This window comes from Sander vitreus, chromosome 5 (genome assembly GCF_031162955.1).
Source record: "Sander vitreus isolate 19-12246 chromosome 5, sanVit1, whole genome shotgun sequence".
NCBI lineage: Eukaryota > Metazoa > Chordata > Actinopteri > Perciformes > Percidae > Sander > Sander vitreus.
This window is the reverse complement of record NC_135859.1, coordinates 10579491-10867848: the sequence shown is the minus strand read 5'-3', so window position 1 is coordinate 10867848 and position 288358 is coordinate 10579491. Positions and strand designations below refer to the sequence as shown.

At 41.7% G+C, this 288358-nt stretch overlaps 1 protein-coding gene and 1 long non-coding RNA gene across 2 annotated transcripts; both read right to left on the bottom strand.

Moving 5' to 3' along the window:
* Window positions 1–38824: 38824 nt before the first annotated feature.
* LOC144517589 (uncharacterized) lies at window positions 38825–46014 on the bottom strand. Its single transcript, XR_013501948.1, has 3 exons — window positions 44549–46014; window positions 43523–44450; window positions 38825–38951 (listed from the first exon to the last, which is right to left on the bottom strand). It is a non-coding gene; the product is annotated as an uncharacterized LOC144517589 (long non-coding RNA).
* Window positions 46015–93198: 47184 nt separating this feature from the next.
* On the bottom strand, window positions 93199–279378 carry zmat4a (zinc finger, matrin-type 4a). The gene is made up of 6 exons (XM_078249623.1): window positions 279277–279378; window positions 219254–219343; window positions 168663–168819; window positions 145998–146219; window positions 107426–107522; window positions 93199–93295 (listed from the first exon to the last, which is right to left on the bottom strand). The coding sequence occupies exons 1-6, from the start codon at window positions 279376–279378 to the stop codon at window positions 93199–93201; spliced, it is 765 nt and encodes a 254-aa protein (XP_078105749.1).
* Between the last annotated feature and the right edge of the window lie 8980 nt (window positions 279379–288358).

The window sequence follows — 288358 nt, the reverse complement described above, 5'->3', positions numbered from 1 at the left end:
GCTCCAGACAACACAGCCCTCAGGTTCATAGGGACACACAAACCTCTCCACCACGATAAGGTGATGGTTCCCGGAGAAGGAATTGTTAATTTGTTGTAACAAAACTTAAATAAACCATGTTAAAAAAAAAAAAAAAGCCCACAGATGACAACTTCTGACACTCTAAAGTGAATGGCTTTAAAAATGTATTAACATTTGGCTTTTTATCACCAAACCATATGCCAAAAAGTAGAACATTTTCTTTGTGCACAGGGTAAGGAAGCTCATTTACAATCCCATATAATGGCCAAATACCATAGAGTGATGATTTGAATACTGGCACTCCATCACAGTTGAGTGTTAAGGAGTATCCATGTGTACAATGAAGCGGGCCTCCAATTTTGTACAGATTATGGTACATTTTACCACTTCCAATATCTTTATAAATTTCAGAATTGCATGTGCCATCTCTTGACTTGAGACAATGTGCAATATCTTCCCTTTGAAGAAGATGTTCAAACTGTGTTTGGATTGGTTTGTATATAAAGAAGTTTCCATTCTTCAGCGAGCTGTTTTTATCCCATGTTGTGTGGCATACAACACATTGTCCTTCACTATCCTGGTCACTGATGTAGTACTCACAGTTTGGACAATATATGTGACATTGTAGATGACCTTTTACTGACTTAAGTTCTTTTAAGAACAGATGCTTTGAGGTTAACTGTGTGTTTTCTGGACAGTGAATATTGATAAAATCTAGGAGATCAGAGAGAGCCATGCCTGTGAGTCTGTGTCTCAAAACAAATGAAAGTATAAGTAAAAAACTCTGAGCTTGGGTTAGTCGTGAACCAGTGTAAAGTGGCTCTTCGTTTTCCAGAGGAAACTATTCATGACTGACTTCTCCAAGATGTGATTCCTCATTTACTGACTCATCAAAGCTATCTTCAAATAAAAGGGAACATTCTTCTTCACTTCCATAATGGATCCAAGACTGTCATCCAAGTCATCAGGAATACAGTTACTGGTATTTGGTTAAGCTTGGCTGCAATTAGGTTCATCATTGACGTGAGGTTCATCCTCAAACAAGAGTGGGGAAGTAGGACATTCTGGGAATAGAATCTCCACAGTCAGCATGCAGGCTCTATATATGGAGGAAAGAAAAAACAAAAAAGCACCTTTCTAGTCTGCCCGACTACTCAAAGCGCTTTACAACTCAAGTCAGCATTCACCCATTGGTGGCAGATACCACCTGCTCCTCAGGAGTGTTAACCATTCACACACTGATAGGACAGTCATCGGGAGCTCAGGGGTTCAGTGTCTTGCTCAATGGCACTTCAACATATGAACCTCAGGAGCAGGGGATTGAACCACCAATCCTCCGAACAGTGGACTGTCACTCTACCTCCTAAGCCACAGCCGCCCGGAACATTACATTCATATACATAAACAGAGCAGATGCCATGTTGGCCGCTGCTTTCCATTTGAGAGATGCCTCAATGTCACCGCCATATCAAGGCCTGCCATGCCTCTGAATGCATACATACCCCATGTATGACACAGGCGCTAGACAGGGGTAATCAAAGCCCACCCATGGACTTTATAAGCTTGGGCCTCTGCAATATGGCGGCAACACTGACATACAGCCCCAGTGCATGGTCAATGTGATGTCTAGTCTTTTTTATGTCTATGTGGACAATCAGTGAGGGAGCAGACAGGTGAACCAAAATAACTAATCAGTGAGGATTAATGGGAAGTGAGGTAAAGCAAGGGAACTAGGTGAGGAGAGAACGTGTAAAACTAAGAATAAAAAGACAATCAAAATCTTTAGAACCAATGCAGTACATACTGTCGGTAAAATGCCTCGCCGTCAGGTGAAAAGACGCTGCTGGCAACTGCAAATGTATCTGAGGAAGAATTATTGGACTAATTGCACACCTCTACTGTACCTGCACTGTACAGATTGTGAAGCCCCTTGAAACAAATGTAATTTGTGATTTGTGGGCTATATAAATAAAATTTGATTTGATTTTACTACTTCCTGAAATTACAGCTTTATTTCCTGTCATAACTATTGGATGAACTGATCCAATGAACCAGGCACACCTGCTTAATCAGTTCATACAATAGTGTAGGAGAGGAAATAAAGAAGTTATTTCAGGATGTAATGGAGTTGTGCAAGTCTGGAAAAAAATAAAATAATCACCTGCCTCATTACTATTTGTATAACTAAAGGGCACATTAAGGCTACATGTGTTTTCCTCCAGAATATCACTTTGAAAGCATAGCTAAAGAGTAGCCTGTATCATCATTATACTGTCTAATGAGCCATGTGTGCAAACAAGAATTATATACTGTACATCCATGAAGGTCAGTGTCAGTCCTATCACTTGTTCCTGTTCCGATGTGTTTCATTTAATTCAGTCAATTGATTTGTAGCTTCTTGGACAAGTTCAGCTTTAAATAGGTTAATATTAGAAAACTGGAGATGTGGTAGTCAGGCACATATTGGCTACTTTTTTTCTTAGAAATCCCACCAAAGATGTTGATGACCCTGATGCTGAGAGTGACGGCCCAGGTGAAACGTCACTTTGCACACCTTGCAGACCTTCACAAGTAAGTATTTATTAATTGGTAAATTTCGAACAAACATTAAAACTTAAAGCATTTTTGGCATTCTATTGCTTGTGTGGCAATTATCTTTGTTTTTGCCCTTCTTTGCATTCTATTGCTTGTGGTGATTTTCCTTGGTTATTTCTTTGCTTATGCTCTTATGTATTTATTTATTTGTTTACATAACGTGAAAATCGGAATTGATGGAACTGTCACTGTCTCGTCACATTGTTGGGAGACTGCAAAAGTTTGTACCACCCCCAATGGGATGGCACGGGTGCTACTGATGGGGCTCTTCAGTGTGGATGTCCTCTTCAAGTCCAACCTGAAAGGAGGGGTCAGCAAGCTGGATCTCTCTGCTGATTGTCGGCAGGCTCTCCACCCGAGGAAACTTCAAGCTTTACAAGGTAAATAGTTTTCAGAGCTGGTGCTTTCCAGTTTTGATTGCATCTCTGCCAGGCGGGGGGAGGGGGTCGTGATTTTCGCGAACCAGAGGGGCAGCAGGAGTGAGGAGGGGGAGAGTAATCATTGTTGTTCTGTTCCACAGATGCTGTTGTAAACCAGTTTCCGACGGCCGAGGAAGCTGATGTCAGAAAATCCATCAACAGTAGAATCTGCGAGCTAAGACACCAGGTGAAGCGCAAAAACGTATAAGATAAGTCGTTTTAATCAGTGAAGAACCAAGATGGACTCCTAACCAGGATAACGTAGTTCTTTTGGCAATTTATTTCTTTGCTTTTCCATGGTTCCCAAAGGTTTGTATATTATTTATTTATTCATTATTTGTGCATTTTGTTTATAGATATTTTATTTATATTTTATAACAGCACTGCTGAAAGTTTGAAATAGACATTGGTCATTGAAATTGCTTTAATTTATAATTTATATTTTGTATATTTTCTGTTCAGTGGCACTTTTTAAAAACGTTGCACTATTAATAAATGTAGAGTCAATCACATTTCCTTTGTCTGACCATATGCAAGGCCTCTTGTGGTTTTAATAGGCCTGTGTAGCTCTCTACCTCAAATTGGGTTTAGTATCTGTGCCTGATTAAAAGAAAATAAATGTGCTATTGATAGATTACACATTAGTCTGTGTTAATATGTGGTATAAAGGTTTGCACATATATTGCAGGTTGCATACTTATTAAGTATTCATATATTTTAGATGTTACATGTACATATACTATATTTATCACCATATATACATTGTATGTGCATGTTCTCATATATGTACACATATTGTGCATACATTTTACAATATATATGTACATTTATTTCACATATATTTCCATATAATTGTATATATATATATTTAAAATATATTCCACAATATATTGAACACATATCTGTACATATATTTCATGTATATGTTTCCATATAATTTTACATATATTTAAAATATATTCTACCATATATTAAACATACATGTGACACTATATCTTTACATATATTACCAATACATTTTCCCATATACATCGGAATACATTATGGTGGATATTTATAAATATAAAATTGCATATATTTTGGGTTATATAAAAACATATATTATATATTCATGTTCAATATATTGCAATATATTGAAAGCGGCAATCATTTGTATATTTTGCAATATATTACATGAATATATAATATATGTATCATCAATATATTATTCAATGTATTTCCAATATATAATATATTGGAAAATATATTGGAAAAATAATATATTACAATATATTTCAAGTAATATATTGGTAAATAGATTTTACTTTCGTAAGGGCACACATAATGCTCCCAGCTATATCACCTGCAAGGCTGATCTGTATTTACTGGTGAGATCAGCAACTACCCAGTAGACAGAACGCAGTTTGTGCATTTTCCTCGAGATCTTATATTATCTCTACCAGAACAACCTTCTTGATCCCCACCAGTCTGGCTTCAAAGCTGGCCACTCAACTGAAACTGCCCTCCTTGCTGTCACTGAGCAGCTTAACATAGCTAGAGCAGCCTCTCTCTCCTCTGTCATCATCCTTCTGGACCTTTCTGCTGCCGCAATGAACCTCCAGATCCTCATTTCGACACTTCAGGATCTAGGTGTTTTAGGCTGTGCACTCTCTTTACTCACATCTTACCTGGCAGACCGCACCTACCGGGTAACTTGGAGAGGATCTGTGTCAGAACCTTGCCCACTGACAACTGTGGCCCCTCAGGGTTCAGTCCTGGACCCCCTCCTTTTTTCTCTGTACACCAACTCTCTCGGGTCTGTCATTAATTCGCATGGCTTTTCCTACCACAGCTACGCAGACGACACCCAACGAATTCTCTCCTTTCCCCAGTCTGAAATGCAGGTATCAGGACATATCTCAGCCTGTCTGACTGACATTTCTTAATGGATGTCCACACACCACCTGAAACTCAGCCTTGACAAAACCAAGCTCCTTTTCCTTCCAGGGAAAGGCTCTCTCACCCAGGACCTTACTACAAAAATTGACTTGTGACAACATTGTGGTAGTCCCCACCCATACTGCTAGGAACCTGGGTGTGATGCTCGACGACCAACTCCCTTACTTACACCCAACATTGCTGCAACTACCCAATCTGTAGATACTGTACATGCTGCACATGCATCTACAGATCATCACAAGGATATGTCCCTTTCTAACACAGAACTCCTGCAATGTTTTACAAAAATAAACTGTTGTTATAAATTACAGTAGGTACACTGTAAAATTACAGTAAAGAGCAGGTAAATGTACAGTGTAGGTGACAGTCTCCTTATCGCTCCACACATAATAATGCTGTCTCCTCAGCAGAGCGAAAATCTTCAGTGGATGTTAAGTCACATGCTTCATATATACATCATGATTTGTCCCATAAGTCTGTTTTGCTTTTACACCAACTTTTCCACCTTAGCCAGGAGTAAAAGCTTCTTATTTTTTTAAATATAATATACGTTTTTTTATTTTAAAGTTTCGACTCAGTATTTTTCCTCAACCTGTTCAATGGAAGCACACTTATTGACATGATTATATGTGATGTGAGACCTTTATTACACAAATCTTAAATGTTTCATGGATTACAGAGATTTTGACATGTAGAGGTTTTGTTTTATTTTCTTTGGTCACTTACAATATTTTGAGTGACTGTTGGTCCTTGAAAGTTGTTAGAACATTAATGCAGATGAAAAGCAGGTTAGTGCCAGTGAGAAAACAGGCCTTCTTTTTCATTCCCATTCTATTTTTGCAGTTTCATTTTTAGCTGACAACAGTCCCATGAATTCTTGATGAGAAGTCTAGGTTTCCAGGGACCATTTCTCAAAGGAGACAACTAAATGACCAAATTTATCTATCGCCAGGATATGACCAATCACATCCAACACAGCCAATATTCTCGCTGCATGTGAATATCTTTTGTGGAAAGATGGTGCTTGTGAATCAGATGTGAAAATTCAGCCAAGAGTTAGATCTTTTTTAGTGACTTCTTTGCTTAATCTCTCTTTCCCCCTCTCTGAATTTTATACACATTCACACACACAGATGCCACCCCATTTTATCCTTGATTTAGAAGTGACAGTTCCATTTATCAAATGGAGAGTGTCAAGTGCTGGACATTTTTCACCCACTTCCATGTGCTTTTATTAGCAGAATAAAGTGATGTGTCTCCATGGAACCTTATTTTAAAGGCTTTCTAATTGAACAAGTAGAGTCACCTCATTTCATACCATAAACTGTGACAGTGCAAAACAGATTTTTTACACATAAAACTTGTGTAGCAAAGGAAAATCACATGTGGGTATTTTCCTACCTTAAACTCATTAATAAATATACAAATTATTACATTTTCAGCCTATTTTTTCCTTTAAAATATCCTTAATTTGAAATGTTTTTCATAAAAGCTTATCTTTCATGCCAGGAGGACTTTAAGTAGGTGTCACATGTTTTTTTCAGTGGCTATGTTGCGTGGGAACAGCTCTTCAGATATTCCCTTAATGTTAGTTATTTCATCAGGCCATCAATCACCAGCTTTTAGACGCAAATAGCCAGCTACAAACACAGGAGCACATAATTGTGTCATCAGTCAAGGCTGCTGTCAATGCTGTGATGTAATATTTAACCAGAAAACACCTGGCTGCTTTTTACTTGGTTACTGAGAAGCTTGAGTAAAGTAGATACAGTAGGGGTTAAGTCACACCTTAAGCAGTGCCTTCATCAGATTGGCCAGACTGCTGAGAAAGGGTGTCATCCACCCTTTCTCAGCAGTCTGGCCAATCTGATGATTTAAATTATTGAAGATTCTAGTTTTCTTCCTTCCTATTTCTTGTTTGCAAATCATTGAATTTTTTTTAAATCATCATCATCATCATCATCATTAAATCATTATTAAATCAGATTCTTTTATTTATTTTTCATGGGCCTAGTTTTGCCAGCTGCCATTTTTTATATCTGGGTCGAGTGAATAAAAGAATTGCTGTGGCTATTGACTGTAACTTGGCTATTGAAAAATGTCAGGTTTGTGCAGGACGCTTCTGCAGTTTTTTAACTCCACCTTCTAGTACCAGCTCAGCTTGATTGAGACCTCGGCCGATGTGGTACCGAAAAAAAAACATGTACCAAGTACTATCCACAACTTCTGTCAATGGAAAACCAAAAAAAGTGTTAGTCAAGTTGAGTCGAGCCATACCATACAGTGGATAAGCTGCATAATTTAAACACAAGAGATGGCAAGCCTTTGATGATTAAACACATATTACAACAGCTTTTTAAAGATGATCATTGATCAATTGTCCAGTCACGGCACAGGTACAGTAGTACTGGTAACACATTTTGTTGGTCTAGGAGATTTCATAACCACACAGCCTTTATGCTGTATCACCTAGTAACAGGTCACCCTGAATGCCATGGTTGCCAACAACAAGAAAAGGATGCCGGCCGACCCAGTGAGCGGCTTAAAGGTAAGACCTGCCTTCTTGAAGCTTAGTAACTAATCAAACATGACAAATGACAACCTGTGACTGTGACATTTAGTGCAATTACTACACATTATGAATCTCTCCTGTCTGTTTTCAATTGCCAGTCAAAAACTGCTTTCATGCAGATGCCAGTGTCATGAAAAACACCATTTCCAAACTTAAAGGGGTGATAGAATGCAAAACCGTTTTTACCTTGTCATAGTTAAATAACGACAGTTTGGTGGGTAAATAGGACATACATACCTCAAAATTCCATTGACACCTCTTTCCTCTGCAAATCTCAAAATTTGAAACTGCCTCTGAAAACAGGCAAATCTCAACGAACCACCGAGTTGACGTCAAATCGGTGGCTCCTCCTTATTTGGCTCTAGTCTCTATCTTTGTCATGCCCTGGAATTTACATACACAACTGATCTGAGACCTGCTGTTGTTGTGAATGTAGCTAGGTCGCAGATCTCAGACACTAGCTAGCTAGTTTAGGTGCTTGCTGCTGTACTTTTACGGGAATTACAAAGAAGAAAGTTTGGAATATTATCCAGGATGTTGACAATGAACCACGGCGGTAAATGCAGTGTTCCAGGCTGTAAAGAGAATAGTGTCACTTTTCATATTCTTCCCAAGGAACCAAACACTCAACGGGCATGGCTGATGTTTGTCTATAAGAAGATCTCTGTGGAGTTTGACACTCAATTATTTGTTTGCTCGAACCATTTCACCGAAGACAGTTTTCAAAACCTTGGACAATTTAAAGCGGGATTTGCTAAGCTGCTGTTGCTGAAAAAAAGGGGCTATTCATCACAACCGCAAGCTGTAAGTATAATTTTGTCGCTAGTTATTAGCAATGCTAACATACAAGGCTGTAGTACTCGAGTCCTGGTCTTGGACTCGCTGGTATTTGGACTTGGACTTGTCTCTGCCACTGGTCTTGCCAAATATGGCTTTTGGTCTCGACCGAGTCCAGGTGTCTTTATGTTCATAATATTGGAGGAAAAGTGAAACACAGCTTGGACGGGACAGCTGGCTAACGCTAACCTCACGTGAGCTAACGTTAGCCTAGCCTTTCAGGTAAATATTACGACTGCCTTCGGAGTTTCCTATGTCTGCGTCCACGTTGTCAACATAAGACCTGTGGCGTTAGTGCTCCTTTTGTACCATAATTTTATTGAATTGAATGTTAAGCTTCGCTCCTACGACATGGGCTATAGGTAGCCTGTACGTATGCTAGCGGACATTAGCTAACGTTGCTAAGTAAGCCAGCAATTTCGGCAGTAGAGTTTCGGTGAGCTAACCTCGACAGTATTGTCGTCCACAATCAACCTCTGCTGCTAAAAGCAGTCAATCTGCATTGTTATTTGAAAAGGAAACACACATATCGTGCCTTTTCCCGGAGATCCTGGCCATTATTTTAAGGCATAAACCAACCATAGCGGTCCACTCTGTGGTCACTTATTTTTTACCCCAGCAAGATGGCTAACTGAAGCTGTAGAATCACGATAGTTTTGTTGCTAAGCTGTAACATTACCCACCCAACAACAGGTGGCGCTAATCTGTATTGTCGCCCAAAAATGAAAACCGGCAGCTGATTGGACGAACATGTCACCTGGTTCTGGCTGCTGCTTCCGGATTTTTGATTTTTCAACCGGCCATTAATGGCGACTCATTCAGAATACGATCTCATATTGTACTAAAATAGTTCACCGAAACGTATTTCTGAAAACATTTTAAGTGAGAAATAGGCCATGCAGTTGCTGAATCTGTCTTCATTTCAGATCGACAGGTCGACAGGTCAGTTTAAAAGATTTTCGTCAGATTTTGAGAGGCTTAGTCACGGATCACACATTCCGCTTGCCATTTCTGGGTGAGTCCCGACTGCCCTGTCTCCGACTGAGCATGTCACGTCGGCCAAAATGAAGGCCGACAGCTCCTCCAACGGATGACGGCACGGAACACACCGAACAGACTCGAGTCACTGACCTCGCCAGACTGTCCAACGGCCGATTATCGGCCCGGTGTGTAACTGCCTTTAGGCTGCTCTAACTGTAAGGCACTTGCAACAACGCTGGTTAGAGTACAGCTTTGGCACAGCTTACAGGTTTAGCAACTGCCTTTGCTGTGAGTTAACTGGAGTATTTTTGCTTGGTGTGGCAAAAGTTACTAATACAATTGTGTTACAAAATTTCTGTTATTTGTTTTAGGTTGTAGGAAGTGCCATGCACTTCAGTGAGAATGCTGAGCGCCCACAACGGAAGACAGCCAAGGGGAAACTAATGTACAGACTTCTGTTCCCAAAGGCCAAAAAGGGAGGTTACACCGTTAAACAAGTGAAGACAGAGCCAACAATTTGTAAGTTTAAAACATTTTTTTTTAATTACAAACAACAAATAAAAATGTGCAACGTATAGGCACTAAAAATAACTTTTCACACACTACAAACAACAAATCCAAATGTACAACGGTATAGGTGCTATAAATAACTTTTCACACACAACAGGCTATGTCTTAGACCTGATGGATTCCTGTGCCCCACACAAGAGGGGATCACGACATGGATACTTCTTCCAAGAAAACCCCAGCACCAGCTCACAAAAGTCCTGTCTGCATTGCCTGCAAAGAGAACAGGGTGGAGTGGAAAACCACATTTTTTATTTTTTAGATTTCAGAGTACATGACTGAATGATTGTGTGGAAACAAAATTTGACTTGATCAAACTGTGTGTTTTTGTAATATGCTGAACTAAAAATGAATGTGTATTGTTATAAACATTTTATTTATATACTTTAACTGCTAACACTTTTCACCTTTCCATCCCTCTGATACTCAACCGGCCATGGTCAACTCTGTAAATAGTCATTGCATTTTGCAAAGAATATATATTGAGGCACACCGGATGAAGGCCAGGATGGTCAATCATACAGGTTATCTCCTCAGGAACCTAGGTCATTCTTGTAAAAACAAACATAATGGCCCTGCTGTTATTTCATAATTTTGAATGAGCAGAAAGCATAAAGTAGCTTGAGTAAATGTATCTCCAGTTTTAGTTACCTGAGGTATTTCCCGGGAACATATATTTTCTTGCATGTGTGCACAGTTTCCACAAGTACACCTGCCAAGGGAAGATGGATGTAGTTGTAATATCACATATTACTACATGGTAAGAAGGTAATAATCTCATAATCAGATGACCTAATCAGCAGGATAGTAGTTACAAGATAACATTAGACCTACTGATACAGACGAGAGTATTAGTACTTTAGTTACAGACGTAGCATTCAAACTGAACAGAAATAGTAGGCTCCTGCCCAGCTAAATGGACGTCCTGTTGTAAGATCACATATTACTACTACATGGCAAAGAATGTAGATAACTCATAATCAGATAACCTATTCAGCAGGAGAGTATACGGTAACAATATTATAATACTGACTAATACAAGAGTTTACTTTCGTTGCGAGCAGCACTATGAACTGCCCACTACAAACTGGCCACTAACTTTTCAGCCAACTGGACGTCTTGACAGAAATTGCACCTGCAGGTGGATCACTGACTTCCTGTCTGAAACACGTCTCCGACTCACAGACCATCAGCACCGGATCCCTTCAGGGCTATGTTTGTTCCCCCTGCTGGTGACAGCTGCACCTCCAGTCACCAGTCTGTCAAGCTTCTGAAGTTTGCGGACGACACCTCCCTCATCGGACTCATCTCTGATGGTGACGAGTCTGCCTACAGGTGGGAGGCTGACCACCTGGTGACCTGGTGCAACGCTCTAAAGACAGTGGAGATGGTTGTGGACTTCAGGAAGAACCCACATTTTTTAAACAATGCAATTACCTGCTTCAGCCACCAGGGGGGCAGTGCTATACTCATGGGTCAGACCCATCTGGTAGCGAAGGAGGGCAGAGACTAAGAGCTACATGAAAAAATATGCACCAAACAATCCACTTTGAAATGTTGCTTTTTTCATGAATACAAAAGTTGGGTGACCCCCCCCCCTCCTAGACTAAAAAATGTTGGGTGACCCTCCCCTCAACAAAGAATAAAAAGACATGACCCTCCCCTATTTTCCTCCGGTGGTCCATTCCATAAACTGTCCCATAAGGAACAGCGTGAAATACCCTATATAACCATTCTATCACCCCTTTAAAGCTACATTGTGTAAGCCTTGTGTTCTCCCATCAAGTGGTGAAATTGTATATGACAACCAACTGAATATTAGTTTCTAGCCCTCCCTCCCATTCCGAGCGTGTTCTAACTCCTACAGTGGCCGTATTATTCCAAGAAGTACGACTTCGTCCGTGAGTGTTCCTTCCAGTGTAATAATAGGTTTACGTTATTTTGGTACCATTTCATTGCTAACATCAGCTATCAGGTTCCCAAACATATGCAAGTGTAACAACCAGACGTAATACCTCGATAGTCTCCCTATGCTGTAATGGAGGAATAATTAACACTCAATGTGGACCAGCATCTCAGAAGATCTAGATCGGTCAGGAGAAATGGGTATCGGCAGCAAGAGTGAGACAAGACACAACTCAATAGGTAGGTTTGAAGAGGTAAGGAAATAAAACTTTAATTCTCTCTATTCTCTCATTCAACCAGTTTTCTTGTGTATTTTTTTCCTTAGAACGGTATTCTTCTCAAAACATCACAGGTGCAACACCACATTATATGCAGAATTACCATAAAACACCCTTTCATTTAATAATTCTTTGGTTTTGTTTCCATTAAATCTATTTAAGATCCACTTATCAAGTGAGTACTTAGTTTGTTCACATATCCCTATTTAGATGGGGCAAGCACAATGTAATTGTCCTACCACTTTTCTTCCCTCTTTCTATTTCAGTGTCTCCTTGCTTGCAGGCTCATGGGGTTGGCTCGCCACTCCAGGACCAGACTTTTCTCTACAACAGAGCAAGTGGGCCTGAAGACTCCAATGTCTCGTAGAATTCCACACCACCGCTGAGGACACCCAGGAATGAAGTAAGGATGTAGAAGAGAGCAGACAAAAGGGGAGAAGAAGGCGAAGAAGATGATGACGACGACGACCTGGCCAAGAATTTTCTTTTGGCAACTAGCAGCAGGATTGTAATCACTACAGGTCATTGTTTAATCTGATTTGATCTATTCTCTGCTCCGTGTCTCAAGCGCTACTTCGGCTGGAACAAAAAAAAAACATTTCCTCTTCCTGCTCACTCGGACTCATCTGCTGAATGGGGGAGGAGTTAACTAGGAGGAATTGTTTGAACCCTTTGTAAAATATTGATTATGTCAGTATGGTTGACAAGGAAATATTAATCTAATCACTTATATATTTTAAAATAAGATACTCCCACCACATTAACTTTTCCATAATTTAGTTCTAGTTTAGATCTATTTTACAAGGTTCTGTAACCGGGGTTACACAAGCTAATATTAGCAAAGTATTAGTGCTATCGTTATTCTGTATATTGTACGAGATTAATAGTGTAAGGCAATGTTTACAGCGTAGGAGAGAAGCAACAGAGGTTTGTGTTTTTAATATATTTCTCTGAGCAGTATAAACAATGTCAATCAAACGGAAATTAGCTTTAGTATCTCCATCGTTTACACGCAGCTGTTCTAGCTGTAGCTAGTCTGTGTTACAACTGCACATGACGTGAGCTGCCAGGGGTATTTTTTTATTACATTACATGTCATTTAGCTGACGCTTTTATCCAAAGCGACTTACAATTGCTATATATGTCAGAGGTTGCATGCCTCTGGAGCAACTAGGAGTTAAGTGTCTTGCTCAGGGACACATTGGTTGATGTAACGCAGTGGGATTCGAACCCAGGTCTCCCACACCAAAGGCATTTGTGTCATATCTACTGCGCCATATCACGACACATATGATTACGTTTATGTTACAAGGTAGACGTACATAACTAACGTAGCCGTAACTACACACACTGTAACCTACACAGTTTCCGTAGCGTGAGGAATTCACAACACTAACGAGTAACGATGCAGCACATAAAAAATGTATCGGAGTAAAAGTATTAAACTCATCGAAAATATGTACTCAAGTAAAAGTGGAAGTAGGAGAAAAAAATAATACTCCAGTAGAGTACAGATACAGCCTTTTAGTACTTAAGTGCAGTAGTGAAGTAGTTCTATTTCGTTACTATACATCTCTGAGTATTAGTATCAAGTATTCGTGCAGATTGGCCCATTTCAGAATGATTTAGATTTATTGTCCCAGAGGGAGATTTGTTTTTACAGCCAGTACAACACAGAAACATACAGATATAGACATAAAATCATACAATACATACAATATTCATGAATAAAGTCATGCCCCTTCCAGTATCCCAGCTCACATGGGTTGGGGAAGTGTGGGGCAACAGTCAGTGCTCTGAGTTTGCGTATGACATGGAGTCTTTGCTGGGATCGTTTATGGAGGGGTTAAAGTGGGCCGAACGGCTTTCCAGCACCTTCAATTAATAAGTAAACTAATCTAATTGGCAGCTTCATACATCAGTGATCCCTGTTCGTTTAAAATAACGCAAAAATCCATTCCAGTGTTTCCCCTATTAATTCTCCTGCACTGCTCTCTGATGCTCCAAAACAGATGTTAAAGGCAACAGAAGCATCACTGCATGTCATGCTAGTTAACCCTAACGTTACACTTGGCAGCGGGTAACGTTAGCCTACCGTTAGCTAGTAACTGGCTTAAACACAGTCAAAAGGCTGACAGCTAATCGGTGTAGTGTGACTGTATTTCACTGTAGAGGATTCCAACACCGGGACATACAACAGTCTGCCGCTAGAGCTATGAGCTAAAAGACACAAACTAGCACTTGGTCACTGCTGTTGTTGGAAAAACAACACAGACCAAACTGGTAAACCTCGTTGTGCATTCAAAATTATAGTAAAATACCATTTTCTCATCTGTTTTTGTCTTTAACAGTAATTTACTGGTGAAAGAAGTTATTGTTAAAAGTTATTGTTTTTACATTTTTTTATTAACTTTCTTTATTGGGAGCAATTTCACAGGAAACAGCATTACAGTTCCATGTAACAGAGAGGGCTTCCATTCTTTAATTTTTTCCCTTGATCTTTTTATCTCTCCCACAATCCCACCCCACCCGAGAGAGAACAATTCTCAAGGTAAATCCAAAATTGACATGTGAACAGTATAATATACATAAAACAAAACAGATAAATAAATAAATAAATAAATACAATAAAATAAAAAGGGGGAGCTCATTCATCACTGTCAGGCAGAGATGCTAAGAAATTCTATATAATTCAAGAGAGGTCTCCAAGTTATTTCAAATGAATTTAAGGAGCCATTGAGGGAAAATCTGAGCTTTTCAAGTCTAGCAGACAGTAACACCTCTTTCACCCAACTGCTATGAGATGGAGGTTGAGGGTGTTTCCAGTTGAGGAGTATGAGACGCCTGGCCAACAGGGTAGCAAAGGCAAGAACGGTCTGCATGACTTTGGAAGCAAAAGGCTGCAAAGGGGCACCAAACAAAGCCAAGAGAGGTTCAGGAGAGATAGCAGTGTTATATGCTGTGCTAAGAGTTTTGAAGATTTCCGACCAGAATGTGGCGAGCCTGGGACAGAACCAGAACATATGGGAATGGTCGGCTGGGGAATGCGTGCACCTATTACAAGAATCAGATACATTGGGGTAACTCCGAGACAGCCTCAAATTAGTATAATGAACTTTGTGTACCACTTTACACTGTAAGAGGCTGTGTCTCGCACAGATTGAAGAGGAATGAACTAGCCGCAAGACTTGTTTCCAATAATCATCAGGTAGAGTGGTTCCAAGTTCGCTCCCAAGTCCGAAAAGTCAAATCAGTGCAAGAGGGCAGGAATAGGTGATTGTTTACAATGGGGGAGAGGTCTGAGAATCTATGGAGGCCTAGGCTTTTCCTAATTTTAATCCAGATTTTAACAGAGTGAGCCACCACTGGGTTAGAAGTAAAGTTGGAGGCAGACAAAGGGAATTGGGAGCAAACCAGGGAATGACGAGAGTATAGAGGATCCACATTCACTTCATCTGCTGAGTTGTTAATCCAGTATAGAAGTTTATGAACATTACAGGACCAGTAATAGTGTAAGTAATTGGGCAATGCTAAGCCACCAAGAACTCTTGGGAGCTGTAGCACTGATTTTCTGATGCGCAGATATTTATTGCCCCAGAGGAAGGAGCTTATTAATTGATCAAGCAATCTAAAAAAGGACTTTTTAATAAGGACGGGGATATGTGAAAAAAGGTATAGAAACTTGGGTAAAACAACCATTTTTACTAAATTAACACAACCTACTAGGGATAGTGGGAGACCAGACCATCTGTCGAAGTCTAATTTACACTTCTCAAGGAGAGGAGAGAAAAAAAAGTTGATTAATTGAAATTGTAACATACACCCCCAAATATTTAAATCCATCTGTAGCATATTTGAAATGGAGAAAAAGACAGGGGTATATTTTTGGCCAGAAAATTGATGGGAAGAAGTTCGCTCTTGTGGAGGTTAAGTTTATAGCCTGAATAAGATGGAAATTTGTCAAAGATACTTAGAACCATGGGGAGAGAGGCAGCTGGATTAGACATGTATAAAAGGAGGTCGTCAGCATATAGCGATAATTTATTAACTTTCCCAGCTCTGATAATTCCCTCAAACCCACCCTCCTGACGCAGCCAGATGGCTAGAGGTTCAATAGCTATGGCAAACAAGAGGGGGGAAAGAGGGCAGCCCTGTCTGGGTCCACGATGAAGGGGAAATGGGGCAGATTGGAGTCCATTTGTGTGGACTGAGGCGACTGGGCTGGCATAAAGCAATTTAATCCAAGATATGAATTCTGGATTGAAACCAAATTTCTGCAGAACAAAAAAAAGGAAGCTACACTCCAGGGTGGGAGGCAGACGACCCTCAGCAAAGGATTCATTATACATTCTCTGTAGGGCTGGAGCAATAGTGTCAGAAAATAGCTTAAAAAACTCAACAGTGAACTCATCAGGGCCTGGACTTTTACCATTCTGAAGTGACATAACCGCCTCCTGTACTTCCTTGATAGAGATTGGGTTTCCCAGTTCCCTACACAAATCAATGTTTATTTTAGGGAAGACAATCTTATCTAGAGGGTTATCACCATCCCAAACATCTGAAGGACATTGTGAAGAGTAGAGGTTTGAGTAGAAAGAACAAAATATCTTATTAATCTCAACAGGATCTGAGGTAACTACACCTGGATTTGATTTTAGGGATTGATCTGGATAGTTTGGCTGCACGCGCCTGATGTGCTATTAACCTTCCCGCTTTATCCCCAGACTCAAAGAAACGTTGTTTAGCAAGGAATAACTGCTCCTGTGTTTTACTAGTGGAGAACAAGTCACAAGTCATTCTAGATATCTCCTTGGTGAATGCCTCTGACTCCTCCCTTTCTGCCTTCTTTAAGACATATGATATAATTTGCCCACGCATAAACGCCTTAAAAGTTTTCCATAGAGTGCGTCTAGAGATCTCTGGAGAATCATTAGTGTCAAAGAACAGGGAGATATGCAAATGAAGGAATTCTTTAAACGAAGCTTGGCCTAGCAAAGAGGAGTTAAGTCTCCACTGTCTGGAGGGGGGAACACGGCTAGGAAAGCCAATCTCAATAGATACGGGGGCGTGGTCTGAAATAACGATGCTATGGTACTCACATGAGTGAACATCTGATAAAAAATAATTATCCAAGAGAAAAAAATCAATCCAAGAGAATGAATGATGGACGTGCGAAAAAAAGGAAAAAACTTTGCCTGAATGGGATTTAGCTATCCATGGGTCAAATAAACCTAAACTGATCTTATATGTGTCAAGGACTTTGGATGACTTGGATAGCACCTGAGGATTAGAGGAAGACCTATCTAGGGAGGGGTCTTGAACTAAATTAAAGTCACCACCAATAATTAAGTAGTGGTCATCAACTTTAGGGAGGGAAGAGAAAAAGCATGAAATGAATTTATCATCATCCCATGTAGGTGCATAAAAACAGGCCATAACCACAGGCATGCCACATAGTCTACCAGAAATAATTACAAATCGACCATTAGGGTCTTCAGTGGAGTTCGATAACTCAAATGGAACACTCGTATGTATGAGAATAGCCGCACCCCTTGCCCTTACTGGGAATTTAGAATGAAATACATCCCCTATCCAGGGTCGCTTGATACGGTTAACCTCTGAGGAGCAGAGGTGAGTTTCCTGTAGAAAGAAAATATCACCCCTGAGTTGCTTTAAATGAGTCATTACCTTGTTACGTTTAATGGGCTGGTTGGCACCCTTCAGGTTCCAGGAGATAAAGCGAAGATTCTTACCCTGAGTCGTCATGTCATAAAGAAACAAGGAGCAATAACTCTCCCAGGCCTGACGTAACTCCTGAGCCAAGGAAAAAGGGGAAAAAACAAAACACATAACAAAAACAACATACGCACATAAAAAGGGACCTCAAGGCATCCCTCCACATCCCTCCCACCCCCCATTCCCTTATACAAACCAAACATATCCACATCTTCAATCCCAACAGGATAACACTTTCTGCTTCCATAAACTTCTCTTATTCAAGAGGTCATCCGGGTGAACAATTTGCAAAATATACATCACATATTTTAAAGAACATCATATGAATACAGAAAAGCAACATTAGTCTTAACATTTAACTAAGGTAACAGGCCATCAGTAAGTTTGCCTCAATATATACCTCAAGTAAAAAAAGCCATCCCACTTAATAAACCCAACTGCAGGACAGCGCATAGTACAGATAAATAAAAGCAAACAACAAAAGGTAGTGAGGTTGGAAAGAACAAATAAATAAATGATTAATTAAAGTGCCTAATAAGGCAACGCCTGATATAAGATAGATATGAGTGCATCAGAGGCACATCAGCCAAACCGAGGTCTCACTGAAACCAACTTAACAAGTTTACCATCATACTCAGGACAAAGAAAAGATTGTAATAAAATCACATATGGTACCCACATTGTACAATTGGAAGTAAACAAAGTCCCCACTGTGACAAAGCGAAATATAACAAGTCTATGCACATCCTGGGGCATGATAAGAGTAAACACAGCCATGCGCCTACCCGTTTCCATGGTCACCATGATGCCCGCCAAAGACGTCCGCAAAACAGTAATTCTTCGAGGCAGCATACAATGGCAGGAGCAAACGACCTCATCCAAACCGGCTGACTCTATGGAACCTGTTTTCAAGATCGTCAAGGCGGTATTGAAGAGACTTGTTCTGAGCTTGCAGTATCTTCACTGTTTTTTCGGTGATTGTTATGCGCTCGAAGTTATCCCCCGCCAGGGATTCTGCAGCGGCGAGGCAGCCAGTAAAGTGACTCACCTTCTCGCGGAGCGCGTCCACAGAAGTCTGCAGTGGCCCAACAGACTCCCGAATTAACGCAGACATGTCCTTCAGAAGCGATGCTCGTTGCTTCTCCAGTTCGGAAACCAACTGGTTCGTTGATAAAATGTCCGGCGAGTCTTTGACGGGGCCAGGTGAGCTCGCGGCCGCCATTTTAGCAAGTTCGGTGTGTTACTCGCTCTCAATTTACAACCACTCATTTTGCGACTTAGTTGGAGCTATAACTGTTATCCGTCACTTCCCCAAATCAATTGTGATGTTTACAGGGATATATTAGCAGTTCAACCGGGAGCCCTCTAACAAGCGACTATCTCCTACATCGTCACCACTGGAAGTCCTTGTTTTTACATTTTTAATAAATCATTTAATCATTGGTGATTGGTGAAGGTGCTGGTCATTTGTGTAAAAAGTGTCAAGGAAGCGACTAAGGACACAGCCCTGAGGGGCTACGGGGTTGTCGATGGTGTCAGTGAGTTCTTGAAGAAAGATTAGATTAATTTTTTTCTTCAGTTTTTATCTTCTTTACATATCATATCTTAAATACCTGGAGTTTTTATAATTTTTTATTGCTCAAGATGCAACATGCTGCATGGTTGTCACGTGTCTGGTAATCCCTTTTGGCCTGAAAACAGAGTACATAGCACTCATCTCTATATATCCATATCTCACCATAGGTGAGATGGGCAGCCCTCTGTCTTGCCCATGGAGAATGAGCGAGTTCGAGACGTGCCAAGATGGGACAGACTTGTGCCTAATGAGTGTAGTCAATGAATCTTTGATTAAGTCAGTATGTCAAAAGTCTTCCCCTGACAGTGTGGCTTGGAGTCTCCCTGATGTGCACTTGCACGCAGATAAGCTGCATGTAGTCATAACACAGCCTACCTCACGCATGCACACACACACACACACACACACACACACACACAACCATCAAGCAAGAAGTTTTAAAAAAAATGTGCATACATTACTCAGTATCCTAAAGGTGCTGCTGGCAATCGCATGCTATTGTACATGCAACATACAGCCCAGCACAATGTAGTCAAACTTGTTGAACATGCTCCTATTGCAAAAGAAATAACCAAAAGCAAATGGATTGTGATCTACATGCCTTTGTCTGCAGTTATGAGAAAATGTGACAGTAATCTATCCAATGACCACTTGATGGATCTCCTAATAACAGTTTTCATAACGAGACACAGCAGTAAGAAATCATCCTCAGCTTAAGTTTAAATTCCTCCTTTTGGTGGTGCTCTGCTATTACAATTATCTTGAAGGATTCAATAATGTGTTCAAGCTCTCTGGGGGTTTGAGATTAAATGTAATTGGGAGGCAGTCCATCCTGCTGCCCTTTAGGCGCATCAATTATGAATTGGCAACAACAACATTTGTTGCTGAATTAACAAGAGCCTGTTGGTGACTGGTGTCTAGGGTGCTTGAAATCTGCTTTTCACGCAATGACATACAATCCCAGACATTGGATAGGTAAATCCAGGAAGGGTATGTTGAACACATTTTATTTTTTGAACAAAGATGAAATTACTGTTTCCAGGAGGACAACACTTTGTTGGATTGTACCAGACAGGGCACGAATGGAAAGGTTTGGTATATTTCTCTGTATTGTTGAGATTAACACATCATGATTAAGTCTGACAGAGTTCCTTGTTCTGTTGTGTGGTGTGACCAGTGTTGGGGAAGTAAAAAGTAGTGTTTGCTTGTTACTTGTTACTTCTTAAAAAAGTTTAGTTTAGTCTTCTGCTGAAACAAAGTTTCAGCAGAAGACCCTTTCAGATGTGCTTTGATGCTATGTGAAACTGTTTTCTCTGCATTTGCAAATGTAAATAAATACTCAAAGACCAAACTTTGGTTTAATTCTCTAGTAAGTCTCTATTAGTTTCATTCTTGTGTTTTTTATCACACTCCTGCTGCTAACGAGAAAAACTTCCACTACAATCTGTCGTCGAGAACTCCGTGGGTCACTGATGACTGGCTATCCAGGGATCAAAAATCGCCTGCCTCATACCTCTAACCTTAAAAAGGTATTTCAGAGAGAAGAAGGGTCAGGACCGCGGAGAACTCTTGACTGTTTCCACTCCAATCTAAACGAACAGGAAGAACTTTCAAGCAGCACGGGTAAGATCAAAATTGCTTAATTGCAATTGGATTGTGAATTCAAGATTTTGAACACACATTCTAAACAAGCAACAATTGCTAAACAAATTAAGTAATGAATAATTTGCGAAATCATTATTGAAGAGGATAAATGAAACAAATACTGACATTTGGAAATTGAGTAATTTGGTACCTTTTTGTTTCTTTTGATTTTGTTTTTGGGGTTCTAGTTAAAACAAATAAAAGAATTGAATTTATGATTACTCTGGTGACATTCTTTTGCAGACATATCTCTGATTATTTCTCTGATGCAGGCATGACAATAGATTACAGAAGAGACAGACGGGCTGGTCAAAAAGTTAGTCGAAGTAACTAATTTAGGCAGAAGGCCTAAAAAGAAAAAAAAAGAAGTTCTTGACTATTTAGAGACAGACTGCAGAAGAAATAAAATAGTTTAAGAACACGTTCTTGACTATTTAGAGATTTTTGTCTACAGAGCTGTACCGGTTTTTGCAAGGTTTGCCGAAGAAAAGAACTAAGCTTTGTGGTGATGACCACATCGAAAAAGAAAAGTATACTAAAGGAAAAGCTTCTGTAACTATGGGGAACGAAACCTCAAAGCCATGCAAAGCATCTGGACCCATAGTTGCTGAGATAATTGGAAAATATGGACCGGATTGCACGAGATATCTGTCATATTGGTCAAAAAGCTTTGGCTTTCCACAAAATGGATCACTGAGTCCAGGAAAGTTAATAATGTTAAAACAAGATTTAGAAGAAGTAGAACGGAAATTAATGGGAAAATCAATGATTAAGACAGATGATTAAGGTCACTAGAGAAAAACAGAAAATGCCTTAGAATATGGATGAAGGAAGCAAACACTAGGGAGAGAAACCTGATGCAAGAACAGTTAACTCTGTTGAACATTCATGACACTGATTTATTTTTCTTTAAAGTAAAAATACTGATGCAATCTCCTCTTTGAGTTTTAGTGCCGTGGAATTCCACCTCGACAGCCTTCCGCCACAACCATACCACCCGCCGCCGAGAGAGAGAGGAAAGGATACAAGAATGCTGGACAATTGTCTGCCTCAGGACCTCCACAACAAGGACAACAGGAGGACGAAGAGGGGGATAACACATGCCCCATGTTCGAAGTACCCATGACAGGAGAAGCTGTAGGGGTTGCATACTGACCCTGGACAGACACTGACATAAGAACTGCCACCAGCCATTTGCCTACCTACAAAGACTCAGGCGCACGCCTCACTGAGCTCCTCATTAAGGTTGTTAATGAACGGACAGCTGAAACAGCTAAGAGGAAAAGACAAAGGAAAAATGATGAGGCCTAGCTGAGACTGCTGAAAACCATGACAGAGATGGCGGGCAGGGGCAGAGGCACAGGTGGTTTCAGAGGTCATGGGGGAAGCAGAATCAGAGGCAGAGGAAGAGGAAAAGGACAATACCGTAAGAACACTCCGGCAGCTGATAAAAAAAGACACGTTTCAACTGCAGAGAGAAGGATCATTGGTCGTACAACTGTCATCATCCCAGGAGGGATTTGACCGCCAGGGAACACAACGACCCCCAGTAGTATGCAGTCTGAGAGGTGGCGGGGGATGGAAATGGTGGAAGTGCTGAGAGGATGGAAACCACGTTCACAACGACTAAGGACGGTAACACAGACACACACGTACATACACATGCTTGCAACGAAGACATGCTTTTTTGCACGCTACAAACACTCCCTTACACGGATCACTTTGCACGCAGATCATATTAGACGCAATACAGCACATTGAACAGAAATAACTTTTGGAAAAAAAATGCCAACTTATTCAATGTATTTATCTGATGTGTATACAAATTGCCTACCATGGTGTTAATTATACAAGGGGAGGAGATTGAATTTTTTGTTGATTCAGGGGCAACAATTTGGGTTTTACTAAGATCTTTGTTTTTCAAATCAGAAGCTCTCTGGTAAACTAGTTTTTTTTTTCTTACAGAAATGATTAGTGGAATGGTTATCCCAGAAAAGTTCACCGCTCTTATGATTTGTGTATATTCAGATCCTTAGGATCCTGAACTACATAAGAAAGGAAAATGTTCATTGTTTTTTTTCTTCCCCCTGTGTGTGCTGTACATTTTTTTGGGCAGAGATTTGAAATGTCTATTTAAAATTGAAGTCATTCTTTCACCCACTGGTCTTAAGGATGTTTATTCTTTCGCCCACTGGCTTTAAGGTTGTGCGGCTTGATAAAAATCACAAATTAATGGGACATGTACCATGTCAGTCTGTTAATCTCCTGACTACGGTAAAACAAATTGTGACACCTGTAGCTGAGCTTAAGGAGTCACAAATATTACAAGCATTTTCTTTTGTCACCCTTGACCCTGACGAAGATTCTGTTGAAAAGTTCTTTTGAACAAGTCAAAGGATGAGCTTGAGTTTTCTTTTGTCTACTGGCATATACACACATGTGCAGTGGCTGTTACCTTGACTGATAAACAAAATAAGTTTTTCAGAATTCCTAACTCAAAAGCTCACATTCATGTTTCTTTGTCTCCAACAGAAGAGGAGACAGACTCAGGACACTTTGTGACTACTTGTAAAAATTGACTGGACTGACACTGCTGATAAATAGTGTTTATTTCCTAAACATAGAATAGAAATCATAAAAAACCCGTACAACAGCGTGTGCCTTGTATTCGCAGTGTTTACATATTGAGTGAACCTGTGCATACAACAGACACATATTTGCACGGTAGAAATACATTTTATCTACTGATGTTTCACCACTTTTTGTCTCAGGTACAGCGTCATCTCTGGGTGTGCTGTGTGATGTGGATTGATTAAAAATTGTCAACCTGTAATCATCAAGCTGCGTTTGGACTACAGGCCCCAGAAACATCAGTGCACGCTAAAACAGGAAGCAATCGACAGAATCCGACCGGGTCTTAACTCCTTATTGACGGATGGAGTTATTGTTCCATGTTTAGATTCTCCTGTTTCGTACGTACACCTATTTTCTCAGTAAAGATAAATAAGGAGAATCATCTTATTATAAATGTTGAAGTTTTGTTTTTGGTCAGGACCTTCAAGCAGTAAATGCAGTGGTTCATGCTCGAGCACCCAGTGTTTTCCCAAACCAAAAACAACATTCCAGGCAATGTGAAATGTTTTATTTCTCTGTTGTTTTGTCTAGCGTTTTTTTTTTTCAGTGTTCCCGGAAGAAAAGACAGCAAAATATTGTTTTATACCTTGACACACCTTTGTCAGGGGTACATTTAGTTTTTAATTGATGATGCCATAGATCAGAAAAAGAATAACAGTGTGTTTACATGTACCCTGGAGAAATCCTTCTTTCTTTGAGAGAGGACAGCAAGAGGAGGAGCTTCCCAGAGAGAACACATACACACACACACTCAGAAATAATACACAAACTAAAACAAAACATGAGTTGTGCATGTGGAATTTTGGTTCAAAGAAATGATTTTGATATACATTTTTGTTGAATATTATATGATGTGATATGTTTTCCATAACAGGTAAACAAATTGGATAAATTGATGTCAAATTAGAAGTACTTAGGTTTGCTCTATTGGGCTAACAAATTTCATTCATAACGATTCTTAGAACTACCAGATAGTAATTAGTATTACCTTGGGTTGCAAACTAAAGATACAAATAGAGTAAACAATATTTTGTTTAATTTGTCTTAGTTTAATGGTTATATTAAATAAATACAGGTTGAGATGAGATTTGATCCTAAAAGCAGTTCATTTAATGTCGTACTCTAATGAGTTTTTAAGTTGCTATATCACAAATTGTCTAAACTAAATTACTTGATGTTGACGTTGAAAACACTTTACTTTGGTGATTTTTCTCTAAAGAAATTATTTATTGAACTTTGGTTGCTGATAAACAGGTATTGCTGTATAACATAGGATAGTGTTAATGGCTACAATATTAAACAGATTATTTATATATGCTGTTATTGAGTCATGAGCTTTGTCATGTCTCAAATCAAAGGGATATAGTAGCAATAATAAATAAGGGGTTTAATAAATAATAGGGAAATAGTAGCAAAAATAAATAGGATCATCTAATTTTTTTAGGTTGATTTTTCTAAAGAAGTTTGAAACATTTGTTGTGGAATCATTGTAGCTATAGTCTAAAAAAGACCTTGAATAACCAAAGTGCTAGAATAAGTTACATTTCAATGGCTTCACTCTGTTAGTAACAATTGTTCATAAAGAATCTGCTCAGGTGAAAAAGCATATAAAACAAAATTGACAAAATTGATAGTTCAACCATATCATAGGATCATCTACCCACTGATTGACACGGTAGTATAAGGGGATGTAATAATAATTGTTTTTGATTTTGACCTGCTCTAAAGATTTTTTTTTTTACATAGGTAGGGAGAGGCCCACCAAAGACACCTATAATGTGACCTACAATACTGGTATCGTACTGCTAATAATCTCTGCAGAAGCAGGAGTGTCACTGCACATTCCTGGAGAGCACACACACACGCTGCTCAGGCACTCACAGCACATTGTTTTGTCTACTGAAGAGCATCTGACATTCCTTTGAGACTCAGAGCAGAGTGCTGTGACACACACAGACACAGGAACAGAGTGCTTTGAAACACATACACACACATGGAGCAGCTGGACAGAAAAAGACTGAAATGAGTATCATCCGAGAAGATTTGGGGGGTTCCACATTTGTAGTGTGTTTATTCTTCATTACTGCATTTATGCTTTTTATTGCATTTATGGTCTTTGCATTTGTGATGTTAGAAAAGTATGATAAACCATTGACTGATGTAACCACTTCTCCCAAACATCTTCTCCTGATGACACTGATACATACAAGCACATTAGGAACACTAGTGAAGAACATGGGGGGAAAACGAGGAGTGACGTGTTCACTACTTTCCATGTCGAGAAGAAAATGGCGTTCGGAGTACAATAAGTACCACAGAGCAAATGTTACTGTAATGGTTAACTCTATGTCCACTTTTATGGTTTCAACAGGCATTAGGCTGTTTGGCATACAAATGCTACTAAATTGGGGCTAATTAGGGTTTTGTACCTTATGAGGTTCCTCATGATCACACAAACTTAACTGATTATTGATAAAGAAAGTCATTTCCACTCTTTAGGAAAGTAAATTCTTTCTCAACAGCAATATTGTTAATATTGAACAATGCTCAGTACACAGACCAAGGCTATTTTGTTGTGTGTATTAGGACATTAGGGAGAGTTCCCAGTGGACCTTTTTACCTTGAAGTAATTTCACCTTCCACACCTGACAACACACCACATTTGACTCAGACCTTTGAAAGTTTATCTAATTGATGGAATTCTTTTTCTGATGGAAACGATGCATTCTCTACTAATGTATGGCTTGGCCTAGTTAAGAAATTCACGCGTGATGTAGGTTATAATGACTCTTGTTATGTTTGTTCACTATTTCCTCACTCACAGAAACAAGCTACTACAGACAAGGAGTAGTAGGACAATTTCATCACAGCCTTATGAAAAATTTGACACATGCCTTATGCATTGAAAGACCTCGCCGTATGGGTTAACTGTACTTGGGGGTAACCATGGGTTGTCAACGGTAAATGTCAATTAATGGTAACTATGATTCAGTATCAAGCACCACAGAACACTGAGTCCTCTGACTTGTTTCGTCTTTCTGGGTATGATGACAATGCTTTGGACACTGCCTCTGATAATGTGTGAAACTGATTAATTCTGTTTTATTCTTTTACTTAGACGTGATGCTTGCTATTATTGAAAAAGGGTTTTGATTGTACCTTCTTCAAGAACATTTAAGCAATAGACATGTATTATCCATAAGTTTGAATCTTAAAGGTAAAAGTTGGTTTATGTGATTATTTCAGTAATAAGTTTGAATCTTACAGGTAAAAGTTGGTTCATGTGATTATTTCAGTAATAAGTTTGAATCTTAAAGGTAAAAGTTGGTTTATGTGATTATTTCAGTAATAAGTTTAAATCTTAAAGGTAAAAGTTGGATTATGTGATTATTTCAGTAATATGTTTGAATCTTAAAAGTAAAATTTATTTTGTGTGATTATTTTATAATCAAAGGGTGAAATGTAATGATGTAATGTAATGTATTTTAACAATAGTTTAATATCCCACAATATTCTCTTATATATTCTACAAGATTTTCTTATATACTTTAATTTTGTGTAGACTCTAGGACTCCAAGGAGAAGCAACTGGCATCGTAAACCTTGAGCTTAGTTGAAGCTATTCTTTGTTTAAAGACCTCAGTCTCTCTATTTTAGCAGATAAGGGTGAAGAGGGTCATACCATTTTGAACTGTGTCTCCTTCTGTCTTCTGGGATAAACAAGTGTTTCGGCTAAAGTTGGGAACAGGAGCAGAGGGGAAGGTTGTAAAAGGATTTTACTGTTTATGGTGTTTTTTCAACTGTTGGCCTGCTAAAGATATCATGAGAGGGGTGGCTTTAATTGAGTTTCTACTTAAAGATGTGCTGAACTTTGTTTCAGCAGAAGACCCTTTCAGATGTGCTTTGATGCTATGTGAAACAGTTTTCTCTGCATTTGCAAATGTAAATAAATACTCAGAGACCAAACTTTGGTTTAATTCTCTATATTAGTTTCATTCTTGTGTTTTTGATCCACACTCCTGCTGCTAACGAGAAAAACTTCCACTACACTGTCAAATCGGTCCCTGGGAAAAGTAACGTTGCGCCGAATTGAAAAATTTTCAGTAGTAGCGCGTTACACTACTTTTTACCCGAAAAAGTAGTTACGTTACTCCCAACACTGGGTGTGACCCTTAACACACCCTTGTTTTTAGCCATGCTAGCTCAGGATAGGAATCGAGATCTGGTTCCAGTTGAGAACTAGTTCTAAATTGTCCGATACACAGAATCCTGGCCCTGCCCACATAGGGCCCAAAGGGGTAAGCTTCTCCTCGGAACGCGTAGCTCCTGTGGCGCCATTTTGATGCTAACAAGCCATCACCTCCCGTTAGCATTCCATTGACTGACATTCATTTTGGGCCACTTTGACAGCGAATAACTTTGCATCTGAAGCGTTTAAAGACTCTATTTGTCCATTGTTTATTTCTAAAGAAACACGACAATGTATAAAAGGCTCCATTACCTTGTACCTCATGTTATGGCTCCGTAGCAGACGTTTTTGTAAAAATAGGCAAACGATTGTGTCATAACCGCCCAACTTACTGTCGAACAGTAGAGAAATTACCGTATAGTACAGGAGAAGCTCGCAGGCAGTTTCGACTCACATTAGCTGTTTAAGTTTAATTACTAATGTTAACTAGCATTTTAGTTAGCAATAATGCTTGTGCCCATGTTATCTCCTTACATATACCTACGCTCTCCGTCTCTGCAAGATTCAGAATGATTGAGATTTCTCTTGGCACAGCTACCAGAAGACTTACAACTTTCAGACAGGTTGCTCATGTTACATTTACGTCGTCTCTCTCAGTTGGAGGCTGCGCAGTAACACTCACCCATCACCGGAAAAGTGCTTCTAATATCCTTCACTGGTCTCCGTCCAGAGCAACAGGATCTGTTGGTCCATTTTATATATGTCAATGGTGGGGCCCAAAGGCTCTTTGCGAATTCCATGAACGTCCCATACACAGAAAAATAAGAAAGAAAGAAAAAATACAGGCAGAGGGCATATATAAAGAGGTTGACGCACCCCCACTTCCTCCCACTGTACAAAAGTTAAACCAAAATATCCCGGATATTGCAATTTTGGAGCCAGAATCTGCGCAGTAGTGATCGGGCGGTAGAGCCATGGTATGAACACCCACTTGACTAATCGTGAGTCAATCATAGCTGTCAATCATGATGTTTCACCCCGTTTTCATAGCATCAAATAACAAAAAAACAACAACAATGAACACTTCAACAAACCTCAGTGTGATAAGAACTAAATAAAATGGCTGAAACCATCTTTGGGAAAAATGTATTTGACATGTACTTTTACTTTTTAGTTTGGCCCATGTCCCATGTGGAGGGGGCGGGATTTATGACCTTTATTGCAGCCAGCCACCAGGCTTCACTTATACAGGTTATTATGAATCAACCTGATACAGACACCACCAGACACTTCTAGTGGGTCATAAGTAAGGATTATCAGTATTATTATCTTTAGGATGAATTTAAATAACTTTGGTGATCCTTTAACTTTACATCATCAGGTCAAAATCGAAAGTAGTTGTTTATGATTAAATACCTGCAAAATAAATGACATTCTTGTCAACATCAGTTGTACTGTTTAGTGCTAATTTGCTAATGTTAGCATGCTAACATGCTAAACTAAGATGGTGTACATGGTAAACATTATGCCTGCTAAACATCAGCATGTTGACATTGCCATTGTGAGCATGTTAGCATGCTGACTTTGGCATTTACTCAAAACGTGTGGCATAAGTTGAGCCTCACAGAGCCGCTAGCATGACTGCAGTATAGGAAATTGCAATACATTTCAACCTGGCATATTTCCCATAAATCTGGCCATTGTGATTCTGTTGGTCAAGCTAACTTTGCACTCGCCACCTCCATCTTAGAGATGGTTGGAAACGAGGTCAGCTTTCCAAATAAAGATGATTTCTACATGTATTATTTTTGTCTCTGAGTCTGACTGAAAGTAAACAGAGAGTGGCCCCCTAGAATGGCTATTATGGCTAACTGCATAGGGATCTGGACAGCTCATTTTAATGATCAATCAAGACGTAATATTCTAGCCCCTTATAAGAGCTTTTCAAGAAAAAGTACTGTATGGGTATACGCTGTATGTGTGTGTCCCTGAGGGGCTCAGGAGGTCAGGGTGCCGTGCATGGTGCTACTAGCCCTCACTTGTGTGGGAGTTGTTATGGCACGCTATGCAGCCACCGGAATACTGCTCTGACAGGCAACCCTGCCTCACGCACGTACACACACAACCCACCTGCAACGCTAAGCCATCCTGACAGGTCCAGACCCCCAGGACAGCATCTACTGTAGGGGATGCATGTAGGAGGAGTAAAAACAAAAGTGTGCTGTTGCCATGTATTTTTTCTATTTCTTTTATGTCTATAATTAAAATTGCACAATTAGGTATTCAGACTAATGCATGAGGCTGATTTGCCTTTGATTACAAAAGTGAAAATCAGACAATCAGTGTTTTTTCATCTTTAATATGAAGCATGCAATGCAGATCAGTTGACTGACAGGTAATTGTACTTGTTGTCTGTGGAAAGCCCTTATGAACCCTCATCCAACTACAACATTATGATTAAGTTAATCAGAATGTCTTTATTAATGTGATTATCCTACTGTATTTTAATCCAGAGCTTTAATGTCCCACTGGTCTGCTGTTTCTAAGGAAACACTGAACAATTTCATCTTGTGAAATTTATTAGCAAGATAATTGTGTGAGTCAAAGATACTGAATTTCAGAATATAATACAGCTTTAAAATAAAATGTATATGAGCTATTAAAATCAATGAGAACATCATTTTTATATATTATATATTTATATTTTATATGTACAAGATTTACTTGCAGTGACAAGTGAAGGCACCAGTGAAGTCAGGTAGAAGGCTGGTCAGATGTACCTTGAAGTACCGTGATTTACCTTCCCTGGTAAATTGAGCCAAAATATGCCTGATACCGGCGCCAATTTTGGAGCCAGAGTCTGCGCAGTAGTGATCGGGCGGTGGAGGTGCAGTATAGAAGTCCCGGCCCTACGCTAAACTAATCGCGAATCAATCACAATTGCTGCCAATCATGACGTTTCATGTTTTATAACTAACTACCAAAATTATTATTAGAACAGTGAACACTTGAACAGACATCAGCGTGATAAGGACTAACTAAAATGACTGAAACCATCTTTGGGAAAAATGTATTTGACATGTACTTTGACCTTTTAGTTTGGTCCTTGTCCCATTAACTAACATGGAGGAAGTGGGATTTATGACCTATACTGCAGCCAGCCACCTGCGGGCGATTGCGATGTTTTGGCTTCACTTATACCAGGGGTGTCAAACTCATTTTAGTTCATGGGCCACATACCCCTAATTTGATCTCAAGTGGGCCAGACCAGTAAACCACCCCAGAAAGATCAGAAACTTTATCTGCCACAGAGTTTCTTGTCAGCTTGATTTTGGCAAACGCAAGTTGCTTCTGCTACGACAGCGTTCTAAGGCCATTGTAGGAAAATTATGTTACGGACCCGGAAGAGCGTGTTAATATTCTGAGAAAAAACTCAGAATTTTAAGGAAAAAGAACTTGGATATCCTCTGAGATAAAGTGGTGAATATGGAATCGGAATTAATTACTTCCCTGCAATTATGATATTCAGTGGGCCTGATTGGACCCTTTGGCGGGCCAGTTATGGCCCACGGGCCGTATGTTGGACACCCCTGACTTATACAACCTCTGCAGTGAACCAGCATGAGCAAAACCAGGGCCCTGAAACTGATGCAGTTAAATGGAATTTATTAATTACACCTGTGCTTTTCCTACTGTGAGTCAAAAGTCTGCTGTGAAAAGGCCATCACTGGCAGCGCCAAATGGTAGAATTCAGTAACTATTTAGAGTTTTGCACTTTTATTCTCACATATCAAAGGCACTAAATGGAAAACAAATATGTCAGTAAGATACCCAGTTTGTGATTCAGGCTGACAATAAATTATAAAAAAATATTTAAATATGTGTCTTCATATTTGTGTGTGTATACTGTTGGTGAGGTGTGGAGAGCCATGCAGCAAACGCTTGCATTCCCTGAACATCATATGTAAAATTGGCTCTGGTAATGAGAGCAAAGCTCGCAGTCGGCTTCAGGGAAGTTTAAGGAGGCTGCGTTTCAGCCTCAGGAAATTATGAGGCAAAAAATATTTTATTAATGTGCCATTAAAAATTGATTCATGCTCATTACTTTCTGTGATAACTTTCACCCACTTTGTATGCAGACAGAGAATTTCATTTCGTCCTAGAAGAGGCATTAGTGGTTTGATGCAATAAGCTCTAAATATTCTTTATGCAGAGATGGCTGAATTAAGGCCAGCGTTAAGAATATACCAATCAGTACAGAGCTATAAAGACTCAATTATCATGATACTACTGTGTAAATTTGGAGTTAAGTGAGATGATTGAAACATTCCTTGGCTTGCATTTGTTTTATAAAGATCTGAAACGCTGATGCATGTGTGCATAAAATTACATGTAACGTAAGTAAAGTGAATGATGATCTCATACATGGGTTCAAACCTATGGAGGAATGAAAATGCAACAAATCAAGCAAAGAAATAAAGTGACATTTATTTTATGTTTATGTATGCATTAATTGTCCATCCATCCATCCATCTTCGTCCGCTTATCCGGGGTCGGGTTGCGGGGGTAGCAGCTCCAGCAGGGGACCCCAAACTTCCCTTTCCCGAGCCACATTAACCAGCTCCGACTGGGGGATCCCGAGGCGTTCCCAGGCCAGGTTGGAGATATTATCCCTCCACCTAGTCCTGGGTCTTCCCCGGGGCCTCCTCCCAGCAAGACGTGCCTGGAACACCTCCCTAGGGAGGCACCCAGGGGGCATCCTTACCAGATGCCCGAACCACCTCAACTGGCTCCTTTCGACGCGAAGGAGCAGCGGCTCTACTCCGAGCTCCTCATGGATAACTGAGCTTCTCACCCTATCTCTAAGGGAGACGCCAGCTACCCTCCTGAGGAAACCCATTTCAGCCGCTTGTACCCTGGATCTTGTTCTTTCGGTCATGACCCAGCCTTCATGACCATAGGTGAGGGTAGGAACAAAAACTGACCGGTAGATTGAGAGCTTTGCCTTCTGGCTCAGCTCTCTTTTCGTCACAAAACTTTGCGATAAATTGAATGTAATACCGCACCCGCTGTGCCGATTCTCCGACCAATCTCCCGCTCCATTGTCCCCTCACTCGCGAACAAGACCCCAAGGTACTTGAACTCCTTCACTTGGGGTAAGGACTCATTCCCTACCTGGAGAAGGCACTCCATCGGTTTCCTGCTGAGAACCATGGCCTCCGATTTAGAGGTGCTGATCCTCATCCCAGCCGCTTCACACTCGGCTGCGAACCGATCCAGTGAGTGCTGAAGGTCACAGGCCGATGATGCCATCAGGACCACATCATCTGCAAAAAGCAGCGATGAGATCCCCAGCCCACCGAACTGCAACCCCTCTCCACCCCGACTATGCCTCGATATCCTGTCCATAAATACTACAAACAGGATTGGTGACAAAGCGCAGCCCTGGCGGAGGCCAACTCTCACCTGAAACGAGTCCGACTTACTGCCGAGAACCCGGACACAGCTCTCGCTTTGATCGTACAGAGATTGGATGGCCCTGAGAAGGGACCCCCTCACCCCGTACTCCCGCAGCACCTCCCACAGTATCTCCCGGGGCACCCGGTCATACGCCTTCTCCAGATCCACAAAACACATGTAGACCGGTTGGGCATACTCCCAGGGTCCCTCCAGGATCCTTGCGAGAGTAAAGATCTGGTCCGTTGTTCCACGACCAGGACGGAATCCGCATTGTTCCTCTTCAACCTGAGGTTCGACTATCGACCGAACCCTCCTTTCCAGCACCTTGGAGTAGACTTTACCGGGAAGGCTGAGAAGTGTGATACCCCTGTAATTGGCACACACCCTCTGGTCCCCCTTTTTAAAAAGGGGAACCACCACCCCGGTCTTCCACTCCTTAGGCACCGTCCCAGACTTCCACACAATGTTGAAGAGGCGTGTCAACCAAGACAACAGCTCCACACCCAGAGCCTTAAGCATTTCTGGACGGATCTCATCAATTCCTGGGGCTTTGCCACTGTGGAGTTGTTTAACTACCTCAGCAACCTCCACCAGGGAAATTGACGACAATCCCCCATCATCCTCCAGCTCTGCCTCTACCATAGAGGGCGTATTAGTCAGATTTAGGAGTTCCTCAAAGTGCTCCTTCCACCGCCCTATTACCTCCTCAGTTGAGGTCAACAGCGTCCCATCCTTACTGTACACAGCTTGGATGGTTCCCTGCTTCCCCCTCCTGAGGTGGCGAACGGTTTGCATTAATTGTGTCATGATTGAATGGGATATTTTTTTCTGAAATAAAGAAGCACATCAATGCCTAAGTTAAAAACAATCAACTCATGCACCTTCAGCCGACTAACCCTCAGGAAACGATTTTAATGTGAAAGGGTCTGGATCTGTAATATGTAACAAGCAGTCCAGCTGTCCAGCATTGGACAGTTGATAGTTTTTCACTTTGACATGGACAACCCATTTCCATCTCAAAAAAGAAAAAGCTTGCACCTCCTCATGAAAAAAAGGGATTCTGTCTTCGCCGCCAGAGGAGTTTTGCCTTCGCCACCGGCCGCCAGAGGGCTTTCGCCGTCCTGCTCAGCCTCCAGAGGGGCAGCATCTCTATTCACATTCCGATTAGTTTCGGTATTGCAGATCTAAGTCACAATGGACAACACACAGGTAAACTAGGGTTGGTGATCGCGCGTTTTCTTCCCCCGCCATAGTCGTTCCAAGACATGTAGCCTCGAAATGCAAATGTCCTGCTCTCCATGTCTCTGAAATAGGCTGACATACTATTTATACACTCATAGTGACTGACACTAGACTCACGCTCTGGCCATGGTTACATTCGGTAGCCTGGTGCGCGGTCTCCTCGTGACAGCCTACCTACCATGTAGCAACATTCACTTCTAACATTTAACTTAACATAACTACCAAGATAACATGACGTGTATTTGTATGTGATATCCATTGGTAATGTAGCCTATGAATTTCTATGTACGATCATCTAAGATGCACGAGAAATAAAGGCTTCCGTTATTGGTTGATAACTCAAACTTGCCAAGAACCTAGACACCCATTTGATTACATTAGACTCATGCAGTACCCACTCACGTTTAATGCTACATAATAGATTGTATCAGGGGCTTCTCAATAAGGCTCATTAATGTTGGTCCTTATGCATAAAGTAGCCTAGCCTAGGTGAAGTGTGTGTGTGCTGGGCTTGCATTAGTCTTAAAGTGCATATAAGAACTTAAATGTTGATTGACAATCAAGGCACAAAGTATCTTGGTCATATTCAGACCAGTCCCCTGTCAGTTTGTGAACTTGATTCCAGCCCCTTTTGCCACAGAGACCCAGACAGCCCATCAGTGAAGGCAATGCAGTGACTTAATTAGCTGTCAATCTGGCTACCATGAATACTGTAGTCAAGGCAAGGAGTGGTCTTTAGGTCATAAGGGTCAACTAGCAGACACATCGGTGCTTACTCCCCACCCCTTTTGAACACAAAACGATCACAGTAAAACACATGACATAACTTCTAACAGAAAAGACCTATGGAAAGAGTAGCCTAACACTAAACTGTATGTATGTAAATATATTGTATCCCTGAAATACTCTGAACAACTGCAACTTCCACTTATGTGAAAACAAAGAAATGAAAGGCCTTTTAGGTATATGCGATTGCTATTATCAATTTGGTATCATAATGTGGTGTGGAGACTGGATTGACATTTCAGCAATCAGCAATGTTGTAGCCAATTTCAGAGGGTTAAAAGTTCACAAACTCCAAACCCCTGTCCAAAGGTAATGAACTTCAGGCCAACCTCTTTTTGCCAACCTAACCTACAGCCAATCAGGCAGGTAGAGGTCTTGAGGTCATGAGGTCAACTAGCAGACACACACACTGATGCCATAAACCCCACCCATTTTGGACACAAAAAAAAATCACGGTAGAACACATTTGTCAGTAGCAAGATGTCATCTCGGAAGAGAAGCAATATTTGGGAGCATTTCGAAGAAGCAGGATATCACAAGGCAAAGTGTACAATATGCAAAAGTATATTGTCAGGTCATGGAGGTTCAACCTAACTATAGAAGACATCTGCAGACCAAACATCTACCTGCTTTGCTTCAGCAAAGACAGGAGGACCAGCCTGCAGGCGATGCTGCCCCTGCTCTAGCTGCTAAGGACTGCTGCTCTCGGCTCCTACCTCTGGCCCAGACATAGGCCTACAGAATGCACCAGCTCGACATGAGACTCGCCGACCCCAGCAGCAGTCCTTTGGGGTGTATGCCCGTCGGGCAATGAGGCCAAACAGACAGAAATATTGGATGAGGAGCTATTGAAAATGATTGTCCTTGATTTTCAACCATTTTCTGTAGTTGAGGACAAAGGCTTCCGAGGCTTTGCTAAGGCTCTTGATCCATCTTACACTCTGCCAAACAGAAAGGCCCTATCCGGGACACATATGCCACAGCTGTTCCATAAGATAAGGAGTGAGGACAAAATCGGACAAAAAGCGGACAAAATCTCTAATGTGTCAGCTGTGTGTCTGACAACAGACTGTTGGACCTCAAGGAACACTACAAGTGCCATGGCCGTCACCTGCCAGTACATAGATGAAGGCTTCAAACTCAATTCCACATTGCTAGACTGTTTCCATATGTCGGAAAGACACACAGCTGACAATCTGGCATCAGAGCTGACAAGGATTGCTGCAGAATGGCACATAACAGGGAAGGTGGTGGCCTGCGTGTCAGATAACGCCAGCAACATTAGAGCGACCATCAATGTAGCTGGCTGGAAGTATGTGCCCTGCTTTGCCCATAGAATCAACTTGATAGTGAAACAAGCCTTGAAGCCAATTCAAGAAGTAGTTACCAAAGTGAAAGCAATTGAGGAATATGTGCATCAGAGAGGCTACGAGCCACGCAAGTACAAATGAGCCTTGAACCACTGAAGTTGAAGCAAGATGTCGCTACTAGGTGGAATTCCACTTTTTACATGCAACGAGTAATTGACAGAAAGGATGCCATCATCACAACACTGGCATTGGTGAACACCAGCCTCACAACCCTCACATTTGCTGAGTGGGACATTGTGAAAGATGCCTGCAACATCCTCAAGCCATTTAAGGAGGTGACTGTTGAAATCAGCGTTGAAAGGTGAGTAAAAAAAAAAGTTTTAACTATAACTGACACACTTGACTCATTTTATGACATCTTGTTAGGTAACTACATAGTAATTGTTAGTAAATTTACTGTTTGAAATAATATTTATTTGTTAGCTTATTTATTAAGTAGTATTTATTTTTACACTAAAGTCACCTTTGCAGTGTAGCTTGAATTTTAGTTTAAGTCACAAAAAAAAACTAAAGTCACAAAGCATTATTTAATAATAATGATTACAGTTATAACAGGTTATCAGACCAAGGCAGGAAAGGAAAAAAATGTAGCTGCATCAAAGGTCATTTTAATGGCGAGGGGTCTACACAGAGTAGTGCAGCGTATTCATGGAGGCCTATCCACTCCAGGTCCAGCTGTGGACATGGTGAATGTGCTGTTGTCAGGAATGAACACCAGGTTTCACAGGATAGAGCATTTTACCCTGCTGGCCAAGGCTACACTGCTTGATCCCCGGTTCAAGCAACGGGCCTTCCACGACCCAATGGCTGCCGATGAAGCCTCCAAAAGTGTGGTTGGGGTGATGAGAGGGATGTCCAGCGGGCAGGTGGATATTCCACAAGAAGAGGGTGCCAGCGCAGAAGACCCTCCTTCTAGCCAGGCATTATTTTGGGAGGACTTTGACAGCAGAGTGGCTGTGGCAGTCACTGCTAAAAACCTCCACAACAGATGCCTTAATGGAAATGAGGGGCTATTTGGCAGAGCCACTCATCTCCAGGAGTGAGGATTCGCTGGCTTGGTGGAAGACCAGGCAAATGGTGTATGAGGGTCTTATTTAGTTGTGAAGGCCAGACTCTCCATCGTGGCCACTTCTGTGCCATTTGAGAGAGCTTTCTCAAAAACAGGACAAATGGTCACAGAACAGAGGAACAGGCTTAATCCTGGGAAGGTCAGGCAACATGTGATTTTAAATGCAAACCTACCCTAAAAATGCTAAATGTTCCTTTGTATTTAGTTTTAGTGTTTGAATAATTGTATACATATATCATATAATCAACACCATTTACAACAACTTGACCACCTCCCCTGCTTCTTCAACCACCACACCTGCCTCCCCCCTCCATCTCAGTCACTCTCATTTCTCTCTGCTGTCCCCTGTGGAGCTTTCACATTTCACCACATGTATGAACAGCTCCAGCTGCAGCCTTGATCCCATCCCATCAGCTTTCATTAAGACCTGTCTACCATCCATCGCCCCGCTCATCACTACAATCATCAATTCCTCTCAGTTCCGGATCAGTCCCCACAACATTCAAGCTTGCATCAGTCACCCCCATCCTCAAGAAACCTGGTCTAAACCGGGACACCATGTCCAACTACCGACCCATATCCAACCTCCCCTTCCTATCAAAAATCCTGGAACGTGTTGTTGCTGCCCAAATTAAAACCCACCTCTCCTCCAATAACCTATTTGAACCATTTCAATCTGGATTCCGCTCACAACACAGCACTGAAACAGCCCTCCTCAAAGTCACCAATGACCTCCTCCTCTCCTCTGACTCTGGCCACCTCACCATTTGTATCATGCTTGACCTCACTGCAGCCTTCGACACCATCAACCACTCCATCCTCCTGTCCCGACTGGAAACCTACTGCAAAATCAGTGGCACCGCACTCTCCTGGATCCGTTCCTATCTCACCAACAGACAACAGTTCATACACAGCAACAACTGCATGTCATGATTCACTAGAACAGGAACCCAAAAGCAGACAAGGACAAGGTAAGTAGAATGAAAAAAGGTGAGTCTTTATTTGGCTTTGTACGTGCAAGCAGGTGAGTCCAGCTGGTGGAAGTGGGTCGGCTGACGGGTAAATACAGATCCAATAATGATGGTGAAGCAGACAGCCAGGCAGAGGTGGAGAGAACTTCCCAGGTCACAAACCTGCAGACAGAGGAACAGGCAGATTAGCAACGGGACAACGTCACAAAACAGCAGAACAAACTTCTCAAACTTACTAACTGATACTCTAGCAAATACTGGTGAGGCTAACGATCCGGCAGGGAATGGATGTCAGTTCACGGCTTAAATGGTGGAGAGGTGATGATCAGGACCAGGTGTGCAGATTGCAGATGAGACACAGGTGTGAGTGGTTGCAGATTCTCCCGCCTTGCTTCGTGAGCCAGGCAACCAGACAGGGTGCGTTCAGGAACTCCCAGAAAACACAGACTCACAGGCGAAAAACAGGAACTGAGGCAGAAAATGAACTCAGGAGGCGGGATTCATGACAGAACCCCCCCTCCGACGGACGCCACCAGGCGGACAACCTGGAGCTCAAGGATGGAGGCGGCAGAAGTCATGAAGCAGGTCATTGTCAAGAATCTGACGCCAAGGAATCCAGCACCTCTCCTCAGGACCATAGCCCTCCCAGTTCACCAGGTACTGGAATCCCCGACCACGCCTTCTGGAGTCCATAATGTGGCGCACAGTGTAGACAGGGCCACCTCCAATCATCCAAGGAGGAGGAGGATGAGGAGGAGGGGGTAACAAGGGACTGAGGAGAACAGGTTTAATGCAGGAGACATGGAAAGCAGGATGGACTTTGAGAGTCTTAGGAAGTTTCAGGCAGACCACAGCAGGATTGATGCTCTTATCCACCATGAAGGGACCAATGAACTTGGGAGACAGTTTCTTAGACTCCATCTGTAGAGGAAGGTCTTGGGTTGCCAACCAGACCTTATCCCCAACAGCACAAGTGGACGCCGGAACACGGCGACTGTTGGCTTGGAGCTGATACCGGTCAGAAACTCTCAGAAGGGCTTCCCTGGCACGATGCCAGGTCCGGTGGCAACGACGAATGTGAGCTTGAACAGAGGGAACTGAGAGATCCTTTTCCTGGGATGGGAACAGGGGAGGCTGGTAGCCATACAGGCACTAAAAGGGGGGCATCCCAGTGGCGGATGTCGGAAGTGTGTTATGGGCGTACTCGACCCATGGCAGCTGAGAGGACCAGGAGGTGGGATTGGAAGAGACAAGGCAGCAAAGCGTGGACTCCATCTTCTGGTTGGCCCTCTCAGCTTGACCATTAGATTGGGAGTAGAATCCAGACGTGAGGCTGCCCGTGGAATGGGTAGGGGGTGAAGGCCAGAGCTGGGTCGATTGGAACCCTTATTCTGCGCACAGACAGGACAGGCAGCAACAAAACTCAGGGTCTCCTCTCCCATGGCAGGCCACCAAAACCGTCTGCGAAGTAACGCCATGGTCCGAGCCACGCCTGGGTGGCAGGCCATCTTGTTGGCATGTGCCCACTGGAGCACAGCAGAACGGGCTGACTCAGGCACAAACAAACGACTGGACGGGCCGTTCCCGGGACCAGGCTGCATCCGAAGGGCTGTCATCACCTCCTCCTCAATCTTCCAAGTAACAGCTCCCACAATGAGTTCCCGGGGAAGAATGGTCTCAGATCTGGTCCCGTTATCCTCCGTCTTAGAAAACATCCGGGACAGAGCGTCCGCCTTGCCATTCTTCGAGCCTGGTCGGAAGGTGAGAGAAAAATTAAAACGTCCAAAAAACAACGCCCACCTGGCTTGACAGGAGTTGAGACGCCTGGCAGATTGCACGTATGCAAGATTCTTGTGGTCCGTCCAAACAACAAACGGGTGAACAGCCCCCTCCAGCCAGTGGCGCCACTCCTCCAAGGCGAGCTTGACCGGGAGCAGCTCCCGGTTCCCCACATCATAGTTCCTTTCAGCTGGAGAAAGACGACGAGAGTAGAAAGCACAGGGGTGAAGCTTATTATCAGCGGAACTTCGCTGGGACAAAATGGCTCCAACCCCAACATCCGAAGCATCTACTTCCACAACAAACTGACAAGAGGTATCAGGCTGAGGGAGCGTTAGTGAAACGGTTCTTAAGGTCCATGAAAGCCTCGTCCACCTCAGAAGTCCAGCAAAACGGTCTAGTGCTTGAAGTCAGGGCAGTTAACGGAGCGGCCACCCGACTGTAGTCACAGATGAACCGCCGGTAGAAGTTGGCAAATCCCAGAAATCTCTGGAGCTGTAACCGAGTACCTGGCTGAGGCCAATCAATAACCGTCCTAACCTTCTCTTGATCCATCTTCACTTGATGTGAGATGATGTAACCGAGGAAGGAAGTGGTATGGGCGTGAAAGTCACACTTCTCGGCCTTAACAAAAAGGCGGTTCTCCAGTAATCGTTGTAGGACCTGTTTGACATGCTGGATATGGCTGGAAAGGTCCTTAGAAAAAACGAGAATATCATCCAGGTAAACAAACACAAAACGACTGATCATATCTCTCAGGACATCGTTAACCATACTCTGGAATACAGCAGGGGCATTGGTGAGTCCAAACGGCATGACCAGATACTCAAAATGGCCCATGGGTCTATTGAATCCCGTCAGCCATTCGTCCCCCTCTCTGATCCGGACGAGATGATATGCATTGTGTAATTCGAGCTTAGTGAACACAATAGAGCCCTGCAGGGAGTCAAAAGCAGAGTTCATCAAAGGCAGAGGATACTTGTTCTTGATGGCGATATCATTTAATCCACAGTAATCAATACATGGCCGAAGGGACCCATCTTTCTTACCAACGAAGAAGAACCCTGCTCCCAGGGGTGACGAGGAGGGACTAATGAGGCCAGCAGCAAGAGAATCCTTTATGTAGGACTCCATAGCCTCGCGTTCCGGTCGAGAGATGCTGTAGAGGCGTCCCTTAGGGTAAGTAGCTCCAGGGATCAGGTTTATGACACAGTCATATGGTCTGTGAGGGGGAAAAGAAAGAGCTTTCTGCTTGCTGAAGACCTCACCCAGACCGTGATAGACTTCAGGAACCTGTAACAAGTCAGGGGGGGCATGGTTGGATACCTGACTTGACACAGAATGGGAACAGGCAGACTTAAGGCAATTAGCATGGCAATCAATACTCCAACTGGTTATCCTTCCTGTCACCCAAACGAACGTGGGGTTGTGTTCTCTCAACCAAGGATAACCCAGAACCAGTGGAGCGTGAGGAGAGGGCAGAATAAAAAAGGACATGACTTCCGAGTAATTACCAGACAACAGCATCTTCACAGGTTCAGTTCTCATTGTTATTCGTGCAAGAAGTCTGCCATTAAGAGTGCTAGCTTCAATGGCCTCCGGTAGTTGTTCCTTGGAGAGCCCCAGCTGTTCCATCAGGTCAGCATCCATAAAACTGTCATCCGCCCCTGAATCGACCAAAGCATTTATCTCAACAGACAGGTTAGTGTTTGAGGGTGACAGGAAAACAGAGTCTGACTGGATTTTTGGGGGACTGAGGTTGGCTCGCTAAGAAGCCTCCCACACTTAGCGAGCCTGGCAGTTTAACGAGCGCTGTGGACATGAGATGTAATAGCCCATTTTAGGGCTGAAACGATTCCTCGAATAAATTGAATAATTCGATTACAAAAAATACTCAATGCAAAATGATTTGCCTCGAAGCTTCGTTAAATCAATGTTACCAACGTTGTATTGCTGACAGACGGTGTTTCCACACGGATCATTATTATTGTCGCACACAGACGATGCCAAGTCTGCGGGCGGCACATGCCAGAGCGTAAATAGTGAGGGGCTAGGAGAAGAGACAGGCTGGAGAAAACAGAAAGTGTCCAAAGTTTAGAATCAGTTCAAACGTAGTTAAATCGAGAACTCTGTACATTGTGTCTACTGAAATACCAAACTAGCTTACCCTAATAATAGCACGATGTCAATGCTTCAGCATCTCAACAGAAAACATTTCTCATCCATTCCACGATGAAGAGGACCCGACTAAAGTAAATCACGGAGTTGTATGGACGATGAAACTACACCAAACACACCAACTACCAAAAGCAAAGACAAGAAAATACGTAGCAGTGACCACAATTTGATCTAAAGAGCCGACTTGTTGACTATCCCTTCGGAGAAACAGCTGATTGTTGTACCATTTTCTCTCACTCTCTCTCTTCACGGAAAAACAGCTGATCAACGATCTACTCGCATAAGTGTAACAGAGCTCAATCTATTTTAATTTATATATCATATATAAATTAAAATAGATTGAGTATAATTAATATTTACATATACATATAGGCCTATATACAGATCAGTTTCAGGATGGAACTTGTAGTTCTGAAAGTTAAGCACAACTTAAGGTCATGTTTATGTATGTTTAATGTATGCCTTAGTGTGAGGTTGATGTCATTTCAGAAAATGTTTTCTTTAAAAATTTTACAATGTAATATGGCACTTAAATGCACTTCATATGTTTAGTTTTTTGAGAGATGATATTGTAAACAATGTAGGCAACAAAAATGTAGCTTTTTCCGAAAAAGATACACTATTGTTTATTATTGCTCTTCAATAACACAAAAGTATTTCTTATCCGATTACTCGATTAATTGATGGAATAATCAGCAGAATACTTGATTACTAAAATAATCGATAGCTGCAGCCCTAGCCCATTTTACTGCAGTAAAGACAGCTGTTGGACTCACGTCTACGCTGGCGCTCCTCAACAGACAACCCGTGACGTCCCACCTGCATGGGTTCAGGATCAGATGACTGACTCTCCTTGAATCTCATGGGGTGTCGAACGGCCGGTAAAATCCAGTCTGTTCCCGGACCTGGATGGCAACAGGACCGGTGAATGGTAGGAAGATCCTCCTTGTTTCTCCCTCCTTCTCTCCCGGCATCGGTTATCCACCCGAATGGACAACGCCACCAGTTAGTCAAGGTCTTTAGGCTCTGGATAAGAAATTAGTTAATCCTTGAGTTGTTCAGTTAATCCCTGATGGAAAGCAGCCTGTAATGACTCCTAATTCCACCCACTTTCCACTGCCAATGTCCTGAATTCAATAACAAACTCTGCTACGCTGCGGGCTCCCTGGCGGAGTGAAAACTGTCTTTTAGATGCGTCCTTACCTTGGACGGGGTGGTCAAAAAGCTTCCTCATCTCAGCCATGAATCTCACAAAACGAAACAGCTCCAGGAATAGCAGGCATGGGGAGAGAAACAGGTGGTGGTTTATCTGCAGGAACACCGAGCTGAGCCTGCATTCCCGTCAGACAGGCAGATAAGTTACTCACAGATGACGCCATCTCCTTAAGCGCCGTGCTGTGCTACCCCAACATATTTTCCTGTTGGGTAATGGCATGGCGAACAGAGTCCAGGTCCGCTGGGTTCATCTTGGCTGGATCGTTTTGTCACGATTCACTAGGACAGGAACCCAAAAGCAGACAAGGACAAGGTAAGTAGAATGAAAAAAAAGGTGAGTCTTTATTTGGCTTTGTACGTGCAAGCAGGTAAGTCCAGCTGGTGAGGCAGTAGGTGGAAGTGGGTCGGCTGACGGGTAAATGCAGATCCAATAATGATGGTGAAGCAGACAGCTAGGCAGAGGTGAAGAGAATTTCCCAGGTCACAAAACTGCAGACAGAGGAACAGGCAGATTAGCAACGGAACAACGTCACAAAACAGCAGAACAAACTTCTCAAACTTACTAACTGATACTCTAGCAAACATACTGGTGAGGCTAACGATCCGGCAGGGAATGGATGTCAGTTCACGGCTTAAATGGTGGAGAGGTGATGATCAGGACCAGGTGTGCAGATTGCAGATGAGACACAGGTATGAGTGGTTGCAGATTCTCCCGCCTTGCTTCGTCGCCAGGCAACCAGACAGGGTGCGTTCAGGAACTCCCAGAAAACACAGACTCACAGGGGAAAAACAGGAACTGAGGCAGAAAATGAACTCAGGAGGCGGGATTCATGACACTGCACCTCTTCCATTGCTCCTCTGTCACAAGGCATCCCCCAAGGTTCGGTGCTTGGTCCTCTCCTTCTCATCCTTTTCATCCTGCCACTCGGAAATATCATACGCAAACATGGTCTTCACTTCTACTGCTACGCCGATGATGTCCAGATCTACATCTCTACCAAATCCATCACCACAACTATATCCTCCACCCTGACGAACTGCCTCACCGATATTCAAACCTGGATGCATACCAACCTTCTCCAACTCAACTACAATAAATCCGACTTGATGCTCAACGCAAACCTCCTCTCCCCACCACTCAGGACCACGCACCGTACCTGGGGTGAGCTTTCACCATTGCAGCCCCCTCCCTCTGGAACTCCCTACCCATACACATCCGTGACTGTACTGACCTGAACACATTCAAAACACTAATCAAAACACACCTCTTCAGATTAGCTTTCCACATACAATAGTCTTACATTTCTCACCTGATAGCTACTGGTTTTATTGTTTTTAACTGCTTTTAATATGCTTATTTTCAGCCCAGTCTCATGGCAGTTCGTGAAATGGTCACGTTATTTAATCTATTGATACGTGTTCACGGGGACGTTTTTCTCGTTTTTTTCGTGGTGGCCAGCACGAAAATGTGAAGTAATGTATTTCAATGGGAAGCATATTTCGTGGTCACAGCACGAAAATGGTAGGGAGTAGTATAAAAAGCCGAAAATCCGCGTAGGGAGGTTGGTTGGGGTGGTGGATGGGTCAAACAACACAGGACTTTCACCAGGGCGAGTGGGGATCGCATCCCGCGTGTGGCGTTTTGTTTCCTGTAGTCTTCCTAATCCCAACCGTCCCGTTATTGTCGCGCGTCCCCAGCGGCCGTCTCCCGGCATGTGAGGCGTCCTTTCCCTGTAGTGTTTTTCCTAAACCCAACCTCTGCCATCCCGTTATTGTTGCGCGTCCCCAGCGGCCGTCCCCCGCAGCCATCTCCCGGCGTGTGAGGCATCCTTTCCCCGTAGTGTTTTTCCTAAACCTAACCTCCGCCATCCCGTTATTGTCGCGCGTCCCCAGCGGCCGTCTCCCGGCGTGTGAGGCGTCCTTTCCCCGTAGTCGCGTCCTCACCACTACACCACAGCTCTCTTTGGATCTTTGTTTTACTGAGTGAGTCTGTAATGACACAACATGTGACAGGGACTGCATCAGTTCCACACACCCTCTTCTCAGACTACTGTCTCTCAGTTTCCAAAACAGACTGAGCATAACAAAACATTTACACAGTCTAAAGATAACAAAACATTTACACAGTTTAGTAAAACGAAATGATCATATAGTGGTTATTTTCTTTGACAATCATACCTGTAATGACACAACATGTGACAGGGACTGCATCAGTTCCACACACCCTCTTCTCAGACTACTGTAAGGGATACATAAAATAATAAAGTAAAACAAATGCAAAATAAAGTAAACATGCCCTGCCTCCTGTGTAATAGATCACAGGTAAACACAGAGACCTCATATGTGCACACACACTAGAACAGTACAAATACACATCACATTCATTTTATACAAATCCCACAGGGAAACTACATTTCCCATAATGCCGCACGTCGTGAGGCGCGACTCTGCACACAGCGGCAAAGCAGCAGCACTTCAAAAGGAACACAGTGCAATATAAACTTTCGCAATAACTTTGAAACACATTACAACACAGACTCCAGCCCTACACACCACATCTGTCCCTCATCACTCCTCCAGAACATAGTCATGGCATAGTGCATCAACATTGGAATTACATTTATAAGCGGAATACTCTGTCAACATACCAGTCTCTCTCAGTTTCCAAAACAGACTGAGAGAGAGACGCTCATGCGCATGTACCACAATACACAGGTGATTCACTGATCACAATTATCAACATATCTACACGGAAATAAATGTACATGAAACATTACTGCTTTCTTTTGGGCTGAAACAATTCAACAACAGTAACAAGGCTAATCTAACACAATCACTGCATTTTAAATGACATTATAAGAAGGTAGTAAAATCCATACCCCCCACCCCCGTCATTGTCGACAAATGGAACATCCTGTTTCCCCTTTTGAGACAGTACCACTTAAGAAAATAAAGTTAGCTGGAATATACACAAAATACACTATTACAACTGTATATTACTGAGTTAGTGTTGCGATGAATGTTCTGCTCAGACAGAAATCATTCATTTACAATGAAAGAATAAGTTACAGATGCATCGTTGCATTTCCAGTGCTGCATACGGTAACTTAGCCTACTTTGTATGTCTCATGAGCTAAACTGGGTATCACTGTCACTGTGTCACGAGCCAAAGCATTAGGAGTTTGTTGTAGCAACCAACGTAATAATAACTTAGATTAATATAGCACATTTCATGAAACACACAGACGCTTTACACAAGTAAAGTTACAGGGGGACAAGGGCAAAGAAAATAGTAAGCCAACACAAACACGGAGTAAAAGGAATAAAACGTCCATGCTAAATGGAAGGGGGACGTAATTAAGTAGGATACTGACGTACAACCACATTGCGCATTGTTATTTTATGAATGAAATAGACAAATTACATACCTGAGGGCCAATTCGGGGTGGGATTTGAATCATTTACAATCCCGTAATTGTCTCCATCTGTTAAAGCCCCAGTATCAGCCATAACTACAGCAGATAGTTTAGACTTCTAAAATAACATTAAAATACAATTAGGCCTGTATAAAGACATTTCCTGCTTCCTTTTACCTGGTTCAAAAGGCTGGATATGCTAACACAGGCTATCCGGTGTTACAAATAAATCTTTGACCCGTCAGAATGTGTTACTGTAGTGCCGTCTACCTGCCGCAAATCATTCTGTGATTGCGCGGGAAAAATTGAACCCGGGCAGAGGCTTTACTAAAAACTATATAAAAATGGCGTTCTTTTCACTGTTAGTCTCGTTTGCTGTCACAGGTCATTTAAGACCATTGTATGAAAAATCACATTAAAAAGTTACATATAGTCACATTAAGGATTTCCCAAAGAGCAGCACACTCAGCTGCGGTTTGTGATCCCACAGACTCTCCTTTCACTTTTGCCCTGCAGCTGGGAGGCGAGGCATGGGAACTTCTTTATACTTCGTACTGAGAATCTGCAGTGTTTATTCCTGGACAAACTGCACTATACAACTCTTCTACGATCACCGAAACCTCCGTGCACTACAGAAGCCCTGAGAGGCAAGGTGAACTTTTGTTTGTTTTTGCGGGCAATGTTGGCCAAGACCAAAAGTTAATCTCCTACGTACATGGTGTAAATTGACTGGATAGTCTCGCTGTTTCACTTCCTGCCCAGCTCTCCAAACGGAGCGGAGAGCCGCTTCATGCACGCTTCTGGGACACGCCGTATCAAACATTGACTTGAATGGCTGCAATTGCTTGCGGGGCACCCAACACAGCATGGTGGAAATTAGGGGTTAGACATCTGTGCAGAATGAAGCACTTAGATCACGATACAAAGAGTATTGAAAGCCAAATGTGACATAAACAACATGTTTTACCTTCTCAGGTAACTATAAAAGTCCACTGTCAAACATAATGGAAGTGCATAGGCGCTGGCAGGGTTCTATTTCTTAGTAGCGCCCGCCCACAAGGTCCAGATTCCTACTCAGCAAACGAGTAAGCGAGCAAGATAAATGCTTTTTTGGACTAACATTACTGATACAACACCCATTTCAAATACCAACCATCAGGCAGGGTTTACACAATTATCATTGCAGTGCTTATAAAGTAGGATAGCTCAACTTTGCAGGAGAGTCATGCAGAAGGCCAAATACACCACACACAGCCAGGACCAGGACACACACACACCGGATCACTTAATAAAAATTAACATTCTGATTAATAGCAGATGGGTTGTGGGTAAGTGAAATGATACATCATTAACCTCTGGGGTCAGCACCATTAGGATACATTTATCATGTATTTAAATTAATAGCTTTAAAAGTTTTTAATCATATAAGCATGAAAATAATACTGACAGAAACCTTATCATTTCCACTTTCAAATGAGTCCACTGCGAAATAATGTGATTTTTAAATTACGCGAATTAGATAAAAGACAAAACTTTTCACATTACTCAGTCACAGCAGGTAACATTCCACAGGCACAGTGCAAACCCAACCCCCGTATTTGCATCTCTCAAACTATGCATTTTGGAAGATGTACAGCCTTCTGAACGGGAATGTCTGAGCTCCACACACGCACAGACCGTAGTCAGCGAACAAGGCCGCAGTGAAGTGAAGATGATAACTAACGGTACAGCCTAGTAAGTGAATTAAACCTTTGTGAGTAACAAGCCAATACTTTATCAATACACTTGTTCAACAGGCATCAACATGTTGAAAAGCAATATTTAAATCTGCTCTGTCTGCATGCAATCTCATCCACTGCTGCAGTTTAATACAAGCACAGCAGAATACTCTGCAAATTGTTACCAACAAGCTAAAAAGAAAGCTGTCTATAGCAGTCTCACTGTTTATCTTAGTTTGCCATCTTGAAATTTGGCAAATTTTTGTAATCTCAGCTGCTGGCGGAGACAAACCCACCCCTCTGGTAAATCCACATGGCTAATTATAATGCACGTCAATGACGTGATAGTGAGTAGTGAGGTGTCTATTCTTCATTCTTTCTAAACTTCACTCAGTATTTTGACATCAGGAATAGGGTTTATTTTATTGACAATAGCTCAGAAAAATGTCCACAGCCTATGTGACTATCGTTCGCTGTTGTTTCAGAACCATGAACAGCGCTGTGTGTGTGTGTGTGTGTGTGTGTGTGTGTGTGTGTGTGTGTGTAGGGTTCAGTAGTGTCTCTGTGTTGGTGGGGCATTGTCCATAGCACTGAAACGGAGCCTGATAATGGGGACACAGCACTGGAGAATGTAATTAATATTTTCCTCATTAAAGTTGGTGATCGTCGGGAACGTGATAATGATTGTGACAGCCTTTAATGCATCCACCTATAATGCGCTCTTTCTGATCCCACCCAGTAAGTCAAGTCCCGAGGGAGAACACTTGGCTTACTGTACCACTTTATTACCATAACACCTGAAAGTGGGGGACATCAAGACAAGAGAGTTCCTCCTCTTTTCTCTGCTGAGCAGAACCAGCTTAGTTGTTCCCATTTAGCGAGAAGCTGTGCATAATTTGCACCAGAAACAGCAGCGTAACTTCATTGATTATTTCAGAATGTAAAAGTTAAGTTATTTTTCCTCTGTCAAGTTTACTGTATAATTACAGTTTTGATACTTAAATGTCCCACGATATTAGCTGCAGTGACATTACAATTATACAATTACTGAAAGCTGCCTCTCTAATCATAAGTCTGTCATAGGCCTGAATTAATACAATATATAATTTAAAAATCAAGGTAGCTCAAGGGACTGGTAGAGGGGGAGTAAAATGTCCATGCGGGTGCAGCTAGGTCTCTAGATTGGACAAAATAATGAATTCCTGGTTGCACAAATAGTAATGGCTTGATGCTTGATGGATAGACTGCAGTATAGTTCTAAGGCACACCAGAGTGTTGACATTTGCATGTTAAAAATAACCATTCCCAGTGCCTGCAAGCGATTATCCAAACTATCAAAACAGGCCAAACGAGGTCGGAACACGCAATCTCATCATATTTTTTATCATACGTTACGTTCACACTGCACGACTTCTCTCTCTCAAAACAGAGTAATTACGCCTAAAAGTTTATCTCGTACGGAAAAAGATAGCATCTCGTAAGTAGGAAATACTTTTTTTTTTGCCCAAAAACACACTTTCTCACCTTGCCTTTCCAGGCTTCTGTGCTGCCTTGCTGCTTGTTGCATGAATGCTGTTGGCAGGTGAGCATGACACTGATGTGAAATGGAGTTTCCTACTTTTATTCAAGAGCATGTCTCAATGAGAGCATGTCTCAATGATTTCATGTTCAGATTTTGTAATTCTTAACCTCAAAACCCTGCCCTCACACTGCTCACACAGCCACTGTTCACGTTTAAATTTGCTCTTCTTCTGCTCAAACTGTAGGCTTGGCCTCAAGATATATGTTTGCTCGGACAGATTTTCTGCTCTCAGGTTCAGTACCTGCGTGAAGCTGGCCCCCCTTAAAAAACAGAGGCACTTACTGGGGCTTAGGATGGATCATGGGGGTCATGGAGAACGTTAACCCAGGCTTGGAGCCACTTACTGGGGCCTCGAGGTGAGGCTGAGTACCCTGGAGGTCAATGCCCAGCCATAGAGGCTCAAACTGGGGCTTGGAAGGGAGTATGGGGGTCATGGAGCATGTTAACCCGGACTTAGAGCCACTTACTGGGGCTTGAAGGTGCGGCTGAGGGCCCTGGAGGTCAATGCCCATATGACAGGGAACTCAGGGTTGCCCAGCGTCCCTGCTGCCATGGCAGTTCATTTTCCAAATGTCAGTAGTGTATTGAGTATTGAGAGCCATTGCATGAAAAAAGATCCATCGCAGTTGTTTGGTTGGCAAATATTAGACTGGAACAGAGTTGTGCCTATTCTAACCTAATGGTGAGCTTTGAGACAACAGCTGATCAAAACCTGGTATTCCTGGCTGCATTTTGGGCTATCTAGCACTGTTTTCCGTTCAAACGCGACAAAACTGCCATTTGTCACACTTTTGACAGGCCAAATGCGGGTGCCATATATCCCCTGACAAATGTCAGAATGTTTCCCATCTCTTTCTCCCAAATGTCAGAATGTTTCCCATGACTCCATCGCAAATGTCAGAATGTTTCCCATCAGTCCCTCGCAAATGTCAGAAAGTTTCCCATCCGACAATGACATTTGGGTGACTTTCTGACGCGAATTTAAGTGGCCGAAATGTCATAAGGAGTCCCTGGTGTCAGTCTGGCAAATATCAGTATGTTTCCCGCACGTCCCGAGGCTTTTGCCCCCTGGTGGCCGCAAATCATAAACTGACAATTGGGAAACATTTTTGAAAACTTAAAAAAATCGCAGAGCGCCCCCCCGGGGTCCCAGCGTAGCACAAATGTTTCTTTTAACGGCACAAATCAGCACAAACGTAGCACAAACGATTGAGACCATTTTGGGGAGATTTGGACATAATGGGGGGCTGAGTGACGTCACTGGCCAGAAAATGTAAAGTTTAATTACTTAAAACCCTTAACAGCACAAACGATAATTGTTTACGGCACAAACAGGCACAAACGTAGCACAAACGAATAGTAGTGTTTTTAAGAATTTTTGGATGACATGGGGGGCCAGCTTCACGCAGTTAGCTTCAGTCCTCCTTACACTCAGACTAATATTCTGCTCTCGGATATCTCCTGCTCTCTTGGATTTCTTTTGGGTTTTAACACTATAAAAATTCCCTTGCGGGCGGTTACTCCGGCAACACCGGGTTCATCCACTCCTGCCCTCCAACGCTTTATTATATGTACTTATATGTCAACGATGTGTACCAAATTGTCGACGCGCTTTCACCTGCACCCACGGGATAAAGGTTTCAAGTTGTGTCAAATTATATCCACAATTACAAGCGTGAGTAACATTAATTAAGCATATCCTATAGCGCTAGCAGATGGCCTAGCTTGATGTCCGTAAAGTTATTGTTTTTCTTTATAGAATTCAACGTGTGTGTGTGTGTGTGTGTGTGTGTGTGTGTGTGTGTGTGTGTGTGTGTGTGTGTGCCATGAGTAGGTGTAATAAGCATGAAGATAGTTAGCAAAATGTGTTCTGGTTTTAACTAGGTTAAAAATACCAGACATTGTCATAAAATGCATACATTAAAAACAATGTGTATTGTATTTTACTTTAGCATTTTAAATATTTTATATAACCCAACCTAAGATTAGCATTTTAAATATTTTATATAACCCAACCTAAGATAAGCTAAATAATGTTTCAGCACATTTATCTAACTGAAGATGCTATCTGTATGGAATATAATTAGCCTGCACATTTTCCCTTGGATTGTAAACTCAGTGCTTTAGTAAAGCTCCTTAAAGTTCCTATGACATGCTGCTTTTTGGATGCTTTTATATAGACCTCAGTGGTCCCCTAATACTGTATTGGTAATTCAGCCTTGGTGCAGAATTACAGCCAATAGAGCCAGTCGCACAATGAGCTTTCCTTAGGATGTGCCATGTCTGTGTCTGTAGCTTTAAATGCTATTGAGGAGGAGACAGGCGGGGCAAGATGGAGGGTGGGGTGTGGCCTTAACCAACTGCCATGCTTTGCTCGTTTGCAAGCCATGATGTCGCTCTCTTTCTCATGGGCGGGCCAAATTCTCCAGGTGGGAAAAGCAGAGAAAGGGGAGGTAACCTTTCCCCTTATGGCGACATAAAGGGAAGATTCCAGATTGGCCCATCTGAGCTTTCATTTTCTCAAAGGCAGAGCAGGATACCCAGGGCTTGGTTTACACCTATCGCCATTTCTAGCCACTGCGGAACCATAGGCAGGCTAGGGGAACTCATATTAATGTTAAAAAAACCCTCATAAAGTCACATTTTCATGCCACATGACCTTTCAATCTCTCCCTAATTCTCTCAGCTCTACAAAAGAGCAATTGCCCATATTTTCTACACACACTAGGAATACATAGGGGACTTGCACCAGATTGGTTGGATTCTGTCCCAGATCAAGGCATTCTTCTCTAACCTCTTTTCTTACATTTGTTCTCTCCCATGGTTTTAACAGGCTGGGAGTGTTTACAAGTGAGGGTTTAAGAGCTGGGGAAATTAATAAAGATCCCCTACTCACCTTAGCACCAGTCCTCAAAATAACCCCCCCCCCCCTTCTTTTGTAGGCAGGGATATAACTGCACCAACCCTCACAAATGTCGCTGACTCAGACGTTTTCCAGCCTGTAGGCTGCAACTCCTCTTCCTCAATCTTATCATGCTCAGGTAGAACATTAGAGATGATCTGTTTCCATCTCTGGAACCCAGATCAAAAAGATACCTACACATCAGGTATAATTTGGGCAGTCAGGAGGCTACAGTGTGAAATTAGGATTAAGTGTATTTACACAACAAAGTTTGGTCCTCTTAAAGGGGGTTTATTCCAAAAAGCTAAAAGGTGTCCGAAAATGAATTAGTAAAAATATACTGTCCTAGACTTACCCTTGCAGACTTATGATTTGTTCACATTTAGAAACAAATTAATCTGAGGTCAGTACAGATACCTCTCAGATAATAACACTCTGGCTTCTTTCCCTACACGCCTCCTAAAGTCGAATCGACCATTTTCACAACAGACATTTTTACTTCTAAAACAAAGGGTTAACTGATCACTAATTGGCGCACTGCAATAATTGTAGGATCAGAATTGGAAGTGGTTAATGTTAATAGTTCCACCTGTGAAATGTCTGCGGAGAAAAAAGGTATATGTAGCTGTTTATGTGAGAAAGATAAAGGAATAAGAAGAAGATGGAAAGTGTTTAGACAGGGAAGAAAAAAGACTCTAATAATAATAATACAGTATGAAGAACCACTACACTAAGCCGTGCACATTTCAGCTATCAGACACCACAACTCTGGTATACTGAGAAATACAGAGAGCTTTTCTCTGGCAGTGATAGGCTTATCAGTGTAGTTGTTTGGCAAGGGCTTGAATGTAACGAAGTTCTGCACTCTAACTTATCAACACTGATCTTATACATGGCATCTCTGGAATCCAATTGATGGAAATCTATTGTAGCGAATGGTGAACTTTAATCCCTGTTAATTTCTCTGGTTGTATTTTGGATTTTTAAGGTATTTAATTAAGTGGCTAATCCAGGCATTCCCATGGTTATTTATCTATACATGGTTTATGAATAGCTTTTCACAATATAAAATGATATATGCTGTGATAAAAGATCCCACATCTTGTGCACATACTGGATCTACTCCAAGCATGCAAAACTTGATGACATTTCACCTACTGCATAGTCTATATCTACGACCTTCAATTTTTTGCTGTTTTGGATTGGATTGCTCAGTTGCCGCTGGAAATTCAGCCGGATGTCCTTTAATTTACGCTTTCTTTGTGTTGGAATTTTAAACTCTGGTGGATTTATGAGGACTATGGTTAACTGCTCCTTAGATCTCTGCAGGTTAAATCCAGACAGCTAGCTAAACTATCTGTCCAATCTGAGTTTTCTGTTGCACGGCTAAAACAACTTTTGAACGTACACATGTTCCACTAAAACAAGTTCCTTCCCGAGGCTATTTTTCAGCGAGACATTTGTGATTGGTTTAAAGCCATGCCAATAAACCAGAGCACGTTCTTCTCCCATCCCAAAATGATGTGTGGACTAGCAAGACCCTCCTTTGCAGCGCTGTGGAGGAAGGTCTGGCAATGTAAGACTCCCTACTGTATAAGTGGCATGATGATTGATCATAATACATTAGTTATGAGTCTGACTTACTTACATTTGTCACGCAGTGCATCATTGTACAAAGCCATAACATTCCTGGAGAGGGTTTATATACAGGTATTTTACATACATCGTGGCCATCATCAGCCAATCAGAATGATTGTTGATGCAGACCTGGATCCATATACAGTACAGAAAACTACAAAGTAGAGCATTATGTGAAGTCAAACTGTCTCTGTTACAATCAGGTTAGTCTGGATGTCCCTCACCTTGCAAAACTCTGTTTGTTTTGGGAAACAACAACAGAATTGGAGCTAGCAAGCTACACCCTGAAAATGGCAAGTTATGAAGAACATTTGGATCGTGCAACAAGGCAGGCTTGCTTGGTTCTTTCAGGGAATGATTGTAAAGATTTACAAAGAATATGTTTAAGGCACCATCTAACTGGGACGTTTTAGGACCGATGGCGATACACTGGTGAAAGCAAATTATTATTTAAACATCTATCCAGCTAATTTAAATAGCTCACATTACTGTATTGTGTGAACAGTTAACTTCATTTAGTATTTAGTATGTGGTGTTTTCTTTTGTGGCGTGCAAATGTTCCACCAAAACAAGTTCCTTCCTGAGTCCATTTTGCAGAGCCACTGTCTTTGCGTTCGGAGCTTAGCCCCGCCCAAGACGATAGTGATAGGTTTAAAGAAATGCTAACAACCCAGAGCATTTTTTTTTCCTATCCTGGAATGTATGTGTGGAAGGGCCAGACATTGCTCCACAGCGCTGTGGAGCTAGGTCTGGCAATGCGAGACTGCAATCAGGCACACTATTATTAGTCCTTTTTTAAAATATAATATAATATATATATATGCCAAAATGCCTGAACCGAAATATATATATATATATATATATATATATATATATATATATATATATATATATATATATAAATACAATTGAACAAGGTGCTCCTTTTTTAAAAATATAATATAATGCCTTATAATATATATATATATATATATATATATATATATATATATATATATATATATATATATATATATATTTCGGTTCAGGCATTTTGGCATATATATATATATATTATATTTTAAAAAAGGAGCACCTTGTTCAATTGTATTTGTCTGTTCTGTATGTTCAAAAATATAAAACAACAAAAAGTTGATCTAAAAAAAATTTTTTTTTACAAAACGGCGAAAACAACGAGGCTAGCGAAGCTGAGGCTGTTTTTTCTCAGACAAAGGCAGCTACAGTCTGGTGTTAGAAGCCTCTACAGTGAAATACAGTCACACTTTACACCGTTTAGCTGTCAGCATTTTAACCGTGTTTACTCCAGCTGCTAGCTAACGGTAGGCTAACGTTACCTGCTGCTAAGTGTAGCATTGACTAGCGTCCCTTGCGGTGATGTTTCAGTTCCCTCTAACGTTCGTTTTCGGAGCATCAGAGAGAAGCGCAGGCATTTAAGTGGCACCTAAATAAGGCACCGAAATCCGCGTTGCTATTCGGTCCGGTAGATAACGTTCGTTAAGGCACCAGTGCCGTATTAGCACCGGGTCTTGGACCCCATTCAAAATGGCGATTTTCACCGAAAAGCGACAACAAGCCCAAACAAGTGTGTGCAGCGTGCCTGTTGTTTTGTTTCCGGTCTAGCTAGATCCGGTGTGGTGTCAACGTTACTAGTTGTTGCAACAGCATGTGAAAAAAATACAAAGTTTGCTAGGCCAAAAAGAATGTTAATCTCGCGATAAAAAAATTGACGCCGTTAAAATGAGTTTGCGTTAACGCGTTTAACTGACAGCACTACTTACTATACAGACACACATATAGCTATCACTGTAATTATTGTAAACGACAAGAAATAAAAGCAATATGATACAAAGCAGAGTAGGTGTAGTTGCAAATGTCTTTTATTCTTTTCTCAGACACTATAGAGCACAAGGGGACTAGAGGGTGTATAAGAGGTGGACTTCCTGTGATGAAGGAAAAACGACTGATCCAAAGCAACCTAGCACAGAAATATTATTACTCAGGCTGACCAAAGCATTTCAGTGTTTTTTTTTGACTTGCAATTAAAAAAATCATACGTGCACTTCTTAATTGCAATATTAAAAAAACATTTCTATAAATTATTGTTAATGTCCTCGGTGGTGGCGTCTCTCGCATAGGCTGGCATCTCTGACATCAGCCAGCAACAGTTTGTTTTCAGTCCATGATGTGATTGTGATGATTTATTTTTCTCTTTCTCTACAGTACAAATGTCCAGCTCTGTGTTCAAGAGATTCCAGCTGTAATAGACTTCGAGGTTTCTGCAAAATAAAGTGCTTGAACAACATGAGTGAAAGCTAAATTTTGATCACAACACACAGTTCTGCAGTTGACACAGCACTGAAAATAACAGTAGAAGAAATCACTTATACTGTAAACAGACAGCAATTACAAAGTAATCTGATCCACAACAGTAATGTATTATTCATTTATAATTTTCCTCATAGTTCTCATTTATACAACACTGGCTTTAAAGTCAACATCTTTAAATTCTTAACATGACAAGTAAGAAACCGAATGCTACATAAGCTTAAAATAAGATATATATATACATATATAGATAAAGCTGAATTACCCTTTAAAACACTCCACAATATCAATATTCTTTTTGTGAAACCATAACAGTTATGGTTTCAGTCCATTTTACCTTATCTACCAACACATTCTACAAGACTCTGTAGTGGAATGGACTCAGTACATGTCAATGTTTGAATTTCAACAGCAGTGTTCAATTTCACTAACGCGACCACTTACACCTCCCTGAGATGAAGACCATGCTGAAATGAAAGCATCTTAACCAGAGGAAATATTTCTAAGCCTAGAATGCTGACCACATACAGTAGGCTGAATGCTGCATCACACAGCAAAAGAAAAAGAAAAAAATTGTGGAAGACATCATGTCTTCTCATATCTGTTTAAATTGGGAGGAATCCATTTTTTAGTTTTGGTTTATCTAAACTGAAAAAGTATCATTTTCTTTTAGAATTAGGCATAATTTGTGTTTGGTAACAATTTCCCCAACAAAGTAATTTCTGAGATCTGGGAGCACGGTGCAATCGCTACAACAAAACAATACGTCGTAGGTTGTAAACAAGCCAGCAGTTTAAAAATTATCTAAACCAGTTTACTTGGAGATATACAATCAGAGGTAAGCACTGCTCGTGTTTCTTGCCTTGCCATATCTCAGCAATAACCTGGTGGGTGCAATGTTATTATTACTGATAAGAATGTTGGCTAAATCTACAGAAACAAATGTGATACTGTGATTTTTGCTCTATACAACGGAATTATCAGAATTATCCTTTAAAAGCTTTAAAAATTATCGTCTGTTCCTTATTTTGACCAGAGTCATAGACAGAAGTCAAGCCCATAGAAGATAATACCATTACAACATATATTAAGAGTCTGACCGGTGTCATTATTGCCATTAACCCCTTTAAGACACAAAGGGGCTTTAGCTCCACTGCAAGCATGTATGCAATAAAAGCGTTAGAGTTGAGTTGCACTGTGTACCATACAGAATCTGAGGGCAAAGAGAATGATTGAGTTATAGATAAAGCCCACAATGCTAAATAATGTATATATTTTCCTTTGATTTCAAATAAATATGCTCTGTTTCATTCAAGTAAAAGCAAACAAAAAGAGTTAAAAACAACCCTTATATTCTCATATTTAGCATCCGGTGCATTGTTAGAAAGATCCACTTTAATGCTCTCAGACTGACAGTGGATAAAAACACAGCTGCAGTGGAATGTCAATGATGGAGAAACTGTTTAAACTGTACTGTATACCGACAGGTGAGAGAGTTGATGCAGTGCTAGTGTTACAAAAGAAATCTCTTTATTTTCCTCCTCGCCAGGGTGGCTGCGAGAGAGAGAGAGAGAGAGAGAGAGAGAGAGAGAGAGAGAGAGAGAGGCTGAGAGATTGAAATGATGTGGAAGAGAGCAGAAGCAGGGCAGAGGCAGAAAAAGCAGGGCAAGCTGACCACAGCTTGTCTGACATCAATCCAATAGTTGTTTTTTTTAATCTTCGGCCCACACTCACTGGACAAATATTTGATTCTTCAGACTGTTGAAGAAAGACAGACAGAGAGAGGAAAGGGTTAGGTTTGTCAGTGATACACAGCAAGTCTCATATTTACAGTTAAATAATGCAATAAGTAAATTATTTCTATAAAAATGTCATGTCTTATTAGCTTTATTCACAAATAATATGACATACTGTAGATTTGTACTATTTTGCCCTAAATAACTGTGGTGGTGGTTGTGGTCACCTTTCATCATTCCTCTCGATAATAATATTGTAACTGTAAGTTAGTTGATGAGATCTGGGAATGTAGTGACACTCACTTAACATGAACAGCCAGATGATCCAAAACTTCCATCTGGCTTTGACCTACCAATAATCTGGCTGAACTTTTGTCTTTACAGTTTACAACCTGTTTGATCGTCACACTGCTTGTTTCTTACTCTGTTGGATTTGAATCATAACAGATAAAAGTAAGTACGTCAGCCGTAGCCTACGTAAGTGGCCCAATGTTTATACTTGTGTGTTGGTGTGTGCGTCGAGCCGGCATGTTTGTGTGTGGGCAGCGGGTGATAGAGAGAGGGAGAAAGTGAGAGAGTGATGGCGATTAGCTTCGGAGCAAGTAGTGACTCTAGAGGCATAGTGAGAGAAACTAAGTGTCTCCCCTGTTCTTTCTGACCATGGTGGGAAATCTGTAGCAGGAAAAGTTAACCCTTTCCTTGATTTCATGTTGTTTATGGAGAAGGAGAACCAGGAAATGAGTAGGGGGGAAATGCAACGCTACCAAGCCACGGCCGAGCAACGTGTGACATGTAGTTAAATTTTTCGAGAGGTGCACATCAGGCTACGCCGTAGAGTCCGGCGTAGGTTTTTGTCTCCACGTACCTTTGTACGTAGCAACGGCGTAGATTTTACGCAGAAGTATAAATTAAGCTTAATTGTAATAAACCAGAGTTGTGTGTGATTTAAATTACATTTTGTCTAGCAAATTATTCCTCAAACCATTCAGTTTGTCTACTTTAGTAATACTTATGTTAATAATTGTAGTGGTGTACACAGATTCTTTTAGGGACAGGGGAGGAAATCAAAAAGAGACTCTTCATTTGCAAACACCATCATGGTAATGCCATGCAGACATTTGAAATGCACCACAAACTGAAGTTTAAAGCATTTGACCATAATAATTTCAGAGACTGCCCTCCCAAGAAAACTGGCACTATCAGTTGTTTTAGCAAATGCCCAAAAAGACGTATGTATGTTGTAAAGGTCATAGTGACAAAGCTCTTTACTGGCCTTAGTAATTATGAATCTTGTCTGTACAGAGCAAAAGAGTTAGAAGTGGGACGTTGTTATAGAGCCAAACAGTTGGGTAGGTCTATCCACCTAGACCTCCCTGAACATATTTGAACCCAAATCACAATCTTCCCCTAGCCCTCACCAAGTATTTGTCAAGTATTTTTTGCCTAAATCTAACCTAATCTTAAAAATAGTAGTGTCAGATCACATTATCTTTGAAACAGTGATTTGTAATGGTTCTGGAAGGGTGTCAGATGAGAAAATGCTTTTTGTAACACATAATCAAAAATATAGAACACTGATCAATTTTTGAGCCACAAGCAGCAACGCAGGTCAAAGTAACTGAGCCTTGCATGGTACATCTGCATGCCTTCTTTTTATTTCAAACTGAGATCAATGATTGATGTTTTCACATTTGGTATGCAAGGAATTTTAGCCAGTGTCTGCATGCAGGGGTTAGTCTCTCTCTGGTGTACCCCTAAATTTACACTCACAGGACACTTGCAGAACATTTGGGCTGACCTTTAAGGTATAGAGCTGTTCTGCAGTCCGGACAAACTGCTCCAGGTGCATGGCTGCATAAATCAGCAAACTGTACTGTTCCATCGAAACTAAAATTAAATTACCCCAAAGGGAAAAAAAAGTTGCCCATTAGTTTCAAGGCTCAATTATAACATAAAAACAAAATGACTCTTAGCGGTAATTAGTTTGGGCAGTATTACTCAGAGCAATTCTCAAAGAAATGATACCTGGAGCTATTGTGATGGATTGAATAATAATATTTACTATTATACGTATTAGCAATATGCTAGCAATAAAGAGTACTGCAGCAGGTTTTATCTGCTAGTCAAATCCCCTTTTCCTTTTTTCCTGTGTGCTTTATGAGGGTTTTGTTCCACATGTTCAACAAAGCTCTTCTCTTTTCCTCTGATGCCCGGTGTCAAAAGGTTCCCATCTAATCCCCGTTGTTGTGTGATTGAATAGGTGAGTAGAAGCCTTTCATGTATCGGTCCAGCAGCCTGGACCAACAGATGGCCTCATCTTCTCAGTTAATCATGGCACAATCAATGTCCTCATCTCTCCTCGGCTAGCAGAACTGATATACTCACAGACTCGATCACTCAACCCACTAAGGACTGTGTCAAGACAAGACAATGGCTGTCTATCTCATAGACAGTAAAAACAGTATCACCAGTGCTCCCTTGGTTTAATAGCACAGATGGAAATAAATCATGAAGAAACCGGCAGTGTGCCCCAGTGGGGATACACAGTGACAATGTAACCGGCGGCGGATACATGACAGATTGGCAGTTAGCATTGTTTTTGTTGCTTTATTTTTACTGCACATAATCAATGCAGTTTCCTCTGTCAGTGCAGGGCAGAATTGTATGTTGTTTTCAGGTGAACAGCAGAAGAATCAGTCTCCTCTGTAAAAGGGGCATCCTGCTGTGTGTATCCTGTGAGGCCAATGCAACTACAACACAACAAGCTGTCATGCTTATTTTGCTGGAAAGCATAATGTGGCAGAACGCACCAGTGCAGCAGAATATTCAATCAGACATAAACCGACAAAATGCTTTGATTTACTGTACTGAAATTTATTTAGCTACTAGATCTAGTTCTAACCCTAAACTTTAAGAACGACACCAAGCATTTGGAAGATTGCCACAAAAATGTAGGTATTAAGAACAAAAGATGTACAAATCATTCATATGGCTCCAGTATCATCGAGCAGGAGGCATAAAAAGCATAATAAATGGCAATCCAATTTTATTGACTTTATTCTGCACAACTTCCTGCTTTAAATGCATATGTATCCCAGAGATTTAAAGCTGGATGGGAGCTTTGCAATCCTTTTTATATCTTTATGTTTTCTATAAGAAGATTTATTAGCTTTTACACCACTGACACGTACATTTCTGAAAAATAAAGCTATGGGAGCTGTTTTACCACAGAGGAAACCATTTTTTTCTTTTTTGGCATCACTTCCATTGAATGAAAATCTCACACATTGTCAAAGTACTGTATCAGATTAAAAAAAAGAACATGTACTATGTGTTGTAATGTCAGTTCAATGACAATATGCTGATGCACTGAAGAGCAAAGTGGGCTCCTGACAAAGCTGTCAGGTTACACAGCTTTCTACAGTGTTTCCATCAGCCTTTTCTCTATCTCCATTATAGCTGACAGGTACCCCAGGCACATGGATGCCCCTCCAACCCCTTCAAAGTTTTTGAATGAACTTTAAGTCCTGAGCCCTAAAGTAGTTTTCCCTTGTTGAAGTGAGGAGCATTTTCTGGCTGGATTCAGATTTAGCTGATGTTGCTATGTATGGAATTTTAAATATTTAATTTCTTAACTGTGTAGACAAACATACAAGGTGTGCGTAAATGGCCATGAAGATGTAGGCTACAGGTAAGTTGTAAGTTTGTACTTCCAGGATTCTGTCTGAAAGCTCATTCAGGTCTGTGCTTGGAAGCTTAAAGCTGCACTAATCAATATTTTATATTGCAATGGGTTGAATAGCTGTGTAATATGAAAGGAGTTGCTAAGTGATGCAACCACAGAGAACTGTCTGAATAACAGAGAAATTTCCCTTAGCTCCAGCTTTTTAGCATCTGCTCATTATTTTGGTTTAACAGCCAAACTGTTAGTTTTGATTCTTTATCAATCTTGTTCCCAGCAGGCAGCTGGTTTCATAAAAAAGCTCTGCTAATGATGATGATGGGGGAGCATTTAGCAGCCAACCAGCCAGATATTTTTCTTATGAGCTGGTAGAGACCAAAAAGAGCTAAAAGAAGAGTGAATATTGAACTTAGTACTTCGGTAGTCCGGATCAATGTAAATACATTTTCACGATAAAGCCTGACATCCTGCGGATGATGTCAGTCTTTCCCATTTGCTCTCTCTGTGTGTTGCCATTGTTAAAATCCCTTGGGAAACAACAACAAACTTCGATCTAGCAAGCTACACACTAAAAAATGGCAAGTTTTGAAGAAAATTTGGATCGTGCAATAAGGCATGTCTGCTTGGTTCTTTCGGTGAATGATTGTAAAGATCTATCAATATGTTTAGGGCATTTACTATCTACTTGGGAACGATTGGCAGGATTGCTGTGGACGAAGTACACACAGCAATACACTGGTAGGAGCAAATTACATTTAACCATGTATCCAGCTAATTGAAATAGCTCACGTTACTGTTTTGTGTGAGCAGTTAACTTCATTTCACATTTTTTGTGACGTTTGTTTTTGCAGGGTGCAAATGTTCCACCAAATCAAGTTCCTTACGGAGGCTATTCTGCAGAGCAATTGTCACTGTGTCCTGAAAGCCCCGCAGCTCAAGACAATTGTGATTGGTTTAAAGTAATGCAAACATGCCAGAACGTTTTTTCTTTCTATCCTAAAATGTATCTGTGGAGTAGCCAGACCTTACTTCACAGCACTGTAGAGATACTGTAGGTCTGGCAATGCAAGACTAGGTGGACAAAAACACGACTCCAAATGAATGCTAATGTTGCTCTGTGTCTGCTGGATGTGTAAATACGGAACTGTTTGCTAAACCTTTTGCCATATCAACTTTACAAGGTGATATGTCAATATTCAGCAAACAAAGAAATACTAGCATAACTTAATTTACCTACATACTTTATATCCTTGTCTAATCTTAACCCATCAACATACTTTCCTCTAATATTCATTATTATATTCATATACACAAGGTTTATTGACCATGAATTCCAAAAATAAGTGTAAAACATAGTTTAGAAGTTGGTGGTAGTTGTGGTGGTAGTGAAAAAATGTGTCAAACGTGGAAAAAAGCGACAAAAACATTTTTAAAGTGTTATAAAAGGGACAAAAACATTGAAAAAAGTGTTAATTTTCTATTTTGACCCGAGAGGACATGGTCGGCGGGAAGACAACGCAAGGGTTAATCCCTTCTCTCACTCACATCTCCTTGCTATTTATCTACAGCACTCTGTCTATCAGACACTGCTTTACAAAGAACTGTGTACACAATGTATCCACAAAGTAAACCTGTCAAATGTCTTCCAGCACACACACCCATGCATAATTATTACCTTCGCTAGGGATAAAATAAGCTTAAAAACATTATTTACAGGCATATATTTACATGCATAAGATCAATGAATTATGTATAAACCTAATTTCTAAAGGACACAATAATGGAAGATTCAATAGGTATTCTTATGACACCATTTATTACATATAACCATACAAGTAATCTTTCTCTCTCCACTTTCATTATAATGGAAATGCAGAGTGGGCTGGTGTGATATTAACATGGACAGGTATTGGAGAACATCTCACAAGACAAACGGAAAGAACCTTCAGACCTCAGGGGGAGAAAAAGCCTTAAATAGGGAAGAAATAGAGATTACTAAAAATACCAGTAATGGATTGCTTCCGTTTTATATGCTGCTTTAATTTGAGGTGCTCTTCACTTCTGGTGTCATTCATATCTATAAATGTACACTCAATCCTACGCTTTGCATTGCAGTAAATCCTGTCGTAGTGCATTCAGGATTAGATGGAATCCCCTCTTTTCATAATTCCCCAGATGAAACATACAGCACAATGATCTATTCAAAGAGTGTATTTTCCCCTTTAAGGTATCATTACATTACAACAATTCTTCTTAAATAAAACCACATTTAATGTGATATGATGAAGCTGGTAATACCAATTTAAAGGCCCTGAACACACACACACACACACACACACACACACACACACAGGTGTTTTCATTAACCTGGTTGATTGGACCTCTTCCCAGGACTGTGTGGGTGTGTAAAGACTGATTGATTGATATCTTCCTGAGTCTCTCATTAGCTATGTTGCACCTGTTAGGGCAGGACAAATGACACCTTTATAATTGTTATTAGTAGATGGAATTTGTAACATAATAAATTCCCATCTAAGCTCCGGCCCACCTACAACCTGAGCAGAGTCTAATCAGCCAGAATAAATTAAATCACCTGTGAGGGTGTTCAGAGGCTTTAAAATATAATGTTCTTGAGTGTGAAGGTCTCAGGAGCAGAGTTCAATTTGTCCAATTTAGCACCTCATTACACCAGTGAGCAATCTCAAAGCCTACAGCTGGATTACATGCCGCCTTTGAGAGCTGTGCATACATTCTTTTTGTTTGTGTCTACATAGCCTGTAGTAAGTGTGGCTGCCTGGTCAGAGGTTTGATCTCTCAGCAGTCAGTGTATTTGTCCCTATTCACCTCTAGTGGGCTTACTGTCAGCTGGTCGGAATAGCAGATATGTAGACGGAGGCTCAACAAGTCACCTGCAAGCACACTAACGTTATGTGGTCGAGGGAGGTAGAGAGTGACTGAAGAGAGGGAGCGCTAAGCGGCATTTAAACAAAGCAGTGAATCAGAGAAATAAAACGTTTTCGCCGATTTATCACTCGAAATGCAACTGAAGCAAGCATCTCACTATCGTCCACATTTATATTTAGCAGTGGCGAACCGTGGTCCTGGACCCTGGGCCTTTAATAGGACCAGGGGACCACACATGGCAAAAAAACAATCAAACAAAGCAATAACAATAATAGCCAGAGCCCTATGTCACATTGAAGTTTAGCATATTAAAGGTTTATTAAAAGTGTCTTTACCCTGTTGGGTACTCGTATGTGTACAGATCTAATTATTGGCAAATTATCAAAGATGTTTTATCACTATTAATAAAGTTATGAATGTGGTTATTAATAACTTTATCAAATCGACAAACAATCAAAACGGGGCACCGCCCTGGAACTTCAGGGGCCAATAACCGAAATGTGAAATAGTCTCATTAGGTGGTATTCCTTTAAAATACAGATCTTAATTAATTTGATTAATCTATCTGGTATTTTCTAAAGGAACAAAAGGAAGGGTGAATTCGAACACTACCTGTGTTCAACCAGCAATTATTACAATAAGTACACAAATAATCACAGACAACTGCTAATTAAAGTATAGTAGAATTTATTAACTTCAAAATTATCAATGGCCAATCAATAATCCTTTGATCAATTAAAACCAATATATGTTTCTTTTAAGTACAACAAAACAAAGCAAACGACAGACATGTAGTAATCATGTCTCTGTGTCTGGGTGTGTGAGTGAGTGTGTGTGTGTGTGTGTGTGTGTGAGTGTGTGTGTAAGGAGGAGAGAGCGAGGAGGAGGGGGGGTTAACGAAACCTGGGGGTTGCTTGGTCACGCCCAGATTAGCCGTTAGCTCATTGAAGCTAGGCTATCTGTTAGCTGCACATAAGCTACATCCATGATTTAGCCTCAAAAGGGCAGAAGTGGGCTGCGTTGCAATGCCACGTGACTAAGCTAGTCAGTTAGCTCCGTTAGCTCTCAGACTAACGTGTGGTTGACAAAAAGGCACACACTAAACTACTTCGACTCCTACAAACTATGTGAGAGAGGAAGAGAGAGAGAGAGAGAGAGAGAAAGGAGGGAAAACACGATTGATAGAAATAAAACACTTAAAACCTTGATCTCTGTGGTGGTGAAAATAATCGCTCTCTCCGTTTACTCAAGATTTTAACTAACTCGACGTTACAGCAGAATCTGAGGTTTTGTTTAACGAGAGAGAGAGTTATTTTCCCCGCTCCTTTCAGTAATTAACTTCCCACGGCGGGGAGTAACAGCTACAGTTCACAGTTTCAACACGACTTCAACAATATCTGGATCAGAGATACATTCACAGCCAAACAGATTAATAAATCAAACGCGCACCAGTAGCGCTTATTATTCAGATCACATTAATGTCATAACATGATTGCAGCATTAGCAGTTATTACATTAATAAACACATACATTTCTCTGCCCAGAAAACCTCAAGCCTCCTTACTGTTGTGTTATTGTTCATTAGTCCATAGATTCATCCAAGGTAAAACAGAACGGGTCCGTGTCTGCTTGTCAGCGGATCACGGAGGAAACTTGTCTCTCTTCACGGGCAGTGAAAGACAAGCTAGAGTCGACTTTGATGAAGGAAAAAGCGGCGTCTGTGTGGTCCGATTCCCTTGTAGAGAAGCGGTGTTCTCTTCTGCAGTTTTTCAGGATCCAAAAGTCCACTTTTCTGGAAAAGTGGAAGTTTTAGCACAAGCGCTTGGCGTGCTGACCTGTTACAACATTCAGTTGTGGTGGAAAGACAATGATTTTGGTGTGTCAGCAGTTTTTATAGTTTAAGGCCCCATGCTGTGTTTATGGTCCCAGGAGCCAATGGGAGATCAGAGTTCTCGGACCTGTGGCCATTTTGGGCAGTAACACTTACGTGTGACCTGCAGGACCCTCCCTGACTCTCTTCTCCTCCTGGGAGTTTGGTGACAAGGGCTGTGGACTTTACATGTAGGCCGAAATCCTCATGCCACTTACAATAAGTGCATTCAACCATTAAGATGCCACCCAAAAATTGAAAGAATCATGCAAAATTCATCAAATAAGCAAAATGTAACAAATGTTTCTCTCTCTACAAGTACACAATATCACAAATATGTGATACGAGTAACTATACAAGCAATATCGTTTAGCTGTTCAGAACCATGGACTGCGCTCTTGTGTGCTGGAGCCCAGGGTTGTGTGTGTGTGTGGGTGGGTGTGACACCGTAACGTTACTCATGTCGACTTGTCTTATTAACCATGACCGCTACAAATGGTGTCTTCTTCCCTCTGCATCCCTTAACACATTGGCAGTGGCACTGTTCGGGTCAATCTGGATTTTGTGGCATCTGTTGGAACCTAACAGTTTTGAAGGTACTATCCTGTGAGACAAAAGAAACAGGCCACAGGCCTGAAGCCTCCTCTGAGACAAGGGAGCAGCCTGTAGGGAATTCACCAGCCTGGAACGGCACACTCCTAACAAAAGAATTCTTCAAAATGGAGAATGTACCTTCTAACACGAGGAGAAACGTGGCAGACTGGTGGGAGGACTAAGAACTGCAACACCGTAGCTTCACACCTTTAGGAAGGCTGAGGCTTCCCATTGGCTGTGGGTCCTTGAACGCACAACTAGGGTCCCGGCGCTCACCGTCCCGTGCTCTTCAATGATAATACGTTGCCGCAAGAAGACACTCGTCAACGTTGTTTGAGAATCAACTAGTATCATTCGCGGGTCGAGTGAGCTGAGTGTATCTTTCGTGATTCAAAAGGATCCGATTGAGACACTAATTCCAGTATCTCACCAAATCTGCAGAGAGGGTGAATCACCCTGTTTTTCCGAGGAAAAGGAGGACATCGCGCCACGCTGCCCTCCCGAGTCGACTCTGAACTGCTCCAGATCCATTGCCCGGACAGAGTTTTGTTTCGATAAGCTCTGGCCAGAGTTTAACCCGTTTTCTGTTGATCGCGGAGAACTGCCGGACAATCTAATCACTTGACACACACACTTGACAGTAAGAGGCTTTTAGTAGTTCTGGGCAGATTTAGGATTTGGTATTGTTGCTATTTGTGTTGTCATTAATGTGATCGGGACCGCTGCATCCCAAATGAGTGCTGTGAAGAATATAACTGATCCAGATATTTGCTGAAAGTTGTTGGTGAATTAACTGCTACCTCCTGCCGAGGAGGAATAATTACTGTAAAAGCGAAGTCATAATCCTGCCTTTCGTCACTCAACTATGGTGATATGATATAAAATACATTATATCATAGACCTTCTCCGGGAACCATCACCTTATCGTGGTGGAGAGGTTTGTGTGTCCCTATGAACCTGAGGGCTGTGTTGTCTGGAGCTTTGTGCTCCTGGTAGGGTCTCCCAAGGCAAAGTGGTCTCAGGTGAGGGGCCAGACAAAGAATGGTTCAAAAATCCTATGAAACATCGAGGAAGGGATGAAGTGACCCTGCCCGGAGGAAGCCCGGGGCCCCTGTCTGGAGCCAGGCCCAGATGGAGGGCTCGTCAGCGAGCGTCTGGTGGCCGAGTTTGCCACGGAGCCCGGTCGGGCACAGCCCGAAAAAGCTACGTGGCGGACATCCCTCCATTCCATGGGCCCACCACCTGTGGGAGGAACCGCTGGGGTCGGGTGCGCTGCCACATGGGTGGCAGTGAAGGTCAGGGGCCTCGACGGACCAGACCCGGGCAGCAGAGGCTGGCTCTGGGGACGTGGAATGTCACCTCTCTGTGGGGGAAGGAGCCGGAACTTGTGCGGGAGGTGGAGCGCTACCGGTTAGATCTGGTGGGGCTTACCTCTACGCACAGTCTTCGTTCTGGAACCATACTCCTGGATAGGGGTTGGACTCTTTTCTTCTCCGGAGTTGCCCAGGGTGTGAGGCGCCGGGCGGGTGTGGGGATACTCACAAGCCCCCGGCTGAGTGCCGCTACGTTGGAGTTTAACCCGGTGGACGAGAGGGTCGCCTCCCTACGCCTGCGGGTTGTGGGGGCGAAAACTCTGACTGTTGTTTGTGCATATGCACCAAACAAGAGTTCAGAGTATTCGGCCTTCTTGGAGGCCTTGAGTGGAGTCCTGCATGGGGCTCCAGTCGGGGACTCCATAGTTCTGCTGGGGGATTTCAACGCGCACGTGGGTAATGATGGAGACACATGGAGAGGCGTGATTGGGAGGAACGGCCTCCCTGATCTAAACCAGAGTGGTTGTTTGTTGTTGGACTTCTGTGCTAGTCATGGATTGTCTATAACGAACACCATGTTCGAACATAGGGATGCTCATAAGTGTACTTGGTACCAGAGCACCCTAGGCCAAAGGTCAATGATCGATTTTATAATCGTTTCATCTGATCTGAGGCCATATGTTTTGGACACTCGGGTGAAGAGAGGGGCGGAGCTGTCAACCGATCACCATCTGGTGGTGAGTTGGGTCAGGGCGTGGGGGAAGACTCTGGACAGACCTGGTAAGCCCAAACGGGTAGTGCGGGTAAATTGGGAACGTCTGGAGGAGGCCCCTGTCCGACAGACTTTCAACTCACACCTCCGGCGGAGCTTTTCGTGCATCCCTGTGGAGGCTGGGGGCATTGAACCCGAGTGGACAATGTTCAAAGTTTCCATTGCTGAAGCTGCGGTGAGGAGCTGTGATCTTAGGGTCTTGGGTGCCTCAAGGGGCGGTAACCCAAGAACACCGTGGTGGACACCGGTGGTCAGGGAAGCCGTCCGACTGAAGGAGGAGTCTTTCCGGGATATGTTATCCCAGACGACTCCGGAGGCAGTTGCAAGGTACCGAAGGGCCCGAAGGGCTGCAGCCTCTGCCGTGAAAGAGGCAAAGCAGCATGTGTGGGAGAAGTTCGGAGAAGACATGGAGAAGGACTTTCGGTCGGCACCAAGGTACTTCTGGAAAACCGTTCGCCACCTCAGGAGGGGGAAGCGGGGAACCATCCAAGCTGTGTACAGTAAGGATGGGATGCTGTTGACCTCAACTGAGGAGGTAATAGGGCGGTGGAAGGAGCACTTTGAGGAACTCCTAAATCCGACTAATACGCCCTCTATGGTAGAGGCAGAGCTGGAGGATGAGGGGGGATTGGCATCAATTTCCCTGGTGGAGGTTGCTGAGGTAGTTAAACAACTCCACAGTGGCAAAGCCCCAGGAATTGACGAGAACCGTCCAGAAATGCTTAAAGCTCTGGGTGTGGAGGGGTTGTCTTGGTTGACACGCCTCTTCAACATTGCGTGGAAGTCTGGGATGGTGCCTAAAGAGTGGCAGACCGGGGTGGTGGTTCCCCTTTTTAAAAAGGGGGACCAGAGGGTGTGTGCCAATTACAGGGGTATCACACTTCTCAGCCTCCCCGGTAAAGTCTACTCCAAGGTGCTGGAAAGGAGGGTTCGGTCGATAGTCGAATCTCAGGTTGAAGAGGAACAATGCGGATTCCGTCCTGGTCGTGGAACAACGGACCAGATCTTTACTCTCGCAAGGATTCTGGAGGGAGCCTGGGAGTATGCCCAACTGGTCTACATGTGTTTTGTGGATCTGGAGAAGGCGTATGACCGGGTGCCCCGGGAGATACTGTGGGAGGTGCTGCGGGAGTACGGGGTGAGGGGGTCCCTTCTCAGGGCCATCCACCCTCTGTACGACCAAAGCGAGACTGTGTCCGGGTTCTCGGCAGTAAGTCGGACTCGTTTCAGGTGAGAGTTGGCCTCCGCCAGGGCTGCGCTTTGTCACCAATCCTGTTTGTAGTATTTATGGACAGGATATCGAGGCGTAGTCGGGGTGGAGAGGGGTTGCAGTTCGGTGGGCTGGGGATCTCATCGCTGCTTTTTGCAGATGATGTGGTCCTGATGGCATCATCGGCCTGTGACCTTCAGCACTCACTGGATCGGTTCGCAGCCGAGTGTGAAGCGGCTGGGATGAGGATCAGCACCTCTAAATCGGAGGCCATGGTTCTCAGCAGGAAACCGATGGAGTGCCTTCTCCAGGTAGGGAATGAGTCCTTACCCCAAGTGAAGGAGTTCAAGTACCTTGGGGTCTTGTTCGCGAGTGAGGGGACAATGGAGCGGGAGATTGGTCGGAGAATCGGCACAGCAGGTGCGGTATTACATTCAATTTATCGCACCATTGTGACGAAAAGAGAGCTGAGCCAGAAGGCAAAGCTCTCAATCTACCGGTCAGTTTTTGTTCCTACCCTCACCTATGGTCATGAAGGCTGGGTCATGACCGAAAGAACAAGATCCAGGGTACAAGCGGCCGAAATGGGTTTCCTCAGGAGGGTAGCTGGCGTCTCCCTTAGAGATAGGGTGAGAAGCTCAGTTATCCGTGAGGAGCTCGGAGTAGAGCCGCTGCTCCTTTGCGTCGAAAGGAGCCAGTTGAGGTGGTTCGGGCATCTGGTAAGGATGCCCCCTGGGCGCCTTCCTAGGGAGGTGTTCCAGGCACGTCCAGCTGGGAGGAGGCCTCGGGGTAGACCCAGGACTAGGTGGAGGGATTATATCTCTAACCTGGCCTGGGAACACCTCGGGATCCCCCAGTCGGAGCTGGTTAATGTGGCCCGGGAAAGGGAAGTTTGGGGTCCCCTGCTGGAGCTGCTACCCCCGCGACCCGACCCCAGATAAGCGGATGAAGATGGATGGATGGATGGATGGATGGATGGATATCATAGACCTGGTAGTGACGGAGTGTTGGACCTCTTGTTACCGCAGAGTCAGCTGTTTGCTCACAGAAAGGAGCGGGAAATAACACTCTCTTGTTAAAACAAACCCTCCGATTCTGCTGTAACTTCAAGTTAGGTTAGAATCTTGAGCAAACAAGGAGAGTGATTATTTCCACCGCCACAGAGGTCAATCAAGATTTTCAAGTGTTTTTCTTTCAATCGTGTTTTCCCTCCCTTTTTTTGTCTCTCCCCTTTCTAACCTACATACACACGCAGACGCACACACAGTTACACACACACACCCGCTGGCCTCGCCGCTGCCCGAGTCACGCGAGAGATAACAGAGTTTCAACCGCCATTTCGGCCCCATATAGTGCTCTGGGGTGTGTCCCCCTTTTGTCCATAACACGTGTAGAAAAATCACAGTGTTCTCAACCATTTCAACATGGGAGTAGCCATCTTGGGCCTTTGTACTAGAAGGACGAAGAGCCTCCAAACACGTAGTCTCCCGACCGCCATTTTGAAATATCGCGTGGTTAGACCGACCACTTGAACCCGCTACTCCTCCCCTTCTCCCTCCTCCCATCATGCATACACACACACACACACACACCAGCTTGCTGCTGCTTTGCTTGCTAGAACTGTAACAAAAAAAGATCGTTTGATGATTGAAGAATTATTGATCGACCATCAGTATTTTTGAAGTTAAATAAATTCTGTTATACTTTAAATAGACGTTGTGATTATTTGTGTATTATATTGTAGTAACAGCTGGATTATATGGGTCAGTGCTTGATCTTTCACCCTTCTTGTGTCCCCTTTAAAGCTACAAAGATAAATTTAAATTAAATTGATCTGTATTTAAAAGGAAACACCACCAATGAGACTATTTCACAACTCAATTACTGGCCCCTGATTCCAGGGTGGTGCCCCATATTGATTGTCAATTTGGTAAAGTTATTAATACATATATTCATAACTTTTTTAATATTGATAAAACATCTTTGATAATTTGCCAATAATTGAATCTGTACCCTACCTATTCCCAACATATCTCGGCTCACTATCATACTCTGGCAAGTAATCCAACAACTCCAAATAATTCCATTTGTTCGCCGATTCTCTGCTCTCGCTCATGGCCTCTTAACGGCAGTTCTTGCTTCTCCAAAACAACACAGTTTTGATAAGCTGCAATCCCAGCAGTAATGTTACAGCTTGTAGGTGCGGGGGCTGCCCGTTATTAGCCGTGGATAGGGACTGTAACGTTAGCTGCTAGCATTAAACTGCCTCTTGTAGCTCTTGTTAGTTTGCAGTAATCCTGGCAAAGTGGGTGATTGTTGGCCTTTCTGGATGATTTCAAGTTTTTCCGTAAAAAGGCGATCTTGTAAATGAAGTTAATCCAGCCACACAGTCTTCTTCGCTAACTGCCGCTATTTACTGCTCTAACTGTTAATCAATACTGGTTTGTTATAATTCCTTCAACCTAGTGGAAGGTATTCGCGAATGCCCGGAAGATGTGGGGAAATCATCCCTCCCACAACACATCAAAATATGATTGGCTAAGACACCTGTCACTAACAAATACATGCCCCTATTCACTTGAATTACACAGGCATTCGGTCTAGCTACTGAAGGCCCTGCCTCGCCAGGATGGGTCACTGATTCACCCAGATACCAACAGAAGAAAAATTGTAATTGGTCCATTTCCCCGACCGTTACATTGAACCACTGTTTGCCAAAAATAAGTGAATCCAAGTTAACAATAATCTAGACAGTATTACTATTATTTCAGCAAATAAAAACAGAAAAATAAATACAGTACAAAATGATTGAATTTTTTTTCTTTAGGCCTTAACTGAATACCTTGAAGGTTGAAGACACACGCACACACATGTTGTTAATGACTGTTACTTGCTTAACTTTAGCTACGTTTACTTGAGGTAAAGCAAAGGGGATATTTTAGTTGGCAGTTAAAATATAATAGCAATATTGACCTGTTTGCAGCCTCTTCATCTACTTCAAAGTGGGATATAACCAAACTTGTTGCAAAAAATGTTGCTTGCATCAACAAAGAAAAATGCAGGAAAAAGGAAGGGTTACAACCTAGTGTATCTTTCTTGTGAGGAGCAGCTGGCTGTTGCATCAGCAATGTGTGTTACTTTTCTAACGTAGTGTGGGAGTTCTGCTATAAAGAAAAGTAAAGAGTAAAAAATCCACGACCACAGAGGTTAGTTACGAGTCAAGAAATAAGTTGATACCACGAGCAGGTGTAATTCACCCCTTATTAACAGCAGTTAGAAAGATGTAGGGACTAATGTTAGAAGAACCAGAGGCAACTTGTACGTGGCGAACACCTGTCTGTGACTACTACATTCCTTTACATTTATGTTGACAGTGACATGTACGTTCTTTATTTTGATGTACTGTGATGTTCAGTTTTATGTGTGATTTTATGCTGCATTCACTTGAGTGGAAATGCCCTTCAACATGATGACTTCCGTAGAAAAGTCAAGATTGAAGGTTTCCAGAGACTTTGGGGACATCCCATGGCCCTTATGTGATAGCTCCTCGACTCCTTGGTCCTCAGCTGAACCACAAGTTGTACTGTCCCTCCTCAGTGAAGGCCGTCTTTTTTTATTAGTAGTGGCTTTCTCTTCTGTATTACTTGAATTCTTCACTGGTGAAAGTTACTAGTTTGATAACTAGTTACAACAGTTAAACATTTCAAACATACGTTCAGAAGTCAGGCCATGATATGTTGACTGACAGAAGGATATGCCAATCCTAAGCCTCTTTAAAACAGTGTGTGGAACAACAGCATTCTGGTGAAGTATTGAGTACTACAATCTGTCAGCTCCTATTAGAAAGCAAACTAAGATGCTTAGTTAAATCCCATATATTTACTGCAGGATGGATACCCTTTTATCATGGTTGTGTTCACTATTTTTCACTTCCAGGCACAACCTTATGAGTACCTTTGGTGTCAACAAAATGCTGAGTGACAGTGGCAGTGTTTAATAAAACGATTATCATTTCTTAAGCTACTGTTGCTCAGAGAGAGAGGGAGAGGAATATCCCGTTAACTGTAACAGTAGTAACAGTAATGTTCCGCCATAGCAAGTTAAATGTTCATGTTAACAGATTAACTCAAAGAAAACCTTAACCTGAATAGGACTTATTGCAAGGTAATTATTTGCATGTAAAAACAACTAATGCCAATGGTGGGTCAGTAGACCAAACATTTAATGCTGTTGCACATGTGTGTGGTGACTCTTCACATGTTCATCAGCAATCACCTCCGGATTACAGAGGAAGTTATTTAATAAATTCCTCTCCAGCACAGCATGGCGTCTGACACTTACAACTTACTACTGATGAGCACTTTGAATAGATTAATCAGTCAAGTGAGAGCATTGAGAAATACATTTTATGGCTTTCTTGGTGCAAATGGCAAGTAAAGATTTACTTGCTCTACTCAGAAACCAGAGTTTTGAGTATCTGAAATCCTTGCTGTTGGTTGCCTTCCTCTCCATCAAAATGTCAGTGCTCAAATGTGCATCCTCCCCAAACTGACAGCAGGACAGGCTTTTAAATACGCTTGGGGATGATACATAGCCTCAAACCCAGCCTTAAAATCCTACTTTTCTACACTCCCCACACACACACACAAGGTGCGTTTCACTATCTTTGTGGGGACCCGTCATTGACATAATGCATTCCCTAGCCACTTACCCTAACCTTAACCATCACAACTAAATGCCTAACCTTAACCCTTACCCTAACCCTAACCCTAACCTTATTCTAACCCTGATCCTAAAACCAAGTCTTAACCCTCAAACAGCCCTTTAAAGTTGTGGTCCAGCATTTTGGCCCCACAAAGCTGTCCGGACCCCAGAAGTATACTGTATTCCCGGTTTTTGGACCCCACGAATATAGTTAAACAAGAACACGCGCACACACACACACACACACACACACACACACACACACACACACACACACACACACAGAGATTTAAAGTCAAGAGTTACATTTTTCAAAGCTACTGTATATCAAAGCTCCCAGCTTCCTCTTAAGCCAAAGAAGGGTCTCATAAGTAATTCACAGTGTGGCCAGTGTTGGTAACACAACTGCACAACCTCCAGTTGCACAGAGAAACTACACCACCTAGCTGCATCAACTCTTCGAACGTGGCTACTCTGCAACTTATGTATTCAAGTGGCGTGTGACAAATTGTGTCAGCACATTACTCTAGTGAAGCATTTTTCATGCATAATTCATCCTCGAGCCTACATTCCACATGGACATTTTCAAATCCCTTTGAAGTTAATTCCCTCTTCGTGATAAACATTCTTGCTCGCTTCGGCTATGTTGCATCTTATGATTGTCTGTGTCGTCTGTATGGAGGGAGTCACCTGTCCAAAACAATTTTACTGTACACTACTGGAGTGCTGGAGAGATTTACATTTAATAATCCACCATGAAAAAAAACAACAGAAAAAAAGCCTCCTGAGTTTAACCAGTTTAACCCCCACAAAAATGTTATCATAATGATAAATGTAAAATATGAACTGTTATAAAAGATGATAAGTGGTTGGCTTTCTCCATTCAATGTAATTGGCAAGCAAAGAAAAAAAATGTTTACACAACCCCCCACCTCTGTGTGAGACTTGGTTGCACCCAATCCTTCAAGCACACAGCACGGCTGACTAATCAGAGGAGTTCTTTTCAGGGCCCGTGAAATAAAGTCGGAAAAATACATATTTATATTTATAATATTTGACCAACCCACAATGCTGCAATACTTTTTTTACAGAATAGTATGGAAGTACATACAGTTAAATAATAGTATGACTATGAAATGGCTGAAGATAAATATCAATTTTACTAATACTGGAACGATTCAAAAGCGCTTTTGCACACATCTTTTCTGGGGCAGGTGCGTCGGAAAAGGCAAAGGTTAAGCACACTGTCCATTACGCATGCAAATACTTTATTTCACAACGTTTCGGTCACACAGACCTTCCTCAGGTGAATTTACACTTCACATTGAATTGTGCGCTAAAGTAGTTTGGTTGACTACTGTGAACCAATCAGAATCTGCTCACAGGTGACGTCATTCGTTCACAAAAACTTTCCATCACACAGAGTAATGTCAGCTCTCTTTTAACACAGTCAGAATATTGACAACCATTCTACATTAACATATATTAGAAATCTGACTTGAAATACACAATCTGATCAGTTCAAATACATAATTACATGATGAAGACAAAATAAGATAAGTACACGAAAATAAATAATAAAAAATAAACAAAGGAAAACATTTATTACAACATGATATTTAGGTTGAACTCATCAGTCAGGCCTTTGGGAGACAGTGTTTCTAATGTGAAAATCCAGTATGCTTCACGTCTTTTGAATAACAAATCATGGTTACCACCTCTCTGTGGCAACTTCACATGTTCAATACCACAAAAACGTAGAGATGAGATATGTTTAAAATCATGCAGTGTACCGCTACTGTGCGCTCAAGTAGTTTGGAAGTGAGTACTGGAGAAGTAAGAGAATCCCAGGAGGCCTAAGAATCCAAAAGGTGCCTACCATTGGCAAAACTGATGAGACTTTCATTAGGCGATGGGGGGAGATCCTCAACAAATGCTCCCTGTACCTAATGCAATTAATCGTTGAACAGACAACTACTGACGCACAGCAGTTAAAGACTGAAATTGAATCACTGGAAAACCACCTGAAGAAGATGATAGGGCCCGACTTTTTTACCATGGAACATGCCATAAAAGACACCGTCTCCAAATACAAAGACGAGCTACAGACCATCAAACTGAAGAAATACAAAAGGGATACAGAGGATTACTCTAAGAATTAAATCTACAATTCGGAGAAGAAAGAACAGCAACCACCACCACAATCAGCGAGTGCGCCATCATGCATGAGGCCACCCAGGTCGAGAGGATGTCGATCCACAACAGGGCTATTACACCAATGCAGACAACAGCCCGGTGGAGGATACTCATCCCAAGAGAGTGACTTCACATTCAACAGCGATTCCAGTGGCACAGCTCAGTCCGTGCCTTTTTTAGGGGAGCGGACATTGGGCATGGATGTGTTCACACTTATAAAACGAGCAGGACTTTGGGGTCAACTTTAGGTTGCCCAGGTCCCTAATGTAAAAGTCCCCTTACTGCCTTATATTCCATTATATTTTTATACTTTGAATTGTCACTTGCATTTCCTTCACATAAATAAAGGTATTTCCAACATAAATTGGTGCATTAAAAAAATTATCAGAATGCAGAAAACAGAAAGTGTTTCATGCTGAAAATGTCCTACCCCCCGCTTTCATATGTTCCCTCAAAAAGGCACATTCTGAGCCAGGAAAATAAAGTATGTATGTATGTATATATACATATATATATATATATATATATATATATATATATATATATATACACATATATATACATATATATATACATACTACAGCTGTGGGTGGAGATCTCAACCCCCCCAATGTTGAACCCAAAGTTACGCTCTTGCACACATACACACACATGCACGCACGCATGTACACACACACACAAATAGGGACTTTAACTTCTTTAACTTGTGAGGGAGTCAAATGGGCCCGGTAGTGCTTTTCTGAAGGGTCAATGCTCAATCCAAGGGGGACAATAAGCAACACTGTAGCAAGCTGTGAGTGCTACAAAACAATATTCCTGTAAATGGTATCTTCAGTATTTTTCAACATGGACCCTATTTTCCTATTTTTTGTGTCTAAGTGACTGATGGGAACAACAATTGTTTTTAATTGGTTCAGTATTAAGCAAGGCTGCTGCAATTGGCAGTGGCCAAACAAGCTGCTATCTACCTTCAATTTACGTTCACTAAAGTGCAGACATGCTCAGATAACATCGTGTCTGACAACATAATTGTAAGAATCCCTAGAGAGATCGACATTTTTGGTAAAGAGTAAGATTCTTTTTGTTTAACATGAAACAGCCCCAAAATCGCTATCGCCAAACCTGCCAGATTCCATTTTAATAAACAGTAATTTTATCATCGTAAAACACACTTCAGTCAAATTCGACAAAAACAAAATAAAACTATCAAGAGCCGTTGTGGTTCGTCTTTCCACTGTTCCAACAATCACCACTCTGTTTGGGTTGAAATAAACTGTTAATCCACCCATTTACATGTGAAAATATGCTGGCTCTATACACGCTAAAAGTATTGATTATTTAAATAGACTCTGGTAAGTTTGGCAATGGCAGTTTTGGGGCTGTTTTTGGTTAAACAAAAAGGAACTTACTCTTTAACAAAAAGGTTGACCTCTATGGATCCTTTTTATAATGTTGTCAGACACTTAGAATAATAATATGAGCATGTCTTTGGCAAAAACAGCACTTTTAGTGGACAGAAATTGACTATGCTCATTTGCCTTATAGGATTACATTGAAGCCTGGTTTGCGGCTGCCGGTTACAGCTTTCTTGCTCAATACAGGACAAATTTTAAAGACTTTTGTTTACATTAGTCACTTAGACACCAATGCATTGTAAAATAGGGTCCAGGTTGAAAAATACTGAAATGACCCTTTAAAATTATATTATAATTCATACTAGACATATTACATCAGACATATATCTAGTTTTGTTTTTGATTAAACTAAAGAAATGAGAGTTGTTAGGAAATTACAAATTGTATGGATGAAAAATGGTATGTATAATAATTAGGGCTGTCAATCATTTAAAATATTTAATCTAATTAATTACATACTCTGTGATTAATTAATTGAAATTAATCGCATACATAATTAACGGTGCCTGAACCTTTTTAAGAATGTAAAAAAAGAAAAGAAAAAAAAGGGTACTAAACAACAGTTGGTGACATTAAAGAACGGCTTGTTTATTGCTAAGGCCATATGGTCAAAATTAAATGATTTAATAATAATGTATAACAATAACTTATTTCACTAGTAAATTGCTGTTGAACGACAAAAACAACCACCAGATGGGAAAAGGACAATTACAATAACTTCAAATGCACCACGAGGCTGTAGTTTACCAGTCTGTTGTTTTTCCGACGGCAGCTGCAGATCAGTGTTAAATCCTCTACAGTAAAACACAGTCAAACTTTACACCGTTTACCGTTATCCAGCTACTAGCTAGTGGTAGGCTAACGTTAGCTGCTGTTGAGTATAGTGTTAACTAGCGTCATGTGCAGCGGTGTTTGGTTTGCCTGTATTGTCTGTTTCAGAGCATCAGAGAGAAGCACAGACATGTCAGTGGCACCAGATTTCGGTAGCCAGGGTTGGCAGGAAGAAGATTTTTATAAGTAAATGTTCCAATTAATGATCCAGGCAGCACATTATCGTCTCCCTCCGCCTCCCATTTTACAGTCCAATGGTGGCTAGAACGGCTCCGGGTCAAACGTCAATATGGAATGGATTAATCTGCGTTATTTTTTTAAACTTTTAACTTTAAAATCAACGCGTTATTTTGACAGCCCTAATAATAATAATAATAATTCCAATATATGATTTCCATGGCCGAGGAAAGTTCAATTAATACGTGAACATGAACTGCTACACTCTAGTAAATTTCATACTTGTAATGTCATCAAGTATAAAGTCTGGAGTGGCTCCATAAACAATACAGCTGGGACTGACAAAATGAGCTTTATTTTCTTGTTTAGCTCTGTTCTGAACCAGAAAATGTTCCCATTTACTCAAAACATTCCCCTGGGTGTTCTCAGTGTCATCTATACCAACCATCTTTCCTAGTTCATTGTGTATGGTGCAGTTCCACACTTTATACCTGATGACATCACACATTTGAGTTTAAGCGCTCTAGTTTTTGGGAGAGAATTGTTGGTGTTACTAATATTTCTGGACTGTCTTTGACCATTAGTATAATATAAGATGTTTAAATTTTGAAAATGGGTAGTTATCTGTTAAATGTACTGTAATGTTTATATTTATTATACTTAGTGAAGTTGCTATGAGTTGTCTACTTATGGTTATAATGACAAACTGCTGGTAAGTCCTGGCTAATATCAGATATCCACGACGTTGTACTTCCGGGATTGCTCTCGTTCTGCCAGAAATTCCGCCCGATGTCACTCTTCGGAAATCCGTTTTTAGATGTCTGTTACCTTCCGCTTTGTTTGTGTTGTAATTTTAAACTCCGGTTGATTTATGAGGAATATGGTTAACTGCTCCTCAGATCCCTGCAGGGTAAATCCAGACAGCTAGCTAGACTATCTGTCCAATCTGAGTTTTCTGTTGCACGACTAAAACAACTTTGAACGTACACGTTCCACCAAAACAAGTTCCTTCCAGAGGCTATTTTGCAGCGGAAATGTGGCTCCACTCGGCACTTAGCACTGCCCAAGACGATTGTGAGTGGTTTAAATAAATTCCGAATTGCTGTGTGGACTAGCCAGACCCTGCTCCCCAGCACTGTGGAGGAGGGTCTGGCATTGCGAGACTAACTATCAGATAATCATGTAAGGTGATCCTGATGACAGCTCTCAGTCTCTTGGCGGTTGGTCACAATGACACAGCTTGTCGGGAATCTGAATGGACGAAAGACGATTTTAATCAACTTTTCAACCTTCATCAAAATCAGTTTTCATCCTTTTCATTCTGCCACTCGGAAATATCATACGCAAACATGGTCTTCACTTCCATGCCGATGATGTCCAGATCTACATCTCTACCAAATCCATCACCACAGCTATACCCTCTACCCTGACCAACTGCCTCACCGATATTCAAACCTGGATGCAAACCAACTTCCTCCAACTCAACTACAATAAATCCGACTTGATACTCATCGGCCCGAAATCCCTCACAAAGAACACCTGTAACTTTGGTCTCACTGTCAACAACTCCACCCTGTCTCCATCCCCACACATCTGTAACCTGGGAGTCATCCTCGACAGCAACCTCACTTTTGAAAACCACATCAACCAGAACTGCCTTCTTTCACCTCAAAAACATTGCCCGTCTCTGCCCATCACTCATCTTCTCTTGCCAAAACTTTGATTCACGCCTTCATCACTTCCAGAATTGACTACTGCAACAGCATCCTCTATGGTTCACCTGCAAAAGCCTTAAATAAACTCCAATACATCCCAAACTCTGCTGCCCGTCTCCTCACCCACACCCGTGATCACATCACAACTGTCCTTCAGAACCTCCACTGGCTCCCTGTTTCCCAACGCATCCAGTTTAAAGTCTTCCTCCTCACCCACAAAGCCCTCCATACCCAGGCTCCTTCTTACCTCACAGACCTGCTCCACCGCCACAAACCCTCTTCTGGGAAACCATTAATGTCTATACAACCCATTCAGTAGTTAAGATATTTCAGTGTGGACCAAAGTGGTGGACTGACCGACCGACATTGCCACCCAAAGAGCCGCAGGGCTAGCTTACCTCAAAATGAGAACAGCACTGATCTTGTCTGATTGTATGGTGGATTTTGGCACAGGGAGGTTGTAATGACAGGACCCTTTGGGCCCTATCTTGCACCCAGCGCTATTGACTTTGTACACCAGCGCAAGTATCATTCCTATTTTGCACCCGACAGACAGCGGACTTTTCTCTCCACAGACTCACGTTGGTAAATTAGGGAATGAACTTGCGCTCCCGGGGGCGGTTCAGCAAAAAGAGGAGGCGTGTTCTGGCGCAAACGTTCTCTAATGCTATTTTGCAGTTTCAGAAAACAATTCCGCCACAGACCAGGAAAAACCTAGTCTAAAGTCAGTGACGCATTATTCTGATGCTATTTTAAGGGCGCATGCTTGGTAGTGTGCACACCACGCATACACTTTGCTTCTCTCATCTCACGGACCCAGCAGTTCCCATTTTAGCAAACCAAACATAAATACAAGGAAAAATATGACCTTGCTTTACACAACATTTCCATGAATCATGGATGTGTTGATGACATAAAAGATGGAAATATTAGAGGACTTAAGGAGATGTGATATTGAACTGCATGTGCCGATGCCACTTAACCCAAATGCCCCAGCAGCAGCCGAGAGGAGAGACAGAAGAGCTGCATCGTCTATAGTGAGGTAATCTCGGTCTAATGTTGGACTACATTGCAAAAATATCATCATGCATTCATAACCTCGTGATTCAGTGAGAGTGAGCCCAAAACATCGGAAAGTATGTTTTTGTGACATTTCTTTATTTACATTTTGTCAAAAAGAAAAATCAATAGCAAACGTCTGTCTCCTTGGCGTGCGCCCATGGATGTATTAAGAGCGTGCGCCTAGCATATCCGCCATTATAATAGCAATCCGCCACAAGCGCGCCTGCTTTTAAAGGGAATTTGAGATAACACTCTGATTGGTTTATTGCACGTTACACCCAAACCACACCTATGAGTAATGTAGCTACTTCAGACCAACCCATTTTAGATTTGCGTCATTTATCCCGCCAGTATAATAGCAACAGCGCCCGAGATCCACCCTCAAAGCTACTTGCGTTTGGCCTTTGATACTTGTGTTTCAGAACATTAAAATAGGGCCCAAAATGTTTTAAGGCATTGTTTATCACGATGCATGCTTTGGCTCAAACCCTGTGCATCTGTATGCTATACATAAAAACTCGCCTTTTTCAACAGCGAGAATGATTTCTAATAATAAAACACAGAACAAAGTGAATACGTAATTACAGTCCATTGAATGAATAAAATGGGGATTAAATGATCAAGGGTTGGCATATCATCTAGCCTCAGTAGAGGGAGAACATCAGAAGAAGAAAGAGGAAGAAAGAGAAAAAGAAAGGTGAATTGACAGCCACTTGCCCCACTTGGAGGTTGACAATTGCCTGCCAACTGGGTCCCTGAGTAATTTCTCTGTGGGAATATGGGCTTGCTGAATAATAAGATAAGCATGAAAATCTCTCTGTGGTGTTGCTTCCTTTGTCCTTTGTCCCAACCTGTGATGATTGTCATGCCTGGGAGCTGCTCACTTCACACATATAAAGTGGCTTGTAAAAATACCTAGACTGAAAAGCTAATGGGTGCAAGGTTTTACAAATGGCCCGGCTATTCGCAGAGCTCCGACTGTGCATTCTTGTAAATCAGAGCCATTACATGGATGATAAGTGCTGGAAAAATATAGGCAGTGAAAATTTCCCCTGCTGTAGCCCACACAATGCACTGTACATGCTCAATATTTAGCCCTCCAGCGCCCTCAAAACCACAGGTGCTCCAAGTCATTTCCCACAGCTTCCCACAGACGGATCATTTCAAAAACACAATTTCTCCAGGCTTCTTTTGTTCTTCTTTTTGTTGTTCTTTATTGGATGAAGTTGTTAGCAGAAGATCACCATTCAGTAACAGCATAGTGTCATTGTTCTAGTCACCTACTTGCAGTTGTCTGCATCAGGCAGTTTGGCATGCCACTGGGAGGCAAGTATTAAAGCAAATAAGAAAAGAACTTCAATATAATTTTCATACCCAAAAGTCCTGTACAAAGTACAAAGTACAAACATGTTTACCAACCCTGCCACCCTGTGATGCTTTATATTAAACTAGTGCAGTGCCTGTTTGGAGTGCGTCTGTTTTTTTGGGATAGGCTAATTGCTTGGTTCCCAGTATAATTATTTTTCTACAAACAAACATGTGACACAACATGCAGTCATAAAATACTTGGCTCCCAGCATTGCTGCTTTCAGCGTTGTCGGGTGGCGTACCTGTTTGAAGCGTTCTCGACAATAACTCATCCGATGATAAATTTGCCTCTCATTTACCCACTCATATACATGTTTGCGGAGCTGCCAAGCAAGGCACTGGCCCACTACATGACGCGGCCTTAGGCTCACTGCTGCACTTCAGTCAGAAGTGACGGAGAGAGGTGTTGCGACCGCAGGAGAGAAAGACCTCGCTCCCTCTCACGCATGCACGCACGCACGCACGCACACACAAAGCAAAATAAGCAGTGTAGGACTTCCCATGTTGTGATTTGTCATTCCCTGTAGGTAGCAAGTGTCCATACCTGACCAGAATTTTATGTGCACAAAAAGGTCTTCATTTGTGGGAATAAGACATTCTGTCATACCACTTCATGATTTAACCAGCTCCTGGCACAATCCTTGCAGAGACAAACATTACTGAGGCTGTCTTTCAATTCATAATGTAAATATTACATTATAAATATTAGATTGTAATGAATTATCACTGACAACAAGAGTTGTGAGAGAGAGGCATTTTAACACATTCTAGATGACAAATTGCCTTTGTACAGTGTGACAGATGGAGAGGGAGCTTCTTATTGTTTGACTTGTGATATGTCGTGAGGCGGAAAATAAGGTTTCTGAGGTGGGGGTGGATGATGAGCCATGAAAGTCTTGTTTGCTTTTCCTGCAGGAGACTGGAGTTTGCGTCCAGTCACAGACCTGCAGTTAATTTTGTCCTTTTGTTAAAGGAACACGCCGACTTATTGGAAGTTAGCTTATTCACAGTAACCCCCAGAGTTAGACAAGTCGATACATACCCTTCTCATCTCTGTGCGTGTTGTAACTGTCTGACGCCCCCAGCGCTAGCTAAGCCTAGCACAGATCCTGGACGTAACCGGTTCCAACTAGCCTACTTCTAACCGTATACAAACTGGGAACTATATTCTCAGAAAGGTGAAGCACTGCTACTTCTGCTACTTGGGCGGAGTGATTTGCTAGCAGCATCTGAAGCCCTGTGGTCAGCATTTAGGGGTGTCGTCCAGGTCTAGACAATCTTCTGAACTCCAAACTGAATGTTAGAATGGGAACGAAAGGTGATCTAAACAACTTTGAGCATGGCATGGTTGTTGGTGCCAGATGGGCTGGTTTGATTATTTCACAATCTGCTCAGTTACTGGGACTTTCACGCACAACCATTTCTAGGGTTTACAAAGAATGGTCTGAAAAAGGAAAAACATCCAGTATGCTGCAGTCCTGTGGGGCGAAAATGCCTTGTTCATGCTAGAGGTCAGAGGAGAATGGGCCGACTGATTCAAGCTGATAGAAGATCAACTTTGACTCAAATAACCACTCGTTACAACCAAGGTATGCAGTAAAGCATTTGTGAAGCCACAACACGCACAACCTTGAGGCGGATGAGCTACACCAGCAGAAGACCCCACCGGGTACCACTCATCACCGTCATGCCTTGTTACCACTGGGCAGGCTGGTGGTGGTGGTGGTGTAATGGTGTGGGGGATCCCTTTCGCCTTCAGAACTGCCTTAATGCTTTATGTCATTGATTCAACAAGGTGCTGGAAGCATTCTTTAGAAATGTTGGCCCATATTGATAGGATAGGGTCAAACACGGTATTAGTATGGTGTTCCTAATAATCCTTTAGGTGAGTGTACATACACACATACATATATAATGTACATTGACACAGACTATTGCATCACTCTGCATGGACATGCTCATGTTGCATGCAGAGACTGCCACTAACCAACAAAATTGCATACTGCTATTGTTTTATTCTTTATTTTAATTTTTTTTTGCTGCTTTTAGATGTCTTATACATCCCTGTACGGTGTCCTTGAGTGCCGAGCAAGGCGCCTTTAAATAAAATGTATTATTATTAGTGCTGTCAAACGATTAAAATATTTAATCGCGATTAATCACATTAATGTCATAGGTAACTCACAATTAATCGCACATTTTTCTCTATTCCAAATGTCCCTTGATTTCTTTTTGTCCCATAAGTTTTTCTCATTTTAATGCTCTTATCAACATGATAGATACTTTTAAAATTGTGCCTAGATAGATACTTTTAAAACGGTGCCTAGATAGATAATTACTTTTAAAACGACAGACAGACAGATCATCATTTTGTTCAATTGTATTTGTCTGTTCTGTACGTTCAAAAATATAAAACAATAAAAAGCTGATCTAAAAAAAAAGGAGCACAAAACGGCAAAAACAACCACTGGATGGGAAAAGGGTATTTTACAATAACTTTGAATGCACCACGAGGCTGGCAAGGCTGAGTCTGTGTTTTTCAGACGTTAGAAAGCTCTACAGTGAAATATAGTCTTTACACCATTTAGCTGTCAGCATTTTAACCGTGTTTACTCCAGCTGCGAGCTAACAGTAGGCTAACGTTAGCTGCTGCTAAATGTAGTGTTGACTAGCGTCCCGTGCTGCGATGTTTCAGTTCCCTCTAACGTCCGTTTTCGGAGCATCAGAGAGAAGCGCAGGCATTTAAGTGGCACCTAAATAAGGCACCGAAATCCTTGTTGCTATTCGGTCCGGAAGATAACGTCGTTAAGGCACCAGTGCCGTATTAGCACCAGGTCTCGGACCCCCCCCAAATAAAAACTCTTCGGATCTACACAATTCACGTGGATGACATTTTCCCATTCAAGATGGCGATTTTCGCCGAAAAGCGACTAGTTTGCAGGTATGTACAAGTCTTTGGCCGGCTCGCAAGCCCAAACAAGTGTGTCTGTAGTTTTATTTCTGGTCTAGCTAGATCCAGTGTGGTGCTGTAGTTTTTGTAACGTTATTAGTTGTTGCAACAGTATGTGAAAAAAACTACAAAGTTTGCTATACCAAAAAGAACGTTAATCTCGCGATAAAAAAATTGATGGCGTTAAAATGGGTTTGCGTTAACGCCGTTAATAACGCGTTTAACTGACAGCACTAATTACCGTATTTTCCGCACTATAGGGCGCACTCTTAATGAATGGTCTATTTTCGAACTTTTCTCATATATAAAGCGCACCGGATTATAAGGCGCATTAAGCAAAACACTGCAGGATCGGGGTGTAGCCTAGCGACAGAATGTCAACAAATGATGTCGAAAGGAAACTCAAAGAAGGTATTTACAGCCCTAAAAAAAAGCAAGGCAAGTTTGACATTTGGAAAAAGTTCTCAATTGTCAGGAAAACGAAACAAACAACCCCATGAATCTCTTTATTAATAGCCTATAAAATGACGTGTTTTCCCCTGCGGGACGGGAGAAGCCACAAAATCAATGCATTTCTATTATTGTGCGGGCATAAAAAGTACCTGGTTTCTCTTTGACATGGGACAGCCTTGTTGTTATGTTGTATTTGCTTGACTTTAAAATAAGACACAATATATTTGCGGGTGGATGTTTCCCAAGGATGCCCCGATGGCCATTTTGTTTCCATGTCTAAATAAGCACCAGTCAATTTCCCAGCAGACTGTAGCTCCACAACAGCTGAACCAACCTTTGCATACTGTACAGATAACAAATGCTACCAGCTGAATCTTGGTTCCTTTTCAACAGACAGAGTAAATATGTTGTCTGAATTGCAATGAGGGAAACTGTCAAGGCTTATTAGAGAGCGTTCTTTCATGCTTTGAAGATGTGATCATTTGTATGCGCATGTTTTACTTGTTTGAAATAGGTTGAATGGGAGGGAAGAATCATGCCGGTGGTGATGGGTGATTTGTGGCAGGCAGGAGTGAGCCTCACGGGGCTGATTGCTCCCCAGGCTAGCCTCTCGAATCGACTGCCATACCTGATAGAACACTAAATGAAGATTTTGGATAGACCTTTCAATGACACCCAAAGGAATTCTTCACTGCTGGGTTGCTGCAGTGTTGCTGCCAATTGTAGTCAATGGGTGGGAAATCACTAAAAAATAACATGCAGCCTTGATATTTTAGTTGACAGTGCACTGTAACTACATTAACAGCACCGTTGACATTTTGAAATCTGAGAAAAAGTAAATGTAAGATTGTGATAGCAGGGTGTTGTTGTTGTTCTTGCATGACAATGAGAGTTTGACGTTGTAATGTATTCAACATCAGCCGGATGACAAATCGCCTCGAGCTAGAGTGTGACAGACAGAAGAGAGCTTTTTTATCGTTTGACTAGAGCTATAAAAATACAAATGAACAAATTTCATTTCAACAAAAAAAGGGAAGCACTAACTTTAGCTGTTTGGACACTCTTGTTCTCGTCAAGATTATAATCGTTAACGAAAACGAACGAAATAACGAAAACTAGGTGGGGAAAAAACATTGTCGTTAACTGAAATAAAAATAAAAATGAGGCATTACAAAAAAATTATAACTAACTAAAACTGTAATGTCTGTTTGCAAAACTAATTAAAATAAAATAAAATTATCGAGTAAATGTCCTTAGTTTTCGTCTTTGTCAATGTCTTTCACAGAGCAAATAACGTTATATCTTTCAGAGTTGACATTTCCGACCATAGACCTGTTTTATTCAGTCTATGCCGTAGACCTATATAGTTTCCGACTGGGAACCCAGAAATTCCGACATTCCATGTTAAATTGAACACAACATAGTCCATGCCCCTCGCCTGGCATCATGGCAGTACCGAAAGTCGGAAGAAAGTGGCAGAGTCCTATTTGATTATGACTGTGTCAGATTAAAGCAAGTGTCTTGCAGTGGAAAGTAGTAAAATATGTGGACAATTTATTAAAGGGAAAAATCCCACAAATTTGAAAGTACGTTTGAGAAGCGTGCACAAGGAGGCTAACCTAGCTTACCTTAACAAGCAGTGACAGGGCAAGGAGAACGCAAAGCCCCCTTCCCCCGAAACAGAAGCTAACCCCGGTACAGGGCGTGGATGAATGGGTACAGGGCCAGGCAGCATGACAGAGACAACCGTAGGACAGAGAACACTACAGGCGGGCTTTCACGGGCGACCACAGTAGAGTAGACAGTAACATTACAGTAGCCTACACAGTACAACAGCAAATACTCTCAGTCTCACGGACTTGCGGGGTTTAACCAAACAGTTACATGATTTCCACCAATCAGAGGCATCACTGTGGGACTGTGGGATTGCTTAGGATTGTCGGTAATTAAGTACTTATCCAAGACATCGCGAATAAAAGACATTTATCATACCATGAACTTTTGGCGTCTATATGAGCATATACAATCGCTTAGTCATGTCGTAGCTGGTTTTAAGTCTACCCTCGACGGTTAAGATTTTATGGCTTATACTCCAATTGTCAATGGAGAAATTGTATTGTATTCTTACTTCCGGAACCAGCTGTGGGCGGGACTGTTGAGATCTATGCAGAATAACAATTGTGAGTAAACTGAACTGGAGAATCTATATGCCTGCCTCTGTGTTGCCATGGGACTGTTTCTAAAAGGGGCATCTGTGACGTGTAAGCACTGGGTGTCATAGTGGACAAATCAGAGTATAGGCACTGTTTGCGGCCATGGAGAAGAGACACAAGGCACTATGGAGAGAAACGGCTAGGCGTGCATCGAGGCTCTGGCATTACAATATGCCATCCTGTTTCATGTCTCTGGGCTGAGCATAGAGCAAACAGCCAGGATAAACACAAAAAATCCTGCTGCTCCTGTTAGACAGTACACCCAGCTGGATTTAACTTGACTGATAACAATACATATTACAGTATATTTTCCTGGTGGCTGAGGACACAGCATGAGTCAGAGTACCCTACACATAACTACTGTATGTCATCTTCCCTGATCCCCACCATATTGACTTAAGAGTACACCATGCAGTGAAAATGAAACACAAAGCCTTCCTATTATGTTTTTTTAGCGAAGCTAACACAATGGCTCTTTGGGTGACAATGTTGTTCGGTCAGTCTGTCTACCACTTTGGTCTTTTGGAACTGGATTGGTGATGGATTGCCATGGGAACATTTATGGTTCCCAGAAGATGATACTGATGTTGGTGGTCTGCTGACATTTCCTCTACAACCATTATGAGGTTGACATGTTTGTTTTTTACTGAAATGTTTTAACAACTATTTACTGGATTGCCTTGCATTTTGGTATACTAATTCAGTTGATGAATCCCAATATGTTTGGTGATCCCCTGGCTGTTCTTCTAGTGTCACTATTAGGTTGACATATTTTAGTTCTGTGTGAAATATCTCAAAATATCTTGTCTGTGGATTGGTACAATGGGGAAGGGGAGAATGGAATTAGGGCGGAAAAGCAAGCTGTCTGTAGATCTTCTCCTCTCGGCTTCAGTAATATGGACAGCACCCTTACACACAACAAACAGCGCTGTCTATGATTCTGAAACAATAGCGAAACAATTGTTCTTAAACAGCTAAGCAATAGTCATGTATCTCGGCCAATCATTTTGTTGATCCTGTTATTTTTCTATAGATACAGTACATGCAGCTTAAACAGAGGGAGCAAAAATACAACTGAGGGGGCTAAGCCCCCTTAAGACCCCTTGTGGCGTCTGGCCCGGCCTGTACTTTAGCTATAAGTTTATGTAAATCTATGGTCTTTATACCCATAGTCACTTTTTTTACGTGTAAAATTGGAGGCGGTGGCACGTCAAGTCAGCTGTTTCTCTGTGCAAGAGAGAGAGAGAGAGAGAGAGAGAGAGAGAAAGGTGCGCAACAATCAGCTGTTTTTTTGCTATGGGATTGTCAACGAAGCACAATGCAATCAGCTCCTTTGATCGAATATTGGTTACTAAGTTTTTTTTCTTGCCTTTGTTTTGGTAGTTGGGGTGTTTGGTGTAACTTCATTGTCTGCTTTAAAGTGCTCATATTATGCTTTTTGGCTTTATTGTGTCTTTTTTGTGCATGTTATAGGTTTACAAAGTGAAAAAGCCCAAAGTCCACCCCAAAGGGACTTACCATCTCCAACAGAAAACACTGTTCACAAACTGCTCCAAACTGCTCTACTGTAGTCCAGCCTTTACTTCCGTGACAAACGTGCGTCACTTTGTAACACACGTTATAATTCTCGCCTAGCTGCTAGCGTGGCACGCCCTCATACTTTGCTTCTGACTGGCTGGTAGTCCTAACCTAGCTACTGTGCATGTGCAACTCCCAACAAAAATGGAACAGATGTAAGATGCCTCCCTCGGTAGCTAAAACAGATAGCTCAAAACACAGGGTGAAAAGAGGAGCTGTTGAAAATTAAACCATCTAAACCTATTCAGATACAACTTCTAAATGCAATTATAGATACTGTGACGTGCCAATGTTTATGGTAAGCGTATTGTCTCACTTCCGGGCGCTCCCGTGTCACGGACACTAGTTTGCTGCTCCAGCAAAAACTTACTCAACTCTGCTTTATTGTTTAATTTAGCGGCTAATTGCCTGGATTGCATTTAAACTACACTAGTTATACTCAAGCACTTACAGTTATCTTCTCTTACAGCGACTGCCTCGCTGATCTCACAATTGTTAAAACGCTGTTAGCTACTTTTGCTTAGCCATTAGCAATGACTAATTCCTCTCCCTCTCCTGCTCTCCCTTGCTCGGTGTGTCAAATGTTAAGCTATTCCTCTGCCTCCTTTAGTGATAAAGATTCATGTAATAAATGTAGTTTATTCGCTACCATGGAATCAAAATTGTATGCTTCCGTAGCTAGCCAGCACGCCGTAGCTGGTGCGGGCCAACATACTGTAGCTTCTGTTAGCTTCTGTTCTGTGGGTGACTGTCCGAAGGAAGCGTAGCGCTAGCTGTAAACCGGGGAGCGCACATGGAGGTGGTCGCTCTATACCGGAGCTTATGGCTAACCACCAACATCTTTGCCTTTCTAACATTTACTCCCCACTCAGTGACACACCTGCTGAGAAGCCAACTCTGGTTATTGGGAGCTCTACTCGTTAACGTGAGATTGGCGGCTCCAGCGACCGCGGTGGTGTCCGTCCCTGGGGCCATAGCGGGCGATGTGGAATCCAATCTGAAGCTGCTGGCTAAAGATAACAGTAAATACAGTAAGATCATACTTACGTAGGTGGAAACAATGAAAGTTAGCCATGGCCTTCCACAAGACTCAGTGCTTGGACCAATTCTATTTACCTTATATATGCTTCCTCTGGGCAATATTATTAGGAAACACTCAATTAACTTTCACTGTTATGCGGATGACACCCATCAATCTATCAAGCTAGACGAAACCAGTCAGTTAGCTAAACTTCAAGCAGGCATTAAAGATATAAAATCATGGATGACCTACAATTTTCTGATGTTAAACTCAGATAAAACTGAAGTTACACACATCCGGACCTCATTATCTAAAGATATAGCTACTCTGGATGGTATTGCCCTGGCCTCCAACACTACTGTCAGAAATCTATGAGTTATTTTTGATCAGGATATATCCTTTAACGCCCACTGAAAACAAACCTCAAGAACAGCCTTTTTTCGCCTTCGTTACATTGCCAAAATTAAGCACATCCTATCTCAAAACGCTGTTGAAAAACTAGTCCATGCATTTGTTACTTCCAGGCTGGACTACTGTAATTCCTTACTATCAGGTTGCTTAAATAAGTCCCTTAAGACTCTCCAGCTGATCCAGAATGCTGAAAAGCACGTGTTCTGACAAAAACTAAGAAAAGAGATCATATTTCTCCTGTATAACCTTCTCTGCAATGGCTTCCTGTAAAATCCTAACCCTTTAAAATCCTTCTCCTCTAAAGCTCTAAATGGTCAAGCACCATCATATCTTGAAGAGCTCATAGTACCTTATTTATACTTTATACTTTATAGATCCCCAATGGGGAAATTACAATTTACACTCTGTTGTTATTACACACAGGCCTGAAATACACACACAGGTCCTTTTACATGCACTAATGGAGAGATGTCAGAGTGAGTGGGCTGCAATTGCTGAATAGGCACCCTGAGCAGTTTGAGCCTTGCTCATGGGCACCTTGGCAGTGCCCAGAAGGTGAACTGGCACCTCTCCAGCTACCAGTTCACCTCTGTATTTCGGTCCGTACGGGGACCAGCGACCCTCTGGTTCCCAACCGAACTCCATACGGACTGAGCTACTGCCACCCTAAAACATTATAATTGAATAAATATATAATTGTCCCACGAGAGCACTGCGCTCCCAGAATGCAGAGTTACTTATGGTTCCTAGCGTTTCTAAAAGTAGAATGGGAGCCAGAGCCTTCAGATATCAGGCTCCTCTCCTGTAGAACCAGCTCCCAGTCTGGGTTCAGGAGGCAGACACCGTCACCACATTTAAGTGTAAACTTAAAACTCTCCTCTTTGATAAAGCTTATAGTTAGGGAGTGAGGAGTTGCAGCGTTCACCTAGCCCGGCCTTCTCTGCTTCTCTTCATAGTTGTCTGATTCATCTACCAACCCTTATAGAACTGGCTCAGGTTTGTCTTGCACCAGCTGTTAAATATGCTGTTATAGTTTTAGACTGCCGGGGGACTTCCTTTGACACACTGAGCTCCTCTCTCCTCTCTCTTTCCATCTGTGTGCATCCATGTCCCAGAAATGCTTGTTACTAACTTAGCTCTGGGGAGCTTATTCCCCAAATTTTTTTTTCACCCAGCAGTTTTCCTTGGATTTGGGTGGCACCTAAATCATGGTTGCAGCTGTCGCCGTGGTCCTGCTCCGCGCCCTGCTACGCTCTGCAGTGCCCTGCTACGCTCTGCAGTGCCTTGCTACGCCCTGCTACATCCTGCTACGCCCTGCTACATCCTGCTATGTCCTGCTATGCCCTGCAGTGCCCTGTTACGGCCTGCTATGTCCTGCAGTGCCCTGCTACGTCCTGCTATGCCCTGCAGTGCCCTGCTACACTCTGTAACGCCCTGCAGTGCTTTGCTACGCCATGAACTACTACAACTACTATTTCTAGTCATAGTTCAATTCAATTCAATTTTATTTATAGTATCAAATCATAATAAGTTATCTCAGGACACTTTACAGATAGAGTAGGTCTAGACCACACTCTATAATTTACAGAGAGCCAACAATTCCAGTAATTCCCCCAAGAGCAAGCATTTAGTGCGACAGTGGCAAGGAAAAACTCCTTTTAGGGAGAAACCTCGGACAGACCAAGGCTCTTGGTAGGCGGTGTCTGACGGTGCCTGTTGGGGGTGTGATGAACAATGGCAATAATAGTCACAATAAAGATACTGGAACAATAGTTCCTGGCATAGCAGGGCACTGCAGGGCATTACAGGACATAGCAGGGAACAGCAGAGCATAGCAGGGCGTAGCAGGACGTAGCAGGGCGTAGCAGGGTACTGCAGAGCATAGCGGGGTGTAACAGGGCATAGCAGGGCATAGTTCCATTATCTTTATTGTGACTATTTATTGCCACTGTTCATCACACCCCCTCACCACTCGAGGTTTCTCCCTAAAAGGAAGTCTTTCCTTGCCACTGTCACAGTAAATGCTTTCTCTTGGGGGAATTACTTGTTGGGTCAAATTATAGAGTGTGGTCTAGACCTACTCTATCTATAAATAAAATTGAATTGAATTGAATTATGAACCTGAAAATGACCATAATATGAGCACTTTAAGTTTACCTAGCAATCCTTTCACAAACTTGCCCATGCTTTGCTGACAGTGCAGCAGAACCATGCATTATTTATATTTAGCATCACCACGCACCCCCCTGTTATAAATCCCTAAGAGGGCATGCCCCCCTAGTTTGGGAACAACGGCTCTTGGACATCACACTGTGTTAATCCAGGCCTGCAAGCAAGTTTGGTGCTTGTTACTAATTTAGCTCTGGGGATCTTATTCCCCGGAGTCCTAATGTTTTCTCGCCTCGCAGTTTTCCTTGGATTAGGGTGGAACCTAAATCATGGTTGCAGCTGTCGCCGTGGTCCTGCTCAACGCTCTGCTATGCCCTGCAGTGCCCTGCTATGCCCTGCAGTGCCCTGCTATGCCCTGCAGTGTCCTGCTACGCCCTGCTTAGCCATGAACTATTACAACTACTATTTCTAATCACAGTTCCATTATCTTTATTGTTACTATAATTGCCACTGTTCATCGTACCCCCAACCGGCACCATCAGACACCGTCCACCAAGGGCCTGGGTCTGTCCGAGGTTTCTCCCTAAAAGGAAGTTGTCCTCACCACTCAAGGTTTCTGCCTAAAAGGAAGTTTTTCCTTGCCACTAAATGCTTGCTCTTGGGGGAATTATTGGAATTGTTGGGTCTTTGTAAATTATAACGTGGTCTAGACCTACTCTATCTGTAAAGTGTCTTGAGATAACTCTTGTAATGATTTGATACTATAAATAAAATTGAATTGAGTTAAAAATCATCCAAATCCAGCCTCTCAGAAATACTAGAATGGTTGTTGACCTTTTAACACATGATATTGCAAGAGCTGCGACATCACAACAGGACAAAGTGATCAGAATATTTCAACCTCAATTTTAAGTAAGGGAATTTCATGAATTGATGAGATACCACATCAATGTATAGTGTGTAGATCAGTCAGGGTGGCTAATTATTATCAGACAGAAGCAAAATGTCTGGAGATGAATTATCTATGACTTACCATTTCCTGAATATTTCTACAAATTAATGGTTCACTGTCAAAATATGCCAGAGCAACTAGAAATCTCAAATCTGGATGCTAAGAAATCTTTCACATAAGTTATTTATCAGTCTCTCTGTTGGCAGGGTAAATACATTCAGATGTTTTTCAGAATTGAGGGATTCCTCTCCACTGATGTGTATCTGATGTTGTACAGTACAGTCAAGTTTGTAACCGTGTTCAAGGGCCCAAAGATCATGAAAACAACTCAACAGTGAGGAAAACAATACATTTTGTCACGTCTTCCCCCGCTCTTATTGTGTTTTTGTGTGTTTCTTGGAACTTCCTGTTTTATTTTATATTCCACTGTTTGGTTACATCTTAGGTCACTTGTCTTCCTGTCTTTGTTTGTTTCCTGCCTGTTCTGATTGTTCTGCCCCGCCCTGATGGTTTTCACCTGTCGTGTCACCTGTCCCTTGTTAGTCCTCGTTACCTTGTGTATTTAGTCTCTGTTCTGTCTTTGTCTCTTGTCGGATTCTTACGTTCTGTTGCTTGTCCTTTTTTGCTGTGTGGTCTGTTTTGTTTCTTCGTTCACTGTCATAGTTCCCTATTGTGGATTTCCTTGATTGATGGATTATTGCTCCAAGTAAGTTTTTGCCTGTCATTAATAAAGCTCTTTTAACTGCATTTGGGTCCCAACCTTGCCTACCTTCGCACCACCGTGACACATTTGCTGTCACATTGCCTTTCCACAACAGTAGTCTCAGATAAATGGATGTCCGACTTGGAAAGGTAATAATACTAAATGGTTATCTTCAAGCACTGACTATAACCAACATAGTTATACTGCACAGGGCTTTGCAAATTAACCCTTCAACTGCTGTGTCAAATGCAGTGTTGTAATGTAACGAAGGACAAATACTTCGCTACTGTACTTAAGTAGAATTTTCACGTATCTGTACTTTACTTCGTTATTTATATTTCTGGAAACTTTTACTCCACAACATCTCCTAAATAAAATGTATACTTTTACTCCACTACATTTCCCTTACTCCACTACATTTCCCATAATCATCTAGTTACTCGTTACTACAAAATAAAATCAGAAGAAATTTGTTACACTGGAAAAAAAGCAGGTTTGGCGGGGTATCACTCATTATTCTGGGAAAGAGGTTTTAAGGCTTAAACTGATATGATAGTCACCATATTAATTTACAGTACGCATCTGATATATGGGAGAACCTGCCGCTCAATTGATTAATTCCTCTAGTCGTAAGGTCGTTCATGGATGAGGCCACTGGTACAGGCCATTAATCAGAGAATAAATGTTTCTCACAGAGATGTCTTTGCTACTTTTCCAATGTTTTTGGAAAACAGTTTGCAAACTAAATTTGATTGATCGAACAACTTTGATTAGTATCTCCTCTTAGCCTTGTAATAATGCTTCCATTTTGAGCTCCCCGGCTCACCTGGTAGAGTGTGCACCCCATATACTAAAGCTACTTCCCCCCCCCCAAAGTTCTTGGGACTTTTAGTACCTGGAATAACTTTTAAAGAACTAAAATGTTTTTTCAGACCAACGTTATGTGCATTTCCACAGCGGTCTAAAGGCAAATTAGGCCGCTGACATGTGAAAAAGCAACATGGCGGGATGAGGGCTATTGGTCGCAGGGGTGACCACACACTGCAGTCTGCAGTTTAGTGTGCCCGCCCGTTTTACTCTAAAAAAGACGTTGAAAGAAAATACGTAGGTATTGTCCCACTGTGACTATATTTACTGCTGCATAGTACTGTCTTCACAACTGCACGTTGGATTTAATGAATTAAATGCAAGGGAGAAAAATTAAATGAAAACTAGAAAATGCATTTCCTGCAGAAAATGCATGGGAATGCTGAATAGCTGAATTGCTAAAGCTAAACTGGATGAATAGCTTAAATCAGTAAGAAGTTGAAGTAGTGAGAATAGTTGAAAAAGTGGAAATCGGTTTAATGAGTATGAATTTCATTAAAAAGTTGAATAACACCACTAATGTATAAAATAATTTATTTTTATTTTATCTGAAATTATGAATCAGTATGGAAGACTTACAAATGTGAGAAACACTGATGAAAATGCAGAAATATGGAACAAATTGTTTGAAAAATCTCAAATGCATTACACTACACCAACTTGGAAGTTGGAAGCTGAACTGCACATAAGTTAAGAGCTGAAATATATTTGTAGAAAAGCTGGAAGCTAAACTGTAATACTGTCAAAAGTGGAAGTTTCAATGAATTGACTAAAAAGACTTATCAGCAGAGCCGCGGGAACATATTTTGAATTGAGGGTGCTGACAAATTTTCCAGAGTGAAGTTTTCAGCCAAAGTCAACCACCACACACCAAACTGCATCCATCACATTTATTGAACTGTATAGATATTCATTTCATTATAAATAGCCTATCCAAGACAATTAGCCAGCCATAGGCTACTGATCCCGAAACACCGGAAAATGAGAGCAATTTATAGAGAGGGGACAAAGAATTTTTTTAAGGCTCTGTGCTCTAGCGATGACATCATCCACTCTAGCCGGCCCCAACACACACTCATTAGAAACGCAGAAAAATCCTGAAATGATCACTAAACTTAAACAGCTTTTTCACATAAACTGTAAAAGATATCAAACTGAAAAGAAATAGCCTAATACCTGGAGTTTTTGTGTTAAAAAGCTTAATATTTTAAAAAGTATAAATAGTAGAAAAAAAGCTGAAGTAGTCCCATCATTAGCTGAAAGAGCTGAACATTTTAAAAGTTGAATGGTTTTAATAGCTGAATGTATGCAGAAGTTGCATGAACAGCATTCCCACAAATAAAGAACATAATAACAATAGTTGGAATGCTGCTGAACAGCATTCCCACTAATTAATTAAAAGGAAACTAAGAATGTCTCCTAAGAATGTCTCCACAGTAAATCATCTGTTGAGTGCTTGATGTTTTTTTGGTTTGTGCTTTAGAACAGGGATCTTGAACAGGGGGTCGCGACCCTTAGGGGGTCCTCAGAGTTACCACAGGGGGGGCCGCCAAATAATTGTTTGCAAAAATTTTTTGAAAGCTTCTTTTTTTTTTTTTATTAAAATGTCCGTAAATATACATAAATATGAAACATTGTGCATTCACATATATGTTTAACAATAACACATGATGTATAAATAATGTATGAATATCCTACCACCAAGTTTAATATGCTGCTCAGTTTTATACAATATATGTAGTAGGTCTCTACAGCTCTGTCTCTCTTTCAGCTAAAGGGTCCTTGGCCTAAAAACGTTGAAGATGCCTGCTTTAGAATGTAACCGCAGTGAAACAATCGGAAAATACTGTTTCATTTCTCTCCTTCAATGGCTTTCTCACACATTCAACCATAAATGGTCAATGCAAAGCACCTCATACAGGTTGATGCATAGAAATGAGCCTGCTGATCAATGGTTCTTCACAATGAATCATGGCTATTGTGCGAGAAGCTTTATTTCCAGAGTTTGCTAATTTAGACAATCCATTTGTGCAGGTGGTAACAATGTGCCGAGAGAGGTTACTGGAGAAGGCAGAATGTGTGTGGCAGCCATTGCGGACAGCATAGTCATGTTCAACTACTAATGCCCTGTTATGCAATTCTTTTATGCGATTTGATGAAATTAAACAATCGATGATGATCATTCACCGTTACAGTCCTGCCCGCTCTGCGCTCTGGGTGGAAGCAGAATTTTGAGTAGAATTTTATTTGGGATTAGAGTTAGCGTAGCGTAGAGTTTTATAACTGAAAGGTGCTTATGGAACAGTTATTGCAGGCTCACTAGCACAAGCACAAATAGCGCTGCTCGTTTGAATGTTTATGATAAAGTGGAGCTATAAGTAACGTGTGATATGAAACTCAGAATTACATGCAATTACATACTCACTTCATTGCACTATCAATCGATCCTGGCCCCATGTTAATGACACTTTTAATTACATTAGAAGTTATTTTTCCCTTTTCCAGAGAAAATCCAGACACCCTGTCCTGTAGACCCCCCAAAATCCAGGAAGTGGGCGTCGTAAAGGTTAAACGCAGTGTTCAGTTGCTCTTTCACTAAGTATCAAATAGCAAGTATCAAAAGTCGAAAACTAAGAATTTGAAACTACTGCATCTTTATCTATTTTACACCTGTTGGCTTGTCTGTTTGCATTGCATTATGTGTGCTTGGTTGTTAGTTGCTTAGTGGAGAATTAGACTTAAGATTTTCTCTACTTCGGGTTTGGAAACTGAGGAGGAGAGAGCAGAACACAACTGTGAGAAGGGAAAAAAGAGAGGAGATAAATTTGCCATGAAACTAAATCAAACCTGAAAATCCTGAAAAAGGCAAAGTCAATTAGGTTAGAGTTTCCTGCTTTGAATGCCAGCAGCAAATCAGAGGGTTTAAACATCAGATATTGTACTCATGTAGCTGGCTCGTTACAGGAGTATCGATCACACTTCTCATTAGTACACTTGTCATGAACTTGTGCCCCTCTTGAGTCAAAATTGAATTTCCTCATCGCTCTTCTGCCCGTAGTTCATCTTAGCAAAGAACAGCCATATAGCCATGCAGCTTGTGGGGCTTTGTTTTCAGTATTTTAGTACATCAATGTGACCAACTTCATATCGATGTCAGATAATCAGACCTACACACACACACACACACACACACACACACACACACACACACACACACACAAACACATATCCCAAAAAGTAACAACCAGTGTGAACATACTGTATCAACAACTGCAGATGTCAATTGACCAAGATTGGTCTCATATTTAAAGTCAAGTATAATAGGACATTTTAACCACCCCATTTGTTGGGGCAGACATTACATTACTAACTTTGTGTGACCATTTTTTTCATTTGTCCTAACTACCCAACTATTACTTAACATGTACAGCCAATCAGAATGTGACATTCTGTGACAGCTGGGGTGGTCATCGGGAGATTCGCTCAGGCTCATTAAACTTCTGTTAATAGCGCTAAAGTGTGCATATCACTGAAGACTGTGACAAAAGAAAATTATGCAGAGTAATTTTTCTTTTTCCGAAGAAAAGACATCTTTGGCCATGTGTAAATAGGACACCAGCATTAAGATCAGCCAAGAGCCAGGCCAGTCAAATCAAAGAATACATTTTAATTGGCAGTTGACTAAATCTGCCGAAGATGTCATAATTGCCAACAAAATTGACGGTTGACGAATAAATTAAACCACCTCAATTGGTTTGTTAAAACATTGTTAATCATGTGAGTTGTGACCTGGTAAAAAAAATCGTGCCACTGGCTTTACTCTCTTTCAAACCATGATTTTTGAAACCATGAAAACGACACATTTTTCCAATTTTCACTCCACACCAATTCCTTTTAGGCTTAGATACACAATTAATGACTTTGTGTTATTCTGTGTTCAGTCTTGTAGTGATAAAGGAAACCAGACACATAAAATATTAGTGTTGTATAGCAGATAAGCCTTTATTCTGTCCATGTAAACTGGCATTAAACAAATGACCTAAATAGACCCAAGGCACTATGTGGATGAAATCAGGATGGTTGCGGTGGAGGCGGGGGCTTGAGGGTCGCGTGTGGTTTGAGTTCCGTGTGTGTGTGTGTGTGTGTGTGGCTGCACAGGAATCCGTGACTAAAGCAAGGGGCTGTTAATCGGCATGTCACGTCTCCTGATGCCAGCATCCCTGTGGATGTGTGCAGCCAGAAACTGACCAACAGGGGGAATTAATTCCAGGACATGCACTGTGTAAGCTTTTTTTTTATTACGTGTTTTGTGATTTTCAAAACAGACAAGTGTCACGGAGCAAAAGTGTGTTTTTAATTGCTTTAAGATTTATTTACTGTGGTTTTATGCATGCTTTTATGTGTTGTGTTTTTAATCCTCCTTGGTTTCAATTGCATGCTTTTATTCTGGCTTTTAGTGACTTTTACTCCCTGTTGACATGACTAATTATTCCCCCAATTGCCTGCACTGGAACTCTTGCCTTTTTAATTTACATGGTTTTAACGTATGAGAGATGAAGGTGTGGCAGAGTGGACCTATTCCAGGAACTAGGACATTTTGATGTCCTTTTTGACTGAGAGACTTTTTGGTTGCCTGTTTGTGTTTTAGAAATCTTGAAGTTTGCAGGGTTTCATGTTAATTTGTATTGTATATTGTATAATTTTATGAAAAATAAATTAAGGTTTTAAATCTCTTTGAAAAAGTAGTCTGTCTCTTTGGTTGCCACAGTGTTGCTCCCCACCCAAGGGCGTAAATTTCATCTAACAGGGGGACTATAAACATAAAATTTCTCAAGAACAATTTTTGAAGGGGACACAAACAATACAACCAAAATTGTACTGTTGTAGAAAGTATTTGTAATTGTGGAACTCCAGTAAGTAGGCTGGCAAGGCTATTTTATGCACTTTAATGAAGTGGATTAAGTGATTATTTTCTCTAATACAGATGATGCTGAACTGAGAACTGAACCCCTAGCAAGCAAGCTAGCTAGCTAACTAACTAGCCAGCCAGCTCATTTTCTGTAACCAGTGAAAGTATGTTGGGTGGAATTAGCAAGTTAGCTAACTAACTATCCAACAAGCTATTAAAGGTCCCATGGCATGAAAATTTCACTTTATGAGGTTTTTTAACATTAATATGAGTTCCCCTAGCCTGCCTATCCCCCAGTGGCTAGAAATGGCGATAGGTGGAAACCAAGCCCTGGGTATCCTGCTCTGCCTTTGAGAAAATGAAAGCTCAGATGGGCCAATCTGGAATCTTCCCTATATGATGTCATAAGAGGAAAGGTTACCTCCCCTTTCTCTGCTTTGCCCGCCCAGAGAATTTGGCCAGCCCATGAGAAAGAGAGAGACATCATGGCTTGCAAACAACATGGTTGGTCAAGGCCACACCCCCACCCTCCACCTTGCCCCCCCTCTCTCCTCCTCAATAGCATTTAAAGCTACCGACACATAAATGGCACGTCCTAGGAAAGCTCATTGTGGGACTGGCTCGTAGTGGCTGTAATTCTGCACCAAGGCGGACACTGCATGAAAAGTGGGATTTTCGTCAGTAAGCGGCACTGTAGATTGTCGTGGAAGTTCAGGTTTACGACTGTAAACGGCAATTTACAGGCAACACCGAAAACTGCCGTGAATTGTTGGAAATTGACGTGGGCCTTGCTTGGCAGACCCATGACCCCCCCTCCCCCTAATTCTAGGGGAGGCTTTAACATGTAAAATGAAAATGCTGTGAGCTATACAAATGCAAATCAGGGTAGCAGCAGGGGGAGTTTTACCCCAGGTGACATTTTTCTAAAAGGTATTAACTTCATTTTAAGAAAATCTCTGGTATAAATAGATCAGGCTCAGTATAGCCTAATTGTAGACTCGTCAATGTTTAGCTCGAATTGATTTATTTAATTAAAGTATGCTAGATTAATTACTGTGTATGTCATTAGCAATGGCCAATGTTGTGTAAAAAAGATACACAAAACAATTTATTTCAACAATTAGTTTTTATTAGGCTTTGCCATAAAGGTAAAATGTGCATTCCATGCAAACAACATCACAGTTTCCTAGAGCTCATCCACTGTGCATAGTGGCATATATATATGATTGGATGGCAGTGATTTTATTTGTTTAAAAGTAGTGGCTTCAGCCAATACTGAGTGAGGAAATTCAGGCCAGGCCAGACATTCTCTGGACAGGCGTGGTGTCGCTGCTATTCATATGCTAATTAGGCCAGACAATCTCTGGCCAGGAGAGGTTTCCCTGCTATTCATATGCCTATTAGAGCCATTAGCACCTCCGCAGGAGCTTTCCACATACGTCATGGTTTGTTTCCGACAATATGTGGCACAGACGAACGCGACGTTCACAGCCTGTAAATTGTCGTTAACTGCCGAAAATTAGGGAGATTATGGCCTCATAATCTGGACTTCAATTGTCCTATTGTTATTAAACGTTCCCAGTATCCCATTAAAACTCACTGTAATTCACCTCCACACCAGTCTGTGCGCTGTTCGCACCCTGCTGGTTAATCTGTCTCCTCTTTGTCTTTCTCTATCACTCTGCCCCTACCCCCGCCCTCACTGCTTTGATTTGAAAAATAGTGGAGGGAGATGACTCATCCGAGAGTTAGAGCAAACGCTTCCAAAGTATGGGAGTATTTCAGGCCAATTGGTAAAAGAGTTGTCTGTACACTCTGTCAAACTTAATTTGCTTATCACGGGAGTAAAACCACGCACCTAAAAAGGAAACACGCAGGAGTTGTTCAAGATGTACGGAGCGTTTTTATTTTTTTCCTCCATGTCACCTCCGGGGCTCCGTAAAGATGCGCCCACAGAAAAGGAAAATACAACCTAAGTATATGATTTATAATGGCTAAGCCTAAAAACTTAAAGCCACTGAGGGGCTGCTATACGGACTTAAACAAACAAACAGTCTATGGCTACTAAACTAGCTGACGCGCTCTCTTCTAACTTACACTGCTCCGTAGCCTACTGTGGGAATCACTGACTCCAATGGTCATCGTTGCGTTTTGATGGTCATTTATTGATCACAAAGTTCTTCATATCAACGTGCAAGAAACCATGTGTCCATCAAGCTCCATCAACAAACATTTCATCATCCACATGAGCGTTGCGCACTGTAGCGATTTGATGCGGTCAAAAACTGTTTGTGCTCCTTCGCTTAACAGCATCCCCAGTTACCTGTTGAAAGGTTCCTACCTATATAAACTTCACTCATATGCCTACCAGTGCCACCAGTGGACAATTTGTGTCCTACACACAAACCAATGAAAATGGCTCTTACATGATTATTAATGAAACGGTGAGCTAGTCTGTACTGTTTATTAACTCTTGAGAAGTACAATGACTGTCTTTTAATGTTAAACAGGCTACTTAGACTTTGGCAGTAATGTTTTAACCCACCATGCATGCAAGTGTAATCGTGAGCAGCACAGAGCTGTGTGCCTGCTTTCAGCGTGATTCATTATTAGGCAGAGCTAATAAGCGGGACCAGTGTAAGTTGCTTTATAAAAAGTGTATTTTTTTGGTCTTGTAATCTACACTACGCAGTACGCCGTCTTCACAACTTGGAGACAAATTGTAGGCTCTACAAACCGGAGAAAGGGTAAGATTTAAAGAATATGCTTTCATTCTGCTGTATAAGGAAATAGATACGTTGATAGACCAATCTTAACCATACATTTTGTTTTAACAGATTAACCTCGCCTCATAACGAGGCCGTGACCTATATTTGCTCGGAGCAAGTCCAGATTTACATGATGTTGACAATGACAGCATTGTGCGTAAATAACGTTTCCTGTTTTCTCATTCTTTCTTTAATTTTACTGTGACTTATGAAAGTTTTTTTTTTTTTTTATTCATACCACTCTCATTTAATTGTTTTCCAGCTGCCTGTAATTATGAGACCTTGCATTGCAGGCGGAAGCTGTGAAGAGTTCAGCTCGGAGTCCAGCGAAAAGAAAGAGGGTAAGATTAGATCCGTTTTGGTCAATGTGACTATTTAGATGTGTGTCCATATGCAGTGCATCGCGCAGTACTGATTGTCTTTATTGATTGTTTTTACAGCTGCTGGAAGCCAGACAGAGTGTGCTGGATGGATTGTGCGTCCTTTTCGCAGCCAGCAGAAGTACAGGGCAACGCACCACAGACGTCTGCAAAACGGACCGAATTAAGACAGAATTCCGCCAGTTACCTTTTTTACCAGTTTACTATTTGTTGTGTAGGCTGTGTGTGTTGTGTGCTAATAAAGCTCTTTTTTTGAATAAACATCACGTTCCTGGGAAATTTTCCTTTCCTCAATAAATTCATGTCCTTGATGGTAATATAATGTAGTCCATAGCATAACAATGACATGAATATACAACATAATAGCATATATATATATATATATATATATATATATATATATATATAAATAAAACAACCTTATCAACTACACTTTTCCCCTTATCCCTTCCCCTCTACACAATGACTCAAAAGCCTGTGTTCACTTCAGTAGCAGTCCCATTTGTTTTTGGAAAACTTGTAGATTTGTTTAATGATTCATTTAAGATACCTGTTGTGACTAGCAGGGAATTAGTTGTGTGCAGCTGTTTTGAAATTAGCTTTTGTTTTATAGCTGGTTTCTAGACATACTGTAAGAGCTTGTTGATACCAACAGTTAGCTAGTGTAAAAGCAGGAAGGGGCTCAATTAAAGAATTTTCCCTTAGAATTGTAGGCTGAATGGGGGAAAATAATCACATGATGCCCTCAGCGAAATGGGCCCATCTGAAATGTCTGTCTCAGCAACACAGCTCTCTACAATATCCTCATCATTTATGCATGCAATGTGTAATGCACTGTATCTGAAGTGCAAAGGCCTCCTTAAGAAGCAGGGGATTTCAAGTATGCAGATCAAAGCAAAGAATACAACATATTTTGGGCCAAAAATAAGGTCTAACATTTAGCACTGCAGCATAAATAGTTAAAAGTGATTTCCACTTTTAGCTCTGTTGCTGGAGCGAACAGTAGTGTGATCCACTCACTTGTTTTGGTGCTTTGAGCCCTGCAGATGTGCATGATACTGTGCCACCGAGTTCAGTGTGACACTGCAGACTTCACAGGTATAGCTCCGTTTAAGACCTGGAATCAAACAGAAACACATTTTAAAATCTCACATTTTCGCATGATTATACAATAACATGATTTTTACTCTACTGCACATAAAAACAAACAACAACAACAACAAACCTAGATAGACCTGCAAAAACATTTCCTCCCTGCAAATACATTTCAGTCTCTGTAGGTAAGCATTCTTGTGTTTTCAAGATTACCATAGCTGATAGATGCTGTTGGTGATGGAGTGGAAAAAAATCAATTTGAACTAGGTAGACAATAAAATCTCATGCATTTCAAAACCCAGGGAAATTAATTCTGCGGATGAATCTTATAGCTAGTACTTGAGACACATATGCTTTAATTTTCTTCCAGATAAAGAAATGTTTATATGCATATTTTGTGTATGTATGTACCTGAACACATTTTTAGCAATTCTTCAATTTGAAGCAAGAATAGTGTCTTCTAAAAGGTTTAACTTGATGTGAACATAATGTTTGTTTGTTGTCTGTTTTATAATATATTTCTATAAAAAAAACAATCTAATATGTTTATTGCATAGAAAAATAATACAAATACACAACAAACAGAACGAAGCACATCAGAATTTGGTCAAACATGGTCGAAAATTAAATAACAAAAAAGATGTCTTGTCAAAAGGACAACAAGTGGACATCGAAGAGTGAAAAAGTACACACATACCCATATACATATATTCACAGTGAGACACTACAAAACATCCGCAGCCTGCCCTTTAAAGAATCTCAGTACAGGGTCCCATACCTTATCAAACACATCTCCTCTATCTTCGTTATAGTATCTCAGTCTTTCCAAATGTAGTATGTTAGACATTTCTCCCAGCCACAGGTCATATGTAGGCACAGAGTCAATTTTTCACATACGTAAAATCAATTTCTTCGCAATCACCATCCCAAATTCAGTAGCCTTCCTCTCGTACCTCTTAGAAAGGGATAACGGGATTTGCCGCTCCCAGAATCGCCACAAGAGGGTTAGGTTCCCAACTTTTCCCAAAAGTCTCAGAGAAGCAGTAAAAAATACTTATGAATTGAACATATGAATGAAGTTTCCTGCATGACCAATGTGTGTGTTAAGTAACCTACCATGGCTTTTTATTGATTATAGACAGGTGAGACACTAGGGTAAAATCTGTGCAGTTTCTCTAAGGAATAGTAGAGTCTGTGGAGCGTTTTAAACTGTATAAGATTGTGTCTGACATGTACTGAACACATTGTGTAATCATTCATCCTATATCTCATCAATTAATTCCACATTTAATCTGCCCATACATGCCTATGCTCCTAAGTGCTCATCAGCGTTGTTTTATGAAGGATTTGGTAGAAAGGACACCGCCCCGCGAGTAGCCAGGTCAAATCTATTCATTGTCTGAAGAGTTTCATGCTTGTTCAGGCTTTCAAAGTTCGGCACATTTTTCCTGATAAAATCTCTTGTTGGTAAATATCTGAGAAAGCTAGAGGCAGGAATATTATAAGCAGTTTGTAGCTATCAAAATGATGCAAAACTGCCTTCAATATACAAATAATTTATGTTAATAATACCCTTCTGTTTTCAGGCAAAGAACACTGCATCGTTCAGGCCAGGAATAACTGATTGGAGTGTTGGTATATATTTTTGGGGCCTTACAGTAATATAAGATTGTATCTGATCCTATATGCGAATAGTGCCATTAGTTACAAAGTTGTTACTGTCTATAGATATATCTAGATAGACTGTTACTATAGTAACAGCTTAAAAAAGTCATGCTATAGCATGACTTTTTAACTGCGGTGGGGCTATTAAGAAGTGCTAGTAAGGAAGTCTTTCTGCAAAGCAGACGTTCTATGAATAGCCACGCTGGGCAGGAATCTGAAGCAGAGGGCGGGCCAATAGGCAAGCATGGACAGATGAGCAGCCCAATAATACAGTTTAAAGTGCTCATATTATGCTTTTTGGCTTTTCCCCTTTCCTTTATTGTGTTATATATCTTTTTGTGCATGTTATAGGTTTACAAAGTGAAGAAGCCCAAAGTCCACCCCAAAGGGACTTACCATCTCCAACAGAAAACACTGTTCACCAACTGCTCCAAACAGCTCTATTGTAGTCCAGCCTTTACTTCCGTGACGAACGTGTGTCACTTTGTAACACACGTTATAATGCTCGCCTAGCTGCTAGCATGGCACTCCCTCATGCTCTGCAACTGACTGGCTAGCAGTACTTACTGCACATGTGCGACTGCCAACAAAGATGGTACAGAAGTGTAGCTAAAACAGAGAGCTCAACACACAGGGTGAAAAGAGGAGCTGCAGCAATGTGCAGTACAACAAAAATATGGTGTTTTCTGAAAATGAAACCACATAAACCTATTCTGGTACAACCTCTAAATACAATTATAAACCTGAAAATGAGCATAATATGAGCACTTTAAAGTTTGATAAAGCAAAGCCTCCGACATCCTTTGCCTTACATAGATGTTTTTTGGAAAGTCAAATGGCTTTGTAGTTCCTCCAGGTCATCTAGCTTGGCCTGTTGTAGCAAAACACTGGGACACTAGGCTATCATGTCACCTCTCCAGCTCAGCACGGCAGTCTCAGTTGAGGAAACTCGCTCAGTAATGTCTGTTAGAGCCGATTTAAGGTTGGAGAGAGACATTTTAAGCATGTCAAATCTATCATCCATGGCACTTTTCAGCTTATTTATCGCTGCTAAAACATCTTCGTTTGTAGCTGGGGCCTTAGCACTAGTAACGTCAGCCTTAGTGCTAGCTGCGGCAGCACCAGCTTCTTCGTTGGCCTCTACCTCAGTGTTGTCTTTGACAAAATCCTTTATAATCGGGCCTTTTTCAGATTTAGGTCCCTTGCCTCTTCTTGTCATATTGTCGATAATGCTACAGCTCTTTTCAAACTCGCTTTAAATTAAAGACTTTAAAGTGAAGTAAAAAAGTAAGGTCTACTCCATAGCTGAACCTGGCGGAAGTGCAGATACATCTACATTTTGATATAAAGTTTAGATATTTTACCTTTTCCTCCTATGCTAGAACTAGAGCATGCTACATGCTCACAATGACAAGTTAGTTAGCAGTTAAGTTTAGGCACCAAAATGACTAGTTATGTTCAGGAAAAATGGTTGGGTTAGGGTTTGGTTTAAAACACTCCCAAGGAACATGCATTTCCTGGGTGAAATAATTTTATTTTAAAGAATTTCTGCATAACAGTCTGTATGTATGAACAGACAAACACCAAAAAGACAGGATGAAAAACAAAACAAAACCATAAACTGCCAGTTCATATAAAATATACCAGTATGTATCTATATATTCCAGTCCAAAAACCGAAAAGAATGTCTACAGATTTTGAAGATTCAGAGTTCCATGGAGCTGGGAAGTGAGGTCAAAGAAGGCTCAAATCAAGGGCAGGGTCCCAGCAAGCAAATTACATGAAAGCAATTCACATCATGAGAATAGGAAAACAATTCACATCATACAGTACAACACAATCTAATACCATTAAACCTCATCCTGAGACTGTTCTCTCTTAATATGGTCTGTGAAAGGCCCCCAGATCTTACGGAATTTGCGGTGGGTGTCTGACAAAGTGTAGTGCAGCTCCTCCAGGTACAAACAGGATACCATATCATTCAACCATATCTTAAAGCGAGGTGGGGACGCTGATTTCCATTCTCTTAAAATAACCCTTTTGGCTATGACCATACCAAACATAAGGGCCTGTTGTAATTCTATAGAGAGTCACTGAATGAGGGGAGCAACCCAGTATTGCCAAGAGGCCGTCTTAATGGGGTTTTATATATAGCACTGTACAGTTGAAAAATGTCACCCCAAAAACGTATGAGCTTGGGACATGCCCAAAAAAAGATGACCCAGAGTCCCATCACTGGACTTGCATTTATCACAAGTGGCAGAGACAGAGGGGAAAATCCTATTCAGTTTAGTTTTTGAAAAGTACAGTCGGTGAATGACTTTAAACTGAATAAGCTGAAGTCTGGCATTGATAGAACATGCCTTGATTCTCTCTAATGCCAATGACCATAGCCCATCTGAAATCTCCTCTCCTGTGTCTTTAACCCACGCTTCTTTAATGTGAAGAGAAGAGGTAACTGACGGAAAGAGGGCTACAAACTGTGAAATCAAACCTTTGGATGTCAAGTCAGAAGTTGGTAAAATTCGTGTTGTGTGGGCACTGACTCCTTTACGAAGTTTCTACTTTGAAGATAACGAAAAAAAATGGCTGGATGGTAGCACATATTTCTCTTTAAGTTGAGTGAAAGATGCAACACAATTATTAATATAAAGATCGCTAATAGTAGCAAGTCCCTTCTCTGACCAGTGCGTAAACACTGAGTCCATTAGACCTGGCTTGAAAGAAGGGTTGTGACATATGGGAGCATAAAAGGATAACTCAGGGAGATTCAGCACACCCTTAATTTGTCTAAGAATCTTCAAAGAGTTTGATCAAATAAAATCACCTTTTAGTTGTTTGATGGACATATTTGGATTTGAAAATAAAACAGCACTAAGGGAAGCTCCAACAGTCTTTGACTTGTGGGACTCAATCACAGGCCAATCTGGACAGAGGTTAATCTCATCATTACATAGCCTATAGTACACTCAGATGCGCCACAATTTATCCCCCTAATTTGGGGGCTGGCTCTAATAGCTATTGCCAGGGGCTCAAGAGCCAAGGCAAAAAGCATAGGGGAAAGGCAGCACCCCTGCCTGGTGCCACGGTCCAGCAGGAATGGGGGGGACCTGTCATAATTAGTCAATATGGAGGATTTTAGACATATAGCATTCTTAACATTTTCATAAATTTAACACCAAAGCCAAATTTTTCAAGAGTAGCAAACATGTATCTCCATTCGCCTTGGTCAAAGGCCTGCTGGGCATCTAACGATATAACAGCAGCGTGGGATAGCTTATTAGAGTACATTGTATTTAACAGGCGGTGAGGAGAATCTATCTGGAATGCAACCCGTTTGATCCGGGTGGATTAGGGCACCGATATGTTGACTTAATCGGTTCATAAGAATTTTTGTAATAATTTTTTGGTCACTATTTAGCAAACTTACAGGACGGTAAGATGTGACAACAGTGTCATCCCTGTCTTTTTTCAGGAGAAGACAAACATGAGCTTCATAAAGAGAGCCGGGAAAAATCCCCGCCTTCAGAGAGCAGTTTACCATACGCAGAAGGAGTGGAGCAATGGTTTCTATATGTGCCTTGTAGAATTCTATGCCAAATCCATCAGGACCACAGGCCAAGGAGTGAATAGCTGTTTTGATTTCATCCAGTGATATGTCAGAATCCATGTCTTGCCTTATTACATCATCTAGAACTGGAATGTCCAGTGTGTTGAGAAAGTCTGAGATATCAACATCAGTGGCCTTTGACTTTGATGCATACAGTTGACTATAAAAGTCATCATTAATTTGTTTGGGATCAGTTAACAGCTGTCCAGTAGAAGATGAGACCTTATGGATCGCCCTATCAGCTTGCACCCCTTTTAACTGCCTAGCAAGAAGCTTGTCCGCTTTCTCACCCAGTTCAAAGTGCTTTTATTTCAACTTAAAAATATAGTGCCTGACCTGTTCGCCAAGAATATGGTTATACTCATATTTTATCTTCAAGATGTTATTAAGAATATCATCAGATTTTGACTCGGTAAGAATCCTCCACAGCAATAAGTTCAGTTTCAATTTCAGAGAAATGCTTCCGTGTAGCCTTTTTACTTGCTGATTAATAGGAGATGATGTGACCTCTCATAACAACTTTAAAGGACTCCCAGAGGGTTGAATCTGAGACCGCACCATTGTCATTAATAAGTATAAAGTCTGACATCCTAGTGGAAATGTATTCTTGAAAACAATTATCTGAGTTCAGTGTGGAGTTAAACTTCCAGTTGTACTGACATGCATGGAGATTAAAATGTATCTTCATGGACAGAGGAGCATTGTCTGAAACTAAGATATTGTGATATGTGGAGCTGATGACTCGATATTCTATAGTCTAGCATCAACTAGAAAATAATCGATTCTGGAAAAGCTACCATGTACAGAAGAAAAAGAGAACAAGTATTCTCGACCTAAAGGGTGCTGATGCCTCCATATGTCAACTGTGTCAAGTGATTTAATCAGGTTGTTGAGCATAAATACCGATCTCAATTGTGGGGCTGCTTTAGAAGAAGAGCGGTCTGCCTGAAGATCTAAAAAGCAGTTGAAATCTCTCCCAATAATTATATTGTGAGTATTATGCTCCGCAGCAACAAAAGTCAGGGCAGTCGAAGTTGGGGGCATAAATATTCAAAAGGACTAATACATGGGTTTCCTTTTTACAAACATTACAGGGTGCGTGCACATACCAGGGGCAGAAGCCAGATTGGTGAGCTGGTCCGCTACTGCAACAACCTGAAGTATTGAAGCTTTCCTTATTGTTTGTATATAACTGCTGACACAATAAAACGTGATTTTAGTTGGATCTGTTTGTCTGTCTTTAATTTTGCATTGTTACTGTGATATATATATGTATGGCTATAATTATCATTTTAGGCTAATGTAACAGCCAATGTTAGCAGCAGGGTTACCCCTGAGTGTACCCCTATGGTTGGTTTATGCCTTAAAATAATGGCCAGGATTTCCGGGAAAAGTTACGATATGTGTGTCTCCATTTCAAAACATCACTGCAGGTTGACTGTTTTTAGCAGCAGAGGTTGATTGTGGGCGAGAGGGCGCCAACACTGTCGTGGTTAGCTAACGTTAGCAAAACGTCGGCATAGCGTTAGCTAGCTGTCTAAACTTGTGAAAAGCCGAACAGCATCCCCATCCAAGTAATAAATAAACACTAGGCAAATATGTTGTTACTGGAGCTAGTAGGCTACCATCAAAACGTGAGATATCTAATCGAAAATGTGTTTACAACTTCGGGGGATTTCACAGGTGGGACTGACTGGCAAGTTAGCCCATAGCTAGCTGATGATGCCTTCTATTTCTAGATCTAGCTAGATTACCAGTACTTATCTGAACTAACGACATGATCACCGTCACTAGATATAAAGAAAACCTTGACTTTCACTCGGTGCTATTCACTGACAGTAAAAACACCTCTTCCTCATCCCAGTCAGTCACCATAGTTCTAGTACTAGGATGAGGCACGTCTCCCCAACGTGACGTCATCACCGAAATGCGTTAAAAAAAAACAATAATACCAAAAACGACAAAAACTGGCCTTTAACACTATTTGGAGACACATTTAACAATGATATACATATGTTGAGTGCTTTATGTACCCATTAATCAACAGTGGTGGTTAACCTGCAACATGGGCTTTAAGGACTTTGCCAAGACCCCTACAGTTCCAGGAGGTAAAAGTAATAGGACTCTCTCCTGACCTACTTGAGTAATTATCCTGCATTAAAATAAAAGTATGACAGAGATTTTGGACTAACATATGAAAAATATAAATCTGGCAAACAACACATAAACACACCCCAAAACAACCCCAAAGCCGCAACAGAGAACTAAGCGGCGTGTCCCAAGTACTGATAGGAGACTGCCAAACTAAACCAACAGCTCCGGACTCTCCTCTATTGTAATACATATCATGTACTGCAGCAAAGAGAAAACAAACAAAAAAGTGGACTCAATAGTTTGGTAAGTGGGCTCAAATTCACACTGGGCAACACAGAACAAACTATTTATTGCAGTTGGAAATAATGTACAATATGAATATGCAAATGAGTCACAAAAACAAAATACCTTTGTCTATCCTAACGCAAATACGGTCACATAATGCAGATGCAATAGCATGGAAAATGTAAGATACACAGACAGCTAATCTGTCTCTTTGTCAGTTATAATAGAGTTGTCAAACCGTTCTGCAGCTGCTGGTGAGTTAAAGATGCTGTTTTGTTGTAGGTCACTTGAAGTTTGGCTGGAAAGCGCATGGTGCACTTGGCTCCAGCATCAGCCAGCCTGTTCCGGACGCTATTGAGGGATTGACGTTGAGCTACCACATCTGCAGTCTAGGCGGGAAATATCGATACTTTCCCATCTTGGTAACTGAGCAGTGCCCATTGTCGGCTTAGTTGTAGGATATTTCTCACGTCTCTGTCTTTATGAAGTTTGGCGATGATGACCCTTGGCGACTCCTCTCCGGTTGGCTTTGGCTTTAGGCTGCAATGTGCTCTGTCTATTTTGACCGGTTTGCTGAAGTTTTCTTGACCAAGTATCTCTGAAATCTGCTGAGACACAAACTCGGCTGGGCGACCGTTTTCTTCACCCTCTTTGATACCAACGATCCTAATGTTGAGCCTTCGGGAGCACCCTTCTAAGTCATTTAGCTTGGCACTGAGACGACCGTTATCTACTTGAAGCTCCTTACATGTGGTCTCCAACGCTGTGATGGGGTGGTCGGCATCTGTAAGAGCCTCTTCCATGCCATCTATGCGACGTTCCACTTCGTGTTGTTCTGAAGCGTGGCCAGGTTTGCATTGAGTGAATCAAGGCATCCCTCCATCGACTTTTTGAGGTCATCAACTAGCTTGGAAACTTCAGCTAGCTGCTCTTCTCCTTGTTTAGTGATAGCTGCTAGTATTGCTTTGTTGCTAGCCTCAGTGGAGGGTACATTCTTCTGGTGTTGAGCTTTGTTCCTCTGCATTTTCGAAGTAAAAATGAGCCCACTAGATTAAAGTACAATTTAACTGATAAACTATGACATAAAAAACAGATGCAGTATATTTCAGTAGAATAAGAGGAAATTGCACGGAGCTCCACAAAAGCGTGACCTACTCCATTACGGCACACTAGCGCCCCCTGAAAGTCCTTTGCTTCCCCGGGAAGCGAACTCCGCTCCCTGGCATCCACCCTGACCTCCTCCCTACACGGTCCACAGCGTTTTTATACAGCAGCAGTCATTGTGGTGCATACAGCAAAAACAAAAAACGTGGAATACTTACGAATTTCAGTGATTAACTTTTCGTAGCTATATGTACGTATGGTTCATGAGAACAGCCTGTAGCATGCTAACATGTGCTAAACATAAAGTACAACTAAGGCTGATGATAATGCCATTAGTTTTGTGGTGATGGTGCTAGAAAGTCAGGCAATTACTGTATCAGAGTTATTACAATTCATCCTCAGGGGGACATGAATGTGTGTATAGTGTTGGCTGGTGACTAGAAGAACGCTGGAATGTTCAACAAGTGCCGTTTACATATAACAGTTATTAGTAGCTGGCATATTAGCATAGCACTATACATCTAGTAGTCACCATATTTACTCTCCTACTCTTTATACTCAGGGTCTCAACAAGGGGTTGATGCCTAGACCTTAAGGTGTCTGATTTATTTGGGATCTAAAAGTTGTCTAATTTTTTTAAATTGTGCACCTACAACGTCCTCAGTGTCTGTGATAATGGTTGTATTGAGTCAGCTCCCTGATGCTACAAATTATGAGCACCCTGTGTAATCGCTGTCATGTTGTACTAATCTTATTGTGGTTTGAAAAATGGTCATCATGATTGCCTTACTCTCATAATTAAGTTAACTCTTTCATAACTACACCTCAGAGCTAAAGGCCAAGAGAATATAAATGTCATCCTACAATCACTGAATTACATTTCCATATCCTCTTTATCAAATTTCCCCCATGAATGACCGTTACTCTAAACCATCACACAAAGGAATGAGCTGCTGAAACTCATAGTTATTTTCTTTCAGGGTAGTGGCAGGTGATGTTGAAAATGTTCCTTTTTCCAACAACTTATTTCTCAGATATTGGTGTCAGCTGTTTTCTTCTAACATTTTGATGGAGGGCAATATTCCCCAGAAAGAGAGAGAGAGAGAGAGAGGCAAATCTCTCTCTTTCACTTTCCTCCTGATAAGCTGCACAATAACCACTCTGTCAGTCTGCTACCACCAGGACTGAGATTTCAATTTTGCAAGGCCGTCCCCAGACGCAGTCATGAGCTGACATTAAAGTTCTGCAGCAGGCAATGAGGGTCTGCTCTGCAGTGGCCCTTTGACAGCTTGCTTCTCAAATAACTTTTGAAAAGGTGAAGGATTATACAGCGGTCCCGGTATCCATCACTGCCAGCCACCTGCGACTCTTCCCACACGGCGCTGCCCTGCATGAGTGATTAAGCACTGGGAGCCTTCGGGCCTCTGCAGCGCTTCCCCTCGGTCACCTGTACCTCTCCCTTTCTGAGGCATTGTCTATGAGTCATTGGAGACTTGTTTGTTTTGGTTAACTTGTCCCTTAGTCGAGAAAAGAGACAGCTCAGAAGAGGATGCAGAAGAAGAACAATGTGCTCTGCAGTCTCATATATTTGGTTAGATTGGAATTGTTGAAATGAAAACAGGTTGTGGAGCTAAAGCATGCAGAGAAAAATGCTATCTGATGTCTTTTATCTTCATTTGATCTTACAGGCAGTTTCCCCGGTGTGTGCGTTTGTTTTTTTTCAGTCCTCTGCCAATGCGCTATACAACACTGGGAGCGTCTCAGAAGTGGAGCGTCTTGCTGCCCGACTCGCAGATTTTATTATCTCTACAAATACTTTAATTATGTGTTTATTAAACAAGTATTTCCTGCGTGGCCTGCCTTTGGCGAGGGGGAGGAGGGTTCTCTGCATCAGCCTTACGCTTGGCCAGCAAGTGATATTTGAGACTTCACGTACTCCAGTGGTAACTCAATTTAGAAGGGCTTTGAAACTGAACTTGCCATTCAAATTAACCTTTTCTTTATCCCTTTCTGCTCAAGGTGGTTTGTTTCTGCTAGCCATCCACAACATTTCTGCTGCATCGCTTCCTGATTTCCCGAAAATACTGAGCGTCCCGAGGCCCAAATCACAGAAAGCACGCACGTAAATCGTGTTAAATAAATTGTGGCTTTAAAAGGAATTTGTGTTAAGTCGTTATTATCGCATAAACTTTGACAGTCCTAGTAGAAATATAAAATTCTTTATGAATACGGCCATAAATGATTTACAGTTTATTGTGATTTAGTTAAGTGACTGGCACTTAAAGGGTGGATGTGAGCAAGTTACCTTTTTTCATTGGAACTGTGGCCGAAAAGATTGACCCTTACAAGAGTCAAAGATTCAGCTACATCCAGCATCCGCACATCCACATAGGCGATTTAGGCTTTTGCCTAGGGCAGCACTTTGCGTCGGGCGGCCAAATGTGGGCAAAAAAAGATATTAATGATGATAAGCAAAATCGTGATGAAAAGTAGGCTTCATTTGCTCTCTGGTTTAGGTGTTTGAAGCACATGAGAAAGTGGTGGAGACATTTGCACTGTACTTAGTTTGAGGAGCTGAAATTGGATTATTTGGAAAACATATAGTCATGACTCTGCTGTAAATAATTTGGAACCAGGTTTTTGGAGATATTATGCAGCAGGGGTGGAACGGTACATGTATTCGTATTGAACCGAAACGGTACGGGCGTCTTGGTTCGGTACATGAATTTACACGGAGAATACACAGTATAAAAATAAATAAAACTTGCGTGCAAATGAATTAATGTAATGTGGAACTACTGTTACATACGCGTTACTTAGGGACACCTAATCTGTAGCCCCGCCTTAGCTCTGAAGCTCCCAAGCTCCGCCTACATGTCGAGTCGGTCCAGTGAGTCCACACGAAGCAAACTAGTCCCTTCCATATACAACCAAACACGGATGTACTGTAGCTGTATCCCTTCTTGCCTCGACCACAAATGGCTTCCAGGCCCATTTGCTTCGCTGTTTGCTCCGCTGTTAGCTCCACTTTTAGCTCCGCCGTTAGCTGTTAGCTCTGCCACAATTCGCCAACTGCTCTGTGTAACCAAAGCTGCTCTTTTAACACCCCTGCTCTGTGTATTCACATATGAGAGCAGCGCTTGTCTCCCATATCACACTACAAGCTCCAGATGGAGTCTGGAGATGATGTGGGGTAGCCTACTTATAGTTTACTGTTTACATCTTACTTTATACGCTTCAGGCTGTTGCAGCTAGCTCAGCGGAGAGACTGGATGACACTAGGTGGTACAGCCTGAGACATGCACAATAAAAAAAATTGCCTTCTGCATTTTTGTTATGCTTTTCCCTCCATTGTACCAAACCGAACCATGATGTCTGAACCGAGGTATGAACCGAACCGTGACTTCAGTGTACTGTTCCACCCCTGTTATGCAGACCTGTTTTGTGCGTTATTTGTGGATCCGCAAAATGCTTGCATATTGCTTCATGCATTCTTCATTATTGTTGACACTTTGAGCAGGCCGACGTTGCACTAGACCATTTGCATAATGTGTATGGCATATTGGTCTTTGCGTTTCGTTGCTGGTATGGTGCGTTGCAAATAGAGGGGTGGCATATTTGTTTTTCTCCTAGAGCGGCAGAAGTACTGGCACCCACTCCTCCTGGTTACTGAAGGAATGTGCTGTTTTATTTACAAGGGCGTGTGTCATAGGGCATTATTGAAAGTATTACATTTAGAATGATAACAAAGACCAAGTGACAACTGACGTAAACACTGAAAAGATCCTCCTCTACAGTACTTGATGTCCTCCCCCAAAAAATGTATGGACTCAGCTTTGAGTTACAGTGAGTTACAGATTAATCTATATAATCTTTGTATACAATCGGTGACTGTGTATCCACATACATATTGCATCGTCTGAGAGGGAGAGATATACACCCCTGATGAAACAAAAAGGACCTTTCACTTTTGAATGCAAACCATTTACTGCAGACAAGCATCGATGGAAAGTTAATAAACCACAATCCAATCTCATTGAAAGCTGATAGAACATGGTAACTGCTAGCTAGTCTATATCTGGCACACTCGCCTCTACATTGACTCGCCAATAAGCCACAGATTGGGGTGCTGAGTTGAGTTATTTTGTTTGCTCTGTAGTAAATCTCTGGTGGTCTCTCAGCTAATTGAGACCTATAGCTATACCTATTGAGCCGTTGGCTGGGAACATGGTGGCAGAATGACTGATCAGCAGCGTAGTCCTATGGGACTGTTTATGAGCAGGGAAAAAGGTGGTACAGGTCCAGGGTTCATGCTAAATTAACCAGCAGCCATCTGCCCCACTCAGATGGTGCAAGTTTAGCTCATTCCCTGTCTGATTGCAGCAGGGCACCCAGGCTGAAAGAGCATATGCTAAATCCGAGTCGGTATGAAACAAATTGTTTGGTAAGTTGCAACCGCGGGACATATTATAATGGATTGCTTTGTGAAATGGACTTTCAGAATAAAATCATCACTCAAAAGTGTTTTCAACCCCTTGAAGCAATAAAACAGTCATGCTCACCAAATCACGGATAAGATTGGTCTCTGAAATTGGACACAGTTTGGAAATGGGCAGTAGGTAGAGATGTAATATCTTGATGAGAACAGGCTTTAGCTGTGAAAGGCATTAGCTGTTAACAAATGGCTGGCCTTCTTGTGGTCTAATCAGGTGTTTAAATTGAACAAGTTAGTGTGCACGTGGGCAGACTTTGCCTTTTGTTTCCCCTTGAAGAGGACCTTGATCAGCCAGGCTTAAATAGATCTATTTTAGGATCAGGGGGAGTATCAAATATAACACACAGCCGAGAGCAACAGCTTGAGAACTGCAATTGCAGGGCTCTATAGAAGGAAGAGCTGGAAAGCACAGGAAGTGAGAAAGAGGGGGACAATGTGCTAAATCACATCTGCCTGTCGGGGTGTTCGACAGGCCAGACTACTGTCTAAATTTAGAGTTTTGGAGTGAGCACTGACCAACAGCACTGTGTTGTCTTTCGGCAGCACAAGGTATCAAAAGAAACTAAGTGATCAATATAATGAAAAAAAATCCATGAGAAGTTCAGACAGCCGAAAATGATAATGTTTATTGCTGGTCAACATTGGGTACAGTGTGTTCGTACAAGCAATACTTTTTACGAATATTTTCCTTGACCCTCCCTGAGTGACTCGGGGAAAAAAGCATGAGCCTCCCTCCATCATAAATAACCATTTTATTCACACAAATGGCATATAAGAGAAAATAAAAGGCAAAGGGTGACCTTTTCCAATCATTACATTTAACAGTGAATGGGGAAAAAAGTAAACTACAAGTCTAACATACTGTGCGATCTCCTTAAGTACTGCCAATGTTAACCATGTCAGCTCTGAAATAAAAATAAGATGCTATTAGTACAGAAAATGCAACAAGAAAACAGCACAGAGGGAGTGAGTGCTATTACCAAACAAACAGCTAATTTCTTAAGCAAAACACAAATAATCGCGTTACCGAAAGAAAACGGTCCACTTCAGTAGAATATGGATGCATGCAGCCATCCCTCCTATCACACAAGCAACATTTAATAAGCCTGCACAGTGGCGCCAGCAGGATTATATTTTATAGTGTCCCGCCGCAAAGTAAAGGTACCCACGCACAAACATACATACGTAAGATACTCAGCAAGCGAGTGAGGGAGCAAGAAAGAGAGGACAAATTCATGTTTTTTTGCACCATTACAACACCACCATGAAATTTGATTAGCCTACCGCACACATTTTAAAGTGGGTTCACACAATCATTGCAGCTCTAATACAGTAGCTCAAATTTGCAGAAGAGTCATGCAAAAGGCCAAATACACTCAGCCAGGAGCAAGCCAAACCGGTAGACCAGTGACACACAGACAAATGCTTACAGATTGTATTGACATCAACAACCCCGTGGTTAATCCACTGATCGGGCAGGTCAGGTCATGTAAATCAACATTCTGATTGATAGCAGATGGGTTGAGAGTGGGTGAAATAATACATAATTAATGGGAAAAATATTAATTACATTATTTTAAATGTGAATAGAGCAGGAGCAGAGCTGCTGTGTGTCCCCATTAAGAGAGACGCTGTGCACATTTACCCACACAGCAACTTCATTTATTATTTCAGAAGCTAAAACGCATTGCAACGTTTAGAATTAGGCTACTGAAAGCAGCCTCTCTAGTCATTAACGTTAATTGTTCAAGAAACACCCGTACATCAATACAATACATAATTGAAAAAGCAATAGCCTACATGGACTGGTAGAAGGGGAGTGAAAATAATTAATTTGGGTGGCTGTGGGTGGATGATTTAAGTGTGAAAGCAGATTCAGATGCATGGCCAATCCAGTGAGGAGCGAACGGGTGAAGTTGTTTTGGGTCAGTGTTCTCGGCTAAAAATAAACCAATCTCCCGTGCGCTGTATAACTTTGGATTCGGCAATCCATTTATTCACAGTTCTGTCGGAGACAAAAGTGAAGTTCTACATTAACCGGTTCAAAACCACTCTAAACATACCAAGTTTAGTGAGTCCCGTCATGTACAGGGGGTAAAAGATATATTTTGAAACAATAAAAATGTAACATACATACATTTAATTGATGTCCCTCCCCTATTGCCAAAATAAAGAAATTGTGCTTAGAAAATTATTTGACGTGCCTCCCCTGTTTTGAACCAACTCCCATCTTTCAATGAACAAATCTAACGAACAGTCCCTAAAAACTTGGTAGCATATGGATAATTGGACTTATGATGAAAACTGTTGGAATTTATAGCAATTTAACTTATATCTGTCCTGACAGATGATAAAAAAGTAAGTAACTTTTTGCTTCTTTGCACTACTGTTACAAAATAAACAACTGTTGTAATGGTGATATTGACATCTTACAGTGGTTTGCACTGCTTTAATCATGAGACAAGGTTGTGTGAGGGCCACATCACAGATTTTACAGAACATATCTTTAGATTATTGAGCAGTACATCAAGTTAAATAATATATTATAACCTACATTTCGATATTTACTATGAAAATGAACACCATGGCTGTTAATTTCCACAATACACTCGTATTGTACTGAGAAAGAACAATACAGAATTTCCTAGAATACACAGTGGCACTTCTTTAGATTAATCATGCTCTCTTAGCAAATACTTAAGCATGCTAAGCTCCATAAAGTTCTCTTGTATCTTCTCATAAAAATATTCCACATTTGGATAATGACTTGGGCCAGCTGACTGCTCAAACCTCAGTGTTAGTTCTCAGCTCTCTTTGCTTCTCTGTTATGTATTTTTTTTTTTTTGGAACAATCAGATTTGATTCCAGTTGCTATGAGCTGACGTGACCACTTGACTACCACTATTTACTTTATTCATCAAAACCAAGGTAAACCAAGATTGGTAGGAGATGACATCACTCCCTTATTAAGGTATTTAGCAACAATAAAAGATTATAAGGGTAATTCTTTCAAAGAAATGGCAGAAACATGCAATATATCCATGATGTTCCACTTCCGGGATGGCTCCAGTGCAGCTGGAAATTCCTTCTTTTTGGGCCGGATATCCGTTACCATCCGCTTTCTTTGTGTTGTAATTTTAAACTCCGGTGGATTTATGAGGACTATGGTTAACTGCTCCTCAGATCTCTGCAGTTTACTGTTTACAGTTTACTGCTGCATGACTAAAACAACCTTTGAACGTAAACATGTTCCACCAAAACAAGTTCCTTCCTGAGGCTATTTTGCAGCGGCACCGTAGCTCCGCCTGACACTTAGCACAGCCCGACACTTAGCACTGCCCAAGATGATTGTGATTGGTTTAAAGAAATGCCAATTAACCAGAGCACGTTTTTCTCCTATCCTGGAATGCTGTGTGGACTAGCCAGACCCTCCTCCGCAGTGCTGTGGAGGAGGGTCTGGCAATGTGAGACTACAAAATATTAGACTTAACCAGTTGTAAATGCAGGTACAATGACAGTATGATATAATAGATAATCTTTGGTTTGTCCTATCATGTTGTTGTAAAGAAACACATTTAGTACAGCATTAAAGCTATAGTGCATAGTTTCTGTCGCCCCCATGAGGAATTATAAGTAATGACATCAAAACTGTCAGCATGGTTTAATGTACTGTAGAGCATGTGCACAATGTGTTTGCTCTCAACATGAATACATCCTGCCTCTCTGAGGAGCTGCCCCACCAGAAGAAGCACTTTGTTAATATATGTTGCTCAGCCTGAAACTATCTTCAGGGCCTGTTCGAACAAGACAGCACCAGACACAGAGCAGGCATGAAGTATAATGGACTGTTCTTTTGACAGCCATGGTAATGGATGGGAGTGAAAACAGCTGCTGTGGCACCGCATGGAGTTTCAGTGAGTTCATATTTTCCTTCCTGTACTTTGATTAATTTTTACATATTGTCAGCTAACCTTGCAGAAACAAATGTTGTAATTCAATCTAAGGAAAGGGCAATTTTCAGATTTGAAGAGTAGAGCCCCTGGTTCTGGTTCTTCTATGGCTTAGATCAGCATGAAACTCGCTAAGTTGAATCATGAGTCCATAAGATTTACAACTGTGTTAGAAAATATCTGCTTCTTTGAGAAAAGTCAAACTATATGTGCATGTGGTGTACATAAAAAATCGGAGGAAAGAAGTTATTTACGATACCCAAATTGCGAAAAGACAAACAAAAAGAAACGTATTGTTTACATATTTTAGCATTCAGAGCCCCAGGAGAAGATTAAGTTTTTTTCACTCCTTATTTTAAACAAACTGCTCACACAGGACATATAGACATGCAATGCATTGAATAAGGTTATGTATACCAGTAATATAATATTTTAATAAGTGTTTCACAGTTTACTTGAAGTTGAGTTTTCTCTGACTGAAAATTTGTAAAAAAGAACCCTGGAAGGATCACAACATCAAGCCATTGCAATTTTATCTGATTCTGTTCAGATAAGTTGTATTTAGTTTAAAACTATGACGGCCGGCCTTTAGTTTTATACAGAGAAAATAATACGGATTTAAATATTGGTCAGAAAAATCACAGTTAGAAATGACCCATAACTCATTTTACTGCCACTTGCTTTTCCATTTGACCTAACCCACACCATTCATCTAAAATGAAAGTGTATCATGTTAAAATCAAAAAGACCAACCTTAGTAATATGCTTTTTTTACACACCATCCTCCATATTTCTTGTAATAGAGTTTCATATGCTTTTACATTCTGCAGGCAGCAGCACGCTTTAGTAGTGTTTTAATATCCATATCACCATATTCTTTGTATCACATACAGTATGTTTAACGATCACTCAAGTCTTTTCTCATTATTCAGATCACTCAAGTCATTTGTCACAGAGTCACAGACAAAAGTAACCTGAAGAAAAGCTGACCATTCCCTCATATCAAAAATAGGTAGCATATGTCTCTTGTTGCACTGTATAGAACATACAGACTCAAGCTCTGTCCAATAAACTGACTTGTAGCTGTAACTGCAACAAAGATTGGATCATCTTGAAAAGGCTCAGTTATTCTTTCAAATCCTTTCAATATCACTCTGTCCAATCAAGGGTCTTCCCTGTCATCTTTAGTTCAATCTCACATTGCTGCACTTGTCAAAATAGTAAAGAAGTCAAAAAGTCACACTGCAGATTTTCCTTCAGATTAAAATAAACATGCTACAACACAACTTAGAAAATAGAATTCAGAATGGCTGATCCCAATGGGAATATACAGTAAACCACTTAATTTTTTTTCCATCTAAGCTCTTGCATGCATGACCTATAGGCTTTATCTTCAATTTTGATGAAATTATTCTCTCATCGGTTGCATATTATGTCGTGGACATATCCCTCGAATGCATACTGCAGTCCCTTTTGTCTTGCTCTATCAGATATTTCACCCGTTTGCCAAAAATGACTAATTATCTCCTGACACCGGTGCATACATACGTACATAGACGTGCCAGGCACGAAAGCTTGACAGGCGCAGTGTTGCCAACTCTTTTCCAATGAAAGTCGCTAGCACCAGCTCCAAAAGTCGCTAGATGACGCCATACGCTCATTTGCATATTTTTGACGTCATTACGCAATCATTTGTTTAAAGCTTAGTGGTTGTGTCAGCAAGGTAGATAGAAAGAAATAGAACTCTTTAGCCAAATAATCACAAATATCAATACAGGAATTTATTTTACCTTATAATTATTACTTAGGTAGCCTATCTTTGAAGTAAAAAAAAGAAATTCTACAAAGGGAGGGAAAAAGATCGAGAAAGAATTCTCAAAGAAGGCTGGCTTGCCAGCTCAGCGGCGCTTTCTCCCATTGCGTCCTGCTGTCTCTCCTACCTACACCAGCACCCGCACACCCTGTCCCCCTTCTACCTGCCTGCGCACTGTGCGCAGTGCTGCTGCACATGAGGAGAGAGGGGAGAGGCTGCTCCGCTGCCCCTCAGTCACAGAACAGAAGACTGTTTTGGCGGCTACAGGAGAGAAATACCTTGCGTGTTCGCTGGACAATACTGGCGACTTTTCTACAGAAACCCGCCAGATTTGTCGCTAGTTGCTTTTTTGAAAAAAAGTCGCTAAGGGGGTCTGAAAAGTCGCTAAATCTAGCGACAAAGTCGCTAAATTGGCAACACTGGACAGGCGTACCAACAGTAACTAAGGAGGGCGGGGCTTAGCGAAGGGTCCCTTCCTCTGGATGATTTTACCTTTCAACCTTACAGGAGCTGAATGTTTGAAACTCAAAAAGATAGATTTGGGGTTCAGTATTAAACCTAACCTGTAATTTATTCAATCACATAAAGCACTTTATTCCAGGCTGTTCTCATGAACCAATCGTACATATAGCTATGAAAAGTAATCTCTGTAATTCATATGTATTCCACATATTTATTACTGTATGCCCCACATTCAGTGCCGCTGTATAAGACCGCAAAGATCTGCGTAGGGAGGAGGTCGAGGTGGATGGACGGGTCCTAAAAAACACAAGGCTTTCAAGCGGGGGAGCAGAGTTTGTGTCCCGGGAGACTTTAACCCAGGAAACCCAGGTGTTTATGTTTAGGGAGTACCACTTAAAGGTCCATCCATCCATCTTCATCCGCTTATCCGGGGTCGGGTCGCGGGGGTAGCAGCTCCAGCAGGGGACCCCAAACTTCCCTTTCCCGGGCCACATTAACCAGCTCCGACTGGGGGATCCCGAGGCGTTCCCAGGCCAGGTTAGAGATATAATCCCTCCACCTAGTCCTGGGTCTCCCCCGAGGCCTCCTCCCAGCTGGACGTGCCTGGAACACCTCCCTAGGGAGGCGCCCAGGGGGCATCCTTACCAGATGCCCGAACCACCTCAACTGGCTCCTTTCGAGCAGCGGCTCTACTCCGAGCTACTCACGGATAACTGAGCTTCTCACCCTATCTCTAAGGGAGACACCAGCTACCCTCCTGAGGAAACCGTTTTCGGCCGCTTGTACCCTGGATCTTGTTCTTTCGGTCATGACCCAGCCTTCATGACCATAGGTGAGGGTAGGAACAAAAACTGACCGGTAGATTGAGAGCTTTGCCTTCTGGCTCAGCTCTCTTTTCGTCACAACGGTGCGATAAATTGAATGTAATACCGCACCTGCTGTGCCGATTCTCCGACCAATCTCCCGCTCCATTGTCCCCTCACTCGCGAACAAGACCCCAAGGTACTTGAACTCCTTCACTTGGGGTAAGGACTCATTCCCTACCTGGAGAAGGCACTCCATCGGTTTCCTGGTGAGAACCATGGCCTCCGATTTAGAGGTGCTGATCCTCATCCCAGCCGCTTCACACTCGGCTGCGAACCGATCCAGTGAGTGCTGAAGGTCACAGGCCGATGATGCCATCAGGACCACATCATCTGCAAAAAGCAGCGATGAGATCCCCAGCCCACCGAACTGCAACCCCTCTCCACCCCGACTACGCCTCGATATCCTGTCCATAAATACTACAAACAGGATTGGTGACAAAGCGTAGCCCTGGCGGAGGCCAACTCTCACCTGAAACGAGTCCGACTTACTGCCGAGAACCCGGACACAGCTCTCGCTTTGGTCGTACAGAGATTGGATGGCCCTGAGAAGGGACCCCCTCACCCCGTACTCCCGCAGCACCTCCCACAGTATCTCCCGGGGCACCCGGTCATACGCCTTCTCCAGATCCACAAAACACATGTAGACTGGTTGGGCATACTCCCAGGCTCCCTCCAGGATCCTTGCGAGAGTAAAGATCTGGTCCGTTGTTCCACGACCAGGACGGAATCCGCATTGTTCCTCTTCAACCTGAGATTCGACTATCGACCGAACCCTCCTTTCCAGCACCTTGGAGTAGACTTTACCGGGGAGGCTGAGAAGTGTGATACCCCTGTAATTGGCACACACCCTCTGGTCCCCCCTTTTTTAAAAAAGGGGAACCACCACCCCAGTCTGCCACTCCTTAGGCACCGTCCCAGACTTCCACGCAATGTTGAAGAGGCGTGTCAACCAAGACAACCCCTCCACACCCAGAGCTTTAAGCATTTCTGGACGGATCTCATCAATTCCTGGGGCTTTGCCACTGTGGAGTTGTTTAACTACCTCAGCAACCTCCACCAGGGAAATTGATGCCAATCCCCCTCATCCTCCAGCTCTGCCTCTACCATAGAGGGCGTATTAGTCGGATTTAGGAGTTCCTCAAAGTGCTCCTTCCACCGCCCTATTACCTCCTCAGTTGAGGTCAACAGCGTCCCCATCCTTACTGTACACAGCTTGGATGGTTCCCCCGCTCCCCTCCTGAGGTGGCGAACGGTTTTCCAGAAGCACCTTGGTGCCGACCGAAAGTCCTTCTCCATGTCTTCTCCGAACTTCTCCCACACACGCTGCTTTGCCTCTGTCACGGCAGAGGCTGCAGCCTTTCGGGCCCTTCGGTACCTTGCAACTGCCTCCGGAGTCGTCTGGGATAACATATCCCGGAAAGACTCCTTCTTCAGTCGGACGGCTTCCCTGACCACCGGTGTCCACCACGGTGTTCGTGGGTTACCGCCCCTTGAGGCACCTAAGACCCTAAGACCACAGCTCCTCACCGCAGCTTCAGCAAAGGAAACTTTGAACATTGTCCACTCGGGTTCAATGCCCCCAGCCTCCACAGGGATGCACGAAAAGCTCCGCCGGAGGTGTGAGTTGAAAGTCTGTCTGACAGGGGCCTCCTCCAGACGTTCCCAATTTACCCGCACTACCCGTTTCTGCTTACCAGGTCTGTCCAGAGTCTTCCCCCCACCCCTGACCCAACTCACCACCAGATGGTGATCGGTTGACAGCTCCGCCCCTCTCTTCACCCGAGTGTCCAAAACATACGGCCTCAGATCAGATGAAACGATTATAAAATCGATCATTGACCTTTGGCCTAGGGTGCTCTGGTACCAAGTACACTTATGAGCATCCCTATGTTCGAACATGGTGTTCGTTATAGACAATCCATGACTAGCACAGAAGTCCAACAACAAACAACCACTCTGGTTTAGATCAGGGAGGCCGTTCCTCCCAATCACGCCTCTCCATGTGTCTCCATCATTACCCACGTGCGCGTTGAAGTCCCCCCCAGCAGAACTATGGAGTCCCCGACTGGAGCCCCATGCAGGACTCCACTCAAGGTCTCCAAGAAGGCCGAATACTCTGAACTCTTGTTTGGTGCATATGCACAAACAACAGTCAGAGTTTTCCCCCCCACAACCCGCAGGCGTAGGGAGGCGACCCTCTCGTCCCACCGGGTTAAACTCCAACGTAGCGGCGCTCAGCCGGGGGCTTGTGAGTATCCCCACACCCGCCCGGCGCCTCACACCCTGGGCAACTCCGGAGAAGAAAAGAGTCCAACCCCTATCCAGGAGTATGGTTCCAGAACCAAGACTGTGCGTAGAGGTAAGCCCCACCAGATCTAACCGGTAGCGCTCCACCTCCCGCACAAGTTCCGGCTCCTTCCCCCCACAGAGAGGTGACATTCCACGTCCCCCAGAGCCAGCCTCTGCTGCCCGGGTCTGGTCCGTTGAGGCCCCTGACCTTCACTGCCACCCATGTGGCAGCGCACCCGACCCCAGCGGTTCCTCCCACAGGTGGTGGGCCCATGGGATGGAGGGATGTCTGCCACGTAGCTTTTTCGGGCTGTGCCCGACCGGGCTCCGTGGCAAACCCGGCCACCAGACGCTCGCTGACGAGCCCTCCATCTGGGCCTGGCTCCAGACGGGGGCCCCGGGCTTCCTCCGGGCAGGGTCACTTCATCCCTTCCTCGATTTTTCATAGGATTTTTGAACCATTCTTTGTCTGGCCCCTCACCTGACACCACTTTGCCTTGGGAGACCCTACCAGGAGCACAAAGCTCCAGACAACACAGCCCTCAGGTTCATAGGGACACACAAACCTCTCCACCACGATAAGGTGATGGTTCCCGGAGAAGCTTAACTACACCTTACTACTTAAAGGTGCAATATGTAATACTGACATCTAGTGTTTAAAATAGTTACTGCAGTACAATTTCAAAATACCGGAGAGAGTCGTCTCCCCCGCTACCTCCTCCCCAGACTCGAAGTTCACGGAGGTTGCCAGGCTTAGACCGCAGCTAGCGTTAGCTAACGTTAGATGCTGACTATATTGACAGTCATAGAAGCCCATGCTCACGTGGAGCTCTGTACCCAACTGACAGACACACTTTTTCGGCTTAGAATTACGGTAGGAACCGCTAAAAACACAACAACCTCGCCATCCTCTCCACCCGACGGACAGACACACTTCCTAGGCTTAGAATTACGGTAGGAACCGCTAAAAATAACACTATCTTGCTGTCGTCTCCAGCTGACTGAACACACTTTATTGGCTTAGAATTAACGCAACCAGACGCGTAACTATCGGTAAGCAGGGTACGCGGTTGCTTACGGGCCCGGACCAATCAGGGGCCCGCGTGACTGGAAGATATTGATTGACAGCCGGGGCCCCCTATCGCATTTTCATTACTCGCGATAATCCCAGCAGTCCCACGTGCAGCCACTGACCAAGCGGGAGTGAGAACGGGTCAAATTAATTTAATTGTTTCTGATATGAAAACGAAACCGTTCTCTTAATACATCCACGGACGAGACACGTGTGTGACTCGAACATCTCACATTTACCAACAAAACGTACAGCGAAAGACCGTGCAAAACATTTCAGACCGTCCTGCCAACCTGTATACATTTTAACATCAATGTACACTGTAACGATTTTTCACTATAAAGTCGCTGAAAGCTGCTGCTGTTTCAGTCCTGTCGGCTCTCTGCAGCGGGCGGGGCTGCTGCTCAGTTACCCCGCGACTGACGCGTGCACACACACACAAACACACACAATCACACACGGTGGATGCAGGAAAGACCGGATATGAGACGTACAGGATGACCTAAATTGAGGACAGTTACGCTCGTTATTGTAAGTGCAATGACAAGTTAAAGTCCAATAAGTACTTTATCAAACCGTATGAATGTGTGCCCCAGCCTAGGATAGGAAATTAACTCAACAGATCAACAAGTCACTGACAGTGACAGATATGTTCTCATGTGTTATCTTCCCATTGTCATATTATACCAACATTTGCAGCATCCTGAGCCTTTTTGGTAAGGTTCCTAGGAAATCTCAGCCCAGAGTAATTAATTAATAGTAATAATTATTATTCTCCCCAAAACAAGTTTCCTTTTTATTGTTAAAGAACTATACAAAAAAAGTTGCAACTTTCACTGTCTTCCGCAACTTTTATAGCAATTTTTTACAAAAGCTCCTGCAAAATCAGGCATTTTGGGCCGCAACAATCTCGAAAAAAAGGCTGCGAAATCCTGGAGGGACTGCCCTTGTGTGTTTTTTCATGTGTTATGGTGCGCATTCACCAGTGTTTTTTGTTGTTGTTGTGGTGTCAGTCATCTAATCTCTTATATGCTGTGTCTCTATGATCCTATCCTGTCCTATTCATGGTAGCCTACTCGTGGACATTGACTTCAGTTCCAAACGAATAAATTCAATTTCAAATTATACTATTCAGATTCAGTTTCAATGCAATTATTCAAGTTTAGAAATTCTAATTCAAATATAAATTATTCAAATTCAGTTTCTGGTGGCACATATTTCAGCCCATAAAAAGACACCATTATCTCTTTTAAATCCACTGCAGTGATAACCAGGCTAAAGTGCTTACACAATCTGTCCACATTAGTGTCTTAATGGACTGTCTACCGCATATTCATTTTCCATCCTATTTACAACTCTGCAAACATTACAGTTCTCACTGTTACAGTTAATAAAACATTTCTTCTTTACAATATTCACTTTGAACAGAATTTAATCACACAATTAAATCACACAGATCTAAGAGTAATGGACTCTTTGCAAACTTAAGTCATTTGCATATTACTATGTGAAAGACCAAAATGACTTAAAGTGGAACTATTATGCTTTTCCGTATTTTCTGTCATATCTATAATGTTATAATGTCGGATTGTCATGTTAAACATGGCCAAAATTGAAATAATGAGGTAAACGTGTTTCAGAGAAATCCCTCAATCAGATTTTCAACTGTTCTGAACGTTCCGGTTTCAGCAGTTTTTCTACTGCTCCAGGCAGGAACAGCTGGAGTGTTTTTTTAAGCTTAAGTGTTACCATGCAGCTACATGGTACAATGTTAACGACAGTAAAAGATGGAATCTTGGCTGCCAATGTTGTTAAACTGTCCCCAGTTATGGGTCAGATTACTTCAGAAACATTTCCGGTTATGCAGTATTTGGTTAAAAAGCCTTTATCTGTGATTTCGGACGGTGAAAAGTGCTGCTATATTCTGTGAGTGTCCACTGCTAACTACAGTAGCCGCATGCTAACGCCAGATAGCTGTAATCTTGGCAGCCAATGTTGGTCATTTCTCCCCAATTTCGTGTCACATTACTGCTGGAACATGTCCCGTTGTGTAGTAATTTGTTTAGAAGTCTTTATCTGCAATTTTTGATGGTAGAAAGTGCTGTTCCATTCCATTCCAATCTTAAATCCAAAAGCCTACTGCTAAATATTAAGTAGCTGCATGCTAATGCCAAATAGCTGTAATCTTGGCTGCCAATGTTATTTATTACATTGTTATGTCATTTCTCTCCAAGCCCCAAGCCTTTATTGGTGATTTTTCACAGTACAAAGTCTTGCTATATACTCTGTTGCAGTCAGTCTTAGGCTCCTGAGTAAAACAACATAGTGGAGAATCAGAGACTTGCAGACATGCACTGACCAATCAGAGCAGACTGGGCTTTTTCGGGAGGGGAGCTTGAAGAGACAGGGTCTCCCTCATACAGAGGGTGAATACAGAATGCAGCAGCTATGGGCAGTATGAGAAAAATAAAGTGTTTTTTGAACATTAAAGTATGTAAACATGTTCTGGTAGAATCACAAAATACAAGTATGAACCTGAAAATGCTATATAATAGGTCCTCTTTAAGAACAGAAGACATTTGAAAGAGCACAGGTGAGGAGTTACATCAATTTTAAAGTGTGCTGCAAAATAAGGATATATTTTCTCATAGCTGCACAGTGCTGGATACACAACAACAATATGCAGACCCCTGGATGACGACACCTCTTCCTTTATGGGAGCTGTTGAATATTTCATCACATCTTCAGAGTCAGACTGCACATTTTTCAGAAAGCTGGGAGGTGTACAACGCCGGAGGTCAGGGAGAGGGAATGGGAAGAGAACAGGAGGAGGAGATGCCAAGATGAAAAAAAGAGCTCCAAGTAGAGGCAATGGTGGATGCGTTCTCAAGCAGCAGCAGCATCAGCATAAGCAATAGCATCAGCATCCCCTGCCTCACCTCTCTATCCCGACTGCCTGGCTGCCCGCAATGCCTGCTGCAGTCCCATTCTCTTCTCCACAGGCTCACAGAGCTGGATAGGATGATTTGCCACTTCATTACTAATTGATAATCGCTGGAGAGAAAAGCTCATTAACTCAATTGCTGAATAGTGTAGCTAGCATGCTGACATTTTCAGCCTCTCCATGACTGTGTTGATGTTGGCAAATCCATCTCCTCCTTACACAGTGCATCACAGCCATAGAGCAAAAGAGATGAAGCCAAAGATAGGGATGGCTTCACGTTAGTGGAGAGGAGCCTTTGGTGCAGAATCCTGCAAGAAGATGACTTCAGAAGAGTGTTCATGCCTTTAAAATAAAATAACAGTAATAATTACTGTTTTTAATTTACTATGTTTGAACAACCCACAGTTTTTGTTTTTCAAGCAACACCACTGACTGTCATTAACTCCTAATCTTTACTCATTCTGTACTAGTCACATGCTCCACCCTGACCCTTAACACCATTGCCTCCAAGGGCTCCGTGCTCAGCCCTCTCCTGTATTCCCTGCGTGGCCACAAACAGCTCCAACACTATCATAAAGTTTGCTGCAGAGGAGACGGCCTGAAGAGAGAAGGTCAGAGCCCTGACATCTGAGTTTCAAGACAACAACCTCCATCTTGCCGTCAGCAAAAGAAAGAAGCTGATTGTAGACTATAGCAAGAAGTTCCAGAGAGTAGGACACACCCGCATCTCCATCAACTGTACAACGGGGGAGAGAGTCAGCATCTTCAGGTTGCTCAGGGTTCACATCAGCGAGGACCTGACCTGGACTCACCACAACACCATCACAAAGACTGCTAGACAGCGGCTCTTCTTCCTCCGCAGGCTGAGGAGGTTCGACCTGGACTCCAGGATACTCTGTGCACCATCAAGAGTATCCTGACTGGCTGTATAACCACCTGGTATGGCAAGGCTTTACAGAGTGTGGTGAGAACGGCTCAGCACATGACTGGGACGGAGCTGCCATCCATGGGGGACCTCTACACCCAGCGGTGCAGTAAGAAAGCCAACAGGATTATTAGAGACCAGACCCGGTGCCAGACACAAATTCACAGACGGGCATGCCATTGTTTTTGGGGGGGCACAAATTAAATAAATCTCATCATGTAACATTATCTTAATTATCTTCCAAATGAGCATTGAATGAATTCATACAGGTCTACACATATAACAGATTTTATTTGGTATTGAAACAGGTCATGTCAAGTCATGGACAACTAGCCTACCATTGCGCAGAACCGGCTTATACAGAAAATAAAAAGAGGAGCGTTAGGCCTCTTGAACCGCAAAGCATCAACTTAGAAACAGTCTAAATCGTGTGGTATAACATTAAGCTCAATTACCTCCCAGTCTCAACTACATGCTTCCAATTGCAAAATCCACTTAGCATAAAGGTCGAGTCTACAGCAGAGGAGGGTGCTTTCTGTATGGGTAGCAGAATGCAGCATCTGCCTGGATGGAGTATTCCAGGCAGCTTCTGCTACCATACCAGGCACTGTTGTTCTTTTTTTGCCTGAGAACAAGCGTGCAGAGTAAGTTTCCAGGCCAATTTGATTTTGTTTCTCAATGCCGAGATCCCCTGGTTTTGCCGCCCGAGATGAAGACCCTTGCTTTGGGTTACAGTGTCGGATAGCAGCACCAATGTGGTGGCCAATGCTAGCTTCGGCAGTGACAACCTCTTGTTCTTCAGAACTAACGTTACACCCTGTACTTTCGCCGTCTTTGTCACTTTCTTCCACCAACCTTGGTGGTCGTTGATTAACATTAAGGAAACACTGTATAGCCATAGCCTAATTCTCTCTAGATCTTTAGTTTACATGAAGCTACCAGCTATTCTCAACCAAATTCTCAATAGCTGCCTGACATGCAGGCTGCATGTCAATTTCCGTTTTAACCACATCAGTTTTGACAAACCCATCAAATCCATTTACAATTATTTTAATAAAATTAAGAACAAACACTTTTATTTTTATTCATGATTTATGTATATTGAAAATGATTATATATATATATATATAATAAATAATGGTAGCCTATGGATAAAAAAATGTTGTACAAAACAAAAGGTGGGATTGGTGACAGGCTCGTCAGTTAAAAAGGCTGACTCTGGGGGCGGGCCCGGCCCCCTAAAGCCCGCCCATAACGCCGAGACTGTCAGAGACCCAAATCACCCAAGCCACAAACTATTCTGCCTGCTGCAGCCTGCATCTGGTCCCACAGTATCCGGTCCCGCCGCATCCATAGGCCATAAGACTTTTAAACTCTTGAGCTCTGAGCTTATCACTTCACTTTACCCTAAATGTGTCACATCTTTAAATACTTTAATATACTGTTTTACAACAGTTTTACTTCTTTTATTTATATATATATATATATATAGTTACTTCTCATTATGCATATACATTTACTGTATTTGTGTTTACATTCAGCAAATTTGCAATTACTGCCTTCTACAAATTATTACCTTATTTCACATTGTATTGTGAATATATATTATAATTTAATAAACATTGTTGGAGGGAGCCTGATTTTTAGTGACAATGGCTGATTCTGTAATTGTTGTGCATCTGACAATATTTTAACTGTGAAACTATTAAGATCAATACATTATAGTAACAGGATGTTATCTGAAAAACAATGGGAAGAAGTATACGGAACTGAGCTCCTCGTGATGCTTGGAAAATGTAATTAGAATTTATCCATTTTCAATTAGCTTACAACACTTGGTAATGCAATTTAAAGGCCCTAAAAACTATTTTCTCAATTAGCTTCACATTATGAGTGAAGTGATGTGGTCTGAAAAGAACACATGATTTTCTGCCAAACTTAAAACAGTTTTGGTTATTTTACCTTAGAGATTCCTGCATTTCTTTTGTTTCTCTGTGCTCTTCTCACATGTTTCTCGTTTTTTTGCTCGCAGGTTTCTCTATAGAGCTCCCCCTACAGCTTTGGAATAGATATTTGGCAGCTCCTATGTTTACTTGTGTCTGACTCCTCGCTCGGTCAGTCTGCCTTTTCCTCTTTCTCTGTTCCTCCTACAATCCTTTCCTAGCTTTCTGCTTCTTTTTTGCCGGCTCAGCCATGATGATAGTGTGAAAAACTCCATCGCTACCTTGTTAGCCGGTTCCTGGATGGGCGTATGTGTGCAGTGCCGTGAAGCAATTCGATACATCGCGAGACCTGATATCACGCGATACCTCCTGACGCTGAGGCCGGTGGCTTGCCGGCCGAAAGTTGCAATGGTGTTTTTTCCGCTCACAGGCGCTAGGGGGGAGTGAGATGACCACCATTCAACTCGAAAAAAGTCATATAACCATTCGAATGACTCCGAAGCTGTTCAGTTGCATGCATTTAAAATAGGGCTTGTCGTGTTGGGTTCTTAAGATATCAAATAAAGACACAGCAGGGTAGATTCACATGGTTTAACTTTATTCACTCACAAACTATCTTCCCATACAACCCTTGTGATTCTCCTCTACTGTCCCCTGGTGCCCCGGCAATGTAACAATATTATAGATCACACCACATCTACCTTTCCGAAAAGCGACTGTGACCTACATCATTTATCACCAGGCTGCATCAAACTCTTAATATCACTTTTGTATCACTGTGAAACATTTGGTCTACTATAACATATATTTACAGTGCTTATTTAGCACTCTTTCCTGTGAACTCATTGAGACCACTCATTGAGGCCTCTTTAAGCTACAAATGAACACACAGTAGACAGTTAACACACAACAGGATTCAACCTCCCATTAAAACCCTTATAAACACAAACCACCCTGTTTTGCCCCCAATACATTTAGTATATTTTCTCTTTTTTCCCACATTTCCATTTCTTTCTTTTTTTTCATTTGAGTTCTCACAGATCCAGTCGATCTGGCTTTGTGATAGACCTGCCAGACCTGGTGCTCACAGTTTGGGGAGTGCCCTGAGGCCCCTCCGGAAACACCTGACCAGTGTCTGTCGAAGTATCCTGCAGGTCAACCCCTGCAGCATGCTCTTGTGTTTTACTGCTGTTGTCTGCCGACATGGGCACAAGGTGGCGGAGATTCCTCCTTAAAGTGCCCTGTGGTCCACTGACCAGGTAAGATCTAGGTGTTTCATGTGCAGATGTCACAGTACCTGTATATCTTGTATCTGTGATGCACACTTGATCTCCTGGTGACAGGTCAGAGAGATTTATCACTCTGTGTCTGCGGTCATAGTTGCTTGCATCCATCCATCTCTTCTCCCTTTCTTTACGCTGCACCGACCGAAGGTCTGGGATGGCTGGCTCCAACACGCCAGGAAAGCTGGCACAGTGGCACAGGCCCCATGAGCAGCTGGGCTGGACTGAAGCCATTGCTCAAAGGAGTGCTCCTGTAAGCCAGCAGCACATGGTAGGGGTCAGTTGCTTTCTTCATCAGGTTTTTGATGGTTTGGACAGCACGCTTGGCCTCGCCGTTGCTTTGAGGGTATCTTGGGCTGCTCGTTCAATTCATACTCAGTGGCGAAGGCTATCATGTGAGCCCCCACGAACTAAGGCCCATTGTCTGTGACTAGAATCTCCGGTATGCCATGCCTGGCGAAAATTGACTTGAGGTGCTTTACCACATCCACACTTGTGCTTTACCACTCCACATACCTGGAAAAATAATCCACAACAAGCAAGTAGGCTTTGTTTTTCAATGTAAACAAATCAGCCCCTAGCTTTTGCCATGGCTTATCGGGTAGCTTGGAAGGCATAAGAGGCTCAGTCACATTGGCACGTTCTTTAATGCATGCCGTGCATTTCAACACCAGCTCTCCTATTTGGCTACTTAGCCCAGGCCACCACACGGATTGCTTGGCACGTTCACGGCATTTGACTATTACCTGGTGCCCTTCATGAATTTTCTCTAGCACTCTATTCCTCATTACTGAAGGGATAACTAGCCTAGTACCATGCAATAATAGTCCATTGTGAGTGCTGAGAACAGCCCTTTCAGTCCAGTGGGGTCTTACTAGCACATCCAGTCTGCTGCGATCTGGCCAGCCCTCGATGCAGTACTTCATCACTTCAGCGCACACGCTGTCTGCACTCCGCAACTCGGACAGGTAAGCCTTGCTTGCTGGTAAGTTTGCAATTACAGAGTCCACATATATGTTGGTTTCCTCCATCAAGCCATCTCCATCAGTCACACCATTCTTCAGCAGCGCCCATGACAGTGTCAGCTGTAGTAACGCTTTTCCCTGGGATGTGCATGATTGTGTACCTGTATCTCATGAGTCTCATCCTGAATCTTTGTATTCTAGGTGGGAGGGAATCCAGCGCTTGTCCACCCAGCATGCTCACGAGGGGTTTGTGTTCTGTCTCCAGCTCAAAATGGAGACCAATGATGAAGTCACTGAATTTTTCACATGCCCAGGTCAGGGCCCGTGCTTCTTTCTCCACTTGAGCATAGCGCTGCTCCGTACTTGTGAGCGCCCTGGACGCATATGCCACCAGCAACCAGGTCCCCTGGCATTTCTGCAGAAGTACGCTGCCTAGCCCATACAACGAGGCATCGGCTGATATTTTAAGTTCTTTGTTTGAGTCATACAACTGCAAGACCGGAGTGGACGCTAACTCTTGTTTGAGTCTGGTGAATGCCCTCTGCTGATCAGGCCCCCAATACCACAGGTTCTTTTTTGACAGCAGGTCTCTGAGAGATTTATCTTTTGAGCTGGGTTGGGCACAAACTTGCCTAGTTGATTCACCATGCCCAGAAAGCTCCTGAGCTCACTGATGTTGTGTGGCGGATCCATCTCACGTACGGCACGTGTCTTCTCTGGATCTGGGCTTATCCCATCTGAAGAGATGATGTATCCGAGACATTTCACCTTGGTTTTTCTGAACTCACACTTGGCTGTGTTCAGTGTGATGCCAGCCGCCTGTGCCATCTGCAGAACCGCATGCCCCCGTGTGTCGTGCTCTGCCTGTGTGGAACCCCATATAAGGACGTCGTCCATGTAGCAGACAACTCCTTCTAAGCCTTCTGTCACTTCCGTCACCATCCGGTTTTGAAAATGTTCTGGAGCTGAGGTAATACCAAATGGTAAGCGGTTGAAGAAGTAGCGCACGAATGGGGTGATAAAAGTGGTGTAAAGGGCACAGTCTTTTGATAATGGGATCTGCCAAAACCCCATGTTGGCATCCAGTTTTGTGAATATTTTTGCAGCAGACAGCATGCCTAGCGTCTGGTCCACAGACGGGAGGATGAATGTTTCCCTGCACAGCGCTTCGTTGAGGGGAGAGAGGTCTACACATCATCGTTAGATTTCTTTGGTGCAACCACCATGCCAGAGCACCACTCTGTCGGCTGCTCGATCCGGCTGATGACTCCTAGCTGCTCCATGCGCTGGAGTTCCTGCTTTACTTTTCCCATCAAGGGCAGTGGGACACGGCAAGGCACTTTCAAAGACACGGGCTTGGCATCTGGTCTGAGCTTAATTGTGTACTGCTGCTGTACTAAACCTAACCCGCCGCACAGCTTTGGGTATTGTTTTACAGAGTCCAAGTCGATGCTATCTACTCTGGCTAGCAGTCTGAGACTAACTGAGGCGGGTCTACTCAGCAGAGCTGTGTTCAGGTGCTTCACTACATAAATGTCCTCTGGTGTGTTTATCACCACATTTCAGTATTTCTCTGGCTACACCCACTACAGAGAGAGGTACACGGCCTGGCCCAAACACCTGTTTCCTGGGGTGAGGTTGTATGTGGTGCCTCTGCATATCTGTCTGTACACCTGCTCTGGTATGACAGTAACGTCGGTCCCTGTATCAAATCTTGAACCTCACATTAGTATGCCTTACTTGTAAGTCTACTGTCCATGCATGTTCTCCTGCATCAACGGTTCCCAGGAATATGTCGTCATCTTCTGTGACCGCACTCACACTTTTGGTAGACTTGCACACTTTGCCATAATGCCCTCTCTTACTACAGTTGTGGCAGTCTGCATTATTTGCTGGGCACTGGAATTTAGCATGCGACTTACCACATTTAGGGAATGACTTATGCTCTGCTCCTGATTGTGCTTCGTGCTTGTCTTTGTACTGTTTAGCTGGCTGTCTTTTATTTTTCCAGGCTTGCTGTTTCGCTTTCCTAGTGTACACTGCATCCACTAAGATAAAATTTTTCTGGCAACTGATATGTTTTTCTAGAAGACTTATACTGCTTAAATAGACATAAACCCTCTGAATTTTGGTGTATGCAATAAAGAACTACCTAACTTCTTGAAAAGGTTACATGGCCGATTACGGTATAATGTATTTAGATTTGTAAGATACGACTACAAGAAGCTACTGCTATCTGAATGTGTTTCTCTTCATGTCATTAGTATTATTCATATATGTATTTGGATTATACATAATTACAAGTTACTAGAAAATAATTGGCTTAATTTTCTGAACTAATTAAATCTACTGCTATTTATACTCCTCATACATTTATCTATGTTTCGCTGCCAACAAAATAATATATCATTAACCATGTACATGAATGAAGTCTAAATAAAAGCTCACACACAGCGCATTAACTTTTCACAGTCAAATAATGTATTCTTACTGGGGTACACCCCTTGTATATTTATACTGTACGTGTGGATATGTATATGGGTGTATGTACGTAGAGATGCATATCCATATACTGATTTATCTCATGTACTATTGAACAAAAGACATGGTACAACTGGGTTAGGACTCTGTTGGAGTGGGGTTTAAAATGCTCAAACACATTCAGTTCTGTACAAATTATATCATTGTTTTGTTTAATATAATTGCTTAAAAGAACAAAAAAACTACTATACTATAATGAACTATAATGCTGAGTAGTGACGTTCAACCATGGGCCAAATGTAAAAACCTGAAATAGACATCATGTACTTAAAACCTCAACAGCCAACATGACAAAGCTGAACTGACTGCAACCATTCAATTTGCCCTCAACCAGCCACAGCACACCCATAGTTATAAAGCACCAATCAGGCCTGGAGTTAGGGGTCTGTGTCCAATCAGCTGTGAGGACTTGTTTCTCCCATTCGATGCGGTCACGCCCTGATACCCTTTACAAGACCTCTGGGCACACTCTGCTCTTCTGGCAGCCGGCCCTGCACTAGCTGGAATAATATTGTGTAATTGTTATTGACATATTGTGACTGGGAGAGGATGAGCAAGAACGTTCTCTCCTCCTCTTCCTCCGTAAAATTAACAGCTTGTGACATGCTAGTGGACTGCAGAAGGCATTGAGCTGACAGCTCTAGTCAAGAGGGCTTCCAGTTAGAGGACTCACAAATGATCAGAATTATTTCCATTTGTAACGCTGGTCTCTCTCACTGATCATTATTACACATCACGGTGGCTCAGTGGTTAGCACTTCTGCCTCACAGCAAGAAGGTTCTGGGGTCGTTCCTTTCCGTGTGGAGTTTGCATGTTCTCCCCGTGTTTGTGTGGGTTTCCTCCGGTGCTCCGGTTTCTTCCCACCATAAAGACATGCGTGCTAGGTAATTAGGACTACAGTTGAAAATTAGCCGACTGGCTAACACGCGTATTTACAGAAGTGTTGATTAATGTGCATTGTCCTAATCAAATAAACTTACAAACTTAAACATTATTACACATCACATTGGCTACAGTGTCTGACAAGAATTACGACTTAAACATCCTACAGAAAAATACTTCACACATCTACAACGTGAGGGGGACAAGCAGGTCAAAAGTTGCAAAGAAAACTACCGCTCACTGTCTGACTGTCTTAAACTAAAGTTTAAGAGTAGGCAACATTTCGGTACTAGACCATCCTTAGGCACATTTTTCCTAAAAATGATGGTCAGACATGAAGTTAGACAATGAGCGGGAGTTTTCTTTGCAACATCCTTTACATAACATTTTACCGTTCTCTGACAGCGACCAAGTGGTAGAATAGCAAAAAGTAAATGATGATAAGTCTTGCTAAGCTGCCCTGATATTTGTTACGTCAGATGAACAGTTAATGTACAATGTAAAAGTCTCGTCGTAAACAGTGGCGGTTTTTGGCACGGGCGAAGCAGACAGCCGCTCGGGGCGCATTTTTTTTATGACTCATGGGGGGCGGCATGAGCACTTAAAAAAATAAAAAATTCTCGAAGCGGTTTTCTACTGTATTATCTATAATTTCACCTTGTGGGGAATTGGCAAATTTGCGCCCCTGCTTGCTGAGAAGGTGCCGTGCGCACACTGCACATAGAAGCTGTGTGAGAAGGTGAAAGCGGAGGGGGGAGCGGGGGACAGTTCACTTCTGGGTCGAACGGGTTGCTGGGCATAGGCGCCGATATACCGTTGGTGCTCCGCTAATACTGAGCACCCACGAAGCTGATCGTGGTTATGTGTCAGTTAAACTTTTCATCTCAATCCTATCCTGAGTTGAAAGAGCATTGCCTACTTCACGGCTTTATTATCGAGTTGATAGGCGTGTGTGTTCGTGTCGGCCGTCTGAAATGCAAACATTTTTTGACTACTTTTTTTTTTAAAGGGCGTGTGCCCGTGAGCATTCAATAGGGGAGCAGATTTCATACAATAACATTGATGATTTTGCATCAAGGAAGGCCAGAAAGGTCGGGTTTTAGTTTGTGTTTTCTGTTCTTAGTGCAACAGTTAGATTCTTTAGTGTTTTCACATTTGTGTGATGAAGGATTGGTGCTATTTAGAATAGGCCTATTTATTCTATATTTTATTTGTATATTATTCTTAATATTTTATATTATTGTTGCTCTCTGCTATTGTTACAATTTTTATATATCTGATTGTATATGTTTTTGGCACACATACATATATACACACACATATATGTGTGTACATATATATACATATATACACACACACATATATGTGTGTGTACATATATATACATACACATACATATATATGTATATGTATATACACACATATATACACATACACACACACACACGCAACACACAACATAACTTACAACATAAGTGAAAGACAAAATTATATTTCTCAATTGCACAGATCTTTCATTAGAACATTTGAAAAACACACTTAAGAGAATCCAGTTATTTAACTATTGCAATTACAACAGGAAACACTTTAAGTTGCACAATCTCCACCTCCAACATTTTCAAAAGACAATGAACACACAATTCTGCACAAAATATGACAGTTATCAGAACTTAAAATAAATATACACTTTTTTGGGGGGGCCCTCAAAGGGGGTCTCGCCCTGGGTGTAATTCAATGTAGAACCGCCCCTGGTCATAAAGAACCCACAGAGAATTACCACCAACTCACCTCAGCTCTACAGAGCGTCAGCATCTTTTAGCACATTGTTTTGGTTCTTATAACCCCCACTGTTTTGGTTCAGTCTCAGTGCTCTCATTAACCACACTGTTCACTGTAGCCACAAACAGCAGACAGACAACTAGCTGATGAAAACCGTGACATATTTAGAAGCTAAAGAGACATATTTTTCTTAGGAGTTTGATGACAACAAAAAGGAGGAACAAAAAAGGATGAAAAAGATTGCCTTCATCAGGTGGCCAGAAATACAACTTCAAATGAATGCTAATGTAGCTACATGTCTGCTAGCTGTCTAAATTGGGAGCTATATTAGCACCATTAGCAAGTTAAGACCAAACCAGAGCTAGAAGGAGAGGAACTATTGGGATAATATTTGCCAGGTGGGCAGAAAAATTACTCAAAATGAATGCTAATGCTGCTGGGTGTGTAAATATGTAGCTGTTATATGTGATACTGTAATGTTGAATTTACAGCTTGTTACACTGTCCCCAAGTGGCCAAAAACCTAACTTAATATAACTTAATACACCTCCAAATGATGAATTTCACCTAGGGTTATTTTTGGAATAGTCCCAAATGTTTCCCAAAACTGTCAAACACAGGCAGGTCAAAAGTTAGGGTCAGTCGATGACAGCACCCCAAGAGCCAGCAGGGTGTCAGGGTCTTGCTCAAGGACACTTCAGCTAGCTTTAGCCTGCCTGCTGACAAGTGGCTTGAACCATAACGATTACTTTATTAATGGATGACTTCTCCCATTGAATTACATTGTACTATGGATGAGAAGCTCTGGGGTCAACATGACTGTGTCATTACTTAACACCTGTCATGGCTGTTCCATCAGTCACTCTACGTAAGTGTGAGTCTGACACAGGTCACAAAAGAAACACCTGTCCTGTCCGATAACCTGGCGCGCCATATGGTTTGTTAACACAGAACCATCTGAGAAGGCGTCATTGGAAACTGTTTGGAAAAGGGCAGGCACTTTAAAAAAAATACCTGGCAGGTGATTGGATGAACCATCTGTCTATCAAGTCCGCCATCGTTGTTTTTAACGAATAGTCACGGTCGTCACACACACCTAAACCACGCCGGTAGCTGCCAGTAGCTCCTCACCGGATGCTGCTTGGTTCGTTCCACTGCTTTTTGAACACAAACGCATTGCTTGAAGCCTGACAAGATGGATTTCCATGTGCTATGTGATCCCGCGATTCTCACATGATCTTGTGATTTGGTAAAGAATTGACTTTAGGCGGACATTTTTTCACAAGACAAATATTATATTTATCAAAAAGGGGCTCACTAACAATGTATGCATGCACTTTCTTGGCGCCTAACTGCTTCGACTTAAATCCTACATTTAAACGCAGAAGTTGCCACCTTGCAGTCTAACAATACATGGAAAAGAGTAGAGTTTCAACCAAATTCTATGACACACTTCATATCACTAAACAATAAAAAGACTAAAACAGTCAGAATATAAAATGTATTTCATGACTTCAACAGAGCTCCGTACCTTTCATCTCTCCCATGTCCAGGGTCTTGCCCAGCTGCTCCAACAGGTCTGCTCTAGCAGCATTCTTCTTGTGCTTTTTGCCATCATAATGTTGCTGAGCCATGCCTGGGTTGTTGAACCAGGCGTTGCATAGTTGGCAGTAGCGGTCAGAGTCGCGGCGCTGTCGCGGAGAGGTCATTGGAGACGTTTCTGGGGAGCTCTTTACAGGACTGGGTGATGCCTCTGACGGAACAAAAACAAAACACACAATTGAGGATATGCAGGGATTTTACTGGTTTAAAAGGAGACACGTGCCTCAGTGACTTGTTTTTTATTTGCCAACCCGGATGTAAAAAACGGAGTAAATCACCAGTGCGACCAAATCATTTTTCACATTCACACACTCGCATATGAAGCAAAGTGCTTGCACTGTAGAGCTCAGATGTGATTAAAGAGAGCAGCACTGCAACATTAGCAGGCAAAACACAGTAGGAGTTCAGCAAAGGAAGAATCCAATTTTGATTGGATTTATGTTAGCCGACACCGATCCATTAAAATATACCTGGATCGACCCTGATACTGATCCCCAGGATGGGCTCGGAACATCCCACCAAATTTATGTTGTTTGTCATGTGAATTATACTTTTAACGACCAGTGCTACTTAACTATCATCCTGCTACCGTATGCTGTCTTTTTACCTCGCACCATATTTGAGTTATTTCATTCTTAGAACTGCAGTTGGCCAATACAATGTAACTCTTGCAATGGATATGTGAATATGACAGTGTTATATTTTTCACATGGAAATTAAGGAAGATGACCACCTCTCAGTTCTCACACTGCTTAATAAAATTGTTTTACTGCGTACTGCTTTAAAACATACATATTTTTACACATTTGTAACAAGAATGCAAACTATTACTGGCATGTCAACACAGCCTAAAAAATTTTGTAGCCAGCAGACAGAGAACAATGTAAAGGTTTTAATGAGCACTCATCAGCAGCAATGTGACAATGAGTGCTACTGCAGCCCCCTGAATAACAAGCTGTTATCTCCATTAAGCGCCTGAAGAGGAAAACCTAAATTCTACTTGGCAAACGGATTAAAAAGCCTGCTGTCCTTGTGGCTGCCCACTTGTCCCTTCATGCATGGATGACTGCATTAACCCGGAGCGAGTGCCGCGTTGCACTGAGCGCTCCCCAACACAAAACGACACTATGAACTTAATCAGTTTTAACCCTTGAGTGCTCGGCCCACCCTAAGTCAACATTTAGTGTTGTCCCATTACACCAGTCAACATTGGCAACTCCAGTGAAAAACATAGGGGAGAGAGAGAGAGAGAGAGAATGTATAGAACCTTAACTGTCAGCATTTTGCTCTGTTTATACTGTGGGTTCAGCCTTCAGTGATTCACAGCTGAGCCCCAGGCAGAGCAGAGTTTACATTTGCATTATATTTTACATTAAAATACTCTCATCCACAGCAACTGGCTATTATGTAGGATTTGAATCTGTGCATTTGCAGTTATACTGTAGGGTGACCTTTCCAACTAATAGGCCAATGTAACAACTGTCAGTGTAATTTAATCCCTGTAGTCCCCTGTGCAAGAATGCCAGAGGTCAGCTACAGAAGCCAAGGGGCTGTTTTTGATTTAATGCCGTTCTCAAACAGAAAGATGCTTTTAGAGAGAGGTGTGTGCATCCGCCATACACTTCAGCAACTAAATCCAAGGATTAAAACTAGCCATTGCATAACATGCCTTCCCACTAAACTTCAGATTGAAGGTGCCCCACACACAGCAGAAGCTCCATCTGCTCTTTTGCTAGTCAGTGAGAAAACTACAGTTGGTAGATCGACATATATGGAGAACTAGGTGCAATTCTCCATCAAAGCTGTTTAGACACCTCTGGCATATGAGATATAACCTGAAAGCACAGCTCTTTGTTTGAACAATCAGTCAGGCAATTACCTAGCAGAGCAGAGAAAGGGATGACAGAATGTAAAAGAGAATATTAAAAGGCTGTGGAAAACTCAAAGAAGGTGAAATATTTACTTTGTGAGGATGATAAAAAGAAGGCAATTAGGATTTCAATCAACAACTTGACTTTATACTGTACTTTCTGTTTGCTGCTTTTTACTATTTTTTATTATTGGTATTATTAATATTATAATAATTAGTATAAGTATTGTTGTTGTTATTATTGGTATTATTACTTACAGCAGTGCCCGTTCAGAACAGGGTGATTGCTTGGCCTCCAGTATTGCTGCTTGCAGCTTTCTCGAGAACCACTCACACAATACATTTGCCATGACATAATTGCGACCCTTAACAATGCTAGAGTATACGTGTCATTTGCTAACAGCTAGCTATTTGTAACCAGGCTAATTCCGGGAACAAAAGCGTTCGTTCCGAAAGTTACATCGCTGATGCTTGAAATGTTTAAGTTTGCTACAGTGTAGTCTTGCATTGCCAGACCTTACTCCACATCGCTGTGGAGGAAGGTCTGGCTACACCACACATACATTCTAGAAGAATGGGAGAAAAAAAATGCTCTGGGTTGTTTTCATTTCTTTAAATCACAATTGTCTTGGGTGGCACTAAGCTCCAGACAGAGGCGATGGCTCTGCAAAATATTTTTGGGAAGGAATTTGTTTTGGTGAAACATTTGCACAAAAGAAAATTTAAAATATCCACATACAATATTAAATTAACTGTAGACACCATAGAGTAACGTGATCTATTCAAATTAGTTGGATACATGGTCATTTGCTCTTACTATTGTATCGCCGTGTGTACTTCTTCCACAGAAATCCCCACCAATCGGTCCCAAAACGTCCCAGTTAGAAAGTAAATGCTGTAAACATTCTTTGTAAATCTTTACAATTATTCCCCAAAAGAACCAAGCATTGTTGCATAATCTAAATGTTCTTCAAAACATGCCATTATTAGCGTGTAGCTTGCTTGCTCGAAAATATATTTTGTGTCCCGAAGCAAACAGTTTGAGAACATGGTGAGGTACATCCAGCAAGGTGAGGGACATCCAGCAATTATCCTTGAAATGTACTTCCGCTATTCCAGACTAGCTACAATATAACATCTCCAGTTTCTTTTTCTTCATCTGTTCTTGAATGTACTGTAGCAAGCGATGGAGAGCAAGCTGTACCAAGCATGCCATTAATAGGGGTCCCTCAATATACACTGCGCAGTGTGTACATAACGCATTATAAATATTTCCAGTAGATCTCAAGAGCTCAAACTCAACACTTCCTTGGAATCGTCACACAGAAATACAGTCGCCAAGTGTACAGGTCGATCGGATGAACTGTTGTTGAGAAAATCAAAAGGACAGACAGACACAGACTCCTTCAAATTTTGTTAGATTATCAGTCCTAGTCGAGAAGGTACCTAAATGCTAATATCGCCAATAGAACTAATACATTTAGTGTTGACTTTATTGCACAAATCATCACTTAAAGTAAAACAGTATTGAGCAAACTATGGAGCTAGTGCCTGAAGGAGATTAGCTCGGTTTAGCATAGGGTAATGGAGAGGGAAATAGCTAGCCTAGCCTTGTCAAACTTTTATATATTTAAATATATCTAATTTGTAGAAATGAGAGGGTAAGCGGCTTATCAACTACTGGCTCTTGCTTTCTAGTTGTTGTACATGTCATGTGAGGGTATCAATCTACTCATGTAACTCTTTTCTCATTTAGATGATTAAACATATGACTCACTACACATGTCCTGACAATACTGGCCTGGTGTTATTACTTGTTAGTCTTTGTAGTGACCTATAAACATATCTGCATAGTGAACAGTTCTGTAATACTTTCAATTGTTAAAAAAAATTCAAAAGTCTTATATTTATATATATATATATATATATATATATATATATATATATATATATATATATATATATATATATATATATATATATATATATATATATATATATATATGTCTAAGTTTTCTGTTGCAAAACTAAAACAACTTTTGAAGGTACACGTTCCACCAAAACAAGTTTCTTCCATGATGATTATGATTGGTTTAAAGAAATGGCAATAAACGAGAGCATGTTTCTCTCCCATCCCAGAATGCTGTGTGGACTATCCAGACCCTTTTCCGCAGTGCTGTGGAGGAAGGTCTGGCAATGCGAGATTAATACAGATTGTTCATGATTATGTCCAAAATATTTCCTTTAATGTCCCATTATTGCACATTATGTCCCGTGAGTCAGTAAGAAGTTGAGTTGTAATAAACTATAAAAATCCAGTGTAGTCCATAAGACCTTGACCTGAGGTGGATGAGTTGTAATGTCTGATGGCCACAGCAGGATGGTGAAGAGGGTGAGAGTAATTGTCCATGACGCTCTGCAGCTTGCGCAACATCCTCCTCTGACACCACCACCAAATAATCAAGCTCCACCCACAGGACTGAGCCAGCCTTCCTGATGAGCTTGTTGATTGTGCTGGTGTTGACTGTCCTCGCCCTGTTACCCCAGCACACAACAGAAGAATAAATTCCACAGCATTGTACAAGGACAATTAATGACCCCGGCCCCTGCAGGATGTAGAGGCGGCTCTAGCACTTCTTGTACACAGCCTCAGTGTCCTTAGCCCACTCCTGCTTGTTGTCCAGCCTCAGAGTTCTTAGCCTAGTCATGCTTGTTGTCCAGCCCCAGTCCTGCTTGTTGTCCAGCCTCAGTGTTCTTAGCCCAGCCCTGCTTGTTGTCCAGCCTCTGTTCTTAGCCCAGTCCTGCTTGTTGTCCAGATTGTAGTCTTGTGCAGTCCACATCCGACCCATGGATGGAATTTGGTTTAGGGGGTATTGTTTGCCTGCTGAAGACCACAAAAAACTCTTTTGTCTTGCTAGTGTTAAGCCAACACTTAACGAAGGAGTCCACAACGCCTTTCGACCCAGCCTCATCCTCGCTGATGCAGTTTACCATTGCAGAGTTGTGGGAGAACTTCTGCAGGTGGCAGGACTTGGAGTTGTAATATATTTGCTCAAGTGTTCTCTCATATGAGTTTTATACTTGCACAATGTATGTCGAGAGAAAATGTAAGGGTACTTTGCTTAAAAAAATAATATCTCGTTCTGTTTGCAAGAAATAAAGATTTAAAAAAAGGACTTTGTTGTTGTAGTGAGTTGTAGGTGAAATCTGAGGTAAAGAGGGTAAACAGAAATGGTGACATTTGGTTGCCAGAAACAACTCTAAATTAATGCTAATATTGCTCCCAAACAAGTTGTTTGCTAACAAGTTTGCCATATCAACTTAAAAGGTGATGATATGTCAGTGCTGTGTTGCATCCAAGTAGCCAAAAAAATTAATAAAAAACAATCAAATCAGGTCTGCGATACCTAAGAATGACTTTTTGTGATTTTGTTTTGGCTACTCAAAGCACTTGATTAAAGCTATAGTGTGTAGTCTCCCCCATGAGGAATTCTAAGTAACGACAACAAAACTGTTGGCGTGTCCACATGATACAAGCCTTTTGTGACCCCCCCCCCTCTTACACGCAGTTGCTAGTTGCCAAGGAGGACAGGGAGGATTAAAAAAACATGGACTCTTCAGAAGAGGTAATTATCTTCACTCAAGTTTCTGCGCGGGAAAGTCACCGGACGACACAATCTTCTGAACACAGCCATACTGAGAAATACAGAGAGAGTTGTGTGGAGCTGATAGTCTTAATTAGCTTTGTAGCAACTTATTTGGCAATGGCTTGAATGTAACGGACGTTCATTAATATCAAAAACATCATTTCAAAACTAAATCAAATCTCTTCAGTTAAAGATTCTGAAAAGTTGAGATTGAAGCGAAAATGAGAAGCATAGAAGAGAAACTCTGGCAAATCATTTTCTGCAAACATACAGGAAATAGCCCATGATAACAAGACATAAGCAAAGATCATTTATCATCATCAGTGCAACCTCTCCGTGCAGTATCCTCCTCCAGCAGAGTGTAATCACACTGATTTAATATTCTTACTGATTTTATGACAGAGTGTCCCGGCCATTCGTCTAGCAGCCCACCAGTTTTACCTAAAGTATTTATTTTCAATACAAGGTGACAGACTCCTCATTCATATCGGGCTGCGTTATTGCACAATAGCTTTCCAGTCCCATAGATAACCCAGCAGGCACATAAAGGAATAAAACCCTTTCCTCACATTAAGTGCATCATTAGAGCCATACTGTTTAACACCCCTGTCTCCTTTGATCGAGGGTTCAGCTGAGTTCAGAAGGCGGGGCTCATGCCATCGCCAAGAGGCAGATGGTGTCGAATCAGTGCAGCACCTGCTGCGTAAAGGACACTTTAAACTGTGAAAAGGCCCTCACTTCTCTTTATTATAGGTTTAAGCGGCAGCGAGATAAAAATGTGCCTTATATCGCTGCACAGAGTCAAATTCATGAGCTTTGGACACACAGTGCCAAGCACTGACAACACACTAAAAAACCACTCTGAGAGGATTGTAGCTTTTTCCTGAAGTCTCACAATTTTTTGACATTGATGTGTGAGAAGAACATTTTTTTGGGGAGAATCATCAGTACACCAGGGTATGAATCATCCAAGCCTGATGGTCCTGATTTATCATCATCAAGTCAAGAAGACAGTACACATGCCACATTTCAGGCTGGCAGCCTTGTAGCTGGTTAGTCAGAGTGCGCACGTGCACACGCACGCACGCACGCTGTAAAAAGGGGGAGAGATTAAAGCAATCTAGCAAACAGGCTTACAATGCAGCATTTTTAACACTTCTTCCATTTCTGTTTTGGTTGAGAATTCACCTAATTTTGCAATAGGAGTTTTAAAGTTAAAATTATATAAATGGTTGGATCAAGGTGGGTATTTAGTCAAAATACCCAGACGTAAATGTTAAGAGATTTTTTTTCCTTGCTTGAGCTTAATTGTTTATTGGTGTGGCTATAGAATTTGTAGTACATACATAAATATATGATGCCAGAGGACATCTGGCATTTGCAATTAAATTTCAAGTATCATATACTACAAACTGGACCAGCTGGAGAATGGGGGAAACAGCATAATAAGAGTAAGGGCCCTATTTTAACGATCTGAAACGCAAGTATCAAACGCCAAACGCAAGTAGCTTTGTGGGTGGATCTCGGGCGCTGTTGCTATTATACTGGCGGGATAAATGACTCTTGCGCCCGACGCAAATCTAAAATGGGTTGGTCTGAAGTAGCTACATTACTCATAGGTGTGGTTTGGGCGTAACGTGCAATAAACCAATCAGAGCGTTATCTCACATTCCCTTTAAAAGCAGGCACACTTGTTCCATGGCGGATTGCTATTATAATGGCGGATTTGCTAGGCGCACGCTCATTACATCCATGGTCGCACGCCAGGAGCGGTTCACAGCCGAGGATACCGACGTTTGCTATTGATTTTTTTTTTTGACAAAATGTAAATAAAGAAATGTCACAAAAACATACTTTCCGATGTTTTGGGCTCACTCTCACTGAATCACGAGGTTATAAATGCATGTTGATATTTTTGCATAACATTAGACCGAGATTACCTCATAGACGATGCAGCTCTTCTGTCTCTCCTCTCCCGTGCTGCTGCATTTGGGTTAAGTGGCATCAGCACATGCAGTTCAACATCACATCTCCTTAAGTCCTCTAATATTTCCTCATTTATGTCATCAACACATCCATGATTCATGGAAATGTTGTGTAAAACAAGGTCATATTTTTCCTTGTATTTATGTATGGTTTGCAAAAATGGGATTTGCTGGGTCCGTGAGATGAGAGAAGCAAAGTGTATGCGCGGTGTGCACACTCTACATTACGGCCAAGTATGCGCCCTTAAAATAGCATCTGAATAACGCGCCACTGACTTTAGACTAGGTTTTTCCTGGTCTGTGGCGGAATTGTTTTCTGAAACTGCAAAATAGCACTAGGGAACGTTTGCGCAGGAACAGGCCTCCTCTTTTTGCTGAACCTCCCCCGGGAGCGCAAGTTCATTCCCTAATTTACCGACGTGAGTCTGTGGAGGCAAAAGTCCGCTGTGCGTCGGGTGCAAAATGGGAATGATCCAAGCGTCGGTGTACACCGTAAATTGCGCTGGGTGCAAGATAGGGCCCTAAGGGTGCTTTCACACCTGCCTCGTTTAGTTTGGTTGAATCGCACTAGAGTTTGTCCCGCTGGTGCGGTTCGTCAGGGCAGGTGAGAACGCAGCATTCGCACTCGGGTGCGCACCAAAAGCGGACCAAACAAGCGTACTACTTGAAGTATGCTTGTAAGACCTGCTTGAAGAGGTGGTCTCGGTACACTTTCAATCAAACTCTGGAGCGGTTCATTTATGGTGAGAACATGATCCGACCTCGAAGCGCACCAACTATATATACTCCGCAAGTCTGAGCTAATGTCTCCTGTAGTCAGGTGTGTTTAGCAATCTGCGATGCAGTAGAGCAGCAAACTGTAGCAGCTTGCAGTGTTTCTATCACAGAAATAGACTGCGGTCAAGCTTGCTGTCTGTCACTCGCATGTCCGTGGTCAAACCAGCTGCCGCTAAAATTGGAGACAGATGCCGGCAGGGCAGAGCGAAGTCTCGGTGACCAGAGCAAACGTAGCAACGTCTCTCGCGAAACAATGTCTGATCATTTTAATGAAATGAGCTGGTTTGACCATGGAGATGCAAGAAATATGCACTAGTCCAGAACACAGGACCTTCTTCTTGTATTTACTTTCTTGCTCCCACCCCCAGGCACATCTGACCAAAAAGGGGAGTGGACGTTTTTGCGTGATTTGTAATGGCGCGGTTTGGTACGAAGTTTACAAACTCACCAACTAATTTGGACCAAAGCAAACAAATTACAGGTGTGAAAACGCCCTAAGAATAAAATAAATCAGATAGGTTTCTGTATGTTCAACAAGTGGTGATTTCTTGGTGGGGCTATGCTGAGGCTATTGTAATTCTTGGTGGGGCTATAACACCACCGTGTCACAACTTGGGAAATGCAGAATTTGACCCAAACACAAACAAAGCAGGCAGACAGGATGAGTTCAATAATGTATTGCCAATGTGAAGTTGTATATATTGGCTTACATGCAGGCAGGCAGGCCAACAAATCAATAAGGTCAGGCTGGAAATCCAAAGTTCCAAAGATCAGGCAGAGGTTAAAACAGGCAGGTAACAAATGACATATTCCAAGTTTGGGGTTTCAGATAAGAGAAGAGATAACAGAATACAGAAACTAGAAAGCAAAGGCAAGAAGCACATTTGAACTTCTTCGACCGGGCAGGTAATGAATGGGTCAGTATATAAACCGGGAGGCTGAATGAACGGGATGAAGGTGAGGGAGTGGTTGGAGAAGGCCAGGTTAATGTGTGTAGAAAAGTGGGGATCTGGTGAATGGATGGAAAATGGCAATAGAAGGACCTGGGGAATAGGAAATAGGGCTGGAGAGGAGGGACAGAGAGACAGACACATCCATTCATGGGTTGTCTGTAGTTGTCGAACCCAGTGCAGGACAGAATGACGCATGTTTCATTAAAGGTTCGGAAGACTGGCACCCGTGTAGTTGTTGAGCTGTTTAAATCTAAAGGCTGTATTGTACCAAATTCAGTATGTGCCAGTATGTTGCAAGAATGTGTCTGCACAACAACAAAGATTCTCAGGCCTTTATAGCACTTGGAATTTAAAGTGATTCTGATTCAGATAGTGGCGTCCCTTTCCTTCACATGTTCTAAGACAGGTTTCCTGGGAGATGCGTACCACTCTCGCTGGATGAAAAGCTTACATTTCAAAAGGCAGCTTTACTTAAACTTCATTTTAAAAATGCAAATTGTAGAAACTATAGAGCAGCATTTGTTAAGGCTTTATTGGTGAGGAATAAAAATAAATGAGTTGTGAGGTTTCACTTTGTGATTGCTCTGCTGCTTGGACTTTATGCCGTTCTTTGTAAATACAGTGTTGGCTTTGTCATCTGCCAATTTAAAGCTCATTCACATGTATTCATTCAGCTTTCACTTGCTCCGTTTTGTGCTTTAGGAAGATTTTGCCTACCAACCTACTTAATATCAGAAGACCAAAAATCTATTTAAATCAAATATACAGTAGGGCAAAGCAAACACCTCCCTTTCACCCGCTCTAAGGCTGAAAGAAATACAGTACATTGTTTCCATGTGCCACAATGCAACATTTTATTTCTCATCTGAAGTGCAATATGTCATTTCACCTGCACAAGTTTAGACCACTGATTTGTGTTTAAAAGCCAAATCCCCTCCTTGCATGGCCTTTGTATGCAGACAGGCAGTACAAAGTAGACCTATTTAGCGTGAACCAAGTTATAAATCCAAGGAGATTCTGTGAAGAGACGGCATCAAAGTGCTTTGAATCCATGCAGTTATCTCTTCCTACAATGCAATCCTTTTGGGCTTTCTACTCACCACCCTCTCCTCTGCCTACATACCTTGTACAACTAAGGAAACAAAACAATTTCTCATATTTGTCTCTGAGGAGGAACCTCTGTAAGCTGTACAGGTCATGGAAAACCTGTAAACAAAACATCTCCATCCCCGAGATCTTATTACTACCTGAATCAAGCCGAACCTGAACTGCAGACTATTTGCCCTTTAGAATCTGTGAAGTTGGAAATAGGAAAAGAAGACTGAGGGGGACATTTACTAAGCCTGCTGTAAATTACTGCAATTTCTCAATGTTGTGCAGTATTTACTAAAACTACAAATATATTTGAGCACACCTGTGTGCTGCATAAAGTGTTGTTAAATTAGATTGGATGCTGGGCTGTTTGGACGTGTCTAAAAAAGGACGGTAACAGAGCGCTAAAGAAACTATTTTCTGCTGTTAAACTTGGAATACTGGCTGAAGAAAAGACACTTCTGTAACCGCAAGCGTGCATTTATCCCCCGAGAAGGTTATATTTGAGGCAATGATGGTTAAATAGTCTGTTCAAAAAGTCAGTGGAATCATGAAAAATCAGTGTGGGAGATTTTGGAAAAAAAACAGCCAAATCTGTACCTAGTAGCGCTGGGGACAGAAGTCATCCGGACCCAATGTTTACTTCCCGGAAAAGCCAGTGTAAATCACAGTGCATTTTCCTCTTCCAGATGATGTTATTAATCCAGACATGAGGTCATTTGATTGCCCTACGTATCTGACTTTTACAACAGGTATGAAGCAGCAATAGCAGCAACAATATTTTCGGCCATATTGATGAAGGAAAGATATGTTTGTTAATGCGTACAGCTCTACACCGGCAGGAGAAACACGAGTAACTTAATTAAACACAATGAGCAACAATATGAGCCCGAGATCAAACTTACACGATGAAAGCGACCCAATACGGCGTGAGAATGTGCCACAAAAGTCTACAGCCATGCTAGTAAATATTTAAGGTTGTACTTACATAAATACTAAGGGCAGCATGCTAACATGCTCACAATGACAATGCTAGCATAACAGGTATGATGTTCACCATCTTAGTTTAGCATGTTAGCGTTATAACATTTGCAATTAGAACAAAACACAAAGTACGGCTGGTGGACATGCTATTAGTTTTGCAGGTAAAGTAAGAGGAACAATAAAGTTATTAAAGTTTATCCTGTGGAGAACATGAATTTCTGCAACAAACCAGGCACGGCATTATTTGTGGGCCTGACGGGCCTAGGACCACCCACTTTTCAACAGGCCCACCCCAAACTTTTCTTCAAAATAAAGCGCGACCAGCGCCGGTGCTAGTACCTCGGTTTCTGACTCGCGAGTGGGTGATATAGCCCTGTAGATCTGTCTTCCATGGATGAGCCCGCAACTCAACCAGTGCTAAAGTATCTGGTCGCTTCTTCTGCTTTAGCGAGTTTAATTGTGTAGGACCGCCAGAGGATAACAGTAAGGTATGTGAAGGCTACTCTGCCTGTATTGTATTATGTTGTTTATATGAGATATATGGATTAAAATAATCGATTCATAACTCGCTACAGAGCTGCAGGTGTATTTCTATTTCTATAACAGCTTGTTACTGTTGTCAAGTTCTTTTTCCCCCATGGTTTTCTCTTGTTATGGCCAATGATGCTTTAGGGCTTGTTAATGTGATTTATTTTCTTTTGTTAAGCATGTTTATAACATGAATCACACTAAAGTAACAGTTTCTCGGTAGGAAATAACTTGAGTCTTGTTTTACATGACAGATGATGTTGTCAATGAACACAGAAAACAGAATTGTGAAATATTCGGCCTCACGTTATATGAGCAGAACTAAACTATGTTTTGAAGAAATATTAGATTGCTGACCACTTTTACAGTCTATAGGCCTTAGGTCTATAGAGAGATGCGCTATAGCACAGCCAGGTATGGTGCGTAATGGAGATTCCAAAGCGCTCTTCTTTTGGTCAGAACCAAGGAGAGCGATCGCTGATAGGTCCTTTGCTCCGAACTTTTTTACAATGCAACAACATATTTAAAGAGCATCAAGCTATTAAAATCGATATTATGTAAGCACAGATAATATAACAGTATATTAGTCATTTGTATTAGGTTGTTGTTATCAAACAGTGATTTGATAACATTTTTAATTTAAGGCCCACCCACAATTGGTCTGGCCATTCTTAATGCCATGCTGCTAGCATGGCTAAAAAGACATTTTCATAATTCATTTTATAAAGAATGTAAATGTATGAAAATGTAAAATGGTGTAAAATGGTGTGAAGCCCATTAAAAAGTTTGAATAGCAGAGAAGCAGAAGGGAGCAAAAAATACTTGGACCCTTTAAATATCGCTATGATTCATACACTGTCGTTTCACTGTTAACAGACTGAGACATTTAGAGTCATCAGATTATAGTCTTAATTATATGTAAAGGAAAAGAGCCATAGCCATGTTACCATAACATTTAGCTCCAGATTTCAGTGCCTGACATATAGCTGCAAATGTTAAAGGAAGTGACATTCATGGCAGCTATTGTGCTCACGGGCCAGAGAATTGGAAACAGTAGAAACAATGTAGAAACAGTGCTTAAAGAAACCATGTGGAGGAATATGTTGTGGAACCATGTGGAATACATGTTGCTGTTATTACATAAAAATACGAATGACAATTTAACAGCCTCCCTTAGCTTTAAAATAGAAACTGAATAGGAATTGCAACACTAGCAGTTAATATTTAACTCAAAATACATGCAGATGAGTCAATGAAAATATTGACATTTATACAACTGTACCTGAGATAAAGGGCAAATAAGGGTTATTTGTTAACCTATAGGGGCAGAGTGTAATACAGCTGAGGAAAGCCTGCAGTACCAACATTAAACATTCACTTCAACTGTCAAATTAAATTCTTGCATGTTCAAAACGTTCATTTGAAATTCAGAACAGCTCATGCAGGGCTTTTCAGTACTATGACTTCACATTCATCTAAGGTGCATTTTGGAATTTGTTATCATGGGTTTTGAATTGGGGTTATGGACCCAAAGGGATGATGTACACCATCTGTTCAAAGGGGGGAAAAAGCATCAAGTCAAATTTATGACGCTCTCCCATGATGAACATGAGATGAATAGAGATCCTGTATATTCTCATCTGTGTTTATCGAGGCTTGTTGCAACAGCACCTGCATGGATCTTTGGTGTTGTGGGTGAATGAGGAAAAAAATGCTTGGCAAGCTTGAGTTTTTGCAACTGAATACAGGCTGACAGCAGGCTGGAACAACAGCGAGTCCCAAGAGGTCTACTGATCAACAGAGGAACGAGGCCAGCCTGCTGACGTTACTTATGTAGAAATCAATAGCCCGGGCCTCCCGGTGCCCTGGATTTATCTTCCTGACATTTTCTATTTGTGACAGATCTGGGTGCCTGTACAATAGAGGTGCTTTAAATGGCTGTTTCAGAGGATAAAACAAGCTCAGTCAAAAGCTAACAGTTCTTTTATTTCAACTGGAATATGGGTCGTTTGGACAAGAGCAAGAGACTCAACCTTTTATTAACATACTCAATGTTTATATTCTGATATTTGCAACTATTTGTATGCACTGATAGTGAGACAAAACAAACATTTAGTGCTTGAAGGTAAAATATGGATCTGATGTATGGAATGGTGAATGGATCTTGGCATAAAAAAACTGGATATCAGCAGCTGCAATCCAAAGATGTAGGACTGTTTTTTTTATTTTTTTTTATGTCAGTTGGGTAGGAGGTTCCAGTGTCCCAGTAGTTTGCTGGGTGTCATTACAATTGATGGCTGTGTCACCCCCCTCTTTTGTCTGCAATTAAGGTGCCTCTGTTCTGAACCCTTGGCCACAGATGGCATGCTTAAAGGGATACTTCACCGATTAGCATTAAGCTTTGTATCAGTAGAAACCCGGTAGTATTTTCGAATGACCGTGCTTCCCTCCCTCATGTCCCCGAGACGATAGAGCTCTGTATTGTGTGTCTGGAAAAAAAACTCTGATGACGCAAAAATCGTCGTTTTGCATCATCTGAGGCATTTTTGCAAGAGGCTACTACAGCCAGTAGCAGCAGCTAGTTCCGCATGTTTTCAACCCGCCCATAGGAGGTGGGAACTCACTCCCAGAATGTCTAAATAGTGTAAGCCATCTTAAAGCTAAGCTAACAGGCTCTTGCTCTGTGGAGAAAGCTGAGTAATTAATCTATACTTTAGTAGGCTAACCACGATGGCGGAAGGTAGCGACGCAGACCAGCACCTCAGCCTGCGGTGACGCTTGATGCCGCTAGCCGGGGAAGGGGACATCGAAAGCGGTGTACGAGAAAGTGGAAACGCGGAACAAGGGCAGGAGTTCGAGCTAGGTGGAAAGCTAACACTAGCTGGCCACCTGTTCCATCCATCCTGCATGCAAATGTCCGCTCATTAGACAAACTGGACTACATCCAACTTCAACGAAACTCCCAACACGAGTTCAGAGACTGCTGTGTTTTTAAAACGACAGTTGGCGACATTAAAGAACGGCTTGTTTATTGCTAAGGCCATATGGTCCAAATTAAATCATTTATTAATAATGTAATAACTTATAACGATAACTTATTTCAGCTGCAGACTGTTACGTCCCAGTGTTGGAATCTTCTACAGTGAAATACAGTGACACGTTACACCGTTTAACGTTAGCCTACTAGCTAGTAGGCTAACGTTACCTGCTGTCAAGTGTAGTGTTAACTAGCGTCACGTGCAGCGATGCTTCTGTTGCCTGTAACCTCCGTTTCAGAGCATCAGAGAGAAGTGCCGGCATTTCAGTGGCGCCGAAATGAGGCACCGAAATCTGTGCTGCTTTTCGGTCCGATAGATACTGGTCATTTAGGCACCAGTGCCATATTAGCACTGTGTTTCGGTACCCAACCCTACTGTTCAAGGTGGTAGCAGTTATTCCACACAAAAACAACATTCTAACCTAAAGATATACCACTGTCCTTATCTCCTAACCTGTGAAAAACTAACAAAAAGGGCTTCTTACTCTTGTGGTATTATGCTGCTTTTTATACACACACTTCAGTAGTTTAGCCATGAATTGAATAGGAACACTGTTGAGAATAAAACTTCAGTTGGTGTCAGGCTCTGTTTGGATACCTCCACAAGAACATAAATATTTCAACCAGCCAAAACAAGAGCAGAGAGAATCCCCCTGACACCCCACAGGTGGATGATAGGTTGTAAATGCAGCACAGGAAGAAGAATCAACAGCACTTTAGGCCATGACTATTGTGCAGCCGACAAATGCTGAAGATTTCTGGCTGATTCAGATCAAAATTTAGGCTCTTATTGTAATTTATTTCATTTTGGGTGAACGGAAACAAGTTTCCCTGTGGCTGCAACACTGCAAATACTGCCTGAAGTAGCTCTGCAGACTTCACATATGCTGTCCTGCTATAACGGTGCTTCTTTTTTCAGCCAAATATTTTAAGAATCTGTCCAACAAACATTAACTCAAAGACAAGAGCTTTGTGTGTAAATCTACTGATTCAATCCCACCACTTTAGAGGGGAAAAAGACTGCAGTGGCTGAGGCAGTATAATGCGGGATAAATTCAGAATGGGCGACTTCAGATAATACCACTATAAAAATGCACCAGCTTATCAGTCAACAGAAAACTTCAAACAAATTAAAAGAAAAGTAGTGCTGAGCAAAAAGTAAAAGACAAAGCTGTGAAGTGCATATAAATGACTCGGTCAAGTGGAGCACCAGCAAGCCACAGTAAACAAACCAAGCTCTAGGCTGATCTATTCACATCCACACTGCTCACAGTGGACTCAGGTGTTCAATCTGAAAATATGTTTACCATGTTCCACATTCACTGTTTTCCTGTGGCCTTCGCTCATTATTCTCCCACAACTGCCAATTTGTAAGTAGATTCAAGGTGAGCAGCTGTCAGCGGATTACAACAGCAGCAGACCTCAATCACCCAAAGGTAAGGAGCAGTTTAAATAACACACGCATAGACACACACACACACACACACTTGGAAAAACCAGCCAACCACACCAGCTTGTTGGGCTGCTAGTAAGTTGTAACTGGGCCCAAAATACATGGCATGCAACATTTTCATAAACAAGATTAAAGGGCTGTCCACACCAACAATGGTAACTAACGATTCTTTACAGCCACAACGTTCCACTTACGGAATTGCTCTCGTTCTGCCGGAAATTCCGCCGGATGTCACGTTTTTCGGATGTCCTTTTCAGATGTCCTTTACCTTCCTCTTTCTTTGTGTTAGCATTCTAAACTCCGGTCGATTCATGAGGACTATGGTTAACTGCTCTCACATCTCCGCAGGGTAAATCGAGACAGCTAGCTAGACTATCTGTCCAATCTGAGTTTTCTGTTGCACGACTAAACAACTGAACGTACACATGTTCCACCAAAACAAGTTCCTTCCCGAGGCTATTTTGCAGCGGCGCTGTGGCTCTGTCCGGCGCCACCCATGACGATTGTGATTGGTTTAAAGAAATGCCAATAAACCAGATGCACATTTTTCTCCCATCCCAGAATGCTGTGTGGACTTGCAAAGCGAGACTAATTGGAGACAGACACAGTAAGTTGGCAACTGACTATGCAAAATGATAATCTTAATGGAAGTAATGTGTGAATGTCAGACACATTTTATGCATTGTTTTTTGTTCCTTTTCCTCCCAAAACAGGGTTAGTTTGACCAAAAGAAATCTGGTGATTTATTTAATGATGCATTACTTTATTACTTCCATAATTTACTCAGGTTCCATGTCATAAACATTTCTATTTGCAATACTAGCAATACTACTGTCATCTAGACAGAGAAAAAACGCTCCATCCGAGATAACAAAACAAGAAAAAATGTGTTGTTGAGCTTTAGAGGGGCTGGTAGCTGAAGCTTCACATTTACCAAATCCAAGTATCATGTATTTTTTTCAGTTAACAATTTGCTATGTCGTTATTTATTTATGTATTTTGATTTTATGCTTAAGTCAAAAATAGTAAATGAAAAAAACGGCCTACGATCAAGTTTGATTTTGACATTCCTTAGCTGTGTTCGAAACCGTTCCTTATCACGGAAATGGTACACTATATAGTGTGCTTGCCATTTTGTAGTGGTGTTTGAATTCTCCGCGGTTAGTTTCATTCACTATATAGTCCACTATAAAATACCCACAATGCACAGCTAATTTGAGCGTACATACAATGTACCCTACATTTTACTCCTGTATACCACAATGCAACGCGGTCGTGTTTTCCCGGAGGAGAAGAAGCAAAAGGACCTGCGCAAACTGAATAGGAAAAATGGACCAGGCTTTTGTTTATACACATTGGAAATTTAACATGCAACATATACTGTGAACAATCTTTTACTATCTTCCTGAGTGCTCAGTTTGTTTCAGGGACGTATTATAAGTATTTTTGTTTGTTTACATAATGCTGGGCGCGCCCGTTTCTGTCACACAAATAACCTCAAATTAACCTAAAATTTATTGACGCAACAATGTGTTCAGTGTAGTACACACAATCTTGGTTGGTCATTCCCTATACACGGGTTTCCTGTTTACTGCAACAACCTTAAGTATTGAAGCTTTTGTTATTGTTTGTATATAACTGCTGACTCAAAACATGATTTTAGTTGGATCTGTTTGTCGGTCTTTAATTTTGCAGTGTTACTGTGATATATATGTATGGCTATAATTATCATTTTAGGCTAATGTAATAGCCAATGTTAGCAGCAGGGTTACCCCTGAGTGTACCCCTATGGTTGGTTTATGCCTTAAAATAATGGCCAGGATTTCAGGGAAAAGGTAAGATGTGTGTCTCCATTTCAAAACATCACTGCAGGTTGACTGTTTTAGCAGCAGAGGTTGATTGTGGGCGAGAGGGTGACAACACTGTCGTGGTTAGCTTGCCGAAACTCTACTGCCGCCGTCTCTGCAACGTTAGCTAATGTCCACTAGCATACGTACAGGCTGTACCTATAGTGTAACTATAGCCAGTTAGCTTTGTGTGTAACGTAATAAAAACCCACCCATCTCGTAGGAGCGAAGCTTAATATTTCATTCAATAAAATGATGGTACAAAAGGAGCACTAATGCCACAGGTCTTATGTTGACAACGTGGACGCAGCTATAAGAAACTCCGAAGGCAGTTGTAATATTTACTTAGCAGGCTAGGCTAACGCTGTTGGGCTAACGTTAGCAAAACATCGGCGTAGCTTTAGCTAGCAGTCTAAACTTGTCTCGAGTCCGGACCTTTAACTTTCTATGGTCCGGACTCGAGTACTACAGCCCTGACAGGTAGATATCACTTAGCTGAACAACTGAACAAGCTGCAACTGTTCCGATTGATACAATGGGAGCTTGACTCTTGCATATGACCCCAATCTGCCCTTCTTATGACTTGAAGCCATAACCTCTGCCGGTTTTTGGCAAAAGCAAGCTTCCACTGGCTCTGTTTGTACAATTAACCACGTAACAACTCCTTGGCATTTTGACTTACGCTATGCTGCTACTACTAGCTACACGAAACACGTCTTCTTTCTGCCCCCCGGTTGTGTGCAGTGATGACGTTGCCGAGAAATCCATGTATATAGTTCACCATTTAATAAATACTATACCGTGTCCGATTTGTGGGACCAGGAAGTTACTGACTTCTTTGTGTGTTGCACTAGGAGTTATTTTGATTAGGATATATCCTTCAATGCCCACTTAAAACAAACCTCAAGAACAGCCTTTTTTCATCTTTGTAACATTGCCAAAATTAGGCACATCCCGTCTCAAAACGATGCTGAAAAACTAGTCCATGCTTTCGTTACTTCCAAGCTGGACTATGGTAATTCCTTACTATCAGGTTGCCCAAATAAGTCCCTTAAGACTCTCCAGCTGATCCAGAATGCTGCAGCACGTGTTCTGACAAAAACTAAGAAAAGAGATCAAATTTCTCCTGTATTAGCTTCTCTGCATTGGCTTCCTGTAAAATCCAGGATTGAATTTAAAATCCTTCTCCTGACCTACAAAGCTCTAAATCACACGTGTCAAACTCAAGGCCCGCGGGCCAAATCCGGCCCCTTGCAAATTTTGACCTGGCCCAAATATCAATTTAGGTTCACCATAAATTTTGGCCCGCCTAGTTTTTTAGTCGCTTTTTCTGAAGTTTGTCACTTTTGCAGACGCATTTGGTGCCTTTTTTCTGATGTTTTTGCCACTTTTCCTGTTTTTGGGGCCTTTTCTGGCGTTTTTTTCCAATGTTTTTGTTGCTTTTGACATTTTTTGTTGCTTTTTTCTTTGATGGCTAAGTTACTTAGTTGGGGCTTTATGTTGACCAAACTGTAAGTGAGAAGGCTATATGAGACATGCAATAATCCAGTAAAAGATCCTTGACTTTTTCGATGAAATAAAAGCATATGAACAAACTAAACATGTCCGGCCCTTGATGTGATTCTTAGTTTCCATTGTGGCCCTTAGTGAAATTGAGTCTGACACCTCTGCTCTAAATGGTCAAGCACCATCATATCTTGAAGAGCTCATAGTACCTTATTGTCCCACTAGAGCACTGTGCTCCCAGAATGCAGAGTTAGTTGTGGTTCCTAGAGTCTCTAAAAGTAGAATGGGAGCCAGAGCCTTCAGCTATCAGGCTCCTCTCCTGTGGAACCAGCTCCTGGTCTGTGTTCGGGAGGCAGGCACCGTCACCACATTTAAAAGTAAACTTAAAACTCTCCTCTTTGATAAAGCTTATAGTTAGGGAGTGAGGAGTTGCAGAGTTCTCCTAGACCGGCGGGGGGAGGGTGTATCGCTAAAGACACGGCACCCCTTCTCTTCTCTGCTTCTCTTCATAGTCGTCAGATTAATCTACCATATAACCAATGATATAATCAAAGTAGAGGGAGGCAGTCCAGTACAGCCCGATCTGGCAGGGGAGAGTTCTATCCCGACCAGGCTCCTCTTTAACCTGTCTGTTAGTTATGCTGTTATAGTTTTAGACTGCCTTCCTTTGACACACACACACTGAGCTTCTCTCTCTTCTCTCTTTCCATCTGTGTGCATCTTTGTCCCAGAAATGCTTGTTAGCTCTGGGGAGCTTATTCCCCGGAGTCCTTATGTTTTTCTTTTGCCCAGCATGTTTCCTTGGATTAGGGTGGCACCTAAATCATGATTGCAGCTGTCCCAGTGGTCCTGCTCTGCGCCCTGCTATGCCCTGTACACCCTGCTATGCTCTGCAGTGCCCTGCTACGTTCTGCTGCGTCCTGCTATGCCCTGCTCCGTCCTGCTATGCCCTGCTGTTCCCTGCTACGTCCTGTAATGCCCTGCAGTGCCCTGCTATGCCAACTACTACAAATACTATTTCTGGTCATTGTTCCATTATCTTTATTATGACTATTATTGCCATTGTTCATCACACCCCCAACCGGCACCGTCAGACACCGCCTACCAAGAGCCTGGGTCTGTCTGAGGTTTCTCCTTAAAAGGAAGTTTTTCCCACCACCCGAGGTTTCTTCCTGAAAGGAGTTTTTCCCTTGCCACTGTCACACTAAATGCTTGCTCTTGGGGGAATTACTGGAATTGTTGGGTCTTTGTAAATTATAGAGTGTGGTCTAGACCTACTCTATCTGTAAAGTGTCCTGAGATAACTCTTGTTATGATTTGATACTATAAATAAAATTTAATTGAAAAGGAATTGAATTGATAGCCTAACTTTGCAACAAATACACTTGTGCATTGTCCTTTTGTTGACCTGATTTAATGTAATAAATGTGAGCTTGAACATCAATATAAGGGTTTTTTTTTTTAAATTAAGTCTCCACTTGTGTGAACAGATACACTTTTACAAGAAACAGGGAGTATAATTTTGCTATATATACACACAATGAGTTAGACTGTGGCCGGAACATGAGCCTTGTTTTATTTCAGTTTGGAAAATGAAATTTCGCCGAATGACTAACAGTTACTTTCTTGCTGTGTTTCATTGGATATACTGATAACTGTCACCAAATTACTTTGACACTGAAGAAATCTTATAAACCGGTGGGTTTTAAGGCAAGTTCAGAAGTGTTCCCAATCTTGTCCCAGTACACTCAAACAGTGAAGTGCTTCAAATTGAGCCTTTTATTTTCCCATTTCAAAAATACCCATGTTCAAGCTCATATTTATTACATATGGGGATGCACCGATTTATTGGCAGAACATCGGTATATTGCTGACTGCCACTGGCCTAATGACAAATTAGATGCCATTCACTGTTGGCTGTGGCCGATGTTTATGTATAGTTTTTTTACGGTCGGACCAGGACCCGATGGGTTCGGTCGGGTTCGGTCTTAATTTCTATCATTTTACACAGGCTCGGGCCGGGCTTGCGCTCCGGGTTGCGTGGTAAATGAACGGTCAGGTGATGCGTTTCGATGCGCGAAAATGGATGCTGAGGAGGTGAAACGGAGGCTGGCCTCTGGAGGACTTATTTTGTGGCCTATAGCCTAGTTAGTCATGAATAAATTATGTTAAAATTTTTTATAAATGACTCATTCTTGACAAAAGCTGTGTGCATGCGCACATTTGAATAATGTCGGGCTGTAAACGGGTTCGGGCTTTTAAAAAGCTGTCAATCAAAATGTACTTGTCAGGCTCGGGCCTTGTTGGGCATACCTTTTAAGGCCTGATTACAGCTCTAGAGTGAACCTCTATATATGGGCGTGCGCGCTAACAGATGAGTTCCCAGGCGCCCAGGGTGTGAATTTAATAGTGCACTACTCATGTCAAAACTTAAGCACTCATGTCAAAGAAACTACTCAAAACACAAGTACACAAAAGAAGCTCAGTTATTGGAATAACAACTACAGTAAATGTGTTCCTCCAGTGGCCATGCTGCTGTATAGGTATAGCACCTCTGTGTGTATGTGACGTTTCAGAGCACTGAATCAAGAAAGTGCAACTGTACAGTAACATGTACACTGGACAATAATATATCAGATATTGACAACGGTATTTGTCAGAATTCAAGCTCAGAGTCAACAGTAGCAGAGATGTGTAGAGAACACACTTTCAGTCTGAACTGAAAGCTACTTAATTATTTAAAATCAGGTTCTACTTCACACGTACATAACACCACCAAACATTGTCAAAACATATGGCTGCCTGTGTCTCATTCCTTAGTTATTTTTCTTTTCAATAATAAATCCCCTTTGTATACATGTACTGTAGCTCCTTTATCATTTATAACCACTATGCATTTTCAACAGGGGCTATACCTTTGGTTGTGATGGCAGGCTGCTCCCCCAGCAGCAGTTTTAGCCTCTTGGCGTGGATTTTACCCTGGTAATGTGACTGTGCCACCACTGCTGAGGTGAAGGACATGTTACACAGCGTGCAGCACTTATTCTTGTCCACGTCGCCCTTGTCGCTGCCCTAAAAAAAAACACAGTAACATCTTATCAATGATACAACAAGGAATCCAATATGTAATTTATTTATCAATGGAAGCTTTTAAAACATGATTCAATCAATCAAATGTATTATGTAGAAAGCACAGTATACTGTTCTAGTGAGGCAGCTGGACATTGAACACATCACTAATCTCTACCACTTCTGATTCAGATGAGGGGAGGGACGCAACACTCCTCGCCTAGTCTTTAGATCCTACTGGGATGCAAATTAAGTCGACTGTGTTTCAAGGGGTGATAGTGGGGCCAATACAGCTGATGGTGGACCACTCCCTGGGCCTCCATCTGTGCAAGCTGCAACAAAACCCATTACACTCAGAAAATGTGGAGGAAACAGAGCAGCCACCATGCACTGAGAGACGGGTGCTACAGTTTTTTGCTGAGAAGTAAGAGGGAGGAGAGGAAAACAGCCCCGCCAGGCAGGCTGGGTCAAGAAAGGGCTGATATTCAGAGTGAAGGAAGAGGAGAGGAAAGTGAATTCCATGACCTCATTTAGATGTCTGTTCCTCCAACTGGTGTACTCTACCAGATATAGTAAATTAACAGCAGGCCTGAGCGTGGAGAAATGTGTGTGCATGTCTCTTCAGGTGAATTGTCTCAGCTTGAGACAAACGAGAGAGAGAGAGAATGAGCCCATTCACCTCCATACTCTACAGCTACGGCATAACTTTGTATTATGTTTCTGCTCATGTAGCTTTTTGTAGGCCACTAACTGATGTGTCAGTAATTAAACTAATTTTATTTAAGGTATACTAAGCAGCATTGTCATTGGTGTCTGTAAACACAGCATTCAAAGTTGGCAGAGAGCGAGAGAGCAATGGTTGAGCAAGCTAGTGAGGTAATGAAGAGAGGGAGCCGTGCTGGTAAGAACAAAGCCGTGAATCAGAGAAATAAAAAGTTATTTTCTGATTGCTTTCGGTTACGTACTAAAAACTGTGACTGTAAAAAGAAAACAAATAAACACACCCACAGTCACACCTCTGCAGGAAGGTGCCGCATTGCCGGATTTTGTGTGAATGCAGAGCTTCATCCTGTCGCTGCATGTGTGTCCGTCAAACAGACACACAGCAGCACAAACACAAAGCGATGTGAACGGGCTGCACCCCACACTGGGAACACGTCGCCCACGTAAGTGTCGCGTAGCGTAAATAAGTGCCTGATCGTGTGCCTGGCCGTTCAGAGTGCAGATCCACTTTGGCAACACGACTGAAGCATGGGGTCGCGATGTCATACATCCATGGTTGATGCTCCACGGCCTTGACTGGCAGGTGATTGGACGAACGCGTCATGTGGGTCTGGCTACTCCCGAATTTCAAAACAGTATGGCGGCTTGTTCGTAATACGATCTAGTATTTTTACGAAAATAGTTCACCGAAACATGTTTCTGAAAACATTTTAAGCAAGAAATAGGCCATACAGTTGCTGAATCTGTCTTCATTTCAGATCGACAAAGGTTAGTTTGAAAGATTTTGAAAGTCTACTTCTACTGGACAGTCGCGTCACGTTTAATGGGTTCATTTGTATAAATATGGGCATCGGCCAGCTTTTTTGACTCGCAGCATTTTTTCAAATGCGCGTTAAAGTCGCTTGACGTCACCCATAGGAATAAAGTGGAGCGCGGCACGACAGAAGCGTTGCACTGCCTACGGCGGACTTGCGTAACATGGACGCCGAAATAAAAATAGCTGCGCTACGCTGCTATACGCAACGCTTACGCCTGCATTGTGTTCCCGGTGTTGTTGTGTGTAACCCACCGCGTAGTTAACCATGTTGTCAAATTGGATATTACCAGTGTTAGGTAAGCTATTTGCAAAGTGTAGTTTGCTAAGCTACCAGTTACTCTACATTATAGGGACGCTATGCAGTTTTGGCCATTTCTTCGCTGTTTTCTCACTTTTTGCTCGCAGGTATCTCTATAGAGCTCCCGCTACAGCTTCGGAATAGATATTTGGCAGCTCCTATGTTTACTTGTGTCTGACTCCTCGCTTGGTCAGTCTGCTGTTTCCTCTCTCTGTTCCTCCGATAATGCTTTCCTAGCTTTCTGCTTCTTTTTTGCCGGCTCAGCCATGACGATAGTGTGACTCCATCGCTACCTTGCTAGCCGGGTTCCTGAATGGGCGTATGTGTGCAATGCTGTGAAGCAATTCATACTTCCTGATGCTGAGGCCGGCGGCTCGCCGGCCGAAAGTTGCAAGGGTGGTTATTCCGCTCACAGGCGCTAGTTGGGAGCGAGACGACCACCATTCAACTCGAAAAAAGTCATACAACCAACCATTCCAATGACTCCGAAGCTGTACAGTTAAGGTAAATTAAGCTAAAAAAACTGCATAGTTCCCCTTTAATTGAAGCTTCATTACACTGAAGCTAATGTTACCCCCCAAAGAAATGAAGCAAGCAACATTGCAAAAGTACAGTACTATATCAAAAGGTATTTTTTTGTATACATCCATGTACATGACATACACATCTGCGTTAGGCAGTGGTGTCAATCAGTACGTTTACATGCACGCCAATATTCCACTATTATTCCGAATATGACAATATTCCAAATTTGATACAAGTCATGTAAACAGCACATTCCGGTTGGATATTCTGAATAAGGCCTTTTTTCCGAATATAGCATTTTCCGATTAAGACGTGGGATATTCCGGTATTATTCGGGTTTTAGAGGCATTCTTTGGACATGTATACAGCACATTCAGAATATGCATCTCAATCTGGGTTTTCACCACAGGCTTATAGTCAGCTCTGTGTGTTGCTATGGTTTCTGTACCCAAACCAACCAGCCAACAGTTTGCAAGGATGGAGACCCAATGAGAAGGAGAAACACAGCTACTTTTAAATATTAAAGACTTGGATCAACAGGTTTTTGGATATTTGCAAACATCACTACGCCGACCTTTGCAAGAAGCTGGTTGAAGGAATGAAAGAGGGACGCTGTGTTTACACGGTCCAACAAGTCCGCCACCGCTGGTAAACTTTGAAAAAAAATCGTATTTTGCACAGCTGCATGTAAACAGGAATATTAGTGGAATATTCACTTTCATTAGCCATGTAAACAGCTTAGTCGGAATATCGTCTTTTTCGGAATAAGGGCAAAAACCGGAATATTATGTGCATGTAAACGTAGTCAGTGATCCTTAGCAGTTTTATTTCAGACCACAGCAGAAAGCTTTGCTGCATTTGAGCTTCAGAAATGTTCGGGGAAATGTAGCTTGTGTGGATGCTACCGCATTACTTGCTCAATGAAAGAGCTAAGCTACTAGAAAAGCAATTTGATTCATAAAACAGCAACGATACTGAAATTACAAAATTTCATTTCATACATTTGGCACCGAAACAATTCGTACAACACATCATAAGTTAAGGTTTGTTTTCAAAAGAGATTTGAGGACTTTCAAAAAGCCAACATCGACGTTCCAACTTTAGTGCCAAATTATCTCTTTACACATTGCTCTAGAAAAAAAAAAAAAATGTGGGCATCACTAAATGGAAAGCTGAGTTTGTTCTGAATATTTTGATATGAAACAGTTATATGCAATACCTTAAAAAGGTACATTTAAGAAGATACAGTGGGGCAAAAAAGTATTTAGTCAGCCACCAATTGTGCAAGTTCTCCCACTTAAAAAGATGAGGCCTGTAATTTTCATCATAGGTACACTTCAACTATGAGAGACAAAATGAGAAAAAAAAAAAAAAATCCAGAAAATCACATTGTAGGATTTTTAATGAATTTATTTGCAAATTCCACAGGAAAATAAGTATTTGGTCACCTACAAACAAGCAACATTTCTTGGCTCTCACAGACCTGTAACTTCTTCTTTAAGAGGCTCCTCTGTCCTCCACTTGTTACCTGTATTAATGGCACTTGTTATCAGTATAAAAGACACCTGTCCAGAAGCTCAAACAGTCACACTCCAAACTCCACTATGGCCAAGACCAAGGAGCTGTCAAAGGACACCAGAAACAAAATTGTAGACCTGCACCAGGCTGCGAAGACTGAATCTGCAATAGGTAAGCAGCTTGGTGTGAAGAAATCAACTGTGGGGGAAATTATAAGAAAATGGAAGACATACAAGACCCTTGATCCGGGGCTCCACGCAAAATCTCACCCCGTGGGGTCAAAATTATCACAAGAACAGTGAGCAAAAATCCCAGAACCACACGGGGGGACCTAGTGAATGACCTGCAGAGAGCTGGGACCAAAGTAACAAAGGCTACCATCAGTAACACACTACGCCGCCAGGGACTCAAATCCTGCAGTGCCATATGTGTCCCCCTGCTTAAGCCAGTACATGTCCAGGCCCGTCTGGAGTTTGCTAGAGAGCATTTGGATGATCCAGAAGAGGATTGGAAGAATGTCATATGGTCAGATGAAACCAAAATAGAACTTTGGTAAAAACTCAACTCGTCGTGTTTGGAGGGGAAAGAATGCTGAGTTGCATCCAAAGAACACCATACCTACTGTGAAGCACGGGGGTAAAAACATCATGCGTTGGGGCTGTTTTTCTGCAAAGGAACCAGGACGACTGATCCGTGTAAAGGAAAGAATGAATGGGGCCATGTATCGTGAGATTTTGAGTGAAAACCTCCTTCCATCAGCAAGGGCATTGAAGATGAAACGTGGCTGGGTCTTTCAGCATGACAATGATCCCAAACACACCGCCCGGACAACGAAGGAGTGGCTTCGTAAGAAGCATTTCAAGGTCCTGGAGTGGCCTAGCCAGTCTCCAGATCTCAACCCCATAGAAAATCTTTGGAGGTAGTTGAAAGTCCGTGTTGCCCAGCGACAGCCCCAAAACATCACTGCTCTAGAGGAGATCTGCATGGAGGAATGGGCCAAAATACCAGCAACAGTATGTGAAAACCTTGTGAAGGCTTACAGAAAACGTTTGACCTCTGTCATTGCCAACAAAGGGTATATAACAAAGTATTGAGATGAACTTTTGTTATTGACCAAATACTTATTTTCCACTATAATTTGCAAATAAATTCATTAAAAATCCTACAATGTGATTTTCTGCATTTTGTTTTCTCATTTTTTTTCTCATAGTTGAAGTGTACCTATGATGAAAATTACAGGCCTCTCTCATCTTTTTAAGTGGGAGAACTTGCACAATTGGTGGCTGACTAAATACTTTTTTGCCCCACTGTATGTGAAAATGCCCTTAGACCTCAGAGGGTTAACTAGTAACTCTGATGTAGTGCCATCAATACGGTTTATTAATAATGCAATACAAGTTTGATTTAGGGCCGTGACGCCGTCGGTACAGGTTTGCTGATGTAGGCTACTTTTTTAATTTGCCAGAACGTGTTATGACAAATGCCGATTCTGCGGTTTGCATAAAACCGGTTTAACATGTAGGAGCATAATTCCATCTTTAGATGCTGTTGTAAAATGTGTTTGATCCCGTCTTGAAGAAATAGAACAATATTGAATGGATTACCATCAAATTTGGTAGACATCCATGGTGCCCAGAAGAAGAATCCCAATGTCTAGTGGCAAAGGAAGCATTCCAACTTCCTTATATATTCTTATGAAGAAAATCTAAATTTATGATTCCCACGGCGTCTTTTACTGCCCTTTCACTTATCAAAAACATTCCATTATAATGTTCTTCTTTAGCTGGTCGAGCAAAACAGTGCCCCTCCGTCACTGCGCGAGTGGTACTACAAACTTTTAAAGGATTCCAGCTTTTCCTGGCATCCCTAAGAGGAAAAGGTAAACATTTTAGCCAATCACATTGAGGCTCGACATTGAATGGTCAATTTATAGTAAATAATACATAAATAAATGAAGGCCAGGTTGAATCTGGCTTCTCACCAATCACATGCCTGCATTAATCTCAGACCAGCTAGCGTAACATAGCAAATAGTTGTCTGCTGTTATATTAATGTTCTGAATATTGTATAAAGCACCTTTAGGTGTTTAAACAATTATATTGCCCTCCGAAGCAACATTTAGGTGACTGCACCCCTGAATTAAAACATGGATTTTAAAAGTTGATATTTATACATTTCATAGAGAAGAGCAGATTAACTTCAATTAATGTAGGTTACATCAAAATCTAATGTAATCAAGGTTGATTTAACTCATTTGTTAACTAATAGTGGTCTAATTCAGAGTTAACACAATAACACGTATTTAGCTCTTGTCAAAAATAATTTGGACAGTAACCAAACTAATTACAAATGCAAAAGTCTGATTTAAGCCCTCTTTACACTGCTTGTACTAATTAGGAATGCTGGATGTGAGCCGGGACTCAACAGCTGCCAGTTTACACTGACTTTATTTTAGAGCTTTTTAAACAGCAATAGCTTTTTACTCCGCTCAAACAAACCAATAGGTGATTTCAGCACTACTTAATTACTCTCAGCACCATTCACTCATTTTCAATAAGCCAGCAGTAATCACTGCATTAGCCTGTGGTCTATACAGACATTTTCTTTACTGTCTAGAGGACGATAGAAATGGACGAATGGAGTTGACATTTCATCCTTCACATAAGGTAGGCAGAAACATTACAAGAAGTTTCTCATTTGACAAATAGTTGAACCTTTCACTTTCTTAGTATTTAACATATGTAGGACTGTAATCTCTTTATTTACATGAAAAGATATGGTAACAGACATAACCTGAATTTTAAACCAACTGCAGTCATCTTGCAATTCTTGCTCTTTTGAGGGGGGGAAAAAATCCATCTTACACTTTAGTTGTACTGGAATGTAAAAGTCTTTCTAGTTAAACATTTAAATTAGTTGCTGTGTTAATTATTTCATTTTTGGTTTCATCAGAAATATAACTACTAATGTTTTTAGATTACTACCCAACGTTTCACCATTTTAAAGCAAGCTAGAGCCAGGAGACACTTAGCATAAAGACTGCAAACTGGGGGAAACAGCTAGCCTAGCTCTGTCCAAAGCTAACAAAATTCACCTACCAGCACCGCTAAAGCTCAATAATTAACAAGTTATATCTTATTTGTTCAATCCGCTCAAAAGCCAATGTGTAAAAACAGAAAGTGGTTTTATGTGGGGTTATGTGCTTGACTTTTTTTGGCCAGGCAAAGTCATTTCCTGGTTCTGGTTGCCTAGCAATTTAACAATGTTGGCAAGACTCCAGGTGATGAGATGTGTTAATTAGTGATTTTTAAGCATGTTGGTTGCCAGAGTTAGTTTTTTTTACCTTTGAACAGACAGGCTAGCTCCTTCCAGTCTGTATGCTAACCTAAGCAAATCAATTACAGGCTATAGCTTCATTTAGTGTACAGACATGCAAGTGGTATCAATCTTCTCATCTACCTCTTGGCAAGAAATTGAATTAGTTATTTCCATTTAATTGTCAAACTCATCATTTACTGGCAAACAGACTCTTCCAGTCCAAAATTGATCCCCTTTATTAGCAAAACTATATATCTTAAACTACTGTTTTCTACATTACACCATGAAACAACATGACAAGTCCACTACTTTGGTATACTTACTGTACACAGATAACCAAGCCTCTGTCCAATTTCATTCCAACAGTGTAACCGGGGGAGAGAGAAATGCATTAAATTACTGAAATGTAATGTTCATAATGGTCTGCTGAAACTATGAAATTGGGACAACAGTGTTGTTTATGCTTTGATACACTGGATCAAAGAAACTTTGATTGACTTAGCTACAAGCCCTGTTTGTAGATGATATGACTTGTGATTAAATTCCAGTGGTACAAAATGTTTGTTTACTTTGGAAGCCTTTGCATACAGTCTTGTAGAATGTGGAAACAGCTCTGATCTGCAAAAGTCAACTACAGTTGAAACCAGATATTTACATACGCTTCAGAAAAAAAAACTTATTTCTTTACTGTCATGCATTAAATCAGAGTAAACTTTTTCTGTTTTAGATCAATACATAAAGATATTTTTTGCATTTGTTAAACGTCAGAATCGAGCGAGGGAGAATTTTTATGTATTTTTTTTATCACTTTCATAAAAGTCAGAAGTATACATACACTTCCTTAGTATTTGGTAGAATTGCCCCGAAACTGTTTCACTTGGGCCAAACGTTTTGGGTATCCTTCCACAAGCTTTCTACAATAGTTTGCTGGAATTTTGGCCCACTCCTCTTGACAGAACTGGTGTAACTGTGTCAGGTTTGTAGGCCTTCTTGCTCGCACTCGCCTTTCCAGTGCCGCCCACAAATGTTCTATGGGATTGAGATCAGGGCTTTGTGATGGCCACTCCAATACCTTAACTTTGTTGTCCTTAAGCCACTTTGTAACTAATTTGGAGGTATGCTTGGGGTCATTGTCCATTTGGAAGACCCATTTGCGCCCAAGCTTTAACTTCCTGGCTGATGTCTTCAGATGTTGCTTCAATATATTCCCAAAATTTTCTTTTCTCATGATGCCATCTATTTTGTGAAGTACTCGTACCCCAAAGCAGCCCCACAACATTATACTACCACCCCCATACTTCACAGTTGGGATGGTGTTCTGAGGCTTCAAAGCTTCACCCTTTTTCCTCCAAATATACCGTTTATCATTATGGCCAAACAGTTCAATTTTTGTTTCGTCAGACCACAGGACATGTCTCCAGAAATTAAGCTTTTTGTCCCCATGTGCAGTTGCAAACTGTAGTCTGGCTTTTTTATGGTGGTTTTGAAGTAATGGCTTTCTTCTCCCAGAGTAACCTTTTAGCTCATGGTGGTACAGGACTCATTTTACTGTGGATAATGACACTGTCTTACCAGTTTCAGCTAGCATCTTCACAAGGTCTTTTGCTGTTGTCCTGGGATTGATTCGCACATTTCGCACCAAAAAACGTTCCTCTCTGGGACTCAGACTCCGTCTCCTTCCTGAGCGGTATGATGGTTGTACCTTCCCATGTTTTTTTATACTTGCATATTATTGTCTGAACAGATGAACGTGGGACCGTCAGGCATCTGGAAATTGCACCTAAGGATGAGCCACACTTGTGGAGGTCCACAAGTGTGGCTTTTCCTGATGTCTTGGTTGATTGCTCTTGATTTTCCCATGATGTCAAAGAAGAAGGCGCTGTGTTTGAGGTGTGCCTTTATATGCATCCACAGGTGTGCTACCAATTAACTCAAATGGAATCAATTAACCTATCAGAAGCTTCTTAAGCTCAGAATGGAATCATCTGGAGTTTTCTTTTTGTTTAAAGACACAATAAACTTAGTGTATGTATACTTCTGACTTTGATGAAAGTGATAAATAAAATACATAGAAATTCTCCCTCGCTCGATTCTGACATTTAACAAATGCAAAAAATATGTTAAAATTTATTGACCTAAAACAGAAAAAGTTTACTCTGATTTAATGTATGACAGTAAAGAAATAAAAGTGTTTGTGTTTTTTTCTGAAGTGTATGTAAATATCTGGTTTCAACTGTACATTAACACAGGTGACATTTTAAACTCATTGTGTTTTCCACGTCATTAGTTACCCAGCAATACCAGTGGCGGATCATGTGTCTTTTGACCTAGACCCCACGTAAACATTCAGCTTGGTGAAGCCAACATGACAGTGTCTATAACCACAATATATTTCATGTAACACACTATTGAGGCTAGTGATTAGGCTAATTAATGGTTTGATGCTGAAACCTGCAAACAGGGTTGGATTTGAAGCAGTAGTTTAATACAAGTGGGAGAAATCACCTCTTGCCCTCCTTTTCTTAGTGTTGAATCCATGTCACAGTGGACTGGTTTTGCATGATAGAAGATAACCGTTCCAAGACAAAAGCTTCTCCCAAGAGGAAACCAATGTCATTGTGTGGGAGGTTCAGAATCGCAGTAAGCAGACATCCAGGTCTCCAAATAAGCTGAGGGCAGAGGATGTACACAACCATTTAGGAGGGGATGATTGCTGTATTATGTACAATTGCTTGAATAGATAGTTTGGATATTTTGGAGTGGGGTTGTATGAGGTACTTATTCATAGTCAGAGTATTACCTACAGTAGATAGTGGTCGGCACGTCCCCACTTTGGAGAAACAGACCGGAGTACCGACGCAGTTGTTTCGTTGTTGCTGTCATAATAACTTCAATTTATAATTTTCTTGTATTTGTTGCCTCTTCAATAAACCGTTGAAAGTCTGTTTAGAAATACTGAAGCTCTACGGTTGTGTAGTGCCAAAGGAAAGGGCTGTCTGAAGGCAAAGTAAAGTGTTGAAAATATTCTAAATATAGCTTACACTTAAACTGATATTTTTTTTTAGGTGGGCCTGTTTTTTAGGTCACATAAATACGTTTTTCCTGCTGCCCCATACACAGCTGGAGACGTGTTGACCGCCATCCAACACCAACTATGGATGTTATGGTTTTGGTGTTTTGTCTTGTCTTATTGTAGTCTATTTTCCTGTCATTTTTGTAGCCTGGTTTTCTGTCATGTCTTGTTTCCTTCTGTTGTGTGATTATCAATCTTGTTTTATGTTTCCTGTTTTATTTTGATAGTCTGTTCTGTCTTGTCTTGTCTAGTTTTACTCCCTGTGTTTTCCCGCTCTTGTGATTGCCTGATGTTTTCCACCTGTTTCCCAGCCCTTGTGTCACCTGCCTCTTGTTACCTCGTTAACCTCTGTATTTAGTCTTTGTGTTCCCCCTTGTCCTGTGTCAGATCATTGTATGTGTGTTTGTTCCTTTCGTTTTGTGCCATGTCAGCTGTTCTCTGGACTCCTTTGGTTATTTTTTTGTGTTTTGGTTTAATAAATCCTCAACTTCAACTTTCTCCTGCCTGCTCTCTGCCTTTGGGTCCTCAATTTCCCGGAACTTAACAATGGATCAGTACCTCATACAACCCCACTTAAAATACTCAAACTATCCCTTTTAATGTGTTATTGTGGTTGTGTCAAAGTCAAATCGACCAATGTATTATCTAGAAAAAGTGTTAGTGAGCTTGTATAGGACAAGAACACTCTGTGCCTTGTACCAAGTGCTTTATACCTTGTCTGAGGACAATTTAAATCCAATGATCTTTGCTATGAAAATTAAACACACCTGTTAACAGAGTGCAATTTGTGAGAAAAAAAAAGCAGAGGGGGGGAGGGATGTTTTTTGATCATGCACAACAAGAATTAAATCCCCCCTTTCAATACCATGGATATAGTGCCACTATATAGTGGCGTCCCGGAGCTCTGTCGTGGCTAAATATAACCAGTAACTGCTGCTTGGATTTGATCGTTCTATGGCACTATGTTTTCACGTTACAGCGCTGTACTTAGTTCAAAATAAGTATATGGTAAAGGTATATGGGATATATAGACCAGAAAGGGGGGAAATCCCATACACCCCCCCCATCATCAAAATCGCACCCTGCCTGTTACTGTGCTGGCATCAGACTACACAGTATTTTGCCTGTCGAGACACAATGGCAGAATAAACGTTAAACCTCAACCAGTCTTAGGATTTGTCACGGCTTTACATACGTAGGTGACAGGAAGAAGACTTCACTGTTCCACCTCTTTCCATTTTCTATACTTACAGTTCTGCGTTATTAAGATGTAGCACAATACGATTGAGGGCAAACATATTTGGGCAGGATTGTCTTTTTCCTGGGACGTTGCATCTCAGGAGCTGCGTCAGTTGTCTCACTAAAGTCAGGTTTCCATTCAAATGTAGTGCAAATGTAAACCACAGTTTGTGCATTTCCATCCAAAACTGTTATGCGATTATTTAGGAGGCGTTAATTTCCCAGCTGAGTGCCATTAAAACATTGCAGAAGAAGAGGACACAATGAGATGACATAATTAAAAGAGCAGCAGTCCATTCTCAAACGAAGGAAAACCATGTAGAAAACATTATTGAAATATGACATACATGTTTGTTTCATGTATTCATTTGAAAAAGAAAGGTTACAGTCTCCTCATCGCTAAAGATCTGATGTTTTCGTCGCCTGCTATTTTTCATCTCTTCAGTGATGACAAATGAAGCATGACTTGCTTCATGTAAATAATCAGTACATGACTTATAAAGTAAGTCTGTTTCCATTGCAGTTTGTCGCATTTTGATTTTATTATTACACCAACTTTTGCACCAGAAGAAAGGCGTACAATATATTTTGCCATATTTCGACTTTAATATCCTATATAATATTTTACCTGTTGTAATTAAGTTAGGATATCATTCACTATGAGGTCACATCCAGCCAGGGTAATATGATTGTGTTGAAATAAGTATCTCTGAGGACCCTCGACATGAGCAGTACCCTTATAAGGAGCTGTGAGGGCGATCAAAGTTTGATATTTTGTAAAACAATCTTTTAATAAGAATGCCATCTCCAGAAAGCACACTTCTGGAGCTGAAAGTTGATTTAAAATGCTTTTACTTCTAGTCCTAAACAATTGATAACACAAAAACCGTAAAATACATGTATGTCCAATTATCTTGATAGTGTCCACAGCTTTGAAATGTGCCCAACACAAAATATGATTACATTCGAGGAATAAAATACCTTTGAGTTAAGAAAATCACATTGTAAACAAAGTCGGTGTGGGCGTGGATGTGTTACACCAGCGGGGGTCCCATGCTGCAATTTCAAATTGGACCCTTTACTGAAATGCTATTTGTAGTGAGCTGTATTCTGGTGCAGATCACCACTGTGTGTGTGTGTGTGTGTGTGTGTGTGTGTGTGTGTGTGTGTGTGTGAGAGGAGAGAAGACAAAGACACAGTTCTTCCTCCCACAGTGTGTGATAACAGAAGAACACTGCTGCACTCACTGAGTCATTTTGACACATGCACGCACGCACACACACACACACACACACACACACACACACACGGCCCCTCGTTCCACCCTTGGCCTTGTCCTTCACTAACTATACACACACACACACACTCTTTCATCAGCTACCAGGGTAGCAGAAGAGCCACTGGATTGTGCAGAATTTCATTATAATGAGCAGATATATATTCAGAAAGAGACCAAAATACACCGGGAGATGAGACATCACCTCCAAATAGGAAGGAACCATAATTTCATGGTTAATTAAAACTGGATAAATGAGGAGCTAATTGCAGGGAAATGTAATTAATGAAGCGGTAGGTAGGTGTATGTTGCTAGATTGACAATTACCATGTAATATACAGACTTGTCGGTCAGAAAGTAGCTGTATCAGTGTACTGTATTTTGGATAAAGGGTGGCTCTAGCACAGCGGAGTAGAGCAAGTATAATTGTAATGTGAAATGATTATCTAAGTTTAGGAATGTGGAGGCATTTCTGATATCTTTTTGTCTTTCTTTTTGGTTCCAGAAAATCCACGAGTCTGAAACACAACATATCCAACCATATTGCAGTAGTCATGTATGGTGCGCTTCATTTTTATGTGTAATCATAGTGAGAACTAATCGGAGTTCTGCATTGGCAGGATATACTGCTGTGCTGCACTTTTCTGCATATGTAACTGAGAGGGAGACAGAGACAGAGAGGGAGACATTGCATTTTGAGGAGTGAGATAGAGAGATAGGGACGGGGGGGGCTCATTCCCATTCATGCGAGGCGTAATAAAATAATCTTTTTGATTTGCGAGCAGTAAATTCTCTTTGCTGTCAGCACTGTGCTGCACATTTTCATCTTGCTTTTAAGTGAAGCAGCGTGCCTCTGCCTGCCTGTATTTGTGGCGTAATATAAACGGGCAGTGTGATGTCTTACTGCACTGGATTTTTCTTTTGTCACTGCATCAGAAATGCCACAGCGTCAACATGCTCAAGCAAGCTTGCAGAGACTCCATCTAGGATGCAACATTTTCTTTCTAGTCCTGAAATCAACAAGCTGCACTGCTTGAGGTAATAGCTTTGGGCTTTCGGTTAGCCTGGACTGAATTGGCATGATCCTGGCCTGGCTAAGCACCATATTATGCCTGTGCTAAATCTGGAGATCAGGGAACACTCACTATTCATGTGCATCTCCCCTAAGGCACACTCGCAAGAAATAGGACAGCCAAGTGCAAGGGTATCCCTGCAAAACAAGGGAAAAAAAGCTCCTAACATAGCATGTGGACAATGCAGTCTATTGCTGCCAACACAGCTTACGCCAGCTACACACTGGATGCGTGGCTTGAGCGTGGCATGAGCGTGGCGTTTCTGTTGCGTGTCAGTTGCATGGCGGCTGCGTGCCGTTTTCTATGTCTTTGCACACCAGAAACGTGTCTGACGCGGCGCTGCTGTTGCTAGCCTTGTCTGTACACATGTATGTTTCCCATTGATAAACTTCACTCAAGCAGTAGTATACTTCATGTTAAACATAAATATATACTGATTTGATTACAGCAAAGACAACATCGGCAGTATTGACGGCAGAATATCTCGTTCTGTATTGACAGGTACAATATTTGAAAATCGATAATTCTTTTTTTTTTTTATTACATTTATATCTGCATTTATGTCAAAACCTAGATACTTTCAAACTTTCATACTTGTCATTTATGAAATATATTTGTATCAAAATGACATACAAACATCTTTTCCTATTCTATTTTGAATAGAAACACTTCCAACACACTTGTGCGTCGCGTGAAAAATAGGCATCGGTCCTATTTCTAGCATGCACGCGTTTTTGACGCGGCTCGAGCCACGCCTGAGACGTGCGTGTCATGCAGGTAGAGTGCAAGCTCTAACCTGTTAACATGGGTCCCGAAATATAAATGGACATGCCACGCAGCTGACACGCACACGCCACGCATCCAGTGTTGGTGGTCACAGCTGCTGCTGCTACTGCTTCAGCCACAAACAATAAAGTGAAATTCAATTCAAATTAAATGGCAGGCAGTACCAACAGGGACAGAAAATAGACCCTGTCTGGACTCGCCTAGAAAGTGTCTCACAAGAAAAAAGTGATAGTAAAAGTAGCTTTACACCTTCTACCCTGAATGCTTACAAGACTTTGATCCTCATGCAAGAACCACTTGCAACAGATGACTACTTGAATGACATATGAGTGATTTAAGAGAACTGCAATCACCAATTTTGTCATAGACCAGTGAAAGATCGCTTTAAAATGGAATGTCATTTTGTATTCATCTCTATGACCACCACAGCCCCTTGGTCACCACCCATTTTAATCATGCGACAATTCAGCAAAACTTAAAAAAAAAAATTCTTTGACTTAATGCCAAAACACTTATGTCATATGTAGCAAGCATGATAAAACATGCTCACAAGCAAATTATATTATTTCACACGGACATATATTAACTTCCGATCGCACAGTAGCTAGGGTAACAATAGCCATGTTAGCTAGGGCTAGCTCTAATGTTAGCTTTGGGTACATCGGCAAGGATAGGTCTATATGAAATTACTTTCCGGGCATTTCAAAAGCATTGCACATATCCCAACAACAGAATGGACGAGATAAACTTAAACAATAACATTACGTTATTTACCACATTATGTTGCCCTACATTGTCAAGACAATAGGCCTATGTCATGCAACAATTGAAGACTGGAAGTACGTCTTTGAGTGGGGATACGGCTCTTCCGGTTAGCTTTTTACAATGGCGGAGTCCGATAAGTACCGCTGGACCAAGGCTCTTCGCAACCTGCCTGAAGTCACCTACGACAATGTGGTTAGGTTAGTAAATGAACACTCTCAAGTAGAAACGTCAAAACTGAGGAAAGGATACAAGTTCTTCTGGGAGAAATTCATTTTCAATTACAGAGGTAAGTGTTTGAATTGCGTCTCAGAAAGCTGTCGCTAGCTAGCTTGAATGTCAAAGTGTATTTATATAGCTAGCACATGAATGTGTCAGATAAGTGTAATACGTGTGTCAGATAAAACATTCTTTTTAATTTGCCTGACGAGCCCCAAGATGTTGGGTAGCATAGCTAGGTAGCAGCTAGGCACTGCCTACTGTACATGTAAATGTCGCTAGCATGTCAGATAAGCTCCAGGTTACTGATAGAACATAGTTGAGAATTATTATTCGGGGGGAAATATGACTGGGTGGCTGTCATAGGCTACCAATGCCCAGACATGTTGCTATGGTGTCATAATCTTTCCCTCTCCTACTGCAGTGTCAGATTTAGTTAATATGGAAGTGGCAGTTAGAACGACTGCTACTGTTCTATGAGGAAAAACGAGGAGCCTCAAACCCTGCAGGTTACAGTGCTAGGATGCCCAGGTCTGAGTCAGAAATCATGCTCTATCCATGCTCAACAACATGCTTAACTCGCTTTTCGTAGTCTTTTGTGCATCAGTGGGACTGTTACACTTAGGCCTACCTTCCTGAATACATTAAAATGTAAATCTGGTTAAACCTGATTTTTAATTTTGGGATTCAGACAATAGGCCCACCTCAAATTTGTAATATGTAGCGCCTAATGAATAGAGCATGGATTCTGACCTGCACAAATTCAGGTGCATGTTCAGTGTGTGTGTTTTTATTATTATTGTTTCTTGTTGCTGTTCCAAAATGCTCTCTGTCCAGATCTGCTGTTGCAGATTGTAATGTTCTGTTTCATGTCTGCGGTTGCAGATTGTAATGTTCTGTTTCATTTCTGCGGTTGCAGATTCTCTGTTCTCATATTTTGTTCCTTAATCCACTGATTATGTGTTTCCCTGAAGTATGTTCTCCATGTCTAGATTGTGCTGAGTGTAGTTACACCGGTGCAGTTAAATGGATGCTCCTGCTCATGTGCTGCTGGAGAGGCGTTATGCAATTATGTGGTTGCACTCCTATTTCAGATGCATCACTACAGCTTCACAGGGGAGAAATACGTGCCAACGCTTCTGTCGTGCACCAGAGAGCTTCAGTCATGGCACCGACCAAGGACACAGGTTTGTGTGTATTCCTCAGGTCTAGCCAAACATCCTGTATAGTCTACTCAATTTTTGACTGCATTTTTTTTCCTTTTTTTTGGTTTTGCTATAGGGGATTCGCCTAGAACCCACAGACCAACTTGTGGTGAGGAAACCCAAGGCACCTGGACGCAGTTGTGTCAAATCAACACTGTATCGAGCCTACGCAGGTAAGTGCTTTATATTTATTATTTTATTCATTATGACATACAAATATGGTCTACAAGTACAAAAGAAGAGACACTGACGTGTAAAACATTTAATGATTAATGGTTCCTGTTACTTGTCTTCGTAGGACCCCTTCCTGACCCTGCGGTGCTGTCAGTTGGAGATGAACTGTGAGACCTTCGACCTCTATAATATGCAAGAGCGTATGTGACCTGGCCGACCTAACTTTAGTGGACTCTAAGATTGGTCCAGTGCCTCAAGGTTCCGTTCTGTCTTATCAGTGCCCTCCAGAAATATCCAAAGAAATCATTAAGCACCCAGAAGCCCCTTCATTCCCACAACTCCCCTTGTTAGGCTATACATTTAAACGACAACTACAGTTTGTTTCCAATTACCTCCAGTTTGATCACTTGCAGAGTTTAGAAGTCACCTCTGAATTGGCTAGTTTAATTGAAGAGCATACAAGGGGGCAGTCAGAGAATCCTATGTGGAAGGAAGTCCGGCAGCCCCGCCCCAAGTGTTTACTCTGAGAGTGGAGTCCTCTGCTCAGGCTCTCGCAGTGAGGATCATGAAGGGGGTACGGCAAACTCCTGCCATGAAAAGGGGTATCGACCTCGAGCCAGAAGTGTTAAATCAGTACAGTGACCTGTGTAATGTCAATGTGTTCCCTTCTGGATTCGTTGTTCACCCTAATGCGTCTTACCTCGGGGCTAGCCCTGATGCAGTATGATCCCACCGCAACCCCCCTCCCCCCTTTGGCTTAGCTGAGATGAAATGTCCAAATGTAGACAGTATAACAGAAGTCAAGCATGTTAAGTTTGTTAATGGTAAGGCCAAACTAAAAACAAAACACAAATATTACTGCCAAGTGCAAGGCCAGTTAGCCATCACTGGTTTGTCATGGTGTGATTTCATAACATCAACAAAAAGTGACCTGACAGTGGAAAGATTATTAATTTCACCCAAGATTTCCGGAGTGTTTCGTCCTTTGGGAAAGCGTGGAAGCTGAGGTACGGCTGTCTACGTCCAACCCGGTACACTACAACAACAGCTGCGGGTGGAGGCTGCCATTGTTGTTATTGAGCCCAAGTGACCCACTTTTTTAAAAGCTCAGGTTCCGGACATTTCGAAAATTGCTTATATAGAGAGTTTTAAGTCTGGAACCAAGCAAACCAGCTACGAGATTAATAGTGAGCATTTAAAACGGCCAAAAAGGCAAAGGTATAGACTTCAATGGTAGAAGCTCACTCTAGCCATTTGCCGGTACGGTAAACGTTTCTATGGTAACCGCCAGTTGGACCAATCAGAGACGTTGCTGTTACGCTAAGGATTGTGGGTAGCGTAGTTTATTTTTTTCCATAAGATCGCGGATAAAACACGTTTTTCTTAAAACAAGGTTGATTTCATACAGACTACTAGTGTCACGTTCCGCTCCTATGTCAAGTTATTGTTTTGTGGTAGATTCTCATTTTTTCAGGTTGATTTCACATTTCCTGTTTTATTGTAAGATTCCCTGTTTTCCTTGTGTTGTCTTTGTTTTACTTCCTGTTGTTTCCTTTCCCCGCTGTTAGTGATTACCTATCCCCGCCCTAATGTTTTGCACCTGGGTCTCATTGGCTTCTCTGCTTAGTGTATTTAAGTTCAGTCTTCTTCTTACCCCAGTGCGAGATTGTCTGCTTCCCCTGTGTACAGCCTTTGAGCGTTTTTTCCTAGTGTCCTGAGTTATCTTCCTGATTGTGTCCCTTGGATTTTGACCATTGACTGTATTTTGGATTTTTTCCTTTTGCCTGCCATTTTGGACACTGTTGCCAGTAAGTTTATTCTGACTGTTACAATAAACTTTTGCATTTTACGTACCTGAGTCGCGTATTTGTGGGTCCATACATCTGTGAGCCTGATAACTAGCTTCTACAGGAGCAGAAACCTTCGTTTCACAACCACATAGCTCGTGGTCAGTCTACCTTAGATGGTTCAGACATTATGGCTGATATTCTAAATCCTTATGGAGAAAGAGACTGTTGACCAGAAGTACTGATTCCCTACTCCATGTTCCAGAAGCAGGAAGTGTGACATAGGCCTATTGTACAATTGTAAAGACAGAAACTTTTCTTCTTTTCTCACAAGGAGGCCCTGTGTGGGTGAGATTGCGTTAAAAGTGACTAATCATTAGAGGGCCTTCCCTTGGTTTCTGCCCCCAACTTGTCAAAAGTCAGGTTGATTTGCACAAACAGAAATCTTCGAGAGCAGAGTTACTTATGAGATAGTCTCACATTGTCAGACCTTCCTCCACAGCGCTACGAAGGAGGGTCTGGCTAGTCCACACAGCATTACGGGATGGGAGATAAACGTGCTCTGGTTTATTGGCATTTCTTTATACCAATCACAATCGTCATGCCCCAGAGCCCCGGTGCCGCTGCAAAATAGCTTTGGGAAGGAACTTGTTTTGGTGGAACATGTGTATGTTCAAAAGTTGTTTTAGTAGTGCAACAGAAAACTCAGATTGGACAGATAGTCTAGCTAGTTGTCTGGATTCACCCTGCAGAGATCTGAGGAGCAGTTAACCATAGTCCTCATAAATGCACCGGAGTTTGAAATGCCAACACAAAGAAAGCAAAAGGTAACAGACATCCGGCCGAAAAGAAGGACATAAGGCGGAATTTCCGACGGCACCGTAGCAATCCCGGAATTGGAAGGTCGTGAATATAGACTACCTGTGAGAGTGTGTAGGCCCCCCAGTGCTGTGAAGATGGTTTGCTAGTGGTTAGTTCAGTGTCGCAGATTAAGGGTGTCAAAGTTTGTTAAAGTTGACCTTGACACAAAATAAATAAATTATTCAAAGCAACGTTTAGTAAAGTTTTGCTGTTTTAAATGGTGTGACAAGATCTTAAGTTAACACAAGCAATTATTTACCACAAATGTGTGCAGTTCAGAGGGTTTGCTGAATCTGACACCTCACACAGAAAAAGAGAGATTCAGGATAAGAATATAAAAATGTTCTTGCATGAGGCCCATTAATCGATTTATCCAACAATTTTCTTTGTCTTTTCACAAGGTTAAACAATTCCTTACTCATCCCTATCTAAGCCTTTCACTACGTAACATAATTGTGAACAGCAGGTTCACTGTGGATGACCCAGCTGAGGGACTCGGAGAATATTGTTATCAGTTACACCAACTCAGCGAAACGTGCAGCTGGGGTGGCTACATGCTCAGCGCTTTTAATGAACCATATGAAGCTGACATATTCACCTAAATTAGTTTCCAATTGTTGCAGTCACACCTCACCTTGATGATGAGGTCCAGGCAGTTTCCTAAATGAATTCACAGTTTGAAAATGCATGATGTTTACCTCACATTTCAGCCATTTTATCAGACTAAATCCCACACTGGGTCTGCAAGAGAAGAACGCACTATTCTCTAAATCGCATGAATTGAAACCCCATACATTCAAGCCCAAACCTTTGTATTGAGCAACACAGGTTCAGTTGAAATCCTTCAGTGGAAAACATCACAGACCAAATGATTACTTCTTGCTGTAATTCAATTCAATGTTATTTAAAGTGTCAAATCACAACAGGAGTTATCTCAGGACACTTTATAGATAGAGTAGGTCTAAACCACACTCTCTCACTATCACTATCAACTCACTATCATTTACAAAGACCCAACAATTTCCCTGGAGCAAGCATTTGGTGCGAGGAAAAACTTCCTTTTTACAGGCAGAAACCTCAGACAGACCCTGGCTCTTGGTGGGCGGCCATCAGCCACTGCTGGTTGGGCAACGCATTCTCATGAACGGGTTTGTATGACAATGTACGAAATGTTATGCACACTAAAACATAAGTATCATATGAAAACTAGCCGCCGGTCTGGTCACGTGACATCGGCTACAGAGCTCTGTGCTACAGAGCGGCAGTTGCTAGCTACAGAGCCACTACAGAGCTTTGTGACACCAGCTACAGACCTTCGTCACAGCTCGTCGTATCAGTGGTGGTTAGTGAATGGGTTAGCTGCTACAGAGCACCGCGAGCTGCCGGTCGTGATCATCCCCTTCTATTCTCTTGAAAAGGTCCACTGTGAAAGCCAGTGAATGTGGAATATTAACATTACTCTGAAGATTTAAACTTTACACAGAGGAAATGAGAAATATGGTCCCATGTGATGTGGGGATTGCACAAAGCTCCAGTCTAATCGAGGAGGAGGAACATTGTCACATCTCTTACACCTTCTTGTAGCTGGAAATTGCTTTGTTTCTATAGCCATTGTTTAACTCCTTTTTAGAAAGGTCATTTTTCAAATAATTCATTACTGTATCTCTGCTGGGTTCTGCTTTCTGCGAGGTGAGGTTTTTGCTAAATCACAGCCCTTTACTGGGAATAATGGCCCAGCTCCCTCTCAGAGAAGCAATTCACATGTATCCCCTTTGCAAAGAAGCTCAGAGGACATTTTAATTGTTAACCGGTTTTGGAAGAGAAATGGAAGTGTGGAGTCCAGGATCCTCACTAAAATAAGCTGCAAAATACAGTTAGATCATCCTCTCCTTAGTACATTTTTCAAACAGAAGAAGATTAAAACTTCAGTTCATGGGAAACATTTGATATACTACCTAACACTCTGAGGTGCCTCTATGTTTATTCAGCTTTGTGTACTGTAGAGTCTGTATGCACGTACCTGCTAGTCACATGATACAGATGAGATTTAGAGTATTGTTTCAAGGTAAATGTGGCTAAACTGCTGCATCAAGGCATGTAAGCAAAAATACAACAAATTTAAGAGTTTAGAGCAAATGTTCACCTTTGTGAGCACGGCAAGTTCTCCGCGTATACTTGTTTCTATATCCACAAGAAACAAGCTCATGAACGCGCTGCGTTGCTACGACAACAAACTGTCGCTAGTGCGCATGTCCATCGTGATGTCAAGAGCCTGTCAACGCGAAAGATCTGGATAATTTTTTAGCTCCATGACTGCATCATGCGCTACTAAGCAACTCTCATTGGAATGAACGGGGCTTCGCGCCGAACGTTGTTTCCAGTTCACTTAATACATCCATGGGTTCACGCAGATAAATCTTCAGAAAGGAAAAACAGTGTAACAATTTATGATACAAAATCATGATACCAATTAAAACAGGTGAGAGACGTTCAGAGAATGGAATGTAATAGATTCACAACAGTTTCTAAAAGTCGCTAGATGACGTCATACGCTCGCATGCATATCATTTGCATAAAGCTTGGTGGCTGTGTCGGCTGACTGCCTACTGCTTGGAGCAGAAGAGGGAGAGACACCCGTGGACATGGCAGAAGATCCGTGGACCGTGATTACTCTGAGTAGCATGCATGGAAATCAGTTACAATATGATATATTCTGCGTTTCCCTTGATGGTCTAAAGTTGCTAAATTTGTCGCTTGTTGCTTTTCAGAAATAATGTCCCTAAAAGGGTCTGAAAAGTTGCAAAATCTAGTGCGAAAGTGACCAAGTTGGTTGTCTATATCGTTGACGTTCCACTTCCGGGATTGCTCTGTTTGCTCCATTGCTCCGGATTTCACTCATTTAGGCCGGATATCCGTTGCCTTGGGCTTCCTTTGTCTTGGCATTCTAAACTCTGGTTGATTTATGAGGACTATGGTTAACTGCTCGTCAGATCTCTGCAGGGTAAATCCAGACAGCTAGCTAGTCTATCTGTCCAATCAGAGTATTCTGTTGCATGACTAAAACAACTTTTAAACGTACACGTTCCACCAAAACAAGTTCCTTCCGAGCCTATTTTGCATCGGCACCGCGGCTTTTCTCCGGTGAGAAGCCAGACTATCCTCCAGCGTGCTTTGGAGGAGGGTCTGGCAAAGCGAGACTACCAAGTTGGCAACACTGAACACACTTTGTTCCAATCAGTATTCACACTCAAATCATCAAAAATCGTAATGTGTGTCCCTGCCATAATGTTTATTTATTGAAACCTTTTGAGAAGCAATACAAAAAATAGCCATAACGCTTTCATTGTTGTCAAAGATGTGAATCTGGTTTCCTATTATCCTCTGTTTGTTCATAGTGGCTGTGCATACCTTTGGTTTTTTTACATTATTTGGAGCAACCTGGCATGACACTCAAAAGCTTGGAAACAAAGATACATGAGACAGACAGTACAGTATGTTTTTCACATGTGGTACCACCATATGCTGTTTAACTGAGATGAACAATTGGTAATAGAAATATGCAAATAACATACATACATTATGGGCAAGTGTGAGTACTGGATTGCATGGCTAGATACTCTACACGGTACAGCCATCTGTAACAATAGTGTCCCTCTCAATTAGGGCTGGGACATCAAAAAAAATCAGATATCACGATATTATTGACCAAATACCTTTAATGTCGATATTGCGACGATATTGTAGGGTTGACAATTGGTGCTTTAACAAAATATTTTCACAATAATAATTTAGAATCTAATCATCAATAATGTGGATATGATGACTAAGTGGTTAAAGGCAAATAATAGAATAGCTAGAACAGTATGGAAAATTCTGTAAATGACATCACTTTACTGTAATGCTGCCTGTAAAACCAGGAAAAGACAACACTTACTATATAATGATATGATGATATCCAAGACGATATCTAGTCCCATATCACGATATCAATATAATATCGATATATTGTCCAGCCCAAGTCTCAATCAAAACAAAAGCCGCCTCAGTGAAGTAACGTGGGATCGGAGGAGTTGTAGTCTTTATTTCCAATAAAAATCTATCTGACATGACTCAGGCAGAAATAATGTTTACAGACGAGTTCATGTATTAAAGTTTTATTCATGTTACCTTTCATAACGTTCACTTTGTTATTTCAACACCTGTCTCTATTTATCTAAATGTATTTTCACTTTTTTGTTTCGGTGTGCGCCTTTGCTATAGCCAACAGACTCTGCTGTATCAGTACTCAAATATTGCAAGCTTTTGTACATTTTTGTTCTCAAAATGTGAGAATTAACGCATTTAAAGAGTAAAAGCAGTTACTATTTTTTTGGAGTTTACCACCATATATTTACGATAAATGAAACTCCCAGCAAATGTTACCTTATTTTAAAGGTCATCAATATTAAAGCAGCAACTCCTATGATAGAACAGAATTGTAATTTTATGTATGCGACCCCGCAGTTAACTTAAACCTACAGAGGCCTTTTTTCCATCACTGGTTATCTCTGACCATACATATTTAGTGTGCATGCATGCTATAACAAATGTGTGTACTTGCTGTAAGTGTCTGCGCGCCAAGTGTGCAATCTGTTTGATATTGCTCCAGGAGAGGTTGAGGCAACGAAGCATAAGACTGCAGTCACTTCTTGTTCAGTCAAGGCAGCGCTGGACACCTGTGCCATCTCCAGTGCGACTGCTCCATCTCACGGATCGGGTGGCCACGCTGCAGGCCTGATTTAATGGAAACTGGCAGTTGAATAAACTAGACAGGCAAACACTGACTCAGCCAACCAACTGTAAATATCTGTACTTATAACCATTTATAATGGATATTACTTCTGCTTTACAAAGTACTAAATTGTGTATTGATTAGACAATTTGTATTTAAGAAATGTTCTCACTGATGAGAGACTAGTGTAGAAATCATGGACCTCTTCAGAGCAGAAGTACTTCAATTGTCCTGCCGGAAAGGTTTAGGTTTAAGATTAAAAAGGGTTTAGGTAATCCTGAAAATATTCACTTTAAAGCAACCTCCTACAATTTCAGACTGCAATTCAGTTAAAGAACGCTGTCAAAAATACATACAGCTGTACACGTGCATTTGTTATGATTACATTACCCATGAAAGCTAATTTTTCTAGTCCACTGCTAGTCCAAAAGCTAGATGGCCAGCTCGCCGTCTGTCTTGCAGCCTTTTAGTTTGTGAAGCTATCGCCAACAACTAATAGCCAGTCCAAAATTTACTCTTGACTGGGTGGCCTTTTGCTCGGTCACTCTCTCTTTTTCCCCAGAGGATGAATCCTAATGACTTTGGTGATCTCCTGACTTTTCCTGTTTTCCCAGATCAAAGTCTTCACTTATCCTGTAAAATATCTCAACATCTACTCAATGGATTGACATTGAATTTGATGCAAATTCATGGTTCCTAGACAATGTATCCTACTGAATTTTTTCATCCTGACTTCTCCTTAAGCGTCAACATGAGGTTAACAGTAGTGTTATAAGTGAAATGTCTCAAAAGCTACTGGATAGAATGTCATGACATTTGGACAGACTCTCATCCATGCTCCCAAGAGGCTACATTTGAACAATTATGGTTATCTTAACTTTCAATATAGCATCATCATCAGGTCAAAATTCTTATTTGTCTAATAATTTAGTTCATGATCAAATACCCGAAAAACTAATAACATTCCTATAAGCCTAAGCTGTACTTTGTGTTTATTGATAATTTGCTAATTTTAGCATGCTACCACAATTAACTAAGATGGCGAACACGGCACAATACAGTACCTGCTATACATCATGTAGCATTGTTGCAACAACAGTCTTCTACTAGCAGTTCTGGGATCAAATGTTTTGTTCAAGGGCACTTTGACAGCAATTCTAGGTAGGGGACAATACAGGTTTCCTTCCTTCAGCTGCTGTGAGGATTTGAATCAGCAACATTTCTCTCAAAAGTGAACTTCTTAGCTTATTATGGCCCATGCTACAATTGAACCAACAGGGTACAAAATGTGTGTTGCTAATGTACCCATAGCATAACAGTACATTAATCAAAGAGCTTATTTGTCAAAAGCTCATGTATTCAGTTAGAAAACATTGTATTGTATGTAATATGCATGAACAGGCTTGTATAAGGAATCTAGCTTGCCCTGAGCCATGCTAAACCAAATGTGCTGTGTGTCAGAATGAAGTCTCCTCCTGTGCTGTTGTACTGCGATGACTACCATCACCATATTGACATGGGCAGAACCCTGGGAATAAGGCAGCACAAAGCATCTAAGGTACCATCGAGGCAAACTCCAAGCAGTTTTAATAGGTGTCTTTGGCAAAGCTTTCATACAACATACTGAGACAAATAAAAGCATGTCCTCTGTTTTCAGAAACAGAGCTGTGATGGTTCCTGGGAGTGAAAGTGTAAAAGTGGAGTGCTGTTTTCTTGATTAAAAGTGTTGCCTCATGTTGCATCTGTGCAAGAGGGATTTCATCAAACATCAATCTCTCCTGGTTTACATTCGGTTTACAACTGTCAATTGCATTTCAAGTTTATTTCCTAATTTTAATTTTAATAAAAGCATAGGCGTCGATTCAATGGATGTTCAGGACCTTGGGATCTATGCTAAAGGCACCCCAAGGCAATTGTGAGCACCCAAGAGGATATCATACTGTGAGGTGGTGTTATTAAATGCATATTTGAGTTTCAGCTGTGAGCTAAACCTATGTCTATACCTTTCTTGGTGATCTCCAACAGTCGCATATAAGGTTTGACTACAGTGGTTTCTTACAGTGATACAAAGCACATCATTTTGCATTACTCTGTGAACCAGAATGCACGTTAATCACAACTTTCAAACCAAGGCTGTTGCAAAGTGAGTTAACGAGTAACAAATCCTGTTCATTAAATGGAAACGTTTTTAATAAAACATTAAAGGACAAAAGTTACGTGTATATGTATTTCACGGAGGGCTGCAAAAAACACTGGCATTACAATGTAAATTTTTCTGCCACATACAGTATATTACAGTATGAAAAAATAGACTACTACATTTTTACCCTCTAGGGGGGTCCAGGGGCTTGCTCTACTGGAAGAAGATGTGAGGAGAGCATGCCCCTGGACGTTGTACAATTTAAAGTCAAATGCATCAATCTGGTGCACTTTGAGAGGGTAGGTCTATGAAGAAAACTTTGTGCTCTAGTAAACAATTTAATCGTAACACATTGGTTGTATAGTATATTATTATCCTGTGCAAGTGCAATTATCAATCATGGACACATCTGTATAATTGAAAGGTGTATATAGTTATTTAATTGTATTTTTGTGTTGTTTTTATCTTGTTTCATTTCTGGAATGGATGGTTAACTCAGGACAACAGACTGTTTTAAAACTTCACTCAGGGCACGTGCCAGTTGCTGACTCTGCTTTAGTGACACACAAGCGCTCGCTCCAAACCACTTTCAATTAATCTTCTACACCCCTGCACTACTTATGCAATAAGAAGCTACTCTTTTTAAGTCTGTTTCTTAATCAGTTGCATGTTTTCATACAAAAGGACACAGACACAACACAGTTGAAGACTGTGGTGTTAAACGTTTTATTATGTAGTCTTTATTTTGGTGTTCATTGCAAGATTCCTCAACAATCATTCCCAAAACACAATGTAATGTCTTGACAATTTCAAAAAATGAAAAAGTCAAAAAAATCAAAAGGTGTTCAATTTACTTTGATATTACATGGAATGACTTACAGTATAAAATTTGTCAGACGATTTTTCTGTCCACTTATTAATCAATTAACACGCTCATCATTTCATTAAATGTATAATATACAAATCGTAAGTGAATGTTCAAACTGTTTTGCACACTGAGGACATAAAGCTGACGTGCAATTCTCATACAGCTATCCAAATCTGATATCTGAAAATTTGCATAAGAATGCTTGGATTGAATTCAGCTGATGTCTATACATTTGACCAGAAGACTGAATGAACTGCAATAACAAATTAGAAGCCATTCAGTAGAGTAAAAACCACAGGCTGAACAGGCAAACAGGCAAAACTGCAAAAGACAAACAATGGGAGATAAACAATGAATAAACATAAACCTGTATGGAACAGGGTTATGTTTATTCATTGTTTGTCTCCCAGGTTTCTTTTTTTTTTTTTAAACAAAATATTACGTGAATGTAATTGTGTTCAACAGCTTCTGTATATCTGAATACTGAACAAGAGAACAACAATAATCTCAACCTCAACAGATTGATCCCAAAATCAGCATAAACCAGAATCCATAATCATAAAACATGCTATTTAACCATTTTAGGCCTCAAAACTACAAAACCCCAAGAACATACTATTTGACTGACATTCCCTCCCTGCATAAGAGCAGGTTATAATAGCGACTAGCATGACCAGCAGCATGTACAGTTGTCAGATGCCATCAGCTCAACCAGGTCCAGACGGCGGGCCATGCCAGGCCGTACACACTCCCCCAGTCTCTGGAGGCGGTGCTGGTGAGTGTATTTTTAGACATTGCCACCTTATAAGCACAGCCTGGTCGCATCACATCTGTGTTGTTTAAGTGGAGCCCTCCCCCATCGAGGCAATCTGCCCTTTTACCAAGAGCCTAAGGTCAGACTGCAGACTTGACATAAATGTATTGTGACACTTGAAAAAACAAAGATGAAACAATGTGTAAGGCTGTCCCTGGTTTGATCACAAAGTTTGTCATCCTTCAAAAGCCAAACCACATTTAATGTACAGTAGGGTGGTTTAGAAGTTTTTCTAAAATCCAATTGAAATCACATTTAGTCATCCCTTCTGTAGTCAAACATAATGTTAGTGTGTTTTCTTTATTTACCAGTAGTGTTAATAGTTTTGTATTATTAAAAGAAAGAAAAAAGTGCCAGCATTACTGTCACGTTTCACACCCATGTCTGTCATGTTTGTTTTCTTTATTATATTTGTCTCTTCCTGTTTTATTTTGAAATTCACTCAGTCTCTCATTCCAGGTCACGTCACTTCCGGTCTTTGTCTACTTTCCCGCCTGTGTGGTCACCTGCCCTACCCTAATGTGTTTCACCTGTCTAATTGTCTCCCTGCCTCCCTTAGTATATATACCCCCCTTCTCACAAGCTTTAGTTGCCAGATCGTCTAGAACCTTAGTGTCTGCATTCCAGCAGTCAGGTGTGTTTTTCTAGTGAGTTTTTGACCTCTTGCCTGTTTTGACTCTGCCTTTAGTCTAGCGAGTTGTATCTCTGACTTGTGCCTGTTTTTTGGACCGCACCCTTGGATTTTGATTTGGACACTGTTACGTGTTTTTGGAATAAACCCATTAGTGAACTTAAGACACTACTCTGTCTGGAGTTGTGCATTTGAGTCCGTACTGGTTGTGCCGTGATAGTTACTCTGTAGGTAAAGAGAGAAAAAGTAAACTTGCAATGTAGCCTACATGCGGGTAATGTTTGTTTGGTCGCCTGTTAAACAAGCTAAGGTGCAGAACAAGACTCGTGTTCATGTTTAAGTTGGGTAAGAAGAAGACTTCAGCAGGGAAGCAAAGGGGTTGTTGTTGTTGTTCAAAGTCTGTGGCCCTTGTGTAACAGGCTGCTGTCTGGCTCACCGTAACCACAATCTTCCCCGAACTTTAATCGTGATGTAATTACCATGTGCAGCGATGCTTTGAGCTTAATGCGATTGTCAGCATGTTTCAATGACAATGCTAACCTTCTGATGTTAAGCAGGTATACCGTTTAGCATTTTCACAACCATAGTTTTGCATGTTAGCATGCTAACAGCTGTCATTGGAAACTGCTTGAAAAAGGGCTAGCACTTAAAAGAAGAGAAAAGCCTTGTGCCGTTCTTTGCTCTGCTTTCAATGAAGAAATACTCTCCATTTCTGATATAACTGATGCTATTTGGCATCTACGCTAACCTCTTCAGGAGGTGTCATCGTTGTCTTGAACGAAACGGTCACCTCTCCTTGTCGGGACACACACACCTTAACTATGCCCGTAGTTGCCAGTAGCTCCTCACAGGATGCTGATTGGTCCAACACAAATGCATTACTTGTAGCCTGACAAGATGGATTTTCATGTGCTCTTGTGGAAACACCAAAGAGAATTCCTGTGAAAACCTACTTATATTAGCAATAAACCAGATTCTGATTCCTAAGAAGATTCTCAGGTTCTAGGGTCTAAGTGCTACATGTCTTTCCCTTTTTAATGTACACATTCTTTTGAAATAAAGACAAAACCATTAATATTAACTTTAAGGTGTTATTGAGGTTGGAATTTGTGTCTATGCTGGGGGTCTGAAATATTTTCAAGTATAAATTGATATTTTAAGGGATTATCATTTAGTATTCAGTTACACAATACATTTACCCCAAATTTGGGGTATTTAATAAATGGATACTAATATTCAAGCTAGTTTTTAAGTGGTGTTCTGAGACAAACAGTACAGGGCCCCATTTCAGGAAGGAGGTTTAACAAACTGAGTCTAACCCTGATCTGAGCTGATTTACCCTGAAATGGGAAACTGAGTTTTCGGTTTCAGAACAGCTGATATGAGTTGGTTCAATCAACTCAGAGTAGGTTCACGCACGTGCACCACCACAATAAAACAGCAGCATGAATGGAGCCATGATACTTTGATTCACCATGGTAACAACCACAAACAAATGGGTCGGTGGAAATACTCATGCGCACAAACAGCGAGTTAAAAAAACAACCCAGCGGCTGCTGCAAAAGAGAATTTGCGTGGGAGAAAATTGCTGCTAGAGTAATATTACAATATGGTGTAGCCTATCATAAGTCTAGCCTAATATTACTGGTGCAATAGTATTGAACCTATAATCTATTTCATTTTAGGTGCAATACTGCGGGCAAAAAAGTACTACGCCTACTAATCCCACTGAGGCTGCAGCTCCATCATTAACAATTATAATTCATAATCTTATTTCAAAGGGTTTACATCATTCACCTGCAATACTGTGGAACTCCTTTTTAATGGCTCTTACCAATCACCAATGTTGTAAAGAAAACAAAATGTGACAAATAATCTGCTGGGATGTAGAGCATGCCCAAGATGGGTGACGTTAGTGATATGAGGATGGATAAGGTTATGTAGCATAGGCTGCATAACAGACTGGGAAGAAAAAACGATACCGCTCAAATAGGAAGTTATCTGAGAATTAAAATGTCGGGGCTTCAATATCATCTCCCAACAACACCCTACGAAGTAAAGCAGCTTCTTCATCAACGGGAGCGTCGACACGAGGAAATACCATGCTTTTAGAAAAGAAACGTTTTATAGTCTCCCTAACATGGTTAATAAACCAACAAAAAAATATTTTTATTCATGCCGATAACAAACTGCGCTAAAATGCGCCTGATACAGACTGAATGAATGAGGAAATGAAAGAGTGTTGTGTCAGAGGGAGGAGACTGAGAGAAACTCAAGTTTTTTTTTGAAGAAAACCTGCTCCCGACCAGGTTAGGTTCACAGGCTCAGTTACAATAGTAACTGACTCTGAGGTGAAGTTACCACTCTTTCTGAAACAGAAAACCCAGCGTTTCCCTCATCTCAGGGTTAACAAACTCAGAGTTTTCACTAAACCTGCTTTCTGAAATGGGGCCCTGGTTCCCCTTCCTCCTAGGCTTTAAATATTCTCGCATGATCTTGCGATATGAGAATCCAGCTGCTGTGCAGAGTAAGATGTTGATGGTTTTGGATTGTCAGGCCACAATCACAATTTATCCGGCGGGGAACATGAATGATTGTACCAAATTTCATGGCAATCCAATGGTTGTTGAGATATTTCACTCAAAACCATAAATGTCAACCTGCTGGTAGTGCTAGATGAAAGGTCAGGGGTTCAGCCAAGTCAGTACGACTTGTACGGTCGTTTCTGGTTATGGTATGCAACATAGTGCTCCAGCTGGAATACAAGACGGGGATTTTGCATATATGGAATCCATCTCTGCACCTTTGTCCAAAACCAAAGATTTTCTAACACCTTTGGTCATTTTTTGTACTGATGATTAAATCAAGAGTTTCATGTTTATCCAAGCCTTGGAATTCCTCCAACTACAAATCATTGCCATTATCAATGCAGAAAATTACTGGGACCATTACTTCTGAAACCATGAATACCTGAAACTTTTCACATTTTGCAACCTCAAACCAAATTTGATAGCAGCCAACCGACCAGTAGACATCCTTGAGGCCCTATCATCAGCGGAACAAATGTCCCCTCCATGACTGACGTACATTCTGTAAAAAGAAGTGCTAAATGCAATACTTAAAGGTACAATATGTAACATTTCTGCATTAAAATGTCTAAAAACGACCATATATACACTCAACAAAATTATAAACGCAACACTTTTTTTTTTTTTGCCCCATTTTTTATGAGCTGAACTCAAAGATCTAAGACTTTTCTATGATTCAATTGATATTGACTTTTCTCAAATATTGTTCACAAATCTGTCTAAATCTGTGTTTGTGAGCACTTCTCCTTTGCCGAGAAAATCCATCCACCTCACAGGTGTGGCATATCAGATGCTGATTAGACAGCATGATTATTGCACAGGTGTGCCTTAGACTGGCCACAATAAAAGGCCACTCTAAAATGTGCAGTTTTAATGTATTGAGGGGAGGCCCGGGGGGTCCAAAAACCAGTCAGTAAAAAAAAAAAGAAGTTGCTGGATATTGGCAGGACCTGGAACACACTGTCATATAGGCCAATCCAGAGCATCCCAAACATGCTCAATGGGTGACATGTCCGGTGAGTGTGCTGGCCATGCAAGAACTGGGATGTTTTCAGCTTCCAGGAATTGTGTACAGATCCCTGCAACATGGGGCCGTGCATTATCATGCTGCAACATGAGGTGATAGTCGTGGATGAATGGCACAACAATGGGCCTCAGGATCTCGTCACGGTATCTCTGCATTCAAAATGCCATCAATAAAATGCACCTGTGTTCGTTGTCCATAACATACGCCTGCTCATACCATAACCCCACTGCCACCATGGGCCACATGGGATCCACTACGTTGACATCAGCAAACCTCTCACCCACATGAAGCCATACACGCTGTCTGCCATCTGTCATGTACAGTGTAAACCGGGATCCATCCGTGAAGAGAACACCTCTCCAAAGTGCCAGAGGCCATCGAATGTGAGCATTTGCCCACTGATGTCGGTTACAACAACGAACTGCAGTCAGGTCGAGACCGCGATTTCAGACCCCCCCAGACCTCCCCCCCCCAATACAGTAAAACTGCACATTTTAGAGTGGCCTTTTATTGTGGCCAGCCTAAGGCACACCTGTGCAATAATCAGAGAAATCTGTTATTTTATTTTCAGACACGGGACGTTTCCTTTAGTCGCCTGTAGGAGGTATCATATAACCTTTCTCCCTCTAGTTACTTGTAACTTCCGTCAAAACACGGCACCCAGATATGTTCGAGCGTAATTGTAAATCATACAATGTCACAGAAAAAAATACTCCTAACCGTAATACTGCTTTTTCTGCCACAAGGCATCATTTTGTGATTAATTACATTCCACTTTGCAACACAGTAATACAGCAGAGATCTTATTTATTGATACATATCAATATTGATCCAGCTACAATGTGTTGGTTGATAAGTAGCTAACTTTAATGCTAATGCTTGGTGGATAACATTATAGGGTTACAACATTGTTCAACACGCTCATAAAAGTTATTAGTAGCATGATTGTTTTCACCACGGATAAAAGCAGCACTGGGCCACGAATGAGTTCACCAGTAACTTAGCCTATAGATAGATGACTAATCTAATGCTAATTTAGCCAGCTAGCACACCCTGGTCTGTCTGCCTCACTCCCCCCGGCGCAAAGAGACTCATTCGGGATGAGAGCTGACAACACAGCTGGGACATGTAGCAATAGCTAGTTACTGTTAGCCCATAGCCAGCCAACAGCCAGCCACTATCATTACAGCAATCCATACAGTACTATACAGAACTTAACTCTGGTGCCAGATGCTTACGACGCTAACGGCAGTTTAATGAAGCATCGGGAAACGGACCATATCAGACCCAGACCCAGATCCGAGTCACAACAGCGGCCATCCATAATGTTAGCTACGTCTCTGTTAGCACTACCGGTGTTTGTGCTGAAAATCTCCTCCCTGCCAAATTTCTCCCCCCTTCAAGTTTAGCTGTCTTTACAGTTAGCTAAATTAACCCGACAAAAGGTGGGTTAAGCACCAAAACAAATAGTTAAGATTAAAGAAAAGTGAAGGGGGAGATCGTTCCGGGCAGCTTGGAGATGTTCTGCTGCTGCGCAACGGCCATCGACCGTCCTCGCCGTCCCGGCCGGAGATTCCCCCGGCAATACCCACCCACACCCATCTCTCAGCCTCGTTGAGTAGCTAGCTAGCGTTAAAACAAACCCCGTCCGCCCGGTGTTGAAACCATCCAAAAGGTGACACTGACATGTGAAATATATTGTGATAGTCACTGTGGTTTTAGCTGCTGGCTAATGTTAGCTTGCTGGCTCACTTAACTCAACTAGTCAGCTACCAATCAGGCTTGTGCAAAATTCTGAATTTCAGAATTGGCCTCCATTCAATTCATGAATTTGAATTGAATTGTCTCCGCCCCACAGGAAGTTGAATTGGAATGCCAGGAAGTGGAATTAAATTTATGGCAATTCAAAAAAATTCCACACAGTCACACAACAGAAAGAATGTGTTGAATCTCATATACATTCAGTGTTAGGAAGGTTACTTTGGAAATGTAATTGCTTACTGTTATAAGTTACCCATTATAAATGTGGTTTGCATTACTGTATTTGGATTACTTTATCAATGCAAAGCAATTTCCTTTTAATTTGATTAGTAACTAATTAAATTACACATTTTACCTCAGTAATACAACTAACTACAATTACATTAATTTTATTACACGTAACTAGTCACTCCTCAACCCTGCATACATTTTGTTCCAAAATATAGATGATCAAATTCTTGAAATAAATTACCCCCTCAATGTTGTTTAATTAGTTTTGTTCCAATGTTATTTTCATTTCAAAGTAGTCAAATAACACAGTCATTGTAAATGCAGTTATCATTTATTCCAATGCAAAACTCACTGAGCAACACTGTTGCATCTAATTCTCAATAGCTCCTCAAATGTTTTATCATTGAGTCTGCAGCGTAATACGGTAATGCATTGTTTGTTTGTTTTTAAAAGTGAATAATGTGTATTACACATTCTTGAGCAGTGACCCCAACACTGATGATATCAAATATCAGTAGCATAATACCACCAAGAGATGGTTTTCAAAATAAAAGACTGTGTCTGTTAACTTACTTGTAGATGCCTTTTGAAATTTGAAGTGGCCTTGATGGAGCCACAGACTGGAGCACTGCAGTGATTGCATATGGCTCTGTGGTTTCCAGGTGTTCTTGTTGGAATTGGTTTTTCAAAATGAACTAGTATAGATGACCTTTTAGGCCTGCTATTATTTTCCATGTCGCTGTAATTACAGGTGTCAAATCTATAAACGTTTGTAATCTGAAGTTGTAAGGGACTTCTGAAACTTAAAAAGTCCAGTGTTGACCATCAAGTTGTGTAGAAAAGAAGCTTTCAAACAAATGTCCACCTCAAATTGTTTGGCAACAATTTTAAATACTTGTTTAAAGTAAAGCATTCTGGGAAATGGAGTCATGTTCCATCATGTTCCACAAATTACAATTACAATAAATCAAAGTTAATTATTTGTTCTGTGACTAGAGCTTTTAACATTCATTGCTGGGGGAAAACATTCCCTGTTAATGTAATCTGTACAAGTTGTTCAAACTAATATAATTTATAGAATATGTAATGCAATCATGTCTGACATATATTGTAAAGCTTCATTGATTAAACACTTAAATTATGTATATGAATTTCTTTGACTTTTTATTGAATTGCAATTCTGCTTCCCTTAATTCAAATTTGAATTGTAATTCTAGATCCTGTTGTTGACATCAATTCAAATTCAAGAATTGAATTGGAATTTAGGAGTCATTCTCAATTCAATTCTGAATTGTGCACAAGCCTGCTACCAATAAACATTGAATCAAGAAAAACGTAATTATGTTGGGGAAAATGCAGCTATTTTATTAGAATGACATGAATAAACGTTACTAAATGTAACGTGAATAAAATTGAATGGGTAAACTTGTCTGTGAACAGATGCATTCTAACCAGCGAAGGTGTTTAACAATAAAAACTACAACTCCTATAATTCCACGCAACTTCCCAACGTCAAAAGTCCGTATTTACAATCCATTGTTTTGGTTGAGAGACCCCTAGCGGCAGAAAGTTACATATTGTACGTTTAAATTTAACTATGGATATTGCAGTTATAACTAGATTTATTTATGTGAATGCTCCGTGGTTTTGTTTTCAAATGTTAATGTATGCAATGTAAAATATTAGGTATAAAACTGTACTCATACATTATCCAAATATACAGTATAATAAATGACACATGACAAATCAAGAGGCTGCAGACAGTGAACTGTCAGAGGGGAAGCTGAGCAACTGCAGCAGAAAAAGGCGAAGGATAGTAAACCCACACCTCACAACTCCCACACACCCCCTCATTCCCTTCCCAATGAAACAGGAGCGGTCTCTCTCCCCTGGAACAGATATTAGCTCCAAGGTTTATTTAATTTGAATAGCAGTGAGGCTCAGACGAGTTGCTCTATCAGCTACAAACCCCTCCCTTGGCTCTCACTCTTGATTCTGTATCAAGCTGCACGACCCATAGAGTTTTCTGTCCCCATAGCCTACTACAGAGGTCCATGTGCCTATTAGCAAGATGAAGTCAATCGATTTGTGATACGCAGATGGGAGCATGTCACTATGGACATATTTGAAGGCTGCTGTCCTGGTGGATGACATCTCGTTACAAGCAATACATTCACTGTCAACAATGGGTGTCACATGGAAAGTACTGTGGCTGAAGACGAGTTTGGTGGATGCCTAATAATAAAGACATGTTTACTGTTTACCACTGCAGTTGCAGAAGTAAACTTAGTTTTTTTTTTTAGGATAGAACTGAGTAAAACGGACTAGAATAAATCCTGAATTTGCATTGCATTGAATTAAACATAGGCACAAGGCTTTTATATTTAATGATATTCACTTTATTGTAGTTTTAATAGGTGTGGCTCTCTGGATACACAAACCAGTTCCTCAGTTCATGGTATTATTAAAGGTCCCGTATCATGCTCATTTTCAGGTACGTACATGATTTTGGCTTCCTACAAGAACATGTTTATGTGTTTTAATGTTCAAAAAACACATTATTTTTCTCATACTGTCTGTCTGAATATACCTGTATTCACCCTCTGTCTGAAACGCTCTGTTTTAGCGCCCGTCTCTCTAAACCCCCCCTCCCGAAAAAGCCCAGTCTGCTGATTGGTCAGTGTGTCAAGGGCTTCCACATCTGAACTCTTTGAATCTCTGTACGGTCATTTCAGCCGTGGAATGACTATAATGGCACTGTAGCAGCAATTTCTACCTATACATAGCATAGTTGTGACACAGCAATGATATAGCACCTAGACCTGCTTTTATAATTAAAAAAAAAAAACACGGAACTCTCACTTTGTACAATATGGGAGCTTTAAAATAGCTATGACTTTGTTGGTTCTAGCTATGGCAAACTTTATCCTGGGATATGTAAGCTGTAGATATGACTAACACATCATCTGAGACAAAATACATCCTGAGGCAAATTTAATACAGGCTGATTTATTGAATAGGCTCACAGACTATGGTCATTGACTTAATCCTATTAGTTGTGTTTTCCTTTACACTTTAATTTATCTGTCAAGAACGATTAGGGAAACATGTCCACACAAAGCTGCTACAAGTCCACATCCTCAGCAGTCTGGAAGCTTAGCTGAAATGCACAACCAAGTAAAGGTAATGAAACATGGCCCCCTACCCTTAGTCAGGTTATATTCATGGGAATCAACTATGAAACAAATAATTGTAAATAATCATACTGTATACTGTACAGTATTTATAACAATGCATTTTGTTTATATTGAAGTGTTTATTGAAGTTGAAAGGAATGTATCAACCTGATATAAAGGGAGGAAATTATTCTGAGGTCAGGAACTTGGAAAGCTTCCCTAAAGTTTATAGCTGCACCACAAAGAAATTAAAGCCCATGTTGCAGGTTAACCACCACTGTTGATTAATGGGTACATAAAGCATTCAACATATGTATATCATTGTTAAAAATGTCTCCAAATAGTGTTAAAGGCCAGTTTTTGTCGTTTTTGGTATTATTGGGTTGGGCAATTTGGTGATGACGTCACGTTGGGGAGACCTGCCTCAGCCTAGTACTAGAACTATGGTGAATGACTGGGATGAGGAAGAGGTGTTTTTACTGTCAGTGAATAGCACCGAGTGAAAGTCAAGGTTTTCTTTATATCTAGTGACAGTGATCATGTCGTTAGTTCAGATAAGTACTGGTAATCTAGCTAGATCTAGAAATAGAAGGCATCATGCTAGCTATGGGATAACTTGCCAGTCAGTCCCACCTGTGAAATCCCCAGACGTTGTAAACACATTTTCGATTAGATAGCTCACGTTTTGATGGTAGCCTACTAGCTCCAGTAACAACATATTTGCCTAGTGTTTATTTATTATTTGGATGGGGGTGCTGTTCGGCTTTTCACAAGTTTAGACAGCTAGCTAACGCTACGCCGACGTTTTGCTAACGTTAGCGCAACAGTGTTAGCCTAGACAGCTAGGTAAAATTACGACTGCCTTTGGAGTTTCCTATATCTGCGTCCACGTTGTCAACTTAAGACATGTGGCATTAGTGCTCCTTTTGTACCATAATTGTATTGAATGAAATGTTAAGCTTCGCTTCTATGAGATGGGTGGATTTTTATTAACGTTACACACAAAGCTAACTGGCTATAGTTAGCCTGTGCATATGCTAGAGGAATTAGCTAACGTTGCGTAGCCAGCCAGCAGCTTCGGCAGTAGTTTCGGCGAGCTAACCAGGACAGCTAACACATCCACAAGCGTCTCTATTTCAAACATCACTGCAGGTTGACTGCTTTTAGCAGCAGAGGTTGATTGTGGTCGACAATACTGTCGTGGTTAGCTCACCAAAACTACTGCCGATTGCCGAAGTTGCTGGCTGGTTACGCAATGTTAGCTAATTCCGCTAGCATACATACAGGCTAACTATAGCCAGTTAGCTTTGTTTGTTACAAAAACCCACCCATCTCGTAGGAATGAAGCTTACATTTCATTCAATAAAATGATGGTACAAAAGGAGCACTAACGCAACATGTCTTATGTTGACAACGTGGATGCAGATATAGGAAACTCCGAAGGCAGTCGTAATATTTACCTAGCTAGCAGTCTAGGCTAACGCTGTTGCGCTAATGTTAGCAAACGTCGGCGTAGCTAGCTGTCTAAACTTGTGAAAAGCCGAACAGCATCCCGTCCAAGCTGTGTTTCACTTTCCCGCCAATATTATACACATAATAAAGACACATGGACGCGGTCGAGACCAAAAGCTATATTTTGCAACACCAGTGGCACAGACCAAGACCATAAACAGTGAACAGAGACGGGGCTTTCGTCTGTCGTCTCCCCAACGTGACGTAATGCAATGCATTGTGGGGGAAAAGAGAATCATTGCAAACCGCTGTAAAATAGTACTACTTTTTCGTATTTTATTCCGTTTTGTGATATCCATTGTATTTGATGTTGTTGGGTAACAGTTTAAATGTTTATTACCAACAAGCAAATTGCGCAAATTCATTAGAAAATAAACCCTGCAACATGGGCTTTAAGTGATATGACTTATTTTAGATTTGAGATCATCATTTCTGCATTTAATGTGCGATAATATAATTATGCATGAGAAGTCCTCAATCAGGTAAAGAGGAGGCTCAGAGCAGATCACATACAGGTCTTTATATGTCAGTGTTACAATGTGTTACTACAACCCAGCACCCAGTTGTCCTGATAATTTAAAAAACCATGCCAACCAAGTTTTGTTAGTAGCTTCTCAAGTAACAGCAGGAAAGATTGAATGCAACAGCAATTTGTTTAAATTTCATAAAGAATACATTCGGTGATATTCTATATTTTTTTATCTGTCAACAAACCCCCAAAAACAACAATGAATGTATTTTAATGATTAAGCATTTTTTCTGTATCCAAAGCCTGTTATAAGTTGTAGTCCACAAACTATTAAAAAATACATCAATGAGCCACACTGTTGCACTGGGTTACATGTTCCTCCTTCCTTAACATGAACACACACACTCTGTAGCTTATTTTGACTCAATCCCACATACTGGATATACTCACTAGAGCACCAAATCTGAGGCTGAAAAAATGCACTACTAACAATGCACAATTATTTTCCTGTTTAAGTAATGTTTGCTAAAAATTACAGTACCCTACGCAGTTTGAGGAAATTACTACGTCTTTTTAAAGAAGAGGGGTAAATGATCCAAAGTAAATGACACATCTTCAGTGGGAACCAACCCTAAGGAACCAATGGGATTGGGCTTTAAGTGCAACAGACAGGGCAAGATTTGACATCCTGACAGAAATACAGGATTTTACATTTAGTGTTATCTCTAGCTTTAGTTTAGTTTAGCCACAATAGGTGACTGTAATGCGGTGACGTGACAGTTAAGTCTAGGCACCAAAACAACGTTAAAAAGTGTGGTTTTGGTTAAAACACTGGTCCCCTTAAGTAGTACTTCTGGGACATGAACACGCATTTTCTGGATTAAAGTCTTGTGTTTTGCCCTTAACTTCTTCAGGGACACGAACTCTGTTCCCCCCGCATTGCCAGACCTATCTCCACAGCGCTGTGGAGTAAGGTCTGGCCCCTCCACACACACTGCGGCACTAATCTCCGGACGTTTAGACAGTTGATCTGTAAAATGGCCTCAGGAAGAACTTGTTTTGGTGGAACATTTGCAACCCGGTTAAGTAAACGGCACATACAATATTAAATGAAACTAACTGTTTACGCAGCACAGTATTGTGAGCTATTTAAATTAGCTGGATACATGGTTAAATGTAATTTGCTCTTACCATTGTATCACCATGTGTATTTTGTCCATTGCAATTCCCTGCCAATAGGCCCCAAAATGTCCCAGTTAGAGAGTAAATGCCTTAAACGCATTCTTTGTAAATCTTAACAATCATTCCCCAAAAGAACCAAACAGGCCTTTCCCCTTTGCACAATCTAAATTTTCTTCCGAACTTGCCATTTTCAGTGTGTAGCTTTCTAGCTTGGAGGTTGTTGTTGTTGTTGTTTCCCGAAGCGACCAGAGTTTAGAACGGCAACACAAAGAAAGTGGAAGGGGAAGGAAATCCGGGGGAACATACCGGCGGGATAAATGACTCTTGCGCCCAACGCAAATCTAAAATAGGTTGGTCTGAAGTAGCTACATTACTCATAGGTGTGGTTTGGGCGTAACGTGCAATAAACCAATCAGAGCGTCTCACATTCTCTTTAAAAGCAGGCGCGCTTGTTCCATGCCGGATTGCTATTATAATGGCGGATTTGCTAGGCGCACGCTCTTAATACATCCATGGTCGTACGCCAGGAGCGGTTTACAGCTTAGGAGCCCGACGTTTGCTATTGATTTTTCTTTTTTGTCAAAATGTAAATAAAGAAATGTCACAAAAACATACTTTCCGATGTTTTGGGCTCACTCACTGAATCACGAGGTTATGAATGCATGGTGATATTTTTGCAATGTAGTCTAACATTAGACCAAGATTACCTCACTATAGACGATGCAGCTCTTCTGTCTCTCCTCTCCCGTGCTGCTGCTGGGGCATTTGGGTTAAGTGGCATCAGCACATGCACATGCACAAGTTCAACATCACATCTCCTTAAGTCCTCTAATATTTCCCCATTTATGTCATCAACACATCCATGATTCATGGAAATGTTGTGTAAAACAAGGTCATATTTTTCCTTGTATTTTTTGTATGGTTTGCAAAAATGGGAACTGCTGGGTCCGTGAGATGAGAGAAGCAAAGTGTATGCGTGGTGTGCACACTCTACATTACGGCCAAGCATGCATAAAAAAGCATCTGAATAACGCGCCACTGACTTCAGACTAGGTTTTTCCTGGTCTGTGACAGAACTGTTTTCTGAAACTGCAAAACAGCACTAGGGAACGTTTGCGCCGGAACACGCCTCCTCTTTTTGCTGAACCGCCCTCGGGAGAGCAAGTTCATTCCCTAATTTACCGACTTGAGTCTGTGGAGGGAAAAGTCCGCTGTGCGTCGGGTGCAAAATAGGAATGATACATGCGTCGGTGTACAAAGTCAATTGCGCTGGGTGCAAGATAGGGGCCGATGTGTTTTGGGACCGATATGCTGACCTGACTTCCTCGCTACGAGGATTGTCACGGTCTTATACAGCAACATCACCCGTCTCCTCACTTTCAGAGTAGTGGCTCTGAGTGTGTAAATTGACGTGGATGGGTATTACAGTTGAAAACCCGGTGCGACTACATGGTGTAAAATGATACGCGAAAAGCAAAAAAAGCATGTAATACCACATAAAATCACTTAAGAAATTGTCGTATTATTCATATGCCTTTTGTGAGAACAGCAGAGCACAGATGCAGAGACTCCGAAGATCCGGAAATATAATATATAAAAGATCTCCTTTAATCTAGACAACAGGCGCTAGGATTTTACTTCAAAACAGAGCAGAAAATATGTTGTGAATAGAAGAAGTAATTTGTATTAATTAATCATCCTATTTGCCAACCACCTGATCTTTATGTTGCTGCCATACGCTTTCAAAGCTTATTCTCACTCTAAAAAGATTAAAGCAGCTCCCAGACCTTTACATCATAGACTTGCACAGAAACACTGAGCTCAACCCTCCCCCACACCAAGGCCTTTAGATGATACAAGCCATCAAGGTCACCTCACATGAACTAGCATCAAACACTCGACTAGAGCCCTTTCCTGTTAACTCCCAGCTCAGTGATGCTGCAGTATGGACAGTGATTCTGGAAAAACAGCTGAATCCATGTAGAAACCAATTACCTTGCAGTCCCTGTTAACACAGCCAATACAAAGTACTCCTAAACGTTGACGTTCATTTTAGTCTTCACAATGAGTTCTAAAACAGTTGTATAATGTCGTCTGTGATTTTGAAGGCAGCCCTCCAATGTTTAAAAAAATAACCCTGATGATGTCATAAAAGACACTACTGAGTTGCATCATGGGAGTTGTAGGATCCAGTGTTTGTGGTGCTTGACCTATATTGTATACTAAAGGTTATAGGATATCTAGCCCTCTGTTACTTCAACTTCCCTTAACTTAATGGAAGCGTAATACAGAACTTCCTTCCTAGTTTTCTTTTCCCAATCACTACCGTCACAACTTCCAGCAGATTTTCATATTAAAAGCCTAATGAAACTAGAGGGGTATTATGTCCACTAAACCCCAAGAAGAATTTGAAACGGGTAAGGGAGTGCTTAGTTTCATTGACGTCAGCCATCAGAAATATTTAGTAAATGAAAACGTAGTTTCTGTTATGGCGTGTTCACACCAAATGCTAATGATTACATAAGAAGTCAATGCAACGACGCAAATAGGTGAGAATTACGTGTATTACTCGACACAAATGACGCAGTCTTGGAAGGCTTGTATCATGTTTTGGGGCACTTTAGGCCTTTTATTTGTATAGGACAGCTAAAGACATGAAGGGGGAGAGAGGGGGAACGATATGCAGCAAAGGGCCACAGGTCAGAGCTGAACCCACGGCCGCTGCGTCAAGGAGTTCACCTCTACTGTATATACCCACCTCTACCCAGGTGCCCCATTTTTATTTTCTTATATGGGTGCGATTTGCTGGGAGGGATGTGTGGGATTTCCACCTTTCTGGTCTACATATCCCCGCCTCTGATGAATTATTTTTTATCCCCAGTGGGGACAAAACACACCCCGGGGCGTTCCCAGGCCAGGTTAGAGATATAATCCCTCCACCTAGTCCTGGGTCTCCCCCGAGGCCTCCTCCCAGCTGGACGTGCCTGGAACACCTCCCTAGGGAGGCGCCCAGGGGGCATCCTTACCAGATGCCCGAACCACCTCAACTGGCTCCTTTCGACGCAAAGGAGCAGCGGCTCTACTCCGAGCTCCTCACGGATAACTGAGCTTCTCACCCTATCTCTAAGGGAGACGCCAGCTACCCTCCTGAGGAAACCCATTTCGGCCGCTTGTACCCTGGATCTTGTTCTTTCGGTCATGACCCAGCCTTCATGACCATAGGTGAGGGTAGGAACAAAAACTGACCGGTAGATTGAGAGCTTTGCCTTCTGGCTCAGCTCTCTTTTCGTTACAACGGTGCGGTAAATTGAATGTAATACCGCACCCGCTGTGCCGATTCTCCGACCAATCTCCCGCTCCATTGTCCCCTCACTCGCGAACAAGACCCCAAGGTACTTGAACTCCTTCACTTGGGGTAAGGACTCATTCCCTACCTGGAGAAGGCACTCCATCGGTTTCTTGCTGAGAACCATGGCCTCCGATTTAGAGGTGCTGATCCTCATCCCAGCCGCTTCACACTCGGCTGCGAACCGATCCAGTGAGTGCTGAAGGTCACATGCCGATGATGCCATCAGGACCACATCATCTGCAAAAAGCAGCGATGAGATCCCTAGCCCACCGAACTGCAACCCCTCTCCACCCCGACTACGCCTCGATATCCTGTCCATAAATACTACAAACAGGATTGGTGACAAAGCGCAGCCCTGGCGGAGGCCAACTCTCACCTGAAACGAGTCCGACTTACTGCCGAGAACCCGGACACAGCTCTCGCTTTGGTCGTACAGAGATTGGATGGTCCTGAGAAGGGACCCCGTACTCCCGCAGCACCTCCCACAATATCTCCCGGGGCACCTGGTCATACGCCTTCTCCAGATCCACAAAACACATGTAGACTGGTTGGGCATACTCCCAGGCTCCCTCCAGGATCCTTGCGAGAGTAAAGATCTGGTCCGTTGTTCCACGACCAGGACGGAATCCGCATTCCGCACACTCTTCAACCTGAGATTCGACTATCGACCGAACCCTCCTTTCCAGCACCTTGGAGTAGACTTTACCGGGGAGGCTGAGAAGTGTGATACCCCTGTAATTGGCACACACCCTCTGGTCCCCCTTTTTAAAAAGGGGAACCACCACCCCGGTCTGCCACTCCTTAGGCACCGTCCCAGACTTCCACGCAATGTTGAAGAGGCGTGTCAACCAAGACAACCCCTCCACACCCAGAGCTTTAAGCATTTCTGGACGGATCTCATCAATTCCTGGGGCTTTGCCACTGTGGAGTTGTTTAACTACCTCAGCAATCTCCACCAGGGAAATTGATGCCAATCCCCCCTCATCCTCCAGCTCTGCCTCTACCATAGAGGGCGTATTAGTCGGATTTAGGAGTTCCTCAAAGTGCTCCTTCCACCGCCCTATTACCTCCTCAGTTGAGGTCAACAGCGTCCCATCCTTACTGTACACAGCTTGGATGGTTCACCGCTTCCCCCTCCTGAGGTGGCGAACGGTTTTCCAGAAGCACCTTGGTGCCGACCGAAAGTCCTTCTCCATGTCTTCTCCGAACTTCTCCCACACACGCTGCTTTGCCTCTTTCACGGCAGAGGCTGCAGCCCTTCGGGCCCTTCGGTACCTTGCAACTGCCTCCGGAGTCGTCTGGGATAACATATCGCGGAAAGACTCCTTCTTTAGTCGGACGGCTTCCCTTCACCAGTTTCCACCACGGTGTTCGTGGGTTACCGCCCCTTGAGGCACCTAAGACCCTAAGACCACAGCTCCTCACCGCAGCTTCAGCAATGGAAACTTTGAACATTGTCCACTCGGGTTCAATGCCCCCAGCCTCCACAGGGATGCACGAAAAGCTCCGCCGGAGGTGTGAGTTGAAAGTCTGTCGGACAGGGGCCTCCTCCAGACGTTCCCAATTTACCCGCACTACCCGTTTCTGCTTACCAGGTCTGTCCAGAGTCTTCCCCCACCCCCTGACCCAACTCACCACCAGATGGTGATCGGTTGACAGCTCCGCCCCTCTCTTCACCCGAGTGTCCAAAACATACGGCCTCAGATCAGATGAAACGATTATAAAATCGATCATTGACCTTTGGCCTAGGGTGCTCTGGTACCAAGTACACTTATGAGCATCCCTATGTTCGAACATGGTGTTCAAGTTATAGACAATCCATGACTAGCACAGAAGTCCAACAACAAACAACCACTCTGGTTTAGATCAGGGAGGCCGTTCCTCCCAATCACGCCTCTCCATGTGTCTCCATCATTACCCACGTGCGCGTTGAAGTCCCCCAGCAGAACTATGGAGTCCCCGACTGGAGCCCCATGCAGGACTCCACTCAAGGTCTCCAAGAAGGCCGAATACTCTGAACTCTTGTTTGGTGCATATGCACAAACAACAGTCAGAGTTTTCCCCCCCACAACCCGCAGGCGTAGGGAGGCGACCCTCTCGTCCACCGGGTTAAACTCCAACGTAGCGGCGCTCAGCCGGGGGCTTGTGAGTATCCCCACACCCGCCCGGCGCCTCACACCCTGGGCAACTCCGGAGAAGAAAAGAGTCCAACCCCTATCCAGGAGTATGGTTCCAGAACCAAGACTGTGCGTAGAGGTAAGCCCCACCAGATCTAACCGGTAGCGCTCCACCTCCCGCACAAGTTCTGGCTCCTTCCCCCACAGAGAGGTGACATTCCACATCCCCAGAGCCAGCCTCTGCTGCCCGGGTCTGGTCCGTCGAGGCCCCTGACCTTCACTGCCACCCATGTGGCAGCGCACCCGACCCCAGCGGTTCCTCCCACAGGTAATGGGCCCATGGGATGGAGAGATGTCCGCCACGTAGCTTTTTCGGGCTGTGCCCGGCCGGGCTCCGTGGCAAACCCGGCCACCAGACGCTCGCTGACGAGCCCTCCATCTGGGCCTGGCTCCAGACGGGGGCCCCAGGCTTCCTCCGGGCAGGGTCACTTCATCCCTTCCTCGATTTTTCAAAGGGATTTTTTCACCAATAGATCATTATATAGGCTACCTAAAATAGAAGTATTTAAAACTAAGTAAAGCGCTGTAACATTAACAGTTTATATTGGATAGAACAATAAAATTCGAGCGGCATTTGCTGGTTGTATTTAGCCCGCTACAGTGCTCCGGCAGCAGCAGCCGGCAATATGTGGAAGCGAGCCGGCTACAGGCACCGCCAGATGACGGTCCTTTCAGGGGCCAAGGTGATGACAGTTAGTTTAGGCACCAAAACGACTAAGTTTAGGAAAAAGATTGTGGTTTGGATTAAAACACTCCTGAGGAAGGAACAAGCGTTTCCTGGGTGAAAGTATTTCGTTTTCACCCGCAAGTAAACTCCGCTCCCCGGCTTGAAAGCGCTGTGTTTTATGTCGACACCAAGTTGCTATTTCATATGAGATTATTTTTCATTGAATATTGAAGTTCATAAATAAGTGTTTTGGCATGCCTGGCCAAGTGGCACTATATCCATGGTATTGAAAGGGAGATTTAATTCTTGCATGTTATGCATGATCAAAAATGTCCCCACCTCTGTTTTTTTCACAAATCACACCCTACTAATATCGCATTTGATTCACTTGATATTGTGATACTGGCTGATTTTGGAGCTCTCTCTACTCCACTCAAGATTTGTATAATGCAAAAAATCTGATTTGAGAATTTATTTCTTTAATTTTCAGATACATTTTTAGCATACATGAATATAACTATAATTATAACCATCAACATCAAACACAAGTTTACCACCACAATTTGTCAAAAACACACACATTTTATTGGGGGCCCACAAAATGTCCCTGTAAACAATGTCAAATGACCACCTGTGGGTCCCGGGACTCGCTACATTGAAAAGCTATCAACATCACTGTATATTTAATTCATAAACAAAACTGTTCCCTGACAGGAAGGTAATAGGAAGCATAAGGAGAGTGAAAGAATGATGAGGTGAGACGTCCATGTTCCTACATTCGAGTCTCATCACTCTGATCCCACATGGTTTCAGTGTGAAGGATAAAAGCATCAGCAGAACGCTGACAGGATATAGAGTACAAGACTTATGTGTCGCAGAGATTGCAAAAAATCAAATCAAAGAGTCACAGAAAGACCTTTTGTAGAAACGGGCGGAAAGGAAAATGAGGAGAGGGGCGAAGAGCAGGGATAGATGAGAAACGTACAGGAAAAGTGAAGAAGAAGAAAGGAAAAGGGGAACATGATGTGAAATGTGAGAGGAGGAGAACTAAGGGAAGGAAGAGACAGATAAGAGAAAGATGGAAATGGAAGGTTTGAAAAAAATTATGAATGTAAATAAAAACAAGTAATGCAGAAGAGGAGGAGAAGGGTTATGACAGGGGAAGAAGAAAAAGGACAAGATGAGGGGATAAAAGGGAGGGGTAAAACGGTTGGGAAAAACAATGCAACCGTAGAGGATAAAATGGATGAGGGGTATAGAGAATCAAAGGGATAGAGGGAAAGGACAGTAAAGGAAATGAAAGTATAGGATAACAAAGGGTAGGAAAGGAAATTACAGCAAATTTGTGGAAATGAAATAAAAGAAAAGTAGAGGAAAGGATTAAGATAGCAATGTAATGGACTGTGGAACATATATGTAAGTATAGAAAAGAAAAGAAGAGGAAAGGAAAGTTGAACGAACGGGAAAGGGGAGGAGAGCAAAGAACAGTGGAAATGAGAGGAAAGTGAAAGAAAGAAAAGGAATGGAAATAAAAAGGAGGGGGAAGTAGAGGAAGGGGAAGAAAAGGAAAGCATAGGAAAATAGAGAGAAAGGAATGCACGGTAGAGGAAAGGAAGGACAAGAAAAATAAGAGGCACGAGGAAAGGGAATGGTGGTAAAACAGATGAGCAGTGGCGTGTGACGGGGCACACAGAGGGCTGATGAGGAGATGCGAACAAAAAGAAGACAGAGACAGAGTATAAAGTGATTGGTTAGAGGGGATCAAAATGTACAGTGAAACAGAGATAGAATAGCAAGACTGGATGATGTATCCTTTTATCTGGTTCAGAAGCCCAGATTTCCAGACTGATAGCTGGCAAACTCCCAGTTATTAAAGTGGAGACTGGAGTCCATCCACTCCAGCCTCTCCTCACCTCCTCCATCACACCATGCCAACCTTAAAGCTGTTTCATGCTTCTTGCGTTCAGCATGGGCGCCGCGGTGCGGACGGCGTTATGACGCAAACGCAGTCTGGGCGACTGTGCGCAGAGGGTCTGCAGAGGGTCTGATCGGCGATCCGCACACCTCCAAGATTTTGTAACAATGCGGATGTGGTCGCATCAACGCGCTGCAGTGATTTACTACAGGAAAGAAGTCAGTTCTTTGACCGCAATCAGTATGAAAGACCAGGCGGTTCGCGGCGAACATGCACGCCATCCGTAGCGTCCCGACTGCGCTGAACGCAAGAAGCATGAAACGGCTTTTAAATTCCACATTAAAGGAAATTGGAATGGAAATGCCCCTTTCAATGTGACACTTAAGTGCTCATATTTTGCTAATTTTCAGGTTCATAATTGTATTTAGAGGTTGTACCAGAATAGGTTTACATGGTTTCATTTTCAAAAAACACCATATTTTTGTTGTACTGCACATTGCTGCAGCTCCTCTTTTCGCCCTGTGTGTTGAGCTCTCTGTTTTAGCTACAGAGTGAGGCATCTTACATCTGTTACATCTTTGTTGAGAGTCGTACATGCGCAGTACCTAGGTAAGGACAACTAGCCATTAAGAAGCAGAGTATGAGGGCATGCCATGCTAGCAGCTAGAGCATTATAACGTGTGTCACAAAGTGACAGACATTTGTCACGGAAGTAAAGGCTGGACTACAAAGAGCTGTTTGGAGCAGTTTGTGAACAGTGTTTTCTCTTGGAGATGGTAAGTCCCTTTGGGGTGGACTTTGGGCTTTTTCACTTTGTAAACCTATAACATGCACAAAAAAAGATATATAAAACACAATAAAGGAAAGGGAAAAATCCAAAAAGCATAATATGTGCACTTTAATCTCAACCTGAACCATGTAATCTCAACATTGTGATGCTTATCTGAGCGGGGGCAGCAAAGTGGATGTAAAAAAACCTTGTTTTAGTCTTTCCACAGTGGAGGCATAGATGAACAGAACCAAACAACACACATAACCTCCCAAACAATTATTGAGTAGGGAGTGCCACATTTAGTCTTTCCACAGTGGAGGCATAGATGAACAGAACCAAACAACACACATAACCTCCCAAACAATTATTGAGTAGGGAGTGCCACATAATTCCGTCTGTCAAACACGTCATTGTACTTCCAATTTGCATGACAGGGAGGGCTGGGAGGGCCAGACACCTCACAATGTGTCTTTGTATTTAATGAATGGTTGGCATCCCTTAGCATCAAACCGCTGTCACTGTTGCATTGTTCATTGGTCTGAAAATGTGTGTGTGTGTGTGTGTGTGTGTGTGTCTGTGTGTGTGGGGGGGAATCCTGGAAAATCCATTAATATTAAAAGTTTCCATATGAGTGTGGAATTCAGTGGTTTGATGTGTGCATGTTTCTCAGTGATTACTGACACTGGGGTGAAACTCTGCGGACAGGAAGATGTATAATTCACACAGGACTCACATTGTCTGTTCTGAGCTTCTTGGCAGGGCAGCCTCCATCCACAGGATGTAGCATGTAATACAGCCGGACTTTGTTGGCGTGTTTCCGACTCTGAAGAAGACAAGGACAAACCAAGTTAGTATTAAAGCCATTTAAGTGGTAGATTCTTGTTTTGATGTTTCCCGGTGATGATGTCTCCACAGTTGTCAATCAAATAGAGCAGCCAGATGTGCTGTGTTTTTTCTTGAATGTATTAGAAGGCACTTTATAGATCATACATGCCACAATTACAGTGTGTTTTAACAATCATTTGCCATGCCCTCCCTCACTCCCCACTGGCACATTTCACACAGAACCATAACTATGTGAGCTACATTGAGAGCAAGAGGGCAGGGTCCAAGGAGAGTAGATTTTTATATTGAACACACTTCACAAAATCAAGGTTTTTAAAGGCCCTATAATTCATATTTTTGTATCAAATGACTGGAAAAACTCTGTGACAACATGAAAGTTGCTTTTATAGTAATGACAAACCTACAGAGAATTATCACCTGAATCTGCAGCTCTGCTCGGCTTTAAAGTGAGTTACAGCTCACTGTTTAGCTGTCTGGCCCACAACTTTACTGTTTTTAAACACAGCAGGCAGCTGTTTTCATCGATACAGCTCTAAAAAGCCACTGTACACTACCTGTTTAGCAACAAAAGCAGACAGAAACAGTTAGAGACTAGCTGGTGAACACAGTGGAGCATTTAGCAGCTAAAGAGCCAGATCCTTTCCCCTCAGAAGCTGGTAGAAACCAAAGATAGACCTAGTGAATATTGTACTTACATACATCATGTGTGCAGAAAACATGACACAAAATAAATGAATAATAGTTCTCTGTGTCTGCTGGATGTGTAATTGAGCACAACTGTTTTCTAACAAGTTTGCCATATCAACTGAAAAGGTGATATGTCAATATTGTGTTCATTACTTGCTTCCACTGCCCCCAAGTGGCATGAAAATTTCACTTTATGAGGTTTTTTAACATTAATATGAGTTCCCCCAGCCTGCCTATGGTCCCCCAGTGGCTAGAAATGGCGATAGGTGTAAACCAAGCCCTGGGTATCCTGCTCTGCCTTTGAGAAAATGAAAGCTCAGATGGGCTAATCTGGAAACTGCCCCTTATGAGGTCATAAGGGGAAAGGTTACCTCCCCTTTCTCTGCTTTGCCCGCCCAGAGAATTTGGCCCGCCCATGAAAAAGAGAGACATCATGGCTTGCAAATGAGCGAAGCATGGCAGTTGGTCAAGGCCACACCCCACCTTCCACCTTGCCCCCCCCCCCCCCTCTCTCCTCCTCAATAGAATTTAAAGCTACAGATTCAGAAATGGCACGTCCTAAGGAAAGTCCATTGTGGGACTGGCTCGTAGTGGCTGTAATTCTGCACCAAGGCTGAATTTCGGGAAAGAGACTTCAGATACAGTATTAGGGCCTGAGGCCTATTTAAAAGCATCCAAAAAGCAGCATGTCATAGGACCTTTAGCTATCATACTACTTTTCTGGTCTTAGTTTTTGATTCAGAACTCCTATAGTGCAGCCTGACATGTTTCACCGCACAATTAACTATTTAGATCGTTACACACTTTCTGTAGCTTCTCTGAAAGCTTGGTTTAGGTTCCTCCTCCCCCTTGTCCCTATTTTAATAGCTTAGTATTCTATGCAAAAATGGATTAAGGCTTTAGGCCACCCTACAAGTTATTGTAGGCCCAGTTTAATATGCAACTTTATTGTATACAATATATTTAGTAAGGGGGTCCTGCTCTATCTCTCTTTCAGTTAAGGGGTCCTTGATTTAAAAAACATTGAAGACCCCTGACGTAGACAAATACAGGAAATTCAAAGACCCCACTAAGACCCAATGAGATCCGAGAGTTCAGTGCTGGGCAAAGCTAACCCAAACTGCCTGCAGGGCTCACGTCTAAATGCATTTACCTCATTATTTGACACTTTGGTAACGTTAAACATGACTATACAACATTATAACAACATTTATAGGTCAGAAAAGACGAAAAAGCATAATATGTGCTCTTTCGAGATGAATTATAACTAGTGCTGGTTCTCGTAACCACAAAATGCATGCTTAGTGTATGCACAGAGTGAGTCTACAGCGTTCACTCGCTCCTGTTACCTTTGGAGGGTTGATCTCAGAGTAGTTCACTTGAGTATTGTATAGCAGCACCATTTAACACGACAACAAGGATTCCCCTGAGGGGAAATGAAGGAGGGCTTGTTAAACCACTATTGAAACGCACCTTAATAATATGGACGCTCAGAATGGCTGGAAGTGGGGTGCCCCTGTGACTGAGGGGATTAAGATGCCAGCCCCGAACCAAGACGGCCCCGGTTCGAGTCCAGGTTGGGACCTTTGTTGCATCTCTCTCCCTCGTTTACTGTCATCTCTCTACAGGCACTATCTAATAAAGACATAAAATGCCCCAAAAATAGTTTAAAGTATTAGAAAATATAGCGCACTAGCAAAGTGATTTCAGACACAGCAATAGTTTCTGTACCTGCCACTGTTTCCTTTGCAGGTAAAGCCAAGATCACTACCATTTTTCATGCTACTACAACAGGGCTCTCAAGTTTTGAAGACAGGCAAGAGTGACATTCTACCCCGCCCCCGGGGGGGGGGGCAGGTTGAATGGATCGCGGGAAAGGGGGTGTTTATTATTAGTGTATTTGTTGTTGTTATTAATAATTGCTCAGACTTGCAGAAGAAAAGATTTGACACATGGCACTGACAATTCAACCAAATACAAAGTATTTATTCCATTTCCACATGGTGACTAATGATGCGGGGGGTCTGGGTGTCTTCCCCCAGAAAATGTTGAGCATTAAACACTTCATTTCCTGCATTCTGGTGAATTTGTATGCACCTATTTCTACCTTTTTCTGAATCAATTTATGCTGGAAATATCTTTATGTTAAGGGAAACATAGATTATAATCCAAATATAAAAACATAATGGAATATATTGCAATAAGGCTCTCAGGCATTCTGTATTGCTTTCATCTATTTGTTTACACCAGACCTTTCCACCCACAAAATTCCTACCTGACACATGTAAAAGCTTTCATTCAAGCAAGCTCGCAATTTACCAATTCACAGTAAATACTGGTTGTTAGTCATACAATTGTAATTATAAGCCTTGGGACGGATTACATTTACACAAAGCTAATAGGAATGTTGTAAACATCTCTACTTTAAGTTTATTCGGGAAGTTTAGTAACTGTAAAGGCTCAAAGAAAAAGGACTGCTGGTATCTCATTGGTTATTGAACTAACCAATAAACTGAGTTGAATCAAAATTGGTTTGAGATTAGAGCATTCCTAGTTTAATTATTATAATTATTATTATTGCAGTATAATGTCATAACATTATACTGCATTATTCAGCAATTGACAGTAGCAAAACCAGCATCTAAAGTGTAAAGTGTTACAAAGACCAAAAAACACAGTAGGCAGAACAATGACAGAGAGAAAAAGAAAAGTTACATTTTCAGACCACGAGCTATGGTCCTGACCGACGAGGTGCAGAGACATTCCTCAAAACTTCAGGCAAGAAATTTAAACGTGGCAGAGAGAAAGTGTATTTGAGATTTAATATCCCAGCAGTCTGTCAGTGCTGTTGGTGTTTTCAAATGCACACCTTCCGACTGTAAAAGAAGATGGCATGATTTGGAGCGGAGACACTCTATAAAGCCACATCAGTTCCCAACAACACTGAAGATGCTAATAATTTCACTGTAACTGAATGTGACTATTAGGGCTATTATTGGTCATATCTCTATTATTATTATAGTTGTTCATGTTATTATTGTGGTTGCTGTGTGTCTCTGTGTCTCTGTTTCTCTCTCTCTCTCCAACCAAGGCAGATGGCCGCCCAACTATAGTCAGGTTCAGTGGTTCTATTCAAGGTTTCTGCCTGTTTAAAGGAAGTCTTTCCTAGCCACTGTTGCACCAAGTCCTTGCTCATGGGGGAATGTTGGGTCTCTGTAAATTAGTGTGGTCTAGACTAGGGCTAGAATTCTGAAAGTCACAAATAATGTGAATAGTAAAAAAGTCAATACTATTTGAATGCTGAAATTACTACTACATTCAAGTGTGATTTTTGTATAAATATGTTGGCTAACATTACCTATCTCCCTCTTCTCACCTTGGCCTACCCCCATGTGAAAACTAAATGCTTTTGTCATGTCATGTCTGATGAACAATAAGTTAACGGGAGTGAAAAACACAAGGCATTGTGAGGTCTTAAGATCACGGAGCTAAAGTTATGTACAGAGTAAATACGGGGGAGTGACAGGCTGCGGCTGGGAAATAGTTTTAACATGACTTTAAAATCAACATCCACTGAGCAAAAATGCTTGTGTTATCATTAGTTAGCTCGTTCTTGTTTCCTAACAGCGTCACGAGTTATAGTAGCTCAGCTGGGAGTTTATGGAGACATCTAAAGTTAATGTTAGCTGCCCTAATGTTAGAGTTAGCTTTGACTTCATATATTACCTTCTAATAGCTGCATTCTCAGTAACGTGACAATCTGCAAGAAACAGGTCGCTTATAAATCACTAAAATAGTAGTGACAGCACTGTTTAGCTTAGTTATCAATGCCATTAGCAACGTGGCTAACACTATCGTTACTTAGTTTAAGACAAATCGTTTTGGCTGTGCTTTCTAACATGATGTCGTTGTGCTAACCAAGCACCGTAAGCCTTAACAACAGAGTCGCTTCAATACACTTGTTAGATAATGTTTCAGTACAGAGTTCTCTGTTGATTTGTGTTTGCGCTGTGTGCTTGTGGTGGAAAATGAATGTCAACAAAGCAGTGTGCAAGAAATGCAATGCGCCATGACGTAGGTCCCCTTCAAGGCCATATTAACAACAGGCTGCATTTGGGCATTAATTATTCGAACATTATTTAAATATTTAAAAAAATAACAACTGAAATTTCAATGGTATTATAGAGGAAGATTGACAGCTCTAATTTAGACCTGTTCTATATGTGTCCTAAGATCACCTCTGTTATGATTTGACACTGTAAATTAAATTGAATTGATTGCTGACACAGTTTATTTTTGTCTTTTTCGTGCAGGTTTAGTGGCCACAAATCTGCGCAATCCTTTTGTGATTTTACCTGCTAGTGTGTGTGATAAGGCTGGTGGAGTCAGCACCCTGTTGCTGCAGAGTATAAACACTAGGTAATCACCGTCACGTACTATTGATATTGTGATGAAAAACTTGTTTAGTGCCTACACACTACACAATTAAGTTAACTCCCTGTTAAAATCTGCTTATAGAGCACAAGGCTGTGTCATATCAATCTGTAATGGAAATTATTTGTAAAAGTCACACATTATTTAATCTACCCTCTACCCAGAGACCGTTCAGAATCGAGACGCACCAACACAGAGTATTGGTCCTGTATCTGTGCCACGTGGGTTTTGCCACGGCCACACCTCTTTAGGAGACTAGCAGCAGGTCCTGATTGTATTGATTCCAATGAGAGAAGTAAACGTCAACACAGGTTATGACCGATTATTTAGGCGCATAATCATCGAAGTAAATATTGGACACCTTTTGAACAAGCCACATATCTCCTGAACATTCTGACACCAATCGTTTTTAGACAGACACATCAGGAGAAAATTAACTTTGTTCCAGACCTGTTTCTGTCTCAGGAACAAACTCTCGCGAAATCTGGCAACTCAGACACGTCCACTTACGTTTGAGACCTCATTTTCGTACTGCTAAATATGATTTTTAGCTTTGTAAATATCTAATGTTAACAAAGTCAAGTATTAATAAATTATGCAAATATAACTTTTTATCCATCCACACGACGTTCACTATACTTTCAAACGAGGCCACGCCTGTTTAGGAGACAGGAAGTGTGGACCGTTTCATACCATTGTATCTTTAGTTATTGAGAATCTTTTTTCGCTACCTGAACATGGCCCTTTGCCTTTCTTGCCCTTTCCAATACACACTCCTTTTTCAAAGCTCTGTCATCCATTTGTGCCAGGTAGAGGTCCCATTAATAACAGGAAAAGACTGTCAAATGAAGTGCACACTGCCACTCCCTGCCAAGGAGTTTAATTGATAATGAGTGCTTGAGCTCACTGAGGGTGAAGCAAGAGCCTTTTTTTAACAGCAGACCATCGATCCCCCAGGATCTGATTGCACAGCCACGATTTGGAAGGACAGATTAGTTTATCTGAAAATTATTCTGCTTCACAGAGAGAAGCTTTGCATGTCAAGAGAAGTGATACAGAAAGAGGAGGGGAAAGCTTCCGTGATATTGTCATTGCACCAATCGTCAGGGGAAGCCACAGATGAGAGTTTATAGTTACAAGATAGCGTCTAGTGAGGCATGTAGGAGTGTGGACAGGTGCCCGGTGTGTTTCTCTGTCAGGCAGAAGGACAGCCACCGGCATCTCTTCACAAGGGCATGACAGAAGAACCAATCTTGCCTTGCCCTTGCCTGGGCTGAGAGTGAGGCTGCAGGAATCTATTTGTCGTGCCTGTCTGGTTTTTTTTGGCAGAGATACCGCAACGTGAGCTCTGCTGCTTCTTTGAGGAAAAAAATGACCCAGTTTGAAAAGCATGAAGAATACATAGCATTAAACTGACTATACTTTTAATTAAAACAGTTTCTTTTAAACAAGTAATCCATTTCGTTCAAATGAACAAGAACAAGGCATTTTTTGCCTTTATATAAAACACGTCTTTTCTACTTGTATTTTGGGAATGTAAAGTTCATATTGCATTACCCATTGAATATAACATGCATTTTAGCAGAGATGTTTCATACTCTGTATGAACAGAGAAGAAGAAAAATAGGAGCATTTGAAATTCAGATTCTCTCCCCCACCTACCACTAAATAGCCAGAATATAACGAGTAAAATAACTTTTTCTTTGAACAATGGCAGTCAGCTTTGTACTGTTCAAATGGTTTATTCCTGTGCTAAAAATATGATTTTTAGCTCTCTTTTGCCATGGGATAAGAGATAATGATATGAAATATATAAAATGCTTTCCCACATCATGGTGCACAGGGACAAGCCAATTAATCACAGTTTAACATCATATCCTGTGAGGTCACTGCCAATAGCTACCACAGGGGCACCATTTGCTGCAGGCTGGGCTTTGGTTCACCACCGGAAATCATATCAGTGCTTTTTAACGTGCAATCAATTGCACTGGTTTCCAGACGCATTATTTGTTATGTCATCCTAAAGTGCCTTTTTAGACACTGAGGTGACATCTATTCTTTGCAGCAGAGAGCTATTTGGGTTTCTGCAGAGCAAACATCCATATCCAAACTGGATAGAAATGTTCCACTTCACCAGCTTACAGTGGACATTGCAGCAATAGGGCTATTGTGTATATTGGCCTTTATAATTGCACATTTAAAATTCAACTTATTTGCTAATTATTTTAATTGTGATTATATATTATTCCTTTCATTTTATTGTATATGCAATTACAATTGTTTTTTGCACTCTGCCCAGGCAATGTTAACATATCCAGGGAGTCTGCTACTGTAGACTGCAGACTAACTGCTGCACATTAAAGGATAGTTTGATATTGTGGTTGGTCAGAACATTCAGTTTTGGAAGCAACCAGCCTGGCTCTGTCAAAAGTTAACAAAATCAGCCAACCAACACCTCTTAAACTTACTAATTAACACATTATATCTTGTTTGGTAAATTAATAAATAAAAATGGCTGTGGCTTTACAGGGGCTCATTTGCCAGCCAGCATTAGTGGCTTCCTTGCTCCCGGGAGCAAGAAATAATCTGGCACAAACTCCACCATAAACCATACACTTTCCTACAGGGTACATGCCAATCTCCTTACTTGATCGTTCCTCACTCTTAAATCTTTGATATCGATAGACCCAGAACTTGATTGGGTCCTCTGTCATTCAGAATGCTCCTATTTTTTCTGGGATGAGCTAGGATTGAGAAGTGCGGAAGCTTCCCAAAGGAGTCCTGAACAAGGCAACGCATTCTCATGAACAGGTTATGATATTGTATGAAAAACCTATGCACAACAATTGATATGATATCCTACTGAATTATGTGACGACTGGTCACATGACAGTTACGTTTAGCAGTCTTTACAGTTAGATTTAGCCAAAAAAGGTTAGAAAAGAACGAAAAAGGAGATGTTACTGTAAGCCGGTTAAGGAGCATTTAGGCACCAAAATGATTAGTTAAGATAAGAAAAAAGATTGTGGTTTGGAATAAAACACCAGCCCCTTACGTAGTACTCCTGGAACACAAACTCCGCTCCCCATCTTTAAAACCCTGTGTTTTAGGACCCATCTAGTCTCGCATTGCCAGACCTTCCTCCACAGAGCTGCAAAGGAGGGTCTGGCTAGTCCACACAGCATTCTGGGATGGGAGAAAAAAAGGTGCTCTGGTTTATTGGCATTTCTTTAAACCAATCAAAATCATCTTGGGCGGTGCTATGTGCCACACGGAGCAACAGCGCCTCTGCAAAATAGCCTCGAGAAGGAACTTGTTTTAGTGGAACGTGTATGTTCAAAAGTTGTTTTAGTCATGCAACAGAAAACTCAGATTCAACATACAGTCTAGCTAGCTGTCTGGATTTACCCTGCAGAGACCTGAGGAGCAGTTGACCACGGTCCTCAGAAATCGACAGTTTAAAATTCAAACACAAAGAAAGCAGAAGGTAACGGACATCCGACAAAAATGAAATACATCCGGTGGAATTTCCAGCGGAACCTGAACAATCCCTGAAGTGGAAGGTCATGGATATGGACTAGGACCCATCCATTCACCCCGCCCTTCTGCTTACATGGATCTTCGCGCTCTTATACAGCTGTAGTTACCATGGTGCATACTATATATACATGGAATACATACGAATTACAGTGCATTACTCTTCATAACTGTACAAATGGTTCATTGAATGACGACACACCATCCTACAGTATAACACCTCTGTTAAAGCATGTACTGTAAGAGTTCGTCCCTTCATCCCTGTAAGCATCACAATATGTCAAATCATACAGTTTTACAGTCTACAACAAAACCTACAATTGTCAACATGACAACTCTTTTTACATCATGTATATAGAATAGCAACGTGCTGTGTTTTGGTCACTCTCCATGCTTCTGTGTGCATACAGATACAGGTTTGTGAGGTTTGTTTAACTATAGCCAGTAAGTGACAGGAGACAACTGTATGCTGTTATTGTTTACAGCAGACAATGTGTAACCGGTGTGATCTCCATTCTTCTAGAAAAAGAAGTTGCAAAAAAAGTTATGACTAATTCCATAATTGGCTCATTTGAAAATGTAATCAAAGTGTGCATTTGGAAAGCTGATGTCATTCATGTGGGAGTTTATATCCAACACTAGTTTTTGCCAGCAGGTCCCCCGTTGCCTCCTCCTACTGTACTGTACTAAATGTCAACCTGTACTACTGCATGCATCTTTCAAAACTGTAAAACAAGCGGAGTACTACTGAGAGATATTTGAGCTCCGTTACATGCAAAAAATAGCTTACTTTGTGGTTTTTAGTGAAATGTCTCAACAACTATTGGATGGATTACTATGCAATTTGGTATACACATTAATGTGTATGTATATCTACTAGGGGTGTCACGATTCTCCAAATCCTTGATTCGATTACATTTTTGATTCTAAGGTCACGGTTTGATTCGATTCTCGATTTTTGCATTTTTTTTTTTTAAAGCACAGGTTGCTATGCCATTTTTAGACTAGACTTTTATGCAATATAATATCTTTGTTCACAATGTACCACACATTGTCAAATTTAAAACATTTATTAACAACATAATGTAACTAAGTAATAACTTATATCTATAACCTGCCATAGTTTCTATTTTGTAACTGCAGTCTTCTTCACAGAAGATGACATTCAAGTTCACAACAAAACAAACAAAAAACAATAAAACAGTCATGTCCATAGTCTTCTCTGAACAATGAAGTGTCTTAACATACTATTTCCGAACAGCTGAACATATACCACACAGATTAACTGCCATGTTAGTCATGCTGCCAGTGGAAGAATATGGTACACGCCAAGGTTATAATCGTTAACGAAAACGAATGAAATAACAAAAACTAGGTGGGAAAAAACATTGTCGTTAACTGAAATAAAAATAAAAACGAGGCATTACAAAAAAACGATAACTAAACTAAAACTGTAATGTCTGTTTGCAAAACTAACAAATAAAATAAAATTATTGAGTAAATATCCTTAGTTTTCGTATTTGTCGATGTCTTTCATAGAGCAAATAATGTTATATCTTTCCGACCATGACATTTCCCGCAGACATGTATAGTTTCCGACTGGGAACCCAGAAATTCCAACATTCCATGTCTAATTGAACACAACATGTCCGTGGCTCCATGCCCCTCGCCTGGCATCATGGCGGTACCGAAAGTCGGAAGAAAGTGGCAGTCCTATTTAATTATGACTGTGTCAGATAAAACCAAGTGCCTTGCATTGGAAGGTGGTAAAATATGTGGACAATTTATTAAAGGGAAAAATCCCACGAATTTGAAAGTACATTTGAGAAGCGCACACAAGCTAGGTGGCTAACCTAGCTTACCTTAACAAGGTAAAGAAGAACGCAAAGCCCCTTTTCCCCGAAAACAGAAGCTAACCCCGGTACAGGGCATGGATGTATGGATACAGGGCCAGGCAGCATGACAGAGACAACAGCAGGACAGAGAACACTATAGGAGAGCTTTCACCGGCGACCCGATAGCTGCTGGTTAGTAAATAGCAGGAACACCAAAAGCGGGAGGAAGCATGGGATTAATATGTGGATTGATACTGGGATGTCTACACAACTGTGTGAGTCGACTGACTTCAAAAAGTTTGCCACTTTACTCGAACCAAAGTTCAAAACACCTGTTCACGTATGTCTTTAGTCTGTTGGCTATTTAGGTTTTTTTCCTGGCACACGTCACTTACACATTTTGCACTTACTGCAGCATCTTGTGTAAACTGTTTACATATTTATGACCATATATAGGCTACATTTAATGTACTGGTGTTATTGTTGAATACATTGTGAATGCATTTCTAAAATTGTATGATGTTTTTGTTGAGTTATTATTACACAATATTTATACCTTTTTGAATCCCCCGACCAATAACGCATATTACAAAAAAAGACTAAAACTAAGACTTAAAACTAATAAAAACTAGAAACGGATCCATGTTTTCCAACTACATTACTGTGCAATGATAGCAAATATTTGACAAAATGAAAACCAAATTGGATTATCATTGTAGGGCTGCAACTGACGATTATTTTCCATCCATCTTCGTCCGCTTATCCGGTATCGGGTCGCGGGGGTAGCAGCTCCAGCAGGGGACCCCAAACTTCCCTTTCCCGAGCCACATTAACCAGCTCCGACTGGGGGATCCCGAGGCGTTTCCAGGCCAGGTGGGAGATATAATCCCTCCACCTAGTCCTGGGTCTTCCCCGAGGCCTCCTCCCAGCTGGACGTGCCTGGAACACCTCCCTAGGGAGGCGCCCAGGGGGCATCCTTACCAGATGTCCGAACCACCTCAACTGGCTCCTTTCGACGCGAAGGAGCAGCGGCTCTACTCCGAGCTCCTCACGGATAACTGAGCTTCTCACCCTATCTCTAAGGGAGACGCCAGCTACCCTCCTGAGGAAACCCATTTCGGCCGCTTGTACCCTGGATCTTGTTCTTTCGGTCATGACCCAGCCTTCATGACCATAGGTGAGGGTAGGAACAAAAACTGACCGGTAGATTGAGAGCTTTGCCTTCTGGCTCAGCTCTCCTTTCGTCACAACGGTGCGATAAATTGAATGTAATACCGCACCCGCTGTGCCGATTCTCCGACCAATCTCCCGCTCCATTGTCCCCTCACTCGCGAACAAGACCCCAAGGTACTTGAACTCCTTCACTTGGGGTAAGGACTCATTCCCTACCTGGAGAAGGCACTCCATTGGTTTCCTGCTGAGAACCATGGCCTCCGATTTAGAGGTGCTGATCCTCATCCCAGCCGCTTCACACTCGGCTGCGAACCGATCCAGTGAGTGCTGAAGGTCACAGGCCGATGATGCCATCAGGACCACATCATCTGCAAAAACAGCGATGAGATCCCCAGCCCACCGAACTGCAACCCCTCTCTACCCTGACTACGCCTCAATATCCTGTCCATAAATACTACAAACAGGATTGGTGACAAAGCGCAGCCCTGGCGGAGGCCAACTCTCACCTGAAACAAGTCCGACTTACTGCCGAGAACCCGGACACAGCTCTCGCTTTGGTCGTACAGAGATTGGATGGCCCTGAGAAGGGACCCCCTCACCCTGTACTCCCGCAGCACCTCCCACAGTATCTCCCGGGGCACCCGGTCATACGCCTTCTCCAGATCCACAAAACACATATAGACCGGTTGGGCATACTCCCAGGCTCCCTCCAGGATCCTTGCAAGAGTAAAGATCTGGTCTGTTGTTCCACGACCAGGACGGAATCCGCATTGTTCCTCTTCAACCTGAGGTTCGACTATCGACCGAACCCTCCTTTCCAGCACCTTGGAGTAGACTTTACCGGGGAGGCTGAGAAGTGTGATACCCCTGTAATTGGCACACACCCTCTGGTCCCCCTTTTTAAAAAGGGGAACCACCACCCCGGTCTGCCACTCCTTAGGCACCGTCCCAGACTTCCACGCAATGTTGAAGAGGCGTGTCAACCAAGACAACCCCTCCACACCCAGAGCTTTAAGCATTTCTGGATGGATCTCATCAATTCCTGGGGCTTTGCCACTGTGGAGTTGTTTAACTACCTCAGCAACCTCCACCAGGGAAATTGACGACAATCCCCATCATCCTCCAGCTCTGCCTCTACCATCCGTATTTGTCGGATTTAGGAGTTCCTCAAAGTGCTCCTTCCACCGCCCTATTACCTCCTCAGTTGAGGTCAACAGCATCCCATCCTTACTGTACACAGCTTGGATGGTTCACCGCTTCCCCCTCCTGAGGTGGCGAACGGTTTTCCAGAAGTACCTTGGTGCCGACCGAAAGTCCTTCTCCATGTCTTCTCCAAACTTCCCCCACAGAGAGGTGACATTCCACGTCCCCAGAGCCAGTGTGAGCGCACCCGACCCCAGCAGTTCCTCCCACAGGTGGTGGGCCCATGGGATGAAGAGATGTCTGCCACGTAGCTTTTTCGGGCTGTGCCCGGCCGGGCTCCGTGGCAAACCCAGCCACCAGACGCTCGCTGACGAGCCCTCCATCTGGGCCTGGGTCCAGCCCGGGCTTCCTCCGGGCAGGGTCACTCCATCTCTTCCTACGATTATTTTCATTATTGATTAATCCGCAGATGATTTTCGCACTTAACCAATTGTTTTGTCTTTGAAATGTTGAAAGAAAGTGTTTTCTTTCCATGTTCCCAAAGATGTCCAGTTCACTATCATGTATGATAGAGCAATTTATTGTGTGTACTGACTTACAATTGCTATATATGTCAGAGGTCGCACACCTCTGGAGCAACTAGGGGTTAAGTGTTTTGCTCAGGGAAACATTGGTTGATGTATCGCATTGGGAATTGAACCCAGATCTCCCACACCAAAGGCATGTGTCATATTCACTGCACCATCACCACCCTCTAAGCTAAACTGCAATGCATGTCCCCTATTCCAATAAAGAAACACTTCATTGGAATCGTAATATTTGAAACAATTCCAAATTGGAACCGGTTCTCGATGCCCAATCCTACTTACAGCTGCTTGTTTCAGCTGATTGTCTGATTAGAAAAAATGACCCCTGAAAACAGAACTATATTGAAACTGGCACATTGTGGGACGTGTTTGTATGAGAGTGAGGCTAAGCGCACGCTTGACACAATCAGGGCTAAAGAAAAATCCATACTGCATTACCACCACATCAGTGAGCTAATCAGCGCTTGTGACCCTCAAGACATGACCCTCCCCAGGGCCAGGTTGGGTACTGTGGAAGACAAAGGTCAAATACTCCCAGAGGAACTCCCAAAAGAAACTGTAAAACCACATGCAACTAGAAACTAGCCTTGTTTCTAGTGGGAAATAACAAAAACTGACCCTACTTAAAACGGATCTTCAGTGATATAAATATGTGGGGGAGGCAGTAGTGTAGTAGAAAGTCTAGTAGAAAGTGGATGAGTGCACATTCGTTCCATCTAAACAACTGCCAGCCATGTGCTCTAAAGCACAGAACTTAACCCCACACAGCTCCATTGTAGCTGTTTAGTAGCTATCAGCAGCAGGCTGCAGCTCTTCTGGGCAGGCCCTGATATGAATGTGAATCAGGGCAGCATTAGTATCAATGATGTCATGTAATGAAGGAAAAGAAAAACACAATGCAAATACTTTTATTATGTGCACTATGAAGCACCATACAATGTTTTCAATGCTGTTAAAATATCTTTTTTGTATACAAAGAAACAAGGCTAGAGCCTGATTGTTCTTGTTCTGTGATACTACATAAAATAATTATTGAGTGTTGAACAGTCATGTTGAAATAAGGTTAAAAGTCAAAGCTGATGATCAGGGTCAGGCATCAAAAAATGACCAATGACCAGAGTGTTTATACTAATACCTAGAATTACCGCCTTGCAGTTGTATGCCTCCACCAACCAGTCAAGTTGCATCCATGTCTGTCCAGACTCATATATGTAGTGAAGACTTGGAAGCAATTTGATAAAAGGTATCGATATTGATACCTTTTATTTAAGTGATGTAATTTTCTGAACTTACCAGACTATTCTAGCTGTTCTATTATTTCTCTTTACTTTCAACATTACTGATGATTATTTATCAAAAATCTTATTGTGTGCATATTTTGTGAAAGCACCAATTGTCAACCCTACAATATCGCCACAATTTCGATTTGAGGTATGTGGTCAAAAATATCAGGATATTATATTTTCTCCATTTCGCCCAGCTCTACCTTTCGGCCACGCCTGACACCAGCTCGGAGGCATAATAAAATAGTAAACCTATCAGGAAATATGGGGGGACCAAGATGAGTCCAGCCAGAGATGTAGCATAAAATCCAGGGCACAACGAGAGAGGTGTTATCAGCCCAGCTTACAGCATTTCTTATCAGATCATAGAGGCTTTGTGCAAAACATTTGATGGGTTTCCCCATCAGAGTGCCCATTCAGCAATACAGTCACTTAGTTAAAAAACTGCCTATTAAGGATATATTTATGCGTCTTGCAATTATTCAGTAGAACGTTCTTAATAATACGTATTAATAGTAATTTATTAAGCTTTATTAAGTTAGCTGTCAACCTTTCCACTTAATAAAGAATGTTGGCAGCATTCTCTTCCGTGTGTTTACTGAGTATTTGCTGCCAAAACAGTATCCCATTTATTAAATTATTATTCAAAATTAAAATAATATAATACCACTACACACTGTTGTGCAGGTCTACCATGTAAAGCTAAACCACTGCAGTTTGGCTGCACTGTACTTTAGTAATGTAGGCTATGTCTCTGTGCATATATCAACACTGCAGAAATGCTGGATTGCTACAGTGGCGTGTCAATCAGAGTCTTTGAATTACATGAATCTGAAACTAAAATGCTGATAAGCTGCATGAAAATCAGCTCTAACTTTCCATTGTTAAGGGTCTTACTTTACAATGTCTTAAGACCACAAAGTAGTTGGTGCAATGATATAAATGCAAAATTGTAAATAGAAAAAACAAACAATAAAGCCAGTTGAAATTCTTTTCTTTCTTTTTTAGCTTTATTCATATCATATTCATCATATTAAAAAGGGCTTATATTAAACAAGAAAGACAAATTCTGCTAGTGTGGGTGTAATAATTTCTCTTGCTAATTTCAGGGATCAATACATCAAATCAAGACATCAAAACAGTAATGCCAGGATCAGACTACACAATATCCTTGTCTTTTGATCACTGTGTCAGCTTAGGGACTTTGCCAAGAGACATGGCAGACTACATGTTGGATCCTGACCAATCATAGCTTGCATTTTTCTTTGCCAGTTGAAGTTGAAGAAGGTGCACATCTGGGTGAGTAGCGTACATACAGTACTGTAGGTGCGCAGAGGGTGACAGGTGGGATTAATATGGTACAATTGTCCTGACCCAACCTTGATCGTCCAATGGTTGAAGGTTCATTGGTTCACTGGAATGAAATGAAAAAACATTCCGGTTTCACGTCGTTATATTCACAGGAATGCACAAAACAGTGCTGACTAATGGACTAATGGAAGGAGGATGCAGAAAGTAGTATTTGGCATACATATGCAAAACCACTGGTATGGTACTTTAAAAGACTTGATAAATTGCCTGTTTTGCCAACAATTGGGATATTTTGGTCTGAACTTGGAAAAACTGCTTTTAGTTTAAGTGCACCCGACTCCTGGAACAAATTACAGCACTTTCTTAAAATCAACTCAATTGTGCCTCTTGGACAACTTAGAAATCTGAATGTTTTATTGTTTTTCTATATTTCTTATGATTGTACCTTCTGTGTTGTTCTGTATTTAGGGGTCCAAGCCCGAGTCTGGAAGAACCGGCGGTAGCAAAGCTATGCCGTTTGCCAGCAGGGCGAACTGAAGGGCTGTGAAACCCTATTATTTTTCATTCAAGGATTCAAGGATTATTCATTATTTATTATTCTTCTCCACGTAAAACTCCAGCTACAGCCTAAACCGTACATGTTGGGGGGGTGTCTTTTTCAGGACACACAACTCCGCAAGGACCTCAGGCGCAACAATTGATCCACTTTCACCAGTAGGTGACACTATAGCAGAAAAACCGTATTGGCCCTATAACTCCCAAACTGTACACCGGACATTCAAAAACCATATATCACCGTGTTCCCTGGATCAAACTGAATCTCCTGATATAGGCCACGCCCATTTCCGCCTGAAAAATATGCATGAAAAATCGCAATTTATCAAAAACCTACTTTTTCGATCTCCTCCTAGACCGTGCAACCGATCTGCACGAAACTTGGCACGTAGCATCTCCAGACTGACCTGACAAAAAGTTATTAAAAGAATTTTTATAGGATAAAAATTGCGGATGCACCTCGCTACTCTGTGGGTTTTGGAGCATTCTACCAAAACAGCCCTGAGTGTTTTGTGACTTAGAATAGACCAGTGGCTGTGTGCTGGCAGCCTCAGTGAGCCCTCTAATTATAGAAAGTCAGACAAAAGCAGTTGACTGAAGTCAGGTAAGCTCCGAGACACTCAGGACCCGGACTGAGCTGTCTTACTCAACTGCCCCTGGATGATTCAGGCACAGATATTCTGTGCTTACCAATCGGCCCAGGGCTCTGCATTATAACTACGACTACTGTTGTTGTACCCCCTCCAGTCTCTAACAAAGCTCTCTACTGCATGCAAACATGGGAAAAGCACCAAAGTCCACACTCATACAGGCATTATCTCATGAATCATCACTCGTTTACATCAAAACAGCAGGCTCATGCAGGGTTTTGTGGGGAGATTACAGTGTGTTTACTCAAAAAGACCTCCAAGGATTTGACGCGTCCAGCACAGAACGAAGCAAAGTTCTGCTAAAGCTTCTCAAAACAAAGCAGCAGAGTAGAGAGAATGGTTCAATTGTTGCCTAACATAAACAACTTGTATGTGAGCACTTAGACTAGAATAAAACATTTTTATGGCAATGTTGATCTGTCGAACCACCGGTTTTGTCCACACTGAAATATCTCACAACTATGGGATGGATTGTTATCGAATTCTGCTCAGACATTTAATACCCCCAGAGGATGACTCCTACTGACTTTGGTAAACACCAGACGTTTCCTCTAGCACCACTAGGAGGGTGACATATGTAGTTTAGCATGAACTATCTCCAAAAAACTATGACATAGATTGCCATCTCCTAACTTTTCATCTAGCGTCAAAATTTCATTTTGTCTAATACTTTGGTTTATGACCAAATACCTATAAAACTAATGACATTCCCATCAGCCTCAAACCATTAGAAAGTGTAAGCATCTCACAAGCTAAATCAACATGGTGAACATGGTAAACATTACATCTGCTAAACATCAACATGCTAGCATTATCATTGTAAGCATGTTAGCATGCTGATGTGACAATTAGCTCAAGTACAGCCTCACAGAGCTGCTAAGCAAGGCTGTAGACTATTAGTCTTGCTTATTATTATTTTTATATATTATTTATAGGCATTTCATTTCTATGCCTTTATCTAATAGCACAGTAGAGAGAAAATTAGGGGAGAGAGAGGAATGAAATGCAACAAAGGTTCCCGGCCAGTTGCTTGGTTTATGGTTGGCGCCTTAACCCAGCTACCATGGTGCCCCCAATTACAATATTACAACATTTACCCAAAGTGTTTATCACCCAAAGAGTTTCTGCCAACTTTACAGGTTAACATATAACATGGTAATAACTCATAAGAAGGTATATTAATAAGGTTACCAATTCCTGCAAGCTTTTATTTTATTAGTGCCTTTTTAATATTATGCAACTTTTATTTTGGCGCCCTCTAAAACATTAGGTTTACTAATTCAGTGGCCGGTCAGTTTAATTTTGACAAAGATGAAACGGAAGAAAAATCCAGTTGTGCGTTGTCAGAGAGCCACCTACTGTACCAGAGGTAGAGTTACACCTGTCATTCTTCCCATTCTTCCCCGCTCATGTATACTCATGTGAATTGGCATAAGACCATACCCTGGTTACTGCTGTGCATGTAAACACTGTAAGACCCTCTCAGATGGTTTCAGAGAGGTGCTTCATAAGAAATCAATCTGACACCATGCAGCTCGACTGTCACTTTCACATGTCAGAATTCATTGGTAAAGCCATGCCGGCACTGAGTACTGATACAACTTATTACTAATATAAAACACTAGTACTACATATAGCTGTAGTATATAGATCACGACATCCCAGTTTGATTCTGGCTGGAGCAGATGCTAGCTTAGCTCTCCACACTTATTACTATCAATATCTGCTATAAACTGTCAAACAAAGACAAACTGTCAAAATAATAATCTTTAAGTGCGGAGGCTCAGGTGCTAGATTGGGTTGGCCATTAACAGTACAATATGTAATTTTAAGCTGCTATGGGGTCTCGCAATCAAAACACTAACAAAAGTTGGACTTCTTGATGCCGTTGTGAGGTAGCATGGGATAGTAGGAGTTGTTGTCCTTATTGCTAACACTAGAACCACCAAGCACTTTAGTGTTAACCGCCAAGTCTGACGTCCAAGAACTTGTTTGTTCGTGCTAATGGGCAATTAACGTGTCATCACTCTCCATCTCCATGTGTTCCATAAGTAGCCCCTACACACCAATCACAGCCAGGCTGATAGCAGCTTACAACTATCTTACAACTAACTGCTTAGCAGTGTAAAATGTACTATTTTCATATGCTATCTACTGCCTCCCGATGCAGTAATAGTCTGATGTGTGTTCAGTTCAGTTCAGTCCAGTCAACAGTCAAAACAAATTCTCTGAGGTTTCTATGGGAAACACCCGCAAAAAAAAACATTTTTAATGAAAAAACACTGTTTGGTTCTATCTGATGCTTGTGTGTTTCCCGTGTTTCACCGGAAGTTAGAGCAACTAGAGCGGTTAAAAGACGCCATTGACGACCAAATGACATGGTCTGTGTCCTTGATTAAAATTACAGATTTATCTGGGTTTGAACATTGTTGGAAACATTTTGGAGAAAGTAAGTACACAACCCATCAAAATATATTACATAGGTCTTAGCTAACTATAGACCTATATCTAACCTTCCATTTCTCTCCAAGATCCTTGAGAAGGTAGTTGCTAATCACTTATGTGATTTTCTACATAGCAATAGTTTATTTGAGGACTTTCAGTCAGGATTTAGAATGCATCATAGCACAGAGACGGCACTGGTGAAAATTACTAACGACCTTCTAACTGCTTCAGACAAAGGACTTGTCTCCATACTTGTCTTATTAGATCTTAGTGCTGCATTCGACACTATTGACCATACCATCCTGTTACAGAGACTGGAACATTTAGTTGGCATTAAAGGAATCGCACTAAGCTGGTTTCAGTCCTATTTCTCTGATCAATCTCAATTAGTTAATGTTAACGATAAATCCTCCAGGTATGCTAAAGTTAGCCATGGCATTCCACAAGGGTCAGTGCTTGGACCAATTATAGTCTCCTTATATATGCTTCCTCTAGGCAATATTAATAGGAAACACTCAATTAACTTTCATGTTATGCGAATGACACCCAAATACTTATCAATCAAGCCAGACAACATCAGTCAGTTAGCTAAACTTCAAGCATGCATTAAAGATATAAACTCATGGATGACCTACAATTTTCTGATGTTAAACTCAAACAAAACTGAAGTTATTGTGCTGGGCAACTAAACACTTCCGAACCTCATTATCCAAAGATATTGTTACTCTGGATGGTATTACCCTGGCCTCCAGCACTACTGTCAGAAATCTAGGAGTTATTTTTGATCAGGATATATCCTTTAACGCCCACTTAAAACAAACCTCAAGAACAGCTTTTTTTTTTTATCTTCGTAACATTGCCAAAACTGTCTCAAAATGATGCTGAAAAACTAGGCCATGCATTCGTTACTTCCAGGCTGGACTACTGTAATTCCTTACTATCAGGTTGCCCAAATAAGTCCCTTAAGACTCTCCAGCTGATCCAGAATGTGCAGCGTGTGTTCTGACAAGAACTAAGAAAAGAGATCATATTTCTCCTGTATTAGCTTCCCTGCATTGGCGTCTTGTAAAATCCAGGATTGAAATTAAAATCCTTCTCCTGACCTACAAAGTTCTAAATGGAAGAAGAAGAGTTCATAGTACCTTATTGTCCCACTAGAGCACTGCGCTCCCAGAATGCAGTGTTACTTGTGGTTCCAGCTCCCAGTCTGGGTCCAGGAGGCAGACACTGTCACCACATTTAAGAGTAAACTTTAAACTCTCCTCTTCGATAAAGCTTATATTTAGGGAGTGAGGAGTTGCAGCGTTCAGCCAAACCGGTGGGGGAGGGTGTGTGTCTACAGACGCAGCACCCCTTCTCCTCTCTGCTTCTCTTCATAGTCGTCAGATTAATCTACAATATAATCAATGATATAATCAAAGTAGAAGGAGGCAGGCCAGTACAGCCCGATCCGGCAGGGGAGAGTTCTAGCCCGACCAGGCTCCTCTCCTTAACCTGTCTCCCTTAATTATGCTGTTAATAGTTTTAGACTGCCGGAGCACTTCCTTTGACACACTGAGCTTCTCTCTCCTCTCTCTTTCCATCTGTGTGCATCCTTGTCCCAGAAATGCTTGTTACTAACTTAGCTCTGGGGAGCTTATTCCCCAGAGTCCTTATGTTTTTTTCGTGTTCCTTGGCTTAGGGTGGCACCTAAATCATGGTTGCAGCTGTCCGAGTGGTCCTGCTCCGCGCCCTGCTATGCCCTGTTACACCCTAAAAAGACACCTGTCCACACACTCAATCAAACAGACTCCAACCTCTCCACAATGGCCAAGACCAGAGAGCTGTGTAAGGACATCAGGAATAAAATTGTAGACCTGCACAAGGCTGGGATGGGCTACAGGACAATACGCAAGCAGCTTGGTCAGAAGGCAACAACTGTTGGCGCAATTATTAGAAAATGGAAGAAGTTCAAGATGATGGTCAATCTCCCTCAGTCTGGGGCTCCATGCAAGATCCCACCTCGTGGGGCATCAATGATCATGAGGAAGGTGAGAGATCAGCACAGAACTACACGGCAGGACCTGGTCAATGACCTGAAGAGAGCTGGGACCACAGTCTCAAAGAAAACCATTAGTAACATACTACGCCGTCATGGATTAAAATCCTGCAGCGCACGCAAGGTCCCCCTACTCCAACCAGCGCATGTCCAGGCCTGTCTGAAGTTTGCCAATGACCATCTGGATGATCCAGAGGAGGAATGGGAGAAGGTCATGTGGTCTGATGAGACAGAAATAGAGCTTTTTGGTCTAAACTCCACTCGCCGTGTTTGGAGGAAGAAGAAGGATGAGTACAACCCCAAGAACACCATCCCAACCGGATGGATGGGGCCATGTATCACGAGATCTTGGCCAACAACCTCCTTCCCTCAGTAAGAGCATTGAAGATGGGTTTTGGCTGGGTCTTCCAGGATGACAACGACCCGAAACACACAGCCAGGGCAACTAAGGAGTGGCTCCGTAAGAAGCATCTCAAGGTCTTGGAGTGGCCTAGCCAGTCTCCAGACCTGAACCCAATGGAAAATCTTTGGAGGGAGCTGAAAGTCCCGAAACCTGAAGGATCTGGAGGTCTGTATGGAGGAGTGGGCCAAAATCCCTGCTGTGTGTGCAAACCTGGTCAAGAACTACCGGAAACGTATGATCTCTGTAATTGTAAAGGTTTCTGTACCAAATATTAAGTTCTGCTTTTCTGATGTATCAAATACTTATGTCATGCAATAAAATGCAAATTAATTACTTAAAAATCATACAATGTGATTTTCTGGATTTTTGTTTTAGATTCCGTCACTCACAGTGACTTCTACATGCTTTGTAAGTGGGAAAACCTGCAAATACTTGTTCTCCCCACTGTATATACATAATCTCTGTTTCTTTGTTTCTTTCTATTCTAGTTGTTGGCACTTGATCCTATACACGTCAACAAAATTGACAAGGGGGGAAACAGAAAAAAATGTTTTATGATAATACGGAGGCGTGGCTTACTTCATAGGCTGTGTATTTGCGTTATTACATATCCGGGTCACATGACAGTGATATATAATCAAAAGATGTATCCTGGGGTTCGTTTATAACTTAATTCTTTTTTTTTTTTAATTAATAAATAAATATTTGTTAAAGTCTGACCAAATGAGACAATTATATTGTTAATCACAATTATTTCTGAGACGATTAATTGTACAGCAAAATTTTGAATTGTTACAGCTCTAGTGAATATTGGACTTACATTCATTAGGTGGACACAAACACAACTCTAAATGAATGTTAATGTTTCTCCATGTCTGCTGGATGAGGCAACTGTGTGCATATAATAATATGTTAATGTTGAGTTGCACTGTTTACATGTGGTAAACATGAATCAACTAATGCAAGTTTGGAGTTTTATGTAAAAATAGACCAATTTCACGAGACTACTGTTTTCACCATATTTTCTCAAATGCATGATGAATCAACACTTGCATTTCTAACTTTTCAAATGTATTTGGATACCCATTCAAGTAGATTTACACACATCTGAACACGATTTTTGTTATTCATTCATTTTGCCTTTTAAAATTATTTGAAATCATATAAACTGGGGAATGACTGGTAAACTCATGAATGACAGGCCGGTTTGCACTTGACTCTTGGGAGTCATATGTTCTTAACTCGTGGTAAAAACATTGGTGAAATGCATGTCTTCAAAATGTCTCCTAAACTGCAGGGGGCAAGAGGTCTATCCAGAGAAAGCTTCAGATGTTTTTTTCTCCTTTCATCCCTTTGGATGGCACAGATCATCACAGACCAAGCCGGAATACACAGAAGGAAACCCTTACAGGATTTGTGCTGTATTAAAGTTCAAAATGGTTTCACTGCCAGTTTCAGTCCATATAATGTACATGAAATGAGAAATGGTGGAGGACTAATGGAAGTATCTGGGTATAGGAGCATCCATGCTCCTGCTGAGCTCCAGTGGGAATAGACATATTCCCAGCCTGCACTCTTTCCACCAGTATACTATCTATCATGACTTCTTTGCTTCTTTACCCCAACTGTACTTGCTGTTTTTTTGGATTGTATTTAACTTGTTTTTATTTAATTTTTTGTTCATAGGTAAACTCAGTACTTTGACATAATGCTATTTTGTTTGGCAGTGTTCATTTACTTTATTTCTTTTTAGTTTTGTGCAGATGTAGTGTGTGTGTGTGTGTGTGTGTGTGTGTGTGTGCATGCATGACTGCGTATGTGCGTGTGTGTGTGTGTGTTGGGGATTGCAGGAGAGCCCTTATGTATTCTTGTACCCTTGTTGATGTAATGATGCGGATTGTTTTGTGTTGCTAAGATTATTCATTTTATTACCATTACTATTATTTATGTATTTATTTTTATCTGTTAATTTCAACGTTTTTGAGTCAGATGACCCCCTTGAAAATGATGCATCTCACAGAGTTTATCCACAAACTTATATTCAGAAATATTATATAACACCTCTCATTTCAAATAATTTTTCTCTGTAGCCTTGCATTTGTCACGCTAATACATGCCAACCTATTCACTGTTGGAAATACACTGCACTTCAGCTGGCTCATACTAACACAAGCAAATACATCAGAGCATAAATGAAAGTTCAATTTGTTCCTCAGACAGGAACCAACTTCATTATTTACTATTGACAGTCTGATTTGAATAAACTGCAGCCACTTCATTGCATTTAACAACAAATATGAAATCTCAGATGATTACTAGATAGATTCATAATCTTTTATTGCCTTTATAAGGTTTAACCATTTCTAGACTAAGACAGCCCACTGGAAGCTGAAACTGAAACTCCCACTAGAAATACGGTATTGACTGCAAAAAAAAAAAAAAAACTCCGAGATCCAGGCCCGTCGGCTTTGTACAACATCCCATATTAGAAAGCACAAATGCAGCTATTTTACTGGCTTCCAGAGAAATGACATCATTCAGTTGTACTTGTTGTACTGACAATGTCACCTGCAGAGCTAAAGAAACAAAACAAGCCTGTCAATGTGTGGATGATACACACTTACAGGTCTGCTTGTACCTGTCTACCTATGACCATGCCATGAAAGCTGCAGTTAGGTTAGATACAGTGGGGCAAAAAAGTATTTAGTCAGCTTCTGTCAAGTTCCCTCACTTAAAAAGATGAGAGAGGCCTGTAATTTTCATCATAGGTACACTTCTCTTCTAATAACTATGAGAGACAAAATGAGAAAAAAAACAAATGCAGAAAATCACATTGTAGGATTTTTAATGAATTTATTTGCAAATTATGGTGGAAAATAAGTATTTGGTTGATAACAAAAGTTCATCTCAATACTTTGTTATATACCCTTTGTTGGCAATGACAGAGGTCAAACGTTTTCTGTAAGTCTTCACAAGGTTTTCACACACTGTTGCTGGTATTTTGGCCCATTCCTCCATGCAGATCTCCTCTAGAGCAGTGATGTTTTGGGGCTGTCGTTGGGCAACACAGACTTTCAACTCCCTCCAAAGATTTTCTATGGGGTTGAGATCTGGAGACGGGCTAGGCCACTCCAGGACCTTGAAATGCTTCTTACGAGGCCACTCCTTCGTTTGCCGGGTGGTGTGTTCGGGATCATTGTCATGCTGAAAGACCCAGCCATGTTTCATCTTCAATGCCCTTGCTGATGGAAGGAGGTTTTCACTCAAAAACTCACGATACATGGCCCCATTCATTCTTTCCTTTACACGGATCAGTCGTCCTGGTCCCTTTGCAGACAAACAGCCACAAAGCATGATGTTTCCACCCCCATGCTTCACAGTAGGTATGGTGTTCTTTGGATGCAACTCAGCATTCTTTCCCCTCCAAACACGACGAGTTGAGTTTTTACCAAAAAGTTCTATTTTGGTTTCATCTGACCATATGACATTCTTCCAATCCTCTTCTGGATCATCCAAATGCTCTCTGGCAAACTCCAGACGGGCCTGGCCACGTACTGGCTTAAGCAGGGGGACACATCTGGCACTGCAGGATTTGAGTCCCTGGCGGCATAGTGCGTTACTGATGGTAGCCTTTGTTACTTTGGTCCCAGCTCTCTGCAGATCATTCACTAGGTGGTTCTGGGATTTTTGCTTACCGTTCTTGTGATCGTTTTGAGCCCACGGGGTGAGATCTTGCGTGGAGCCCCGGATCGAGGGAGATTATTAGTGGTCTTGTATGTCTTCCATTTTCTTATAATTGCTCCAACAGTTGATTTCTTCACACCAAGCTGCTTACCTATTGTAGATTCAGTCTTCCCAGCCTGGTGCAGGTCTACAATTTTGTTTCTGGTGTCCTTTGACAGCTCTTTGGTCTTGGCCATAGTAGAGTTTGGAGTGTAACTGTTTGAGTTTGTGGACAGGTGCCTTTCATACTGATAACAAGTTCAAACAGGTGCCATTAATACAGGTAACGAGTGGAGGACAGAGGAGCCTCGTAAAGAAGAAGTTACAGGTCTGTGAGAGCCAGAAATGTTGCTTGTTTGTAGGTGACCAAATACTTATTTTCCCGAGGAATTTGCAAATAAATTCATTAAAAATCCTACAATGTGATTTTCTAGATTTTTTTTGTTTCATAGTTGAAATGTACCTATGATGAAAATTACAGGCCTCTCTCATCTTTTTAAGTGGGAGAACTTGCACAATTGGTGGCTGACTAAATACTTTTTTGCCCCACTGTATTTCTAAGAAACAATGAACTGTCAGAAACAGATTTATATAGTAAATATATTATGATTCTGTGGGCGTTTCAAGCACATTTCTCCCTGCTAAGCCTGAGGACTTTTCACTCTACTGATTTTCTTTTTTGACAGCTCACAATATTATATCTTATTTCAATTCCCCAGAGCTTAGAAGGCTTTTGTTCTTCTTTCCATCAGATGATTTCTCATGAAAGTTGGACTGATGCAAATAGGGTGCGAGTGCTGCAATACAAAGGAGACTAATTTCTTCTTATACTCTATATGATAAAAACTTGTCCTTACAAAACCTTGATCAAAGCCCATACAATATAATTATTACAATTTTCACACTTAATGCTTTTTGAGAGGTGGGTAGTTACTTCTATCCATCCATCCATCTTCGTCCGCGTATCCGGGGTTAGGTCGGGGTGGCAGCAGCTCCAGCAGGGAACCCCAAACTTCCCTTTCCCTAGCCACATTAACCAGCTCCGACTGGGGGATCCCGAGGCGTTCCAGGCCACGTTAGAGACATAATCCCTCCACCTAGTCCTAGGTCTTCCCCGAGGCCTCCTCCCAGCTGGACGTGCCTGGAACACCTCCCTAGGGAGGCGCCCAGGAGGCATCCTTACCAGATACCCAAACCACCTCAACTGGCTCCTTTCGACACAAAGAAGCAGCGGCTCTACTCCAAGCTCCTCACGGATGACTGTGCTTCTTACCCTATCTCTAAGGGAGACGCCAGCCACCCTCCCATTTCGGCTGCTTGTACCCTGGATCTCGTTCTTTCGGTCATGACCCAGCCTTCATGACCATAGGTGAAGGTAGGAACAAAAACTGACCGGTAGATCGAGAGCTTTGCCTTCTGGCTCACCTCTCTTTTCGTCACAACAGTGCGATAAATTGCATGTAATACCGCCCCCGCTGACCCGATTCTCCGACCAATCTCCCGCTCCATTGTCCCCTCACTCGCGAACAAGACCCCAAGGTATTTGAACTCCTTCACTTGGGGTAAGGACTCATTCCCTAACTGTAGTAGGCACTCCATCGTTTTCCTGCTGAAAACCATGGCCTCAGATTTAGAGGTGCTGAGCCTCATCCCATCCACTTCACACTCGGCTGTGAACTGATCCAGGGAGTGCTGAAGGTCACAGGCCGATGATGCCATCAGGACCACATCATCTGCAAAGAGCAGCAATTAGATCCCCAGCCAACCGAACTGCAACCCCTCCCCACCCCGACTATGCCTCGATATCCTGTCCATAAATATTAAACAGGATTGGTGACAAAGCGCAGCCCTAGCGAAGGCCAACCCTAACCTGAAATGAGTCCGACTTACTGCAGAGACTCGCTTTGGTAATACACCCCATACTCCCGCAGCACCTCCCACAGTATCTCCCGGGGAACCCGGTAATACGCCTTCTCCAGATCCACAAAACACATGTAGACCGGATGGGCATACTCCCAGGCTCCCTCCAGGATCGTTGCAAGAGTGAAGATCTGGTCCATTGTTCCATGACCAGGACGGAATTGTTCCTCTTCAACCCAAGGTTCGACTATCGGCCAAACCATCCTTTCCAGCACCTTGGAGTAGACTTTACCAGTGAGGCTGAGAAGGGTGATACCCCTGTACACACACCCTCTGGTATCCCTTTTTGAACAGAGGAACCACCTGTTCTGCCACTCCTTTGGCACTATCCAAGACTTCCACGCAATGTTGAAGAGGCGTGTCAACCAAGACAGCCCCTCCACACCTAGAGCTTTCAGCATTTCTGGACGGATCTCATCAATCCTCAGGGCTTTGCCACTGTGGAGTTGTTTGACTACCTCAGCGACTTCTATCAGGGAAATCAACGACAATCCCCCATCATCCTCCAGCTCTGCCTCTAACTGGTATTAGTTGGATTTAGGAGTTCTTCAAAGTGCTCCTTCCACTGCCCTATTACCTCCTCAGTTGAGGTCAACAGCGTCCCATCCTTACTGTACACAGATTGGATGGTTCCCCGCTTCCCCCTCCTGAGGTGGCGAACGGTTTCCCAGAAGCACCTTGGTGCCGACCAAAAGTCCTTCTCCATGTCTTCTCCAAACTTCTCCCACACCCGCTGCTTTGCCTCTTTCACGGCAGAGGCTGCAGCCCTTCAAGCCCTTCGGTACCCTCCAACTGCCTCCGGAGTCCTCTGGGATAACATATCCCAGAAAGACTCCTTCTTCAGCCGGACAGCTTCCCTGACCACCGGTGTCCACCACAGTGTTCGTGGGTTACCGCCCCTTGAGGCACCTAAGACCCTAAGACCAAAGTTCCCTCTTCCACAATGGAAACTTTGAACCACCCGGGTTCAATGCCCCCAGCCTCTCAGGAATGCACAAAAAGCTCCGCCGGAGGTGTGAGTTAAAAGTCCATCGGACAGGGGCCTCCTCCAGAAATTCCCAATTTACCCGCACTACCCATTTGGGCTTACCAGGTCTGTCCAGAGTCTTCCCCCACCCCCTGACCCAACTCACCACCAGATGGTGATCGGTTGACAGCTCCGTCCCTCTCTTCACCTGAGTGTCCAAAACATACGGCCTCAGATCAGATGAAACAATTATGAAATCGATCATTGACCTTTGGCCTAGGGTGCTCTGGTACCAAGTACACTTATGAGCATCCCTATGTTCGAACATGGTGTTCGTTATAGACAACCCATGACAAGCACAGAAGTCCAACAACAAACAACCACTCGGGTTTAGATCAGGGAGGCCGTCCTCCCATTCACACCTCTCCATGTGTCTCCATCATCGCCCACGTGCGCATTGAAGTCCCCCAACAGAACTATGGAGTCCCACTCTGGAGCCCCATGCAGGACTCCATTCAAGGTCTCCAAGAAGGCCAAATACTAACTTTTACTTTAATACTAACCCCCCACAACTCGCAGGTGTAGGGAGGCGACCCTCTCGTCCACCGGGGTAAACTCCAACGTAGCGGCGCTCAGCTGGGGGTTTATGAGTATCCCAACACCCGCCCAGTGCCTCACACTCTGGGCAACTCCGGAGAAGAAAAGTCCAACCCCTCTCTAGGATTATGTTTCCAGAACCGAGACTGTGCATAGAGGTAAGCTCCACCAGATCTAATTGGTAGCGCTCCACCTCCCGCGCAAGTTCCGGCTCCTTCCCCCACAGAGAGGTGACATTCCACGTCCCCAGAGCCAGCCTCTGCTGCCCGGGTCTGGTCCGTCGAGGACCCTGACCTTCACTGCCACCCGTGTGGCAGCGCATCTGACAGCGCTGAGGCAGCAGTTCCTCCCACAGATGGTGGGCCCATGGGATGGAGAGAGAGGTGCCACGGCTGTGCCCGGCCGGGCTCCGTGGCAAACCCAGCCTCCAGGTGCTCGCTGATGAGCCCTCCATCTGGGCCTGGCTCAAAGTAAATTGTACTTCTTGGAGTAGTTTGAATGAAGAATAATATTCACATTTACGTGGGTGTATTTTGGGATTACATTTAGTTCTTTTACTCATATCACATATGGCGCTACCTTTATTTATTACACAGTTTGGTTGAATACTCGATTCTGATTGGTCTATCACGGCATTTTACGATCTGTTATTTCTGTATGACTAAGTATAACAGACCATTGCCATGCACGGAGCTCTACAGAAGAGGATTAGGGCCACGTGAAAAAAATTATTTGAGTTCTGTGTTTTTGTTATTCTCAGAATTCTGACTTTTTTAAAAGCCTAAATCTTTTTTGGGTTTAAAAAAAAAAAAGTCAGAATTCTCAGAAAAAAGACCAAATTCTGACTTTATCTCAGAATTCTGACTTTAATCTCAGAATTCTGACTTTAATCTCAGAATTCGGAATTTTTTTCACATGTGGCCCTAATCCTCTTCTGTAGAGCTCTGATCATTGACTCATCAAATCAATTAAATAATTTTTAAATTTAATATTTGTGCTCATACGAAGCTTATCGTGATGATCAGCGGATCACAAAGGGAGAGAAAGGGTGGAGGAAACGGGGAGCGCTAACAGCGCTAATAGCAACAGTGCAAAGAGGGCATTAGTTAGCTCTATGTTTCGCTCACTCACCGGGGCAACCTGGCTTCCACCGGAGAGCTGTGCTCATCAGAGGTAAAATTAACTGTCCCGACCGGGACACAGGCGTTATCAGGCAGTAACCTCTTTATGAGTGGCCGTGTAATAAGCTGTGTAATAAGTGGGATAATGTAGAGCGAGCTGGTAAATCGGCAATGTCGGGATTCTAATTCGCAATAATGACCGGCTCACTCTACATTATCCCTACTCATTTGATTCCTTTTGGCCTTGATCTTTCTGAAAATGTAATTGCATTACTTTACTAATTACTCAACTGCAAAAGTAATTATTAAAATGACTCCAAACCCTCCACACCCACATGTCACAACACATGTAAAAAATTGGACATTAACAAGCAATCTACAGTTTGGAGATAGCTAGCTTAGCTCCTGTGACTGCATACAGCACTCCAAAGCCCCGCCCTCAAAGTGAAGCCTCCATCAAAGCCAGGTGAGTTCTGAGTGTAGACTTACAGCTGGAACACACCGCACGCATAAGTGTCGCGTAGTGTAGATACATGCCTGATTGTGCGCCTGGCCATTCATATAGGACGCATATTTCTACGTATTTCTAAAACTGTGGTAATTGTAGCCTGTGGCTCTGTGTGTGTGTGTGTGTGTGTGTGTGTGTGTGTGTGTGTGTCTCTGTCCGTCCGTCGTTCTCTCTCTCCGTGTGTTTAATCGCATGTCTCGCTGTGAGAAGTCAAGACAGCCAAAATCACCATATTTTAAGATGTGTTTATTTGGTAGAGTATCCAGCTGAACTGTGGTCTTCCTCTATGTGATTACCTGCCTGGCTTGACACATACGCTCGCGTATCGCGCAACAAATATAGGAGACGATCGCTGCAGCGCGCGGTGTGGCGGGATAGATTGGATAACATGGGCGCCAAAATAAATAAAAAAGTAGCTGCGCTACGCTGCTTACGCGTGCGGTGTGTTCCATCACTGAATAACTTTAGCAAGCCAGCTAAGAAAACACAACATGTAAATAAGACATCTTTGAAGTTACCGGGAAGAAGATTTTGTCTGTTTTGCAGGCCACTTCCCCACACCTCCTTTTTTTTTTTACAGCGCACACAGACCAGCTGCCTCCAGACCCTCCCCCTCGTGAAGTTGCGTGCGTGCATGACAGCAATGGATCAACGCTGCACTTCAGGCTCAGAGTAATAGTAGTAGCATGCTGCTGGTGGTCTTGCCGTGGGATTAACTGTACTAATCAAACCGTAGAAACACTGCGACCACACTGCTGTGAAAGTTCCCTGAACGTCATTTATCAGAGTCTGGTTGTTAACCCTCTCCGGGGCAGTCTCCTCCGCTCCATATCTTTATAACGGAGCTAACCGGAGCTCACTGGAGCTAACCTTATATTCGGAGCTAATCGTTACTAACCAAGCCATGGACTCAAGCCTGAATAAAACCCATAATTTTATCAAATTGGCTTTTAAACTACAACTCTGAGTTGTTTGACAAAAATCTGCACAGATGAGATCTTAATGAGTGCAACAGGACATGGACTAAAACACTTCAAAAAAGGTCCACCTAAACCTGGACATCAAAACTAATGTATCTAAACATCTAATTATTGATACTGTGGTACTTGCACCATTTTTTAAACCTGATGTTACCATGATTGATCACAGTGAATCTGCAGTAGATGTGACAGAAAAGCATAAAAGTTGTGTTAATCCAGCCAGTGCACATACCTCTGTTTATTTCCTGTTTTCCGGTCAAGTCCACACTAGTCGACTGTCGAACTCCTACAAGCCAATATTTCAGTCAAATTTGCTGTGTTACCTCGGAAGGAATCACTGCACATGGGTAGGCACTTGTAATGACATTCCGAGCATGTTTAGAGGCTTAAAACATGTTTAAAACTTGCCCTGTTTAAGCCTGTTGGGTGCTAACGCGGTGTAGGCAGCACCGATTGTTTTAGTTTTTTTTGCTACTGCCAGCACTCCAAATTTACAAACAACAGAGCTACCTGTTGAAATTGACCGGAATTCTCCTTTAATGTGGCTGTTGAAATTCAGGTCTGAGTCCATGACTACACCAAGATTTCTGGCTTTGTCTGTTGTTTTTACCATTGTCGTTTGAAGCTGAGCGCTGACTTTTAATCGTTCTTCTTTTGCTCCAAAAACAATGTAATGTAAGTAGTTCTTTTGTAGATTAGGTGTGAACTCGTGCGTGTTGTAGCAGTGTTTTGGCCTAGCATGCTAGGGCTAGCATGCTAGTGGTTAGCCACCTCGTTCTCAATGGCAAAAGACTGCTACAACACACACGAGTTCACCCTAATCTACAAAAGAAATTGTATAGAACTACTTACATGTCCCTCGTCTGCAGGTATTCCACGCAAAGTTGGAAGTGTGCCCTCGTTTAGATGAAGTCTCCCGGCTAATCCTGCCTTGTCATCAGCTAGCTGATGTGGTATTAGCTAAAGTGGTTAGCACACACCAAATGTTTCGGCCAATGACGTAGATAGCCCTGCTGATTTTGAACAGCTCACCCGGAGACTGAAGGCAGGATAAATTCAGAAACCCATATCTCACTCAAAACAGCATGGATGTTTTTTTTCTTCAAGTTTGTATGCGTGGGGAAGCACCAGACACACAAAATAACACCCCAAATCCCAGAAAAAGTGATTTTTTCATAATATGGGCACTTTAACTAGTACAGTGCCCATAGAAAATCTGGAACGGGCCGATTGCTTGGCCTGTGGTATTGCTGCTTGTAGAATTCTTCAAAACCAAATTGTACCCCAAAATGACTTACAGAAGGACCCCAAACCACTTAATATGCGACTCCACTGTCAACGATATTGCATGATATCACCACAGTTTAATGACGGCGGCATTGTCTTGTCTCTCGTGTGACTTCCATGTAGCAAGCCGCTGTTGCTCTGGGAAAGCGAAGAAAAGTTTGGTTGTTAACGTAACATATCCAGTAATCAAGTAACGCAAAACAGTCAAAGCCGTTGAACCTCCCCCCGATGCTGTACAGAGCGTTGTCAACCTAGGGGAAAGACTGTTAAATACATGAAATTATTTGGCGTTATGTCGTAGTCTGTTCCCCCATCGGGTACTTTCTTGTGACTATAGTAATCTATTGACTGTAATAAATATATTGGCCAGGTTTTCGGTTTTTGTGAGGGGGATATATACGTTATAGGCGTAACGTTACAGGTACCCTGGTAATAGGCGGATGTTTCGCCTTTTTTTAAACGGCGGTATTAACGTAATAAGTTATATGTGGTGAAAGTTAGAGGCAAACTTACACAACAGTTGCGATGTTCCTGTATGCTATCCGCTCGTGCTCCAGGAAAGTGAAGAAAAGTTAGTTCCAGCAATCATGTAACGTTGGATGTAACGTTGGAAGCAGGAAAAAGTGTACCGGAATCAAAGCCGGTACATGTACATTCTCAACCTGTGGGAAACACTGTAATTAACATGTTTTATTTGATTTGTTTAATCCATATAAAAAGTTGTGCCTTAATTGGGGGTCACCTAGCTAACTATTACATGGCCAGGCCTCAGATTTTTTTTTTAAACAGAAAATAATTAAAATAACTTTATATAGGTCTACAACATGATATAAGTTTGTAAATTTAAATGTAACATTATATGCTCGTACGCATACTTGGGATGTCATATAATATCCAAAGTTCAGTAGATTAATATAGATGTTAATATACTAATATCAGACACTCCTCCATATCAATCTTTGGAGTCCTGTATATTTTTGCCTCCTTGAGAATAAACAGTTTTCTCCAGAAATCCAGCTTTGACTTTCTGGATGGCTCATTAAACTGGTCACAGCTTTTACCCTGGAGGGTTAAAGAGGATACGAGTGGGAAGCAGTAACTTCCTGAAGTCTTGTCATCGTGTTCAAAAAGTGACATGTGGAAGGGAGAAGGGGAAATAGACCTATGAGGATGTATTTCTTTTTCATTTCTCTGTTGAGGTTTTCATTTTCTACACCACCACCTGTATATGTGCATATGCAATTGTGTTATTTACTAAATTTAAATAAAACATCAAAATGTGTCTCAAAAATGGGTCTTGCAAACCTAAACCAACATAGCTCGATCAAAGCCTGTAAAATGCCTCAATGACTACAATTTTCTCATTAAATGTTTTGCTGAGGTAATGCACAAAATGATCATAGCATCCCACAAATCCCTTTTTACCACGCCACCAAAGGCAATATTCACAATGTTGAAAATGTGGCTTGTTTTGAATTTGTGCCTCACAGGGCTGGAAGCACATGTGGCGAGGAACAGGGAAGGGGTAGGTGGGAGTGTTATATTTAAATTAAAATCATGCCTGGGATTATGAGCTGAGTCATGCCGAAACTGTGAAAGAATTCAATCTAAGTGCGAGTGGAATCTCACACTCTTTAAATTTGACACGCTTCATCTGCTAATCGCCTCCCTGTCAGAACGATTCCGGGCTGTTTAAAACTCGTTTAATCATCTTTCAAAAGCCGAAAGAACTGTTTCACCTATCTCGCTGTCTCTCTCTCTCTCTCTGTCTCTCTCTCTCTCACACTCTCTCTCACACTCACTAACGCCAAGTTTTAAAGGGCATACTAACAACTGATCTCTGAGGACTATTTCCATTAATAACCCCTCTGTTTCCCGGCGAGACAGGCTCATAATTAAACTGTGTAAACGCCGCTGCATTTGAGTGAACTAAATAAAAAGGACTAAGCATCTCAGTGGTGCAGTTTTTGCTTACACAAGAAGCTTTGGGCCACTTTTTTTTGTGCCAACATGTTTGGAAGCATTTTAATTACTTTATTCCTAGCACATGGCGTGGAGACAGATTCCTGAGGAGGTTTGTCTTTTTTTCATTTTAATTTAATGAGGACTTTTATTTAAAGGCAACGTAGCTTTACTGTTGATTATGTGTTACAGTCTGCACTGATCACACTAAAGGCTCTTTGGAACACTTTCCAGCCTCTTCAATTATCAGAGGCACCATGATGATTCCGTCTCATTTCATTACTGTAGATTATATTTTGTCAGCACTAGAAATGGCTAATATTTCCATCCCATTAACTCCAAAGCGTATGAGAATGACAGGAAATGATCGATGGGTGCAGTGTGGACATCACTCTTGCAGACGCAGACATAAGCATCTATAAACTCTCTGACCGACCTGCTGAAACTATTAGGAGACCTCACTGGGCTAATGATGCATGAGAAGTAATTATAAAGGGATCATGGAAATTAGTTTCTTTCTTTATCTGACAAACATGTTCCATTATGACAGACTGCAGCAGGGCTGCAAAAAAAATGCTAGCGCTGCAACCATAGACTGTATATTAATGGACAGCGCATGTGTGACGTCACCCATTGGTTTGTGGAGATCAGCTATCCGTCGTCGAGTTTGCCGTTACGGGCGCAGCCATCCTGGTTGCGGATGTGACGATTTTAGACGAGAGGGAGGAGTGAGGGAGGAGCTGCTTACACTCTACGTTACGTAACGCACTTTCACTGGCAATCACATCATAGCCACGCCCTAAAACACCCCCTGCTTTATTGCCGATTTTAAAATCAACGAGACCATAATTCAAAAAATTAACATCATTCTGTGTTGCAGAAGACTTAAAACTAGCAATTGAGACCATAAACTCATGAAAACGTTTACTGAGGTAGTTCACTTTCTCATAGACTTCTACAGAAACCGACCTCCTTTTGCAACCGCACGTGCCGCCCCCTGCTGGAATTCAGATAGAATGCAGGTTTAAGGCACTTCCGCATTTGCAGCCGAACCGGAGGCGTTGTCCATTAATATTAACAGTCGATGGCTGCAACTTCAGGAAGGGTCAGTCTGCTGTGAAAGTATACATTTCTTATAATATACAGTATATTGGGGTGACCTCTAGCTAACCTTTGCAGCGGCTCTCTCTCTCTCTCCCCCTTCCCTCTATCCACTGTCACTATGTAATAAAGTAAAAAGGCCAAAAAAAAAAAAAAAAAAAAAATATATATATATATATATATATATATATATATATATATATATATATATATACAGTATATACAGTATATATATACTATATGCTTGTGCGTGTATACTGCCTTAATCAAATCAGTGTGGCAGTTGGTGTGTTTACAAATGAGCTGCCCTGTCTTTGCTGAGTGCTTGTGTAAAGTGACATGTTGGGGAGAAATTATTAAATTCAAAAAGACATTTATTTTCTTCACTCTTGAAAAATACCACTTTGTATCTGTTTAGAGTGATACAATTTGAACCAGGGGGCAACTACTAGTACTCATACTGAGCTACCGTGCTTCACTAATCCTCTCCTTCAAAAATCAATATTTGTAAAGGTCAAACAGAGCGGGCATGGAAAATGCAGATTAGCTCGTCAATAACTGACACACTTTCCTACATCCACATGCTACGAGCTGGCGCTGAGGAGATGTGAGCTGAGGCAGCTGTAACAGCTTAGGGTTTATAAAATGTTAACTTGAAAGCCTTCCAAGGTTACCTTAGAATAAATAAAAAGTGATAAAAAATGTTACCTTTCTTTTCTCTTTATGTGTATGTGCATTCAAAATATGCATGTTGTGAGGATATTTCTATAAGTATATATTCTGATTGCTATGGACAAATTAACAGTTACACATGGGGCTACACTGGTCACTGATCACGTTTAACCATCAATATAGGTAATTGAAGTAGCTCACGTTACTGTAGTGCATGAACAGTTAACTTAATATATTGTATGTGCCGTTCTCTTTTGCGGCAAGCAAATGGTCCACAAAAACAAGTTCCTTATTGAGACTATTTTGCAGAGCCACTGTCGTGCCACTTAGCTTTACCCAAGACAATTGTGATTGGTTTAAAGAAACAACCCAGAGCGATTTTTCCTACTATCCCATAATGTATCTACGGTGTAGCCAGACCTTACTCCACAGCGCTGTGGAGATAGTTCTGGCAATGTGAGACTACCCTGAATGATACACAGAGGCCAGAAACAATGATAATCACAAACAAAGTGTTTGGAAGTGGGGAAAACTGAGGATGAGACAGTCATCCAGGCATCATTGAGGGCAGATGATATCGCCAGAGCCAAGTGCAGTTATTAGGCCCTGTGGGCTCCTGCACACATCTAAAGCTTCATACATATTCAGCAGCCTGACTGGACTGCTGAATACAGCAAACAAAACACCCAGGACAAAAGTGGAATATACAGGGAGGTATTTTCCTACGTGGCCAGCATGTGTAGTTTCACATTTATTTTTAACAGTTGTTAGAAAAAGTTCCTTTTCATACATTAAAAATATTTCCAATCTGTCAGCAAAATAATTTCTGTCATAATGGCAACTTTTTTTTTAAAATATGGACAACAGTAAAATGTAAGACATTTCATGTCACCTGCCAGTCCACAACACCACCTATACTGCTGCTATTATATCATACATATTACACAGTACATAACAACATGTGACCTCAATATGACTGTTGAACCAATCTCACTATTTAAAGAACAGATCAACATTTTGGGAAATTCCCTTTCTTGCTGAGAGTTGGATGTGAAAGCCAATAAGCATATTTCCCAAAATGTTGAACAGGGTTCAAAAACAATCTCTAGTTCCAGAAAAAAAGTCTCCAAATGACCCAAGTGTATACAAGGGTTAAGAAATATTGAACTGGAGGGTATAGACCAAAAATACATATGAATCAGGCTTGTGCACAATTCAAAATTGAATTGAGAATGACTCCTAAATTTCAATTCAATTCTAGAATTTGAATTTATGTCAAAAACAGGATCTAGAATTACAATTTGAATTTGAATTAAAGGAAGCAGAATTGCAATTCAATACAAATTCAAATAAACTCATATACATAATGTTTTAACAATGAATCTTTACAATATATGTCAGATATGATTGCATTACATATTCTATAAATGATATTAGTTGAACTACTTGTACAGATTAACAGGAAATGTTTTCCCCCAGCAATGAATGTTAAAAGCTCTAGTCACAGCACAAATAATTAAGTTTGATTTATTGTAATTGTAATTGTGTGGAACATAATGGAACATGACTCCATTTCCCAGATTGTTTTAATTTAACCAAGTATTTTAAATGGTTGCCAAACAATTTGAGGTGGACATTTGTTTGAAAGCTTCTTTTCTACACAATTTGATGGTCAACACTGGACTCTTTAAGTTTCAGAAGTCCCTTCAGATTACAAACATTTATAGATTTGACACCTGTAATACTGCATGGACAATAATAGCAGGCCTAAAAGGTCATAGCCTACTGTTCATTTTGAAGAACCAATTCCAACAAGAACACCTGGAAACCACAGAGCCATATGCAATCACTGCATGCTCCAGTCTGTGGCTCCATCAGGGTTACTTCAAATTTAATTTTTATTTTGAAAACCATCTCTTGATAGTATTATGCTACTGATATTTGATATCATCCGTGTTGGGGTCACTACTCAAGAACGTGTAATACACATTATTCACTTTAAAAAAACAAACAAAAAAAACAATGCATTACCTTACTTGTTATTCTCTATGGCTAATAACTCATTACTCTAGTCATTACATTACTGTAGCGCAACACAGCAAGAGCCTGGCATATAGCTCATAAAGGGCTTAAACACACCTTCAACTCACAACATAACAGTAACATTAATGTATTACATTACAGCCAAATGTGATTATATTACGGCATTATTTCGTAAGGAGTTACCCCCAACACTGGATATCATATGTGTTTAAAAGCATGCAAGCACACTTTTTACTTATATTACTTATTGTAAATCAAGAAAACACTTCTTGTCAATTGTGGAATTAATAGAAATATTTATTCTCTTAAAGAGTGATCTATATTTTGGAACAAAAGGTATGCAGGGTTGAGGAGTGACTAGTTACGTGTAATGAAATCATGTTATTAAATTACAAAATGTATGTAATTGTATTTAGTTGTATTACTGAGGTAAATGTGTAATTCAATTAGTTACTAATCAAATTAAAAGGAAATTGATTTGCATTAATAAAGTAATCCAAATAAAGTAATCCAAACCACATTTATAATGGGTAACTTATAACAGTAAGCAATTACATTTCCAAAGTAACCTTCCTGACACTGAATGTATGTGAGATTCAACACATTCTTTCTGTTGTGTGACTGTGTGGAATTAATTTGAATTGCCATGAATTTAATTCCACTTCCTGTCATTCAAATTCAACTTCCTGTGGGGCAGAGTCAATTCAATTCAAATTCATGAATTAAATGGAGGCCAATTCTGAAATTCTGAATTTTGCCCAAGCCTGATATGTATCGCAATAAGTTTATTTCTGTGCAAGCCTTTTTATCTAAAATCTGTGAGGCTAAAATTAACCGAACAATACATACATGCTGTGACTATAGCGGCCCGAACGGTTCAAAGTTTTTACTTGAACCGTTCCATCCCCTGTTCAATACTAATTACTAAAGGTTGGAAAAAAACATCCCAATGGCCTGGCAACATAAGCAAAATTACATTTTAGTTCAAATATTGCTAAATCGTGATTGGTGCACGGAAGTACAGTACACACACTAAAAACTCCTGGGTTATTTCTTCAACCCAGTTTCTGGGTTATTTAAAATTATGGGTTATTTTTGAGAAAAAGAACGACATTTAGTGAATTAAATCAATTCTGCATACTATATACTATCTAATACGGGCTATGCCTTGTTGTGAATAGAACAAAAGAGCTGTGCCTGAATCCACTGTTGTCACGGAGTTAAAGGCAATGAATTCCATTACAATTTTTAGTGCATTCTTTCTACTGTTACTGGTGCAGGGAGGGATAAATAAGCACGCATGTCTTAATGCCTCTAGATTACAACACTGTAGCTTAAGTTTAAGCATATTCTTATTATATTCACTATTCTTAATATGAAGAATAGTGTTAATGTTACTAAGGTAGGTTCCATACAACTTGAATTAGAAATGTATTTTTTGTATAAAGGTTACCTAATATAAATGTACTTTTGATACCTGAAAGGGATTTATATACTTTTGATACTTAAGAGAAGAAATGTAAGAACGGTTGTACAACTGAATAGAGATTTAGATATTTCAATATGGGTTAACTGAAATATCACCTAATTTTATTTTCATTGTAGCCTAAGCAATTCATTTTATTACTGAATAGTAATTGAGATAACTGATTTGGCCTTATCTACAGGTGGAGGAGGTGGAGATTTGAGAAGCGCTACGCATGGGAGGTCTGGTCCAGAGAGGGATATTGGATCACATTGACTCTTCAGATCCCAGAGTCTTCCAGGGTTTAGAGATTCCCAGTTCAGTTGGCTGGGTGGCGAGCTACAGGCTCGAGACTCTAAACTTATACAGATTGCCCTGGATTCCTTCTTCATGGTGGTAGGACAAACAGAAACCAAACTCATATGGGCCCCAACGTTGAACGTCTCTGAACGCTTGTCATCAAAGAACAATTGAGCTCATAGAACTGAAAAGGGTTTCTTTTATGTGCGCACTTTATTATTTTAATGTTATTTTTCATACCTGTGTTGTGTATGCCATGTTTCTGTGTATATTAATATACTTCTCAAACTGTAGCCTGGTTTCCTAGTCTCTTTATTGATCTTCAATTCTCTGGCTCTTAACAATCTAGTTTTCTTCTGGTTCTGGTCCAAATTCACACTGAAATCAACTAAATAACACTACTACGAGCTATTCCATAAATGTACATTCTTAATCATAATAAGGTTTACAAATACTGTTTTTACTTGTGTTTCAGTTGTATCTGCTAGCCGCAACTCATTTATAAATGCTTTGTAAAGCATAGCAAGTCCTCACTTTAGATGGGCTCACACCATGTAGTCAACTAATCAGTAGTAACTCATGAGTTAATCATGAATTGATGTGTTAGTAAGTGCTTGTTAAAGATGCATTAACACACTAACTATCCATAGGCATATTTCTGAAGGCATGTCCAAATAGAACAATACATGTGTGTGTCCAGGTTCTGTTAGCCTTTGCAACTCATTTATAAATGCTTTGTAAAACATAGAAAGTGCTCACTTTACATGGGCTCACACAATATACTTAACTATATATATATATATATATATATATATATATATATATATATATATATATATATATATACACACACAACTCCCCGGAAGTTATCTCTGTAAATTTATTTTTAATGATGAATATACAGAACAAATTCATACAGTAGATTACAAACATTTTTAAAAGAGGGAATTAAAAGAGGGAAAAATCTATTGTGTGCTGTTTTTAGGTATAGCCTTTTACATAAATCAGGCTTTTGAATGATATATGAACTAATCTCTAATGTAAAAACCTTCAGAATATAGAGAGGAAGGAAACTGGAAAGTTTGGTGTAACGTTATGTAAGTTCCATACATTACAGGTGAAGGGTAATGCATTTTAACAACATGAGACTTCTTCCTTTTTACTGACATAAAGACAATTATTTTCCTGTATTAAAATTTTTCTGAAATTTTAAATGCAAACAATGCTTTATCTAATGCTAACTTTTGGGCAAATAGACAGGGTAAAATAAACATGTAAACGTATATCTGTTTTTTTGTAATAGTCTGAAAGAAAACATGCTATGGAAGAAAAATAGCCCTCAGCCTCAGCAGCATCAGCCACCTCCTCAACACACACAGGAGCAGCTAGACCCTATTGGGGAGCAGCCTACGTTCATGCTGCTGGACCAGCAGGAAATGGAGCAAGAGTCAGGAACAAACCTGAAAAACCTCTTCTGGGGCAGTGGACGTAGCCCTGGAATAAGGAACCTGAAATTCCCTCCTTCAATTGGTAAGAAAGAAAAGTAGGAGAAATATATGTGTGTTCTACCTCAAACTATTACATGTTATTCAGATCATTTAAAATGTGTGTTCACAGAAGACTACCTCCAGGACTACCAGCGGTACCATGAGGGCAGCTGCCCCACTGCCAAGCAGCTGGAAAATGCACAGTCCAATGTGTCGAGGGTCAGGTCTTCAGGCTTTTATATTTTACCTGGCAAAGGGACGGACTGAATTGTTCAGTTGGCTGTTTTTAAGGAACATTGATTGCATCCAAAAGTAAGTGTGACTTTCCAAATGAATTATTGTGAAGTGGTTATGACACGCACCTGATGTGAACAGTGACTAACTCAAAGCCTATGTTTCTGCAGATACACAGCCCACCTCCAGTCCGTAGGTAAGACCATCACAATGGCAAATTTCTACCTGAGGAACATACAGCAGTTCCTCAAATACTTTCAGGAAACTCTGCCTACCCAGTCTTACCTAACTGCGATGGATGTGGTGAGCATGCTGCGCCCCGTCACAAAGTGCATCACAGACACAACCAGGAACGTTGTCCTGCACCAGCAGGCAGTGAAAAGCCACAAGATGGCCAGGATAATATCCTGCGAGGACCTGAAGCGGTGTCAGGAGGAGGCCACACTGAGGATCGCAGAGCTGCTGGGTAAGTATGCATCCCTCTTTCCAAAATAGCCAAAATAGTCCATCTCCAACGGAAGCCTGCCGTGCATAGTGATGTGTCCTTGTGTGTGTTTGTGTGTGTTTATCTTCCCCTCTGTGTGCTGAAATACTTTTTCTTCTCTCCTTTCAGACGCCCTGGAGGAGAACCACACGCCGTCGCTGCGGTACCTTTTTTACGGCTACTTTGCGGCCTTCACAGCCTCCATTTACGGCCATCACCCGGGGTTACTCAGTAACCTCCGGGTTTGCGAGTTCGAGGAGGCCGCAGAGGCGCACAAGCCTGGCAATGAGGGTTTTGTGATCTCTGTAAGTATAAAAATCTGGACTTGTGTCCTGTTGTCATCACTGCTTGTGAGTCTGTTGTTTTTGTTAATGTTTCCTCTGAAAGAGTCTGTCCGTTTTCTGTGTATTGCAGATCAGGGAACACAAGACTAACAAGTCATTTGGGGCGGCCCAAATGTTCTTGGAGACTGACGAGTTTCGCTGACTGGAGAGGTGGCTGCAGCTGCGGGCGGCCAGCAAGCCACCGAACCAGCTGGGTTTTTTTTTCACGGCTGGGAAGGGCCCATGCTAAAACTTCTTGCACCACCTGCAGGTAGCGTGGGCGGAGATGGGCCTTAAAAGGTCCCCCAACTTCACTGACCTGAGGACCGCTGTGTCTGCTCCTGTAAGTTCTCCTCAGTCACTTATCCGTTCATGCTGGATTTCATTAAAACTCTGCTGGCTTAATTAACAGTAGCAATCTTTTTTTTCTTCTACTGTTTTAAGGTCAAGAACAACCTTCTGTCGAGCAGCGGAAGATGGTGGCCACCTTTATGTGCCACAACATGGCCACAGCTGACTGCTTCTACGCCCTCAGCCTGAAGGTGGCCCAGTCAAAGAGGATGAGGGAGCATTTCCGCTAGGCCCTCACCCACACTGTGCCATCACCGGAGTCACCAGAAGCCGCCTCCTCCATCAACCAGGAAGAGGTCCCACAAGCCTGAGTCCTCCTCCAGTTCCGAGGACAAAACCCCTGTCCCCTACCAGGAGTCAGGGACCTCGGGACTGGAGGAGGAACTCCAGGACATGGAGGAGGAGAGGGAGTTTATGGCGAGGCTGCAAAATGTAAGTAAAACTCTAAGATATGTACTTTAAAGTCCATTTTATGTCTGTTACACCAGACCTCACTCTGTGTTTAGTGTTTGTGTTTCCTCAACAGACACCAGAGAAGGCCCGAGAAGTCTCGTGAACACGCCAGTGTCCGACAACCTAACTTGTGTGGAGGGAAACGTCTTCAGGCACACGGGAATCACCGGAAAATAAGTTTTGTTTTTAATTCTTTGCTTTTGTATGAGCTGGATTATACAGTACATCTACAAACTTATTATGAATAAAACAACATGGATATTCCATTACTATGGGTTCTTACCGACATTTTTTATGACGGGTCGGGATATTGCCATCCTTGTGTAACCCAGACTAAAAGGTACACAGGCACGGATTCACGAGGGAGTGGAGGGGGGCATTTTATAGCATTTTGATAAGATGCATAGTGATATTAATCAAATACAGTAATGCACAAAAAAAATTCTATGGTTTCTATGGGAGAAAAACAAACAACTTACACATGTACATTAGCCATGCCCTACAGGAATTGGGATTTTGTGTGTTGAGACATTTTGAAACTACTGCACCACTTCAATACATGATACATGATGTACAGTGGGGAGAACAAGTATGTGATACACTGCTGATTTTGCAGGTTTTCCTACTTACAAAGCATGTAGAGGTCTGTAATTTGTATCATAGGTACTCTTCAACTGTGAGAGCCATAAATCCAGAAAATCACATTGTATGATTTTTAAATAATTAATTTGCACCTCTCCGGGAACCATCACCTTATCGTGGTGGAGAGGTTTGTGTGTCCCTATGAACCTGAGGGCTGTGTTGTCTGGAGCTTTGTGCTCCTGGTAGGGTCTCCCAAGGCAAAGTGGTCTCAGGTGAGGGGCCAGACAAAGAATGGTTCAAAAACCCTATGAGTGACCGAGGAAGAGATGGAGTGACCCTGCCCGGAGGAAGCCCGGGGCCCAGATGGAGGGCTCGTCAGCGAGCGTCTGGTGGCCGGGTTTGCCACGGAGCCCGGCCGGGCACAGCCCGAAAAAGCTACGTGGCACACATCTCTCCATCCCATGGGCCCACCACCTGTGGGAGGAACCGCTGGGGTCGGGTGCGCTGCCACACGGGTGGCAGTGAAGGTCAGGGGCCTCGACGGACCAGACCCGGGCAGCAGACGCTGGCTCTGGGTAAGTGGAATGTCACCTCTCTGTGGGGGAAGGAGCCGGAACTTGTACGGGAGGTGGAGCGCTACCGGTTAGATCTGGTAGGGCTTACCTCTACGCACAGTCTCGGTTCTGGAACCATACTCCTGGATAGAGTTTGGACTCTTTTCTTCTCCGGAGTTGCCCAGGGTGTGAGGCGCCGGGTGGGTGTGGGGATACTCACAAGCCCCCGGCTGAGCGCTGCTACACTGGAGTTTAACCCGGTGGACGAGAGGGTCGCCTCCCTACGCCTGCGGGTTGTGGGGGGGGGAACTTTGACTGTTGTTTGTGCATATGCACCAAACAAGAGATCGGAGTATTCGGCCTTCTTGGAGACCTTGAGTGGAGTCCTGTATGGGGCTCCAGTGGGGGACTCCATAGTTCTGCTGGGGGACTTCAATGCGCACGTGGGCAATGATGGAGACACATGGAGAGGCGTGATTGGGAGGAACGGCCTCCCTGATCTAAACCAGAGTGGTTGCTTGTTGTTGGACTTCTGTGCTAGTCATGGATTGTCTATAACGAACACCATGTTCGAACATAGGGATGCTCATAAGTGTACTTGGTACCAGAGCACCCTAGGCCAAAGGTCAATGATCGATTTTATAATCGTTTCATCTGATCTGAGGCTGTATGTTTTGGACACTCGGGTGAAGAGAGGGGCGGAGCTGTCAACCGATCACCATCTGGTGGTGAGTTGGGTCAGGGGGTGGGGGAAGACTCTGGACAGACCTGGTAAGCCGAAACGGGTAGTGCGGGTAAATTGGGAACGTCTGGAGGAGGCCCCTGTCCGACAGACTTTCAACTCACACCTCCGGCGGAGCTTTTCGTGCATCCCTGTGGAGGCTGGGGGCATTGAACCCGAGTGGACAATGTTCAAAGTTTCCATTGCTGAAGCTGCGGCGAGGAGCTGTGGTCTTACGGTCTTAGGAGCCTCAAGGGGCGGTAACCCACGAACACCGTGGTGGACACCGGTGGTCAGGGAAGCCGTCCGACTGAAGGAGTCTTTCCGGGATATGTTATCCCAGAGGACTCCGGAGGCAGTTGCAAGGTACTGAAGGGCCCGAAGGGCTGCAGCCTCTGCCGTGAAAGAGGCAAAGCAGCGGGTGTGGGAGAAGTTCGGAGAAGACATGGAGAAGGACTTTCGGTCGGCACCAAGGTGCTTCTGGAAAACCGTTCGCCACCTCAGGAGGGGGAAGCGGTGAACCATCCAAGCTGTGTACAATAAAGGTGGGGCGCTGTTGACCTCAACTGAGGAGGTAATAGGGCGGTGGAAGGAGCACTTTGAGGAACTCCTAAATCCAACTAATACGCCCTCTATGGTAGAGGAAAGAGCTGGAGGAAGTTGCTGAGGTAGTTAAACAACTCTACAGTGGCAAAGCCCCAGGGATTGATGAGATCCGTCCAGAAATGCTTAAAGCTCTGGGTGTGGAGGGGTTGTCTTGGTTGACACGCCTCTTCAACATTGCGTGGAAGTCTGGGACGGTGCCTAAGGAGTGGCAGACCGGGGTGGTGGTTCCCCTTTTTAAAAAGGGGGACCAGAGGGTGTGTGCCAATTACAGGGGTATCACACTTCTCAGCCTCCCCGGTAAAGTCTACTCCAAGGTGCTGGAAAGGAGGGTTCGGTCGATAGTCGAACCTCAGGTTGAAGAGGAACAATGCGGATTCAATCCTGGTCGTGGAACAACGGACCAGATATTTACTCTCACAAGGATCCTGGAGGGAGCCTGGGAGTATGCCCAACCGGTCTACATGTGTTTTGTGGATCTGGAGAAGGCGTATGACTGGTAGTGTATGACTAGTAGAGCTGCTGCTCCTTCGCGTCAAAAGGAGCCAGTTGAGGTGGTTCGGACATCTGGTAAGGATGCCCCCTGGGCACCTCCCTAGGGAGGTGTTCCAGGCACGTCCAGCTGGGAGGAGGCCTCGGGGAAGACCCAGGACTAGGTGGAGAGATTATATCTCCAACCTGGCCTGGGAACGCCTCGGGATCCCCCAGTCGGAGCTGGTTAATGTGGCTCGGGAAAGGGAAGTTTGGGGTCCCCTGCTGGAGCTGCTAACCCTGCGACCCGATACCGGATAAGCAGACGAAGATGGATGGATGGAATTTGCATTTTATTGCATGACATAAGTATTTGATCACCTACCAACCAGTAAGAATTCCGGCTCTCAAAGACCTGTTAGTTTTTCTTTAAGAAGCCTTCCTGTTCTCCAATCATTACCTGTATTAACTGCACCTGTTTGAACTTGTTACCTGTAAAAAAGACACCTGTCCACACACTCAATCAAACAGACTCCAACCTCTCCACAATGTCCAAGACCAGAGAGGTGTGTAAGGACATCCGTGATAAAATTGTAGACCTGCACAAGGCTGGGAAGGGCTACAGGACAATACGCAAGCAGCTTGGTGAGAAGGCAACAACTGTTGGCGTGATTATTAGAAAATGGAAGAAGTTCAAGATGACGGTCAATCTCCCTCGGTCTGGGGCTCCATCCAAGATCTCACCTCGTGGGGCATCAATGATCATGAGGAAGGTGAGAGATCATCCCAGAACTACACAGCAGGACCTGGCCAATGACCTGAAGAGAGCTGGGACCACAGTCTCAAAGAAAACCATTAGTAACATACTACGCCGTCATGGATTAAAATCCTGCAGCGCACGCAAGGTCCCCCTGCTCAAACCAGCGCATGTCCAGGCCTGTCTGAAATCAAAATGACATCAGCAGAGGTCAAAATCTTGACATCAAATTGTTGTCAATATGACTTTCATTTTTGACCTATTTCATGACGTAATTTTGAATGTTTGATGTCATTTTGAAAACATTGATAGGCAAACCTATTTTGCAATACATCCAAGATAATGGAAAACCAATTAGTGAAGACATGAAGTGGACAGAGAGCACAGCAGTCAGAACAGCACAAGTCAGCCAAACGCTAGTCTATATCCTTGATGTTCCACTTCCGGGATTGTTCCGTCGCCACAGGAAATTGCATTGTTTTCGCCAATGTCCGCTTTCTTTGTGTTGGAATTTTAAACTCCGTTGGATTTATGAGGACTATGGTTAATTGCTCCTCAGATCTCTGTAGGGTAAATCGAGACAGCTAGCTAGACTATCTGTCCAATCTCAGTTTTCTCTCGCACGACTATTTTAGAGCGACTCTGTGCGGAGCTTAGCACCGCCCATGATGATTGTGATTGGTTAAAAGAAATGCCAATAAACCAGAACACAATTTTGTGCTAACGTTAGCGTCTCCCCCATGCAGCTAAATACTGCCGTTATTGTCACTGTGGCTGGCTGCTGCACCAGAAAAGGATTATGCTGCGTTTTGTGAGGAGAAGCAGGGGTTTATATTAGTATGGTGGCAAGACTCTAGTGCTGAAAAATACCAGTTGACAGGCTTTGTCCCTGAATGTAAGGAATGAGATTATCCAGGCTGAAGTAGATAAAATACACAGAACTTTTAAAAGAATACCAGGCAATTATGATTGCTGACCAAGCAATTGGAGCACCGTTTATTTCTTGACCTCATTCGGGAAAAAAAAAGTTATCCTTTCTATCAGTGTTGATAAATTCTTAGATGATTTTGACTTAAATAAGAGAAAGAGATATTGTACAGTCCGTTGCTTTTAGGAACTGCAATGTATTTGAAAATGATTCCTCGACATTAGTATTGCACCATCATATTACTACTCCCAAACCTAGCTGAATGACTACTCCTGTGTCACTCTTCATTCTACTTTCTCTGAGCAGCAAAAACTGTTTCCATGAGCTTTCATCACGTTTTCCACATCCGCCCAGGGAAAACACTTTTTTGCAATATGTTGTAATGTGTAACACATTAGTTACTCCCACACCTCGCTCCTAGGTCACTCCCCATTCGATTTATTCTGTAAAGTAACAGGCAGTGATTTAAAAGAGGCTCTCCTGCAGCGCTTGGAGCAGGGCATTCTGTCAAGAGAGGCTGCAGCGCACCCAATCCAGTACACATACAAAAAGAGACAGATAAATATATTAACATGAGCCACACGAGTCTTTGAACTGTAAAACCAGAGACGGCTCTGATCCGCTTTGCAGAAGAGCACTGGCTTTGATGTGGTGAAAAGAAGGTTTAAGGATCAATTATATCTTCTGTCTCTACTGTCACGCAAGGACTGCTTTAACTTTGGAGTTTAAGACGGTATCGGTATGTGGACGAGAGAGAGAGAGTGCCAGGCAGCATTAAAACAAAGCAGTAAATCAGACAAATAAAATGTTGTTTTCGACGATTTATCACTCGAAATGCAACTGTAGCAAGTATCTCACTATCATTAACGTTATCCAAATTCATAATTAGAAACAACAAATAATATATCCAGCTACAAAAAAGCCGGAAAGTCGAAAGTTAGACAGAAGTACAAAGAGTCAACGAAGATGATACACCGTCTTGTCTCTTCTCATTGGTTTAAACTGGCAGCTTTGAGAATGCTGCAGACCGGTGTGTTGCAAGTAGCTGCAGGATTTATCTTGTCTCGTCGCAAATCTTTGGTCTGGACTTGCTAACGCACACACAGTGAGTGATACAGAGAGAAATTGTAAGTTGTTGTTAATGACTTTTACTTGCTTCACTTCAGCTACATTTACTTGAGGTAAAGATAAAGGAATATTTTAGTTGGCTATAGAAAACAATAGTCTAGCTAGTGTAAACGAGTGAAATACAAGAAATAGCTTGCCTAGTAAGGTATCCGAAGCTCTCTATTCTTTACCATTAATATAGCCTGCTATCTCGATAGTATTAAAACAATATCAGTCCCTAAATATCATAGTGTCACTGTTAATGCTATTGTACCAGTATATCCTTCAATTAATTGAACAAATCAGGGGTGTGATTCTTCCAGATAAATCCGGAAATCCGGCTTTTCCGACCTGAAAATGAAGAATACCTAGAGATTGGCATGGGGTACTTTCCATAAGATCATCTCTCAATGCAAATCAAACCAGCTATTAGGCTAACTGACATAAAACCATGCCAATCTCTAGGTATGGTGAAGGGTATGTGATGATGTGGTGCTATTTAAATTCCAAAGGCCAAGGGAACTTCATCAGGATGCATAGTATCCTGGATCCATGAAATAACTGGCCTTTAAAAATAAAAATCTGCCTGCCTCTATGGGAATTTAACATAGGGGTGTACTCACTTTTGTTGCCAGCGGTTTAGACATTAATGGCTGTGTGTTGAGTCATTTTGAGGGGACAGCACATTTACACTGTTATACAAGTTGTACACTTACACTGTAGCAAAGTGTAATTTCTTCAGTGTTGTCCCATTAAAAGATATAATGAAATATTTACTAAAATGTGAGGGGTGTGCTCACTTTTGTGAGATACTGTACTTTAAATCCTTGTCAACCATATTGCAACGAGCTAGTTCAGTGTATCATGCCTGACTGGAGAAGTGTGTTTTTCTTTAGGAGTGGGAAGGGCAGACAGCATGTTGCCTGTTTTGTCATTTGGGCTGTCTTGTTGAGTGCAGCGACACTGAAAACATTATATTTCACACAATTTAAGCTCTTCTTTTAAAAATGAAATAGGATTAGTCCAACGAATCGTTCGGTTTGTAATGCACACCTAACTGAAAGCCTCATACCGAACGGTTCAATACGAATACGTGTATCGTTACACCCCTAGTAATTAAATAGTCTTATTTTGACCTGCAACTTATCTAATAAAGAGAGGGATTAGGTATGGTATTACTTTACCACACATTTACACGGGCAGATCGATAGCGGTTAAGTCTTAGCCTAAAGAAGACCTCAGTAGGAGCACAGTCTGGCCTAAGTAAATCCCTCCCATGCAACTTTGATGTATCTAAAAGCTAACTTTAGAGTTTGTAAGTAAGATTTTGCAAGGGAAAGTTTTGCATAGCCTCGGGGCTAAGTCTTTCAATATTAGTGACGTCCCTGCACAGCACAACGGGGAATAATTATAGACAAATCTATGCGGATAAAACTGGAACATCATCTTCTGTAGTGCAAAATGACCTCCTCTATTGGATGGAAAAGAAAAGTTTGCACGTCCTTTATTCCCATCTGTTTAGTTTTTGTACTTGCTGTCGTCACCATGACCCAAACATGTCACGATGCATTAGAACCTAACTGTGCTAAAACAGAATCCCGATATGCCCGGTCTCCAGGAGGCAACAGGCCGAGTGCTGTATTCAGCATTCACCACACAATAACAAAATTAATATTTGATTTGGATTGGTGCAGTCCACTTCCTGTCTCCTGCAAACACCCTGTACAACAAAGGAGTTCTCCTGTTACCCGTGGACACTTAGGACTAGGACTTTAAATAGCACTCCATAGCACCACACTGAGCACAGCGCCCTGCAAGAAATACAGTTTGACTTGTCAAGAGTTGCAAAAGAAAAGTTGACTCAAAGACAAAGTAACGCTAACTTTCAACAAAGTGACACTGTCAAATAGAATCAATAAAACTTGATTTCTGTTTGATGAGATTTCACCTCAACAGCAACCTGCTCTCTATTAGGAACAACAACAGAAAATCTATAAAAATGCTAAACTGACTCAAGGTTTCAAATCATTTTCTTCAGGTCTCAAAAGGAGAAAAAAAAACAAGCAGCCACCCTTTGCTAAAACTTAAGAGTGGACCACAGTGTTCATATGAGTCCCTTCAACTCCTGTTACTGCAGATGTCCGACAGCATGCAGGAGTGCAGTCAGACTCACCGGTCTTGTAACTCAAAGTGACAGTAAGTGAGAGGCAGCATTTGCAGAGAGAAAAAAAGGTACACTACCTGACAACACTCAAGACATGAGGGAAGGAAACCAACTGGCTGCTTAACTCAAACTGTCCTTGAGGTAGCTGATCAGGGTCGCTCGTTTGGTTTTTGTCTGTCAAGCCGATTTTTGGCATTTTTTAACATAATCGGCATCGGCCAATATCCCAGTATATCAAGCCGATTAATAGGCAGGCGCATCTGCGGGCAGCCTAGTGTTAAAAACATGAATAGGCAACATTTTTTACAGCGCACCCAGACCAGCTGCCTCCAGCCCCTCCCCTCGTGAAGTCTTGCCGTGTGTCTCGCGCAGCCACTTCAGGCTCAGATGCTACCGTTAGTAGTAGCATATTGCTGGTGTTCTTGCCTTGAGATTAACTGTACTAATAAAACCGTACAAAACACCGCGGCCACACTGCTGTGGAAGCTCCCTGAATGTCATTTATCAGAGTCTGGTTGTTACCCCTGTCCGTGGCAGTCTCATCCACTCCTATAACGGAGCTAACTGGAGCTAACCGCTAACGGAGCTAACCGCTAACGGAGCTAATTGTTGCTAACAGAGCTTTCAGTTCTCCGTGCCTGTATCCATTAACTGCATCTATGGACTCAAGCACGAATAAAACCCTTAATTTCATTAAATCGGCTGGACGAGTTTTAAATTATAACTAAGAGTTGTTTGAATGACAGAAATCTGCTCAGATAAGATCCTAATGAGTGCAACAGGACATGTAACAGTAGGATCCCCAAAACACAGATAAAACACTTCCACAAATGAACAATGATCTAACAAACAAGGTGAACAAGAACTGACTTTAGAGAGCCCTAGTCTTATGTGATTCAACAGGAGTTAGGAGGAAATAGTGTTGAGATTAATAATAACATATCACTTTCTGTGAAGCCTGCAGATTTGTATCCTCAGAAGTTTTTTCATTGAAAAGTTTATTTGACTTGATTTCTTCTTACCTGTTTCGTTTATTTAATATATTTTTCATACATTATTTATACAATATACAGTATAGTACAGTTTTTACATTATACGTTTTTAATTGAAGTATACACATATATATATATATATATATATATATATATACATACATACATACATACATACATACATACATACATATAAGTGGTGAAATGTTTTTGTTGAGAAATTCTGTGTATATTAGTGTTACATTTTATCTTTCAAATAGAAGTTTAAAAACAAGCATATATCGGCCAAATATCGTCCAAAATAAATCGGCAGCATTTATCGGCCATCGGCTGACCCTGATTTCTAAAGATCGGCATCGGCCAGAGAAAACCCATATCGGTCGACCTCTAGTGGTATACGCAGGTATACAACTCATGCAAACCTTCTAAAAGGAGAATTTACATACATGTACATGTGTATATACTAGGGGAGGGGGACACATTGACTCATGTATGTATCGTGATTTGTGAGGATTTTTATAATTGATTATTTTCCCCACAATCGACATTCTTTATTTTTTTTAACAATGACTCACCTAAATATTTGTATCTGTTTATACGGTAATGCTGACGGCGACTACATCATATCCATTTCCAGCAAAACAGACCGAAGGCAGAAAATGCAGAAAATACATGTTATGTACTTCTTGAAATGAAGACCGACTGACTGACATGTGATGTGCATTCTTTTTTGCATTTTTAGAAATGTCTCATGATATATTGCCTCTAGAAGTGTATTATTCAACTTTAGTTTTTTAAAAGAAGGAAAAGAAAATTGCAATGCTCAATATAATCGAATCACAAAACTTCTAGTATCGGAATAAATTAAAATCGCAATACAAATCGAATCAGCACCCATGTATCGTGAAAGAATCGAATCAAGACAAAAGCATATCGTCCCAGCCCTGATATATACTTAATACAGTCAGGGACATGTCCAAGTATTGACTTAAATTATTATTAGGGCTGTCAAAATAACGCGTTAATTTCAATTAATTAATCTGAGAAAAAATAACGCATTAAAAAAAATAACGCAGATTAATCCATTCCATATTGACGTTTGACCCGGAGCCATTCTAGCCACCATTGGACTGTAAAATGAAGGAGGGAGACAAGAATGTTCTGCCTGGATTATTAATTCGAACATTTACTTCTTCTTTCCTGCCAACCCTGGCTACCGAAATCTGGTGCCACCGATATGTCTGCGCTTCTCTCTGATGCTCTGAAACACAAACACCGCTGCACATGACGCTAGTTAACACTATACTCGACAGCAGCTAACGTTAGCCTACCGCTAGCTAGTAGCTGGATTAAACACAGTTAAAATGCTGACAGCTAACGCTAAACGGTGTAAAGTTTCACTGTTTTACTGTAGAGGATTCAACACCGGGATGTAACAATCTGCAGCTGCAGTCGGAGAAACAACACAGACGGTGCGTTCAGTGAAACTGGTAAACTACAGCCTCGTGGTGCATTTGAAGTTATTGTAAATGTCCTTTTCCCATCTGATGGTTCAACAGCAATTTACTACTGAAATTAGTTATTGTTATTGTTATACATTATTATTAAATCATTTCATTTTGACCATATGGCCTTAGCAATAAACAAGCCGTTCTTTAATGTCACCAACTGTTGTTTAGTACCCTTTTTTTTTCTTTTCTTTTTTTACTTTCTTAAAAAGTATCGGTTCAGGCACTGTTAATTATGTATGCGATTAATTTCGATTAATTAATCACAGAGTATGTAATTAATTAGATTAAATTTTTTAATCGATTGACAGCCCTAATTATTATACATACATGATTGGATTTGTTGAAAAAGTGACTATATGTTTGAGTTTATTTATGGAAGGGGACAGCCTAAATTAATAAAACACATGATTTCCCATGGGTTAAAAAAGCCAGAATTATCCAAAAGGCTATTTTTCATCTGTAGTCCCCTGCCTTTGATGTTAAAAAAGGCTTTTTAAAATAAAAAAAAATAAAAATAAAAAAACAACACAAGCAAAACAAAACTTAGCATAAAGCGTCACAGAGACGGAAAACAACAAGACAAAGTACAACACATAACTTAGCATAAAACAAGACACAACAGAAAAACAGAAAAATATACAACAAGGCAAAACAACACGGTATAAAATGAAAAAAATATAAATTAGAACAGACACAGCCATTAAGAACAATAAAAGCAGTATTAAACTAGGGGGAAACAATAAGTAAAATTCATATATGTTGACTCAAACTAACAGAAAAATAAATAATGTTAGTGCTGACATGTATATGTATTGACCATCCAGTGTTTTAGCTGCTTAGTAAAAGACGTATATATGTTTAACTGTCTGATGTGGTTTGGGATTGAGTTCCACTCTCTTGACCCTCTGATGGACCAGGCTGACTGACTAAAAGAACTTTTCCGCAGCGGAATAACACAGTCTCCTCTTGAGGATCCCCTTGTGATTCGAGCAGTATCTGATCTTCTGCTGATATAGGCAACAAGTGGCGGTGGAGCTAGGTTGTGAGTGACTTTATATACCAAGCATATGTTTACATATTTCATTAGGTGTTCCCAGCTTAAAAGCTGGTACAAAATTAAGCAGTGATGGAAACGCTTAGTTTTTTTATCTAAAGTTTTTATGACTTGTTTGTATAGTGATTCAAGTGGTTTCAGTGTGCTATTGTTGGCCTGGGACCAGCTTGTCAAACAATAATTCAGATGGGTGAAAATCATAGAATGTAAAAACATTTTGGTAGCCTCTGTAGACATGTCATTTCTGATTGAACGAAAATTAGCAACATGATTGTTTTACAGATTTTTTTCACATGTGACTTAAAGGAGAGGTTTGAGTCAATTAGCACCCCAAGATATTTAAATTCCTTCACAACCTGTAATTTTGCACCCTCAACCATTATGTGATGATCACTTATGGATCTATTGGTTTTAGAAAAGAACATGCTAACTGTTTTAGAGACATTTAGTTGCAGGCAGCACTCTTGTAACCATGTTGTAACATTAGCCATAGATCTTGTGAGCGTATCTGCAACATCTGCTTTGGATCTGCAATGTACAAATAAAACAGTATCATCTGCGTACATTATGGTTTCAACATCAGGACAAACAGATGGAAGGTCGTTAATGTATATGCTGAACAAGAGCGGACCAAGAATGGATCCTTGCGGGACACCAGTAGGTAGATGCATCGACTTCGATCTGTGATTATCAATGGAAACTGACTGAGACCTGTTTGTTAAATAAGATTCTACCCATGTCATTGCACCATCACAAAAATTAAATGTGGATAACTTGGCAAGAAGAACTTCATGATTGACAGTATCAAAAGCTTTCCTAAGATCCAGAAATACTGCACCTACCACACCACCCAAATCCAGAGATGAGTTTATTTTCTCTAAAAAAAAGGCAATTAGCCATGTCTGTTGAGTGTTTGGCTCTAAAGCCAAACTGCATTGGGTGGAGAGGGGTGGAACTGTTTTCTAGATGGAAAACAATCTGCTCAGCTACCCATTTCTCAGCAATTTTGGATGCTGTCGGGAGAATACTGATCGGCCTGTAATTACTGTTGAAAGTTGAAGTTGAAATACCCGATTTGAGAATTTGAGTGACAATAGCTGATTTCCAGACATTTGGGAATAGTCCAGTTGATATTGAGAGGTTAATAATCGATGTAATAGGATTAACTAAAACTGAGCCGAGGTCTTTGAGCATAGTCGTATCCATCCCAAGCATCCACCCATCTTTTGCCTTAGATGGTTTGAGTGACCTAATAATTCTAATGATTTCTGACTCTGTAATGCTTTTTATGGTAAAGGCAGGTTCTACTGTGGTTGCTGGATCCACTCTGTCCTGATCTACTAGGAAACTATTTGATATTTCAGCTACAGAGTCAATAAAATAGTGATTGAGGGCCTCTGCTATTTTTGTTGGCTGTCTTAGGAAAATTCCATTGTGGTTAATTTCAAGCATTTTTCTATTACTGTGATGTTCCCCTGTCAGTTTCGTTAATTGGCTCCAGATCATTTTAACATTTCCTCTGGCTTCATGTAAAGCAGCAATAAAAAAGTTTGCCTTGGCGTTTCTAATTTCCTTCACTACCCTGTTTCTTAACATAATGTAGTGAAACTTGTCATGATGAAATTTTGTTTTAATGACTTTTTTTAGAGAAAGATCACGCTCTTTCATCAGTTTAAAAATGTTATCATTTAACCAAGGGAGACGGTTATTTTTGGCCCTATGTTTAATCTTACGGGTACATTTTGAGATAATTTCCTGTATTTTGTTTGAAAATGTTAGACAATCTTGTTCCCTAATATCAGCTCATTCCAATTTACCTGTTGGATTGAGGTTTGGAAATTATTTTGCTCATTCCTTGGAATTCTATAAGATTCTGTTGCAACCAAGGGTTTAAATCGTTTGTTGTTTAGCTTCTTGGACACTATAATCAAGTTATGATCAGACAGTCCTGTTAGCATGTTGAACGATTTTAAGATTCTCTCAGGTCTATTGCTAAAAACTAAATCAATCTGTGTGCTGGTGGAGTTGGTTATTCTTGTGGGCCCTTGGATTAGCTGTGTGAAATCCATCCCATCCATAACCTTTTTCAGATTTTACCTATTTTGTTTATTCTCCCAATTTATATTTAGGTCACCCATGACAATTACCTTTCTTAAAATTGCATTATTTCAATACATTATCAAGTTTTTCATAAAAATCATTTGTGGTGACAAAATTACATTTAAACCAAGAAATACCAGTCCATTTTCATTTGATACATGGATTTCATGACAATATATTATATTATATTATATATTATAACATTTTTAGCATCGATCATAACCCCCCCCCCCCCCTCCCTTTGAGGCCAATCTGTCCCTTCTATAGATATTATAACCTGGTACTGATAGAACTGCTGAGGGTGAATATTCATGTAGCCAGGTTTCAGACAAGCAAAGAAAATCAAGATTAGATTCAATAAGAAGATGTTGGACTTGGTCACTTTTTGACTTGATGCTGCGTATGTTTAAATGTCCACATAATATACCTTTTGGCTTTGCTTTAGGGTCCCAGATTAATCAAGTTATTGATTGTCTGAAACACGTTTCTTTTCCGTTTTTTTGTGATTGCTGGATTTAACAGTTTCCTGTAGCGTCTGTTGACAGTCATATCGTGTTCATTAGTTTCATTTATGGCGCGGCTCTCATCATTTTGTGGCATTGTTATAAAAACAGGCATAATCTCGGTACTTGATGAATCAATAATCAACACAAACTGAAAGTTACATGTAGCCACTTTAAGGAGTTCTCAAAGAATCCAAGCAGTAATGAGGATTCTGCCAGGATAACTGTTTCCATGTGATTTCTGAATGTAGGCTTACAAGTTGCCAACTAGCAGCCAGTGTTGCCAACTCTTTTCCAATAAATGTAGTGAGCACTAGCTCCAAAAGTTGCCAGATGACATCATACGATCATTAGCATATTGGCGATGTCATTGCGCAATCATTTACATAAAGCTTAGTGGTTGTGTCGAATGCTGCGAGGGAGAGACCCTGTGCTGTTGACAGGCGGAGCAGAGCCGGTCACTGCAATTTCTCTAAGCAGCATTGGGAATTGATTACAATATAATGTATTTGAATATATTTCTTGCTTTTCCCCTGATGTTCTGAATAAGTCGCTGAATTTGTCGCTGGTCAGTTTTTAGAAATAAAGTCTTAGAGGGTCTGAAAAGTCAACAAAGTTGCCAAGTTGGCAACACTGTTAGAAGCTAATAAGACACAATATGTAAATAAGTGGGAGGGATCTCTTTTCTTTTGGAAGAGACAGGCCCCCTCCCCACAACTCTACTGTAGCCCTTGTGCCAAGCTAACAAATCGCAGGCCAGTCTGTCCACTGAACACTGGAAATAATAGATATCAACCCATCTAACTCCTGATAAGACAGCAAATAAGCTTTATTGGGATTGGTAACTGTGATGGGCTGCATTTATATAGCGCTTTTATCATTTTTAATAAAAACCTTTACAATTCTTATTCACACACACAAAAGCTGACAGACCAATGCCAGTGAGCTTCCATGCAAAGCGCTGGCTAAACCATCGGGCTTAACCGAATTGGGGCTCAGTGTCTTCCTCATGGACACTTCAATCCAAGGGACAGGAAGAGCTGGGAACCCTTGTGAGCTGCCACCCTGTAATTACTGAATATAAAATTGCGATTCCCTACAATACTCATTACTGAAAAAAACAATCACATCATGTTACAAAGTAATGTTACTGTATGTTACTAAATAACAACACTTGATGCTACAACTGCATAGCATTGAAGTATACAGGAAAGCCATTTATCAGGAAAAATGGCCACAAAACACACGTTATGTGGTGCAGACTTGATTATTCTTGTGTAAATATGTGTATATTACAAAGTACTTTTGGCTGCACACTGCTGGACTATCTGTCATGTTTGCAGCCTGTATGTTTACACACTTTCTCAATTTGCTATACAATCAAGATCTGACAGCATGGTACAACACCATTTTTTGCTTTGCTTGTTTACTGTAATTAGTCAATAAATATAATATGGCAATGATGTATTGCTGTTAAAAAACCATACATGGCACTTTTAAAAAAAAAATGCATGCATATGTTTTAAAAATGATGCATGCATACCACTTAAATATTATTATTAATATTATATATTATGTTCAATTGCAATTATTTCTTCATTTCCATTGTAGCTCTCTACTAAGAAAAAAAACTCAGGTGTGTGGTGTTTGTTGGCAGAATGTCAGCTGCAGGGCTCAGGTGGATAGATCAGCTAAGTGTCTCCGGGGGGACAGCCAAAACAGCACGACCCTAAGCCTTTCATTAATGACAATAGAGTGTAGTGTATCAGAGTCATGTAAGGTAATGTGAGGGGGGCACTTTCACCTCATAATGGGCAACCCTCTGGGATTCGGAGATGAGCTGAGCGCTGCACACTTTGCAGTAGCTGTCTGTGAAAAGCCCTTGGTCCACCTCTGTTGACTTCATCTGGAGAAAAAGACAAACATAGACATGGTTACTGACCTGGACACACTTCGTGGCAATGATCTGAACACGCAACGCTGACCAGTTTAAAATAGAAAAGGCTCTGTGTGTGCATGTGTCTGGTGTCTTATAAATATCTCGAGAACAGTTCATCCAATCTAACTTCACACTTGGCGAGTGTATTGCTGAGGACCCAGTGAAGCAATATCTCAGTTTTGGTGTAGTTTTGACACGCAACATGTAAATGAACTGTGAAACTGAAATGACCTGCAGGCGCAAAAGACGTCACACGCAGCCAGCAAGCCACTAAGCCTGTTTGGGAATGGATACCTCTGCTGAAGTGTTAAATTCGTTAACAATTCCCGCTTTACTTTTTATCCTTTCTCTAACTGGGAATGTTTGTGTTGGCAGTGATAGAAGAAGTACTCAGAATGTTTTTTTTTTCTGAAGTAAAACTATTAGCTATTATTAGTAAAACTGTCAATACTGCACAGTATACAAGTCCTGCATTCAATTGTTTACTTCAAGTGAAAAGAGAGGCAATATATCAGCGCAATGTACTTTAATTTACCTAATGTCTGTTCAAGATGGAGCTTTTAAATCTAATTTAAAGTGCTCATATTATGCTCATTTTCAGGTTCATAATTGTATTTAGAGGTTATATCAGAATAGGTTTACATAGTTTAATTTTCAGAAATCACCATATTTTTGTTGTACTGCATATTGCTACAGCTCCTCTTTTCACCCTGTGTGTTGTGCTCTCTGTTTTAGCTACAGAGTGAGGCATCTTACTTCTATTCCATCTTTGTTGGGAGTCGCACATGCGTAATACCTAGGTAAGGACTACTAGCCAGTCAGAAGAAGAGTGTGAGGGCGTGTCACGCTAGCAGCTAGGCGAGCATTATAATGTGTGTTACAAAGTGACGCACGTTCGTCACGGAAGTAAAGGCTGGACTACAATAGAGCTGTTTGGAGCTTGTAAACCTATAACATACACAAAAAAGATATATAATAAACAATATACAACACAATAAACACAATAAAGGAAAGGGAAAAAGCCAAAAAGCATAATGTGAGCATGTTAATGCTGGATAATTTTGAATAATAATGCATCATATTGTTATTGTGATATTTTGTGAGTAAAATGTTGTTTTCCTCTGAAGTAGAAGTTCACAGCAAGTCAGTAGTACACAGTTGGGTTGTTTTGTGGTATTTCTCTTTTTTGGGTACAATGGTTCTGGAGAAAGCTACAAGCAGCAATACCACAGGCCAAGCAATCAGCCCATTGGCACTAGTTTTTATTAATTTCAGAATGTTTCCGAAAGCCTAAAATATGAGATGTTTGGGTACTGTGTTGAATCCCTGGTCTGCAAAATTCTGAACCATGCTTGACCTCATTCAATAACCAAATGAGTGCTGAAATTGAAATTGGTATTAAAGTTATGTCCACAAGATTTACTATCTACAATATACAAAAAAAGCAATCTCAGTTTTGTTGTTACTGTCACAACCTTGCTTTGTAGGTCTGTAGGGAGCTAAGACAAACCAACCAAGATGTAATAGAGCAAGTAAACAATGATCTAATTTCATTCTTTCATGGGTGTAAATCAATATTTCATTACCTCAAGCATTTGAGTTAGTGACAGAGGCTGAGCAATGAGTCAGAAAAAAAACACTGCGTATCAAACATTCCACTAAAACTTGAAGGCCATGAAGTCAAAATTATATTTTAGGATGATAAAGAAATAACAACAGATCACGCTGAAAGTTTTTTCCTGGAAATGCATTAAAATATATGGCTGAACTTGTTGCTGTGTTGGAGAAAAGGGGATTCAGAGAGAGAGACGACTGCTGACAGCTGAGCCATCTCTGCTTTCTATTACTAATTTAGCCCGGCTTCCAGCATTAGGGGCTCACATTTCATATTTGGAAGCAGTCATGCTCAACTCATCCTCATTTACACAGGCACATCTTCATTAGAAGCAGCAGGACAGATGAGAAATGAGGTCATGTGGGTTTAAAAGCAGACTCTCTCCAAGTTTGAATATTCTTCACTGAGAACGGAGATGAAATAAGAAGTAGAAAATAGTTTTTAGAGCTAATGCTACATTTAGTTTCTTCAGTTTTGCATACAAATGATGCTTTCAAATGTTTTCCAGACAAAATGTGACCATCAAATCTTCACACACATAGGTGGTAGTTGAGGCACTGCACAGAATGACAAACTGCAACATGCTTTAATATATTTTCATAAATGCCAACTGGTCTGCAGGAAAGGCTGACTGATTTTAGATTCTTCTGAATTAAATTCTTAAACTGACTAGACTTCTGTTTGTGGATACACCAACACATTTCTGACATTAAGTGCATTTCAATCAGGAGAGACTTTGTTGCAGATATGCAAAGATTTATTGTACGAATGCATGATATGACATGTACAGTCTTTGGAGATTAGACTCCATCATTATGAAATTATATATATATTTAGGGGGTTAGAAAGCCAGAAGCTGATCCCCCGATGGAGTCTAGACACTGATGGTGGTGTGAGGAACCCGAATACCGAACCGAGGAGCCGATGGCAGTCTTGTCGGAGGAGGAACCAGGAGCCGTGCAAGATGAAGACCGGAAGAGCAAGGGGAGGAAGAGGGTTGTGCTCTTAAACTGAAATGGCAACTGAGCAGCAGAGAGAGACAGGTTTAAAACAGGGATGTCATGCTGTGATTGGCTTGTGAAATTCAAGACCGCTTCTGATTGGTTAGATAAAAGTGAACAGCTGTTCGGTTTTAGAAGAGAGAGAAATGTGATTAAGTTTAGAAGTCTTCCTGCAAAAATGTATGCTGAGCTCCATTAGAGCCTCTGTTGTCATTCAATAAAGTCAAATATATTGAATGTTATAAGTTGTAAACTGGGAAATAAATGATGCATTCTGTGGGTTGGACCTACTTCCATGTTGTTTTCTGTCAGGAGCTACCGGTGCAGTAACAATTATACATGAGAGACATATTACAGCATAGACTTCAAGTAAAGGACAAATGAGCGAAAATGAATGAATTTGAAAGTTGAACAGTTATTGTTTATTGCTTATTAAAAAGATCCCCATTAGCTGATATCATAGAAGTCCTCTACTCTTCCTGTGTCCACACTAGACACACAATACATACCCATTACATCACAGACATTACATTGCAAGGTGTACAACCGCGAACACACACACGTACAATAACCTTAAACAAGAGATCAAACAGTCACACTCAGTAACAAACACATTATAAATAACCCACTATCTAAAACCTGTTCGCACAGAACAATTTAGTTTTTATAGAAAAACCATTATAAAACAATAGGATTTTTTTTTAAACGAAAAAGAATAATACAGTTACCAGATAGATGCCTCAGCATATACTTTTTGAATCATCCCGATATTCAGGAGTAACTTATTCCAGTCTGTTATGGCTCGATACATAACAGTTTTTGTCGATGAGCAAGTCCTTAGGTACAACGATATGACCATTACTAGCAAATCTGGTGTTATGGCTGTGCATATTATTACAGTAAACAATTTGGTTGAATAAAAACATTGGCTTATTTAAATTAATAACACAACTTTAAAAATGTAACCATATTTAAGGAGATCCTTTGTTCAATGGTGAGCCAAGAGAGGCTGGAGTCCAACTGTAAAGTGCTAGTTATCACAGAGCACCCCAGAACAAGTCTAGCAGCCCTGTTTTGTGCAACTTGTAATTTTGCAAGATTTGTTTTAGATGCAGATGACCTTACAACCGAACAATAGTCCAAATTACATCAAATTAATGATTTGGATACATCACTCAACATATGTGATTCTACATAAGGTAAACACTTCCTTGTAACTGCAAAGCCATGGCCCATTCTTTAGTAACTGTGTTACTTAGTCCAAGATAAGTGACTATCTAGAACCAAGCCCAGCAATTTAGCTTTGTCAACCTGTTGGATAGGTTCACCAAATATAGATAACTCCAATTTGGGTTTGGAAGCCAATTTATGTCGTGATCCAAAAACAATATCTTTGGTTTTTGATATATTTAAGACTAGTTTATTTGTTTAGATCCAATGATGAATAACTTTCAAATTGCTAGACATAACTTGATTTAATTTGTGGTAGCTGCATAATATAACGTGCAATGATTAGCATACATTGTTAAACCAGCATTTTTCACTGTATAAGACAAGTCATTAATACAAATTGAAAACAGAAGTGGACTCAAAGAACTCCCTTAAGGTAAAACCACATGCTAAATTACTGCCATTTCATAGACTACCATTATAAAAGACCTTCTGTGTTCTAGAGGAAAGATAAGTCATCGTCAAGGTGGTCAAAGCTGGGCTGAAAATCAAATGCAGCACTAAAATCTAACATAACAGCAGTTACTTTGTTTGTTTAGACCATAGTTCAGCTTTAAGTGACGTGACGTGTGCTATAACTTTGAGGCAGTGCTGTAGAAGTCCAAGACGTTTTTCTATTGTCTCTGATTTGTCTTGGACACATTGGTATTTGCAATGGGATTTGTCTCGGACTTCGCCATTGGACTCGCCATTGTTCTATCTAGAACAGGCATTGACATTGGTCGCCCGGTATAAGCCTGGCTGTGTCATATACCTCAATCATCAGGCATCAATCATTTGGGCCACAGACACAATGTCAGCGAGCGCTTTGTACTATGGATTCTTCAGGAAAAGTAATAAGTTCAAGAATTGAAACATATACATTTTTTGTGACACCTGTGTTGTTATTTGTTACATTTTCCATTGGCAGTCCAGAATGTTCTTGTTACACCAGAATAAAAAAGACTCAACATCTGAAGTGTGAAGTTGGACTTTAGATTTATGTGAAATTGCTCTACTTAAAATAATATGGCCTAATTCTGTCAACAGTGTTGTTACTCTGCACTTTTGCTTTTTGATCATTACAAGTAATAATGCAAAATGATCATCCTAAAATAGCAGATATACTGTCTTTCACATCACATAAATTATGAACAAGTAAGTAAAGGTAAGGTAAATGGTTTTAAAGAGGATTCTTTTTTCTCTAGGTCAATAGAGGGCGCCCATCAAAATTCCAGAAATATAAATGTATACAAAAATGATATAAAAATAAAAAATAAAATAAAATAGTTTACTCATACGATGTGCCGGCTGGTAGTAAGAGCCTCAGCATTTAATAAAAACTGGCTTTAATCGGTTAACTATTTTCTATGTTTCATGCGGTTTCATGGGCAGGGACGCCGGACAAATGTATGTCTATGTAAGTCCTTAAACTTTCGGCCAGCATGTGACCTGAAGCTGGTCTCAAATTGGTTTCTTAAAGATTCTCCTCCAGACGCACCTCGCTGCGTCCCTGGCGAATCAGAATTGGATACATGTTATTTTATAAGTATTACGAGTATTACAACAGAATGATCTTACCATCATGGACCCAGCAGAGAGGCGTTTGTTTGAATAGAAGGTGTCGGAGTTTGACCAGACTGTGGCTAAATTGGTAAACTCCAAACCAACCTAGCAGTCTCCTATCCTGGAAAAGATCGCCGTACAGCAGTATTGGTTCAAGGAGAGATGGTGGGTGAGTCATTTTGTTCCCCACCTGGATGAAATCAGGAACAAACTAGAGCGTTTTCTTCAAACTCGTCCCAATGACTCACCCACCTGCCTACTTCCCGGCCTGCTAACACCGTGGCTACTGGGGCATTGTTTGTCGCCCAACCTGCCCCTTTGCCTGCTTCTACGAGTCGAGCCACTGCTCCACCCAGAGAGGAGCCAAAGACTTTCACATCCTTGTTCGGACAGTTTGCTATGTGGCTTAAACAGCCGAAAAAGCCAGCCTCTGAGCTGCTAGTCAGAGGCCCAGTACTTCCACTAGCAGCTCCTCCGATGCAACCTGGTCAGCGCACCAGCAGTCCTATGAGGGTACCCGCCTGGCTATCTTCTCCAGAGTTATCCAGCGTCCCTGAGCTGTCCAGTGTCCTCGAGCTATCCAGTGTTCCAGAGCTGACCAGTGTACCCAAGCTGTCTGGTGTCCCCGAGCTGTCTGGTGTCCCCGAGCTGTCCCCAAGCTGTCTGGTGTCCCCGAGCTGTCTGGTGTCCCCGAGCTGACCAGTGTACCCGAGCTGACCTGTGTACCTGAACCCCCAGAGTCCCGGCTGGCGTGCAGCCCCCCTGAACCCCGGCTGACGTCCAGCTTCCCTGAACCCCGGCTGACGTCCAGCTTCCCAAACCCCTGGCTGAAATCCAGCCTCCCTGAACCCCGGCTGACGTTGGGATAATGTTGGTATACGGGTGCTGCGAAGTTCATACAAGTTACCAACCAATGCATCCTTGGTAAAATGGGCGTGTCAAGAACATTTCCGGGAATCTTAACTGTTCTTGGTGAAATGCGAACTTGTGTACTGGGACAGTACTTTGGCAACACAAGATGACGTTTCACAGGGACACAAGAACACAAGTCAATAGAAGAACACAGATTGAGAAACGCCCTTTGTCTTCCCCTGGTCCTGTGTTAGATCATTTTGTTCTTGCTCTCGTGTTGAGTTTACCTTGCTGTCACTTATTTCTTATTTTTTGATTATCCTGTTCTGTTTTTTTTGCGTCATTCTGGAAATCAGTTTTGCCGACTGCTCTCGGGACTCCTCTTTTGTTGAACCTTGTTTTTGTTAATAAATTCTCAAACGACGAAACTCCTGCCTTCTCTCTGCATTTGGGTCCACCATTCCCTGAGTATTACGACAAAAATGTTGCTGATAGTTTACAGAGTTTGCTGATAGAGGACATGCATTGCAATTCCGATTATTCCTTTCAATTCCGGTTCTTATCATGGAGTTGAATTGGGTCTGGTGCTTATTATACATATACAGTTTTACTAGGCTTTTTCAACATAAAATAAAGCCACACTTGCTTTGCTCCATGGCTGCAACACAACAAGTGCCTGGAAGTAGGCTACGGTGGCCGCTACGTTAATAAATTTGGAACAGATGATCGGTTTCAAAACCAAATTTTCCAAATGACTCCAGTAAAAGAAGGATTCCATTGGAATCGTAATTTTTTAAACGGTTTAAATTTGGAACCTGTTCTCAATTCCCAATCCTACTCGGCAGCGAGTTATATCAGGATGTACTCTGCCTCTGACCAACTGCACTTCTGCTCTCTACCCTGCAGCACACAGGCCACAGCCAGACTGACTGGATAAGGATAAAACATGTCAGGGGGCAATGTGTCTGCAGACAAGAGGCTAGGGAAGAAGAGAAATAATAAATAAATCAGTGACGCCACTCTCCTTCTCAGTCTTGTAATCATTCGAGAGCAGAGGGGTTTCCTGTTCAGATTCTACAGGACAAACAACATAAATGAGCGGCTTTAAGAGCTAAGAGTGCCAGCGTTGGGCCAAATGCCTTTTTTAGCAAGGGTACACAGATGCTGGAAATGAATGATTAATCAACCTAAATTTTAAAACAGAAGCATCACCAGCAGCACAAGGAGATACAGCAGCAGCAGCCTGGGAAAGAACTCTTATTTTAGATTTCATTTCCCACAGCTAGAGGAAGGGTTCATTCCCAGTTGTTTCATTGTTAACTTTGCATTTTCACCTGAATTGCCCTGATACTGCAATGTGAAATAAACAGGTAAACAAACTGGGAACTATATTCTCAGAAAGGCGAAGCTCTGCTTCTCTCTTCTGCTCTACTTCTGCTACTTGGGCGGAGTGATTTGCTTTGCAGCAAGCCTTTCTGAGAATATAGTTCCCGGTTTGTTTACGGTTAGAAAATGGCTGTGTCTCATGTTATGTTGTTTTTTGTACACGCGTGACTCTACAAATCACAACATGTAAATAGGAACATGTTGGCGTTATTTTGTCACTTATTCAGAGCAGTAGGCTAGTTGGAACCAGTAACCTGCAGGTTCTGTGCTAGGCTAAGCTACTGGTGGAACCATCAGACAGCGTTACAACACGCACGGACACAAGAAGGGTATGTATCGACTTGTCTTACTCTGGGGGTTACGGTGAATAAGCTAAAGTCCCAATAAGTCGGCGTGTTCCTTTAATGTTTCATTCACACACTCTTGTCACAGCATAAGAAAAGCACATTTCTACTGCCAAATGAGTGACAACTTTGTTTGGCTAATTTTTTTTAACCAATGTAGCATGAAGGCATGATGGGAGGAATTAGCAAGCTAGCTAACTAGCCAGCCATCTGCAGCGGGCTGCTCCGTCCCTTTGCTTTACCACCGCAGGGAGACTTCTTGCTAGGGCTGGGCGATATGGAGAAAATCCAATATCACGATATTTATGACCAAATACCTCGATATCGATACCGCAACAATATTGTAGTGTTGACTATTGTACTAAAACGGACAGTTTGTTTTAGGAACGCCCACACTATTTGGGATTGGCACAGCCTGTTTTGCTTATACACCTCAAATCTTGAATTCAGTATTTATAGATAAAGTATTAAATTACTAAAAGCAGCTGAGCACACCTAAAATGGCTGTGCTAATCTATCATGGATGTTTCCAGTAGACAATTTAGCTAGTGATTTACTGTTAGCCTTTGTTTTCTCTTCCACATAAGTTTGGCCAACCTTGGTACTGCTCTTATCAGCTTGTGTGTCTTGCTGTGTCAGACTACTTCTTAGCAATATTGCTGGAAGCCTGAAGCATTCTCAGCACTTAGCGATTAACTTGTTGAGAACAGGAATGAAGTAACATGACGCATTTGTTAGACAGAATCTTGCAGAAGCCAGACAGAAGAAGAGAAAAAATATCTTGTCTATCGAGAAAAGCTTTCAGTGCCGTTCTTTGCTCTTCTTTCAATGAAGAAATACTCTCCATGTTCTGATATTACTGATGCTATTGTAGCATCTGCACTAACCTCTTTACGAGCCACCATTGGTGTTGAACCATTGAACAGTCGCCTCTTCGTATTGTCAAACACACCTAAACTATGCCCGTTGATGCC

Bases quoted from the DNA above. Each gene is read 5' to 3' on its own strand.
- zmat4a (XM_078249623.1), bottom strand. From the start codon at position 279,378: ATGAAGTCAACAGAGGTGGACCAAGGGCTTTTCACAGACAGCTACTGC. The intron at 219,344-279,276 runs GTGAAAGTGCCC...TGTCTTCTTCAG, and splicing joins AGAGGGTTGCCCATTATGAG to AGTCGGAAACACGCCAACAA. The intron at 93,296-107,425 runs GTGAGTGGATCA...TGTTATCTTTAG, and splicing joins GGCTCAAAGCACCAAAACAA to CCAGCAGCTTCAGATTGGAT.